Source organism: Macrotis lagotis, chromosome X (genome assembly GCF_037893015.1).
Source record: "Macrotis lagotis isolate mMagLag1 chromosome X, bilby.v1.9.chrom.fasta, whole genome shotgun sequence".
NCBI lineage: Eukaryota > Metazoa > Chordata > Mammalia > Peramelemorphia > Peramelidae > Macrotis > Macrotis lagotis.
In genome coordinates this window covers 532,506,285-532,750,077 of record NC_133666.1, presented here as the reverse complement: position 1 = coordinate 532,750,077, position 243,793 = coordinate 532,506,285, and the positions used below count along the sequence as shown (strand labels likewise).

General features: G+C 36.3%; 1 long non-coding RNA gene and 1 pseudogene across 2 annotated transcripts; one reads left to right on the top strand and one right to left on the bottom strand.

Moving 5' to 3' along the window:
- Positions 1 to 371: 371 nt before the first annotated feature.
- LOC141502835 (uncharacterized) lies at positions 372 to 157,354 on the top strand. Of its 2 annotated transcripts, none has more exons than XR_012472660.1 (3): positions 372 to 507; positions 15,209 to 15,295; positions 157,097 to 157,354. It is a non-coding gene; the product is annotated as an uncharacterized LOC141502835 (long non-coding RNA). The 2 variants fall into 2 exon arrangements; XR_012472659.1 differs by lacking the exon at positions 157,097 to 157,354 and adding an exon at positions 15,629 to 15,762.
- Positions 143,059 to 144,176, bottom strand: LOC141496857 (isocitrate dehydrogenase [NADP] cytoplasmic-like; annotated as a pseudogene).
- Positions 157,355 to 243,793: the final 86,439 nt, after the last annotated feature.

Sequence of the window (243,793 nt, the reverse complement as noted above, 5' to 3'; positions counted from 1 at the left end):
GATGTAGTACAAGGTGAACTATCCTGGAAATCTGAGCTTGACCAGAAATGAAAAAAATGTACAATCAATAATAAAGAAGTTAATAAAAAGTTTTTGAAACATTCCTAAAACCAGATAGGAAGAGTTTGTTTGATCCCCAAATAACCTAGACAACACAATTCAGTAAAATCCGGGATAGCAAGAACAACAGTTTCAGCAGAAAGACTGATATTCTCATATACAAGGGGATGTCACATGAAGGCAAAAATGAAGAGAAGGGCCTAGTGAATTATGACACCTTAGTGTGTCATAATGATGAATACAGATGAATTGGTAGAGGGTCTATATAATGTAGGGTACATGAAAGGGAGGAAGTAAGGCAACAGATGGGAATGTGTGAAGTATCTGATTTAAATTGAGGATTAGCAATAAGGGAAATGTTACCTCTATGGTCACAGGAAAGAAAATACCTAGAGGAGAATGAAAAGAAGGCAGAAAGAATTGAAAAGGAGGAGGGAAAAGAGGAAGGTATTGATGATGGGAGAAAGTTTCACCAATGAATGTTTATTATGGATAAAGAGACAAGTCCTATGAAGAGAAATGGGGACCTTGCATTTGATGTGGCTTGGGGGAATTTGTTGCTTGAAAAGATCACTTTTCCTACATCTGAAGGGATTGAGTTGGAGTTCCTGGGGACAACTGGCACTTGGGAGAATGGAAAGATATGGACTCAGGGAAGGGATTTTGAGGCAAAAGGGAAAAAGTATAGTTCTGGAGTGAGTTGCATAATCAGGGGGTATGGTACAGAGGTAAAGTACCATTGGATAGGCAATGGCAGAAACTACCTAAAGGGAAGATAATCAGAATGAATACCTCAGAAGTTTTGATTAAATGAGGAATGCAGGGGGCAGCTAGGTGGCACAGTGGATAGAGCACTGGTCCTGGAGTCAGGTGGACCCCAGTTCAAATCCGATCTCAGACATTTAATAATTACCTAGCTGTGTGACCTTGGGCAAGTCACTTAACCCCATTGCCTTGCAAAAACAAAAAACAAAAACAACAATCCAATGTCTGCATTAATCTGATTGAAGGCAGAAGCAGAAACCAGGAGTCTTGAAGAAGGACTTAAATGAAGAATAGAGAGAGAGAGAGACTAGATAATTACAGGCATCATGAATTAGAGTGAGAATCCTGATTAGCAAAAGAGAGAGGATGAATAATGCAGAGAATGACAGAAATCTTCTTTGGAAAAGAATATTAATTTAAATTTTTTTTTTTTAGGTTTTTTGCAAGGCAACCAGGCTTAAGTGGCTTGCCTAAGGCCACACAGCTAGGTAATTATTAAGTGTCTGAGATCAGATTTGAACTCAGGTACTCCTGACTCCAGGGCCAGTGCTTTATCCACTACGCCACCTAGCCACCCTAACTTAAATTAAAAAAAAAAAAACTAATGAATAAGACTAGTTGAAGAAAGGAAAGGGGAATCATCTTGACCAAGAGGGAGAAAAGATGGGAAGAATCAAAAATGGAAAAAGAAGTAATAAGCAAAATCCCAAAGGGAAAAGTGTACAAAAACAGGAGAAGAGGATTAGGGATGAGAAGAAGAGATCCAGCAAGAATAGGATTTCTTTCAAAAGATTAAGCTAAAGGGGCGGCTAGGTGGAGCAGTGGATAAAGCACCGGCCCTGGAGTCAGGAGTACTTGGGTTCAAATCTGATCTCAGACACTTAACCTAGCTGTGTGGCCTTGGGGAAAGCCACTTAACCCAGTTTGCCTTACAAAAAAAACCACAAAAGATTAAGCTAAAATATTAGAAGAAATATAGTTCTGTTTCCAGCAGAAGAGGGGAAAAGTCATAAGTCAAAAAAATCAATATTAGCTACAAATAGAGGAAAATATAAACCTAGCTCATACCTTTAAATGTGAACATATTAAATAATCCAATAAAATGAAAATGAGTGACAGTTTAGATAATAAAACAAAAGTTTATAAACCATGCAACCTTCCATCCCCCCCCACATTTACAAAACAAAAACACAAAAAATTGAGGAAACAGAAATTTTTTTTGCTATAAATCAAGTGAATCCCCACAACAGGATTTATAATCATGCTGACAAAGCAATAACAAACATTCAAAAACCAAAATAGGATAAATAAGTAAATTCCATTATGCTGAAGCCAATATTAGTCATAAACTTAAACTCTCCAAATGCCTTAGTATTCAAATTTAGAAAGAAAACATTAATTGAGCTGACAGAAGACATAAATTATGGTACAATAGTGATAGGAATCTTCATTATCCCTGGCATGACCTCCTTTTGTTGCAACCATGCTACCTCTTTGTAATCCTGGCTTCCTTTTAAAAATATTCACCAATGATCTCCTTATTGATCTCTTCTATAATTATAATAATCTATTCTGTAATATATATGACTTCAAGATCCCTTACCTACCCCTTCCAGATTAGTCTTTCTTTTTTTTTTTAGGTTTTTTTTTTTGCAAAACAATGGGGTTAAGCGGCTTGCCCAAGGTCACGCAACTAGGTAATTATTAGGTGTCTGAGGCCGAATTTGAACTCAGGTACTTCTGACTTCAGGGTCGGTGCTAAATCCACTTGCCACCTAGCCACTCCCCAGATCAGTCTTTCTAATGAATTATTCTGAAATTGTTACCCTATTCCTGAAAAACTACAATATCTTCTTATAGATATCTAAATAAGGCCCAATTTTCTTTTCTACTCTAGAGTACAAGGCCTATCACAATTTTATTCCAAACTACCTTTCTAGTCTTTTATATCACTATTTCAACTCAAATAAGCTATACTCAAGCCAAACTGGACAACTTATTGATGTCTGAAAACATACAATGTTCTTTGGTCTCTCCACAATTTTTTCCTATATCTAGAATGCAATGGAATGACAGGAGCTTCTACTGGGGAAGATATGACCTTAATATAAAAGATGAATTCATCAAATAAAGTGACTAAACAAGTCAAATAGATAATACATGCTGCAGGAGTACAAAAGATTAAAGAAATATCACTACTTGTTCAGTAATTGGATGCTTTGCTTTCTTAGAGAGAAATGACTGATAAAATCTTCATTTTTCCTCCAACCTACCCCCTTCTCTCACTTTGCAGTTAAGTAGACTTGGCAAAAAAAAAAATCAGGAAGCAGAGTCCAAATTCTCTGACTTTTAACCCTTGGATAGGCAGATCAAGCATAGTATGGAGAAAATAAGTACTTCTGTCCTCCTTTTACTTAACAAAAAATTATCCTAAGTTTGAGGGGAGAGAGAAGGGCAAACATGGAAGGATGGATTTGTATGTGTTTGGCAGTGGGACACAATGAAAAGAAGAGTGGATTTAAAATCAGAAGAGATAGGTATGAATCCTAGTTCTGCTTCGTATTAGCTTTGTGACCCTGGGTAAGTCAATTTTACCTCATATAGGGGACAGTTGGACTGCTTTGGCTGATCTCTAAGATTCTTCTAGCTCCAAATATTATTATTTCATGATACTTGTACCAGATAATTCTGAAATACTGACAGGTAATGAAGTTAGTTGAATATCTATCATGTGTAAGTCCAGGTCCTTTAAGCACATCAGAACTAAAAGAAATAAATGCCTGTGTCTTGAAAGGGTTTATATTTCAAGGAGGGGGTTAAAATAAAGACATATGGAAAAGGAACATATCTAGAAAACCAAATGAAAACAATTTGCAAAGCTATTTTATATGGTGAAGGAAGGCTTGTTATATTTGACCTTAAAAAAGGTAGAAGGTGTTGTGATTTACAGTTGGGGAAATTTCTTCAGCATACATTGAGAAGCTGCAAAGATCCCCAGAGAATAAATAGGATTGTATTCAAAAGGTTCATCCCTGTGGTGCTGGTTGGCTGGGGCTGCAATGAAGAAAGCAGTGGGCATCTACAATCTGCCACTTCCTACCCTCTGTTCCTCTAGGGAAATCTAGCTAAAGGAGATTGAGAAGGCTAGAGAGATCTATTAGTTGGATTTGGAAATATCCTTTAGGCTATGAATGTTTAGATCACTACCTCTGAATCTTAATGAATGTAAGAAACTCTCTGAACTTGAGAGATTGGTATTTGAGGTTGGTGCTTGAATCATTTATTTCCACAGAAGTGAATTTGGGTCTTGTTTCTTTTGTTTTACTGCCAGATTCATAATTAGGAATTCTTTCAATGGGGTGGTAGCACTGAAGAAAGTTTGATGGTTGGGGGAGAAAGTCAGTTAATGAGAGTACAATTCAAACTAGAGTAAGTTGTGCAGAGAGATAGGGTGTCATCCCATAAAGAGTCTGAATATTTCCAATTGGGGTTTGAAGTGAAGATATACCTTGGGAAAGGAATGCCATGGTATTAGTCCCTTGGGAGGGTAGCCTGGGGGTTGCCCCTAGGTGGCAATGGATGGAGTTACCCTGTGTGTCCAAGTCTGGAATGGTACTCAAGGAATGGGGAGTCTACTCCATAGTCAAAGTGGATTCCTTAGAAAAGGAGAGAAGCTCTTGTTGCCTCACACTAGCTATAACTGTTTTTCACACAAAGTATGTTTACAAAAAACATTTATAGGGAAAGTGTATTGTTAGTTTTGGAGGGGAGAGAGAGAGGTGATTCTGGCATAACTGAACAGTGAAAATTAAATTTAAAGCACTGGTCTAGTCTAATTTATTTCTAAAATGTTTTATATCTTCTTTCATGGAAGCAGTGGGAAAACTTAATTATTATTTATTTTAAAATTAATTAAACATTAGACTCCTTCTAGGTGTTTCAGGACCACCAAGGGAACTGAGTTGAGAGCTCAAAACTGAACCTAAAAGCGGTTCTGAAAGCTACAGGAAAGAGGAGACTGTGATGGGTGGTTTACCAAAGTTTGAGGGTTTTTTGGGTTGTTGTTGGCATTATTGCTTTTTTAAAAAAGTCATAGTCATATTCATACAAGGTGGATATTTGTAGTGAGGAATTATTATTGCACATTAGTGAGCTCAGAGAGTCTGTCATGAAAACTGACATATAAAGGATGTGAACTCAGGGAGGGAATTTGAGGCCCTCCAGGAAGATCAACTGGCCTGAGAACAAAACTGGCAGAGAGGATGGACCCTGAGATGTCTCATTTGGAAGAATTAGGATTAATATATAGGAAAGTCCTATATTGTTGGAGACTGGTAGATAAAATTTTGTTCAATAAACAAATAAAGACAGAATTTGAGGAGGAAGAGTGAATGCAAGAAAGGGAAAAATCAATTTCTGTTCTTGTTCTCTTTGCTTATCTCTTGTTTCATTAGGATGCTCACTATCAGATTCAAAATACAGTTGATTGTGGTTAGCAGCACCATTTTCACATACAAAGGGCTAAGGGGCAGACTTTTTAAAAAAAGAACAGTAGAGGAAAATCTTACCAATTCATACTAATGAGACCAGTCTGAATTTGTTAGAAGTATGAATTATAGAGAAGGATTTTTGACTTGGGGTCCATGGATAGATTTCAGGATGTCTGTGAATTTGCATGAGACAAAAATATATTTTCATTTCAATAAAATTGGTTTCCTTTCTCATCTTATGTATTTTATTTTCTGAATTTGAAAGCATTATTCTGAGAAGGGGTCCATAACACAAAAAGAGTTAATATTATATTCTAGATTTAGAACTGGGAAGAATCAAACAAACCATTTGATCCAACCCCAACATCTTGTAGATCTAATTGAGGCCTAAAGAGATCAAATGATTTGCCTTGAATTACAGGGATAATAAGAGGCACAGCCAGAATTCGAGCCCAAATTCATTAGACCCTAAATTAAACACACGTTTCCATTATAATATTGTAGACTCTATCAATATAGAATCTTCTTTAAAAATGCAGTTGCCATACTTTCAAGTTCACAAATAGCTAATAGTCAGCAATTTTTCCAGTTAGTAAACCTCATGGATTTGCTTTATTGTATAAAAATAATTTGCAATTAGAAAGACCTTTTCTATACAATATACTATTCCCCCTCCCCTCAAACTCGAAAGTAGGTTAAATATTCTTCTGAAATATTAAATTACTTTCTTGGGAATTCAACTTTAATGTAAGTCTGAGGACTTAAGGTTTTCAATGTAGGCCCTTAGCTACATCTCACTACCAATTAAGTGGTAGTTAGAAAATGGGGAGTGAAGACAGGGAGAGGAAGGAGAAAGGGATGAAAAATGGATGGCATCAGATTCATATCTTAGTTTCTAAGGAAGGAGGTAACCTAGTTGAGTGTGTTGGTTCCTGATCTTTTTATACAATGGTCAAAGATTTCAAAGACTTGCCTCTAACAAAATGATAGTAGGTGCACTATTCCTAAATTAATTTGTATTTCATTATCCCTGACAGTACCTTTATAGTCTGAGAAATAATATAAATATATATAACAAATCAATTAATGTTCAATAAATCAGTCAACAGGCATTTCTTAAATGTTTATCAAATACCAAGCATAATACTGACCAATGAGAATAGAAATTCAAAAAATAAATAAATAAACAGTTTAGATCTGTATACTCTACTGGCAGTATTTTTGTTTGTCCAAGGCCTAGATAACATAGAAATTATTGAATGTGATAAATTTATCTCTTAACTCAGGTGCTAATTTCCTTTGTGACATTTGACAAGTTCCTTAGGTCCTTTGTGTTTTTGTTGTAGTTGAGTAGATATTAAACATGTGAGCCTGCTTATCTTTGAAATGTTTAAATTGATATTTTTGTTTTATATAATCATCATTTCCAAGTATATCCCTCTCTCCTCCTCTCCTTAGCAAGCATACTGTAGTCATTGTGTACCTTCCTTTCTGGGTTCTCCTTAGTTGCCTTTGCATTATTTTATATGACTTCCTGTAGTTCTCTAAATTCTTCCTTTTCAATAATTCTTGAGACATAGAATAGGGGATACAACATTGGACCCAGAATCAAGAAGATATATGTTCAAATATTGTCTCTGTTATGAGCTATGCAATTTTGGACTAGTCACTTAACCTCCATTGAACTAGATGGTTAATCCAAGAGATGATCCTTCTTGATTCCATTTATTACATAATTTGTATAGTCATTTCCTAATTGATGTGTGTCATTTTGTTTCTAGTTCTTTGCTACAACATAATAAGTGTGACCATAAATATTTTGACATGTAAAAGAACTTTCATCCTGTCTTTTACTTCCTCAGGATATATATCTAGTAGTGGGATCTCTATATGAAAAAGTATAAATATGTTTTAGATATCTTTTTAAAGCATAATTCAAAATCAATTTCTAAAATGGTTGAACCATTATAACTCTACCAATGTACATTAGTGTAACTATCTGTCTCTTTTTATCAACTTTGTCAATTTTCTAGGTTTGAAGTGAAACCCAGGAATTATTTTGATTTGCCTTTATATTATTTTTGGTAATTTGGACAAAATTTTCATATAGTTATTAATAGTTTATAATTCTTTTTTTGAGAAACTTTTGACCACTTATTCACTGGCAAATGATTCTTGATCTTATAAATTGTGTTAATCCCTACATATCTTATCAGAGATCTGATGCAAATATTTTTTCCCTTTTGATAGGATCTCTGTTTCTCTGAGCTTCATTATTTTTATTTATGCAAAAGGTTTTAAATTTCATGTAATCAAAATGATCTACTTTATCTCAGGATTATTGCTAACCTTTGTTTGCCTAAGAATTTTCTTCCGGATATTGGTTGTAAAAGATTGCAAAGATTCCAATACAAAAGTTATTTGAACTATGAAGGGAATTAAAGTCTTTTCTGATGGATTATACTTAGCCTAAATGATGATTGAAGATCATGTTACAATACTTCTTTAGTTAGTTGTTCAGTAGATCAATTAGTCAATAAGCAATTGTTAAGAACTACTATATATTGTGCTAAGTAAGCATTAGGAATTTTAAAAAAGTACCAAGAATCTCATATTCTATAAGCAAGAAAACATGCCAAAAAAAATATACATGAGATATAAACAATGTGCATAAATGGAAGATAATATTAGGGAAAAGGTATAAAAAGGGTAGAGATAAGTGGATTGTGAAAAGTCTACTATAGAAGGTGGAATTTGAGCTTATCTTTCTAGAATCTAGGGTAATTAGGAGGAAGGAGTGAGAAGGGAATGTATTAGAGGGCATTGTAAAGACATAGTCAGGACATTCAGTGTGGCCCAGCATGGTGGGACAGTAGACCATGAAGTTCAAGAAGAATGGAAAGTTTGGAGGGGGACAGGCTTGAGGGGCATAAACTGACTAATAAGAATTTTTAATTTTAACTTTGAGATAATAGGGAGTCACTCGAATCAGGTCTAAGCTTTAGCAAAATTACTTTGGGAGCTAAGCAGATGATGGATTAGAATTAGGAAATAGGGAAGTCAATAAAAGATTATTGCAATAGTCCAAATGAGGGATCATGAGGGCCTGGATCAGAGTGGTGACTATGTGGAGTCATAAGAAATATGAAGGGAACATTGACAAGAAATGTTATGAAGATAGAAATGACAACTGAATTTTCTTATCACTAGGTCACTTTCTGGTATTGGGTAGGGTATTTAAGGAGTTAGGCTACTAAGACACTGCTGAGGGCATAGTAATCCTAATAGCAATATTAATAGTTAGTTATTTATAATTTGCAAAGCACTTTCTTCACCATACTTCTGAGAGTTAGGCAATACAAGTATTATTAATCCCATTTTATGAATGAGGAAACAAAAGATTAGAGAGGTTAAATATAATATGATTAGAGAAGGACCAATGTCTTGATTTCTTTTTTAAACAGAAGAGAAAGGAAGTTGCAAACTATAGGGTAATGAATTTAACATTTCTGATAAAATTATAGAAGATCTTATTAAGGAGATATTTAATGACCACCTGGAAAGGAAGTTTCATCAAGAACAGGTTGTACCAAATTAACCTCATTATCTTTTGCGATAGAGTCACTAGACAGGTAAAACAAGAGAGTGGTATAGCATCTACCTAGGGATTAGCTAAGCATTTGATAAGATGGTGAGATATGGGATAGACAATTGCAAAGTAAGAATCTGAATTTCTTGAATGGTTGGATTCAAAGAGTAATCATTAGTGGTTCAATGTCAGCTTGAAAGGATGTGTTTAGGAGCACCTCTGTGCTTGGTCCTCTGTTGTTTAATGTTTTTGTCAGTGACTTTGCTGAAGGAATGCTTATAACATTTACAGATGACACAAAGCTAGGAGGAGTAACTAACATACTACCTAATGGACAAGGACTCAAAAAGAACTTGGAAAACTAGCAGGAACTGGCAAACTATGAAACTAAGAATGGTTTTACATTTTAAAAATAGAGATTAACTGCATTTAAAAATATAAGAACCATTCTTAGCTGATGAGAAGAAAAAACAAAACAAAACAAGAAGTTGGGTAGATTTGACTCTTGAAGAACACTGTACTGAAACTAAGATGAAATTTAATAGGGATAAATGAGAATTCCTAATTGGTGATTCAAAGCTTATTCCACAAGCACACTATGGGAGAACAATTTGTCTGACAAGGTTTCGGGACTTTGAGTGGACTACAAGCTCTATGTGAGTTAACAGAGAAATATGGCAACCCAGAAAGTTTGATCTCACAAAGCAGAAGTAAGAACAATAGGTGGAAATTGAAAAAAGACAAATTTATACTTGAAATAAGGAAAAACATCCTAACTATAAGAGGTATCCAAAAAGTACAACAGGCTGCCCCTCACCAGAGGTTTTCAAGCAAAGGCTGCATGATCCCTTGGCCTGTATGTTGTAGAAAGGAAACCTGTTTGGATATTTTGGGGATTTAATGAATTCTGAAGTTCCTTCCAAATCTTAGATTCTCTGAGGTCATACAGTTAGTGTTGGAGTCAGGTCTTGCCATCAACTCCAGTGCCCTTGTTACTATATTATATCAGTTAGAAAATAAACATTTATGAAATCCCTACTAAGTTCCAGGCACTCTACTACATGGGGAGGATGGAGACAAAGAAAGGTAAAAGTCAGTCCCTGCTTCCAGGGAACTTGCAGTCTAATGGAGGGAGATCACATGAAAACAACCAATGTACAAACAAGCTATATACAGGATTAATTGGAGATAATTAACAGCAGGACAACTTTGGAATTAGAGGAGATTGGAAAAGTCATTATATAGATGTGAAATTTTAACTGGGACTTGAAGGAGGCAAAAGAATCAGATTAAGAATATTTATATTGATGAAAAGTAATATTTTACATCTGTATAGCTTTATGCATTTTACAGTTTTTGTTAAATACATGATCTCAATTGATCTTCATAACAACTCTGTGAGTTCAGAAGGGTAGGTATTATTAATTCCCATTTTCCAGATGAAGAAATTGAGGGACAGAGATGTTCAATGAATGACGTATAAGTAAGTTAGTGACATAGTGGACAACAGACTCCATATCTTCAATTCTCTGTAACACACTTCTTGAATTTATTCAATCATTGCAGGTCTGAAAAAATTGTTCCTTTTTGGGAGGCTGTAGATTTAGATTTGTTTGAGTTATTATGTAACCTTTGGTGCATCTATTTTTTCTTTCTATAGTATAATGAAATCAAGATAAGTGTTGAGAAAGAAAAATTGCCCCGGGATTTTGAGTCACATATCTTCCTGAGTCTGTCATCTCAGAAACCTAGCTCAAGTATCATGGATTTCCAAGGCTCTACATAAACAAGGAACCCCACCTGTGTCTCCCTTCTCTTTTCAATATTGTTGGGTCCATTTCTGTAATGTTGTCCTTTAGAGTTTTGGGGGTCATGCAACTAAAGTAAGAGTATTCCATGGTATATGCCAGTTTGTTTCCAAGGGAAAATATTTTCTTTTCTTCTTTTAAAGATCCCTGAGAAAATTCTAGAATATTAGACAACAAATAGAACTCCTTTATGCAGAGTAGCTGTTTGGTGGTGGAGAAGGAGAAGAGAAAGTGGAAGGGTGGGGCAAGATGGGGGGTAGGGTGTTGATGAAGAAGTACAGTTGAATAAATAAATGGGAAGCTTGGTAGTATATTCCACAGGGATTAAAAAGAGAATTAGTTGGTGAATATCCTCTGGGAAATAAGTGACTCACACTGCAGACAGATAAATTACACCTTTGGTTCAGACTAATTCTGGATGTGTACTACCAAAAAGAAAAGAGAAAACGCAAACAAACCTAAGGAATGACTTAAAGCTTAATTGACTCAATGCATTAATCACCATGTTCTGTAACCAGTGCATTAAGCTCACAAATTTAATTGTAAAAGAGCATCTAATTGAAGATTTTATTTACATGGTAGTCATTTGCCTTTCCCTTTTCCTAATTCTGACTCTGCCTATGAACAGTCGGAGACCTTTTCCTCATGGGAGAAATCAAAACCTTTCATTCCTTCAGTATAACTGAGTTGGGAGCTGACATATTGAACAGAAATGCACGACATTTTCAAGAGATAATTAACTACTTATTTTACTTAATTCTAGAAAGAAACACCTGGCATCTTTTAGATATGCTTTTATAGACTATTATTATTTTTAACTATATTAACTAGCTTAGCATCAGAGAGAACATTTTTATTTTAAAAACAAAAGATCCTTTAGAACCCCATAACTACCTATAGTGATGGAAAGGAATCACATCAGTTTCCTCTGTTCTTCCTCCATAATTTGTCAAGTATTTCGTAAATACATACTATTACAAAATACAAGGAAAGATAAGACAAAAGTTTTGGACCTCATGTCTCAAATGGGAGAATCATCATCTTTCCAAATTGAATTTTATATTGTTTATTTAAAGAAAAGAATGTGTTATCCCTTTCCCTCTTCCTGCTTCTCCCCTCTGCAAAAGGAGATTAGACTTCTGTTAGCAGATTAGGAGCAAAAGAGGAATATGCAAGAAGGTTATGCCAATGTGGTAGCCAAGATAGGTACTTCAGATAAGATATATAACTTAGATAGAAGGTATGTGACAGAAATTGGAACTGAAGGACAAGAAGATTCCATGTCAACATGGCTGTGGCAGGTTTTTCCTTTTCATGGCCAATGAGTTTATTCTCCCTGTTCAGGTAACTGTTTACCACATCTAGCACAGGTGAAAAGCAGTCACAGCAACTGGACACTGAATAGAAAAATATGAACTATAGATATCAAACAGTGAAAGACCCTAAGTCCATGCCCTGGGACATTACATTAAGATACTGTTAAAAATATAATAATTACTATAAGCTTTTATAAACCATTTTCCTGGCCAAAGGTTGTTTTTCTTAGCTATTGTGAGGAATGGAATGTATCCTCTTTAGTCTTTGAAAGGAAGACTAGTTCTGTAATCCCTTCATAATTTGAAAAGAAAATATTGTCTGGCCCTCCTTAAATCAAGAAAGAATTCATTCCACCTTTAGACTTCCAAAACAAGTACTCACCCTGCCCTCCAGGTACTTAAACTCAAAACCATGTTATCTCCCTCAAGGAAAAAAGTATTATAGAAAAATGGTACCTGGAGATCAAATAATAGAATGGTCTCTAGGCAAGTTTAAGATTTTGTCTACTCTTGTTATGTATATTCTATTCCCCTCTCCTTATTACTGTATATGTTTTCTGATCTCCCTTCAACTCAAAATCATTTTGAATGGGGCCCAGTGGATAAAACATCTGCCCTGGAGTCGGGAGGACCTGAGTTCAAAACTGTCCTCAGAAACTTAATAATTACCTAGCTGTGTGATTTAATGCTTCATTGCCTTTCAAAAACAAAAAGATCATTCTGAGATGGTCTCCATACCAAAAGGTGTTGGGTAATTCCTAGAGAAATAAAATGTTATGCCTAATCTATTTTTCTTTATTGTTGTTATTTTAACTCTATTTTAAGGTTCTTTCTCTAAATTCTGAACCTCCTAGAAAGTATCAGCTAAATGTCAGTTAAGGACTATATATATATATATATATATATATATATATATATATATATATATATATGTATGTATGTATTCCTAATCCCCTTAATCTTTTCATAAGAGTAATAGTTAGTATTGGGGAACTGAAAAAAAAAGGAATTGGACCTTTCTTAGAATTCCTTAGTTTGAGTAAGCCTGAGCACTATCTTGGAGCTGCCTAGGAGCAGCTGTGCAAACTAGGTAAATAGGAAACATGGGAAGCCTATGAGTCAGGAAATTTTCATCTGAAGAAATCTAGGATTTAGAATTAGAACTCAGAGGTCATGGAGTCCCACTCTTTCATTTTAATGATGAGAAAAATAAAGGCCAGAGAAATAATCTTTCCACATAGTAAACAGAGCTAGAATTTAAATTCTGGTCTTTAGATTATACTCCAATACTCATTCCACTGTACTGAGCTGTCTCCTGGTTCAAGGTCTAAAAGGCCGTAGATCAGCTGCCACTGATGGATCATTGCTTCTTCCTTTTGCTATTCTTTTTCTTTCTTATCTCAGTCTAGACTGAATTGCAAACTATATTTCCCCACTGCAGCACAAAGGTAGAGAGACACGCTAGTTGGACAAGTCTTTTTAAAACAAAAAAAAGTAATTTGATCATAGGTTTTTTGTTTTAATTAAATTATGATGGGGGAAGACACTTGGATGAATCCACCAAAAATGTAAACTATTTTTAACTTAAAAGCAAGAACCTGAAAGAAGACAACTTCTTGTGTTGTCTTTCTGCCTTAATAGTCCATGAGAGAAATTACTACCACTAAAATATATGTAAAATATTTTAATCTATTTAAGTTCCAATTATCTTTGCTCCTCTCAGACTCCTTATACTTTTGAAAGATATAAGCCAGAAAACCCTACACCTATTATTGCTGTCCTTTTTCTATAACCCATTTCTTTCTGATTTGCTGTTCTTTTATAAAAGAGAAGAGTAAGTGTAGGATTCTAGACTATATTTGAGATTTGTGTGCAGATTGTAGGGTTTTGGAAATTATCACTGTGGCTCTGGCCCCTAGTTCTTTCTTCTGCTTGGCAAAGAAATATCTTCTATTTTTGAAAGCCAGAATCCTTTCCCTCTCTTTTTCAGGTTGTGCATACAATAACCAACTAAAATCAATGTTAATCACCATTAGGATTTAAATACACATTTTTTAGATAAGAGGAACAATGAAAGCAAAACATTTAAAGAAATACCACTCCCCACACTGCCTAGGCCTTTCTAACTTTGAGAAGGAGGGAGGGAAACAACAGGAAATTAAAGTACTCTTTATAAGAAAGAGAGAGGAAAAGGAAGAGAGAAATAAAAGAGTATATTTCTTTAGAAAGTTGTACCCTTCTTGACAAACTGTATTCTTAATGGCGCTTGTTGAATTATGGAACCACAGCTAAATAAAGAACATTCCACAGTGGCTCTTTAAAAAAAAGGTCTTGGTATTTATTTGAAAGACAATAATGTCATTTTCCAAGGACTTTTTTGCAGTAAAAAGTTACAGGTTTGACATGGAGCAACTGAATTTTCATCTTTCATCATGGCTGCCTAGGAGACTAAAATCCCAAAGGGGCACAACTACAGCCATTCTATGGATCGGAGAATTCATTGAGTCTTAAAAGCATTCACAAGATGTAGCTATTTTTTTTCTAAAAAGAAACAGTATGAGTTATATTGTCTGAACTCCTGCCCAATTTAACTCATTTTCAACTTGAGCTTACCTTCTGACATTTTTCAGAAGCTATGGGAAAAGGAATTAATCCATTGCCTTTATTTAGCACCTATTATCAGTATTCTGGGTCTACAAGACTACGGCCCAACCCCCCATTTGTGCTGAACAGAACAGCTTTTGTAATCTTGCTTGCCACCTGGAATTTGGTTTTACCTCCCACACCTTATATCCCTTTAACCAATCAGAACTTTATGGAATGGCTGGGTTCTTGTGGTATAGTGAAAAATAAAACCACTGATCTAGAACATAGAAGTCAGGATTCTACAGACATCAATCAATCAACAGGGATTTAGTAAGTGACCATTCTGTGCCAGGCATCATTCTGGAGGCACAAGTGTAAGAAACAAAACAATTCCTACTTTTGAGCTTCAGTTCCCTATGTGTAAATGGTATTAATTCTATCTGATCTAATTTCCTCATAATGTAGTAGTGAAGATGAAATAGAGTGATGCTTATGAAAACATTCTATAAAGTACAAGACAACTATTGGATAACATTTTTAGTTCTGAGTTGTATAACCAAAAAGTAACTCAAGAAATTCCATTTTTGTGTCTAGTGAGGCATCCTAGTGAGATAAGAGGAGCAGAGCCCTTGAAATCAGAAAACTTGAATTCAGGTCCTGGCATTGATACCCATTGATTTGGTAAGTAATTTAACTCATGGTTTCCCCTCTGTGAATTGGGTTTAAATCTATTTGTTGGGATTGTTGTGAGAAGTGAAAAAGGTATTGCTCATAAAACTGCTACACAGTTTTGTAACTGGAGGTACTATTTATTATGATTATCTTTAATGACATGCTGCATTGTTGCCTCTGAAACAAGGACTGGGATTCCCATCCATCTACCTGTAACCATCTACTTAGCAAAGGTTGGTGTATGAGAAATGATTGATAATTGCTGTAATCATAGAGCACTTTGCCAATACAAAGTGCTGTATCGATGCTCAGGAGCACTAAGAATAATACATTTGTTGGCAGGGGAATACAGCCATCAGGAGCCTGTGGAGAAGAGTTTACACACAGAACTCACTGCATGTTCCAGGAAAGAATCCATTTTCAAAGTGGAGACAAATAAACCCCATGCATCTGAAGGAAGGGAATATCAGTAACAAAGGAAAGATGGTTTTAGTAAACAGATGATCTTTTATTTTGATTTTATTTTATTTTTTGCAGGGCAATGGGGTTAAGTGACTTGCCCAAGGTCACATAGCTAGATAATTATCAAGTGTCTGACACTGGATTTGAACTCAGGTCCCCCTGACTCCAGGGCTGGTGCTCTATCCACTTCTACACCTAGCTGCCCCCAGATGATTTTTTTCAAATAAACATGGAAGCAGTAAGAAGCTGGAGCAGGGATGAAGAACAGTACAGAATTACTGAGGCAAAATCAAAGTTTCTAAATATCTTCACATACCTTGGAAATAAGTTGCAGGAATATACTACTAATGGCTAGCATTTAAGGAATGTAAAGAGCTTTACAAATATTTATTTCATTTTATCCTCACAATAACCCTGGAAGATAGGTGCTAATATTATTATTCCATTACACAGATGGAGAACTGAGGCATACAATGGTGAAATGATTTTCCCACAATCACATAGCTAGTTAATGTATAAGAAAGGATTTGAACTCAGGTCTCTCCAGCTCCAGATCAATCACTCTATCCATTGCATTGCCTAGCAGCCTTCTAATAATATCCCCTCTTATAGTCATAGGATCTGCCAGAAGAGAATTTAGCTGTCATCTAGCTTGACCCACCTTCTTTTATAAATGAAGATGGGACATATTGCTGAGTCAGTATTCACCTTCAGATCCAAATCAAAGACATCTAATAAACTTTGCTTTTTGTACTATGTATTCATTTATAATGAAAGTCAAATTCTGTCTCCTATGTGTATAGTGATCACTGAATATTTACCTTTTGAATTGAGTAAGTCTTTTTTACCATGGCTTCCCTGCCCCCACACCTTTGAATTTTGACACTAGCTTTAGAGTAGGGTTCTACTATTTTTACTAATCAGTATTTCTTTCAGGAGAAATCAAAGTATATTTTTTCCTCAAGTCCTGAGAGCAATAAGAGCAATACAGAAAACAAATATTAAGTACAATGAAATTTTTTTCATTTTGTAAAAGTCTGCCTTAAACTTGAAAATTCAAGGCTTTCCCCTAGAGTATCTGAGATGAATGTATATAGCTTGGCTGGAAGGAAGGAAATTTGACATCTGACATTCTTGCTAGCTTTGGCATTTAGCCCGCATCATTCTATATATGTACTCTTTGTTAGGATGAGGAGACAAAGAACAATCTCTGTTCTACTAACAACTTTCCAACTTTGTTATTGGATCTACTTCACATGTGCAAAGTAACCAGCAGAACTGTAACTAATGTTGGATAAATGGGAGTTTTGCCCAAAGGCACTGAAATTTAGAGGATGCAAAATATTTGAATTTTGATTGTTAAAATATATAATTTAAAATTGGTTACATTTATATTTTGGCAGTACCTCCACTCATTCAGTGGATCAAAAACAAGTGAGCTTAGCTCCTACTTAGAAAAATTATTTTCCAAAAAGCTACCAAATTTTATTCCTTCTTCTCTCTTCTTTCCCCTATCTTTATTTTTTTTTTTAAGTTTTGCAAGGCAATGGGATTAAGTGGCTTGCCCAAGGCCACACAGCTAGGTAATTATTAAGTGTCTGAGGCTGGATTTGAACTCAGGTACTCCTGACTCCCGCCGGTGCGACACCTAGCTGCCCCTTTCCCCTGTCTTTAATTGTGGCATACCTGGTGAACTTTTCCCAGGTTGTTCCCTCCCTGTTCCCAATATTCTCACCCTTTGGACAGTGACCACCCTTGCTGTGACCTTGAGGTATCTCTCCTCATAGACTCCTTAAGTGACTGGTGCTTCCTTCTACTCAACTGATTTTGTCTTAATTACTTTTTGCTTTATTTTCTCATTATAAGTTACAAAGTTGACTTGATGACCCATTTAGTGATGCTTGTTATGGATAGTCAGATTTCTAGTTCTCAACTTCAGTGGCCATACAGTTGACCTTTAATTAATTGACTTAAAGAGAAAATAGAAAGGAGCAAGGTAAGATTAATGTAGGTAGCAGAGCCATTTATTCTTGAATTTCCATAGTTAAGTTTCAAGCTGTTTATTTCAGTATTTCATAAAAAGAATCTTTTTTTTAATTTTTTTGCACTCCTCTATGTTTTAATGTATGTATTTATATCTTGCTGTGGCCAAAAGTGTTCATCACCTTCTTGCCATCCTTTTTAGGATGAATTTCTCTGCATTGAGTTCTAAAGTGACAAACTCTGGGCCTATATTCAATGACTTTCTCTCTTGATAGATCCTCCAAAAGTTCGAGCTGTGCTAGTGAGGCTTTGAGAACTCAGGTCACATACAAACCATGATAGAAACATAAATTGAACTTTAGTTAGTTATATGAAATAGGTTTAATATTATGATCTCTGGAGTTCAAATATGAAAGTGTTATCTGAACTTGGTTTTGTTTTGAGAAAAATTAAAATTGTGAATAATTAATAATGATAACTGAAACAAAAATGATTTATAGGAAGAATATGGGACCAGGAGACAGGAGGCCTCATTCTGATCCTGCTTTGTTACTCTCTATATGATCTTAGGCAAGTCATTTAAAGTATGCTTCCGTTTCCTCCTCTGTTAAAAATTGAGGAAAGATCAGAGATTGTATTGAAGGTTCCTTTCAGAACAAATATTCTATAATTCTCTCAAAGCTTCTAGTTCATATACGCATCCTGTTGATCAAATAAACAACTAGCTTCTTCTTTGAAATAAAAGAGAGGGATATTAAATGAAATTATTACAGGCATGTCTTGAGGTAATTTCTGGTTCAATTCCAGACCACCATAATAAAATGAATGTTACCATAAAGTGATTCACATTACAATAAAGTGGACCTTTGGATTTCCTAGCACATATAAAAATTATGTTTACACTATAGTGTAGTCTATTAAGTGTGAAATAGAATTATGTCTAAAAAATGTATATACCTGAATTAAAAAAATACTTTATTGCTAAAAAAATTGCTAACCATCACCTGAGCTTTCAGAGAATTGAAATTTTTTTGCTGGTGGAAGATCTTGCCCCAGTGTTAATGACTGTTGATTGATCAAGTGGTGATTGCTGAAGGTTGGGGTGGCTGAGGCAATTTCTGAAGATAAGACAACAATGCAATTTGCTTCATTGACTGACACTTCAAAAAAAGATTTTTCTACAGCATTTGATGCTGTTTGATAGCATTTTATCCACAATAAAATTTCTTTCAAAATTGGAATCAATCTTCTCAAACTCTGCCTTTACTTTATCAACTAAGTTTATGTAATATTTTCCAATATTGTGTGTCTTAGAGAAGATGGAGGTCCAAGATGAGGGGATTGTTGGTCAATGGAGTAGACAGAACACATGCAACACTTATTAATGAAATTTGCTGTCTAATGTGTATATAGTTTGTGACAACCCGAAACAATTAAAAATAGTAACTTCAAAGATCACTGATCACAGATCAATGTAATAGATATAATACTAATGAAAACATTTGAAATATTGTTAAAATTATCAAAAATGTGACACTGAGACATGATGTGAACACATTCTATTGGGAAAATGGTGACAACAGACTTGCTCAATGGTGAGTTGCCATAAACCTTCAATTTGTAAAAAAATAAAATATTTGTCAAGTGCAATAAAATAAAGTGTGCCTATATTCTCATCATAGACTTGGGCATCTATCCTGGGAAGTAGGTTAGGAGAAGAGATGGGCTGAGACTGCATTCCTTTGGTTTCTGTACATTCCTTACCCCATTCCCAACATATATTTTCACCCCATGTCCCAATCACAGATAGTAGACCTGGGTGGATAAATTAATTAGTACACAGGCAAAAATACAATGCTTAAACAGTGAACTTTGTTCCCAGAATAATGCCAACCCACATAACCCATCTCTTTCTGTGTTCATAGATTTGAAATACATTCACTTGCGCTTGGAAGATGATTTGCCAGATATTTTTTAGGCATCATTTTCCTTTTACTTCAAATTCCTAACTTCTGCCCACTGTTTTGATGATCCCTGTCTCTCTCTATCATACACTTTGGAAATTGTTATTGTGAGCCTTTTTTAAAATTTTTTAATTTTGTTTTTGCAAGACAATGGTGTTAAGTGGCTTGCCCAAGGCCACACAGCTAGGTAATTATTAAGTGTCTGAGGCTGGATTTGAACTCAGGTCCTCCTGACTCCAGGGCTGGTGCTTTATCTACTGCACCACTTAGCTGCCCCTAGTGTGAGCTTTTTGATGACTAAATCTTAATTACCTTAAGTCTTTCCTAATTACCAACCCTAATCATTTACGTGACTTCCCCCTCCCCTCTCTTTTTGGGAAGGATTGTCATTCCATGTACACTACAAACTACAGTTTATTATGATAGATCTTTCTGAAGAACTGAAGCATCCCTGAAGAACAGAAAACAAAACCAAATTAGACACAGAGGGAAAAATAGTACTCCTATCTTATGTGTTGAGATATTACAGGACAAGATACTTTATATCTAAAAATTTTGAAAGCATAAATTAAGTATGAGCAATACTGGGAAAAAATGACCACAAATTTTGAAACTAAGGTTGTCAAATTTCACTATTTCAAAATGGTCCAAAGACACAAAATGCTAGACTAAACTGAGTCTTATTGTTTAAAACTCTCCATTTGAGGAGCATTTTATCTGCCTTCTTCCACCATTCAGTAACAGAGAAGATTGTTAAGCATCTAATCCCTCATAATTCCCAGGGAAGCCTACCATTATGATATTCTATCCTAGTCTATCCTTTTCTATTATCCAAGTCTTATCTTGAACTTCCCTGGGCTTAGACTGCAGTCCTTTGATTTCTGTACATTCCTTACCCCATTCCCAACATATATTTTCACCCCATGTCTCAATCACAGATAGTACACCTGGGTGGATAAATTAATTAGTACACAGGTGAAAACACAATGCTTAAACAGCGAACTTTGTTCCCAGAATAATGCCAACCCACATAAGGTTTTTGCTGCAAGTGAACATGGCTGCATCACTGGATTGGGAGGGATGAACCTGCATTTTAGTTGCTCCTTGCTACCTGTGTGACCTTGGACTTCGGTTTGCCCAATTGTAAGTGAAGAACTTAAATAAAAATGATCTCCGAGGTCCTTCTAGTTTTAAAATTCTCCAAGTTTTTTTTTTTTTAATTTAAGAAATTAGGAAAGCAGCATATCTTGAAAAGAAAAATAAAAGTCAGCCTATTTGAAGGTTTTCAAGTAATTTCAGGGTTTTTTTGGGTTGTTGTTGTCACTAATTTGTGCCTTTGGTAGCAAACTCTATACATTTTTCTCCTTGGTCTGTGCCTGAAGCAGCAGGTTTTTTTTTTGTTTTTTTGTTTTTTTAGTTTTTGCAAGGCAATGGGGTTAAGTGGCTTGCCCAAGGCCACACAGCTAGGTAATTATTATGTGTCTGAGGCTGGATTTGAACTCAGGTACTCCTGACACCAGGGCCAGTGCTCTATCCACTGTGGCACCCAGCTGCCTAGAAGCAGCAGTTTCTTGAAAATTTCTATCTACTATCAAAATTTTAGAACATATTGAACTACTACTACTACTGTGCTATGAGAAATGATGAGCTCACTGATTTTTAGAAAAACATGGAAAGACTTCCATGAAATAATGAAGAGCTAAATGAGCAGAACCAAGAGAACACATTATATTCAAGTAACAGTAGTATTGCTTTAAAAACAACTTTGGGTAAATGAGTCATTTTGACTATTATAGATATTCAAATTAAGTATAAAGGATATATAAAGACACTATCCAAATCAAGAGAAAGAATTGATAAATAGAATATGTATATAATTTACATATATGTACATGTAGCATTTACTAATTTGTGTCTAATGGCAGCCATCTCTAGTGTGGGAGGGAGGAAAAAAAGAAAAGAAATGTATATGATCATTTTATTGAATGTTTGAAAGAAATAACAAGCTGAATTTGCAGTTTCATATAAAAATCATCTTTTTTAAATTGTACTATGGAAATGGTTGCTTTATTTCATAGATTAAAAATAAGATAAAATAATCTATTTTTTTTTCAGAGGATCTCTGTTTTCATTGGCAGGGGCATGTAGTTCCCTCTAGGTCTAGTAAAGCAATGTCATCATGAACAACTATGGCCCCCCAAAAACGTTCATAACCATATGACTGATGTCTTGGGAATGGAGTTCTCTATGCATAACTAGACTGTCACATAGTAGGTCCCTGATTTTGTCAGAATTAATCTTACCTTGATAGGACTTAACTGGAGCATGTGCTCTACTTAGAACTCAGGGTCACCTTTGAATCATAATAAGACATTGGAGCTGGGCTTTAGAGGAAATCTTGTTATGTACTATGATATAATTGTCTTATTATAGCATTCCCATAATTTCCTACTCAGATCAAACAAGCCACAAGACTGATATAGCAGGTAGTCGTAGAAACTAATGCTATCTGATTGGTCTCATGTGCCCTCCCCATGTTGGACTTTAGGTTTGGATGTGTCCTTTAAATCCTTTAATCTTCCAGATTCATGGCATGGGGTGGCAGGGAGAACATGAGTAGAGTAGGAAAGGGATCATGGAAGATTCCACTGGGAGGAAGAAATAAAGAGAAAGGCTGGTAAGGAAGAATGAAATGCTTCTGGCCCGTGGGTGATGGGATCAACAGCTGAGTCAGTCCAGGCGTGCCAAGCAAGGCTGGCAGGTTTTCCTTCAGTGATTAAGCGGCATTCCTCACACAGGGTCATAAATGAGAAAGAAATGAAGCTTGTGTGAACATGTGAGAACCAGGCTCAGAGAAGGACATATTAAGGTTGGTCTTCCTTCACAACAGCTTCTTAATAATCTTTTAGACTGAGGCCCATGATTTCATTTTTGTGCTAAGCCCTGAGTCACTCTAAATGCTTTCCAAACTAGGACAAAGGTCAGCTGGCCTTGGGAGGGGAGGGAGGGGGAAAGTGGTAGAAAGGGAGAAAAGGGGGAATGACAAAGAGAAGCCCTGATAATAGCACACTAATGTTATCTAGTGCTCCATTAAGTTTATTTCCTTGACTGTTTTTTTCTCATTTAAATCTTAACCATCAACTATCAGAAGGTACAGACTTATAGGCTTCTAAATGGCATTCCTTTCAGTGATTGCCAGCAAATTGTCTAAAGACTATATTGCATAGAATTCAAAATGGTAGCATGGATACTATTGAATTGAATTGAATTGAATCCTAATCACAGGAGCCTCCTTTCTAATTCTATAAAAAGAAAGAATTCATCTTCAGCCAAAGACTCCATATGAGACTTTATAGCAGAAAGAAGAATGGGTTTGTAGTCAGAGAACCTGGGTTTGTATTTCAACTCTATTTAGTGATTGGGAGATGGTTTCTTCATGTGTAAAAGGAGAAGTAGATAGTAATAAAGGTCTCTTCCAGCTCAAATATATGATTTACTTCACTAAGTTCTGGGGAATTGTAAAGATTAAGTTTCATCCTCAAATAGTTTATCAAGTAGGGGAGATGGTAAGGGTATGCAAATAATTACAATTCAGGGTGGCTAGGTGGTACAATGGAGTCAGGAGTACCTGAGTTCAAATCCAGCCTCAGATACTTAATAATTACCTAGCTGTGTGGCCTAGGGCAAGCCACTTAACCCCTTGCCTTGAAAAAAAAACCTAAAAAAAACCCCCAAATAATTACAATTCATTTGTTTTTTTTTTTCTGTTCAGTCATAGCCAACTCTTCATGACTCCATTTGGGGTTTTCTTGGTAAAGATCCTAGAGTGGTATGCCTTTTCCTTCTCCAGTTCATTTGTCAGATGAAGAGACTGAAGTAACCAGGGCAATCTACCTGGGGTCACACAGCTAATTCAAATCTGAGATCAGATTTGAACTCAGAAGGATGAGTCTTCCTGACTCCAGACCTGGCAATATCCACTGCACCACTTAGCTACCCCTATAATACCATTTTCAATTCAACACATATCTATTAAGAATATACTCTATGAAGCACACTTATTTTAAGTATTGAGAAAGACATGATCTTTGCCCTCATGGAGTTTAGAGATACATACATATAATACATGATTAATACTAAAAGCAATGTGCTGTGTGAGGTCTTGGGAGTCAAAGTTATTTAGACTTGCTTGTTTTGTTAGGGTAAAGACAGAGGAAAGTTGGGTAAAGTGAGGAGAGTCAGAAATTCCCTTTCTCACTTCCAGATGTGAATAGCTTGATATTATAAGTAAGATACCATGAGAGTTTAGATGAAAACATTTTAGACTGGGATCAGATCTAGGAAGTCTTCATGAAAGACAGGATATTTTCCGTGATGCCTGGAAATCTTTTCCAAGAGTTGAATTATGTTTGAGGATAGAATATAATAGAAATCTTTAAAAACTTAACAAAAAACAGAAAACCATGTTAGATTGCAATTCAAATATAATGGGGTCCAGACTCAATGTGGTGATCTGACTAGTCCATTCATCCATATGGTATGGTCATCTACAAGGATGTGTAATATAATAAAAAAAATGAGATATTAAACATTTGAAGCTACTACCTCAGGTTTCTTGACTTGACAAACTCCACCCATAGAGGAATGTGGTATGGTTTTATTGTGGAGAATAATGTAGCCTGAAGATTCTGTAAACTTGAAACTGATTTCCATTTTTGTTGTTGACTAAGGATAACTGAGTAAGCAACTAATCTTTCATGCTTTTTTTTTTTCTACCTATACTTTATAAAAGAAGCTGGCTGTCCCATGTTCATAGAACAGAGGACTGTTGAGAATTGTAACAGGAGATCTCTGGGTAGAGTGCTTTGAGCTCAAAAGATTTGTTATTAATAAATCATTATAAATAATAATGCCATTATTGATGATGACAGAACTGCTCTAGTACTGACCTAACTGATGAGGTTGTGATGAATTAGAAAGATTATAAAGAATCTCTGCTTCCTAGAAATGGGAGGGTAAAGGTAAATGAAATACACAAAAATCTGAGAAATATTGAGGGTAGCCTCAAGCATAGGCTTATAGATTTAAAATGGACAGATTTTAGAAGTCAGAGGGAGAAACTGAAGCCCAAAGAGATGAAGAGATTTGTCCAGAATTCTCTGACTTGAAATTCCCAAATTATTCATTCATAGAGGCTTATTTCTTGGTTTCTTCTTTTAGACACCATCCATAATACCATAAGCAAATCATTAAAATCAGACCTCTTTAGTGCTAAATAGACATTTCTTATTAATTCATTTTATGAGCTTACCTCTGAGAACAAAAAAAAAATATGAGGCAATAGTGTGGAATTTCTGGTCTGGTTTTATAGCTCTATATTCCATTTTAACCACTAGCATTCTCCTCTCCCCCATTTAGAAAACTTTTTCCCCCTTGGGAAGCTAGGTGATGCCATGGATAGAGTGCTAGTCCTGGAATCAAGGAGACTGTCCTTCCTGAGTTCAAATCTGGCCTCAACATTTACTAACTGTATGATCCTGGACTAGTCACTTAACTTTGTTTGCCTCAGTTTTCTCATCTGTCAAATGAGTTGGAGAAGGAAATGACAAACTACTTCAGTATTTTTGCCAAGAAAACTTCAAATGGGATCATGAAGAGTTAGATGTGATTGAACAACAATGGTATCTCTCTGGCACCACTCGGGAAGAGTAGAATATAACTTTTAGGAGCTTAGTAGTTTTGGCAATAGAAGCAAAGAATATCTAGCTGTCAAACCTAAAATGTTGCAGAAAACATATAGTTTGGAGAAGGGGTAAGAGGAATATTTGTCCACATATTCAGGATTTGGGTCCTTTGATTTATGGCTTGATCTCACTGTCTCATTGCCAGCTCCAACCTACATTGTTTTTGCATGCCCACTTGGGGGGAAGGGCTCATTGTCTTGGATATCTTAATGGACCATGTCTTCATTTGAATACTCCCTTGTCAATGCTAGGCAATAATCCCATCTAAAACATAGGGAAGTCAATACTTAAATATGTAATAAGTAACAAGAAGTTAAAAAAAGACAGATACAAAGAGATAATCTCAGAACCACAGTTGAAATATGTGACATCACTCAAAAGTTGTGCAATTAATCAGGATGAGATTATTTTGCCAAGTTTTTCATTTAAAAGATATCTTTTAAGATTGAGACTAGAAAATATACAGAGGAATCTTCTCTAGTGATTTATCATGGTCTAGAGAGTACACTGGATTCTCAAGGGATATGTGAACAGCATGGCAGTGAAAAAAATTTAGGATTTAAGCAAAGAGGAATTAGGTTCAAATTCAGTATCTGCTACACATTCCTTGCCACATTTATTCTCTCTGTATCTCATCTTCCTTATCTGTATGCAATAAGGTTCCAAGCAATAAAACTAACAAGATAATCTCTATGTTCTGTTAACTTTATCAGATGAGAATACTTTAAAATTTTTTTATTTTTCTTTAATTTATTCACACATTACTAAAATATTCTTCTTTAAGAGTAAACATAATACCCCCCAATATAAAGCCTCATAAGTAATAAAGTAAAGGAAAGAGAAAAAAATGTGCTTCAGTTTCTGTCTCAGGTGGATCACTTTCTTTATCATAGGTCCATCATAGTAGTTATTTCCATATTTTTCTACTGTTGCTGTTGTTGATTGTAATTTCCTCTATACATTCCTCCCTCCTACCATCTATTATATTTTCTCTCTCCTTTCACTCTCTCCCTCTTCAAAAATGTGCTGTGGGGCAGCCAAGTTGCACAGCAGACAGTGCACCAGCCCTGGGACCAGGAGGCCCCAAGCCTACATCCCAACCCAGAGACCCAGCAACCACCCAACCTTGTGGCCCAGACAGACCACCTATCCCAGTACCTTGCAAAAAGTAAAAAAGAAAATGTGTTATATCTGACTATCCTCTCCTATGATTTACCCTCTCTTCTAATCACCCATATCCCCTCCCTCCCTTCCCCCTGTCCCCCCTTCTCTCCTTTTTCTTCTAGGTGTCTATACCCTATTGAGTGTGTATGCTGTTTTCTTTCTGAGTCATTTCTGATGAGAATGAAGGTTCCTTCATTCCCACTCACCTACCTCCCTTCCATACCACTGCAAAAGCTACATGAAATATTTTTTATATGAAATATCTTAGCCTATTCGACCTCTCCTTTCTCCTTCTCCCAGTGCATTTTCCTTTCACCCACTGACTCCATTTTTACAATATATTATATCTTCAAATTCAGCTCTCTCCTGTGCCACATCTATAAAAACTCCTTCTTCCTGCTCTATTACATGAAAAGGTTCATATGAGTATTTTATCAGTATCATTTTTCCATGCAGGAATACACACAGTTCATCATCATTAAGTCCCTCATAATTTACCCTTCTCGTCTACCTGCTCTATGCTTCACCTGAGTCCTGTACTTGAAGATCAAACTTTCTGTTCAGCTCTGGTCAATTCAATAGAATATTTGAGATTCCCCTATTTCATTGAAAGTCCATCTTTTCCCCTAGAAGAGGATGTTCAGTTTTGCTGGGTAGTTGATTCTTAGTTGCATTCTAAGCACTTTTTCCTTCTGGAATATTATATTCCAAGCCCTACTAGCCCTTAATGTAGATGCTGCTAAGTCCTGTGTGATCCTGACTGCAGCTCCATGATATTTGAATTGTGTCCTTCTGGCTGCTTTCTCTTTGACTTGGGAGCTCTGCAACTTGGCTATAATATTCCTGGAGGTTGTTTTTTTTGAATCTCTTTCTGGGGCAGATTGGTGGATTCTCTCAATTTCTATTTTACCCTTTACTTGTAGGATATCAGGGCAATTTTCTTGTAGAAATTCTTTAAAAATGAGGTCACGCCTCTTTTCCTGATCTTGACTTTCAGGTATCCCAGTAATTTTTAAATTATCTTTCTTGGATCTGTTTTCCAGATCAATTGTTTTTTTCAATGAGATACTTCACATTTTCTTCTAATTTTGCATTCTTTTGGTGTTGAACTATTGTGTATTCATTTCTTACAAAGTCATCAGCTTCCTTTAGCTCCATTCTACATTTGAAAGATTTGTTTTCCTCAGAGAATTTTCTTATCTCCTTTTCCATCTGACCAATTCTGCTTTTTAAAGCATTCTTCTCAATAACTTTTTGAACTGTTTTATCCATTTGACCTAAGCTGGTTTTTTTTTTTTAGGTTTTTTTGCAAGGCAAATGGGATTAAGTAGCTTGCCCAAGGCCACACAGCTAGGTAATTATTAAGTGTCTGAGACTGGATTTGAATCCAGGTACTCCTGACTCCAGGGCTGGTGCTTTATCCACTGGGCCACCTAGCCACCCCCTAAGCGGGTTTTTAACATGTTATTTTCTTCAGTATTTCTTTGGATCTCCTTGACTAAACTGCTGACTTCATTTTCATATTTTCCCTGTATCTCTTTCCTTTCTTTCCCCAATTTTTCTTCTATCTCCCTTACTTGATTTTCAAACTTTTTTTTTTGAGCTCTATCATAGCTTGAGCCCAACTTCTATATTTCTTGGAGTCTTTAGAAGCTTGGACTTTCTTATCTTCAGATTGTATATTTTGGTCCTCCATGGGACCAAAGTAAGTGTCTATGGCCAGGTTCCTCTTTTTCCCCTGTTTACACATTTCCCCAGCCTGTGCCTGGTTTTGGGGTATTTCCTGAACATTAGTGGGACAACCCCCCCCACAAGGACCTCAGTGTGTGAGGCTCTGAGTGGCTCTCATGCTCTGTGAATGGGGGGGGGGGGCTAGACTGCAACCAGAGTCTCAATATGGTGAAAGCCCCAGAGTCCTGTTCCAGGGACAGAGGATAGACCTCAGCAGTCTCCCTCTACTCCCTTACCTTTGATAGGCTGAGCACTCAGGACACAGCTGCCTGGAGGCTCCTGCTGGGTGGCTCTATGGGCCTGCTTCCATTTCCTGGGATCTGGGCTGCCACGACCATGCTAAGTGCCCTGGCCCCACCAAGGACCTGGGCTTCACGCTCACTCTGGCAGAGATCTCCCTGCTGATCTTCCAAGTTGTACTTGGTGCTCCCTAGGGTGCAGGTTATGAAACTGCTTCTGCTGCCAGGAGCCAGCACTCTTGGGAGCCCTGGGACTGTTCCTGGGAGGCTGAAGTTCCTTTGCTCCAGTGTGGTGCTGCCCCTCCAACCCTGTGGAACCCAGGTTATCTTGGGCTGGAGAATTACCTCACTGGATCTTTCTGTGGGTTCTCTTTCTAAAAAATTTAGTTAGAGTCCTAACTTTAAGGTTTTTGCAATATTTTGGAGAGAGCACCTAAGAAAGGCTCTTCTGCCCCTGTCTTGGCCAAGAATACTTTTTTTTTAATTGAGCTATAGAATATGAGATTCAGAAAAGAATACTGAAGAAAAGTGAGAAGAAATTATTTACTTAAAGTCAGAGATGGAATTTGAATCCAGGTTCTCTTTCAAGGTAGAGCAGAAAGAGAATTGGTTCGGAAGTCAGAGGTCTTTGAATCAAATCCCATTTCTAATATTATCCATATAAGTTCAGTCAAGTTCACTTAACTGGGCTTCTGTTTCTTATTTGTAAGATGAAGGGATTGAATGAGATGCTCTTTTCCAGCTCTATACCTATGATACTATAGAATGTAGAAGAGAATTCTGTTTAAGAAGAGACTTTCAGGTCCCTTTCGCTCTGAAATTCTAAGCTGTGATTCTGAAATTAATATATATTGAGAAGGGAAGTGACTTGTTTAAGACACAGAAATAGCAAGTAGTTGAGCCAAATTTAAGACTAAAACTCTAGGATGTTTTGTATGGAACTAGGAATAGTGGGAAGATGATAAATATGTGTGTGTGTGTGTGTGTGTGTGTGTGTGTGTGTGTGTGTGTGTGTGTATGTGTGTGTGTGTGTGTTTATATGTATGTATAGTTTTGTGATAACTATAAGAATTAATTTCCAAATAATTAGTTATCTCAAAATCAAATGGAGTACTCTGGAAAGTAGTGGCTTTCCCAGACAGGAACATTATCCTACATTTTTTAGCACCCTGCTGCCTAAAAGTACAAGACATGCTTTTACATTTAACCTGCATTATTTTATCCCATCCTTTTCTTAAGTTTAGACAATGAAACTATAAATTAAATTCTGATTTGTAACTGTTGATTTCTGAGACACAAAGTACATTGAATATTAAATACCTCATAAAAGTTAACAATTAAAAGCTTTTTTAGCACATGCTCAAATTTTACTTATTGATTGATTTTTCTCCCAGGCTTGGTTCTCTTCTCCATTCCCTCATAATGGCAAGTAAAATGCAAAAAAATCCCCCTCTTCTCCTTCACTCATCAATCTTTCACATCACAAACTGAGGAGAGAGGCAGCAAATGCCAATAGGACCCATCCCAACCTTCACTAACAACTAAAATTTCAGGGGGACTTCCAGTCTTTTAGTCTCTATATCATGTATTTCCCCCTGACTCAGACAAGAAGTTCATCTTAGGAGTCATGTGAAAAAAAATATTACTAAGAAACAACTGCTTTACCTTTACCATTTACACATACACACTCACACATATTTCCATCCCAAATGTTCATGTGGGGTATTTGTGCCCAACCTGTAGTAAGAGCCTTTTGAGCTTATGATCTGATAGGTCAGAATTGGACACATTGTAAATTAACCTTGACATAGTGATATCATTTTGGTAGTCTTTGAGTATGAAGAATAATACTACCCACTATATATATATACATATATATATATATATATATATATATATATATATATGTAACATTAGACTGTGTCTCCCTATCCTGCTTAGACTGGAAATGATCCCAAACCCACTTCTGATTGGGATGAAAGCTTTGGTCTACTCCATTTCCAATGTGAATTAGTTTGTCCCTCCCCAGGTAGTATGGTGTCCTTCTCCCTCCCAGGGACCCACCATTTTGATTAAGGCCTTAGTGTAGCCACCTGATCAACTTTTGCTCTGTTATACCTCAGAGCTTTCAAGCTCAAGCCAGCCTCGGCCACCCCCAGTAGCAGGAATTATTGGTATATGCTACCACATTTGGCATAAAACTTCATCTTTTTAACATAAATATTCAGCAGGTGATGCTGTAGGGTCATGAATTTTTACATATTACATTTTTCAAAGAAACATTGTTGCAGGTGACACAAAGATCAATGGAGAGATGCATGGAAGGATTTAAGTAGACCAAAGTTTGTTTCCAAATTCCAGTGTTGATTTATGGATAAGAAGTGGTATAAAGGAAATAGCTTCCAAAGATTGATATTTAGAAAAGGTCTTTGATATCATCTGGTTCCAGCTTATTATACAGATGAGGATATTGAATTGCAAAGAAGGAAAATTACTTGACCAAGACTGCAAGGAAAGCAAATAGTGGAGTGGGAATTTGAATCCTAGCTTTTTGATTCAAAATCCTGTTCTGTTGCCTCTTCACTCCATTATAATTTAGGGAATGTATGATTTGAAAAGGAGTTGGTTATGTAGTGTGAAGGATAAAAGATAATGGAAAGTCTGAATGTTCTACTATATCCTTAGAATGGAAAAAGTTAGAGCTCCAGAGGGTTGATCAGGTCCTCTGTGAACATTTATAGGAAAATGGGCAAAAAAATTGCATTGAATGGGAAAACATGGATAGGTTGTACTCTCTTCTTTTAGAGGAAATACTCATAGCAATGGAAATGCATTGAAGTTTTTTTCTTTGGTTCTTCATCATCAAAGAGGATCATGACATCAAGACAAGCACATAAATTAGATTTGAGTGATGGGGGTGCTGAGCTAAGTCACCAATCTCACTTTCTTCTCTGAGCCATCTGAGTCCAGTGGTCAAATACCAATCAGGATGATTGGAGATGGCCTGGTGTGAGGCAATCAGGGTTGCCCAAGTCACACAGCTAGTAAGTGTCAAGTGTCTGAGGCTGGATTTGAACTCAGATCCTCCTAATTTCAAGGCTGGTAGTCTATCTGTGCCATCTAGGTGCCCTAAATGCATTGAAGTATTGAAGACTAAAGTTTTTAAGATCTATAAGGATTGAGTTTTTAATGGTCACATAACCCAGGGATGTCAAACTCATGGCCTTCAGGCTATGGCTAATAAAGCTCTTGAATAAAGTTTGAACCATAAAATATAATTAGGAAATATTTAACAAAATAAAACACATTAGAGCACAGATAATATTAATTTAGATAATATTAATTTATAGTTTCCTAAGTCAACCTGTTCCCCTGTTTCTAGTTGTTTTTTTTCAAGGCAACATGGTTAAGTGACTTGCCCAAGATCACACAGCTAGGTAAGTATTAAGTGTCTGAGGCCAGATTTGAACTCAGGTGCTCCTGACTCCAGGACCAGTGCTCTATCCACTGCACCACCAGCTGCCCCTCTAGTTGAGTTTGTTATCATTGATGTAAATTAGTGCTCTTTTGTCATTCAAATATTTTGATTGCTGCAAGGATCAGAAAAAGAATGTTTGGGTATGGAACACTGATAATACCATTTTGAAAAGGAATACAGGCCACCAGGTAAAAGTGCTTATAGACAGATAATATTCTAAGAAGACCAAAGAGAAAAGTCTCTCAGAAGCAAAAAACTCAGACTGAAGTCAAAAATGACTACAATGTCTTTATGAACCAGTAGTATATTTACACATTACTATTTTAAAACTGCAAGTTTTAAGTCCCAATTAGAGTTGGGACTGGCTTAATCATATACCTTTTGAGGGACTGTGAGATGAATAAATAAAAACTTTGGGGAAGAAAGAGTCATATATGACAGAAAGATGGATTTTAAAATTTCTGATCATATAATAAAGAGGAGTCATTATACACAAATAAATGTTTTTGAAGCAGAAAAACCATTCAGAAACTGAGTGTAGGAGGAATCAGTAGACAGAGGATGATGAGAAAAGCCTTTTGCCAAAATGGAGAGACATCAGAAGATAAAACATAGTAGAAGGGAATATCCTTGAAGAAAAGACCCTTGATTTTAGCAGGGATGGCTGATTAGAGACACAGACTCTTAAATGCTTTTTCTGGGAACTGTCCTGATTAACAGATAGATGTTGCTTTGCAGAAATCTGGTTGACTGGAGAATCTCTGTTTTTGCCCTTTGTAAATCACCTGTAGTTTGAGAGGGGAAACCTCTTAGAAGTCCCTGTCCTTTACTTCCATAATCACCTTAAGAAAAGAAGAAGGAAAAGAGGAAAGACAAATGTTTCTGGAAACTGTGAGTATTGGAGAAGAGGCATGTTTGCTGGGAGCTGATTGGTAAAAGCAGGATACTGTATGTATGTAAAGAGTTGTCTATTCTTGTCATATGCTCTCCAGTGTCCTGCTTAGGAAGTGGACTTGGCATTCCATAGGACACAGATTCAGGGCTATTGTTTTATTAAAATTGCATGTGGGAGGCAGCTGGATGGCTCAGTGAATACAGCACTAACCCTGGAGTTAAGAACTGAGTTCAAGTTTGGCCTCAGATACTTAATACTTACTTAGCTGCGAGACCATGGGCAAGTCACTTAACCCCATTGCCTTGCAAAAATAAAAAAAAGTGTGTGTGTGTGTGTGTGTGTGTGTGTGTGTGTGTGTGTGTGTGTGTGTGTAGAAACAGATACACACAGAGAGGACAGAGACAGAGATAAAGCTTAAAATGTATTTTTTTTTAGTGGCTTGTCAAAGGTATGCTAAGATAGCTTGACACTGCTCTAATGGCCTGAGTATGGCAGTTAAGAAACTTTGCCTAACAGGAAAACTGTGAGGTTAGACAAGAGCAGATATAGGATGGTTTTACCCAGTAGGTGATACATGATGCATACATGTGCCTCACTATTATGCACTGGTGAGTGTTACCCAGGATTATTCATCCCCAACCTTCCAGAATGAAGGCAAGTAGAGTCTAGTAAGACTGCACATGCATTGACAAGGGAAATATAGGTATCATATGTTGGAAAGCCATACCTGAGCACAACACTGCCCTCTGTGAGTAGGGTGAATAGTCACATTGTCACCATAATAGAGTTTCAAGTACTATTGACAGAAGAGTAGAGAAAATTTTTAGAACAAATTGGCCAGCCTGGGACCCTTCAAATCAACTATGGTAATTGGTTGACTATTCTCCTTATTCAAAAAGACAACTGTGACTTATCAGGGAATCAAATTTAACCTTGGATTATGGTATTCATTCTGACAGTAGTAAAAAAGGTCTAAAAATATTAAGCAAGCTACCTTAACCACTCTATACTAAACATGGTACTACCACTGGAAATCTCTTGAAGATCTTGTAAGAACAATAACAATTAGTTGCAAGTTCTCAGAATTCTATTATAATGAAGAAAAGAATCTGAGAGGAAACAGGTTTCCAGGAAATTTTTAGGATAGGTTGAAAAGAATGTCTTGCAACTGCTAGGTTCTCATCTGCTCCATCTTTTATTACTACAAGAATTGTTCATTAATTTAGGTATGGAGAGAAGGTATTTGCATGAATTGGGGGGTGGAGGTTGTTAAGAGAATCACATCAGTATTCCCCCCAAGACTGAATCTCCCTATCTCATCCAGGGTAGAAGTGTTGAGTTGGTCTCCATTCATGGATTTATACTTACTATTGACTGGCATGGAAATGTTGACCTGAGTTGATTCATACTTTTTTGGGCATCTCTAGATATATTTTAATTCTTTGGGGATTTCTGGTTTCATTGGTGTGCATATTTCCTCTACAGAAGATTGATTACAACCCTTGTGCAATGGATTGTCTTTCAGGGTTGCTATGATTAAGCAACTAGGTGGCACAGTGGCTAGAGGACTTGGCCTGGTATCAGGAAGACCTGATTGATATCAAATCAAATCCAGTCTCAGACACTTACAAGAGGTGTGACTCTGTACAAGTCACTTCACCTCTGTCTACCTACCTACATCTGTAAAGTGCAGATTATAATAAATACCTACCTCTTCAGGTTGTTTGAGGATTAAATGAGATAATAATGTACTTGTCTGGCACTTAATAGTTATATAAATATTAGTTAATACCCCACAACCATCCAGCCATCTGAGAAGCCTTTCCAAACTTAGCTGGACAAACCCATTAAGTCTATTGCTGGATCCACTCTTGAAACCTTACCAGCTTGGCCACTTCTGTTTCCCTGGCACAGCTTTTGAGAGCCTAGGGTCACCTCTATACCATGATGAATTCTTCTTGCAGAACTTTAGAAGAAAAGGCAGAGACATATTAACCTAACATTTTCCTACCCCCATCCCAAACTCCTGGGATACTTTTCTCAGGTTTCTTTGGTATGCATGACTTACTTTTTACTTCTAGCAAAAGAGATACTTTGTGAGGATGATTTTCTTAATAGTAACAGCTGGTCCTTATATATTTGTTGAAAACTCCCTTCCCTTTTCACCATCAGAACTCCCCCCCCCCCTTTTTTTAAGACAGTGCTCTTAAGAATTGGAAATTGAAGGGATGGCCATAAATTGGGAAATGGTTAAACAAGTTATGGTATATGAATGTTATGGAGTTTTATTGTTCTAAAAGAAATTGTGAATGGTTGAACTCCAGAGAAGCATGGAAAAAATTACTTGGATTGATTCTGAACAAAGGGAGCAGAACCAAGAGGACATTGTACACATTAACAACATTATGAGTTGATCAACTTTGATGCTTGAAGCTCCTCTCAGCAGTTCAGAGAGCTGGGACAACCCTGGGAGACCTGTTATGGACAATGCCATCCACATCCTGATGAAGGAAAAAAAAATTACAAAATCTGAATGAACATTATGTTCACTTTAAAAAATTTTCTCTTATATTTTTCCTACCTATCCCATGATTGTCTTTCCTTTCCCATAGTTTTAATTCCTCATAGAAAAAATGACTAATATGTCAAACACAAATGTATTTGTACAATATTCATGTTGTAGATTGTTCAGCACTGAGGGGTGAGGAGAAGGAAGGGTGGAAGAAAATTGTGTAACATAAATATGCAAGTGGATCAACGCTGAAAAACTTTTATAACATGTAATTGGAAAAATAAAATAAAATATCAACAAAAAAGACATAGTACTCTTTACCATGAGAAATCATAACACTCTAAAAATTTAAATTTGCATCTAATAATAATTCTTAGGCACCTTTCTTAAACTGGAAGCTCTGTACTTTAGGATGATAGAAGCCTTGAATTTCTTGGTTTCTTCTCTTCCCTCATCTAGTCATCCTCTTTCTTTATGTCCTCCCTCAGGATTCCTGGTAGAGGAGACAGTTTTGTAGTAATCTTAATAGTGACTTTTCCATTGCCATACTTGGAAAATTTGGCAGTAAATGCAGCTGGGGAATGTGGAAGTTTTGAGGGGGTATAGCACCCCTAATGAGACTTGTGGCAAAGTACACTGTCTCTTTAGAACCAGTATTTTAAATATTTTGGAAAAGCTAATAGCTATATGACTAAGGCATTCAAACTACCATAATTATTACCAAGATCATTTAGAATGACAGGATCTTAAATCAAAAGGATCATTTAAAATTATATGGTTGAAACACTATTTTATAAATAAGAAAACTTAGACCTACAGAAATGAAGTGACTTAAACTAGAGCTTATGTAGGGAGTAAATGGAAAAAGAGAATTTAAACCCAAGTTTCCTCTGATTCCAAATGTAGGACACTTTGTACTACATGAAGTGCTCTTAACCAGGAGTCCATGAACCTTGTACAGATTTCAAGGAGTCCAAGACCTCATATGTGGAGATATTTTATTTCCTACTTTAATATTTTAATGTTTATTGTAATTTTACTTTATGTTTTAAAAATAATATTCTGAGTAAGGATCCATAGGCTTCCCAAAGGAGTCTAGGATAGATAAAAAGGTTAAGTATCTATACTTACTCTCCATAATGGTAGAACCCAATTATATATACAAATGCATATGTATATATACTTCAAAAAGGAAAGTTCTCCAGAATGACCAGTCATTTGGAGTTAAAAATGCATACTAAGTGAATGGGTGATTACTAATTTCCATATTCCTTCTGAATGGTGAGCTAACAGTTGGTAAATGGGCATCAGTTGAAAAGATTGAAGATAATATTGACAATCCAAAGTAATGAAACCCCACCCCAAGACAGCTGGAAAACTATTGAATTCAAACAAGGCATTCCAAGCAATGCTAGAGAGGGACTGTCCTGCTTATCTGAGAGGAAATTGCTTTTCCTGAGGCCAAATGACAAAGAAGAGTTGGATTGTGGCCCAGGAGTCACCTACTTCAGGTATAACATGTAACAAAAATCTATGGATTTTAATTTATTTTAAAATAATTTTAAATTCAAATAGGTTCGATTTCCTCCACAGGCAATCAGTAAGATCTCTCATTGTGTGAAACTGAACACCACTGTTCAACTGGCCTCCTTTTTCCAATCTCCAAAAGGGCAAACACTTCTGAAGTAATCCAAAAACAGCTTTAGTCATGAGAATTAACTTTATTAGAAGCATCTTTGAAAAAAACACTATTCTTATCACTCAAGGTGCTACTTGGTCTCTTCCTCTTTCTAGAAGACTGTTTAATGCTTCCTATTTGTTGGATGCTTTTATTCTCATTTCTTTTTCTAATTTTTCCCCCACTGCTCTTAGTTGATTTTTTTAGTTCTAGGAATTCTTGTTAAGCTTATTTCAAATTAGCATTTTTTTTCTTTGAGGCTTTGCTTGTAGCTATTTTTTCTTCTTCTGAGTTTATGCCTTGATTGTCTTTGTCACTATAATAATTTTTTTTTATGATCAGGTTCTTTTTGTATTGTTTGCTCATTTTTCCAGCCTATTTCTTGACTTCACACTTTATGTTAAAGCAAGGTTCTGGGGTGGGAATGGGAGGTTTTTTGCAGTGATAGTTTCAAAGCTCATTCTAGGAATTAGAAATTTTGGGTGCTTCTAAGTTGATGTGATGTGGGAAGAAATGTGGTCATTTTTCTCATGGTGTGACTGTGGTCCTTAAACAGGGAGGGTCCTTGGTCCCTTATGACCACAAATGATATTGCTTATCAAGATCCCTTGTATGACAAGTAACCACAAGATACTATTTGCTTGGGAATGAAGGCTCTTTTTTAAGGCTCTTGATCCCTTGGGAATGAAAGTGATACTGCTCCCCAGGTTCTCTGCTCTCTTGGGACTGCAAGTACTTTCCTCTCCACTGTGGAGCTGGGCTGGAAATGTGTCTCACCCTGACACTTTGATGATTCTTTTTCTCCAGAATTCAATTTGAGACATTTTAAAAAGTTGTTTAGAGGAGAATGTTGGGAGACCTTGGCTGTTTCCTCTACATTGTGGATCTGCTCCCATAATAACTTTTATTTTTATATTATATTCATTTCTAAATATATTCTTCCTTTGTCTCCTAGCTAATAATCTTCCCCTTATTATAGATTTTAAATGGGATAAAAAGCAGTTTAGCAAAACCAGCCAATATTATCAATGGGTCTAACAGTATCCACACCTATAATTCTCTGGAGGGTGGTACAGTTACTTAATTCATCTGCAGGTTTTAGCTTGGTCATATAATTACACCCCCCCCCCCTTCTCTGTATAAGAAGTCAAGCAACCCAAAATCTATTCTGGCTATTTTCTGAACAGTTTATTATTCAATGAAAGAGAGTAGTTACTATATATCTTTACATACATACATACATGTATGTATATATATTCAATAATGCATATTTATATTATATTATTTGTATTATAATAATATATTTTATTTATATGTGTATGTGTGTATACAGACAATAAAAGCACTTTATATACATGAGAGCCATGTGAGCTAGGGAAGGAAAGGATTATTATCCCTGTTTTATAAGTAAAGAAACTGGGTCTGGAGAGATTAATCAATTTGCTCAAGTTCCCATCACCTGTAAGTAAGGATAGAGCTATGAACCAGGCTCATATCTTCTCACTTCCAGTCTAGTACTCTCAAGTAACAGGTGTGTTGTTTAATGTTTAATAAATGGAATTTCCAGAAAAAAAGTTTTTACATACAGCTTTAAGTTTAACCTATGTTACTAACACTTTCTTAAATCGCAACAACTGACAATACGATAAATCAAGCCCTAACTTGTAGCAATTGTCAATTCCTGAAGTGTTCACAATGAAAATTGAATAACAATGTCTTACAAGATAGTTAGCGCTTACTCTATATAGTATATTCAATACCATCCTAACTTAGTAACGTTGGAGAAATATAGACATGATGGAAAGAAGTTTTCCTTTTTTGTTTATTACTTGTCAGAATTTATATGTCATTTTGGTATTATAAGGATTGATATTACAAGGACTATATCCCAATTTCCACTAAAGCAAGAAAGTTGGGTTACCAGAGGGTGGCTATATCTCCCCATTAGAATTCTAAGGATAACTCTGAGGGATTGGAGTATCTTTCTAATATATACACTTAAATGTGGTTAATATCTCCTTAATATTATTGATATTATTAGTTAATCTCATTATAATTTTAACCAATTGATTTCTCTTCAGTATTGATTAACCAATTAATTAGCTTTTACAAAGGGTTACTTTTTGGAAGATAGAATAAGAGTCAAAGTATAAAATTATGTCCTCAAATTGGGGACACATTCTTTCCTCTACTAAATCTATCCTTAGGGATGATGGGCTCAAACAATACAGCTGCTACAAAAATTCTCCCCATCAAGTTCACTTCCAAATGATGCATAGCCACTGGACAAGTTGCTTCTTTGTTGGAGAGCACAGCATCTTGCCTACTGGCTTGCTCCTCTTCAAAACTGGATAAGACAAATTACTCCTCAGGGCTGCACTGATTCACTGAGTTTGGCTGCCAGCAAGCTCTGGTATCCTGTCTTCTCTAATCCTTCAAAGTCTCATAAAATCCTATACCAAAGGGAAAAACAAACAAGAGGAAGCCCCATCTAGTTAAAGGATTACCTAGAGGCTATTCATTCATAGACTGTTCCAGAAGGTAGGGAAAAGTATTCCCACCTAACTTGCATTCCACTAACACTCCAAGCTCAGTCACCATAGTGATCATCAGGAAGGACAGTGAAATAAGTTTTGTTGGGGGCCTTTTATATGCACTCTCAGTTCTAGTTCAACCAAAAGACCTTTTATTTTTACCACAAAAAACCAGATAGTAAATAGTTATCAAATGCTTGCACATGATCTGAAGTAGAGAGTCAGTTTTTTTCATTATATCTCATAACACATATTATCCGATGCAGGCATAGTGCAGACTCATACTTCCAGGCTTGGGCTCTCATTGACCAGTTCCTCATTTTTGGTGGATTATATAATTTTGGAGTTCAGTGATATTATCCTTGGCTCAGTCTAGGATGTCATATAGAATAATAGTTTGCTGGTTTGGCTGTAAATTTTTAAAAAAATATTTCTTTGTAGAGGCAGCTAGGTGCTGTAGTGAATAGAACACTGGCCCTAGAGTCAGGAAGACTTGAGTTCAAATTTGACCTCAGATACTTAATAATTACCTAGCTGTATGACCTTGGGCAAGTCACTTAATCCCATTGCCTTAAATAAAACAAAATATCTCTCTTTAAAAATTTAAACAAATACAAAGGAAAGGAAAGGAAAAACATTGTCACATGCACAGCAAAACACGAGAAGATTCAAAATTAAAAATGATAAATTTCCATTTTTAAAAAAGCTTTTATATATATATTATAAATACTTTGCATTGTGTTAAAATATGTCCATCTTTGCTTCCTTTTAATTTCTTTCTTTTTTTTTTTGCAAGGCAAATGGGATTAAGTGGCTTGCCCAAGGCTAGGTAATTATTAAGTGTCTGAGGTTGGATTTGAACTCAGGTACTCCTGACTCCAGGGCAGGTGCTCTCTCCACTGTGCCACCCAGCTGCCCCCCTTTTATTTTCTACTGTGTCCTTTTTACTTTATTTTTTCCTTTTAACCCCTACCCCCCTTCCAAGAAAGTTAAAATTATTCATAGATATACACACACACATATACATACGTGCATGAATGCATGATATATACATAGATATTGTTAAAAATATAGTAATTACTTTAAGTTTTTATAACTATTTTCCTGGTCAAATCTTGATGTTTTCTTAGCTAATTGTGAGGAATGGAATGTGTTCTCCTAAACTTTGAAAGAAGACTTGTCCTGCCCTCTTTAATCTCTTTATAATTAGAAAGGAAAATCTTGTTTGGCCCTCCTTAAATCAAGAAAGAATTCAGTTCAAAATTGAGACTTCAAAAACAAGTACTTACTCTGCCCTCTTGGTACTTAAATTCAAAAAATGTTACTTTCTTCAAGGAAAATAATATTGTGAAAGAATGTTTCTCTGAGATCAAATAATAATAGAATGGTCTTCAGGCAAGTTTAAGATTTTGTCTATTCTTGTTATGTATATTATGTTCCCTTCTCATTGTTACTGTATAAATTTTCTGATCTCCTTCAGCTTTAAGACCATCATTTTGAGATGATCTCCCTTACCTAATAGTGGTGAGCAAATCCCAGAGAAATAAAATTTTTTGTCTAATCTATTTTTCTTTACTATTGTTATGTTATTTAAAGTTCTAAATTATGGATTAACAATATACATATTAATAGCTATCTATACTCTTACACAAAGATACACATGTCCATTCATACTCATATATGTAATACAGTACAGTGCTTATTTTCAACTTAAACTTAATTGGTTCTTGTCTTTTGTTATCGAAGAAGACCAAAATGGCATCACTATGTTTGAGACAAATTACAGTGTGTCCAACTGTGGCTGATCAGACCAATATTAGCTTGGAATGCTCTACCACAGGTTGAACACAAATAGTCCGTGTGAATAGCTGGAGTGGGTATTATAAACTTAGGGATGTTACATTTCCTTTGCGCTACTTCAATTTTGCCTTCCTCATAGAATTCTGTACAATCAATTCTAAAATTCTTCAATGAAACCTTCAGGGTGTCTCGGAATTGGTTCTTCTGACCCCCTTGCGAGTGCTTGCTCTGTGGGATTCTCCATAAAATAGTTTTTTTTTGACAAGCATATGTCTAGCATTCTAACAACATGCCCAGCCCATCATAGTAATATTGGAATGCTAGGTGGTTTAGTTCAAGAATGGGACTCATTGTCTGATATATTCTCCTGCTAGGTGATCTTTAGAATCTTCCTAAGAATTCAAATGGAAGTAATTCAGTTTCCTGACATGGTGCTGGTGGACTGTCCAAATTTCACAGGCATAAAGCAATGAAGTCTGCACAATGGCTCTGTAGACCTTCAGTTTGGTAGTCAATCTTAATACCTCTTTTCTCCCACACTTTCCTTTGGAGCCTCCCAAATACTGACCTAACTCTGGCAATGTGTGTATCAAAATCATTGTCAATGTGTACCTCCTTAGAAAGAACACTGCCAAGGTAAGTGAACTTGTCCACAGTACTCAAAACTTCTTTTGCTGTAATTGATGGTTACACATATGGATGATATGGTGTTGGCTGATGGAGCACCTTCATTTTCTTGTGTTATTGTTAGACCAAATTGAGCATAAGCAACAGAGCATCAATTCATATTTTGTTGCACCTCAGTTTCAGAAGTTGCATTAAGTGCAAAATCATCTGCATACAGAAGTTCATGCATCAACACTCCCTCCACTTTGGTTTTGGCTTGTAGACTTTTCAATTTGAAGAATTTACCATCAGTCTGGTAGTAGACCTTGGTCCTGTGTTCATCCTCAGTAAGACATTTGATAACATAACTGAAAACATCAACTATTCAATGCTGTGCTTGTCCAGAAGACTCTTACATATCTATTTAGCAGTCAATGAGGTACCAATATTTTCCTGTTCCTTTTCTGAAAGTAGGAAGAGGTACCCAGAAGAAAGAGGGAACAAAAAATAGGATTATGATCCCTGGATACTCTGTGATTCTGTATCCTGGCAATTTGACAAGTCTATTCTGCAATTCGCTTTGTCCCACCTTGCCACTTAACACATAGAAGAAATGGATTTAAGTTTGTATATAAGTGACTCTGACCCTTAGATCAATCAAAAAATAAATGTTTGCCTATAGGAACTGATGAATTCTCTCCAGAGAAAAGAGAATTATCTGCTGAGTGACCATCTTCTAGTATTAAATTGATTTGTTGGGCAGCTGGAGGCATTAATTTGCCTTATGTGGGTGATGGCAGGAATAAGTCCATCAATAGCTCTCTTTAGGGCCTCAGATAGCATTATGTCTAACAAAAAGAATACTCTGGAATTGTGAAAGAGATAATTAAGTCCACCTGGAGGCCACACTAGATTTATAATGACCAGGGCTTCTCAGACAAAAGGAAGAAGAGAATTCAGACAACATGCATTCTTTCTGGGAATGTAAGGGATGAGCGTGGGTCGACTGAGAATGAACATGATAATTCAGAGGAAAAAGGTACCAGAGTCTAGATTATCTGGGTTTCTCAGTTCCCCCAGAGCCCCTTTTGCTCTTTCAGAGGGAAACAGAGTAGTCTAGCTGCCTTCTGAACTCCTTCTCTACTCTATGAATTTGGGATTCTTTTTCAAAAATAATTTATGAGTCAGGCCTATTAATTCCATTATCCAGAATATCAACTATTCATCTCCCTAAGAAAGTTGTTTGGAAACACCCCACAAGGTACAATAAAAAACATAAGTAATTCTACTCATTTTGTCTCTGGTGAGCTATATGGAAATGTAATTGTTGCTAAATAATCTCTCCTCAAAAACAATGGCGTTTGGTTGGCATTTGGTGTAGTACATTATAGCCTCTTGTCTGGGACGGTGTTATTCTGTCATTAATCAATACAGATGCTGAATGTACCCGACTGCATGTCTCTTGCTTCTCCCCTGCCAGGAAATGATTCCTTGAAAATACTTTTTTTGTCTGATTTAAAATGGCAGTGGCAACAGCCTCCTTTTCAATCCAGCAGGTCTATTATATTCATTTGGGGAATCTTTTGTAACCATGTAAGAAGTTATATGATGGGAAACAAACACATCTTAGACATCTAAATTAGTTTTTTTTAATTAGCTTTTAATGAAAAGAACAAGTTTGTATTTTAGAGATTCTTCTTTAAGCACAAACATGTAATTTTTTGAACAATAACTTGTCTATCTATGTATCTATACTAATCATAGTTGACATAAGGTCACCATTTTCTTTCAGGTACTATACCATGTGCTTTTATAATTATTATCTCATTTGATCCTCAATAACAACTCTGAGAGGTAGATGCCATTATTATCCTCATTTTACAGATAAAGAAACTGAGGCAAACAGATTAAATGAGTGACTTGCCCCAAGTCGAACAGCTTGGGTCTGAGGCCAGATTTGGATTCAAGCCCTTCTGACTGTATGTCCATTAATCCAGTAAAACATTTGCTTCACCTAACATGCACATATATTTCTAATTTTAAATTTATTTTAGTTCAATGTGGAATATATCTTAGTAGAAAACTTTGTTCAGTCAGGTCAGTGTAAGACACAATATTGTAATATGTAGCTTCCTCCTTGCCTCCATTTTTTTCATTGGAAAAAAAGAGATGATCCTAAGATTACTAGATCTATTGTTGGAAGAGATATTAGAGGGAATCTAGACTAGCCCCCTTTCACAGATGAGAAAGCCAAGGACCAGAAGGCTAAAATGAATTGCAAAAGGTCAGTTTTCTTATTTTTCAATTGTTAATGATTTCTCAGTTTGCAATGGATTAATACAAATGAAGAGAATATATTCCATATCACTTTCAAAAAGTTAATTTCATCAAAAGTTGGTTGGCCAGAGTAGTAGTTTCAAATTCATTTATTAAATGGCTAGTTCATTTAAAAAAAATCAACAAACATATTAAATCTTCCCCTTTATTTTTGAGTGTTATATTTTACATCAGAGAAACCTCTTTGGGAATCAGTTTCCCCTCCTATATTTCTTCTGACAAAAATGCTTTTACTTTGGTGTTTTTTAAGTTCTAAATCTGCTACCTTCTCTTTTAATTCTTTTGAGAAATTATCTGCCATGGATTCCATTTTCCTAAGTCTGCAAATTGTGTTTTGTAGTTAGTTCTGTGTTGAACCCTCCATTTTTTTTAACTTGAGAAGTCAAAAGTCTGATCTAAATTTTTTCCTATATTTTTTGTTGTTGTGCAGTTACTCAGTCATATCCGACTGACAAAAGTTCATGGGGCTTTCTTGGTAAGGATGCTGGTATGGTTTGCCATTTGCTTCATCTATGGGTTCCCATTTTACAGATGAGGAACTGAGTCAAATTAGGTTTAAGAGACCTGCCCAGGGTCACATAGCTAGTAAGTGTCTGAGGCTGGATTTGAACTTAGATCTTGATTCTAATCCAGTTCTCTATCTAGTATAGCTACCATCTGTTGTTGTTCAGTAGTTTTCAGTCATGTCTGATACTTTGAGACTCCATTTGGGGTCTTCTTGGCAAAATATACTGGAGTTATTTGTCATTTCCTTCTCCAACTCAATTTATAGAAACTGAAGTAAACTGGGTTAAGTGACTTGTCCAGGGTCACATAGCTAGGAAATATCTGAGGCCAGATTTGAATTCAGCAAGATAAGCCTTAATGACTTCCTGACTCCAGGTATACCATCCATTATACTACCCAGATGCCCTAATTTCTCATTTTATTAACTGTATATATTTTTTGATCTCTTCTATTTCTTCCACATGATGGATCATTTCCTATCCCTATCCCTTTGTCTGCTTATTTTCTGTGCCTGGAATGGTTTTCCTCCTTTACTCTGACTCTTAGAATTTCTGCCTTTAATTAATCAATAAGGTAGTTTTAAGTGCCTACTGTGCTAGGAACTTGGGATACAAGTTCAAAAAAATGATCTCTCTTCCCAGTGGATCTGCATTCTAATGAGAGAGATAAGTACATATATAAATATATAGTATGCAATTGCAAAAATGAATAACAGATATATATATTATATATATATATATATAATATATATATTATATATATATCTGTTAAATACAAGGAAGTTTGGGAGGGAGGGTCTAGTAGTTATGGGTATCATGAAAAGTTTGATGAAGAAGACAGTGCTTGAACGACCTTTTAAAAGATGAAACTCTATGAAGCAGAACTAAGAATGATGGGCATTTTAGGCATGTGGAATTCCCTGGAGACATCTAGTTTGACTGGATCATGAAATACAGTAGGATTGAGTAATATCCAATAAGCCTGGAAAGATAGCTCGGGGTCAGGTTGTGTGGAATTTAAAAAATTAAATAGAGGAGTTTATATTTTATTCTACCTTCATAACTCTGCTCAAATGAAACCTCCTGAGGTAGGTTTTTTTTTTCCTTGATACTCTCAAGTACTAGTGCCTTTCCCTTTAAGGTTATTTTGTATCTATTCTGTGCATATCTTTTATTTTTCTGGTCATGTACTTGTTGCTTCCACCTTTAGAATGTAAGCTTCTTGAACACAGACCCTATTTTTGCCTTTGCTTTGTATCATCCATGCTTAACACAGTGCCTGCCACCTTGTATGTCCTTAATAATGTTTATTGTTGACTTGGTTTCTTTAATCTCTAGGAAGTCCATTGGATTTTGTTATTTCTATTGTTCTATGATCTCTTGGAAGTGCATAGGATTGTTTCTTTTATCAGGCACTATTGGTCACTTAACTTCCTGTTATCATATGTACTATTTATATTTTACTTTCTTTAGTTTTTTTCCTCCATTTTCCCTCTGCTTTTTATCTGTTCTTTCTTGGTTTACATATGCATTGGGATTTTATTGAGTTTTTTCTCTTGATGATATTGATATTTTGCACTTTTCCTTGTATTTCTCATCACCTACTGTCTGTCTACTTCCTCTTTACTTGTGCTTCAGACCACTTGATTCTGGGCTACAAGACTTCCTCAGCATCCTCATTTCATGGGGAGACATAAGGTTTCTCAACCTGGGCTCCTCTTCATTCAACTTAATAAACATTTATTAATACCTATGTGCTAGGTATTGTACTAAAGACTGGGGATCCAAATAAGAGAAGAAAGGCAATTCCTACCCTTAGGAGGTCACAATCTAAGGGTGAAAGCAATTTACAAAGGAAGCTGGAAAAATGGTGGAATCAAGAAATACGATATTCCATGGAATCAAAACCAAACAAAATCACTGATGTTCTGAAGAGTTCTGAAAAGTTCTGAAGCCCTTTTAGGAAGAGTTTATTTCTCTGTGCTCCAGCCATCTAGATGATCAGTATATATAGAGAGAGACAACTGCAGGAACTGGGAAAGTGCTGGATATTAAAAATTGAGTCTATGATGGGATCTCTGGGGATGAGCTTATCCTGGGGAAGGCATGATATTAAAGGAAAGGAAATCAAGCAGAACCATTAATGGAAAATACCCTGAGTAACCTTTGGGGGTGTAACTACATGAGGTTTGTCTTTTACTCACCTTTCCCTCAGGTCAAAGACAATCTCTTGTGCAACTTGCCCATTTCCTCCCTCCTCTGTCCTCCATTAGTTCAAGTAGTTGGGCACAATCATTGTCTGCTGCTTCATTGTAGGATGGAAGAGAGTGGCAGAGTATTCAGGCTCTCGGGCTCTATTTAGTTAGAGAGGAAAGTTCTCACACTAGGGGCAGTTGTCCCTTACTACCAAGTTTTTAGTTAGTTTATGTTTGCTCCTAGGAGATAGGAGGGAGAAAGACTGAATAGGTCCTCTAAATATCAGAAGTCTCTACTATTTATTTGTAAGATTCCAAGCTATCATTCTCAAGGTTGCTTTTATCTTTTCATCTTGAGGATTTTGGACTAAAAACTCTACATCTGATGCATTATACCTTTATTTGAAGAACTAAGAATTGAAAGGGTTTTTCAGGAAGTGACTAATCTATCACCTTGATCATTTGAACCAGAAAATCCATTTTCCCCATTTATAAAATGAAGGAGTTAGAGTAGATGACTTCTAAGGTATATTACAGTTGTGAATTTATTAGTATTTGGTTCAAAATTGCCAGTGATCCTGTTCTATTGATATATCTTTAAGTTTTATATCTGATATATCTCCAAGATGATGTCTGTTTCTGTGAACCATTTTTTTTATCCTAATATAAGGATTCCCTACAAGCAGGAAAGTCTCTTGAGCTTCCTGCACATGCTCACAGACTTCAGCATTCACAGCCTTCTATTCCTATTCCTTTTCTATGATCACATAATTTTCATGAAATGAAAAATATCACCTAAAAATCAGGCACCTTTGTTGTAAACCTCAAAGAAACAATTCTCTAACTTAAATGTACTCATCTCCTAAAGATGGTTTGTAAGTTAAACATGGCTGGGAAATGACAGTGCTTCCAGTTTAGTTTCTGGTAACCTTCAACCTGGGAAGCAGACCCGATGGCAGTGCAGCAATGTAGCCTGATCATTGCTCCTGTAGAGACAGCAGTCACAGCTACTGAAAACTCAGAAAGGATAGCTCTTGTCACCAAACTTGTTGACATTGTCAAATGTCTCATCATCAGAAACTGATATGATTTTATTGGTTAAAATGATGTTAAGAGACATTTGCTTCTGTTTTACCATTGTACCCTAAGGACCATGAGACTTTCCCATCTGACTAAAACCTTCCAAGTTTTGTCTCTCTCATTGAAAATTCAAATCTTTCAGTGCAGAACCTGTCTAGCTTTTTTGTATGATGTATTTCACCAGTGCTTAACACAGTACTTTGCATATAGTTAAGTCCTTCGTAGATTTTTTTCTTTAATTCTTTTTTTTAAGGGGAGTTTTGTTTAAAGGATGGACAAAGTTTGGGACAACAGGGACAAAATCAGGGTAAGGTTGCAAGGAGTCATTTCACAACCTTCACAACCTCCTCACCTCTTTCTTTTCTTTTTAAATTGCACTGTCCTATTGTTGCCCATGTCTTTTTCCTTTCTTCAATGTCCCAGAGAAGATTTCTCTCTTTTTAATATTGTGTCATAAACCATGATCTATCAATAAGAGCTCAAAAATAGTCTCATAACCAGGATTAGGTCCAAACTAGACAAGACTTCTCTGCTGAGACCTATTTTTTACAGGTATCATGATCAGTCACTCTGATAAAGGAGTATACAACTTACCCTACCCCATCTAATTTTTAGCCAATTAATCAATAGGTGCTAATCACAGGAAAATTGAGCTCCAAGAGGAAGAAACCAAGCTCTTAGGGTATAAGGTAAGGAGTCAGTTGCAGAAGAACAAGTCAAGAACTCATTTTGATCCTTAATTAGAGAACTAAGGTATTCAATTTGTTTTGGATATATATACACACACATATATATGTGTATATATATATATATATATATACATATATGTATATACTAATTAGGCAGACATTGGGGTAGGAAATAGCAATCTTTTCTTGAGAGTAGAGAATGGTGCAATTTGAATGAAGAGTACATAGGGGTAGGTGATATAGAATAAATAAAAAACGGGGGGGGGGGGTTGATAATAGAGAGGATGAAGAATACTGAAATGTAATGGGATACTATTGGTCACAAAAAATGTTGCCAGAGCACAGATTTGGATGGGGAAGTCAGTGTAAAATCAGGAAGCACAGTAAAGGAAGTCCTGAGGAACTGACAATTGTCTCAATCAACCTGTCTCCCAAAGACCTTAGTCTTTTTATGGTGAATCCTGATAGGCTTGATATCCCAGTTCCAATCGCTGATTTACTAATGTGTTCAGACACAAGATCTACTATGACTGTTTCTCACTCTAGTCCGTATGGCATGTACTCACATATAAGATGTGATGCATGGGTTTGTTTTTGTATAATTTGGAAAGTGTGTTGTATTCTATTTTTGATATAAAAATTTAATTATATATAGTATATCCAGTCACTCAATTCAATTAGATAGTATTAAGACAGTTGTCTATAAGTAAATTACATAATAACATGGCTAGAATACCAATAACCCACTACATAATCAGGAAGTCTCTTGATTGGCTGAGTGGACCAATAAAATGAATCAATCAACTCTTCAGGGAGCTCATATAGGCACATTCACACAATAGCAGAGTGGCATTCTGGAGTGGAAAATATCATTTTACTCTGAAAATTGTGAGAGAGCTAGAAGTGGCAGTGTGAGGCTTCTGGCCTGGAAAAAATCATAGGACAATATAGTTCAGAAAAAATTGTAGCTTGCTCAAATAGTATAGGAGATGCAAAAACTACTTAGTCTGCTACTAGGTCACTTTCTCTTGTATGCTATTCTAATTATGTTACTCCAGACCACTTAGGCAGAGAGAAGAGATAGATGAGAGGAAAACATCTCAGAGACTAGACCAGAGGCATGAGATAGGACTTCACCTATCTAAATATTTGCTAGAGCATCTCTTTGCCAAAAGTAGAGTAGCTAATAACTTCTTCACTGACCCTAATGATTATTCCATTTTTCAAAAGGTGAAGAAACATACAAAGGAAAAATTCTATTCTGCATCTAATTCTATTTAAAAAGAATTGATTTGGGATGGGTAGAGATGAAAAGAGTCTGAGGGATTATTGTTCCCTAGAGTTTATGATAAAAGTGAGGAAAACTGGGCATAATCTTATGGGTAGTTTAAATTTTGGGGGAATATATTTTATTTATTTATTTGTTTGTTTGTTTATTAGGTTTTTGCAAGGCAAATGGGGTTAAGTGGCTTGCCCAAGGCCACACAGCTAGGTAATTATTAAGTGTCTGAGGCTGGATTTGAACTCAGACACTCCTGACTCCAGGGCAGGTGCTCTATCCAATGCACCACCTACCCACCCCTGAGAATATATTTTAAAAGGCTGAAAGAATAAGATCCTGTGAATTAGAACTTTATAGGGCAAGTCAGTCCAGCTGGGTCAGAGAACTCTTATAAATCAAATGCTGAACACACAAAAGGAAACCATTCTGATGAGAGGAAAAATGATGGTTGTTTGAGAGACTGATATGGATGCATTGAGAATGCATCAATCCACCAATATTTTTAAAAAATGAACAAGACTGTATGACATAGAAGGAATACAAGAGATTGGTTTTTAATCTGTCAGTGTCACTAAAGCTTAGAATGAACTGAAACTTATGAGAATCTTAGGATAACAAAAAGGATTTTTAAAGCTACATGGGAGAGTGGGTAGACCTCTTAGATAGTGGAATAGCAGGAAGAAATTTAGCTGAGTTCCTCAATATAATTATCTAAAAACTATACCAGATTCGGTCCTTTTCAGGAAATCCAAAGCAAACAACAAAACATGTTTCCAGCCCAATGTAGGGAGACAGACAAAGATGTCTGCAGATGGGGTCTAGTCAGGGTGCTGTGAGGAGTATTTCTGCACAGAATTGAAAAATAATCTAGATGATACACCAGGGAAGTCCTAGAAACACAAAGAGGTCCCTAACCTCATGCAAGGTATAGGAAGAGGTGCCAACTTGCAACATGAAATCATGCTGATTGTGTCCACTATACTGAGGCAAGGTGATCCTATATACTTTGCCACATTTATAGTCATATTGGGCAGAGTACTTCTGTTTCATAAGGTAAGGAATGCCCAATAGTCTTTTGAATTTCAAAGGTTTCAAACCTTCAAACAATTAATATTGGCTAACAACTGACTGATTATGCAATAAGTTTGTTGATTGACTCTCTGCTTCATGTGACAGGGTAATCCAGCCTGAAACCAGAGTTCAAATTGGCTAGGGTGGATGGAGGAGATGTCTGTCATTGGAGTCCACCTGTGGCAAAATAACTATTTAGCTGGTCTCTTGTGGAGCACTGGCCTTGGAGTCAAGAGGACACAAGTTTGAATGCAGCCTCAGATACTTGACTCTTGTAGTTGCATGACATTGGGCAAGTCACTTGACCCAGATTGCCTTGCATCCAGAATCATCTCCAGTCATCCTGATTCATATCTGGCCACTGTTTCTAGATGACTCTGGAGGAGAAAGTGAGGCTAGTGACTTAGCACAGCCTCACCCATTCAAATACAATTTATGTACTTGTCATGGAATCACCTCCCTAATGTTGTCTTCTTCAAAAATGAAGAACAAACAAAAACATGTGATTTGAATTCCAAATACAGAAATAAGAATGACTGGTGGCAATTGTCACATATATATGTTTTCTTCTTTGAGTTGTATCTGGATTTTCTAATGAATTGTTCTTTTCAGACAAACTTGGTATGGTAATGATGAGATCAAGTTCTTACTGCATGCAGGTTGACCTATATGGTTCCTTAGGCCCTGCTCTTTCTTCTTCTCAGGGTTTTTGTTTGTGGATATTGATCAGTATGAGAAGCAATTTGGTTTTGCTGTGACTGAATTTGCTATTCCTCCCCTCTTGTTTTCTCCTTCTTTGCCAGGATTTTGATTACAAAGAGAAATTTCAACCACGGGATTTAGATAGGCATCAGTACCCATCAATGAAGACACAAGGATGGCAAAATCCCAAACAAGAGAAAAGGCAGCATGTTGACAAATGTGGAACTTTCCCTTATGATTTCTATCAAAGATAGTTATAGAACTGAGTGGTATTTCATAGACCATATAGTCTCTCTCACTTATTTTATAATTAAGGAACCTAAGGTCCAGAGGATTGATTGAATTTTTCAAGATCTCATGGGTAGTAAACGCCCCAAAAGAGAATTTGAACTCAAATCTTCAAGGTCCAGAATCAGCTTTCTTTCACTTAGCTTTTTAAAGGTGTTAAGAAGAAAAAAGACTAGGATCAAAATTATAGTTATTATTGATGTGATTCTCTGACATTCATTCCATGTTCTATTTGGCTATAACTACAGTATTGGGGGTTACTCCATCATTTGTTTTAGGCTGTTGGACCAGAATTCTTATTGACTTATTTCTGGAAAAATCTACTTGCTTCCCTCACAAGACTGAGATAAGGACAAACCAGACAAAGATTATAAATCTCTTTCTAAATAGAGATATAGTAAAGAGAGGCCTTGAGCTTCTATTTCCCCAACTTCAATATGTGCCTTGCTTAAGCTATCATATCCAATAACAAATCCATCCTCATTTTAAATGTCTTGAAAGAAAAAATTTCCACCATTTTATTTAGATATGTAAGATACCTTACCCCATCTAATTCAATCCTTTCATTGTATAGATAAGGAAAGTAACTCACCCAAGGTCATACAGGTAATATGAAGGAGAGATGGAAATTTATGATTCTTTCTCTAGAACCATCTTCCTTTCCACTATATTATGATTGTATGATGTTTTGTTGAAAGGATAATAACCATTAAGTATAAACATTTCAAAATACAAAGAACAAAAAACAGTTTGTATAAGAAATTATAAATTTCTGTTGTATATCATTTATTCTTTTTTTAATTTTATTTTTTAATTCTCATTTTGTACAAATGTTTTTTTTTACATTAATAAAATATTCTTGTTTAAGAGTAAACAAAATACCCCTCCCCCATGAATATAGACTTGCTTGGGCGATAAAGTAAAGGGGAGAGAAAAAAATTAAAATTAAAAAAAGAATAATAGTAATAATTGTAGGTATGGCCAGGTGGCACAATGGACAAAGCACCAGCCCTGGAGCCACGAGCATCCGAGCTCACATCCAGCCCCGTAGACCCAACAATCACCCAGCCCTGTGGCATGCAAGCCACCCGATCCCCACTGCCCTGCAAAAACCTAAAAGAAGGAAAAAAAAGATCCAAAATAAAATAAAATAGTAATAATAGTAGGGGTGGCTGGGTGGCAGACAGAGCATTGGTCCTTGAGTCAGGAGCACCCGGGTTCAAATCCGGCCCCAGACACCAAAAGATCACCCTGCTATGTGGCCCCAGGCAGGCCACCCTACCCCATTTGCTCTGCACCCTCCCCCAAATAATAATAATAAAAAATGTGCTTCAGTCTTTGTTCCAACCCCAACAACTCTGTCATAGGTGGATCGCATTCTTTATGGTAAGTCCATCACAAAAGTTACTTCCATATTTTTCCAACATTGCCATTGCTGATCGCAACTCCCTCCTTCCTTATTTCTCCACTACCATGTATTATATTTTCTCTCTCCTTTCACTCTGACTCTGCTGTAGGGTCGCTGAGTGGCACAGCAGACAGATCCCTGGTCCTGGGGCCAAGAAGCCCTGAGCCTCCATACCACCCCTTAGGCCCAGAATCCACCTGGCCCTATGGTCCCGGACAGGCCATCCAATCCCAGCCCCTTGCAAGAAGTAAAAAAGAAAATGCGTTATATCTGACCACTCTCCCCCCATGGTCCATCCTCGACTCCATCACTCATATCCCTCCCTTCCCCCTGTACCCCCCTCTCCTTCTTACTTTAGATGCCTATACTCCATTGAGTATATATGCTGTTTCCTCTCCTAGCCACCTCTGATGAGAGCAAAGATTCCCTCATTCCCCCTTGTCTTCCCCTTCCATATCATTGCAATAGCTCATTGTAATAAAGAAAAATCTTATTATATTAAATATCTTGGCCCATTCCCCCTCTCCTTTTTCTTTCTCCCATTACATTTCCCTTTTTTTTTCTATTGACTCCATTTTTACACCATATTTTATCTTCAAATTCATCTTTCTCCTGTGCTTCAACTATAAAGGCTCTCTCTACCTGCTCTATTAACCGAGAAGGTTCATATGAGTATTATCAGTGTCATTTTTCTATGCAGGAATACATGCAGTTCATCCTCATTAAGTCCCTCATATTTCCCCCCTCTCCTCCAATCTCCGTGCTTCACCTGAGTCCTGTATCTGAAGATCAAACCTTCTGTTCAGCTCTGGCCATTCCAACAGAAACATTTGAAATTCCCCTGGTTCATTGAAAGTCCATCTTTTTCCCTGGAAGAGGACATTCAGCCTTGCTGGGTAGTTCATTCTCGGCTGCATTCTAAGCTCTTTTGCCTTCCAGTATATTATATTCCAAGCCCTACGAGCTTCCAATGTAGTTGCTGCTAAGTCCTGTGTGATCCTGACTGCAGCTCTACAATATTTGAACTGTGTCCTTCTGGCTGCTTGTAATATTTTCTCTTTGACTTGGGAGTTCTGGAATTTGGTTATAATTTTGCTAGGGGTTGGTTTTTTGGGATTTCTTTCTCAGGGGGATCTGTGGCTTCTCTCCATTTCTATTTTGCCCTCTGCTTCTAGAATATCAGGGCAATTTTCCTGTAGTAATTCTTTGAAAATGATGTCAAGTGATGTCAAGGCTCTTTTCCTGATCATGACTTTCAGGTATTCCAATAATTTTTAAATTATCTTTCCTAAGTCTGTTTTCCATATCAGTTGCTTTTTTCAATGAAATATTTCACATTTTCTTCTAATTTTTCATTTTTTTGGTTTTGAAGTATTGATTCCTGATTTCTGGTAAATTCATCAATCTCCCTGAATTTTATTCTTTGTCTGAAGGATATCTTCTCCTCAGAGAGTTTTCTTATCTCTTTTTCTATCTGGCCCATTTTGCTTTTTAAGGCATTCTTCTCCTCAATAACTTTTTGAACTGTTTTATCCATTTGACCTAAGCTGGTTTTTAGCATGCTATTTTTTTCAGCATTTTTTTTGGATTTCCTTGACTAAGCTGCTGACTTCATTTTCATGTTTTTCCTGCATCTCTCTCCTTTCTTTTCCCAGTTTTTCTTCCAACTCCTTCATTTGATTTTCAAAGTCTTTTTTGAGCTCTGTCATAGCCTGAACGCAATTTCTATTTTGCTTGGAATCTTTAGATGCAGGAGCTTGTATCTCCTCATCTTCAGATTGAGTATTTTGGTCCTTCTTGGGCTCATGAGCAAAATATTTCTCAATGGTCTTCCTCTTATTTCTCTGCTTGCTCATTTTCCCAGCCTGAGACTGGTTTTGGGGTGCTTCCTGAGCTTTTGGGACACTCCCACAAGGGTCTCAGTGTGTGAGGCTCTGTCCTCACTCCTGGTCTGTGAATGACCATATGTGCCCCCCTCTGCCACAGGGCTGAGGTGGGGGGGGCCCTGCTGTTCTATTGGGGGGGGGCCCTAGACTGCGATCAGGATCTGAATGTGGTCAGAACCCCAGAGTCCTGTTCCAGAGGCAGAGGACAGAGCTAGGCAGTCTCTCTTCACTCCCCTCCCTCAGCTCCATATATCATTTATTCTTTAAAATAATATGTATTGGGGTAGCTAGGTAGAGCAGTGGATAAAGCACCGGCCCTGGAGTCAGGAGTACCTGGGTTCAAATCCGGTGTCAGACACATAATTACCTAGCTGTGTGGCCTTGGGCAAGCCACTTAACCCCATTTGCCTTGCAAAAACCTAAAAAAAAATAATATGTATTAAATTTAATAATGTAGTAATTATTCTGTTTGTGCTGTTTCTCTTCTGGACTTTTTATTTTCTGTACATTTTATACACACACACAGACACACACACATTATTGATGCTCTTGGCACCCTGAACAAGACTGAAGAAGCAGAACTCAATATTCAATGAAGCAATGAAAAATATCAAAGTCAAGATTGATGAGAGATATGCTTCCTCTATTCTTCCTTAAACTAAACCTAACTTCTTTATGGTACAATTTGAGCTATATCTTACTGTTCTGACTTGTGTTGAAATGGAGAATAAGTGCTCACAGATGCCAGTATAATAACCTTTGGCACTCTTGGAGGTCCAGGGCAACAAAATGATGTTACATCATTACTAGTCCCATATGTTGTCTTTCCTTGAATAGAACACATAAAAACAGCAACAACAAGCTTAAATCCCAATATTGCTTTCTGTGTTCTTTGCCCTATCACATCTTTTATTATTCCATTGAAGTGATTTCTTCCTTCTCAAATTTTAGATACTAGAGTTAATTCTGAGGACTTTAGACTTAAGTGCATTTGTGAAGGGAGGAAAAAGGACAAGTCTGGAAGAGCACCAAGAATTCCAAAATGGAAGACAAGGAGAATGATAACACCACTAAGAAAAAGAGTAATCAGGAGGCATTTGAGAAAAAGAGATAAAGCAAAATTTCTTATAGAACATTTATTTTGTGCAAGTTTCTTAGCTTTCCTACTAAATTATGAGCTGCTTGAAGGCAGGAACTATGCCTGATTTCATATTTGCATCCTGAACTACTTGCATAGTGTTTTGCCTATATGGGTGTCTAATGAATATCTGTTGAATTAAATTTAGTTAATTCTATTAAACCTCTTCTCTATAGTTTTCTAGCAGATATAACTTCTTGTTTGAACAGTTTCCTGTTTGTCATATCAGTTAAGCTCTCAAAAGATTATAGAGATAAAACAAATAACAATTAAATTCATTTGGAGGAACAGGTCTAGAATCTCCAGGGAAAATGTTTTTTTAAATGTATGAAGGAAGGGGATTTAACAGTATCATTGCTCAACTTATACTATGAAACACTAATGATCAAAATAAATTTAGTACTGATTAAAAATGGCGGGGGAAGCTAGGTGGCATGTGGATAGCATGCCAGACCTGAAGTCAGGAAAATTCATCTTCCTTAGTTCAAATCCGGCCTCAGACACTAACTAGCTATGTGAACCTGAGCAAGTCACTTAATCCTATTTGCCTCTTTTTCTTATCTATAGAATGAGTTGGAGAAGGAATTGTCAAAGAACTGTAATATCTTTGCCAAGAAAACCCCAATGTGGTGACAAAGAGTTGGATAAGACTGAAACGAGAAAATGATAACAAAATAGAGACATTGATCAGTGGTACATATTAGGTTCATAATATACAGAAGTAGCTGAGTCTAGTAGTCTAGTGTTTGCTAAGTCCAAATACCCTAACTATTGGGCAAAAAAAAAATCAACCTGGTTGGAAAACTAGAAAATAATCTGGCAGAATTAAAATATAGACCAATATCTTACACCATTTTCTTCTGGGTGAGATCAAAGTCAGTATCTTAATTTAACTCAAGTTTTATGTGTTCCCAGCAAAGAACTCATTCGCTCTTGTATATTTTCTTGTGTTTTAGATAATCTAACATTTCTGATCTCTGTTTTCTAGCTGGTTAGCCACTAAAAATAATTTCTTCCTTCAATTTCTGCTAAAAGGAGGTCATTTAAAATCACTCATAAGAAATAGAAGGTAGAATATGGTAAAAATAGTAAAAAACACTTTATATATATTATATATATATGTATATACATACATATATAAAATTTCTTAATATTTCTCAACAGATTCTTAGAGTAACTTCTGAGGAAGTTGAACAGTTGTTAATAACCCCATTTTACAAATGAGGCAGCTGAGACAATTACTCCCCTATGGTTCTATCACCAACCTTGTGACTTCCCAAACCAAAACTTTCCTGGCTACCTTATATGTTGTTTTCTCCTTATTAGTACATAAGCTCCCTGAAGTCAGGGATGTATTGTATTTGTATGGTCAGGTCAGTGCATAGTAAGGTGTATGATCCTTAGCAAGCACTTAATAAATGACTTGATTTAACATTCATAGTTCCATGACTAGCAAAGAAAACAAAAAACAGAGAGACTATATATCAATAAATAGATTCTCCCTTAGATCTCACCCAGATAGTCTTCTAGAACCTAATGTACTCATCACAGTACCAGGAATGGATAGTTATTCCTTCTACATCATGACTTTCCTGATTTTGGGTTTCAATGTAGCGTGGGTCAGCATAAGAAATTTAAATAAGAATGCTTTGGGAGATTTGTAGCAACCACAGATAACACACCAAAGCCAGCAAATAATATAGAAAAAGTATAGAGTCAGAAATACATAAAATGTACATATAGTATTATATAATATCAGCATGTTTTATCCTTTAATACCATCCTAACTCAGACTTCTCTAGTACAAAGAGAGGGCCAAAAAATTTTATGCTGACTTTCTATTTCACAAGGGTTCTGTACTCCTAAACCCCTGAAATATGGAAGGAATAATTGTAGCAGGTGATTAATAAATGCAGGTTGATAGAGTGACCTAAAAATTTTGACTCAACTCTGGGAGACCTTTTTGCAGTTTCCCAGTTCATAGTTTTATGAAATAACTCTTCATTTATATCAGAAGGTGCTAGTGAGGCTTCAAAAGATATACCCTAGTCTAATGATTCTATTTGTGAACATTCTGAGCCACAGCGATGTGTGCTGGAGAAGGCCACTAGAGTAATGTAGCGCAACATTGTTTCATGAAACCTCTGGTGTTTATAAAAATCCTGAGTTTGCCTTGTTTCTGCCATCTGCTTCTAAACAGGGTCACTACTCTTATTAGCTTTAAATTAATGGTCTTCATTTTATTTTTTATAAAATATAAGAACAATTAAAAATAATTAGGCCTCTATAGCAATGGCTGCAATTTCCTCTCCTTGTGGCAAAAAATTATGACAGCAATTAAACTTGGGTGGTGAATTAACTAAGTGTTGTACTGCTCCTTTCCTCACTTAAGTGAAAATTTTAGCAAATGCTATCAGGAGCTAACTATCCCTGATGCAGCAGAATGGCCTTGCCACATGGCATGAGCAGGGAGTTCCCTTTGCTAATCACTGGGACTCCCTTGAATTGCACTGAAATGATAGCAGCTGCATTTTAACCTGACTAAGCTCTGGGGTCAAGTATAATTGAACTTTTTTTCAACTTGATGATATACTGGAGTATTTTTGGAACCTCATGGAAATAATGCATCTCATTTTGATTCAAAAATTAAAAAAACAGAATTGCAATTGTAAAGAATACAGGGTCTGAATTTACCAGAACCAAGCTTATGAACACACATTAATGTATTTGTTTACATTTAATGGTCATCCAGATTACATAATTAGTTCAAAGGCATTTAATGATATGGGATTCAATGTGGTAAATTGAATAAAATTAAAAACATTGTAGAACAAGGGAAAAATACTAGAGAGTTTGCTTTCAAGTCTTATCTCTACCACTTACCAGTGAACTTTGGACAAGTCATTTGGCCTCTCTGAGACTGTTCCCTTATTTGTAAAATGAAGATGATGGATTAGACTGATTCTGAACTCCCTTTCAGTTCTAATATTGTATCAGGACTACTGATATCTCTTATTATTGTCATAGTGGTTCTTACAGGTTTGCTCCTGTGTCTTCTAGATTCATAGTCTTTGTTGGATACATAGTCTATATTGGATATTGTTCCACTTTACACACAGTTTACACTGGATGTTATTCTGCTTCTTGAACCTATTGGAAACAAGGGCCCTGCTGAATGTTCCCAGGAATGACCCCACTGGGGTTATAGAGGTTGTAGAGATTTTTCTCTGCTTCTAGCTTCTGGGTTCAGCAGAAGCCCTTGGCCACATTACTTATTCCTCATGAAAAGAGTGGGCTCTGCCATACTCATAGGATCAAAGATTTAGAACCAGAAGCAGCCTTAAAGGCCCTCTCGTTAACTCCTTCATGTGACAGATGAGCAACTGAGATCAAGAGAAGTTAACAGCCTCCTTCATGGTCATCCTGGTTCAGCAGGCTCTCTAGTTGCCTCTAATCAAAAGTAGAATTCTAATAAAAATAATAACTCACTTTTTAAAAAATATTTAATGGTTTATCAAGCATTCATTTCATAACAACACAGTAAAATGGATCTTGTGAGCACCATTCTTATTTTTATAGTTAAGGGAAGTAAACCTCAGAGAGAGATTAGATGAATTGTCCAAGGTCAACCAGCTGCTCAGTAGCTAGGGTGGGATTCAAACCTAGGTTTTCTAATTCCAAGTCCAATTCTCCTTTCATCATACCATAACTGCCTCAGATTTTTTGTTGTCAATGGTCCTAGATATATTGGAGAAGAATGAGGAACAATCATATTTCTAGACAAATTTAGGATCAAAAAACTCTCTACAATCATTTAAGATAATTTATTTATTTATTTATTAGGTTTTTACAAGGCAAATGGGGTTAAGTGGCTTGCCCAAGGCCACACAGCTAGGTAATTATTAAGTGTCTGAGGCCAGATTTGAACCCAGGTACTCCTGACTCCTGGGCTGGTGCTCTATCCACTGAGCCACCTACCTGCCCAATTTAAGATAATTTAATTTAAGATTCAATCAAAAAATATTTATTAAGTACCTACTATTTGCCAGACACTGGGCTAAACTCTATAGATAGAGAAAGAGACAATAAACAGTCCCTGCCCTTAAGGAGCTCACATCTAAAAGAATCTAATTACCAATCTTATTTGCTCTTCTGGGAGCTGGGTGCTACAGTGGATAGTGTGGGCCATGGAGTCAGAAAGATCTGAGTTTAAATATGGTTTTAGAAACTTAACCAGCAGTGTGACCCTGGGCAAGTTAGAACTTTGCCTCAGTTTCCTCATCTATAAAATGAATTGTAGAAAGAAATGGCAAATCACTCTTGTATCTTTGCCAAGAAACCCAAGTCAGTCACAACTGAGTGACAACAATTAGCTCTTTTTTTTAATTTTAGAAAGGTTTTATTTATTTTGAGTTTTACAATTTTCCCCTAATCTTGCTTCCCTCCCCCACCCCTACAGAAGGCAGTCTGTTAGTATTTACATTGTTTCCATAGTATGCATTAATCTAAGTTGAATGTGATGAGAGAGAAATCATATCCTTAAGAAAGAAACATATAGTATGAGATATAGCAGAATTACATAATACGATAACATTTTTTTTTTTTAAATTAAAGGTAATAGTCTTTGGTCTTTGTTCAAACTCTACAATTCTTTCTCAGGATACAGATGGCATTCTCCATCACAGATACCCCAATATCGTACCTGATTGTTGCACTGATGGAATGAGCAAGCCCATCAAGGTTGATCATCACCCCTATGTTGCAACTGTTAGAGTATACAGTGTTTTTCTGGTTCTGTTCCTCTCACTCAGCATCAGTTCATGCAAATCCCTCCAGGCTTCCCTGAATTCCCATCCCTCCTGGTTTCCAATAGAACAAAAGTGTTCCATCACAAAGGTAGTAGTATGTAACTATATAGAACTAACTATAGAACTAATATATAACTAACTATAGAATTCACACTTGAATGAGATGATTCTAAAATGAAAGAAATGCATAGTTAAATGTGGAGGGAAAACTACATAAATAACCATATTAAAAACAATACATTTACCGTGAAAGTTGTTTGATATGTGAATCTGCAGATTTGCTTTAAACTAAAAATGGAGGAAGAGGGAAAAATCTGCCCACATAGGTATACCAGGCCAGATGATGCAGGAGTAGCAAATATTACCAGGAAAATGAATATCAGAGATGAGAACCAATACTTCATAGGAGACTAGAGGAATAGTAATAAAATTCAGGGGGCAGCTAGGTGGCACATTGGATAGATCATTGGTCCTGGAGTCAGGAAGACCTGAGTTCAAAATCCAGTCTCAGATACTTAATAACTAGTCATGTGACCTTGGGCAAGTCACTTATCCCCATTGCCTTGCAAAAAAAAATACTGGAGGATAAAATTCATAGCCTTAGATTTGTAAAAAGCTAGGTGGTAAATTGGATAGTGTGCTTGACCCAGAATTAGGAAGATCTGAGTTCAAATCATGCCTTTTACTAACAGTGTTCCCAAGCACAAGTCACTTAATTTCTGCTCCAATTTCCTCACCTGCAAAATGGGAATAATAATAACATCTCTTTTTTACTATCAAGAAGACCAAAAAAGATAGTCACTGTAAAGCTTTTAGTACATTACTAGAACATAGAAGGCACTTTATAAATATATATTAACTTGACTGAATGGTTGGATCTTGCAGGAAGTCAGGTTTTAGGTTCATCCTTTGGAATAACTACCTAGAGATCTTCAAAAATAGACTTGGGCTGCCTCAAGAAGCAGTGGATTCTTCATTGGAATTTCTCAATGGAGTTTTTTTGAGTTTTATTTATTTAAGGCAATGAGGTTAAGTGACTTGCCCAAGATCACACAACTAGGCAATTATTATTAATGTCTGAAGTTGGATTTGAACTCAGGTCCTCCTGACTCCAGGGCCAGCTGCTTCCTCTCAATGGAATTTTTTAAGCATAGTTTGGATGATGACTTATTGGTGTAAAGGTGAACTCAAAGCCTTTGATACTTTGTTGGTCATATCTCTACGTGAAAGTCTAGGAATGTGGCTAGACGGGTAGGAAGGATCCCAAATGTTCTCCTTGGCCTTAGCTTTGACTCTGTGATTTTTCCCTGGTCCATTATCCTCACTATGAATACAAATTATACTCTTGAAATTCTGTTTAACTCCTTATCTTTTATGGTTTGTTCTCAGATTAACTATTAGCTGTGGCTCATATGTATCTTTTCTTGTCCTAAGCTCCCTCAGTAGGTATGTATCTGGTCAGTGATAAGCAACTTCTTACTTGCTTATATGCTACCTGAGCATTGTCTTAAAACTGTTCTTACCTCCCCCAAAGCACAGCAAATTCCTTGATGACAGGGGTTCTATACTTTATATCTTTTGTATCCCTCAGACCAAATTTCAAAGGAAAAAACATTTGTTGTTGTTTGGTAATTTTTCAGTCATGTCTGACTGTCTGTGACCCCATATGGGGTTTTCATGGCAAAGATACTGAAGGAGTTTGCCATTTCCTTATTTAGCTCATTTTATAAATGAGGAAATAGTCAAATGGGTTAATTGACTTGTCCAGGGTCACACAGCTAGCTAGTAAATGTTTGAAATTAGATTGGACCTTAAAGGCAGGGCCTAACTCCAAACCCTGCACTCTCTCTATTGCAGTACCTCACTGCAGGAAGGGACATGTGTTTTCTTTAAAAATTTTTTTAAAATATATGTTTGTTCTTGTATCACCTGCATTTCCAATTATATCTCTCCCAATGAATGAATGACTGAAAAAAGTAGCCTCTAAGGATTATTGTATAACATGCAGTATTCTGAACTCAGTGAATTTAAAATACAAAAGCAAGATATTGTACTCAAGGAACTTACTTTTGAATCAGAGGAGATAACAGCTTTAAGGGAACTGGTAAGCAGAGAGATATGTTTTAGTGTGAGAAGTCACTAGGATGGTGAATGGAGCCACAGAAGAGCAAATTGACACTTCTTTCCTTGTAGCAAGAAAATTTGTTGACTATACTTCATTTTCAAAGAGGAACAGTGACATCATAGGTGATTTCTTGACTTGGGTCTGAATTAGATTTAAGTGAAGCTGAGTTATGCAAAGTCATCAGCCTTCCTCTCTCTTTCAGTCAACAAAATCCAATAGTGGAACTAAAGTCAGGTTGACTAGTGATGACCCAGGATGCAGTAGATGACCTTGGTATCTTTCATGTTGGACCAAGCTCTGCCCCTCACAAATTTAGTTTTTCCAAGTTTTGTTCTGCTTATCTGCTTATCTTTAGCAAGTATTTCATGAAGGACTCCCTTAAGATAACTGGGGAGGGAATCTAGAAGAAAGATATTTTCTCAGATATATTTATTTGTATTATTAGTAACCATGAGCCTAAGGTTGCTAGGCAGTGCAGTGGATAGAGCACCAGAACTGAAGTCAGAAAGGCTCATATTCCTGAGTTCACATCTGTCCTCAGACACTTACTAGCTTGTGACCTTGGGCAAGTCACTTAACCCTACCTGCCTCAGTTTCCTCATCTGTAAAATAAGCTGGGAAAGGAATTGGCAAACCAATATAGAATCTTTGCCAATAGAGAGACAAAGAGTTGGACACAACTGAAAAGCAACTGAACAACAAGCCAGCAGTCTCTTCCTATAAGTGGACTACTGAGAACAGGTTTGGTCTTTCCCCTTCTGTCACATACTGCTGTACTTTCCCGTTCTCTTATATTACCTTTGGCAAAGTCTAGTTCAGGAGAATCATAACTGATTTTTAAAAATTTAATTTTTATAGTATTTTATTTTTTCCAGTTACCTGTAAAGGTAATTTTAAACTTTCATTTTTTATAAAATTTGGAAGTCTAATTTTTTCCCCTCCTCTCTCCATAGCCTCCCCCATTCCTAAGAGAATAAGCAATTTGATATGTTATATATGTGCAATTATATAAAGCCTATTTCCATATTAGTTATGTTGTGAAAGAAGAAACAATTTTTAAAACAATTACAGTTTGCAAAGGAAAAAAATGAAAAAATTAAAATGAATATACTCAGCTTTGATCTGCATTCAGACTCTATTAGTACTTTCTCTGAATGTAAATAGTATTATCTATTATGTCTTGGAATTGTCTTAGATCATTGTATTTCTGAGAAGAGTTCAGTCAGTCATAGCTGATTATCCCACAATGTTGCTGTTGCTATGTACAATATTCTCCTTATTTTTTTCATTTCATTTTTGCATTAGTTCATGTAAATCTTTCCAGGTTTTTCTAACATCTGTGAGCTTATGATTTCTTATAGAAAAACCTTATTTCATTACATTCACCCCAACTTGTTCAGCCATTCCCCAACTGATGAACATCCCCTCAATTTCTAGTCTTTTGCCACCACAAAAAGAGCTGCTACAATATTTTTGTGCATGTGGATCTTTTCCCCTTTTTTATGATCTTTTTGGGATACACATCTAGTAGTTGTATAGCTGGATAAGAGGGTATGCATAGTTTGTCCTTTGGATAAGGTTCTAAATTGCTCTCCATAATGGTTAGATCAGTTCACAATTCTACCAATGGTGCATTATTGTCCCAATTTCTCCACATTCTCTCCAACATTTGTCATTTTCCTTTTCTGTTATATAAGTCAATTTTATTAGGTAGCATCTAATTGTGATTCTTAAGGAGATCTTTTTAAATGCTCTCAACAAGTTAGATATAAAATTCAAATTTGGAAGAAAAAAGGAAAATTCACTTGGTTTTCTTTCTTTCTTTCTTTCTTTCTTTCTTTCTTTCTTTCTTTCTTTCTTTCTTTCTTTCTTTCTTTCATTCCTCTTTCCTTCCGTCCTCCTTTCCTTCCTTATTTCTTTCTTTCCTTCTTCCTTCCTTACTGCTTCCCTCCTCCTCCTCCTTCCACCTCCCCTTCCCCTCTCCCTCTCCTCCTCCTTCCCCCCTTCCTCCTTCTTCCCCACTCCTCCTTCTCCTCCCTTCTTCCTCTTCCTCCTTTACCTCCTCTTCCTCAAGATCTCTGATACTGCATAGGGATACAAACTGGAATTATGACCAGATGAGGAAAACCCCCTTTACCAGGATCTTCTTACTCAGAGAACTGACCAGAACCCTAAGAAGCTGTGACTTGCTTAGATTCACACAGCCAGCATATATCAGAATCAAGATTGGAATCTGGTTCTTGACTTCTAGCTTGGCTAACTAGCCACTTTTTTCTCAAGATATATTTCCATGCAGCCTCACAAATTAGAATATTCTTTAAAAAAATTCTGTCAAACATTGATTAGTAATAACAAATACTTTAAAAAGTAATTTAAAATTTTTTACTGCAAGAGTTCTACTGAAATTGTATTTAAAATGAAGTTATCTACTGAGGCAAAATGCTTCAGAATCTCTGAATTGGTGATTGCTAAGGTCCCTTTTAATTCTAAAATTCTTGGATTCTCTGATTCTGTGAAAACAGCTTTAGGGAGAATGACAAGTTCCTTGGAATCCTTCTCTCAACTAAGTCTTTAAAATTGGCTGTGCTGTCCTTTCCAGAGTTGAGGGATTAAAGCATCCCAGAATTGATGATGCCTGTGGGAGTCAAAGGAGAAACCGAAAAATCATTGCTCTCAGTGATTTTACTATGAAGAGTGATAATTTATTAGAACTCAGCACACCATGGTACTCTTCAGACTCAAAACCAATAGATCACAGTTTTGTGTGCCATGCAGAGATAGACTCCAGATTAGACTTGTTCTGTTGTCACTTTCCCCAGCATTTGCCAGCCATTAAGGATGTTTCCATAGAGGAAAAGGTTTGTGTAAATCTACTTAGTCACACCACATTTCAAGGTAGAAAGAGGAATCTGATTTCAAAATGGGTAAACTTAGCTTTAAGAGGGTGATAATAAGAAAAATCATCCCCATTTTCTTTATTTTGGGGGGGGTGGTTGCAAGGCAATGTGGTTAAGTGACTTGCCTAAGGTCACACAGATAGGTAATTAAGTGTCTGAGGTCACATTTGAACTCAGGTTCTCCTAACTCCAGGGGGTGGTGCTCTATTCACTATGCCAACCTCTTTTTCTTTAAGTAAATGACTTTATCTCCTACTTAACTGAAAAGATCAGGGTCATACAATCAGAACTCCCTCAGTTCCTCTCTTCCATATCTGAGCACTCTTATTTTATCTTCTCCCTTCATTTTCTCTGATCTCAGAGGATGGGATGATTCTAAGATAAACTTTTTTTTTAATAGATTTTGAAAATTTTTCCAATTACATTTTATGAAAGTTTTTCAATATTCATTCACATGCATAGGCATACTTTAAAATTACATAATTTCTTTCCACCCTCCCTTCTCACCCTCCTCCCCTTAGCAAACAGTCTGGTGAATATTGGACATTCACATTTGTGTTTAATTTTTTTATAAATTAATCATTTTTGTATGAGAAATTGGGAGTAGGGGAAAAGAGAGAAAACCATGAGATAGGAAAGAAAACCATAAGAGAAATTTTAAAAAAGTAAATGTAATATTCATTCAGATTCTTAAGGTTTTTTTTTTTGTTTTGTTTTTCTTCCTCTGGATATGGATAACATTGTTGGGGCTGTCCTATCTCTCTGAACTGCTGAGAGGAACTGCATCCATCAAGGTTGATCAACTCACAGTGTTGTTGTTAATGTGTACAAGGTTCTCTTGGATCTGCTCCTTTTGCTCATCATTGGCTCTATAATTCATTCCATGCTTCTCCAGAGTCTGGCCATTTATGGTTTCTTATAGAACAATAGTATTCCATAGCATTCATATACCATAACTTGTTCAACCATTCCCCAATTGATGGGTATTCCCTCAATTTCCATTTCTTTGCCACTACAAAAAGAACTACATGGGGCGGCTAGGTGGCGCAGTGGATAGAGCACTGGCCTTGGAGTCAGGAGTACCTGAGTTCAAATCTGGCCTCAGACACTTAATAATTACCCAGCCATGTGGCCTTGGGCAAGCCACTTAACCCCATTGCCTTGCAAAAACTAAAAAAAAACAAACAACTACTATGAATATTTTGGGACATGTGGGATTTCTCCCATTTTTATGATTCTTCTGGATATAGGCCTAGTATTGGCATTGCTGGGTCAAAGGATATGATCAGTTTTCTTGTTCTTTGGACATAGTTCCATATTGCTTTCCAGAATGGTTGGATTAAGTTCATAACTCCACCAACAATGCAATGATGTCCCAATCCTCCCACAACCAACACTGATCTTTTTCCCTTTTTGTAATCTTAGCCAATCTGATAGTTATGAGTTGGAACCTCATAGTTGTTTTAAATTACATTTCTCTTATCAGTAATGATCTGGAACATTTTTTCATATGATTATATATAGCTTTAATTTCTTCATTTGAAAATTGTTCATCTCCTTTGATCATTTATCAATTAGGGAATGATTATAAATTTAATGCAATTCTCTATGTATTTTAGAAATGAGATAAATGGTCAAAGTTGATGAACAGTTTTCAAATGAAGAAATTAAAGCTATATATAATCACGTGAAAAAATGCTCCAAGTACTTTAGGGTTTCTTCACATTTTCAGCTTTTAATATTGTTTGATGGAATCTCATACTCTTATAGATTCATTAGTTTCTGTTTGTCCAATTTTAATTTTTAGGGTTTTATTTTCTTCAGTTAGATTTTCTGCTTCCTTTTCCAGTTGGTTAATTTTACTTTTTGCTGAGGTGCTTTCCCTTTCTAGTTGATTGGTTTGAGTTTTAGATGAATTGCATTCCTTTTCCAGTTTTTCAATTTGGGATTTAGTTGATTTGCATTCCTTTTCCAGTTGTCAAATTTGTTTTTTGAAGAATTAGATTTTCTTCAGTTGGTTATTTTTACTTTTAATGGAGTTAATTTTTTTGCTCAATTTTTCATAATTTTCCTGCTTGACTTTCATTTCTTTTTTCCATTCTTCTTCCTCTCTTCTTCAATTTTAAAAATTCTTTTTAAAGTTCTTATATGAATTTGAGTCCTTTTGGATTTGAGTCCAATTCACAGACTCTTTTGAGACTTCCCATGTAGGTAACTTTTCACTGCTTTTTTCTTTTGAGGTAGCATTGCTATCATCTTTATCTGCTTTCTATGGTTAGTGCTCTTTTAGCTTTTTTTTTTTGCTCATTTTGATTGTTTGAGCTCTGCTCCTGGGGTATAGGGAGTATAGACCCTAACTTTTTATGCTGGGACTGGGGGTCTGATCCCTGTGGCTTATGGTTGGTCAAGATATTACCTATGCAGCCCAGATGTTACCTTTGCAGAGTTTTCTGTCCTCCTTTATGTTCAGGTTCTGCCTATACAGTGATTTGTTCCCAGTTTGGAACTGTCTTTTTGCCCCAGTGTTCCCAGGGTTCAGACTTTGTTTGGGGTTGGGACCCTCCCTGTTGTCTTGCTGTCTTGTTGCAGGGACCTGAACTGAACTGTGGCTAAAAGCCATCCATTGGGTTTCCCACTCTCCCTCCTATCTGTGTTTTATTTCTCCCTTTCCCCCAAAGAGACAGACCTTCATTGAAGATACTCCACAATGTCTACAGATGAAAGCATTTTGATATTGCCTTTTTTTGATGGGATTTGTAGCTTTAATGTCTTCATTTAGCTTCATTTAGCATTGTGTAGGGTAAAGCTCTGGGAGCATGCTACCTATATGCTGCCATCTTGGCTCTTCTCTGGAAGTTCTTTTGGCTATGCTCACAAGTCTAAGATTAACTTCTGAACCTAAGGTCTTGATCTCATTCACTCTTTCCACTTTTCATTTCAATTCTTCATTTTTGCAGACTTCTGCCCCCTCTACTTTTAAATATATCCCAGTCTTCCCTATCCTAAAAAAAGTCTTTCCTTTGACTTTGTTCCTCCTTCAGGAATTATCTTATTTCTCGATTTTTTTTTTAGGTTTTTGCAAGGCAAATGGGGTTAAGTGGCTTGCCCAAGGCCACACAGCTAGGTAATTGTTAAGTGTCTGAGACCGAACTTGAATCCAGGTATTCCTGACTCCAAGGCCGGTTCTTTATCCACTATGCCACCTAACCACCCCTCTCTTTTCCTTTTCCTTGTAATACTTCTAGAAAGGGGAGTCTCCGTGTATAGCTTCCAATTCCTGATTACCCACATATTCTTAAGTCCTTAGAAAATATGGCTGGTACTCTCTACTTTGCTAAAAGCATTTATGTTAAGTGCATTATGTTCATAATAAGCATATACTTGCTGAGGTGCAAATACAAAAGCAAAACATAGCCAATATATATTCTAACAAGGGAGAGAACAAATATAGAAGAGTTGTGGATAGGAATGGGTATTTTGGTCTGGAAAGTTGCAGGGAAGGTGATTAGAACCATAGAGAAGCAGATTGAGTATATGCTGTCTGATGGCAATGTCCCTAGTGATTTATAAGCTCCTTGAGGTCAGGGACTCTTACTTTTGTCTTTGTTTCATCAGTTCTTGAATATGAACTTAATAAATGCTTGTTGACTGATGTGATGCCAGATCTGGAAGGTGAGGGAGGAAGCATGCCTGACTGGGCAAAGGTTAAAAAAATTAATGAGGGTAAAGTGATTGATGATTTGTTCCAACTGGATATAAAGTGGTAGACCATTTGGAGTTGTCACCAATCAGGGCAGTATGAGCACCAAAAGTCGAAAGGGTTAATTTTCATTCTTTTTTGTGATGCAGCCTACAAAGTCTTAGTTCCACTTTCATTCTTTCATTCCTTCTTCCTTTGTTGTCGTTCAGTTGTGTTTGACTCTTTGAGATCCCATTTTAGGTTTTCTTGGCAGAGAAGCTGGAGTGGTTTGCCATTTCCTTCTCCAGCTCATTTTACTGATAAAGAAATTGAAGCAAACAGGATTAAGTGACCAGCCCAGGGTCACACACATAGCAAGTGTCTGAAACCAGATTTGAACTCAGCAAGATGAGTCTTCTTGCCTCTAGACCTGGAACTCTATTCACTGTGCCATCTAGCTATCCTTATCACCTAGTTCCCATCATCTATTTATCCAGTTACTTTGACCTCTAAGATTTCCATCCCCCTTTTCCCCCCCTCTGCTGCTGCAACCATAGTAATTTAGGCTTATATTTCAGCTTTCATAGGATCATAGATTTAGAACACTAAGGGATTTTAGAAACCATGTAGTTCAACTCCTTCATTTTTACATATGAGGAACTGAGTCATTAAGTGATTTGCCCAAGATCACGCAGAATCTCTAAATCACATTGGTCTGTCCAAAGACTACTTGGTGCTGCAAAAAGAGTGTTGGGCCTGAAGTCAGGCAGACCTGAATTCAAACTTGGCCAAAGATGGGGATAATTACAACACCTACTTCAAAAAGTTGTTGTGAAGGTTTTTTTCTGGAGATACTATTTGTAATGTAATTAGTACATTGTGAGGCAGCTTGATTGAACAGTGGATAAAGCATCAGCCCTGTAGTCAGGAGGATCCGAATTCAAATCCAGCCTCAGACACTTGACCCTTATTAGCTATGTGACCTTGGACAAGTCTGATTGTCTCATATCCAGGGTCATCTTCGGGTATCCTGATTCATGTCTGATCACTGGACTCAGATGACTCTGGAGGAAAATGTGAGATCTGGGATTTAGCACAGCATACCCCTCACTCAAATACAATTCACTTGCTTGTCATGACATTACCTCCCTGATATCATGGTCTTCTTTGAAAACAAAGGACATCAGCAGTACAAAATCTGACTCATAGTAGGGGATTTATAGATGTTTGTTTCCTTCTTGCCAGTATACCATGTTGCCTCCCTTCAGAAATGTGATTATGGTATATTAACTACTCTCTCCCACTCCTATTCTCTTCTCTATCAAAGCCTTTATTCACATTATTGCCAAAATATTTTCATGAAAAATTGTCATTCTCTTTTCACTGACTTCCCAAAGACTCCTGTATAAGATAATCCTTTAGCCTGACATTCAAAATCCTCTAAAAATCTGATTCTAATTTGCCTTTCTAGTCTTATTTCTCTTCATTTCCTTTCAAATATACTAAATGTCAGTTATATGGGTCTACTCACTGCCACCCAATTTTATTCTATTCTGTCCTACTTCCATCTATTTTCATATACCATTTCACAAGCTTCAAATGAATTCTCCTAACATGTTTTCTCCTGTGAAGCTGTCCCTGATCCCCGGGACAATGTATCTCAGTGAAAAGGGTTGACACTGGAGTCAGAAAACTGAGGTTCACATCTTACCTCTGATACTCTCTTTGTGACTTTGAACAAATCATTGACTTAAATAGGCCTCAATTTCTTTATCTATAAAATGGGGGAGTTGAATTCCAAAGCTTCTGAGATCCCTTTGAAATTGGGGATATATGAACCCAAATGAACTTATCATCCCTGTATCTTTCATATTGTTCTTTTCCCCTCAAATGCATTTTTCATTTTATAGCCTAAATTATAGTTATTTGTGTATTCTTATCTTTTTTACTAGAGCAGATTGCCCTTGGGAGCAGAGAATATATTCTTTCTGTGTTTTTTTTAATTTTCTTCTCTACAGTCTAAGTCAGTGAATTGCCATCAGCAGGTACTTTATAGGTCTTTATTGAACAAATAAATGAATGAATGAGATTTGGGAAACAGATATAGTTGCTCCTTTTCCTTTCTCTAGAATATGCCCCAAGGTTGGACCATTGGTGAAGACACTAGTTAAGCTGTACAAGATGTTGTAACTGCACTCATTTAGATTGATATTATACTACAACAATTTTCTTATAATCTCCACTTCACATAGATGACTTTCATAATTACTGACATAAAGGGATGACATAAACTTTAACAGTAGGATAGTGATGTATGACATGTTGTCAGTCAGCAGCTTCAGAAGATTGTATTTTGAGACTTCATGCAAAGTAACTAGAGAATCTAGGACTTAATCCCCCACAGTAATGGCAGCAGTTAGATAACCTTCTCATGCAAATCTCAGATAATTCCAGTGGGGGTTCAAACAAGGTCCCCATCCAGTTACCTCTTATGGTCTTTGACACAAGAAACACCATAATAAACAGCATCATTGTTCCAATCACTATGAAAAGAGTTGAATGATTGGAGGAAAAGTCAGAAGTACACTATTACTTGTCTATAGGTTTGCAGAGCTCTAGTGAGATCTCAAGAAGTTACAAAAAAGAATAAAAATATGTTCCTGATGACACACAGTGCTTGCAGTATCAGGGAGGGCTACATGATCAAGTCTAGCATCAGAATCATAATACTCAAACTGTACTAGGCAGCGCTAGGGACAGAGCAAAGGCTTTTAATTAAAAAATTTTGTAACCCTTGAATTAATTTCTTCATTGTCAGAAAAACATAGTTGAATGCACATGTGCTAGATTCAATGAGACTGCAAGTTCAACATGACTCAGTAATGTAAAATGGCTGCAAACAAAGCTAATGCAATCTTGAACAATATTAAAAGAAGTGCAACATTCAGAGCAGGATAGGGATAATTTCTTCATACTCATTCCTGGCTAGTGGACATCAGCAATTTTGAATTCAGTTCTGAGTTCCATGTTTTAGAGGGAATTTTGGTGAAGTGGGGTATGTTCAGAGAAGGTTTGGTAAGAGGTAGGTGACTAGAATGGTGAGAGGACTAGAAATCCATCAACTATTAAGCGCTATTAAAGGTGCCAGGGATGCAAAGACAGAAGCAGAACTCACTCTCTCTCTTCTCTCTCTTTCTCTCTCTCTCTCTCTCTCTCTCTCTCTCTCTCTGTATATATATATATATATATGTATATATATATATATATATATATATATATATATGTAGTTAGAATTACACAAAATTAATTCAAAACAAATGCAAGATAACCTTGTGAGGAAGGCACTAGCAGTTGGGGGACCAGTGAGAGAAATGATTATTTCTCTTTTATATTATTAATCAATTATTGAATTTTAGGACCAGTGTTTTTATTTTTTAGAAACCTATAGACTGTTCAGTTTCTGGGCTTTTATTTTTGCAAGGCAAGTGAGTTGCCCAAGGCCACACAGCTAGGTAAATATTAAGTGTCTGAGGTCAGATTTGAACTCAGGTACTCCTGACTCTAGGGCCGGTACTCTATCTACTGCACCACCTAGCTGCCCTGACTGTTCAGTTTCTGAAGGCTATTGTTGGTAACAAGATTGGACTAACTTTCTTATGATCTTGTTTAGACCCCATCCAGGTGGGGAAACCCACTGTGCTAAACTCATTTGTGAGTAACAGTAAATTCTTTGTCTAATTTCTCAAAGACTAGGGTTAACTTGGAAATAAATGACACGATCAAAGTCACAACCCTTAGAATAGGTCCACCTCTCATTATAATTTTCATTCTCTCTCATTAATTGTTAATTAACCAGAGTTGATTGCCATCCTCAGGTATACCTATTCTTCCTGTGAGCTCATTTTCATGATTTGTCTTTGATCCAAGAAACAAGGCCAAATGCCCATTTCTTTTATTAATAATATGCTGGCATTATTAATAAAAAGATTGATTGCCTGGAAATTATGTCTAGGAACTTTTTAAACATCACACTAGGGAAGACCTCATGCAGAAAGTGCATATTTAATGGAAATAACCAAAAAATACCAAACTCTCCTGAGAAGATTTATTTTGCTGCTTGTTACTTGGTTGCTTGATTGTTTCTTCTTCATTATCAAAGAAGACCAGGGTTGGTGTCTATCTACTTTGCCACCTAGCTGCCCCGTACACATTTTCTGATTGGAAATCTAGGACTTTTCCCCTTAGGAAACAATGTTTTTAGCTTACTAGTTTGACATATATTTAGGGAAAAATGGGGAACCAAATATTGTTTTAATGATCAAAAACCATCCCAAAGAGGACAGTGGAATGGTGATTCTGTATAAAGCCTTTAGAAATAGGAGAATGATGATACAGTATGAAGATCAAAGAACAATTTAATCCATTTTTCCTGTTTTATTTTTTTCATATGTGTCTGTTTTGAACTGTTTATTAAGTTGAGAAGAAAGATGAAAATTTTAAACCTAAAAGGTATATAGTCACATGTATCTATATTTTAATCTCATGAAAAAAATTTTCCAAAGGAAAATAAGAAATTATTATGAGTTGGTAGTTAATAATAAAGTATCTGACTAGGGAGGGAAGAAGCAATAGATTCACAAATTTAGAAGGAAAGATACCTCAGAGGTCATCCAGTCTAAATACCTAACTTATAAATAAGAAAACTGGGACCCAGAAAAGAGAATTAACTTGCTTAAGGTTATACAACTAGCAAATAATAGGTAGCTAATGATGATGATGATGATGATGATGATGATTAGTATTTAATATAGTGCTTTAAGGTTTACAAAGCATTTTCTAATGATTACCTCATTTTTATCTTCACAAAACTCTGGGATATAGGTGCTATCATTGTCCTCATTTTATAGGGAAGTAATTTGCTAAGATCATCTAGCTAGCAAATAGTAACTACTCAATAATAGTAATGACTTTATGAACTTTATGGTTTGCAAAGCACTTTATAATTACTGTCTCATTACATTCTCAGAAAAAAACTCTGGGAGGTTATTGTTGCTTGTCCTTTATTTTTGAAGACAACAATGACATCAGGGATGTGAGGCCAAATGAATTGGGTTTAAATGAGGGGACACAGAGAACTGTGCTAGCTTCAGCTTAAAAGACTTCAGCTTAAAAAGGTCAAAGATTCCCACTGTACTAGGGACATCTCTAGTCATCCTGATCTAACTCTGATCACTACCCATGTCTCTGGAGGAGAACCTGAAGGAGGTTGGTATAGTTACCCCTTCCATTTTCTGACTTTCTCTATCATGTTTTTGATATATCATGATATTTTTGGAAAGTTTTGTGGAAGCCACAAATGACACATGTAAGCCAGCAAGTGACACATAAAAAGTTTAGAAACTAAGAAACGTATTAAAATATATGTAAAAAATTATATAATATCAACATATTTCATCATTTAATACTATAAATATACCCAAATTTTATAATAAAGTAGCGTGAATATCTCATAAAAGTAAAAAATAAATTCAAACTACTTCTCTGGTATGAAGGGAGGACAAAAAGTTTTACATGAATTTTCTACATTGCAAGGGTTCTGTGCCCCTAACCCACATGATGTAGAAGAGATGACTGCATTGTTATTGTTCATCCCCATTTTACAGATGAAGAGACTAGATCACACAGAGATTAAGTGACATGCCAGGGTTATATAGCAAGGTGGTGTCTGAAGCCAGACTTGAACTCAGATCTTCCTGACTCCAAATGAACAGTCTACAATTCCAGAACTGGAAATTGACTCTAGGTATTTAACTCTAAACCCAGAGTTCTTTCACTCTGGACACCAGAGTACCTTATTTCAATACCTACTTTGGCATCTAATGTGGCTTTGGATGATGGTTATAACCTGTAGGGTTTCTTTTCTATAAAGTTAATATAGTTTTCCTATCTTGACAAGGGTTCAGGGAAGATAAAGTGATGGAGTATATATTACTACCTAAATATAAGATATTATTTTAGACATGCCTCTGCAACTAATGCATTAACCAATTCATTCATTCCCAAGATCTCAATTTCCTCCTCTGAATCAGTTGAACTAGAAGTTTTCTGTGGTCCTTTTCCTGTCCTGTGCTATGAATACGTGATAAAAGCTGGCATAGTTAATTTAATAGTGAGGCCAGTACAAAGCACTCTAAAGAAGACAACCTTCTCTTGGTTAGTGTTTATAACATTAATGACCAGATTTACACTTTCCCTCAAGGGGTCTGAAATGCAGCTACCGAATGTCTCACAAGGGCTGAGTCAGCTCCTGGCAAAGATATGCACAAGTCCTTGCTTGCCTATCAATAACCCTTTATTTCAAATTGCTCACTGAATACTAGACAGGATCCTGGGGAAAACATGTGACCTTCAGAGACCAGTGTTGATTTAAATCTATTACTAATTAGAACAAGCAGGAGCAACATTTCCAAGTCCTGTGGATCCTTCAGCTTTAGAGTATTCAGGATGAGACTATGGTGCACACCCTTGGAATGTTTAAAAAAAGAAGCAAGAATGTTTTGGGAATGCCAACCAGGAAGTATACCAAATATCAGGATATGATGTAATAATAATAATAATAATAATTTCAGAAATATGTCTGTTTATTATTGTGGTAGCATTCCAATGAAGAGTTGTAGTCTAATTGTTTCAATTATGTTGGATTTTTAATGACTTTTTTTGGCAAAGATACTGGAGTAGTTTGCCATTTTCTTCTCTAGTTGATTTTACAAATGAGGAAACTGAGGCAGTGTTAAGAATCTTCTTGACTTCAGGGCCAGTACTCTATCAACTGTGCCACCTAGCTGCCCTATCCTGGGAGAAAGGTATAACTATTACTTTTACAGATGAGGAAACTGAGGCTTAATGAGATTAATAACCTTGTCAAGGGTCAAACAAATACAGTTTATAATGTTTCTCAGTTTGAACCTTGTCTGTGGCAGGATGCAAACTTGGAATTTGACTCTAGTTCCAATACCCTAACAAATGATAGAATTATTACCGAGAAGTAAGCTTAGACCTGAGGACTAAGACAACTATGATACCTCTTAATCTGCATAATTAGTCACTTAATTGGGATACTCATCACAAGGTTTCCAAATAGTATTATATCTACAAGTTTATACATTTAATATACTAAATCTGTCTTCGTACAATTCCATTGCTCCTTGTTCTTTGGAATCAGGCAGAACAAATTTAATACATCTTCCATATTGCAGCCCTTCCATCCCTTGAAAAGAGTTATCAAATCTCCACTGTCTTACTTCTAAAGCTAAATATTCCCAGTTCCTCCAAACAATTATAGCATTGTGTGGTTTCTAGGCTTTTAATAATTCTGATCTTTCTCCTTCAACCAATCTGGAGGGCATTCACCATTGTCTTAATCTACTTCCACTGTATGCTCTCCCATTTATCCTGGTCTAATACTCTGTTCTAGTTAGCACAGACTATGGCAGGACCACCCCTTTCTTAATGTTGCCTAAGAACTCATTAATATAGACTAATTTAATCCACTTACTGTTGAGTCAGGTCAAATCAAGTCAGCAAATCATTTACGAGTTTCCTTCTATATGTTTGGCAGCTAGGTGGCTCATTAGATTGAGCAGAATCAAGATGATCTGGGTTCAAATTTGATCTCAGAAATCACTGAATGTGTATTCCTGGGTAAGCCACTTATCCTTTGCCTTAATTCACTGGAAAAGGAAATGATAAACCACTCCAATATTTTGTCCAAAAAACTTTATATGGGGTCTTGAGTTAGAGATAACTGAACAACAGCAACAACATATGTCATACACTAGACTAAGCACTGGGAATTCAAAGAAAGGCAAAAACCAAAAAAACCCTCCAAACGGTTCCTGCTCTCAGGCAACTCCCAGTCTATTGGGGGGAGGTACATACAGTAAGCCCACTAAAACTCCCTTTTCTCTTGTACTTGTGAATCTTAATTTTGAAACCACAAAAGAGGATTTTTCATTTATCCTAAGTAAATTTCTGTTTGTGGTGCACAATTCTAGTCTGTAAAGATCTTTTCTGAATCATGACACTAATTCAATGTGAAGTCTATTCTTTTTAGTTTTGTGTCATCTACACAACTTATCAGTTTGCCACCCGTGCTACATCCCAAATCATTCTAAGTTGTTGAACAACCTAGGTACAATAAATCATTTTTGGGTTGCTCCATTTTAGATTCCCCTGCAAGTTAACTTTAAGCTATTATGATATTTCTTTAGGTCCAGTCAAAGCAGTTCTGAATTCATCTAACTGTGTAATCATTTAGCTTGTTGTTGTTCAGTCATTTCACTTGTGTCCAACACTTCATGGTCTCCATTTGGGATTTGCTTGGCATAGACACCAGACTGATTTGCCATTTCCTCTTCCAGTTCATTTTACCAATGTGGAAACTGAGGCAAACAGGATTAAGTGACTTGCTAAGGGTCACACAGCTAGCAAATGGCTGAGACCAGATTTGAACTCAGAAAGATGAGTCTTCCTGCCTTCAGCCCAGCAGACCTAGCTGTCAAGCATATTGCTTATCTCCCTTCATCTTGTCTACAAGGATTACATGAATGATTATGTCAGATTCTATGCTGAATTCCAGATTTTCTGTCTCTTCAATATTCCCTTATTCTATGTTAAAAAGAAAATGAGGTCGGGCAAGTCTGCTCTGTCCTTGATGAAAGCAATGGTGTTTCTTAGTCTTCATAACTTCTCTTTTGAAAAACACATAAAACCCTCACATTAGTAATAATATATTGGAAAATTTTGCCAGAAGTTGACATCAAGCTCGTTAGTTCATTCCTGAAGAATCTACATTCTTTTTTTATTTTTTAAACAATTCAAGATAATATTTACATGTCTCTGGTCTTGGAACATTTCTTGTTCTATTACTGATAGCTTAATAATCATATCCTAAGTTCTCTAATTACTTTCTAAACCTAGGTATCTGACCTCATTAGGTGCTCTTTTCCTGATTCCTCATTTTTCTTGGGTTTCAAATCCTCGTTGACCATTTCTGGTCTATATATCTGAAAACTGTTCTTTTTGAGAGAGAAAAAGGGCAGCTGTTAGTATGTTGGATAGATCACTGGCCCTGGAGTCAGAAAGATTTAATTTCAAATCCAGCCTCAGATGCTTACTAAATCTGTGACTTTGGACTAGTGATTTAATCTCTAGCTGCCTAGTTTCCTCAACTGTAAAATGAAGATAATAATAGAATCTACCTGACCTTGTTGTTGGGAGGATAAAAATGAGATGATATTTGTTAAAGCTGTTTAACAAATAGCTGTCATTTTTTGTTCCTCAGTTGTGTTCAACTCTATATGACCCTGTAAACTATTCTGCTATGGGGTTTTCTTGGCAAAGATACTGGTTTGCCACATCCTTTTCCAGTGGATTAAGGAAAATAGATGTTACGTCACTTGCTCAGGGTCTCACAATTAGCAAGTGTGTGAGGTTGGATTTGAACTCAGGTCTTCCTTATTCTAGACCTAATGATCCACCTAGATTCTTAGTGGTAGTACACAGTAGGTACTATATAATTTTTTTTTTGTTTTAAAAGAAAGTAAATCCAGTTAATCTGTCATCTTTATTTTTTTCATTATTATTGTTCCATCTACTCTAAGCAATGAGTGTAATTTCCTCTTTGATCTTCTTCTTGCTCCAAGAATGAAAAGTGCCTTTTTGTTGTATCTAGTGTCTTAAGGTCCTTAAGGGCTTCAGTGTATCTAGTCTAGATCTATATAATCTCCAATAAAGCCTTCTACGTTCCTTTGCCTAGTAACATTTGTCTCTACTTGAATCACTAGAAGTGGGTAATGGTTCCACAACTCTTTTTTTAAAGGTTTTTTTTCAAGGCAAACGGGGTTAAGTGGCTTGCCCAAGGCCACACAACTAGGTAATTATTAAGTGTCTGAGACTGGATTTGAACCCAGGTACTCCTGACTCCAAGGCTGGTGCTTTATCCACTATGCCACCTAGCCGCACCGGTTCCACAAATCTTAAGAAATTTTTATTTATGTCCCAGATATATGCCCCAGAAAGATAATCGATCTCTATTATTCCCAGAAGGTTGCCATATGACTACCTTGCCACATTTCAGCAAAGTCATCTGTCATGACTACTTTGCTTTCCCCCCCCCCCCCAGTCATCATGGAATAAGCTATTTCCTGGTGGCACTCATATCCAAATAATCCTTCCCTGGAGTATAAAGCCTCTTCTTCCTCCAAGTTTCCAGTTCTGTCCTCCACGGAAAGTCTCTTTGTGAAGCTTCAAATGTTCAGGATTTCCCCTTCTTCCCTTTCTCCTTTGTGTCATTCTTACATTTTCTGACTTCCTGACTCCAGATAGAATTTCTCATTTTCTTTTCTTCCACTTTTAAAAAAGTGTCCTCTTTAGAGCACATCTTCCATTATTCCAAGGAACATTTCTTCCCCCCCCACCATGTTTTGTGCATGCTTAATTACCAATTGATACTGACAGAAATAGAATCATATAAAATACATTCTTGATAATTCACTAAAAATGTTTATCTTGTCCTCCATATTTACCAGAAGCAAAACTATCAGTCTTCTGTCAATCTTGTGATAGGTTTTTGCATTCTTGTTTACCATTGGGGGGGGGGCTCACTCAAAGAGGACTTTTTGATGAGATTTCATTTATTTAGAATAGCTTTCCAGCCCTTTCTAGAGATAGGATTTGCCCTTTGATAGATAATTGGAATATTCTTTGCAAAGTCTGATGTGAAAGGAAGTTGCTTTCACCTTTAGTTCAGAAGAAGCTTTTATGCAAAAATCTAACTGCTCTCCTCTTCACATATCTTCCTCTCTTCTCTCTGCAACATTCCCTTATTTATTCCTATTATCTGATCCTTGAAGAAGGCTTGCCTAATATCATTCACCTTTCTATTCCTTACTTGAATTTAGTTAGTACTGAATTAAGATGTATGGAGTGTTCTAGAAGGACCTCTGGTGTGAGAGTTGCTGCACCCTTTACAGGCTGCTCATCCATCTTTGGTATCCAAGGAGTTGAAGCAGATTCAGTGGCCACACCCCAGTAAAATCATCTGGATTCTAGGCAGATAAAGTAAATCAGATTGAATATAACTGACAGACCTCAAATCCATCAGTGAGTCAGGGGGGTGTTTACCCTAAGCAAGTGAAGACTTTCTCCAATACTATAGGTAGAAGACAAGAACTTGTTCTAAAGGCTAAGAAGGTGGCTGGAGCAGGTACTGTGGGGTGCTTAAAGGTTGATCAAACACTGAAGACACCAAGGTCATCCACTGTCTCTGGACCACTTGTCATCTTGATTTTTTGTCTCACCTCAGGACTTTAATGACTCTGGAGTGAAACTGATGGTTTTGTGTAACTTCCTCACTTATCCAATTCATGCCTCAGTCAGATTTTACCCATGATGTCATTGGTCCTTCTTGAAAATGAAGGACAAATAGTAATTAGAGTTGAAGTTCAGTGTCTTTTCTATTACCCAGTATCAAATATGAAATCCTCCATTTATTTGGATTTTAATGCCTTCATCCTTCCTATATTTCCAACCTTCTTATGCTCTACTCTCTTCTACCTCTTGAACTATCAGCTCGGAACTTTGTAAACTTTGAAGTCCTGTTTCTTGGCTTCCCTAGTTCCTTCAGGTCTTAGTTAATATCTCACTTTTTGCCAAAATTCCTGTACAATCCTACTAAGCTTTACTGTCTCTTGTAAATAGTTGCTTGCAGGTTGCTCTTCTTCCAGCTCTCTCTTACTCCATCTCTTTAAATGGTGGGCTCCTTGAGGGTAGGAACAATTTTTTTTTTGGCCATTGTATACTCAGAGCTTAGCACAGTGTCTGGAGCATGGGCACATAGTAGGTGATTAAGAAATGCTGGATGACTTGACTCTGAAAGAGTCATTTCCATATGCATGCATAAATGAAGTCTAAGGTGATATTCTTCAGAATAATTTTTCTTTTTCTTTTTTCATTTCTAATGTCTATTCCCTCCCCAATGACGTGCAGAATAATATTTTCTTTTTCACCCTTAAATTTATCAGTATTTTCCTGACACTGCCTTGCAAGGAATCTCAAGTTGAGGATATGGTGAAGAGTATCTATCACCTTCTTGGCATGTGCCAGTTCTCCCCCCAGTTTTGCATTAAGTTCAGATCATACTGTCAGAAGAGCTACTTTGACATAAGGGAAGCTCAAATCAAACTGGCAAAAAGTCTCTTTTTGAAAATTTGCAACTGTTATTTAAAATAAGGTCCAGTTTCCAAATTTTTAATCTGAAGTGCTAGACCTGATTCAATTATAAGACAAAAAAAATCAGTGCTTGGAAGATGCACTCCCGAACTCAAAACAAAAGCCAAGTCATTAGATTCCCTTCCAGCACTGACAAAATGAAAGGGAGAATGCAAGATGAGCTCCACTTCCCTCAATGTTGCCACTCTAAAGTAATGGGATGCTGGAAATATCCATGCTAGCTCACCAACTGGCACCTAGTTATCATGGTGGACCAAGTGCCAATGGAATGTTCGTCTGAGGCACTTACTGGCACTGGCTACCAGTGAAAATTAGAAATGCAGCTCTGTTAGGCCAAGACATTACAAAATTAATTTGAGTTCATATTTTTAGAGGACCTAGAGCACTGCATGATCATAAAATGCCCTCAAGAGAATGATTACAGTACAGCAAACTACAGACACTCTTGCTGTTATCTTCCTTTCTCCCTTAGCTGGTTCCCACTACTGACAAGAAATCAGGAGTGTATATGTTTGTGTAAATATGTGTAGGCATGTATGCATGTGCATGTCGAAGGGTTGTCTCAAGCTCTGTGTGAATATGTATCTTTAACTTCAGCTCAAAGTCAAATAGAAATACAATCTAAAAGTTGAAAGAAATCTAAGAGACTCTATGGTCCAAACCCCATCACCTTAAAGATTTAGAAATTGAGAGCCAGAAAGCCAGGTAAATGACAGCTCTAGGCTTTTAATCTCTGACACCAAGTCCAATACACTTTCCCCTCTACTACAAAATGATTTGAGATTCTAGGTCTCAACTGCTTTCTTCCATTAGTACAAAGAATCAAGCATTATTTGTACTTGGTTAAAGACTTAACTTTTCATTTCAATAAACAATCTGTAGGACTTAAAAAAACTGCACCAATTAATCAGTAAGCATTTATTAAGTACTCACTTTGTGCAAATGTTGGTGATAGAAAGACAAAACCAAAAATGTCTGCTTTCAAAGAGCTTCCATTCTAGGGTAGGTGGCAAGATTAGCATGGGCATACACAAGTGTATTCCAAGCTGATGAGGTAATTAGAGGGGGAAGCACTAGCACCTGGGGAGGAAAATCAGGAAAGACTTCATGGAGAAGGTGGAACATCAGTTGATTCTGATGAAAATTAGGAATTCTAAGACACAAAAAAGGAATAAAAGATGCAAAAAGGTTGAGGAAAGTGCAGCATTAGGTGATTTAAAAAGTTCTCATTGTATATGGTGGTAGATCCCTCTAATCCCAGCTATGAGAGACTAAAGCTGCTGCTCTCTCTTTTTAAAAAAATTACTTAGTTTTTAATTTCTAAAGATGGTGCATCTCTAGAACTTGGAGTTCTGAGCTCCAGTGGGTTTTACCTCTTGGATGTTTATTCCATTTGCTATTAATATGTTGAACTCCTAAGAGCAGGGGACCAGAAGGGTCAGATTGGTCCAGGTAGGAAATAGAGCAGTTCCATGCTCCCATGCTGATCAGTAGTAGGACTGAGCCTGTGAATAGCTTCTGCACTCTGAGCAAGATAGGGAAGTTTAGTCTTTAAAACAAATTTAATAAATTCTTTATGTTTTGTGTCAAGAAAGGATTTCCTTTTTCTTTAAAGTTTTTCTTTTTCTTTTTTCTAAGTGCACCCCATGGTGGTTTCCTACTAGACTATTTCCTGCATCTCATTCCCTCTGCCATCCCAGCATTTAGATTACAAATAAATATCCTTATCTCATAGACCAAGCTTTTTGTTAATAGATAAAGTTTATTTTTATTCCATTATACATCAAAGTGTATCTGAGAGTCAGGAGTGAGAGGAGTGGGTTTGATAGGAAGGAAGTGAATGATGCCCTGCATTGTCACAAGTGTCAAAAAAAAACATATTAATACCATCCTCTCCATTTAGGCACCAGTCTGACAATTTAATTTAATTTTAATCTATATTCAAGTAATTTCTAGCAGGGAGAGAGAGAGAGAGAGAGAGAGAAAGAGAAACAGAAATAGAGACAGAGTCAAAGGGATAGAGATATAGACAGAGACAGAGAAAGAGACAGAGAGATGGCATAGTAACCCATGTCTTCTCTAACTCAAGAAGATTTCAAGAACTTTTTATAGCAATCTTGAACAAAGAAAAGATCATAACATGTAAGATGCAGAACTATTGAATAATCAAATTTCTACTACTGCCCTCATTCCCAGAATTAAACAAAGGAATCTTCTTCCTTCCATCAATGCCAAGTGGGTAGGTAAAGAAGAGACTGTCCTTAGATGGGTCAATTAGGTTCAGTCATTTCAGTTCTGTCTGATTCTTCCTAACCTCATTTATGATTTTTTTGGCAAAGATACTGTAGTAGTTTGTCATCTCCTTCACCAACTGATTTTTTTTTTTGGCAAGGCAATGGGGTTAAATGGCTTGGCCAAGACCACACAGCTAGGTAATTATTAAGTGTCTCAGGCTAGATTTGAACTCAGGTACTCCTGACTCCAGGGCGGGTGCTCTATCTACTGTGCCACCTAGCTGCCCCCTCTCCAATTGATTTTCCAGATCAGGAAACTAAGACAAACAGGGTTAAGTGTTCACGATTATGCAACTAGTAAGTGTCTGAGGCCTGATTTGGATTCAGGTCTTGCTCTATCTCAGTGTGCCACTTAGCTGCCCCAGATGGATCAATAGTCTATCCAAATCAATTCAAGGGTGGAGAAGACAATGATGTAAACAAGACAAGATATACTCTATCAAAAGATCTAGTTCCCTAAAAACAAGGGTGTTTTTTTTTGTCCCCAACAAATCATCTGGGAATTTTCCCAGACTGGAAAGGATTTTAAAGAAAAATATTGTTTCTTAATATTTTCAGTTTTAATATGCTTACCCATAGTGCTAGGGTGGGGAAGGCATTCTTTATGGGATGACTTGGGTCCCCTTCCCCCTTTTCTTTTCCTTTTTCAATCTAATTCATGGACCACAAATGGAAAGTTATTTTAGGAACTGCAGCCTATATAGTAATCTGAAAGCCAAGTGATGACATTAATACCACTCCTTCCCTTGCCAAGGATAATTCTGCTTTATCATTGTTGTTTTTCTTTCAAGATTCTCCTAATCCTAATCATAGTACTGATTACAGGTAAAGGAAAAAGTCACTTGTGTGGCTCCACATTCTAGAAGCTGGAAAGAATCAGAAACAGTAGAAAAGAGATAGTTCTTCTGGAAGGCAGTCTGGCTTACTGAAAATAGCCATGGAGAGGAATGCTGAAAGGAAAGGGAGAGAACAAATAAGGGGAGACTGTCACTGTGGGATGGAAAAATTGGAATGGAAGAGAAATGGAACAAGAGAAGCAGAAAGAAAAGATAAAGAAGAAAGGTCAGAAATGAAAATAGAGGCAAGGAAAAGAATAGAGAAGGGAAGTGAAGAAGGAAAGAAATAGAAAAGAAGAAAAAAGAAAGAAGGAAAGAGGAATAGCTAGTATTTTAATAGTATTTTAAAGTGTGCAAATCTCTTTTTCTATTGTATCCTCAGAATAGCAACACAGGGTAGATACCATTATCAACTCCTTTTTAAAGATCTAATAGCACTTATCTTCCAAGATAATAATTGTACCATAGTGCCAGGTATAGAGTGGGTGTTATATACATGTTAACTTTTGTTGTTGTTGCTGTCGATGTTGTTAAGTTGAAGTTAAAATGGATTGTGATTTGTCTGGGATTACCATACTAGTAAGTTACTAAGTGTTTGAGGCAGGATTCAAACGCAGTAGAGGAGAGATAGAGATCTACAGACAGAGAGCCAGACAATGCAATAGAAAAAGAAGGAAGAAGAAAGGAGAAGGAGGAGGAGGGGGAGAGGGAGAAGGAAGAGAAATAAAAAGAAAATTAAAAGAAGGAAGGATAAAAAGAAAAAAAGAGACATGAAGACAGAGAGAGAGAGAGTGAAATAACTAAGAAGCAATAGCCTGGAGCAGAGACCTAGTGAGCAGACAGATGTGTCTTTTTGTAAAACTTTGTGGCAGATAGTCAGCGGAGCTCTCTCCCTGAAGGATAACCCTGAAAATTCCTTGCTGACTTCTCAGAACTGCAACTGCAAACAAGCTTCCTTAAAGGTTTCAGCCAGTATTATCTTGACTACAACCACAGAAAGTAAAGTAACTTGCCTTTCAGCAGGTTTTGATCCTTAACATCAAGTTTTTCCCTTTCTGTTTCCATCTTCCCCTTGTTTCCTCTCTAATTTTTTGGGAGTCTGTTTCCTCCTTTTCCCATGTCTAGCTCTCTAACCTCCTTACAACTTGTTCTCAGGTTCTTTCATAGCTCCCCACAAAGCTTGACTTTAATCCCACAAATATTTATTAAACACCTACTATGTACAGAACCACACATTAAGAAAGCATATATATATATATATAGATAGATAGATAGATAGATATACACACATGGGTTTAGCTAAGACAAGATCCCTCCCATCAAAGAAATTACTGTCTAGATGGGCAGTACATCATAGACACAAATCACATCTAATATGACATTTGATATTTTATGAAATATAAAATAGAATATAAGTACAAAAATGAAGTGGGAAAAATGAGAGCAAATGAAGCTCTGAGGTGAGGGCAGTAATTGCTTCCTGGGAAGATTAAGAAAGACTTCCTAAGAGGTGTGCTCTAGGAAAAAAATAGGAATAAATATGTATTGCCCGCTAGAACCTTCCTACAGTACAATTGATGTGTTTATAAATTCCTTCCCTCAAGTAGAAACTAATAGAAATATCATCAAGCGCCATTAGTGGTACTGTTTCTCCTTCACAAGACACATATATTTTCTGTGTATATTGTCATTCAATCATGTGCCATTCTTCATGATCCCATAGGCCATACTGTTCATGGGAGTTTTTTGGCAAATATACTGGAGTGGTTTGCCTTTTCCTTCTCAAGGGCAAACAGAGAATAAATGATTTGTCCAAAATCACACAAGAGAGAGCTGAGACTGAATTTGCACTCAGATCTCCCTGACTCCAAGCTCAATGCTCCATCCACTGTGCAACCTAGTTGCTCCTCTATGTTGTATAGCTTTCTATTATATTTTCTCATTCTGTTGTGTGTAGTTGAATCTCCAGGTTTGGGTATGGAAATATTTTCTTGCAACATCTACTATAACATTTCACTTAAATTCATTTTGAAAGTTCCTTCTCAATCCAGGATTGTTCCTTTAAAGGAATACCTAGAATACTTGCCTGACTCTTTTTTTTTTAACCCCCGTTGTTGGAGCCACTTCAAACCTCTGTCTAAATCAACAACTTATTGAGAGCAGAGTCCATGTTTTATTTAACACTCAAAAGGACAAAAAAGTGCCTAGCAATGAATTTTGTACATTTCTTAGTAGGTGTTCAAGAATTCTTGTTGGACTTTTGAGGAAGACAAGATGGAAAGAGAGAGAGTAGAACAAATGGAGGCAGGGGACTAAAATGGTGAGAGATACGGTTAGGAACTGTGGAAAAAAATTTGAAGCTAGTTTCTCTGACAAAACCCTCATTTCTCAAACATAGAACTAAATTTATAAAAATAAGAGCCATTCCACAATTGATAAATGATCAAAAAATATGAACAGTTTTTAGTTAAGGTTTTCAAAGCTATCTATAGCCATATTAAAAAATGTCCTAATTCACTGGGGGAAAAATGCAAAATTAAAATAATTCTGAGGTGCTACTTTATACCTATTAGATTGGATAATAGAACAGAAAAGGAAAAAAATGGCAAATGTTGGAGGGATGAAGGGAAAATGAGACATTTAGGGTTGTGAACTAATTGAAAAATTCTTTAGAGCAATTTGAAACTATGCTCAAAGGGCGATAAAGCCATGGTCTACCCTTTGAACTAGCAATGCAACTATTAGGTATGTATTCCAAAAGAGATGAAAAACATAAAAGGAAAGGCCTTATATGTATAATGATATCTATAGCAGCTCTTTTCTGGGGACACGGAATTGGAAATTTAAGGAATGCTCATCATTTGGGGAATGATTGAACAAATTGTGGTATGTGATTATGATAGAGTTCTCTTCTACTATAAGAATGATGAGCAGGATGCTCTTTGAAAAACCTGGAAAGACTTGCATGAGCTGATACAAAGTGAAATGTACTGAATACAAAGTAACAGCAAAAGTATAGGATGATCAGCTGTGAACAACAGCTTTTCTCCACAATACTGTGAATCAGGATAACTCTGAAGGACATGATGAAGAATGCTATCCATCCACAGAGAATGTTATTTTTTTCTTGAGGTTTCTTTTTTTGGAGGGACTATGCTTTCTTTTATAAGATGACTATTATAGGATTTTTTTCATATATAATCTATATCAAATTACTTGCTTTCTTCATGAGAAAGTGGAATGAAGGAAGAAAATTTGGAACTCAAAGTTTTAAAAATGAATGTTAAAGATTGTTTTTACCTGTAATTGGAGAGAAATAAAAAAGTAAATTTTTTTTTTTTTAAAAAGAATGCTTGGGGCAGCTAGGTGGTGCAGTGGATAAAGCACCGGCCCTGGAGTCAGGAGTACCTGGGTTCAAATCCCATCTCAGACACTTAATAATTACCTAGCTGTGTGGCCTTGGGCAAGCCACTTAACCCCATTTGCCTTGGAAAAAACCTAAAAACAAAAAGAATTCTTATTGGAGGAAGAGGGAAGAGGCAACAAAATATAGAAATGGGGTCACTAGCTCTGATTTCTATAATTTAATTAACTGCCGCTATATCCCATACTTTTATATCTTTGAATGAAAATTAGATTATTTTATGCTATAGAATTACATATATAGAACTAGGGCCAGGAGTATGTATACTGGAGCCAGCTTAAAATAACTGATAGAATTAAATTTAATTTTTAGTGTGAGCATTTAAACCTTAGCAATTTACAAATACTACAAAATAGGTTGAATTATTGTTTTGTTGGTACTTTAAACTTGAAAAATAAGAAGAAATTTTATTTGCCATAAAAATGTGTCTTTTTTTAACCATTAATTGTTAAATATTTATTAGCACACCTCTGGCTAAAAGGGATCTGAGGTCATCTAGTCGGCATTTCTCATTTTATCTATAAAGAAATAGAGAAATAGAGACCTAGAGAGTTTTTGTGACTTACCCCACATATTAACATCATGTTAATAGGTGGCAAAACTGAACTTAGAACTTGGGTCTAGCAACAGGGAGGTAATGCCACAACATGCATGTAAATTGAATTTGAGTAAGGGTGGATGCTGTGCTAAGTCACCTGCCTCACTTTCTCCTCCAGGATTGTCAGGGCCCAGTGGTCAGATGTGGATCAGGAGGACTGGAGACAGCCCTGGATGTGAAGCAGTAAGGGTTAAGAAACTTATCAAAGGCACATAGCTAGAGATTGTCTGAGATCGGATCTAAATTCAAGTCCTCTTGACTTCAGGGCTGATGCTTTACCCACTGCTTTACCCATTGGGCCATCTAGCTTCCCCTTTCTCATCCCTACTCTATGTGCATTTATAAGCAAACAATTGCCTGCTAGATGTATGTGTAGTTTTAAAAAATAGCATCTTCAAGTAGAATTTTCAATGAATATAAGCCTTTAAAAAGTAAGCTCCAAAATCCTGGCTCCTTTGGCTGGCTAGGAAGAAAAGACAAAAAAGTAACTCCTTCCTCCATTCCTCCTCCCAGTGGTAAATAAGTAACTGGTTGGACAAATAAATGAAAATAGCTTCTCTTTTCCACTTTAGACAAGCTGTGGACAGAACCCAAGTTATCTGCTGTCCAACTGACTTGATTTATTTGCTGTTGTTTCCTCATTCCTCTTGTTCATCTTAACTGGTCCTCTTCTCATGAACAGTCAATGAACAACTTCTTCTCTGCTCTTGGGCTGATAACTACCATTCTTCTTCACTTGAATATTTCACAGGCCTAGAGGATGATCTATCCTAATCACCATCAATTTCCTATGACCATCACCTCTGTGTAGTAAGTCCTTCAAAGTTAAAAATATCGGAATCTTGGAGAAATAAGAATAATGCTTGCAAAAACTACTAGCCTCATAGGCTATATTAACATATCTAAATCTATTTACACACATATACACATGCATATAAATATACATGCACATATACATGCACACAAATGCACATATATATGTATTTATAAATGTAGATGTAGAAATAAGGGATATATAGATGAAATTAATTGCAAATAAAGATTTCAGTATTAATTAAAGGATATAGAAACTAGCTGTCGCTTCAGTCAAAATGCAAGGGGAAAAAAGTATGCTATCCATGTTTTTAAACATCATTAATCATTTCTCAGGCAATTATGGGTGTCAATAAGTCTATCTCAAGTCTGATGATGTGATTTGTTTCGTTTGATATGGTCTTGTGTCATTAGGGAGTGAGCCATAAAACAGGAATTAGAGAGAGTTGATATATGCCTGCCTTATTTCAAGAACAGATAGGGATATGAGATAAGCTTTACTGACTCCTCCGAAATACAAATCTAAGCATAAAAGGAAAGCTTAAGATATATAGTTTGTGTCTACCAAACAGAAGATAGAGTAAGTACACTTTTTGAACTTTTTGAACTAATCCATAGGCCAATAATACAACTTCTTTCATCCATATAGCTTATCTGTAAATTGATGGGCTTTGATGGACTCTAAGCATACTTCAAATTCTAAGTACTTGACTTTAGATCAATAGGTCATAGCAAATAACCAAGAAAAGCTCCAAATGGATAAATTATCTAGATATAAAAAGTCATGTAATAAACAAAGTTGAGGAGCAAGGAAGAAATTACCTTTCATATCTGTGGACAGGGAAAGATTCATGACTAAACAAATTATAGAGAATCATGCAATATAAAATGAATAATTTGGTTATATAAAATTGCAAAGCTTTGTACAAACAAAGATAATGTAGTTTAAAAGTAGAAGGGAAGCAGGTAACTGGTAAAAATCTTTGCTGCAAGTTTCTCTGATAAAAGTCTCACATTCAATGATATATAATTAACAATTCAAATGCATAAAGCTAAAGAATCATTCCTTAATAAGTTGTCAAGGAATATGAACAATTTTAAAATTATAATATTTTGATTTTCCTAATTATAGGTAAAAATAATTTTAACATTCTTCTTTCAAATTTTGATTTGCAAATTCTCCCCCACTCTGAGAAGGCAAACAAATTTGACATGCATGTATAGTTTTGCAAGACACATTCCCATGTAAGTCATGCTGTGAAAGAAAATGCAAACACACCCCCTCCCAATTATAAAATAAAGTGTATCTTTGATCTGCATTCAGGTTTTATAACATTCTTCATAAGTCCTTCAGAATTGTCTTGGATTGGGGAAGGCTAGGTGGTGCAGTGGATAGAGGACCAGCCTGGGAGTCAGGAGTACCTGAGTTCAAATCTGGCCTCAGACACTTAATAATTATCTAGCTGTGTGGCCTTGGGTAAGCCACTTAACCCCATTTACCTTACCAAAAAAAAAAAAGAATTGTCTTGGATCATTGTATTGCTGAGAATAGCAGTTATTCAGAGTAGATCATCATAGAATATTGTTGTTCTATGAACAATGTTCTTCTGGTTCTGCTCATTTCATTTTGCATCACTTCATGTAAGTCTTTCCAGGTTTTTCATGGACAAATTTTAAAGGAAGCAATTCAAGCTATCAATAACCATATGAAAAAAATTCTCTAAGTCATTAATAAATAGAAAATGTAGATTAAGTAACTGTGAGATTCTATCTCATGTTCCTTCAGATTAGTTAAAAAAAGGAAAAAAGAGAAAAAATAATAAATATTGGAGAGGCTACAAGAAAACTTGTATATTAGTATACTCTTAGTAGAGTCAATGAATCCAGCCATCTGGAAAGCAATTTGGAACTATTCCCCAAAATTTACCCAATTGTGAATGCTCTTTATTCTGAATAGGCCATCACTACAAGGCCTATTCCCAAATAGGGCAAAGAAATAAACTATCTAAACATAAAAACAAAATTATCTTTGTATGAGGTGACTCCATGATCGTTACTTTGGAGTCCACTGACTTAGAGGCTTTCTTTTTTGTTTGCTTGTTTGTTTTTGCAAGGCAATGGGGTTAAGTGACTTGCCCAAGGTCACACAATTAGGTAATTATTAAGTGTCTGAGGCTGAATTTGAACTCAGGTCTTCCTGACTCCAGGGCTAGTGCTCTATCAACTGTGCCACCTACCTGCCCCTTAGAGCCACTCTTATGCAACCCCATCATAGATCCTGTGCAATGAAATGATTTGCCTCTGGTCAACAAGAAGTGGGTAGAAGGGCATGGATTTTAACCCAGAGCCTTGAACTTCTAGTGTATCTTTTCATGGTACCATTAATGTATACTCTATTCCTAAAATGACATACAGCTAGAATGTGCATATATAGATGCACAAACACACAAATACACACACACACACACACACACACACACACACACACACACACAAGCATGTGAGAAGTTATTAAAAACTTGTTCCTAAGGAGGAGTAAACTAGCCTAGGATAGAAACAGAGCAGATCAACATTCTTGGGCCAATAAGCATTGGGCTAAGAGTGGCTGGTATACTTCTAGCCTGGGTAATAGGTGGAAAGGATTTTATGGATATGAGCTACACAGAGCACTTACCTGCTCATGTTCCCCCATGTACTTAAAATAAAAGGTCATATAATTTTCTACATTCTTCTATTAGAAGATTTAGTTCCATTCTTCCTAGTATAATGTCTCAGACATAATACATATTCAGTAAACATTTGTTGAATGAATGGATAAAGAATAATGCTGCAGAGTCAAAGAATTTGATTCTTCTATATATACCATGAACTCCTTTTTACATAATAAAAGGTAGCAAAGGAAACTCAGAACAAATTATTAATTTCCGACTACAATAAGTATGTTATACTGTTTTTGAAATCTCAGTAGATTCTTCTTATAAAAAAAGTACATTAATAGGCAAATTGGAAGCTAAGCTATATTCGCCTCCTAGTGCAAATGTTATGATAGATCTCTTGTGTTTTGTTCTTGTGGTTAATATGATGTCATATAAATTGCTTGCTGCAGATACAGTACTACCTTGCTCATCTAGAAGTCATATATATTAACTCTCTGGAACTATAACTATCTGGAACACCATTGAAAACCTGGAAAGAACTGAAAAAGAACTTTGAATAGTCAAAGGTGTGCTTCAAAGTCCATGTGTACTAAAACATGTTCAGAATGGAACTTTTAACTTCTTCCTCTATTTTAGGCAAAAGTTTTATTAATTGATTTCTGGGTTCATGATATGTTAGAAGCAGTGAGTTAAAAAGAGGAAAGGAGCTGCTAGAGATAAACATGATGAGAATAGAAAGAAACAAGGGAAGAGAAAAATATGGAAGAGAAAAAATTCCTATAAGTAGTAATAATAACAATAAGAAGAAAATATATGATTAGCTAACAGCTGGGTAGATTCAAGATGGTGGAGTAAAGTGCTTGATTAAGCCTTTCTATCATTATCCTTGATGTGAAATATAGGAAAAGCAACTGATCTAGAGACTAGATCAAGGAGAAACATAAGAATTTTTGTCAAATAGTCCTTACCCCAAAAGCTTATGTCTTGGGTTTATCAATACTTTTCATCTTTTTTTTTACAAGGTAGTAGGGTTAAGTGACTTGCCCAAGGTCACACAGCTAGTTAATTATTAAGTATCTGAGGTCAGAGTTGAACTCAGGTTCTCCTGACTCCAGGGTCGGTGCTCTATGCATTGCACTACCTAGCTGCCCCTATCAACACTTTTCACACAAATTAAGACAGATCTAAAGAATTGGAGGAAATATTAATAGCTCATGGATAGATTAAGCCAATATAACAAAAATGACAACTCCAAGTTAATTTACTTTTCAGTACCAAAGAATTATTTTATGAAGTTAGAAAACATTGAAACAAAATTCATCTGGAGGAACAAAAGGTCAAGAATATCAAGGAAATAAATTTTTAAAAAACCATTAAGGAAGGTGCTCTAGCAGTTCCAGATTTCAAACTATATTTCAAAGTAGAATCATGAAAACAATCTGATACTGGCTAAGAAATAGAACTGTATGTCAGTAGATGAGATTAGGTACACCATACAATAACTGAGACAAATGGAAGTTATTTGTCCAGGGTCACATAGGTCATATTTGAAGTCAGAGTTGGACTCAGGTCTATCTTGACTCTGGGCCCAGCACCCTATCTATTTAATCATCGAGATGACTAAGAGAAGGCCAAAGAACTACAAAACCCCAATTTTCTGAGCAATTTATTTTGAAACTTGGTCCCCCCAATATCATCCAACTGGTATTGTAGTAGCTACTCTTGGCCCAATCCCATTACTGATTGGCCTAAGAACTTTGATTTGCTCTTTTTCCAACCTAGGCTAATTGCTCCTCCTTAGGAAGACTTTTTGTGCCTGACCTGTGGTAGAGTATTCTAAGATCATATTGGTCTGATGAGCTACAGTTAGACCATTGTTTTTAGCATTGTGATATCATTTTGATCTTCTTTGACAATGAAGGACAAGAACCAACCAGGCAACCTAGTAGAACCCTGTTCTCATATTTTCCTAATATACATAAACCATGGACATGACTACCTTGGAAAGTAAGGAAGGTACATGTGATGAAAAATTTATATATTAATGAACACATTCAGAAACCTGTCCATTTGCCAAAAAAAAAGTGGCCAGTTGGGCTTTCCCCAAATACCAAAAATAATTTGGGGCCATTAATAGATTTATAAATGTTCTCTCTAAGACAGTCATGGAAAAGCATCAACATTTTTTTTCAAAGAATACTGTCAGTAAGGAAATGCTATGGTACCTTGGAATTAAACTAAGCAAAATTAGCAAAAATGAAAAATCCACTGGAAATTTCTATGACAAACTTTCTTTCACTTACTTGGAAAGGCAAGAAAGGGTAAAGGAAACAGTATTCACCGGATTGTCAGAGTTTTTTTTTTTTTTAATTCCGATAGTTCTGTATAGATCCACAAGAAACAAGATATTCAGACTGTGGCAGAACTCATCTTTCCAAACTTTTTTTTTTTTTGCAATGCAAATGGGGTTAAGTGGCTTGCCCAAGGCCACACAGCTAGGTAATTATTAAGTGTCTGAGATCAGATTTGAACCCAGGTACTCCTGACTCCAGGGCCGGTGCTTTATCCACTGCACCACCTAGACAGCCCCAAACTTTTTTTTCAAAAGGGCAGGTTTTCACTTAGTAGCAAAGAGAAGAGGGGATAGAGAGATGGATAGATGGGATCAGAGGGAGGGAAATGGAAAGGGGAGAAATAGAGAAAAAGAGCAGGGAGAGACAGGGATAGAGGGACGAAGAGGGGGAGGGGAGAGAAACAGACAGAGAGACAATCAGAAGGGGAAAGATTCCTATTTTTTTTAAATGCTTCTTAGTTTGAAATAGTTTTTAAATATTTAGTTTATGCCAATGGCTTAGCCTTACTCCTTGAACCAAGAAGAGAGCACCAACAAAAGAATACCTCAAAATGTGTATGTCAACAGAACCATTTATATAAGGAGATGCTTCTATCTAGGGTTTTATAGTTCTTTAATTAACCTTGTATCCTGTTTCATCGAGGTCCAAGACAAGAGAACACTCGGGACTGGTCAGTGCTGTGCTTATTGCAACCTCCAGAGAGTCCTGCTAGGGCCAATCACTGTTATCTTCATGACGTAGTTGAGCTATAGCAATGGATGCCCCAGGTGGCATTATTTTGGAGCTGACTTCCAGGTCTGAGCTCCTGAGACAGAGGTCAGTATCACACACTTGTGAGATCAACACATCCCCACATGGCTGAATTAATGAGACAGAGAATTTTTTCCTGGAAAAGGATTCATCGGTAACCAGTCCCGGGGTGGGGGGGCATCTCACTGAGCCAGCTCTTTTAGAAGAAGATGCTGCCTGAACTTATTGCTTGTTATATCCCCAAATCCAATAACATGAATTTTTGGTTTCTTTCTTTATTCTGTTTTCTCTTAAAGAGAATTTCTTCTCTCTATATCCTGATTGCATCTGAACCTCCACTTATGTGGGTCTTTATTTAGAATTCAGCCACCTTAGGTGAGAGGTTTGTTATTAATTTATGAAATTCCATGTTATTCATGTGATTTTCACATTTTGAGGTCCTTGTTTTGATAAATCAAAACCATCCAACTCACAGGGAAAGGAGTGTTTGCCTCAGAGAGGCAATTAACTTACTAAAAAACACTAAGCCTACTGACACAGAAGAGCTATCTTAAAAAAAAGTTTTCTTACTGAGATAAATACCTTATTTCTGTATTTCAAGCAAAAACCTCAGTCTACTTTGCTAGACCTGGATTTGATGTGGTAAAAGACAGCACTTATCTGTCTAACCCTCCCATTTTAATTTACAAAAACACAAAGTTGAGAGACAGTATGGTATAATGGGTAGCAATTTGACCTTAGAATCAAGACTTGAAGTTTATGTTTCTGACTTCTATTGACAATATGCCCCTGGACATGTCACTTGACCTTTGAGTGTCTCTGATAACTGTATGATTCTAGTTTCAGAGCAGGTACCCATCTCTATTCTAGGGAGTTTCCTTACTATAATTTCTTTATGCTGATGAAGTCATAAATCTAATTTTAAAAAAAGGACAAATTTGTTGGAGTAGAAATTTCACTTGAATTCCAGTAGACTCTAATGAATAATAATAATGATGATAACTAGCATTTATATAGGGTTTAATATGCATCAGACACTATGATATACATTTTACAAATATTATCTCATTTGATTTTCACAATAACCCTGAGAGGTAGGTGCCATTTTACAGATGAGGAACCTGAGGCAAGAAGAGACTAGGTGATTTATGCAGATTTGAATTCAGGTCTTTCTGAGTAGCTAGGAGAAATAACTTTAAAGTCAGGAAGATTCATCTTCCTGAATTCAAATGTGGCCTCATTCACTTATTAGATTCTTGTCTCTAAGCAGGTCCTTGTACCCTGTTTGCCTCAGTTTCTCTGTAAAATGATCTCAAAGAAGGAAATGACAGTCTCCTCCAGTATCTTTGCTAAGAAGATCCCAAATAAGGTCATGAAAAGTCTGATATGACTGAAATGACTGAAGGACAATGAGCTTCCTGACTCCAGGCCCAGTTCTCTTATCTACTATTCCACCTAGAACTAATTAAGTGCTATCTTGCTATTCTAGATCTTGGATGAATCACTCTAGAATCTTGGTAGACCCCCGGTAGGCTTAAGTCTTGGTTAAAATATGATTGCTGTTTCAGGGTATGCACCTTGATCATAAATGAGGACAAGGTTTGGGGTCTAGTTTCCTCATCCTGGTAATAGGAAAAAAAAAGTAATTTCTTCATGTCTTGTCATCCTGGACTTTTTTGGGACTTCCCAAGCAAATAGTGATTTTTTCCCTTGTAGTATAGTAGAGGTAGTGCTGAGTTTGGAGCATCTATATCAAAACCCAGTCATATTTAGCTACTTTGTCATTTAGATACTATGTAAATCACTTAAATTCTAGAACTCATCCATCTCACTTATTTGTAAAATTAAAGGGTTTGGTTAGACTTCTCTAATTTCCCTTTCTATTTACTATTTCTATCAATACATGTAACACTCATTTGGCACTTCATCATATGGTTTCTTATGCTATTATTGACTTTTTAATATAGCTATTCTATTTTTTTCAGCTAGAGTATAAGCTCCTTGAGGGTAAGGATTATGTTTTATATTTCTATTAGTCTAATCTATTTCTCAAGATCTAACACTGTGTACTCAATAAATATTTTTTGATACAACTGTTGCTCTTACTTATGAAGTTATATTGAGGATGCTTTTAGTAAGCCTAGAGAGGGTGAGAGCAGCCATTGTAAATTATTTAGTGTGTCCTCTGATTATTTTTGTCATTTCTTTCTTCTCATCTTTTTTCAATGGGGTGCAGAAACAATCCTGGAATGAATTTCCATTCTTCAATTATTTTTTGTAATTAATTTTTTTTTGTAGTTAATGTTTTATTAACTATTTCCCAAATGAATTAAAAAAAACCCTTTCTATAGTTGAATAACAGTATTGGAACAGAAGAAAACCCTCTGTTGTTATTGTTGTTCAGTCACTTCTGATTCTTCATGATCCCATTTTGGGTGTCCTTGTGATAAGGAGGGGTTTATCCTTCTTTCTCTAGCTCATTTTACAGATGAGGAAACTAGGACAAACAAGATTTAGTCACTTGTTACAGGTAGTATAAGTGTTTGGAGACTGGATTTGAACTTATGAAGATGAGTTTTCCTGATTCCAAGCCTAGTGATTCATATTGCTGCCCTCACCCTCTCTAGGCTCAATAAAAGCATCCTCAGTATGATTTCAGTTGCAGACAGGACAACAGAGATGATATGCCCTTTATTCTGATTTTGATCTTCTCTTTCAGGTCTCTATTTTCTAAATTTTATTTTATTTTTAATTTGTGAAATAAAACAATCATTTCAATAGCATAATATAATAAAAACAAAAATGATTGCACATTTAACTGCAAATATTTAATGTATATATTTCTTTCTTCTCTCTTTCTTCCCTTTTTTTCTTCCCTTCTTTTTACCCTAGAGATGGCTATCATAAGAAATAAATAGTTATATACACATATATGTATATATGTATAAATTGTGACTCCCCTTCAATAATTTTAGCTTATCTGGTAGATGTAAAATGATATTTCAAAGTTGTTCTAATTTGCATTTCTCTAATCAATAATGATTTATATACAATTATAAATTATTTTGATTTGTTCATTGGGAAATTGCCTGTTCATATCCTTTGATAATTTATCAGTTGGGGATTGACATATTCTTATAGATTTGACAAAGTCTTTAACATATTTGAAATATGTGAAACTGTCTATAAATCCCCACCCCCGACCAATTTTCTGTTTTCCTTTTGGTTTTGGCTACATTTGTTTTTAATTTGTTCAAACCCTTTGATTTAATATATTGAAATTATCCGTTTTAAACCTAATTTTGCTCTCTATCTCTTTTTTATTCATAAATTATTTGTCATTCCTTAGTTTGACAAGTAATATGCTTCATGTTCTTAAAATTTTTTTTGTATATCTCTCTTTATATCTAGGTCATATATGCACTTTGATCTTTTTTTGGTAAATGGTATATGATATTGGTCCATGTCCAGTTTTTGCCATACTGTTTTCCAGTTTTTCCACAATTTTTACCACATAATGAATTTTTATTACAAAGTCTTAAATCTTTACACTTATCACATACAAGATTAATATGTTTATTTGCTTCTGAAATTTGTATATCTACTCTGTTTCATTGTATGAGTATGTCCACTCATTTCATTTTCATTCTACTTTCTGTTTCTTAGCCAGTTCCAGATAGTTTTGATAATTACAGTCAAATAATATAATTTTTTTTAAAAAGAAATTGAACAGGCCATAAATGAGCTTTCTAAGAAAAAAACACCAAAGTCCAGATGGATTAACAAGTATATTATATTAAATATTTGAAGATCAACTAAGATCCTACCAAAATCTTTATATAAAGCAAATATGATACTGATATCTAACCAGGAAGGGTGTTGAGTCCAGAGGAGGGAACCCAGGCCGACATCAATATGATGCATAAGCTGGTTTGTTTATTGATCACAGGATACATACTTTTATACTCTACATTTACGTAACCAATTACATAAGGGTTTTAGCAAGCATTTTTTCACATGCATACCTTGTGTATGTCTTAGGTGATTGTTTTGAGAACCAAACAGTGTTCTGCTAAACAGAGAGAAGATTGTTTTGAGAACCAAACAGTGATTTGATAAACAAAGTGCAGAAGGTAATTATCTCAGAATGCGCTATCTATCTGGGCCTGGGAATGTACCTCCTAGCTCACACATGCAGCTACTCCCTTGTCTAAGCTCTGAAGCACATCTTGCTTGTTAAAGCACATAACTATTTCTGTGTTAACCCTTCATAGCTCTTAGCCTGGAATACATATGACACAACATCTCCCCCTTTTCATTTAAAGGCCTGGGAGAGCATGTTTTCTAGAGATCTCTGACAACACAAAAGTATGCATGGTCCAAACAACAAGAATATAACAAGTACTAAGCAAATTACAATTATAGGTTTTACAATTGCCAAAAGCCAAGCAGGTAATACTAAAGATTTTAACCAATCCTTAAAGAAATCTTCATGTACAGTTATTTTATCAACATTTTCTTGTAACTTTTTGATTTTAGCATAGACTGAAGCACTATTATCTGAAATATTAAAGCAACACATGCCTTCAAATTCCTCACAACCATGATTATGTAATAAAAGCAAAAAATCTATTGCAGCTCTATTTTGTAGTGTAGCCTTGCGAATGCTCTGTACTTCTGTAATTATATCCATTAAAGCCATGGACGTAATGTCAGCCTGAGCTTTTGCCCAACATGCAAGTTTTTTCATGGTATTATAATTAATAGATGCCATTACCCCTGGTGTGAAAAAGGATGCGGCTACTGTTTCTGATACTGATAGAAATTTAACATTTTTATTACAGTTGGAAGCCAGGGGAATGCTCCTTGTTTTCCTAGGGCTTCTGGAGAAATTAAGGTATGGTGTAGACACTAGTGCTAATTGGCCTAGGTAACAAGGTCCTCCTATAGGACACCATGGGATAGAACTGTATGCCTTGTCTTCACATATCAAGAATACTCCAGAGGGTAGTGACTTCGCTACCTCAATTTGTACTTCAAGGGGCCCCAGTTCTGTTTTTGATAAATTCCAATAATGAAAATACCCTGATACATTAGTGAATCGTTCCCACCTAGGGGAATCCCAAGGCGCGTTTTCTTTAAAATACTCTAAACCTCCAAATATAAAAACTCCTGTAGCATTATAAAGTTGTGGGGAGCTCACAAGACTACAATGTGGGAGATAAGTGATATTCTCTTTTATTCCAGGGGGGGGACACTCCATAAGAGATTTATTTCCTGTGGCTCCTGTGTAGTTGGTTTATTTAAAGCCTTTAATATAGCTCTTAATCTACAACTATTTTTCAGGGATGGCCAGGTATAATTTTGCTGCTTATCACACATACATGCACAAGTACTATACTTCTGAAAACTCCTACATATTCCCCTTAACTGTCCATAGTACCCTTTCAGTCTCTGTTTGATGTTCTCTGGGTCCAGGGAGATCCCTATGAAGCATGTCTTGATGGGATCACCAGCTGATTTCAGGAAGATACACATTTGATGCTGTAGATACTTAAGAATCAGATGAGTCACAAGAGCCATAGCAGGCAGGATGCAAGTGCCAGCAGAAGAAGTATCATTTTTCAGGTGAGGTTTTACCCACTTTGCAGGAACCCACTGTGGTTTCGATGAACCTGAAACAACACAAGCATACCCTCGTCCGCAGGTTAGTAACCAATAGGAATTGTCCCATTGGGCTGTCTTAGGATCAAAAACAGAGACAGAAATGTCAACACCGGCAAAGTGTGCCGCGTTCTTTGAAAAGTGAAAGTAAAGAGGCTTGTTATCTGAGATGGAGTGCTTAGGGTTAGGCCAGTTCAAAACATAAATCACTTTGCTCACTATGTTATGCGGTGATCCCCCAACCTCCCCCTTTTCATTTAAAAACAAGGCTAAGTATTTCTTAACATCCTGATGAGCCCTGTCGGCGGCGGTCCTGCCAGGCAGACTGAGGCAAATGAGACGCGGTCATGAAGCGGGGTGGGAGGGGGTTAAATCCTCCTCCCTCCTCTGCCAGCCCAGGGATGATTCACGGCGGCTGCCAAGTCAAGTCCTCATTAAGCAGGAGAGTCATTGTACTGCAGTCAGGGCAGGAGGCAACAATCATTCTCGTCTGTGTCAGGGGCAGGTTGAAGGTTTTCGCCAAAGCCTTGGCTGAGATGAGCAGGATGCAGCAGGGGGAGGGAGCGGAAGCCTGGCAGTGGCCGGACTAAGGGAGCAGAGTGGGGAACAGGATCAGCTTTCCTCCCCTCGGTCCGCCCCCACCCAGGCCACAGAGTGCAGGCGGCCCGGGGCCCCTGATCTGAAAAGCCTGCGAGAGACAAAGGTGGCAGCGGGAAGGCTCTGGGGCGGCCCACCCGCCCGCCCTCTTCCCGGACAGGTGGCAGCGGGGATTAATTAACACTTTTTCTGCTAGAGGAGGCACATCTGAACTTCCTCCAATAGCGGTCCTTTCAGCATCAGTCACAGCGGGGCAAGCCCACAAACTTTCAATGTCATCATAGACAATTTTGCACAGTGTGCCATACGGTTTTGCCAGTCTCTGGGCTTCCTTGTTCTTAGTTTGGACTGCTTCCCATAAGCTTTTTCCCAGCTTATCCCATTTTTCCAAGGAGAAGAGTTCTTCAGTCTTAGTAATTATGCCCTTATCTCTTCCCCAGTGTAGCACCCAGGAAATTTCTGATCTCTTAACAGGCAGGTCATATTTTTTTTGATAAATCCTCTAAGGTATTGAGCGCAGTGCACTCCATGGCTGATGCAGCCATTTCCATCCCAAATTCCCTGACTCACCGGTTAGTCGTGGCCACTTAAATCTGCTTTTCTTCTAGCGCTGAGTGAGGGGGTGTGCAGCACTTCCCTACCAACTCAAACTGGGATGTCTTCTCCCCAATCGACTCACTTCCCTCACGTCGGGGTCACCATATGTCGAGTCCGGAAGAGGGAACCCAGGCCGACATCAATATGATGCATAAGCTGGTTTATTTATTGATCACAGGATACATACTTTTATACTCTACATTTACGTAACCAATTACATAAGCGTTTTAGCAAGCATTTTTTCACATGCATACCTTGTATATGTCTTAGGTGATTGTTTTGAGAACCAAACAGTGTTCTGCTAAACAGAGAGAAGATTGTTTTGAGAACCAAACAGTGATTTGATAAACAAAGTGCAGAAGGTAATTATCTCAGAATGCGCTATCTATCTGGGCCTGGGAATGTACCTCCTAGCTCACACATGCAGCTACTCCCTTGTCTAAGCTCTGAAGCACATCTTGCTTGCTAAAGCACATAACTATTTCTGTGTTAACCCTTCATAGCTCTTAGCCTGGAATACATATGACACAACAGAAGGGTAAGAACAGAGGAAGAAAATTATAGACCAATTTTATTACATGTGTCTACGGTGTTTGAATTATTTCCTACTGACTACTTGTAGTATTTTCTTCTTGACCTGGGAACTCTGTTATTTTGACTGTAAGTATACCTGGGAATTTTCATTATGTGAATTTTTTCAGTAAGTGACAGGTATATTCTTTCAATTTTTACTTGGTCCTCTGGTTCGAAGATATCTGATCAATTGTCCTTTATAATAACTTTAAATAATGACTAAGCTTTTTGTTTTTGTTGTTCATGACTTTCAGGTAGTCCAATAATTTTTAAATGATCTCTTCTCAATCTATTTTTCAGACCTGTTGTTTTTTCTAAGAGATATTTAACATTTGCTTCTTTTTTAGATTTTTGACTTTGTACTGTTTCTTGACATCTTATAGAATCATTAATTTGCATTTGATCAATTATAATTTTTAAGGAGCTATTTTCTTCAGCATTTTTCATTAAACTTTTGCCAAGTTTTTTTTTTTTTTTGGCAAGGCAAATGGGGTTAAGTGGCTTTCCCAAGGCCACACAGCTAGGTAATTATTAAATGTCTGAGGCTGGATTTGAACCCAGGTATTCCTTACTCCAGGGCCAGTGTTTTATCCACTGGACCACCTAGATGCCCCCTTTGCCAAGATGTTAATTCTATTTTATGATTTTCTTGCATAGCTCTCATTTCTTTTTTTTTTTCCTTTTTTGGAAGGCAATGGGGTTAAGTAATTTGTTTAAAGTCACAGCTAAGTTAAGTATCTGAGACTGGATTTGAACTCAGGTCCCCTTGACTCCAGGTCTAGTGCTCTATCCACTGTGCCACCTTGCTGCCCCCATAGATCTCATTTCTTTGCCCAGTATTTCTTTCCTTGATCTTATTTGATTTTTAAAATCTTTTGTTTTTGCCCTAGTAATTCTAGGAGTTTTTGCTAGATTTGTGTTCAGTCTTATTTTTTTGAGACTTTCATTGCACATGTCTTTCAAGTCTTCTTCTTCTTGTGTCTTGTGTTTCCTTGTTATGATAGTGGCTTTTTACAGTCAAGTTCTTTTTTTGTTATTTGATTATTCTTTTTCATTCTATTTCTTGATTTTGGACATTATGTTAAAGTTGGGCTCTGTTCACCTGAAAGGATGGGGAAAATGTCTAGTCTGAGCTTCCATCTTTTATCATTTTCTATTGCTTTTAGAGCTCAGTCTTGAGGCTTTAAATTTTTGATGTTTCCACCATGGTATGATTCAGGGAGAGGTTTATTTATTGTACTCCTATTCTGCATTCTGTTCCCCACTTGGGTAGATCCCTACTCTTCTTTATCCTAGAACTGTGACCAGAATTGGAATGAGTGACAGACCTAATAGATAATATTGACATCTGTTCCTGTTCTTACTATTAGTGCAAGATTCCTCAAGATCTCCTTTTGTCAGATGTTCAAGCCCTTTGCTATTCTTGGGCATGAGTTGCTATCTGCCACTGCTATCACCACCACTATCCAGTGCCCCTTCTGTTATTGCACCATGCTTCTAGGCATCTCCCATCTTAGAGTCTACTGATCTCTCTGTCCTCCTAAGCTATCCTGCTCTGAAAAAATGACTCACTGTGACTTTTTTCTTAACTTTCCCATTCAGAATTTCATTTACATTTTCTAGGTCATTGAGGAAGAGATTTTTGTGGGAACTGAAGTGAAGTTGTTAATTCTCTGTCCTTGATGAAGATGATTTGTAGGGTCTTCTAAGTAATTTAAAGTCAAGTTACTTTAAATCACTTCTGTGACTTAAATCCAGTTATCCTAGGATTTTCCAAGATGGTGGGAGTTTGCCTCTGATTCTGCTTGTCTAGAAGTTAGGACATTAGGAGAGAAAAACAACTCTGGTCTGTTTTCATTCTCTTGGGAAACTGTAGCTATTAGATTAAAAACAGCATACTTGAAGAAACTGGTAAATCCAAAATGTTCCAAATTTAACTTCAATTAGCCAAAGACTTGTTTGCATATGAGAACTTGAAGGAAAACATTATTTCCTGAGCCAACTTTTCTATCCCTGATGAGCACTTTCCTTGTTAATCTTAGTACAAATCTCTTTGATCAGTAGTCAAAGTAAGTTTAGTCTGAATTTGGGAGAAAATTACCAACCTTTTTCCTCTTGTGGTTTTATAATTCATGAGAAAAATAGGATGAGTTAATCCAGTTATTCTGGAAATAAGATGCTTATGAAAATATGACTTTTTTTTCCCCAAGAGTATATGGCATTAAAAGAGTTTAATTATATTTAATAGGAGCAATGAAGATGGCTTATCTTTTTTCCACAGTTTTTTTTTTTAGAACAAAATGTTAGCAAATTGAGTCTGGAATAAATAGGTACTGTTTTCATTTCACCTGCTTGGTACCTAATGTTTTTCATTTTCAATATAAAATATTTAGAAAAATGTACATACTCAGATTATCACCAATTACCTCTGCCATACTGTCTGCTTACTGCAGACTCCCCAAATTTTCCCTTTTCCAATATGAACTGTTGTCCATCATCTTTGTTAAGGGAGTTATGTTTCAATCTTGGTTCCAGGGAGGATGATTATAACCATTTCTATGTTTAGGAAAATAATATGACTGTATTAACTTATTTATTAGAGTTGGAGAGAAAGAGGAAGGAAGGAGGGGGTGAGGGAAAGGAATAGCATCACAATGTAATAAAAGATTCCCTGAATTCATAATTTCAATATTTGGAGATAAAATTCTGGCTCTGTTGACAAGCTTTGTCACTTTGAGCAAATAATTGTCTTTCTGGTGCTTTCAGGTTCCCATCTGGAGGAGGTGGGGATTGGACTAGCAGATCTCTACAGCAGTAGTGTCAAATCAAATGAAAAAACAGGGATCACTCATCTGTGCATAATGATTCCTACAGCTCAATTGACTTAGTTTTAAAATGTAATGTTATCAATGCTTTATTAATTTCTATTTATTTTGTTAAATATTTCTGACAGAAATGCTCTCTGAAAAGAACCAGACAATCCACTTTTGCAGCTATTACAATAATACAAGAACCAAAGTTTTAAAGTGGTTTTTGTCTTATCTCTGTGCTTTGTCTAGTACCAACACAAGGTAATAAATGTGGGTTGTTTGATTGGATTTCAGTGGCCATCTAGTCAAGCCGTTTTATAATATGGCCAAGGGGTCAGGTGGCCTTTCTTTGAAGAACTCCAGCAAAAGGGAACCCATTACCTCCTTAGGTAGCTAGCTATACTTTTGAAAACTGATTGCTAGAAAGTTTTTCTTTATATGGAAGTGAAATCTTTCTCTTGATAACTTCTATTCTTTGCTTTTAATTCTGCACTCAGGGATCAAACAGAATAAATCTTTCCCTTTTTCATCATACCACCTTAAAATATTTAAAAATTTTGTAACTGGCATGTATGTGCTCTACTAAATCTTCCCTTCTCTGGGTTAAACATTCCTTCAGTCCTCTTATGACATGATCCTGAGTCTTTCACAATCTTGGTGACCTTCTGGTAGATAATTTCCAGCTTACCAATGTCCTTCCTCAAATATGGGACCCAGAACTGAACTCATTTCCTTATAGCAGAATGTAGTGGGATTCTTTAGTCTAGACAGCATGTCCCTTATAATGCAGCCAAAGAATGCATTGACTTTTACTCTTTTAAGAAAATAACAGAGGGGCGGCTAGGTGGCGTAGTGGATAAAGTACCGGCCTTGGAGTCAGGAGTACCTGGGTTCGAATCCAGTCTCAAACATTTAATAATTACCTAGCTGTGTGGCCCTGGGCAAGCCACTTAACCCCATTTGCCTTGCAAAAACCTACAAAAAAATAAAGAAAATAACAGAGTTCCTCCTTAAATCCTACCAAATTTCTGGTTGGGATAAACAGGTAGGAAGAGAATACCTTTGTAGTTCACAGAGAATCAAGTGGATTATGAATGTTTACATGTATAGAAACATTTAGAAATCTCTCATTAGTAAACAGTTCCAAGTTAAATTAAATATTAACCCAGAGAGACAGACTAAGATTTCTTCACAGATTTCACAAATTGACATAGACAAATGATCTAAAGGTGGCTTTGTCAAAGCAAGACTTTGGCTTCATGAGAGGAAAGAACTGGATGCTTTGTCTTTAAGAAAGTATTAAATATTTTGTTTGAACTCTGTCTTTTACTCTCATCAAATGGTAAATCTCTTGAGGGAAGGGCAGGAACAGGGCAGCATATCTACCTTTGCATTAATTACACTTGATAAATATTGAATTGAATTGGTGATGAGCTTTTCTGATATGGACAGAAAATATTTAATTAGTTGAATCACTGACTGTTACAGGGAATAGTTACATTCCTGAAAAGTTTCAGTAAAGGGACTTTTTGCAATTCAAATTCATTGATATATTATTGAACAAAATACAGATTAATTATGAAATTCTGATTATTTGTAAAGAAACTCAGATAATAGTATTTAGAACTAAAAGAGACCTTATAGACCACCTGGTAAAAAAGTCCTTCATCTTACAGAAGACCCAGAGAGAAGTGAATTACCTAAGGTCACTTAGGTGGTAATAGAAGAGTTGAATTATTTACACTATGCAAAAGGAAAAAGCAAATTGACAGTTAAAATTGGTTTTAAAAGGAAACAATTAAGCTAATTAAAAGAAGAAACTACTTTCAATTATAGAGAGTCAGTGTAATATATAAAGATTTAGCCACTACAGGAGGTAGATCTGGGTTCAGGTCTTCTGGGTAATTACAGCTTCTCAGTGCTCTGGGAAACTCTCTAATAACTATAAATTACTGAGAAGCTAGAAAGAGTTTCCTCTCTGGATTTTCATTCATTTAACAGTGACTACCAACATTTTAATTCTTTAAATCTCATTCCCATCCTAGCATTAATACATACACACCTCTCTGGAAGGCAAATAGCATCATAGGCTTTGTAAACTAAAGGGGACCTTAGAGATAATCTAATCCAACCTTTGTAGAAAAAGGACTGAATGTCAGAGGGCTTGGGTTCTAATCCCTGCTCGGGCTCTATTTAACTACATAAGAAAGTGGATAAGTCACAACCTTTCTCTCAGTTTCTTCATTTATAAAATGAGGGGTTTGAACTAGATAACTTGCTTTAAGTTTGAATAAACTCTATTTGTCTTACCTCCAGGATCAAATAGAAAATACCCTGCTTAACCATTTAAGACTCCCTATAAGCTGGATTCTTTCTATATTGCCAGTATTCCACCACATAATCCCATTGGTAATATTTCTTTGCTAATTCAGTTTGCATTTTTATTTGTTTTTTTTTTGTTTTTTTTTTAATTTAGGGTTGTTGTTTTTTTAACATGGCAATGGGATTAAGTGACTTGCACAAGGCCACACAGCTAGGTAATTATTAAGTGTCTGAGGCCTGATTTGAATTCAGGTACTCCTGACTTCAGGGCTGGTGCTCTATCCCTTGCACCACCTAGCCACCCTTGTATTTTTATTTGTGCAAAAGTTTTTTTTTTTTTTTGCATGGTCAAAACTGTCTATTTTCTTCCTAAAATTTCTATATCTTGTTGAGACTTTTCCTTTTACTCACAGTATAAAAGATACTTGATTTTATAGTCTTCTAGGTTTTTTAAAAAATTATATGTCTTTGTATAGCAGGTTGCAAAACTAATTGAATATACATATATATATATATATACATATATATATATATGATTTTATTCTAAACCTAATTTCTGCCAATCTACTTCCCAATTTTCCCAGTAGTTTCTTTCAAAAAATGGATACTTTCCCTAACTATTTATTTGGTTTTCAAACAAGTGGCTACTATTTTTATATACTTCTATTTCTTGCTTACTTGGTTCTGATGATCTACTGTGTGATCCAGGGACTCTGGCCTCTTTATACCTTCATCTCCCTTCTCCAGACATATTTACCAACTATCCCATATGCCTGAAAGTCTCCCTTCCCCTTCTCTGTCTCCTGGCTCAAGTTTTACTTTCTGAAAGAAGTCTCTCCTGGTTCTCCTGAAACTTAGTTCTGTCTCTTTGAAATTATCCCCAATTAATCCAAAATTTTTTGTATACTATCTCCCCCATAAAACTTGTGATCTCTTTGAAAGCAAGGACTACCCCCCCCACTTTTCTTTATATCCCTAACACTTAGAACAGAACTTAATAAATACGTATTAATTGACTGCCAAGCTACTTTCAGCTTCCTGATTCTAAATGTACCTGGGGCAGTGTTGGTTAAAGGAATCCTGGGGAACATCTTTTAGCATATTTATTCTCTTACTTTGAACATTCACATATTTGTTTTCTTAAGATGGGCAACAGTTGTATACAATAGATGGGATCACCTGCTCTGTAAGCAATTTGAGCCTGATGCTAAGAAGACTTTGCACAGTTTATAAAATACTGAGTCATTTTTGAAATGATTCATAATGAGACCCTAAGAGATAAGAGCTGGAGTGAGGGCATTCCTGAGCATGGATGCAGATAGATATCACTTAACAACTACTCTGACATCTGTGGAGTCAGCATCTATTCTAAATCCTTTCTGAGAGGAACAGAGTAGAAAACTACAAATACAAGTCCCACTTAGCCTGAAGAGAAGTAAGACTATCTCAGTCCTGGTCAGTCTACTTTAGAAAAGAAAATATTTCTATGGGAAGATGGTTATTAGGGACATGTTGACATAGAATTGATGAGTAGTTAAGATCAAATGAGAAAATATTTTATTTGTAAATCACTTAGCTCAGAAGGAGCTTAATAAAATTTTGTTCCCATTCCCCCTTCCTCTAGTTCTTCTGCATAGGGGGAATGTAGGGCTAGGGGGTCAATGGTTGTTTTTTTTCTTTTTTTCTTGAAGGGACTTGGAATTCTGCTGCAATGTATAGGTTAAAAAAGTAAGAGCTATAAGGGAACCTAGAGATTATTTCATGCAACCATCTCATTTTTACAAATGTAGAACCTGAAACCCAGAGAGGTTAAGTAATTCCTTTACCCAGAATTCCTAATCTTTAACTCCAAGCTCAACACTTTTTCTGCTGGATGGTTAAAAGACTTCACCCATGGTCCCATAGCTGGTATGTCGGGGTAGTATCTGAACATGGGTCTTCTTGACTTTTTGCAGTCTACTCTCTCCCCAAGTTGACTCACAGGTTACAAATGGTACAAATGGTTAAAAAAAATCATCACTTCATTTTTTTTAAACCTTCCCCAAATTGCAACTTTTGAGAGTTATAAAAGTAAGTTAAAAGCTAAAGCAAGGTATATATGTAAATTTATTCTAAAATACTTTAATTTATCAGTTCTTTCTCTGGATGCAGATAGCATCTTTCTTTAGATGTCCTCTATTTTTAATTTGCGTATTTATAATAGTCAAAATGACTTAGTTGCTCAAAGTTGTAATTAAAACTTACATAGGTGATCTCAATCCTTCCTTATATAACAATCCCAGGAGTTAAGTGCTACTATTATTCTCATTTTCCAAATAAAGAGACAAAGGTCAAGCAACTTGACCAAGGTTTTGATAAAGAATGTGAACCTCACTTTGCTTGACTTCAAATCTTGAACTCTCTTCCCTGTATCACCTACCATAATGTTTCTTCCTTCACCACCATAAAAAAAATAATAACCATGAAAGTGGGAGGGATTGGGAAGCAAATCTGGGAATATAATAATTTAATATATATAGTTATATAGTATATATAATATGTAGTATAATCATAATAATATATAATAATTAAAACAAACAAACAATCTTGCAATGTGTGAAAACTGTTGTCTAGGCTAAAGTGAGGCAGACAAGAAAGAGTTAGGAAAGGTAAAGGAAAATGACAAGTTCAAGTTGTTCATCCACAGTATTACATAGCTTCCAAAGGAGTGACAGAAACATCCTCTGCTCCAAGGATCCCAGGGTCAAACCTGATGAATAGGGGAGATTCAATTGGTGGAGTTTATTCAAGCTCATGGCAGAAATTATTATCATTGTTTATCTAGTTTAATTTTATAAGCTTACTATTCATTTTTAAAATTTTTGCAAGACAATGGGGCTAAATGACTTGCCCAAGGTCACATAGCTAGGTAATTGTAAGTGTGTGAGGTTGGATTTGAACTCAGGCCCTCCTGACTCCAGGGCTCAATACTCGATTTACTGCCCTAGCTTACTATTTATTTTAAAAACAAATGTTATAATTGTCTGTCCAGAGCAACAGTCTTAACCCAACACTAATCTTAATATCATGAAAGGGCACATTATTTCACTTAAAGGAACACAAAAGTAGCTACTTATTGCAGTTTCAACTAGGAGAATGAATATAACTAATTGTTGCTATGCTTTGGTGAAGTCATTCCTTTAAAAAACTTTTTACTCAGAATGTAATAAAAATCAAATAAAATGAAATTTTAAACAAATACAAGAATAGAAATAGAGAATTATACATGAAGCTAAAATTTATTATGTATAGCTTATTTTCTTAATAAAATTGATAATAAATTCAACATAAAACTTTAAAAATCATCCTGCTTGTCTGAGATTCTTTCTGACCTTTTTTTGTGCAATTAAAAAAAGGCTTCAATGACCACCTTTTTTTTGCCTTCCTTTTTTTTAAATCTATTGTATTGTTATCATTCCCTCTTCCATCCATCATTTAAGCAAAAAAAGAAAATGAAAATGAATACTCTTGATAAATATCCATAATAACCCCACCCCGAATCCCTCATTGATCATGCCCCAAAATGTTTATTTTCTTCTGCATCTTGATTCTATCACCTTTTTGATAGTACCTCTATTGCATTCTTAATCGTTATTCCTCTGGAATCTGGGATATTTATGGTATTGATCAAAGTTCTTAATGACATGATTTATGAATATATATAAATATATGATATATTAATAATATATATAAATAAAATTATATAATATATTATGTTAATTAAATTAAGTATTCATATTTTATATATATACACATATATATATATATATTATGTATTTTTCTTGGTTTTGCTCACTTAATTCTGTATTTATTCATATGAATCTGACCAGGTATCTTTGAAACTATTATTTCATTTTTTAGCTTTTATTTTATTTTATTTTTAAATTTTTTAAAAAAATTTTTAATTAAAGATTTTATTTATTTTGAGTTTACAATTTTCCCCCAATCTTACTTCCCTCCCCCCCACAGAAAGCAATTGTTTCCATGTTGTACATTAATCCAAATTGAGTGTGATGAGAGAGAAATCATATCCTTAAGGAAGAAACAAAAAAAGTATAAGAGATAACAAGATCAGACAATAATATATCAGTTCCCCCCCCCCCCCCCAAAATTAAAGGGAATAATCCTTGAATTTTGTTCAAACTCCATGGTTCTTTATCTGGATACAGATGGTATTCTCCTTTGCAGACAGCCCCAAATTGTCCTTGATTGTTGCACTGATGGAATGAGCATGTCCATCAAGGTTGGTCATCACCCCCATGTTGCTGTTAGGGTGCACAGTGTTTTTCTGGTTCTGCTCATCTCACTTAGCATCAGTTCATGCAAATCCCTCCAGGCTTCCCTGAATTCCCATCCCTCCTGGTTTCTAATAGAACAATAGTGTTCTATGACATACGTATACCATAGTTTGCTAAGCCATTCCCCAATTGAAAGACATTTACTTGATTTCCAATTCTTTGCCACCACAAATAGGGCTGTTATGAATATTTTTGTTTAAGTGATTTTTTTTTTTTTAGATTTTAAAGTGGCTTGTTCAAGGCCACATGGCTAGGTAATTATTAAGTGTCTGAGGTCGGATTTGAACCCAGGTACTCCTGACTCCAGGGTCGGTCCTTTATCCACTGCGCCACCTAGCCGCCCCTCAAGTGATGTTTTTACCATTTTTCATGCTCTCTTCAGGGTATAGATCCAGTAGTGGTATTGCTGGATCAAAGGGTATGCTCATTTTTGTTGCCCTTTGTATGTAGTTCAAAATTCTCTCCAGAAAGTTTAGATGAGTTCACAGCTCCACCAACAATGTAATAGTGTTCCAGATTTCCCACAACCCCTTCCAACAATGATCATTATCCTTTCTGGTCATATTGACCAGTCTGAGAGGTATGAGGTGGTACCTCAGAGAAGCTTTAATTTGCATTTCTCTAATAATTAATGATTTAGAGCAATTTCTCATATGACTATGGATTGCTTTGATCTCCCCATCTGTAAATTCCTTTTGCATATCCTTTGACCATTTGTCAATTGGAGAATGGCTTTTTTTAAAAAAAAATGACTCAATTCTCTATATATTAGAAATGAGTCCTTTGTCAGAAACATTAGTTATAAAGATTGTTTCCCAGTTTACTATATTTCTTTTGATCTTGGTTATAGCGGTTTTATCTGTACAAAAGCTTTTTAATTTAATGTAATCAAAATCATCTAGTTTGTTTTTAGTGATGTTCTCCATCTCTTCCTTAGTCATAAACTGCTCCCCTTTCCATAGATCTGACAGGTAAACTAGTCCTTGATTTTCTAATTTGCTTATAGTATTGTTTTTTTATGTCTAAATCCTGTATCCATTTGGATCTTATCTTGTTAAAGGGTGTGAGGTGTTGGTCTAATCTAAGTTTCTTCCATATTAACTTCCAATTTTCTTTTTTTTTTTGCTTATTCTACTTTGCTTTTTAATATTTATTTATTCTCATTTTGTACAAATAATGTTTTTTATACATTAATAAAATATTCTTGTTTAACAGTAAACAAAATACCCCCTCCCCCCAAAAAATATGGACTCGCTTAAGTGATAAAGGGGAGAGAAAAAAATTAAAATAAAAATAATAATAGTAATAATTATAGGTATGACCAGGTGGCACAATGGACAAAGTACCAGCCCTGGAGCCAGGAGCACCTGAGCCCATATCCAGCCCCATACACCCAACAATCACCCAGCCATTTGACATGCAAGCCACCCAAAACACACTGCCCTGCAAAAACAAAAAGAAAAAGAAAAAAGACCCAAAATAAAATAAAATAGTAATAATAGTAGGGGTGGCTGGGTGGCAGACAGAGCATTGGCCCTTGAGCCAGGAGCACCTGGGTCCAAATCCGGCCTCAGACACCCAACGATCACACTGCTATGAGGCCCCAGGCAGGCCACCCAACCCCATTTGCCCTGTACCCCCCCCCCAAATAATAATAATAAAAAATGTGCTTGAGTCTTTGTTCCAACACCAACAACTCTGTCGTGAGTGGGTCACATTCTTTATGATAAGTCTATGGCAAAAGTTATTTCCATATTTTTCCACTGTTGCCATTGCTGATTGCAACTCCCTCCTTTCTTATTTCTCCACTACCATGTATTAATATTTTCTCTCTCCTTTCACTCTGACTCTGTTGTAGGGTAGCTGAGTAGCACAGCAGGCAGATTCCTTGTCCTGGGGCCAAGAGGCCCTGAGCCCCCATACCACCCCTTAGGCCCAGCATCCACCTGACCCTATGGTCCCAGACAGACCATCCAATCCCATCCCCTTGCAAGAAGTAAAAAAGAAAATGTGTTATATCTGACCACTCTCCCCCAATGATCCATTCTCTCCTCCATCACTCACACCCCCCCTTCCCCCTTCCCCCCTCCTTCTTACTCCAGATGCCTATACCCCATTGAGTATATATGCTGTTTCCTCTCCTAGCCACCTCTGATGAGAGCAAAGATTCCCTCATTCCCCCTTGTCTTCCCCTCTTCCATATCATTGCAATAGCTCATTGTAATAAAGAAAAATCTTATTATATGAAATATCTTGGCCCATTCCCCCCTCTCCTTTTTCTTTCTCCCATTACATTTACCTTTTTTTCTATTGACTCCATTTTTACACCATATTTTATCTTCAAATTCATCTTTCTCCTGTGCTTCAACTATAAAAGCTCCCTCTACCTGCTTTATTAACTGAGAAGGTTCATATGTGTATTATCAGTGTCATTTTGCTATGCAAGAATACATGCAGTTCATCATCATTAAGTCCTTCATATTTGCCCCTTCTCCTCCAATCTCCATGCTTCACCTGAGTCCTGTATCTGAAGATCAAACCTTCTGTTCAGCTCTGGCCATTCCAACAGGAACATTTGAAATTCTCCTGGTTCATTGAAAGTCCATCTTTTTTCCCCAGAAAAGGACATTCAGCCTTTCTGGATAGTTGATTCTTGACTGCATTCTAAGCTCTTTTTCCTTCCAGTATATTATATTCCAAGCCCTACGAGCTTCCAATGTAGTTGCTGCTAAGTCCTGTGTGATCCTGACTGCAGCTCTACAATATTTGAACTGTGTCCTTCTGGCTGCTTGTAATATTTTTTCTTTGACTTGGGAATTCTGGAATTTGGCTATAATATTCCTAGGGGTTGGTTTTTTGGGATCTCTTTCTCTGGGGGATCAGTGGATTCTCTCCATTTCTATTTTGCCCTCTGCTTCTAGAATATCAGGGCAATTTTCCTGTCGTAATTCTTTGAAAATGATGTCAAAGCTCTTTTCCTGGTCATGACTTTCAGGTATTCCAATAATTTTTAAATTACCTTTCCTAAATCAGTTTTCCATATCAGTTGTTTTTTTTCAATGAGAAGTTTCACATTTTCTTCTCATTTTTCATTTTTTTGGTTTTGAAGTAATGAGTCCTGATTTCTTGTAAATTCATCAGTCTCTTTGAGTTCTATTCTTTGTCTGAAGGATTTGTTCTCCTCAGAGAGTTTTCTTATCTCTTTTTTCCATCTGGCCAATTTTGCTTTTTAAAGCATTCTTCTCCTCAATAACTTTTTGAACTGTTTTATCCATTTGACCTAAGATGGTTTTTAGCATGCTATTTTCTTCAGCATTTTTTTGGATTTCCTTGACCAGGCTGCTGACTTCATTTTCATGTTTTTCCTGCATCTCTCTCATTTCTTTTCCCAGTTTTTCTTCTAACTCCCTTATTTGATTTTCAAAGTCTTTTTTGAGCTCTATCATAGCCTGATCCCAATTTCTGTTTTTTCTTGGAGTCTTTAGATGCAGGAGCTTGTGATTCTTCATCTTCAGACTGAGTATTTTCATCCTCTTTGGGATCATAGATAATGTATTTCTCTAAGGTGTTCCTCTTTTTACTATGCTTGCTCATGTTCCCAGCTTAAGCCTGTTTTGGGGGTGCTTCCTGAGCTTCTGGGACACTCCCACAAGGGTCTCAGTGTGTGAGGCTCTGTCCTCCCTCCTGGTATGTGAATGACCATATGTGCCCCCCTCTGCTACAGGGCTGAGGTGGAGGGGGCCCCTGCTGTTCTATGGGGGGACCTAGACTGTGATTAGCATCTGCATGTGTTCAGAGCCCCAGAGTCCTGTTCCAGGGACAGAGCTCTGCATTCTCTCTCTCTTCACTCCCCTCCCTAGGTTCAATGGGCTCATGCCCTGGGGGCTCCTGCTTACTGGCTCTGCGTGCTTATGTTTCCTGGATGTGGAATGGAGTGACTATGCTGCTACCTGTGTGCCCTGAGGGCTAGACTTCACGTGCTTGCTCTGGAAGAGGTCCCTCCTCTGTTCCCCCAAACTGTGCCGGTGTTCCTGGGGCATAGCTCAGGAAACTCCCCCGCTGCTGTGAGCTGCAACTCCCAGTGCCCTGGGGCTGCCTCCGGGAGGCTGAAGTTCTTTCACTCTGGTGGGCCACCCCTCTGGTGAGCGCCCCTCCAACCCCAGGGAGCAGAGCTTTTCTGCTCTTTTGCAGGTTACCTTGAGTAGGAGAACTGCCTCACTGGGTCCTTCTGTGGGTTCTGTCTCTTGAAAATTTAAAGTCCTTAGTTTCGAAGATTTATGAGAGAGTGCCATCTTGGCTCCGCCCCTAACTTCCAATTTTCACAATTTTTCTCAAAGAGAGAGTTTTTTATCCTAATAACTGAACTCTTTGGGTTTATCAAACAGCAGATTACTATAATCATTTCCTGCTATTGCACCTAGTCTATTCCACTGGTCCACCACTCTATTTCTTAGCCAATACCAGACAGAATCTATTATTTCTTAAAGTGCAATAATATTCTATTATATTAATATATTATAATTTTTTAACTATTCCCTAATTGGTAGATAGTTATTTAGTTTCCAGGTTTTTGCTGTTATAAAAAGTTGCTACAAATAATTTTATTATGTTTTATTTTCCCCCAATTACATACTAAATAATTTTTTTGGCATTTCAAAAACGTTTTGAATTTAAAATTCTTTCCCTCTCTCCCTGAGAGAGTAATTCAATATAGGTTACATATAACTCATCATCAAAACATTTTCATATTAATCACTTTGTACAAGAAAACTTAAACTAAAGAAAAAAAAAGAAAGGAAGGAAGGAAGGAATGAAGGAAGGAAGAAAAAAACAGCATGCTTCATTCAGTCTGTGTTCAGACATTATCAGTTCTTTTTCAGGAGACAGGTAACATGCTTCATCATGAGTCCTTTGGGATTGTTTTGGATATTTGAATTGCTGAGATTAAATCATTCACAATTCTTCATCATATAATATTGCTGTTACTGTGTACAACTTTCTCCTGATGCTACTCACTTCACTATTTGTTCATTTAAGTCTGAAATCACCCTGCCTTATCATTTCTTATAGCCCAATATTATTCATTCATAATTATTATCATAACTTGTTTAATGTATCCTCCAGCTGATGAATATCCCCTTGATTTCCAGTTCTTAGTCACCACAAAAAAAAAAAAACTGCTATAAATATTTTTGTACAAATAGGTCCAATGCTCTCCTTCACTTTTAAATCTCTTTAGGATACAGACCTAGAAGTGATATTGTTGGATAAAAGGATATGTATTATTTTATAGCCATTTGGACATGCTTCTAAGTTGTTTTCTAAAATGTTTGAATTAGTTCACAACTCTACTAATTGTGCATTGGTGTTCCTATTTTCCCACATCCCCTATCATTTTCCTTTTTTTAATCATATTAGCCAATGTGATAGGTGTGAGATGGTATCTCAGAGTTGCTATAAATAATTTTGCACAAAGAGATCCTTTTCTTCATTCTTTGATCTCTTTGGGGATATAGACCTAGCAATGTTATTATGAGTAAAAGGGTTTAGTAACTTTTGGGTCATAGTTCCAAATTACTTTCCCAAATTTCTATAACAAATCATAGATCCACCAAGAATGTATTAATGTGTAACTTTTCCAATAGTTCCCTCCGACCATTGTAATTTCTCTTTTTTTGTCATCTTTTTTATTGACAGGTATGAGGTAGAACCTCAGAGTTGCTTTAATTTGCACTTCTATTGGTTATTGGGTCATTTTTTCATATAGATATAGATAGATAGATAGATAGATAGATAGATAGATAGATAGGGAAATTTTGGGAAACTGCATAGTACATAGAGTACCTGGTCTAGTGACTAGAAGACCTGAGTTCAAATCCAACCTCATTCGTTTACTAGCCATGTGGCCCTGAGCAAGTAATTTAACCTTTGCTTTAATCCACTGGATAAAGAAATGACAAACCACTCCAATAACTTTGCCAAGAAAACCCCAAAAGGGGTCACAAAGAGTGGGGCATGACTAAAAAACAATTCAACAAAAGGTCTTAAGGACTACATAAATGCTAGCTTTTCCTATTTTCATATGCCTACAAGAAGGAAAGACTTGACAGTTGAATGTTTAGAGTTAGGTTGTTCCAGAGGGAAAGCTGAAAAGGCCTACAAGGCCAGGTTGTCTGGCACAGGTCTCATATATCCACCTCTTTTCCTCCACCTCTTAAAGCTTTACATTATATACACTTGACAAGATATTTTCTAGGATTGTGGGTCTAGATCTAAAAACTTCCATTGGACCATCTGTTCCGACTGCCTCATTTTATAAACAATGAAATTGGGACTCAAGGAGCTTAAATGATTTTCCCCATAACTCAAAGGTGGTATTCAAACTCAAGTTCTCTGACCCTAAAGTCGGTGTTTTTTTTTCCTTTCTACTCTGTTTTCCAGATTAAATAGACCTTATTAATTTATTTTTCCACACCCATACCTGAAAACCTGCCAGAGGAAAAGTCCCCCAGTCCTGCTTCTGAATATTCTCAATTTAAAATAACAGACTTGTTAAAAAGTTCTGTGAATCTTTGGTCACTTAGGTCTCAAATGAATATATCATTGGCAGCTCTTTGAGGATTTCACTTGCCATTTCAAAAGCTCTCTAATTAACAATAAGTTCTGATTGTTTTTCTTCCTTGTTCTTTGTAATGTACCAAGAAGGTAGGGGCAGAGAAAGAACATCTTTTATTGGACAATATCAATAGAATAGTTGCTGAGACATTAGCTAAAAACATGAATACAGTCTTTGGACTATTCAGTAAGAGTATACATAAAAGCTATATATGCAATTTTATTTTTATTGGCTTGTTTTAAGAGGAGAAGGTAGGAAGAAATTGCATCATTCTAACTTTGGAAACAGAATTTCACAGCCAGGCCTTTGTCTGCCCACAGATTTGGAATGGACCAGATTTCACTCAAAGTAGGGACAGAAATCTATGGATGAAGTCAAATATGTCCAGGCATTGAATGTCAGACCACAGTTTCACAAAACCTGGGTTCTCTGTGAAGAAATAGGAAGTTAAATGGAAAATCACTGCACTGCTCAGGCATATCCATATGGGGAAAAAAAGAGAGTGAGAGAGATTCCAGGTAAAGGGAAACCCCACAATTTACAGGTCTAAAGTGGCCCAACATGTGAATGTAAAAAAAAAAGTCTTCAAAAATGGAGAGATGTGTTGCCCATTGAGGTACAACTCGGTTTTAACTGAGCTGGGATTGGCATTCTCATGTTTATACAAGCCAGCAGCCTTGGATTGAAAGACTGGAAAGGATCAAAAACCACACAAACCTGATGCAACCTGAAAGCCCCAGGGTAAATCTCCTTGTGAGTGGTTTTTCTCATGACATATAAAGTAGCCACATTTGCCATGAACCTTTCCATTACAATCTTCCTCTTCCCACTGAAAGTTTTATCCTGGGAAGGGTAAACCCAATTAGCTACCCAATAAGGGTAGTTAATACCTTCTTCAGGGTGGGAAAACCTTAGGCACAGTTAGACCAATTGAGAGTGAGAGAGACCAGAAATGCTACTATTATTCTTTTATTATTTAGTATTATTTGAAATTATTCCTAAACAATACTTTACTTGGTCTGTCTGTCCTCATTTTCTCTTAAGCAACAGTAAGAACTGAATGTAAAGAAGTAAACTCAGATATATAAATCTAGGAATGGTGGTGATATGGAACTGGTAGCTTTTTCATTTTTTGTTTTTAAATTACATACATTTACATCTTATTCCTGCACTGTGAGTCATCTCTTTTAACCTCTTATAAAACAGGGCTAACAAAACAGTGACCTTATTTGAAAGATCATGCAACATTTTGCATCTGGAGCATCCCTCCTCTATTGTTGTTTTTTAATTAATAGAAATCTAGATTCTTTTCCTCCCACCCTTTACCCCATTGAAAAACAAAGAAAAAAAAAAGGAAATGTCTTATAACAATTATTCACAGGTAAATAAGTTTTGCTAATGGATTATACACAAAACATATACATATAAATGTATGTCTCATTCTGTACCCTAAAACCAGACCTCTTTGTAATGAGCAGCATATTTCATCATCAGTCAACTGCAATCACGTATAGTCATTGTATTGATCTTTGTTCTTTCAGAGTTGTTTGTTTTTACAGTGGTGTAGTAATTATATAAATATCTGATTTCACTCTTCATTCATTTGTAAAGTCCTCCAAATTTTTAATTTTTATGGTAATGATATTATAAGCTGTTCTCCTGGTTCTACTTAACTTCACTGCATCACTTCATACAGGTCTTACTATGTATCTTTGAAATTATCTAATTCTTCATTTTTTCCTCCTCCCCTCCTTCCCTCCTCTCCCTCCATTCTGCCCCAGACAGTTGGGATTAAGTGATTTGTCCAGGGTCATGTCCTTCTGATTCCAGGGTCTGTTCTCTATTCATTGTGTTACCTAGCTACTACTATTTACTCCTTTATTACTACACAGTATTGTTTCATAGAATTTATATATTTGTAACCTAGTCAGTCACTTTTTTTTTAGATTTTTTTTTTTTTGCAAGACAATGAGGTTAAGTGGCTTGCCCAAGGCCAACACAGCTAGGTAATTATTAAGTGTCTGAAGCTGGATTTGAACTCAGGTACTCCTGACTCCAGGGCAGGTGCTCTATCCACTGTGCCACCTAGCCACCCCAGTCAGTCACTCTTAATTGTTGGGCATCCTCTTGATTTTTCTTTCCTGCCACTACAAAAATATATGTTTTTGTAAATAAAATTATTCTATGTGTGTGTGTGTGTGTGTGTGTGTGTGTGTGTATACATATATATTTGCACATTAAGGACTTTTTCTTCTTTCTTTGATATCTTTCATGTATAGGCCTAGTACTGATAATGGGTACATATACTGTTTAATAATTTTTTATATATAATTCCAAATTGCTTTCCATAATGGTTATATCCATTCTCAAGTCCACTAAAAGTGCATCAATGTGCCTATTTTCACAGCCCATAGAATATTCAACATTTTCCTTTCTTGTCATCTTTGCCACTTTGCTAGGTATTGAGAATCTTAGAATTGCTTTAATTTTTATTTCTCTACCTAGTAGCGATTTGGAATATTTTTTCAATCTGGATATAGTTAACCTAAGTTTATTCCCCTGAGAGCTGTTTGTTCATATTTCTGGATAATTTATTAATTGGGAAATGATACTTTTTCATAAATTTGAATCAGTTTCTCACATATTTTGGAAGTAAGACCTCTAGCAGAGAAATTTGCTGTAAAATTGTTTTCTCAGTTAAATGTCTTTCTTCTAATGTTAGTTTTATTAGATTTCTTTGTGTAAAAACTTTTAAAATTTTATATAATTGAAATGATTAATTTTATCTTCTATGAACTCTCCTATTTCTTGATTGATCATGAACTTTTTTCTAATCATAGACCTAGTAAATAATTTTTTCTGTTTTTTAATTTGTTTATGATTTTTATATCTGGGTCACATATTCGTTTGAATCTCTCTTTGAATAAAATATAGATGCTGATCTAAATCTGATTTCTTCAATATTACTATCCAATTCTCTAACAGTTTTATTTTAAAATCAAACAATGAATTCTTATCCCAATAGCTGGCGTTTTTAGGTCTATTGAAATTTATTAGTTGCATTTGTTTTTGTGCGTGTTGAGTAGTAATTTGTTCCTCTGATTAACCTCTTGATTTCTTAAGCAATTCCAAACTGTTTTTTTAAAAAAACTGCTTAGTTTTTCAGTTAAATCTGCCTCTAGTAGGCCCTCTTTATTTTCATTTCTTTTCATTATTTCTCTTGAGTCTTGTTTTTTCCTTCTTATGAATTTTATTATTTTTTCTAGTTCTAGTTTATAAATATTCTTTTTGTAGTTAGATTAGTATGGTGTTGAATAAATATGTTAAGACATTTGGAAAAGGTTGCAAAGTGGAAACAATGGACATCCTTATTTCTCCCTTGAATTTATTGGAAAGGATTCTAGTGTATCTGTTAGAAATAATAGGTTTTAGTTATATACATTTATCATTCATTTGTTTGTTTTTGGTTTTTATAAGGCAATGGGGTTAAGTGACTTGCTTAAAATCACAGTTAGGTAATTATTAAGTGAATGAGACCAGGTTTGAACTCAAGTCTTCCTGACTCCAGGGCTAGTGCTCTATCCACTGAATTACCTTTCCCCTCCCAAGTTTTCCTTACCTACTTTCAGTTATTGTTGCTGTTGATATCATTGTTATTCAGTGAGACTCCATTGTTATTCAGTTTTGGTGTCTCCATTTGTAATTTTCTTGACAAAGATATTGGAATGGTTTGCTCTTTCCCTCTTCAGCTCATTTTACAGATGAGGAATCTGAGACAAATAGGGCTAAATGACTCTGAGACCCAAATGCTAGCCATTCTGCCACTTCTCTGGTCTTTTGTTCCATTACATTTGAGCAAATATTCATAGATTAACAATTCAAATTGTCAACACACATATTATTACAGTAAAAAGGGAAAGAGAAGCTGTTGGTTATGGTAGAACTAATCAGTTTCATTCTAAGTGTCTGCCCTGTTTCTCATGCATAATCTAATCACAATGCCCTGGCTTCAGGAATTCCATTGTTTATACTCCAAGGAAGCCAACCCTCCATTACTTCTGCTCTCTGACTCTCATATATAGTCTTCTATTCACCATAATTCTTCAGGTTGGATTTTTTTTTAGGTTTTTTGCAAGGCAAATGGGGCTAAGTGGCTTGCCCAAGGCCACACAGCTAGGTAATTATTAAGTGTCTGAGACCAGATTTGAACCCAGGTACTCCTGACTCCAAGGCCGGTGCTTTATCCACTACACCACCTAGCTACCCCGTATAATTCTTCAGGATGGAAGGAGCTGACTTGTCAGTCAAAATCACACCTGTTTAGACCAAAGGCAAGGGAAGACTCTCTCAAGATCAAAACAAGTGACTGGTGGAAGAGCTTCATTGAAACTATCAGCCATTCATTTCCAGCATCCAATCCTATTAGATGTGAGAAGTTTTCCAATAATTACAGCTGCCCCAAAATAGAACAGGTTGCTTTGGGAGGCAATTGGTTCCTCCTACTGGCCATTTTCTAGCAAAGAATAGATCGAGGATTCTTGTGCTATTTTGATTGGACTAGATGACTCCCATAGTTCTTTCCAACTTAAAGAGCCTTGATTCTATTCCCTATGAGTATGCAATCCTCTCTATCGTGTTCTACCAATTTTCAAGGTTAAGTGCAATCTGGAAACATTTACTAAGTACCTGTAATATACCTGGTACCATGCTAAGTTCTGGCTATGTAAAAAGAGGAAAAAGACATTCCCTGCCCTCAAGGAGCTCACAATCTAATGGAGGAGATGACATACAAATAAATAGCAAGCTATATACAAGATAAACAGCAATTACAACATTTCTTTAGAGAGAGAATGACCACTAACAAGAAAGGGCAATTATGTGGTTCTGAAGTCAGAAGGGCATGAATTCAAATCCAGCTTAAGAAACTTGACACACTACCTGTGTGAACTAGGGTAAGTCACTTAACCCTGATTGTCTCCCAGGGCCATCTCCAGCCATCCTAGATTCATATCTGGTCTAGGAGAAAGTGAGACTGGAGCACAGCTCCCCCCACCCAAATCCAATTTACTTCCTTATCATGGCATCCCCAATGTCATGTTCTTTTTTGACAATGAAGAACAAACACCACCACCATCATCATCATCAAATCAGAAAGGATTAAAGAGTCATGCCTTGGGACAGCTAGGTGTCATAGTGGATAGTGCACTGGCCCTGGAGTCAGGATGACCTCAGTTCAAATCAAATCTGGCCTCAGACACTTAATAATTACCTAGCTGTGTGACCTTGGGCAAGTCACTTAACCCCATTGCCTTGCAAAAACCTAAAAAAAAAGAGCCATGCCTTGTGGTCTAGTAAATCTGGACATTGCAAAATTTTGGGCAATAGAAGGGAGTTCAGTGGTCCTACAATGTATAAATACTTTTCAGAGAGATTCTAATGATGCAATATATTATATATATATATATATATATATATAAAGTATTATAATATAATATATAATTATATAATAGATTATAATAAATATTATATATGAGTATTGCATTATAAGTTATATAAGTATTTGTTTATGAACCTTTTGTTTTTGCTCAGGCCAGCTACAAGATGAATTCAGACCCCATGTAAATCTGGAATAGGAGCTCTTACCTTGTGGTACAAGGCATCTATCAAGAAATTTTGTGTGATATCATAAATATATCTTATATTATAATTTTACACTTCCTGGGTGTAATGTTAACTACTATAATGTAGGCAATGTCATCATTGTAAAGCATTTTCATAAAGATTTTATAGAAATAAGGAAGTGGACAGAGAGGTTAGCAATTGATGATGTTTTCAGAATCACCTCTTTTGTATAGTGTTTGGCTTTAAAAATTTGGCAAGGGACCCACTTAAGACAAACTCTACTAAAAGCATTTAAGTACAAAATTGGGGAAAGGACAATAAACACATTAAAAATGGAAAACAATTGTCAAGATGTCTATAGAAATTTTTTTCTCTGTCAATTTCAACAGAGTTTTTTTCATTTGGATTCAAATATTACAGCATTATGCTGAGTGAGGATAGAGCAATGACATTTTTTTTTAGCAAACAAACATGGAAAAAGGTGGTGGAAGAGATCCAGGGTACACTGAACAGAGCTAAACTGGAGGCAATACTGTTTTGAGGACATTGGAGGGTTGATTCTCAAGATAGATGAAGACAGGAATGATTCAAAATACCAGGGGAAAAAGTATGATTCTTATTATTAACAAAAAATATAACCAAAAATATTAATACCTATTGATCCATTTGCCTACTTTCCCATCTCTATAAAATCTTTTTGAGAATGTGAGAAAGAAAAAAAGACTTTTGAAAATGGCATTTTGCATCTTTATAGTTATACAATTGACTGAAAGGTACAGATGAAAGAAGGATCTCACAGTGCTTATTTTCTATTGACTGTAAAAAAGAATTTGATTCAACAATATAAAACACTAGCTTCAAGGTCCTCTTCTGACAAGTTAGTACCTGGGTATATATGTCAAAATCATAAAAATTCTCAAGATCTTTTACTACAAAGATAATATTGTTCAATGACCCTTTGATTATCAAATATCAAGCAAGGTATAACATAAGGTGACATTCGCTTGCCAAAGCTGTTTTCCACATTCATGGAAGATAGCCAGGAGAATTAAAGTATTAAAGGGACAAGTCAACAAAAAAAAAAGATAATGGAGTAACATATGGCAAGGGTTAGTTAGTAGGCTACAGTATATTACCAACAAGGGATTGTAGAAGAGGTGCAATGAAAATATTCTCAGTGAAGTGCAGTCCCAAGAAAATGAGGCCTACCATGTAAAGAAAATGAGGGTTCACTGATGATAGTCTATATACTGCAATGATGTTCATTAATTCCAAGGGAACTAGAGGAAGATTTCCAGTACATTAGAATGTGAAAGATTAGCAAGAGGACAAATACAGGCATATTATAGAAACTGGTGTGGACATGCTCCATGCTATGGAAGAAAGAGTTCACGTTGTTATCACATATCCTTAAAGTATCAAAGTCATGCACAGGATTTTTTTTTCTCATCCTTTGTTATCTTCCTCTCTGAGATACTTTAAAAACAATCCTCAATGCTATCAAAATTTCATTACCCTCTAAAACTGATTTCTTCTGTCTATATTTGGTCTGGTTCAGCTATTCTTCCTGAATTTGTATTCTGGATTTCATTTATTTTGCCTCATATATATTAGGAGATAATTAGAATTCAAATATGGTGATTCTGCTGTCAAATCTTTTCCATTTTCCTGCATATTCGCTGTCCTCTTTTTGGTTTTATCTATAAATATATTTGGGATAGTATAGCTTAGTTGACTTTCACATTAAACTTTCTTCAGTTCCCACCCCTTTCCTTCTCACTGTTTGTGGAATTAAATGAAACATGTAAAATGCTTTTCAAAACTTTAAATAATATCTAAATACTTTTTAAGTTATTGTTAGACTGCTAAATAATTCTCCTCTATAATCTTTTATAAATTGTAATATAAATTGGTATTATTCTTGATACTCATGTCTCTCTACTTGGCAAAGAGATCAAGTATTAATTGACTGAAAAGGTTTCTTAACTATTTTGTCTTCTCCAATATTGATGATTATTTTATGTTATTAAACTTTTATAAGAAATGTAGTTGATAATTATAATGGTGGTGTTTACAAAACTCTCTTCATATATTTGATTCTCATAGCAAAGTAAAACTGACATTACTATCCCAATTTTCCAATAAGGAAATCAGATTAAGGGATTTGCTTCTGATCAGAATCACTGCCTTTATCTTTATTTCCCACTTTTAATGACTGATAATTTGCTTGAATATGCAGAATGGTTGTAATTGTGCATGGTTTTGATTTTAGTTATTTTTATCCTTTCTTCTAATTCAATATTGACATTGCTCTTGGCACTAATTATTCAATGACATGACTGCATATAAAAAGACTTCTGAAATGACTCCCCTATAATTTACTAGGCATTTTCTGTCCATTAATATATAGTCAGTTTTCTTTTGGTCAGTCAATCAATCAAAAAGTATTTATTGAGCACAATGTATCAAGCACTGTGCCAAGTGCTGGAGATGCAAATAAAAGTAAAAACATTATCTTTGGCCTCCAGGAACAAACATTTTAATTGTGCCTACTAGTATGTCAACTTCTTATTCTTTGGACAAGAATCTCACATTTTGTTTGTCCCAAACCATGTGATTCTTAGCACTCTGTGATTCTTTCTGCTGTTCTGCCATCATGACATTAGAAAGTAGAAGCATGGGAAATCACAGAGAACCAGGAATTAAACTTGTGTTTTATTTGTTTCTTTCATTCTTTTAATGTGTACTGGTTTCCATGGTCTAAGTGATCTTAGGCACCAATCTTCACTTTTTCCTTTTGCAATCATTATGATGACACTTGGAGTTTACTCCCAAAAATGAATCAATAAAGAATTTATTAATTTTTTTACTTACTATAGGCATAATTCATATTTGGGTTTCCCCAAATGTTAATAACAGACTCTAGTTCCTGTAAAAGCACCCATGGTAACCATAGAGATTACCAGGTATAAGATGAAGTTTGTCTTTCATTGGTAAAGAAGACCATGCCATCAAGGAGGGGTGATGCCATGACAAGCACATGAATTGGATTTGGGGGGGGGGGACTGTGCTACGTCACCAGTCTCACTGTCTCCTTCAGAGTCATCTGAGTCCAGTAGTCAGATATGAATCAGGTTAACTGGATATGGTCCTGGATACAAGTCACTCAGGGTTAAATGTCATGCCCAAGATCACCCAGCTATTAAGTGTCAAAAACTGAGGCCAGATTTGAACTGGATTCACTGTATCACCTACCTAGTCCAAATATTATGTGTGTGTGTGCGTGTGTGTGTGTGTGTGTGTGTAAGATAGCCTTTATTTAAGAGCACAAAAATGCAGGTTTGAAGGATTTGTAAACTCACATAAGCAGAGATATGAAAAAACAAGAAAACCCTCATAAGTTCCTCCCAGAAGAATATAATAGTTTGAAGCTGCTGAATAAGCAACACTTCTTCCAGTCGACAAGCACTTTTTGAATTATTTACTTTCATAGCAGGGGGTGGCAAGATCCAGGTCCCTAATTTCTTCAAATCCTGGGTTCCCTTCACTGACCTGTATCCAGGTGGGACTCTACAAGTGAACTTTTTCTTCAAGCAGCAAAACTACTGAAGAAATTCTCATTTTTCTCTAGAATATTTGAATTTGAAATTAGTCCTTGATGATGTTTCCCAGGAAATCTCTAGTCTTTTACAAGGTTAGATTCTGGCCTCTGAAAAGAATGAGCTTTCTCCTCTTTTACAAAGGAGGTCAGGGTTCCTGATGTTTGTCTGTTTCTGTCATAGGCTCTTGGAAGAAACCATTCTGCATTATTTGGATTAGTAAAGTCTACTCCTCAGATCTCACCTCTGAAGCTGTTTGGGCAACTTATTGCAATTTCCCTTTGATTCTTCCCGAAGAAAGGCTTTATGATGGGAGGAAAACCACTCAGAACCTCACCCTTTAACCCTAGAAAACAGGTTCTTTCTCCTGTCCTCTGGACTGTCTTCAAAATAGTCTATGTTCTAATACTTAAGACTTTGATGTTTGCAAGGGAATTGGAAACACTTAAAAAATAAGTAAAACAAATATAAAGTACATATATTTCTAGAATGAGATTCTCTTTGGTTAGGTATGAACATAAGTGTTTGCTTTATTAAAATGATATTTTCTAAAACTGAATCTCATCTGACCCCTAAGAATAAATGTATTCCTTGACTCTTGAAATTACTCATAATTCATGAGAGTCAAATAACTCATCATTTAATGGTCAAACTGCTCAGGATGACTTTACCATGTAAAATGATGTGGGTCCTCCAACAACAGTCCTGCCTGTCACCATAACCAAGTCTAAAACCTTTTCAGTTCTGAAGAATTTTTCAGAGCTTGTGTTTGAAGGACTTGTTCTTAGGAAACCCAGGGTCACCTTCAAGCTATGGAACATCAGAATAAAGCTTTTATGGAGGACTTATTTCTAAAGGATTCGCAAATATAATAATTATTTAATACTTTAGAATTTTTAAACAGAAAGGGCCAGATTAAAGCATGTAGAATTAGGAAGAGATTATGAAATAATAGAATCAAAATTTCTAGGAGATTAAAGCTACTATAAATGCAAAAAATTTACATGTCAAAAATCACAACATGATGACTAAAAGATTGAACAATAGATTATTTCCTTTCCTTTATTGTTGATGAAGATCATCTGTGTTTTGAAGTTTCATATGATTTAAAAATTTTAGATAATAAGTAGAAAATGCATCTCATTTTAAAGAAAAGAATAATGATAATGGAATACCTGAGAGGATTATATGCTAGATTTAAATACAGTTCCTCATCTTCTATGGCTAATTTCTCAATTTATGTAAGAGAATTAAGTACATTTTAGTTATCTTCATTATGCTTTCATTTAGCTTTAAAAAGTCCACATCTCATTACTTTTGAAATTCTTGCTGTTATTTTATGACAATGTGTGAGAGAATAGAAAATGGGCAATGTAGTTGGTATCAGTTTCACTCAAGACTGATAATATTCACAGTATGGTCAGATCACCTTAGATTTAATGAAATATAAAGACAGGAATTACACAGGAGGTATAGGTGAGAATTTTGATATATGTTGGGAAAGATAATCCTTCTATTGGAGAAATTCTGAATATTTGAAGCACTCCAGTAATGTAGACTTATTTAATTTAGATTCTGGCAGAAAGAAGAAAATGACAGACTAATCCACTTTCTTCCTCAGTTTTGTTTTTTCTTTTTTTTAAGTTTTTTTGCAAGGCAAATGGGGTTAAGTGGCTTGCCCAAGGCCACACAGCTAGGTAATTATTAAGAGTAATTATTAGTAAGAGTAAGGTAATTATTAAGAGTCTGAGGTCAGATTTGAACTCAGATACTCCTGACTCCAGGGCTGGTGTTCTATCCACTGTGCCACCTAGCCACCCCTCTTCCTCAGTTTTAAGTCTTCTTTCTTTTTTTTTAAAATAAATCTAAGGTCATTATTTTAAAATTCACAGATAAATCAGTCGGCCAAACAATAAGTACTCATAGTGGAGGCTCTTGGTAGTGCAGAGACCTTGAGGATACCCTTGGTTATACAAAGAATGAAACATTGTCTACTTTTAAAAAGCTTAAATTCTAATGGGGAGAAGACAAGTACCTTTTAAAATATATTCATAATCATGTAAAATGAATGAATACAAAATAGTTAAATCTAAGGTAATTTGAGAGGGAAGACAAGGGAATGAAGAATGAAGGTGATACGATTTTATGAGGCTTCTGTGAAGAGTAAGTGTGTTAAAAGTATGGAGACTGGCCAATGCAGTTACAGAGATGGAAGATAGAATATTTTTTGTGAGGAACAATAGATTACAGAATGTCAAATGGAAAGTAATGTCCAATAAGACTAGAAAGATAGGATGGGGCTAGGTTGCAAAGAGCTTTAAAAGTACGAGTTTATATTTTTACCAGGAGTATAAACACAGATGAAATTAAGTGTGAAACTGAAAAGTGATTTAAATTGTGTAGAGATTCACTAGCAGACAAATTTTTATTTTTTTTCTTGTAGTTAAACATCTTAGAGTCTGGAATCCTACAGTGAAACAACTTCTTTATCAGCATCAGTGGAGGACTACAGCTGAGGAATGAGGCATACATTGTTAAATATAACCAAATGTATTGCTTAGATATGGTACTTTGATGCAGAATAAGCCCTATCCTGTTTTATCCATTTAACACCCAGAAAAGAAGATAATGGTAGTATAGGGACTAATTTCCATTTCTTCATGTATGAAATGAGCTATTATACCTGTTAAATGTGAAAGCTCAAAAATGTATGTTCAGGAGAGGACCCATGGTGTGGTATACAGAGAGTAGTTTTACAGTGAGTTAGGCCTGAATTCAAGTCCCACTTCTGACACAAGCTGGGTTGCATGATCCTAGGAAAGTCTTAGTACACCAGGGCCTACTCAAATTCTTAAGAACCAATATGCTTCAAGAGAGAAAGTTCCTCTTCCAGAGCTCCCTATTCTGAAGAACTGGTTTAAAAGAAAAAATTTTTTTAATAACACATTGAATATAGCGTTGTATTTTTTTATTTTTGCAAGGTAGTGGGGTTAAGTGGCTTGCCCAAGGCCACACAGCTAGGTCATTATTAAGTGTCTGAGACTGGATTTGAACTAAGGTACTACTGACTCCAGGGCCATGCTCTATCCACTGCACCACCTAGCTGCTCCATAACACATTGAATATAAAAATAATAATAATTTAGAAGAGAGAACATAGAACGAACATTTTGTTTGAAAAGGATTTTTTCCTGTTAGGCATACAGAAAAGTAGCTGAACACAATAAAAGAAAATTAATGCATTTTATTTTTATTAAAGCACTGCTAGGCACTGCATCATTCTGCAACCTTGAGTATAAGTAGAGATAAATTTCCCAACCCAAGAATACTTAAAAAAACCCCCAACAGCTCACCCATTCAATAATCATCAACGTTTATATCAATTAACTTGGCAGAAGTTGTTTCTCATCATAGGGAAGAAGAACCACAACCATTTGAGAAGTGAAAAGTGTGGTCAATCAACTAGGCTGGCACAGCAACCATGTGTAAGCTTTGTTGGATATTCAGCTTGACATAGATAGCTATTCATTGTTATTTGTTGATAGGAAAGAATTTATTTTCCTAGAATATATTGGATCTGAGGAACAGGCACTATTTGGAAGAAGGTAGGGATCATAGGATGAATGACTTAATGAAGAAAAGCATTTATGAAAGTGTTTTCTATGTGCTGATCACTGTGCTAAAAACTGGGAATCCAAATAGAAAAAGCAAAATTGTCCCTGAAGTCAAGGATCTCTCACATTAATTAAAGGAGAGAGCTCAGCTGTAGGGCTTCAGGGCAAAGCTGGAAAGTCCTAGCAATTCAGCCTCGGGATGGAAGGCAAAGCCCAGGTGTCCTTAAGTTAGATAACAGAGTCAGATGACCATGCCTCAGGACTTCATTCATAGAGACAAGACAGATTGTAAGTAAGTATGGCCTGGGAGATTTGATGAGGTAGTATCAGGGCAGATGGCATGGCTTGATGGTCTTCCATCTCATCAGAAGGAATGGAGTTGTTAACTTTCACCCCACTAAAGCCACAGAAGCTGTTAAACAGTACAAGCAAAGTACAAAAGGAGGAGGTGTAGGCTATTTGGTGAGTCTTGCCTTACCTCTCAGTAGGGTTCTGAGATGGTCAGAGTCTACAGAAGGGTCTGAGAAGGTGCCCAAGCAAGGCGGATCTTCCCTTAGTCTGTCCCAGAACTAGAGGAGAGGGTGAAGGAGGAAGAAAGTGGAGTAAGAATGTCTCCTTTTTGGTTCCTGATACCTGGCCTTCCCACATGGAAAATAGTGAAGTTGAATATGCTGAGTTAGTAAGAGCAAAAAATGGAGGCTTCCTGCACAGAAATTCCCAAGTATACCGATACCAATGGGACTAATCCCAATGGTGTGGAAGCTATTGGTGCTTACTAAAATCACTTCCCTCTGCTAATTATTTCCTATTTATCCTGCATTTAGTTTTTTGCTTGTTGTCTCCTTCATTAGCCAGTAAGCTCTTTGAAGATAGGGACTTGTCTTTCCTCTCTTTTTATATCATCAATACTTAACTCAGTGTCTGGCACTTGGTAAGTGCTTTAATAAATGTTTATTGATTGGTAGTAAAGGTGGCTCTAGGTGTACCCATTTCCATGATAACCAGGTTTTCAGTGTGACTCATTTCTATTTTTTACCTGTTATAATAAAAAATGCTTTGGTCAATGCTTGAAAGGAGCTTATTGCTCATAGGTGATTAAACCCTACCCTTAGGGAGAAAAAGAAGCCAGATTCACATCTACTCAGGGAGACTTCTGAAGGGAAGTAAATACTAGTCATTCTGATGAATAAAGGAGGAGTTGTCAAGAAGTTCCTAAAGATTGAACCAGGACCATCTGTCAAGATCTGGGGACTTGAGGAGTTTCATTTATTATAGAGTTTACATGTATTTTGGTCCAGCCCTATGATTTTTTCCATTTAGGCAATTTCCTTTGTGGAAATCCCTTCTACTAAGGCAGATCTGCAACTTGTCTATAACCTAGTTTTCTTAGGGACTGCTAGGTAGTACAGTGGGTAGAGTGTTGGGCCTAGAGTCTGGAAGACTCATCTCTCAGAGTTCACATGCAGGGTCAAACACTTATAAGTTGTGTGATCCTGGGCAAGTTACTTAACCCTGTTGACCTCAGTTTCCTTATCAGTAAATTGAACTGGAAATGGCTAAGAAAACCCCAAATGAGGTCACAAAAAAATAGAACCCAAATGAAATGACTGAACAAAAGGTCTTTCTTAGAAAATCATCTAGGTCTCTGCAAAGTATAGTCTTGACTGGTCCATGGATAAGTAATAACTAGCATATATTTGAGGTAGAGATTTCAGACTCCAGGAATGATGCTATTGTCCCATGTTACATATGTAAGCACATTGCATGTATGTTATTGTATGTAAGTATTGTGTGGTTTATGGAAAATTATATCAAAATTTGGTTGCCTGGGGAAGTTCATCAGCATTGTATGTCAATTTCATGACTGCATACTTGCATGGTTCTTGATAGTGGATGATGCCCTTATGCTTTCCTAGTCATCAATGGAGTGAAACAAGGATATGATCTTGTTCTCATGCTTTTTAACATGCTGTTTTCAGCCATATTATCAAATGCCTTCACTGAGGATGAACACAGATCAAGGTCAGCTACTGCACTGATGGTAAATTCCTCAACTTGAAAAGGCTACAAACCAAGACCAATGTAAAGGGAGTACTGGTGCATGATCTTTTGTGGGCCCTCAGTGCAGCCTCTGAAGCTGAGATGCTACAAAGTATGGATCAATTCTCTGTACTAACTTAACTTAACAATTAACACCAGGAAAACACAGGTGCTCCATCAGCCTGCACCACATCATCCATATGTGGAACCATTGTTTACAGCAAATGGAGAAGTATTGAATACAGTGAATAAGTACACTTACCTAGGTAGTGTACTTTCCAGGGAGGGTAATGAGGTTGACAAACATATTGCCACAGTTAGCCCAGTATTTGGGAGTCTCTGAAAGAAATTATGGAAGAGAAGAGGTTTTAGACTAACTACCAAATCGAAGTGTTACAGAGTCATTGTGCTGACCTTATTGCTAGATACCTGTGAAACCTGGACAATCTTATAGCACCATGCCAGGAAATTGAATCACTTCCTTTTAAATTGTCTTAGGAAGAGTCTGAAGATCACCTGGCAGGAGAAGATGCCAGACACTGAGGTCTTTTCTCAAGCTAAACTGCCAAACATTCAAACATTACTCTAGAGAGTGTAACTATGATGGGCTGGGCACACTGTTAGAATGCCAGAAGTATCTTGATAAAAAGATTATTTTATAGAGAACTCATCTAGGGCAAATGCTCACAAGGAGGTCAGAAGAAGTGAAACCAGGATATTTTGAAGGTCTCTCTTAAAAACTTTAGAATTGATTGTACAACATGGAATACACAGGCACAGGACCGCCTGGCATAGCATGCCCTTATCAGAGAGAATACTATGCTCTATGAGGAAGGCAGAATAGAAGCACATTAATGGGAACGTGAGATATATAAGTTTAGAGTAAGCACCCCAGGTGTTCACATGGACTATTTGTGCCCAACCTGTGCTAGAACATTTCAAGCTTGTGTTGGTCTGATGAATCACAGTCAGACACACTGTAATTTATCTCTATTGTTAAGACATTTTAGTCTTCTTTGACAATGGAGGATAAGAATCAATCAATTTTATATATATATATATATATATATATGTGTGTGTGTGTGTGTGTGTGTGTGTGTGTGTATTCATGCATATGGTTTTGTGTACATATAGAGGCATATTTGTGTATATGTGTGGATTATGTATCTAGGTATGGGTATGTATTTGTTTCTATGTATATTTGTGAGAGACATATTTTGTGGATATATGTGTATATATGTATACATATATTGCTGAATATGATATAATATAAAATATCATTGGATTTGGAATCATGAAATTTGGGTTTGATCCCAACTTTGCTGCTTTCTACCTCTGTGATCTTAGCAAGTCTCTAAACCTCTTTGGAGCCATAACTTACTGGGAGATTGAACTTGAATTTACCAGTGACCTCTTGTAGTTTTAAATCATGTAGTTCTAGTCACTGAATTGACAGATTACTTTTGTCATGTAGACTCATGCACAGCCTTAAAATACTTAGATATCCTTCCTGTATCCAGGAGGAATTATAGTCTAGGACTAAAATCTGAATGCATTAGTGGACTGATTCTGTGTCTAAACTTGAAATCTTTTCTACTTAGATCCTCCATAAAAATGAGTCTGTAACACTTATTGTAGCGCAGGATGATTAATAGATTGCTTGTACTTAAATCTGAAAATTAAAGCAAGCATTAAACCATCAGAGAATAGTATCACTAAAAAAAAAATAAGAGCTAGCATTTTCTCTTCCAATCTCTTCAAGTTTCAAATATGAAAACAAATCCCCAAAAGCTAAATGCCTTGCCTAGTTTCCATAGCTAGTAAGTGACAGAACTAGATAGCATTTAAACCCAAGTTATAATAGCTTTAAGGCTTTCTCTGAAGAATCAAATTCTCTGGGCAGAAGTAATTACTTCTTCTCTAAGGAATGATTATATCAATCTGCATGCATCTTCAGGTGAAAGATCTCCTGTAAGATTCAGAGGAAGAAGAGATAAATAAATGACTGTGGTTGGTGACTCCTTGCTAAGGGGTACCAAAATAGCCATCTGTTAACCTTATGACTACAATCGATAGATCTCCTTTTTTCCCTAGGACAGATAGCCAGGACATGACAGAAAATTTCCAAAGATTTCTCACATGGATTAATTATTAATTACTGCTGATGATTCATATGGGCACAAATGATATTACCCCTACAACGTCAGGGGTATACTCTCTCCCTTATACAACCTCTGTCACTGGGAAGAATGGTTTTGTATTTATTACCATTTAGGTGCCACCAGTTTCAACATTCAAATGCAGCATTGTTATCTCCTTGAATGCTCATGAATGCTACCATTGGATGGGGTTCCAAAGGTCATTCTTGTTCTTTGTGATACTGATGCTGAACTGGCAATAATACTCATATACTTTCAATTCCCAAACTCCAGTACTTTGCCTGAATTGTTCCATCTCCTGACTCTTCAAAACTCACAGCATATATCTCCAACTTCCCTCAGTAATGATAGGGTTCGATTATTGACACATCAAGACATCTGCAAAAGCTCTTTGCCAAAAGCAGAGCAGCTAATAAAATTCTTGTTTGGCAAATAATTGGCATAATTTTATCTTTTTAAATGTGAAAGAAACAAGGGGAAATTCTATTTGGAGTTTGAGTCTCACTGATGGGGAGAAATCGATTACTCAGGAGAAAATGATTGAAATCTTGTAGTGAAATGACCAATCTATCCTAGACTTTTTCACAGAGAAATAAAAGACAACTGAACATAGTTTGACATTTACTCTAGATTTGGGGAAAGCATAAACATCAGCAGGTTCAGAGGAAAGAAAGGCAGGACATTGACTAAAATACTTCAGGGAAAGTCAATCCAGGAGGGATAAGAGATGTTCAGGAATGAAATTCTGAAGACCCAAAAGGAAATAATTTCAATGAGGAAGAAAAAATGTGATTTGTCTGAAGAGACTAATGTAGATATTCAGGGAACTCACCAACCAATTTAGGTTATAAAAAAGAAAGGTACAAAAGATTGAAACAAGGTCAGATAACAGGTTTGTGTTGCACTGTCCTGTAAAACTAGTGTCAGGAATACTAATGCTTAGAATGATCTGAGGATAGCAATGAAAGTTAAATTGAAAGAAAAGAATTAAATAAACAGAAGTCTTGCTTGGGAGGGGAATAACTGCTCAATTTTTATTTTATTTATTTTTTCCTGAGAGGAAGGAGGATCTTTACACCAGGAAGTAGGAAACAAAAATGACTAACAGAGACTAGAAACACAAGATAAATACATCAGCAGTAAGAGACCATCTAGCAGCCCTGTATGAATTCTAGTCACCTGGTCCAGATGACCTAAAATCTTGGACTGGAAAGATGTCACTGATATTGAAAAGATCACAGGAAATGGAGAATGGCAAATGTTGATCTGATTTTTAAAAAGCAGAAGAGACCACAGCCTGCAAACCATAGATCAGTGAACCTGGGAAAATTCTAGGGTGGGCCATTAAAGGATTTAGAATGGGAAAAGCTAAAATGGCTTCATCAAGACTAAGTCATGCCAGACTAACTTCATTTGTTTTTTTTTATAGGATTACTAAACTAATAGCTAGAGAAAATACTGATAGTATAGTTTACTTAGATTTTTGCAAAGCTCTTGAAGATTGGAGAGTTAGGGATTATGTTAATATGCTATTCAAAAATGGTCAGGGACAACAAAATTGACAATTATTGAAGGGTGGGACTATGGGAAAACAAGCACATTAATTCATTCTTCATGGAGCTGAAATATGGCCCATCCATTCTGGAAAGCAATTTGGAATTATACCCTCAAAATTATTGAATAGTGCTTGACATTTGATCCAATGATATCACTGCTAAGTAAAGAGAACAAAGAGGGAAAGGACACACATTTATAAATCAACTCAACCAACCAACAAATAAATAAAATCAAATAAACAAACATGTTTATAGTAACTCTTTTTATTATAACAAAGAAGTGGAAACTAAGAGGTGCCCATCATTTAGGAGTAACTGAACAAATGATGGCATATGAAAGTAATGGAATATAATTATGCAAAAAGAGATGACAAAAACATGGAGTCAGGAGGGAGCTGACTCCATGAACTGAACTGAAGTGAGCCATACCAGATGACATCATTATAAAGAAAAACAACTTTGGTCAGTGTAGTGACCCACCACAATTTCAGAAGATCCATGAAGATGCCTGTTGCTCATCTCCTGACTGAAAGATGACTAATTAAGATACAAAATGAGACACATATTTGTCAGTCATGATCCAAATGTGGATTCATTTTGCCTGATTACGCTTATAAGTTGCAAGGAAAGTTTTTTTAAAAAAATGTTTGAGTCAGAAAGAGAAAAGGAACAGTGATAGTAATGCCACAAAGAAAAAGAAAAGTAAGGTGAATCATTGGAACTTTTAAAAAAATGCCCAGGGGGGCGGCTAGGTGGTGCAGTGGATAAAGCACCGGCCCTGGAGTCAGGAGTACCTGGGTTCAAATCCGGTCTCAGACACTTAATAATTACCTAGCTGTGTGGCCTTGGGCAAGCCACTTAACTCCATTTGCCTTGCAAAAACCTAAAAAAAAATGCCCAGGAAGAAGACTTGAGTGATAAAAACAGGATAGCTTTGGAACTAAGGTTGAATTTATACCAAGATGTATACAATAGATATTTATGATTTCATGTGCAATGTTCTTTTTTTTGTTCCTTTTATGTGGAAACATTCATATTTGTTGGCATTTAGTAAGTTAAAATGAACAAAAATAAAAGTATTTTTAAAATGAAAATGCAATTTCTTGCTTAATTTTAAAAAATTAAAAATTTAAAAATAATAAAGGTACTATTTTGTTTTTCAACTTTTTAAGTTAAATTCAGATATCAGAGATCAATCAGCATAATAAATAATTTTCAGCTATTTACATAGTACTCAGAAAAAATGGACAATTCAGCTTTGAAATTCTAAGACCTTCATAGTGTATTTAAACTTCCCTAATTTCATTTTTAAAAAATAACATTTAATTTTTATAATTCTGATTTGTGAATATTTTCAACAATGTTTTTCTCAAATTTCAAATGAATTTCAGTGTAAGCAAACAAAGGATTTATTTGACTCATCAAGAGCCCAAGGACATACTTTGCAGCATGAAACATATTAGTATAGTAAATACTTTAAATAACTTATTTTCTCTTCCCTGGGTTATGGGATATGCATGTTGTTAATGAGATTAGGAGATGGGTGATGGGGGAGAATCCATTATCAAAGGAACATACATTCATTTCTTCAATAAACATTTATTAAGTTTCTACTACAAGCCAGGCACTGTACTAGTAATGGGGGGATAATCCATTATCAAAGAAGCATACATTCATTTCTTCAATAAACATTTATTAAGTTTCTACTACAAACCAGGAACTGTACTAGTCATGGGGGAATTAAAAAAACAACAACAATGGCACAGTGGATAGAATATGGGATCTGAAATCAGGAAAACTCATCCTCATGAGTTTAAATTCAGCCTCAGCCACTTGTGTGATCTTGGGCAAATCTATTTTGTTTGCCTCAGTTTCCTCATCTGTAAAATAAGATGGAGAAGGAAATGGTAAATCATTTCAGTATCTTTGCTAAGAAAATCCCAAATGGAAACATGATAAGTTGAACACAACTGAAAAATAATTAATGAATAATATACCAGGTACTGGACTAATCACTGGGGATAAAACTAATTCAGTGCCCTCAAACAACCTCACTTCTTTTGGAAAGATGGACTAAGGCAGAGCATATATACAGAAAAGGAACTATAAAATACATAGGCAATAAATGCAAAGTAATTTTGGGGGAAGGGTTGGCTTACTCCTTGACTCTATTTTCTCTTTTGTAAAAGTATCTGCTATGGTTAGATGTGCCCTCCAGTTCTAAATCTTATAACCCTTTGAAAATGACTTCCTACAATCAACTACCAAGTCCAAATCTAGGAGGACTCAGTTCCTAAATTTAGCACTATGACTAGTTTAGTACTTAAACAGTTTTCTGGAGCAGATGGGGAAAGAATTTCCTTTATGTATATTTTACAGAAAAGCATAGCACTTCATTCTGAATCTAAGCATTCAGGTGAATGGACCTTTGTAGCATAAAATTAGATATGGGTTTATTCATCAATTAAGTAATCCTTTTTAATCTGGAGTATTGTGCAGGCACTGAAAAAAAGGCAAAATGCCTGCCTACCAAGAATATTTCACATAATCCTATGAGACAAACATATCTACAACAGAGATCAGGTGGTTCTTATTGTGTATAAAAATTCAGTTTCATTTGGGTGGCAAAGCTGAGTGGTTGAGTAAATGCATTCAGGCAAACTAACAAAGCTTGATGATTCACTCTAGGAGTGTTTTGAATCATGTCCTTACTAAACAAGTTCAACATATCAACAAGGGAGTCATATATTTTAGGGATGTCACTATATGACAATTGTGAGAAGTTGGTTATCCACCTTATTTTGGGAGGGGGAGTTTGCAAGGCAGTGGGGTTAAGTGACTTCCCCAAGATCATTAATGCTGGTAGGTCAGAGGTCAGAGGTCGGGTTTAATCTCAGGTGCCCCTGACTCCAGGGCTCTACCCCCTGCACCACTTAGCTGCCCCATACTTCATTTCAATTTAGGCTTTTATCAACTTGCTAAAACATCATCATACATTAGCAATATGAATAGGAACCAGACTTATATTTTCATTAACATAGGGAACTCCTGAGTGAGGCTGTTCGCTCTAATAATGCCTCTTCTCTACAATTATAAGGAAAAATCTCCTTAAAGGAGCAGATGAGAGCTGTCTTCATCATGGATTGGATTCACAATATTAGGTCTCCAATGATTCTTAAGAGGGAATTTTTTAGTGTAAAAGTAAATAGTTTATTTTTTAATTAAAATAAACACACACTCCCCCTTAGCAAAAAAAAATCTAATAAGAATAAAGGGGCACATCTTAGTAAGAAGGTTTTTAAGTAAATTCTAGAAAAAAAATTTAAGATGCTCCTCTCAAAAACTAGATGGATTCTGCTTTGCCTGGGATGACTTATTGGTACTACAATGTCCCCAAATGAAATTATCATCTTCCTTCACTAAAATTGCCCCACTTCCCATCTTCGTTTTATTTTTGACTTCATGACCCTTGTCCAATAAGCTCAAAACTGGGGTCATCTTTCCCTCTTCCTCCTCGCCCATATTTAATCAGTTGCTGAGTTCTGTGTTTTCTACCTCCCAGGTGTCTTTTGTATTAACCCACTGCTACCACACTAATTGAACTTTTCATCACTTTTCACAACTCTTTTCAAAATAACCTTCTGCCTACTTTCTCCTGCCTCCAATCTCTCCATTGGTGGTATTCAACCAGTTAGCCTTGGTTCAGCAAAACCAATACTAATTTTACATTGAATTCCATAAACTAGTTGTTAAAATGGCACTTGGAATCAGGGTTCTTTCTAAGGTGGGACACCCAGGCAGCTGCCCAATGTGGAAATCACAAATTTACATTTCTTACTCTTTTTTAACATTTATTTTTTTAGGGGCTTAAATTTCAATTCAAAATTACATTACAATTTAGACAAAAGCCAGGGTGAAATTAGTGTTTAACAATAATTCTAAAAGCATCACAGTTATACAAAAGAAATAAACAGGCCTGCAGCAGTCCAACAAAGCAGCTTATTTTATTGCACCTGGGTGAAATATGCTATTTTTGGTATCATAATACTCAATGTACTACATAAGGTAAGGAGGGCAACCTACAAGTTACCGTTGCTTTAAAATCCTAACTCATGTGGGCCCTGTAAATTAAAAAAAAAAGTTTATATCTCTAAACATTCAGCAAAGCTCTTTATAACTGCTAAAGAAGACTTAACATGCTTTCCTTACAGCAGGCTTTAATTCCTGATGCATATAGAAATTCATTTTTTCAAATCTACTTTTCACATTATGCAGCATCTGCTAACACCAGAACCATCCAGTGACCTGGTCCACAAAGAGGGCTGGGAAGGGAGGAACGTTCAGTCTAATTTATAAGTGATTTTACAACACAGTACTAGCTGCCGTTTTTTCCTTTCATAGTAACTACTCTTGATTTTGTTCATCTACTTCTGGGGACAAGGAAAAGTGGCAGTGAGGATAATAACAACACCACTCAATAAGAAAGTAATTCCTTGGCTGCTATATAAAAATGGTCTCCCGTCACATTATATATGGCAGGCAAACTGGAACTAACTTCAGGAACCATATAAAAAAGGTTGTAAACTCATAGAAAAGATAACTTGTGGCCTGGAAAAATTACAAAATTGATTTCATTTAAACCTTGAGTGTCATACAGAAAAACCAAAGAAACCAGTTACCCCATGGGGCTCTTTGTTGAACAGAGATGTGGTTTTTAAAGTTTAGCCTCAGCAAGTTTGGCCTTCAAGTTTTCTCCAAGTTTGTCCACTCAAATGTATTCAGGTAGTCAGATCACTTCACATTGGATAAACCTTTAATACAGGCAGCTAAGTCCTTGGTCATGAAGCCAGACTCAATGGTCTCAACACACACTTCCAGAATTGTTGCAAATGTATTGAGCTCTGTATTGTTATCCAGTTTAGCTCAGTGAATTAACTCTCTGGTCCAGGTGAAAAATAGAGGCAATCAGATTGGTAGATGTCTCTTGACCTTTCTGGTGCATGTGGTAGTGACAGCGGCAGCCTCTGATTCTACTGTCTTGCCACCTGGGCAGATTGGTACACTAGTCATAATTCCTAGAGACCAATAGCCTTGTGCAATGGAGTCTGACTGCACATCACCATCATAATTCTTACAGGCCCAGACAAAACCTCCTTCTGATTTCATCATTTGAGCTACCATGTCATCAATGAGTCTATGTTCATACCATATCTTTTTGGTTTGAAACTGGGATTTGTATTACTATATTTCCTGAAAGATATCTTTAAAATGTCCATCATATTTCTTCAGAATAGTGTTTTTGCTACTCATGTACAGAGGCTAGCCTTTAGACAGAGCCATTTAGAAGGAACTGTGCACAAAATTCTTGATTGACAGGTCAAGATTGAACATTCCCATAGCAACACCATTACAATCTTCAAAAATTATGAACCAAATATGTCACTTTTTTGCCCCCTTCATTTGGTGTATAGGTTATCTCCACTTTTCCAGGTCCAGGAACTACAAAGTCCGTATTGATCCCCATAATGACGATTGGTTTGAACCAACCATTCACAATCCTGGGGATATTTTTGCAGATGATTGCTTCCCTGAAGATGGTCCCACCCAGGATATTTCAGATAGTCCCATTTGGAGATTTCCACATGTTCTTCAATTTGAACTCCTCTACTCTCTTCTTCTCAGTGGTGATGGTAGCACACTTAATGCCCACATTATATTTCGTAATAGCTTCTGCAGCATCATTGGTGACATGGTCATTTGTTGCACCATGATTCTCTGTCCCTAAGTCATAGCTATGTAGATGCAAATTCACATATGGGAAAATGAGTTTTTCCTTAATCAACTCCCAAATAACTTGAGTCATCTGGTCTCCCTGCATTTCCACCATAGAACCTTCATTGATTTTTTGGACATGTTGCTTTCTTTCAATCTATCTGCAGCCAGACCAGGAAGCACTGAGAGGCTGAGGGTCTCTGTGCCACCCCGCTGCCACCTTAACATTCATTTTTCAACAGTTTTTTCCTAAGCACCCATAGTAATGTTCATTCTGTCCATAGGTGAAAAAAAATTGACAGATTATGCTTGTAATATTCGTTTGTTTATTAAAACTCATAATACCTCTGATGAAATACTATATTTTAATTCCCTTGTTTTTATTACTTCAGTAAACAAACATATAATATAAAGAGAAAAAGTGCCAAACAACCAGGGACTGTCATTTGTTTCCATTTTATGTTATGCCCCAAATTCCCCTGAGATATTATGAATGTGTGGGTATTTTCTGAATGTTGAAACCAATAGAAAGCTGAGACCCAATGAACCAATAGAAATCTAGATTTCAAGGGTTATCTTATCATCCATTTCAGAAGCCATGGAAGTAGAAGAAAAAAAGAGAACAAGCTCTGCAATATATTACAGCATTGGTTGCTGTGGTCATATGGCTCCTTTTGCTCCATAAAGATACCTTTCCTTACCCTGAGTAATATAACATCATCTAGTTTCATATACCTCTTTTATTGTTCCAATTTGAGTATTAAATGAATGAAATATTAAACTACCTCTCAGTATATCTTTTTGTTTACTTAAAATAGTCATTAGGGCAAAAAACCAGTTGTTAATTTATTCAAATCCCATCATTGAATCTCTTCCCCTCTTCAAGACATCCTTTGGAGAATTATAAAGTATTAAAACTGGAAGAAATTTTAGAACTCATCTATTTTTAGTAGAAAGTAGGATACAGTGATCAGACATTGGTCCTTGGGCACCAAAATATAGATGGTGTTCATAGCACAAGTAGCCCTTCAAAATGTGAAAAAAAATACTTAGCTTAGCACCCAGTTAGCAAGAATTGTTAGTTTAAATAGAAAGTTGCCAGATGGCATTTCCTTCCCACAGTGGTTGCAGCTGAAGGGAGGGAGTCCTCACCCAGCCCTATCCTGTCTCTTTCCCTGCCATCAGCTTCCCCCACAGTGACTTCACTTCACAATATTTCATGAAGCCTTTAAGGCCTGAGGTATCTTCATGCAATATCTAAATATGTCTTTAAAATTTTATTTGAGACTGTCATGTTTCTCACCCTGAGAAAGGTTTTGTGGTGCTTATCTGGGGCTCTGCCATTCCTTAGTATTACTCTGCATCTACTCCACTGGTCTTCATGTTATAATGTCCCAGAGAGGAGAAGTGAATTCCTTATCTTAAGTCTTTGCTTTTATTTTTATTTTGGTCATTTCTCTATTTAAGTCAGTAACTTTTTTTAAATGGTCTACTCAAAGTACTGTTAGGAATATAGTTAGAACTGGAAGATATAGAGATAAAAAATCAAGTTCTCCTAGAACTTGATGTTCATTCGAGTCATATTTGCCTCCTTGTGACCCCATTTGGGGTTTTCTTGCCAAAGATACTAGAGTGGTTTGCCATGTTCTTCTCCAGCTGATTTTACAAATCAGGGAACTGAGGTAAACAATGACTTATCTAAGGTCACATAGCTAGTTATTGTCTGAACCCAGATTTGAGCTAAGTAAGATGAGTTATCCTGACTGCAGGCCTAGAACATTAGCCAATGTGCCACTTAGCTACCTCTCCTTTATCCAGTCGCCCAACTTATCTTATTACTTTAGAGATTTGATCATATTTTTGAGAACATTCTGAAAGATCTTTGGTGACTTCTGCTTGCCCATTGGATAAAATGCATACCCTGAGAAGCAATTTAACATAGACAGAATTTAGAAAAACCTGTATTTTATTTAAATCCCCACCCCTGACCGATATGGGCTATATGAAGTGCCACTTGAGTGCCTCTCTGAGTTTTTTTTTTAATAGAGAACTTTGGCAACAACATCTTTTATTATGTTTTTTTCTTTAAAAAAACTCACCACACCACTAAAGTAACATTCCTCTTTTTTTTCTTCCACATGCGGGAAATGGCATTTTTATTAATACATCTGTTAGATTCCACATCACAAGAGCTGCCTTGGTATTGTTTTTGCTGTGGTTGTTTGTCTTTATTCAGCGCAAAGGCCAGTGACTTAACTAGTCTCCAGGGGGAGGCTAGGTGGTGCAGTGGATAGAGCACCAGCCCTGGAGTCAGGAGTACCTGGGTTCAAATCCGACCTCAGACACTTAATAATTACCTAGCTGTGTGGCCTTGGGCAAGTCACTTAACTCCATTTGCCTTGCAAAAACCTAAAAAAAACCCCAAACCTAGTCCCTAGAAATGTGACAGAATGTTAACCTCATACTCTATACTTCAGCAAGTAGAATGAAAAAGTCCAACAATCAGCAATTTTTTTTTCAATTCATTTCTCTCAAATCTTCGATGTCTTGCTTGACACATTGGTCATATCATATTGCATTCTTTCAGAGCAGGGAAAACAGGTTAATGATTTTTTTTTTTAGGTTTTTGCAAGGCAAACGGGGTTAAATGGCTTGCCCAAGGCCACACAGCTAGGTAATTATTAAGTGTCTGAGACCGGATTTGAACCCAGGTACTCCTGACTCCAGGGCCGGTGCTCTATCCACTACACCACCTAGCTGCCCCAGGATAATGATTTCTAAATATCCAGCATGCTTCATTGATCAAATCATGTCTTTTTTAAAAATTTTAATTTACATTTTTATTTATTTACAATTACTAAAATCTTGTTGTAAGAATAAGCATAATACCCCCTCCCCCTAGAAATAAATAAATTTTTAAAAAGTGAAAGAAAGAGAAAAAAATGTGCTTCAGTCTGTGTTCAGATACCATCAGTTCTGTCTCTGGGGTGGATTGCATTCTTTATCATAAATCCATCAGAGAACTTCCAGATTTTTCCACGGTTGCTGTTGTTGTTTGTAATTCCCTCCATCCATTCCTTCCTACTACCATTTACTATATTTTCTCTCTTCTTTCACTGTGTCTCTCTTCAAAAGTGTGTTATGGAGCATTTGAGTGGCACCCTAGACAGAGCACTGGCCTGCGGACCAGGAGGCTCCAAGCCTACATCCCACCCCAGAGACCCAGCAACCACCCAGCCCCATGGTCCTGGGCAGGTCACCCAATCCCACCACCTTGCAAAAAGTAAAAAAAGAAAAGTTGCATCTGACCATCCTCTACCATGATCTACCCTCTCCTCTAACACCTACATCTCCCCTCCCCCTCCCCCTGTCCCCTTTCTCCCATCCCCTTTCTCTCCTTTTCCCTCTAGATTTCTATACTATATTAAGTATATGTTGTTTCCTTTCTGAGCCATTTCCTATGAGAAAGAAGGCTCCCTCATTCCCCCTCCCCTCCCCACTTCCACTCCATTGCAAAAGCTTTTTCTTGATTCTTTTGCATGAAATATCTTAGCTTATTCTACCTCATTTCCCCTTCTCCCAGTACATTTCCTTTTCACCCATTGACTTAATTTTTTTTTGCAAGGCAATGGGATTAAGTGGCTTGCCCAAGGCCATACAGCTAGGTAATTATAGGTAATTATTATGTGTCTGAGCCAGATTTGAACATTGACTTCATTTTCACAATATATTGTACCTTCAAATTCAGCTCCCTCCTGTGCCTTGTCTAAATATGCTCTAACTACTCTAATAAAGGAGAAAGTTCATGTGAGTTATTAGTATCTTATTCCCATGCAGGAATACATGCAGTTCATCATCATTAAATAAATCCCTCATAATTTACCCTTCCTGTCCACTCTCTCTATGCTTCACCTGAGTCCAATACTTGAAGATCAAACTCTGTTCAGTTCTGGCCATTTCAAAAGGAACATTTGAAATTCCCCTGTTTCATTGAAAGTCCATCTTTTCCCCTGGCAAAGGATGTTCATTTTTGCTGGGTAGTTGATTCTCAGTTGCATTCCAAGCTCTTTTGCCTTCTGGAATATTATATTCCAAGCCCTATGAACTCTCAATGTGAATGCTTCTCTGGCCTGTATAATCCTGATTGTAGCTCCATGATATTGTAATTGTTTCCTTCTGGCTGCTTGCAATATTTTCCCTTTGACTTGAGAGTTCTGGAATTTGGCTATAATATTCCTGGGGGTTATTTTTTTTAATCTTTTTCAAGAGGAGATTGGTGGATTCTCTCAATTTCTATGTTGTCCTCTGTTTCTAGGATAGCAGGGCAATTTTCCTGTAGAAATTCTTTAAAAACAAAGTCAAGGCTCTTTCCTGATCATGACTTATAGGTAGTTCAATAATTTTAAAATTGTCTCTTCTGGATCTGTTCTCCAGGTCAGTTGTTTTTTCAATGAGATATTTCACATTTTCTTCTAGTTTTTCATTCTTTTGGCTTTGTTTTATTGTGTCTTGATTCCTTACAAAGTCATCAGCTTCCTTTAGCTCCATTCTACCTTTGAAGGAGTTGTTTTCTTCAGAGAGCTTTCTTATCTTCTCTTCCATCTGACTAATTCCACTTTTTAAGCTATTCTTGTCTTCATTAACTTTGTGGACTGCTTTTTTCCATTTGACCTAGACTGGTTTTTATCATGTTATTTTCTTCAACATTTTTTTGGATCTCCTTAAGTAAGCTGCTGACTTGGTTTTCATGTTTTTCCTGCATCTCTCTCATTTCGCTTCCCAAATTTTCCTCTACCTCTCTTACTTGATTTTCAAAATCATTTTTGAGCTCTTTTGTATCCTGGCACCAATTCCTATATTTCTTGGAGGCTTTAGATGCAGAAACTTGGACTTTCTCATTTTCTGAGTGCGTGTATTGGTCCTCCATGGGACCAAAGTAATTGTCTATGTTCAGGTTCCTTTTTTTCTGTTTATTTCCAGCCTGTGCCCTGATTTTGGGGTGCTTCCTGAGCTTTTGAGTATTATTGGAACACCCACACAAGGACCTCAGTTCCTTTAAAGTCTTATGAGAGGCTCTGATTGCTCTCCTGGCCTGTGCTCTCTGAACTGTGGATGATCACAAGCACATCCCTCTTCCCTGGAGCTGTGAGGAGGATCCCTGTTCTATGGCAAGGGGGGCCCAGACTGCTACCAGGGTCTGCATATGGTCAAAGCACCAGAGTCCTGTCCCAGGGCAGAGGAGAGACCTTGGCAGTCTTCCCCCACCCCCTTACCTTCTGTGGGTTGAGTGCTCTGGGAGCAACTGCTGAGCATCTCCCTACTGGGTGGTTCTGTGGACCTGCTTCCATTTCCTGGGATCTGGGCTGTGCTGAGATCCACACTGGGGACTTTGTGCTCTCTCTGGCACAAATTTCTCCATCTTCCAAGTTGTGCTTGGTGTTCCTTGGATTGGCAGGTCAGGAAACTGCTTTTGGCTGCCAGGAGTCAGGGCTCCCAGGGACCCAGAGATCCAGACACCACACAGGCTGTTTCTGGGAAGGTTGTAACTCCTTTGTTTGACCACATTGTTCCTGACTGCACTGCCACCCCACAACACTGTGAAACAGAGCCTTCCCATGATCTTCCAGATTACCTTGGGCTGGAAAATTGCCTCACTGGGTCTTTCTGTGGGTTCTGCCTCTTGAAAATGTAGAGTCATAATTTTAAGGTTTTTGAAATATTTTGGAAGAGAGCACCTGGGAAACTCTGTCCTCATGCCACCATCTTGGTTCCATACTGCCTCTCTGAGTTTTTAAGTGGCAAAGCAGGTACAAATCTATATGGTTAGAGTATGTTCTAAGAACTAAAATAGAAAGTACAGGTCATTAAGCCATACATGTGGATCACTGAAGGCAACATACTGACTTAAAAGAATCACATGTTAACATTATCTGCATCTTACTATGCTTTTATTTTGTTAAAAAAAATTTTCTTTTACATTTTAATCAGGTTGTAGCAGCACTAGGTAGAGTTAGGGGCTGACTTTTTTTTTTAACACTTCTGCCCTGGACCAATGCAAGCATGAGACTAGACATCCCTCACTACCATGCAGATTCCCTGGGTTAATATTAAAGACTATATAATTTAGTTTTATAATCCTGATTCTCACTTCTCTCTATTTAACTGTTTCAAAACTCTTACGTTTCAATTGCTCACTAATCTTTAGGTCATCTAGTATTCTTCCTTTCTATGCATTTGTGTAAACCATGTCTAGAAGATGCTCTTTCTACATATTTTGTTTATTAAAATCCTTTTTCTTCAAAATGTCTTACAAAAAAATCAAAATGTGAATATTCATGTGTCACCCTCTCCAATCAGCCTTCCTGGTAGCCCCAGATAGTAAAAGAGTAGATCTGTCTTGGCCTAGTTCCTGGGGCCTCCTTATTATGAAATATTCAACCACCTGTGAGGCATTCTCAATCAGGAACATAACCTTTGTAAGACCAGGGCCCTTCTCCCACTGGTGAGTTCTCCTAGAGCTGCCATTTTGTAGAGGATCTTTGGCAGACCTGCCTTCATTCCTTCAGGCCTACTGCAGGATGTGTACTCCTACCTCCACTCCCTTGCTTTGTAGTTCCTTTGTCCCCTTTGCCTCCATTAGATTGGGAGCTCCTTGAGGATAGGGTCTATATTTTTGCTTGTGCTTATATTCCAGGACTTAGCACAATGCTGTTACAAAAGTGCTTATTTCTTTCCTTTTTTTCCTTGTTATATATGTGTGTATATATATATATATATATATATATATATATATATATATATAATCATCTAGATAAGAGAGATTAAAATGTATGATCTTCAACTTTCTCTGGGAAGTAGGATGCAAGGTTATCTTCAGAGAAAGAGGAGTCTGAGAGGGGGATTGAGGAGAGGGGAAGAGGTTTGGAATGGCTACTCTGGAGAATCTGCAAGTGAGAGGATCAGTGGTTAGTCAAGGAAAACATTCAAGGAAAAACAAAGAGATTACAGTGGCCTAGTGTTGGCCTCATTGAGATTAGATAATATAAATTTGTGGTAGACTCACTTAAGCTTTCTGATCCTATTTCTTCATTTGTAAAATAAGTACAGAGATAAAATAATAAATTAGTAACTGACAACTTAGCATGAGATTTAAGTAGATAACTTGTATATAAAAATCATATCCTTTACATGCAAGATTCAAATGAGTATACTCAAAGTTTTGCATCCTTTATAAGGTACAAAATGATCTACTTAAATCTCATAAGGGTTCAGACTTTATAAATACAAATACAATTTGAATAAGATATACCATCTTCACCCATTCTATTTGAAGAAGAAATACAAAATCTGTATTTTTCCATAGGACTTCCTTTTGGCCAACTGCCCCCATGGCAGTATCAATCAATCCAGAGCCTCTAAAGAGAGAAGCAACATAAAGTAGGGATAAAAACACTGAATTTGCAATTATAAGAGTTGGTTTTTAATCCTGTCTGACTTCTGACTAGATGTGTGACCATGACAAGTTCACTTTCCTTTGCTAAGCATTGTTTCCTCATCTGCAAAATGACAATAATCACATTTGTATTCCCATCTACCTCACAAGGGTTTATGTGAAGTTCAAATGAAAAATAGATACTTTCCCAAATGGACAAGACACAGTCTGACTCTTTCTTAGAGTTATTCCCTTTTGTAAGCTCTATATTCCAATTAAATTAGTGTTTTTGTTATTCCCAGGACTCAAAAGTCCATCGCCTACCTCTGCTCCATTACCCAGGCTGTCCCTCAAGGAGTACTTTTTTTTCCTTTCCATTTGACTTAAAATTTCAAACTTGAGGGGTCAGTTTCTGTTTTAGTTCTTTGGGTATTGCTTTTCTTTTTATCTTATTAGTTGTTTGTACTTATTTCCTCAGTTTCCTCATCTGGAAAATGATCAGATTAGACCACATAGTCTCTAAGGAATCTTCCAGTTCTAAATCTATATTTATGTATTTACATGTAAAAAGCACCAGAAGAAGGTAAACTTTTTGAGATTAGGGACTAACTCATATCTGTTATTGATTTTTGTCTGTTTATTTTATATTTTTTAATTTTTTTAGGTTTTTTTGCAAGGCAAATGGGGTTAAGTCGCTTGCCCAAGGCCACATAGCCAGGTAATTATTAAGTGTCTGAGATCGGATTTGAACCCAGGTACTCCTGACTCCAGGGCCAGTGCTTTATCCACTGTGCCACCTAGCTGCCCCACGATTTTTGTCTTTTTTTTTTTCGATTCAGTTTTTTTTATTCTCATTTTGTACAAATGTTTTTCTTTACATTAATAAAATATACTTGTTTACAAGTAAACAAAATACCCCTCCCCCATGAATATAGATAGACTTGCTTGGGCAAAAAAAGTAAAGGGGGGAGAAAAAAATTAAAATTAAAAAAAATAATAGTAATAATTGTAGGTATGGCCCGGTGGTGCAATGGACGAAGCACCAGCCCTGGAGCCACGAGCACCCGAGTCCATATCCAGCCTCGTAAACCCAGTAATCACCCAAACATGTGACATGCAAGCCACCTGATCCCCACTGCCCTGCAAAAACCAAAAAGAAGAAAAAAAAAGACCCAAAATAAAATAAAATAGTAATAATAGTAGGGGTGGCTGGGTGGCAGACAGAGCATTGGCCCTTGAGCCAGGAGCACATGGGTCCGAATCCAGCCCCAGACACCCAATGATCACTCTGCTATGTGGCCCCAGGCAGGCCACCCAGCCCCACTTGCCCTGCACCCTCCCCCAAATAATAATAACAAAAAATGTGTTTCAGTCTTTGTTCCAACACCATCAACTCTGTCGTGAGTGGATCACATTCTTTATGATAAGTCCATCACAAAAGTTACTTCCATATTTTTCCAACGTTGCCATTGCTGATCGCAACTCCCTCCTTTCTTATTTCTCCACTACCATGTACTCTATTTTCTCTCTCCTTTCACTCTGACTCTGCTGTAGGGTTGCTGAGTGGCACAGCAGACAGATCCCTGGTCCTGGGGCCAAGAAGCCCTGAGCCCCCATACCACCCCTTAGGCCGAGAATCCTCCTGGCCCTATGGTCCTGGGCGGGCCATCCAATCCCATCCCCTTGCAAGAAGTAAAAAAAGAAAATGTGTTATATCTGACCACTGTCCCCCCATGGTCCATCCTCTCCTCCTTTATTCACATCCCCACCCCTTCCCCCTGCTCCCCCCTCCTTCTTACTCCAGATGCCTATACCCCATTGAGTATATTTGCTGTTTCCTCTCCTAGCCACCTCTGATGAGAACAAAGGTTCCCTCATTCCCCCTTGCCTCCCCCCTTCCATATCATTGCAAGAGCTCATTGTAATAAAAAAAAATCTTATTATGTGAAATAGCTTGGACTATTCCCCCTCTCCTTTTTCTTTCTCCCATTCCATTTCCCTTTTTTTCTTATTGACTCCATTTTTATACCATATTTTATCTTCAAATTCAGCTTTCTCCTGTGCTTCAACTATAAAAGCTCCCTCTACCTGCTCTATTAACTGAGATGGTTCATATGAATATTATCAGTATCATTTTTCTATACATGCAGTTCATCCTCATTAAGTCCCTCATATTTCCCCCCTCTCCTCCAATCTCCATGCTTCACCTGAGTCCTGTATCTGAAGATCAAACCTTCTGTTCAGCTCTGGCCATTCCAAAAGGAGCCTTTGAAATTCCCCTGGTTCATTGAAAGTCCATCTTTTTACCCCAGAAGAGGACATTCAGCCTTGCTGGGTAGTTGATTCTTGGCTGCATTCTAAGCTTGTTTGCCTTCCAGTATATTGTATTCCAAGCCCTATGAGCTTCCAATGTAGCTGCTGCTAAGTCCTGTGTGATCCTGACTGCAGCTCCACGATATTTGAACTGTGTCCTTCTGGCTGCTTGTAATATTTTCTCTTTGACTTGGGAGTTCTGGAACTTGGCTATAATATTCCTGGGGGTTGGTTTTTTGGGATCTCTTTCTCGGGGGGATCGGTGAATTCTCTCCATTTCTATTTTGCCCTCTGCTTCTAGACTATCAGGGCAATTTTCCTGTCTTAATTCTTTGAAAATGATGTCAAGGCTCTTTTCCTGATCATGACTTTCAGGTACTCCAATAATTTTCAAATTATCTTTCCTAAGTCTGTTTTTCATATCAGTTGTTTTTTCAATGAGATATTTTACATTTTTTTCTAATTTTTCATTTTTTTGGTTTTGAAGTATTGATTCCTGATTTCTGGTAAATTCATCAGTCTCCCTGAATTCTATTCTTTGTCTGAAGGATTTATTCTCCTCAGAGAGTTTTCTTATCTCTTTTTCCATCTGTCCAATTTTGCTTTTTAAAGCATTCTTCTCCTCAATAACTTTTTGAACTGTTTTATCCATTTGACCTAAGCTGGTTTTTAGCATGCTATTTTCTTCAGCATTTTTTTTTTGGATTTCCTTGACTAAACTGCTGACTTCATTTTCATGTTTTTCCTTCATCTCTCTCCTTTCTTTTCCCAGTTTTTCTTCTAACTCCCTCATTTGATTTTCAAAGTCTTTTTTGAGCTCTATCATAGCCTGAGCCCAATTTCTGTTTTTCTTGGAGTCTTTAGATGCAGGAGCTTGTGCTTCCTCATCTTCAGACTGAGTATTTTGATCCTTCTTGGGCTCATTTGCAAAATATTTCTCAGTGGTCTTCCTCTTGTTTCTTTGTTCATTTTCCCAGCCTAAGCCTGTTTTTTGGGGGTGCTTCCTGAGCTTTTGGGACACTCCCACAAGGGTCTCAGTGTATGAGGCTCTGTCCTCCCTCCTGGTCTGTGAATAACCAGAAGCACCCCCCTCTGCCACGGGGCTGAGGTGGCGGGGGGGGGGGCCCTGTTGTTCTATGGGGGGGCCTAGACTGCGATCAGCATCTGAATGTGGTCAGAGCTCCAGAGTCCTGTTCCAGGGGCAGAGGACAGAGCTAGGCAGTCTCTCTTCACTCCCCTCCCTCAGCTCAATGGGCTTATGCCCTGGGGGCTCCTGCTTACCGGCTCCACCTGCTTCGGTTTCTGGGTCTGGGCTGCCAAAAGACCAGGCTGCTGGCTGTGTGCCCTGAGGGCTGGGCTCCACGTGCTCGCTCTGGCAGAGGTCTCTCACTGTTCCCCCACTTTGTGCCGGTGCTCCCCGGGGTGCAGCTCAGGAGACTCCCCCGCTTCTGTGAGCTGAGGCTCCCAATGCCCTGGGGCTGCCTCCGGGAGGCTGAAGTTCTTTGGCTCTGGCGGGCCACCCCTCCAGTGAGCCGCCCCTCCGACCCGGGGAGCAGAGCCTTTCTGCTCTTTTCCAGGTTACCTTGAGTAGGAGAACTGCCTCACTGGGTCCCTTTGTTGGTTCTGTCTCTCGAAAGTTTAGTTAGAGTCCTTAGTTTATGAGTTTTTATCAGAGAGCTCCTAAGACTCAATCCCTTCATGTCGCCATCTTGGTTCCGCCCCTCTATTTTTGATTTTTGTCTTTTTAACACAAATAGATAATTAATAAATGGATGTTGGACTAGATTAAAGATAAATATGAAATGATTAATCTGAATCAATCTTGCTTTTAAAAAGTGTAAATTATTTTGAATTTGATCCTGTTCGCTTAAAAATTTTGTTATATAGTCTGGTTTTTTTGTTAGATAGTGGACCCATGTGAGATATATGTTAGGAAAGCTACTTAACACTATGGGTAGAGTGTCAACCCTGGAGTTGGGATAACTTGAGTTCAAATGTGACCTCATTCAACTTATTAATTGTGTGACCCTGAGCAAGTCACTTACCCTGTTTGTTTCTATTTCTTCCTCATTCCTGGAGAATGAAATGGCAAACTATTCCAGTATCTTTGTCAAGAAAACCCCAGAAGGGGTCAGGACGAGTCAAACACAACTGACATATGATTCAACCTCAAAAAGATATATGTTTGTCCATAAAGAGTATATAGATGTGGACAGTATAGATAAACATAGTATGAAGCTGGTCCACTTCTTTGAAGAGGAGAAGCCAGGATAGGCCTTGCCAACATGCTAGGTGTGGGGTGGGGAGAGGGGTACAAACAGACTTGCTAAACCAGGGTATTCTTTCCTCCAGTCTTAGAAGAACTAGACTAGAATTTCATCTATCTGCCCCCTCAAATATTGTTAGCTTAGGGGTATGATTGGAGGCAGCTAAGTGTTCAGTGGACAGAACCCTGGGCCTAGAGTTTGAAAGTTATGAGTTCAAATCTAGCCTCAGACTCTTATTAGCTATGTGACCCTGGGCAAATCACTTTACCACTGTATACCTCAATTTTCTCTTTTGCAAAATGGAGATAATAGTATGTGCCTCTCATTGTTGTTAGGATCAAATGAGATAATATTTGCAAATCTCTAAGAAAAATGAATGATATAATAATAGGTGTTTATAAATGTAGGTAGGGGTAGCTAAATGGTATAATAGATTGAGTTCCAGTCCTGAAGTCAGGAGGACCTGAGTTCAAATTCGGTTTCAGACACTAGCTGTGTGACCTTGAATAAGTCATTTAACCCTGATTGCCTTGAATCTAGGGCTATCTCCAGTTTTCCTGATTCATATCTCACCTCTGGACCTCAAAGGTGACTTAACACAGTACCCCTTTGTTCAAATCCAATTCATTTTTATTTCATGGCATCATCTCCCTGATATCATGGTCTTCTTTGAGAATGAAGGACAAACATCATCATCATCACCATATAAATGTGATGTGGCCATCACATTTAAATTGATATTTGATATTTGAAGCTCAGAATAAAAATTACTTCTTCACTCTATGAGTTAAGGTAACCCTTTCTATCTGTTCCCTACCACTACCTAGAAACACAGGTCTCTTTAAAAAATTTCTGCTACAATTGTCTGCCCTTTACAAAGGTAATCAACTTTATGTTACTATATTCATTAGTTAGAAGTCATGTATTTTACATTCATAGTGGCAAGTAAAATGCCCCAGGCTTAGTTGGAAGTTCAGTTACTTTTTCATATGCCAAGAAATTTAATTTTTTAAATGTTCACAGAATCTCAGAGTTGGAAAGGATCCCAGCCAGGCCTTATAGTTCAACTCATACTTGAACAAGAATCTGCATAGAAGTCTTGGAAGGCAAGGGAAAGGAATGAAGAGAGCATCAGCTGAATACAGAATGATTACAGTGGTGAATAAAATTATCCAACGCTTCAGAGGTCAATTTAAAGTCATTCTATGGTTCTAGGTAGCCTGTCTGTTCATATCCAGATAAACAGTCTAACTTTATCTATTGAGAAATAGATTTTTTCTTACAAACATAATTCCTTTTATATCTTGGAAATAAGAACTATCAGAGAAACTGTACAAAGTTTATTCCCCCAATAAATTGTTTCACTTTGATCTTATGCATGTCTTTGTGCAAAAACTTTTAAATTTTATAAATTATGCTCTTTATCTTCTGTCTACTCCCTAGGGAAGCTAGGTGGTGCAGTGGAGAAAGCATGGCCCTGGAGTCAGGAGGACCTGAGTTCAAATTTGACATGTAACATGTGTGACCCTGGGCAAGTCACTTAACCCCATTGTCTTGCAAACTAAAAAGAAATATAAACAATGTTGAGAACTTTTATAAATAAATGAAAAAGTAAGTGATCAGAACCATGAGAACAATTTATACAATAACAACTGTGTAAAAGTCAACAACTTCGAATCTTAAGAACTATGATGAATCCAACAACCATTCATGATTCCAGAGGATTGATGCTGAAACATCCTACCCTCCTACTGACAGAGACTTATGGTGATGGAGTTAAGAATGAACATAAATATTTTTGTAATAGCTAATGAGGAAATTTGTTTTACTTGATTATGCACATTTGTTAACAAAATTTTTATTTTTCTTCTCTCCTTTTTACCCCAATGAGTAGGAGTAGTAAGAGGGAAAGTAAATAATTTTTGCTATTTTTTTTAAATTGGGGAGAGTATGTTACAGATATGGATGTGTTCACTCTTAGTTTTACTTAATTATTTTACTCTCATCTGGAAATGATTATAGGGTTAAAACCCACCAATAAAATCTTAAAAAAAAATTCTTGTTACTTTTTTTTCATTCTTCAATGCTGCTTTGAAGTAATTCATCTTTGGTAATATTCTGAAATCTATTAATGTATAACATGTACATTTCTATTGCATTTGACCTGTGATTTTACTTCCTCAGAGATTATGGTATTACATTCTTTCTAGACATTTGACGTCTTTCTAATAATAATAATAATGTTTAAAAGATATGGTTGGGGCAGATAGGTGGTGAAGTGGATAGAGCACCGGCCCTGAAGTCAGGAGTACATGAATTCAAATCTGATCTTGGACATCTAAAAATGGCCTATCTGTGTGACTTTGGGTAAGTCACTCAACCCCATTGCCAAATAGATACATTTTTTTAAAAAATTATACTTTAAAAAGATATGGGTTTTTAAATTTTTGTTTATTTTAGGAAGATGCTTAGGGTTACTAATGAACTATGCAACACTATACAGTTTTCCAAATGTATATATCCAAATCAACTCTTCTGCTCTTGAATTTTATGTCCATTTATAGTCCATCTGCAGTGTCTGGCTTAGAGGCAACTGGGTAATGCAGTGGATATAGTGCTGTGGTTGGAGTCAGAAAGACCTAAGTACAAAATTTAGCTTCAGACACTTATTAACTGTGTGATCTCAGGCAAGTCACTTAATCTGTTTTCTCAATTGTAAATAGAGATAATGGCATCTTTCTCTCAGGATTGTTGTGAGGATCACATGAAATAATATTTGTAAAACTCTTAATATAGTACCAGAAATATAGTATGTAAATATTTCTTTCCCCTCTAGATATATATTATGATATATAATCTAGATATAGATTATGATATGAAATATATATTTGATAATAACCATTATAAATAAATATGCCATTTATATACATATATGCTAAAGGACTATGAGCTATCCATTGAACTTCATATTATAGTCAGGACAATAGACAATTTTTCATCCACTTGATTTTTTCCTGTGTAAATAGGCATATGGGTGGATAAATAAATACTGAGGGATTTTGAAGGATTGGTGCTTACCTTATCTAAAACAGAGAAAGATATTTCAGGGAAATGAGTTTTACTTCAATGCATTACTTCAATGCAAGTTATAATAGTCTTACTTCCCCCCCCCCACATTATTTCTTATGGATCTCTCTTTTAGGTATCTTTTTCTTGCTGTTGATATCCAGGGCCCGTGCTCTATCCACTGAACCACCTAGCTGCCCCTCTTTTAGTAATCTTGATAAATTATCCTTTAATGTCCTCAAAACTGTGTAACCTTCTTTTGGATTAAGTCTGACTCAGATCTATTCCTGAGTAGCTTATGCTTGATATAAAAACAAAAAGAGATACTCATAAGTCATTCAACAGTTAACAAAAGACAATTTATTTAGCTATGAATGGCAGGAATCAGATAGTTGACAAAGATAGGCATTGAGGACACCCCAAGCTGATTTGGTTGAAGTGAAGCTGGCTTACCTGAACTATCTGTCATGATATGGTCAGCAGAGCATCCAAGTGTACCTGGAGCTCCTTGGGGCTATTTTGTATTCACAAGATTCATAATGACTGGATTTATTGTACAGTCCCTTGTTTTGCTTCTCTGTAAGAGTTTGCAAATGAGTTTGTATTTTAAACAAGTATTGTCCTTGACAGTGGCATCTCTTTGTTAAGGAAAGAAATACGTATTTGTTGACTAAAGCAATTTCTGGACTCATTTAGCCTCTACATTGTAACGTTGTTTTGTACCAATTAAATTTCCTTAAACTATGGTGATAGTTTGTTTTTTCACCTATTTTCCATTTTCCAGTGCCAATAGTTTGTTTAAATAGGTCAGATTGGAACTGTTTAAACTGTAGTCTTAGTCTCTCTCTCTCTCTCTCTCTCTCTCTCTCTCTCTCTCTCTCTCTCTCTCTCTCTCTCTCTCTCTCTCCCTCCCTCCCTCCCTCCCTCCTTCTTTCTTTCATTTTTCACTGATTTTGATCTGTGTCAAGTTGATTGTCTATATACAGATAGTTAATTTTGAAATTATTATTTAAGTGCTTGTCATTTTTGGAAGCTTAAATGTCTTTTTGAAGAAAGGATCTGTGATACATAAATGTGAGTATTCTGTCTCTCAATTAAGCCTTTTTGCCTCTTTCATTTCTTGGTCATCAGCTTTCCCTTTTAACCTACATTTTGCTTTCCTCTCTTACACCTTAAGCATTAGAGAGATAACCGAGTGTTTCCTGAAAGGTTATCACATGTTGCCTTTGGATGCATGATGAAAATTCACTTAGTTGCACCTTTCTTTTTTATCTTTTGGCAGCATTTGTAGCAATAACATTGAGATGGATAGACAAGGAATTCACATAAAACACCCCTAGCTAATTTAAAATATATATACTGTTTAAAAATTGTGCAATTTAAAGAACTACTCTTCCTGTTACTTTGCTACTAATCACTGAAGAAGGGAAGACTTTTAAATTTGTTTTGTGTGTTATGCCTAGTGGCCATCATATTGGTGATAAACCTTACCATATTTATTAACATATTTATTAAATAACTAGCATTTGTATAGGTTCTTTAAATTTTACAAAACAAGTTATTTATGATAAGTCATTTTATCTTCACAACCCTGAGGTAGGTAATATCATTTTTGTTGAGTTGTTTTTTAGTTGTGTTCAACTTTCTGTGATCCCATTTAGAGTTTCTTGGCTAAGATACTGTACTGGTTTACCATATCCTTTTCCAGCTTATATCACAGTTGAGGAAACAGAAAAATGGTGTGAGGTGGCTTGCCTAGGGTCACATAGCTAATAAGTGTCTGAGGCGGCCAGATTTGAACTTGGGAAGATGAGTTTGCTTGTCTTCAAGCCTGATGCTCTTTGTATCTCTATTATACAGATGAGAAAACCGAAGATTATGTGATGATCTGGGTTTTAAAATTACTGTCTCAGGTGAGATTTGAATTCACATCTTTCTAAATTCAAATTCAAAACTCTTCTGTGCCACCTAGCTAGAGCTGTCTTCCGAAAGCAAATATAATTGTTTCTTGGCCTTTTGGCTAAGATCAAATGCAGAAAGCAAATATAATGTTTTCTAGCTTGAAGACTCTATGTTTTGCTGATATAGGTCTTCAGAACTGAGGGTCAGAGTCATGATACAATGAGGACTTTTGCTAATTAAAACTAAATGAACTGTATTTTGCCAAATTGTAAATATTCTGCTGACTTATTGCTCTTTTAATTGCTCAATTAAACATTGAAAATCATTGCACACAGACTACAAATTGATTTTAATATACATTTTTTTCCTGTTTTCACACTTGCCTGTAGGACAATTTTTTTCTATTTTAAATATAATCAATAAGCCTTGTTCAGGAAGAAATTCACAAAAGATCACTTGTAGAGTTTCAAGCCAGAGAATATAAAGTATTTTTTTGTTCCTAATCTTAAGAAGCCCTAAATTCAAATCTGGCTTTAGACACTTCCTAGCTGTTTGACCCTGGACAAGTCACTTAGCTTCTGGTTGCCTGTTTCCTCAACTGTAATATGACGGTAATAATAGCACCTGCTTCCCAGGGTTGTTGTGAAGATCAAATGAGAAAATATTCATTTTAAAAAGATGTGCCTGGCACATCATAGGTGATATATGAGTAAGTATTTATTCCCTTCCCTCTTGTAAGAGGTAGGTTTTGAGCTGAATCTTAAAGCAGGCAGAGGTGAGAAGGATGAACATTCCAGGCATGGAAAGGTCATTGAAAAAGCACATTTGGTAGATGGAGTGTCTTATGAGAGGAATAGCAAGAAAGGCAGAGTTATTGGATCAAAATATATATGAAGAGGAGTAAAGAGACTAGAAAGACAGGAAAAGACAAGGCTATGAAGAGTCTTGCAGTCTCTACACTGGGAATGCCCCTAAAGAAAGATTAAGGATTAAGGAAAGAAGAAGCATATGTTCAAGAAAGAGAGTAAGCCAGAGGGTAGAGCTGAGGGTACACATAACATGGAGTAGTGGAATAGAGGCCCTGGGATTGAATGCCAACCCTGCTTCTTATCTTGGACAACTTAACCTTTTGGGGTCTCTGTTTCCATATCTATAAAATAATGTTGAATGTTCTAGATGGTATTGAGAACAGCTAGGTGGTATAATGCTGAGGTCTGAGGTCAGGAATACTCATCTACCTAAATTCAAAACTGGCCTCAGATTCTTACATTGTGATACAAGACAAGTCACATTTGCCTCAGTTTCTTCATCTTTAAAAATGATTTGGAGAAGGAAATGGAAAACCTCTCCACTATCTTTGCAAAAAAAGTTTCAAACAGGCTATGAAATGTTGCATAAGATTGAAAAAACAATTCCCAAGATGATCTTGAAAGTGCTTTTCAGTCCTAAACCTTGGAGTTGAAGTAGTGATCAGGGGTGGAAGTTAGTTCTAGTTTTGAAAGTCTATTTTTGCTCTAGATGTGTGCTTTGATTAGGGACTTCCTCCCTTTGAAGAATGATCAGTTGGCCACCCTGTCTAGTGCTTGTAATTCATCCCCCTCCAGGTACCAGGTCAGAAAGTATTAAGCACATGAACAATTAGGCAGACAACTGATTATTTACTCAGCAATGAGTAAATTAAGAGTTAGAAATGTTCTTATCAGAATAAAGTCTGTCTGAGCAGAGGGAACTTTTAACTTTAACTAAAAGAAGGTGGAAGTGATAAAGAAAAGTGGGAGAACCATTAGACTAAATCAGGAAATTTGAATTTTGATCCTGGCTCTGCCATTAATTCTCTGTGGGATCTTAAATAGATTACATGAAAAAGGAAACCTAATCTGAGTCTTCCCTCTTCCACCACAAAAAACCTTTAGCTCCTTAAAGTTACACTATCACGACCTGTTTGAGTCTTTGTTTTCTTAGGCTAAATGTCCCTAGTGCTTAAACATGCACTTGTTTCTAAATCATGTTCAGTCAAACAAGAAAGATTTTAATGTTGGTTAATTCAAAACAATCTGTCCAGGAGATGCTGGGAATCTCCACAGGCTAATTAGGTCTAAGTTTCAGTGAAAAGAATGAGTTTACCAAAGCTACAAAAGATTCTCTTAAGAGCTGACTTTTAAATAACAGAAGCAAACACAAGATATAGGAGTAAGTAGGGACAACTTTTTCCTTCAGAGAGCCTTGGAGCTTTAAAAATACCCACATTGGGGAATTGTTGGCTAAGGATTTTTCTCTTCTGTCAGGAAAAAAAGAGTGTATTTGTTGTGCCTAATATTAGCTGCACTTACTATAAATTATGAAAACAAAAGCTTTGTTTGTTGTTAGGAACTCTAATAGTACAACCGCACTTACTACTGAGTGCTCATGGAATATTTTTCCATCTTTCAATCTCTTTGGAAATATTGAATAATTACCCAAAACATTAACTTGAGTAATCGAATGACTCACAAAAGCTTAGAGACCATCCATTTTTAGATAAGCAACAAATTGAGGCCCAGAGAGAGGTTAAGTGAGTTGCCCAAGGTAATTAGCAGAGTTGGAACTCATACCAAAATCTTCTGACTCCGAGTCAATCACTAAATGATGTGGCTGGCCAGTTCTCTCAATTGCTTTCACTGATTTATCTCTTTTATTATCTAAATATTCTTTTCTTTTAGGTCCAATTTTAGTCACTTAATCCCCTTTGCCTCAGTTTCCCCATCTGTAAAATGAGCTGGAGAATGAAATGGCAAGCCATTCTAGTATCTTTGCCAAAAAACAACAACCCATAAATGGCATCATGAAGAGGCAGACAAAACTTAAAATGACTGAAAAACAACAAAATTATGCAGATTACTTTTATCACCACACAGGATTTTCAAACCTCATCTAGTTACCATATGCTAAGTCAGAAGTATTTAAGAAGGTTTGATAAACCAATTAGAAAATAAAAACAGGGGGTGGCTAGGTGATGTAGTGGATAAAGCACCAGCCCTGGAGTACCTGGGTTCAAATCTGGTCTCAGCCACTTAATAATTACCTAGCTGTGTGGCCTTGGGCAAGCCACTTAACCCCATTTGTCTTGCAAAAACCTAATAAATAAATAAACAAATAAATAAATAATAAAAACAAAGGAACATGATGCTTTCAGTCTCTGCATTTTCATTTCTATGGAGAAACTTCCAATTTTCAATATAGGTGGATACTATAGCAGTAGTCACACTTCAGGTCCTTTCATGGTTAGAAGGAACCTCAAGGTCTATCTTATTTAAATCCTTCATTTTATAGATAGAGAAAATGGAAGTTCTAGAGGGTTAAATAATAGCAGTAGAGCCAGGATTCAAATCTGGTTCCTCTGACTCTAAATCTTAAGTGCTATTAAAAACAACAATATATCTTGAAGTTAAGTTTTTACTTTCACCTCTTTATCATTGCCCATATCCTATATACCGATTCTACTTCTGAAAACTATTATCTATAATCTTATCTCTATTCCCACAGCCATCATTTTAGTTGTATAAGAACCTCATTACCCCTCACTTAGAATACTATGGCAGTTTCTTAATGACCTTTCCTGCTTCTCTCCCACTTTGCTTTAATGCATCCTCATATATACTTTTGCCTGGTGAAGCTTTCTTATCACATAGATTTGAATGCATCAGTCCTCTATTGAACACTCTGCAATAGACTCTTACTGGAAAAAAAAAATCCTTAATCTCTATTCAAGACTCTCAGCAATTTGGCTCTCCCTCAAACTTTATTTTGTGAAATAAAATTTTTCCTCATATATAGATATCAATATATAATTGATACTCCAACAAGTTGGGACACTGTCCTCTACATATACCCCACTTTTTTAGTTTTGCTTAAGTGATGTTTTTGTCTAGGTGCTCAAATGCTACCTTTACCATAAACTCTTTTCTGATATCCTTGTCTTCCCTTTTTGTATTATTATTATTATTTGTTACTATTTAATTGTTCATCCTTTTTTATTTTTTTATTTTTTTTCAAGGCAATGGGGTTAAATGTCTTGCCCAAGGCCACACAGCTAGGTAATTATTAAGTGTCTGAGGCCAGATTTGAACTCAGGTACTCCTGACTCTAGGGCTGGTGCTCTATCCACTGCGCCACCTAGCCACCCCCATCTTTTGTTCTTAAAGAGGACCAATAACATCATGAAGATGATATCTTGACTTGCACATGTATTGAAGTGAAGCCAGACGAGTCAGTAAAAAATATTATTAGAGATGTAATATTTAAAGGTCAATAATGTAAAGGAGAGAGTTCAATGACCAGTATTAACAGAGGTGAGATTTGAACTCAGATCTTCCTGGCTTTAAAGTCAACTCTCAATCCATTCCACTATGTGGTCTCTATATGAAGTGGTATTCAATAATCATTGAATGTACAAGCAAGTAGATCAAAGGAATAGTAGGAAAGTTTATTCCCTAAGGCATATTTTATCACCCTCATTTAATTTCCATAGCAATTTCTTTACTTATAAAATCAAAGCAATAAATGCATAGGAAAAGTGACTCTGACACTCTTAAATAAAAGATACTATAAAAACACTAAGAGTAATATAGTAATTCTACTTTCTCAAGTTTGAAGTATTAAAATAGAATTGACTATCATAATTTCAGGTCAAGAAAATTATTAGAAAAATTATTCTGAACTAGCCAATGTTAGAAATTTGTGTTTTTCTTTATTTGATCTCTCTTCAGTTCACAATGGCAAATTATTCAGTTTAATCTTACAAAGTACCCACTGTGTGCCCTTGGCCAAGGAATTATATAAGCTTCTTTTTATTCAATAAGGAAGAGTTTGTTTATTCAACAGGGAAGAAGAGCCATTCTATATAGTTTGGAATCATATAGGCAGTATGATACAGTAGAGGACAAAGTGTTGAATTTAGAGTCAAAAGAACTGGATTGAACAGTTTGTTCAGCTATTCTTCAACTGATGGGCATCCCCTTTGTTACTATGAAAAGAGTTGCTATAAACATTTTCTATAGGTGAGGTTTTTTAAACCCTTTTTGATGAGATCTTTGAGATTTAAGCCTAATGGTGGTATTACTAGGTCAAAGGGTATGCATAGTTTTATTGCCCTTTGGGTACAGTTCCAAATTGCATTCCAGAGAGGTTGGATCAATTCACAACTCCACCAGCAATGCATTAATGTTCCAATTTCCCCAATTCCTTTCCAACATTATTCCTTTTTGTCATATTAACCAATCTGATAGGTGTGAGGTGGTAATTCAAAGTTGTTTTAATTTGCATTTCTCTAATATATAATGATTTAGAGCATTTTTTTACAGAACTATAGACAATTCTTGTTCATCTGACAATTTCCTATTCATATCCTTTGATCATTTATCAAGAATGACTTGTATTCTTATAAATTTGCCTCAGTTCTGTTTTTTAGAAATGAATCCCTCCTCAGAAGCATTAGCTGTGAAAATTGTTTCCCAACTTATTGCATTTTTAAATTCTTTATTGCATTGCTTTCATTTGTGCAAAAGCGTTTCAATTTAATATAATCAAAATTTTCCATTTTGCATTTTATAATGTTCTCTATCTCTCTTCTTTGGTCATAAACTGGTCCCCTTTTCATAGATCTGACAGATAAACTATTTCTGGTTCTCCTCTTTGACTTATAGTATTATCTTTTATGTCTAAATCCTTTACAAATTTAGACCTTATTTAGGTATAAGGTAGGAGATGTGAGTCTATGCCTAGTTTCTGCCATACTATCTTCCAATTTTCCCAGCAGTTTTTATTAGAGTGAGTTCTTATCTCAGAAGATGGCATCTTTGAGTTTATCAAACAGTAGATTACTATAGTCATTTACCATTGTTTCTTTTGTCCCTAGTCTATTCCACTGATCCACCACTCTATTTCTTAGCTAGATGACTGATGCTTTATAATATAATTTAGATCTAGTATATCTAGGTCACCTTCTTTTGCATTTTTTCATTAATTACCTTGATATTCTTGAATTTTTGTTCCTTCATGTGAATTTAGTTATTTTTTCTAATTCAATAAAGTATGTTTTTGGTAGTTTGATTGGTATAGCACTGAATAAGTAATTTAATTTAGGTAGACTTGTCATTTTTATAGTATTACCTAGGCCTACCCATGAGCAGTTGACATTTGCCCAGTTATTTAAATCTAGTTTTATTTGTATAAAGTGTTTTATCATTGTTTTCATATAGTTTCTGAGTTTGTCTTGGCAGGTAAATGCTCAAGTACCCTATGTTCTCTACATTACTTTAAATGGAATGCCTCTATCTCTTAGTTGCTGGACTTTGTAATATATATATATATATATGTATATATATATATATATATATTTATGAATGCTGATGATTTAGTGGATTTATTTTATATTCTGCAACTTTGCTAAAGTTTTTTAGTTGGTTTTCTAGAATTCTCTAAATATACCAACATATCATCCACAAAGAGTAAGAGTTTTGTTTCTTCACATTGCCATTATTCAAAATCCACTTTCCAATGCACATTTTTCATTCCACCCACCTCAACCCAAGCTTTTCTCCTTCCTTTACCCTGTCTCCTAATGTTTGTCCTTCATTTTTGAAGAAGACCATGACTCAGGGAGATGATGCCATGATAAGCACATAAATTGGATTTGAGTGAGGGGGTGCTGTACTAAGTCACTAGGCTCACTTTCTCCTCCAGAGTCATCTGGGTCCAGTGGCCTGATATGAATCAGGACAACCAGAGATGGCCCTGGATGCCAGGCAATCAGGGTGAAGTGACTCACCCGAGGTCACACAGCTAACAAGTGGCAAGTGTCCGAGACTGGATTTGAACTCCTGTTCTCCGGAATCCAATGTCAGTGCTCTATCTACTGTACCACTTAGCTGTCCAGTCTCCTACTCTAAACCTAACTAAACCTTCTACTATGTTTTCTGGAATGTCTGTTTCATAGACAGAAAACTGAATTTCCTTTTAAATTTTTTTCATCATACATCCTCTGTCTTGTACTCCCTGAGTCTTGACTCTATATTGATGACACATATTCCTTGACCACTCATTCTATCAGTGGTCACACTTTCACTCATTCTATCATCTAGGCAAACATCTCTCAGATCTACTTGCCTTGCAAGTCCTAACCTCTCCCCTTACCTTCAGTTTCATATCTCCAACTGCCTATTAGACATCTTGAGTGGATATCCTGTATTCTTCTTAAATTCAACATGTCCAAAACTAAATTTATTTTCCCTCCAAATTCTTCTTTCTTCCCAATCCCCTATTACTGTCAATGATGCTACCATCTTTCCAGTCACCTAGGCTCACAACCTGGATATCATCCACTACCTCTCATTTTCTTTTATTCCTCATATTCCATCAGAGGCCAAGTCCTGTAACTTCTACTTTTGTATCATCTCTTCATTCTTCTGACATTGCCAGTATTTCACTGGTACAGACCCTCATCATGTCTTACCTTGACTTTTCCAACAACCTACTGGTTGGTTTCCCTGCTTCAAGTCTCAACTCACTCCAATTCATTCTCTACTCAGCTTTCAAATTGATCTTCCTGAAATGCAGTTCTGACCATAATCTGCCTCTTTTTAATTCTTCAATAAACCCCCAATGACTCCCTATTACCTCCAGTATAAAATATTAAATCTTTTTGCTTTTTAAAACCTATCATAAACTGACCCCTTCCTACCTGTCCAGTCTTCTTATATCATACTTTCTACCATGCATTCTGCAATCCAGTGACACTTGTTCCTTTGATACTTTCTCCTGATTCCAAGTGTTTTCACTGACTATCATATTTGGAACTCTTCTCCCTCCTCATTTCCATCTCCTGGCTTCCTGGTTTCCTTTATGTCTCAACTAAAACCTTACTTTCTGCAAAAAAGTTTTTTCCTAGTAGCCCTAAATTTTAGTGTCTTCTCTCTGAAATTACTCTTTGTTTATCCTTTTGTCTTCAGTACATAATATATTTTCTCCTCAATTAGATCACTTGCTCCTTGAGAGCAGGACTTTTTCCCCCTTTTCTTTGTATCCCCAGCACATAGCTTAGCACTCTGACACAAGGAAAGTGTTTAATAAATGTTGGTTAACTAAAATGGGGAGGGGGCATGGGTGCAGAACTGACAGACTCTAAGGTCCCTTATAACTCTAAACCTCTGCAGTCAGGTCTTTCGAGGCCAGTGAAAACATGGGAATGTTCCTGTTGAAAAACAGCCCAACATCTTGCAGCTAAAAGAGAGCACCAGGAGCCAAGCCAAATGACTTCAGAGGTTAACAGGTGCTCATGTGGTTTTAAGAGACTTTTTTGATGATCCATTATAGTCAAGCATATATAGTAGTAAAAAGCCTGACCACAAACAGACAATTGACATCTTTTTTTTTTCAAATGTGATGTGTTGCAGGAGAAATGGGGTTGTTGATTCAGGTTATGTTAGTTTGAGGTTGGGGAGAGGATTGTGGGAAGGGGAGAGAACTTTCAATAAAAAGCTGGGGTGGGAGAGGGAACTTTGGAACTAACCAAATACTTACATCACTTTTTCTGCCTTGGGGAGATTCTGTTTTTTGGCACGTCTAAAAATTAAATTGAGACTTTTAGTGAGGAAAGGTTTATATAGACACTAAGAACTACTGATCAAACAACAGTTTAGAATCTTAAGAACTGGAATGATCTTTGAGGTCATCTTCTCTAACCTTGACCTGAAGAATGAATCTCTTTTACCAAAAAAAAAAAAATGTTTTTGATGAGTTAGTCAGGGATAAGTGATATGTCCAGGGTCATACAGCTTAGTGTCAAGTGTCACACTTTATTAATTATTTCTAGCATGATTAATAAAATAATTAAATTATTAATCACCCTGAAACTATGTCTCTCAAACTTTTTGTCTTCTCTTAATTATTTTATATTTATTCATTATGTGCCTTGTTTGTATACATTTGTTTGAATGTTGTCTTCCTCATTACATTGTGAGCTCTTTGAAGGCAAGGAGGTCTTTTGCCTGATCTTGGGCCTTTGTCAATCATCTTGAACTTTGTCTTGCCACTGGATTTCAGTAAGTGGAGGAGAGAGCAAGGCTGATGACTTTATTCAGCTCTGCGTCACTCAACTCCAATTCACACCCAAGTCAAAAAATCATGCTCATGATAGCATTGGACCACTTCAAGAATAAAGAATGAACAACAAGAACAAGGGTTCTGCTTAATATCTTTTGCCTTTTTTTGTATCCCTAGCATTTAGAAGAGTGTCTAACACATAATAGGTACTCAATGATGATGATCCTTGTCCATTGTTTTTCAAAAAAGACTGTGAAATCAATGAGGTAGCGACATGACAAGCACATGAATTGGATTTGAGTGAGGATAGGTGCTGTGCTAAGTCACCAACCTAACTTTCTCCTCAGGAGTCATCTGGGTCCAATTGGCCAGATATGAATCAGGATGATGGAAATAGCCTGAATACAAAGCAATCAGGGTTAAGTGACTTGACTAAGGTCACATAAGTGTCTGAGACTGAATTTGAACTCAGGTCCTCCTGACTTCAGGGTCATCTACCCACTGCAACATCTAGATACTTGATAAATGCTTTTTGATTGAATGAGCAGGATGGTGAAGAACCTCAAGAAAATCCTCAGTAAGAATTCACTGAAGAATGGAGAAGATAAGGGGGAAGTATGATAATTTTCCTCCAACTGTTTTAAGGGTTGTGGTGAAAGAAAGATTTGACATATTCTGCTAGGTCAGAGATGCATAACTAGGAGCACTATGTAGAAGTTGTTTAAAGGTAGATTGAGGTTTGATTTAACATTTAGAGCTCTCCACAAATAGAATGGACTGCCTTGGGAGATAATGAATTGCTCCTTCTACAGCCCCCCTCATCCATCTTAAATCAAAGTCTGAATGTCAACTTGCTAGAAATGTAGTAGAAGTAATTCTTATTCCAGTATGGTATGGATTAGATAAGTCAGTGTCTGAGTTCCCTTCAAACTCCACATTTCCACAGCTATGTACTTGGAGCCATAGCTTAATTTAATACTTAGAGCAAGTTTTGATCTCTCTCTCTCTCTCTCTCTCTCTCTCTCTCTCTCTCTCTCTCTCTCTCTCTCTCTCTGTATCTGCCTGTGTGTGTGTCTCTCTCTGTCTCTCTCTGTGTTCCTCTCTGTTTCTCTCTCCTTCACTCCCTCCCCTTCTTTCTTCTTCTTTCCTGACCTCTCTCCCCACTCTTTCCACAAACACACACACAGATACATAAATACATATATGTCTTATATAATACCTTATTATATTACCTTATTACCAAATGTGGTTTAGCTTTATTACCTCACATAAGTCTCTCAGCTACATTTGTTTTTTTTTTCCCCAAAAGCCTAGAAAGAGAAAGGCATTGCTGAGGTCATGTTATCTTCTAACTCTCTCTCTGTTTGTCTCTGTCTGTCTATTTCTATGACTTTCTCTATCTCTCTCTCTCTCTCTGTCTCTGTTCCTCTTTCCCTCTGTCTCTCTGTCTCTCTCTCATCTCTCTGTGTGTGTGTCTCTCTTCCTCTCTGTCTTTCCCTCCCCCCCCACTCCTTTCTTCCTTCCCTCCTTCTCTCCCCACACATATACATACATACATATCTTATATAATGCCTTATTATATTACCTTATTATCAAATAGTTTAACTTCATCATCTTATATAAGTCTCTTAGCTCCATTTGCTTTTTTCCCAAAAGCAAGAGAAAGAGGAAAGACATAAAGCTTGCTGAGGTCATATTGTCCCAACAACATTTGTTACTTAGGAAAGAATCCAATCATTCCTGGAGCAGAATTACAAAAAGAGATGCTTCTTTTCCTGACATAGGAAATGAAAAACCTGGTAGAATATGTCCTTCTCACTATCACAGTCCCCCTTCCAGAAAGCTTTTTTGAAACTTAGGGACAGGGAGAGATACTTTAGGAAGAAATCTTCTTATCTGGGGTAGACAGAGACATTTGCAGCTGTGGAAATCACCTGAAATCCCCTTGATTTCCCAAGTCAACTGACTTAAAGCAGATGTATTTCCTTAGGGCTTTCTTTGACTAGGCATTTCTATCAGGTATCTGCTTACCCCTACCTAAGGGGCAAGATAAATAACAGGGTGGAAAATCAATTAAAGGATACAAGCCTAAGTCATGAAGAAACCAGTTCTTTTCTCAGACTGAAGGGAAAAGCTAAAAATATAGCAAGCCAGATAAGCCAGCATGAAGCATGTAAATATGTTTGTATAACCTCCGGACAGAGTACTATGAAGAGTGTATGAAAAAGGCCGGAAGAAGTGGTTAGAACCATTTTACCACCTGTGCCATAAAAATAACTGGATTGCATGAAATCCCACAAAGAATTTTCAGGTTTTGTTTTTATTTTATCTTTAGCTTTTTTTTTTTGCAAGGCAAATGGGGTTAAGTGGCTTGCCCAAGGCCACACAGCTAGGTAATTATTAAGTGTCTGAGACCGGATTTGAACCCAGGTACTCCTGACTCCAGGGCCGGTGCTTTATCCACTGTGACACCTAGCTGCCCCATTTTGTTTTTATTTTGCAAAGGTTATAGGCAAATAACAACATACATTATAGAAATTTACTTCCTTAGTCTGTGTTCAGTTCCTTCAACTTAACATTAAGTATTATGGATAGGCCAATGACCCTGGCATTGAAGGAGAAAATGATTAAAAAATTATCAGTCCTCAAATGATTTACAATTCAGTATGAGGGTTGAATAAGGAATCCTAGTAAAGCACCCAGGTGGTGCATTAGATGGACTACACCTGAAGTCAGGAAGACTTATCTTCCTTACTAGCTATGTGACTGCAGATAACACTTCACTCAGTTTCCTTATATGTAAAATGCATTGGAGAAGGATTTTTGCCAAGAAAACCACAAATGGGATCATGAAGAGTCAGACGTGACTGAAAAACAATAATGGGGAAGTAAAGACATATACAAATGAGCATAATATAAGTAAAAGGAATAAGTATATAGGACAGATACAAAAGAATAGCACAAAAAGTTTCAGGGAAGGAACATTTCTAATTTGGATAATTAATGAAGTCAATCAGTTAATATATATTTAAGTGCTACTATGAACTGGCCACTGTGCTAAATACTGAGAATACAAAGAAAGACAAAAGTCAATCTCTGCTCTTATTGGGGTCCAGCTCCTGGGAGTGATTTACACATATCTTTGGTGACCTTTTCCATCAGAGATATGTATGTATTCTTGCTCATTAAATGAATTTGTTGGCTCTCCAGTGAACTCTGACCTGGGACAAACTGTGGCTCCAGAGGTGATTATAAAAGGCTTTTCTAATAAAGAAGTATGCAGATTTCTAAGAATAAATATTGTAAATTTACTCAGGAAATTGTGAAACTGGGTCTCCTTTAACAAGTCATTCCTGAGATAAGTTATTGTTATTAAAAAATCTGAGTTTCCAAAAATAAACCAGTAGAGTTGTATCACGACCTTTCGTGTATGTCTCTATTGGACCTGACTCTCAAGTAATTGTCCAGACACATTCAGGGGGATAATGGAGCTAATAATCCAATGGAGGAGAAAAGGAAATAATTAACAGGGGAGGCATTAATAATAAGAAGGGTTGAGAAAAGCTTCCCATAGAAGATGAAATTTTATGTAGGAGCTAAAGGAATCCAGGAAAGTCTGTAGGCAGAACTGAGGAGGAAAAGCATTCCAAGCTTAGAGGATAGTCAGAGAAAATGTCTCTTCTAGAGAGAGATGGACCATCTTTTTAGTAACTCAAAAAAGAGACCCATGTCCTTGGACTGATTAGAACATAATGGGAAGTAAGGTATTAGAAGACTGAAAAAATAAGAGTGGGTCAGGTTTTAAAGGGCTTTGATAGGCACAACCCAAAACTCATTGCATGTGGAAAGCAATATGAAGGCAGTGGCCATTTTTATATTTCTTTGAATCCGCTTGGGAGTCTAGCTCAATGTCTGAATCAAAATAGATTTTCCAGTAATAAATGATGGCAAGTCACTTTCATCAACACATTTTGATCTGTGGGTTTATGAAGATCATCCCAAACACTTACCATGATACTGGAGAAGATGCCAAGAGGCCTACAAACAACTCTGAGACACTGTTTCCTATCTATTAGATTGGCTAACATGACACAGAAGGAAAATAGCAAATGCTGAAGGACATGTGGTGGAGTTGCAAACTTGTCCAATCATTCTGGAAAATGATTTGGAATTATGCCCAAAAGTTTACAATACTGTACATACCCTTTGATCCAGCAACACAACTCCTAGATCCCAAAGAAATCAAAGAATGGGGGGGGGAACCCATATATGTATAAAAAATATTTATAACAGCTCTTTTTGCATTGGCAAAGAATTGGAAATTAAAGGCTTGCCCATCAATTGGGGTATGTCTATATAAAGTGTGGTATATGATTGTGATAAAATACTATGCAAAAATAATGAGAAGGATGGTTTCAGAAAAACCTGAGATGACATATGAACTGATGGAAAGTGGAACAGAACCAGGAGAACATTGTACATAGTAACAGCAATATCATAATGATGATCCACTTTGAAAAACTTAGCTACTCTTATCACAACAATGATCCAAGACCATTCCAAAGGAGTCATGATGAAAAAGCTATTCACTTTCAGAGAGAAAATTGATGAATTCTGAGTGTGAATTAATTTAAAAAAAAACTATTTTTCTTATTTTTTGCTTGTTTTTGTAATATTACTAATATAGAAATATGTTTTGCATGACTTCACAATTATAACTGCTATCATATTGCTTGCCTTCTCAATGAATTAGAGGGATGATGGAGAGAGAGAATTTGGAATTCAAAAAAATTTTAAATTAATGTTAAAAATATTTTTTAAAGATTTATTTTTATTTTCATAATAGGGACTAGAGTCAGGAGAACTTAAGTTCAAATATTGCCTTTGATATTTAATAGTTGTGTGTACTTGAGCAAATCACTTAAAGCTTCTATGACTCCATTTCCTCATCTGTAAAATAGGAATAATGATAATAATAATAATAATACTCACATGTATCAATCTCACAGAATTGGGATGTTGTTTGCCCACATTATTCAATGAATTATTGCATCTCAAATACATAATGAATTTTATATATTATATAAAAGCTTTATATATTATGTAAAAGAGCATTATATAGCTGTTATTATCATCACTGAGGCCGTTCCATATGGGTTTTTGAGTTTGTTCCTTGATGTTGAATCCAGATGCAAATGCCCTTGATCTATTTTGTGATTAATATGTATATGCTCACAATTCTTACAAGTTTCCCTGATAACTAACTGGAAATTTTATTTTTTTTCTCAAATGTTTATTTGACTTAAATATCTTAGAAGCAAAACAGATTGAGATGTTTTCAGAATTATTTGGATTTATCTGGATTTATCTTGGAGGTACAAGTCATCATATTTTATTGATGCAATAACTGAATCTAGAATTTTTTTTCCTTAGTCAACATATATATTACATAAAAATGTCAGAGGAAAGGCAGGAAACATCATAATATGACTTGATACAGAATCCAAGAATTGTCCAGGTCTCAGCTCTGATATAGGGATGACACTTTTCTCCCCTACACCCCTCTATTTTCCTTCTGCTAAACAGCATTATCTTTGGCACATAAAACTGGGAAAAAAGAACAAGTTTAGTGCTTCATTTCCTACCTGCCTTCTTTAGAAATGTCATTTTATCTGCCAAGACCTCAGTTTTCTCTAGGGTGACTGCCAGAATAAATAGTATCTCCTCCTTTCCATGATATGTTTCAGACAGCACCAGGTGACTTGTAAGTGTGGATTTTCACATCATTTTTCTTTTTCCTGTATTTGAAACAAGGGCTCTATTCTTCCTTGTCCTTTACCTGTCCTTGTGCCTTTAGGCTGCAATGCAAGTGATAAACAGTAATCATAGTAATAATGTCAAGTAAACAATTCGCTAGAGAAGATCTCAATTTGCTGGTGAATCTCACAGTTGTAGATTACACATAAACTGTGATTCATACTGGGCACCACCTCCAACAGGGAAATTATTTTTTCTTGCTCCCCCAGTAAAGTATATTACCACTGTACATCAGGTTGAAGGAGATAGGTTCATTTACCAAATGATACCTTAAGGAGAATGTGTCTATTTATGCCATGTAGGTGAACAACTTATCTGGGAAAGAGAGGAGGATGGAGAAAAGGAGGGTGGCTATGATTCACTCTAATCCTTTCTGTCAGGCCTTTGAAACCCTTTAAAGAAATGATAGTGTTTATCTTTCCTCATCTGTAAAATGGAGATCAGAATACCTGCTGAACCTATTTTATACTTTTGTGAGGATCAAATGAGATGACTGTGGTAAACCTTAAAAAGACTATAGTGATACTAACCAGAGTTTTTATTATTATTCTTACAAAGGTATTTTAGGTGTTAGAGAAGGAAGAATTCATTATGAATTATAGGCAAGAGGTTGAGATACTCAGGTACAGAGTGAATAAGCAGCTCTGAGAGCAGGGATGGTCATAGAATTTGTCTTTTCTGAAATGCTGTCTGAATGCCTATCCACCATACCTCTCTGGGTACAAGCAACTCTAAAATTTTCACTGGAGATATCACGCCAGTTCTTATATGTTGCAATGATTATTTGTTGGTTTTTAGTTTGTTGGGGTGTTTTTTAGGTTTTTTTTAGGTACTCCTGACTCCAGGGCTGGAGCTCTATCCACTGTGCCACCTAGCTGCTCCCTAGAGTCAGATCTAATCAGTCACATGCTGAAAAATGAAAATTAGATCATCTTTAGGTAACTTTTCAAAATTAGTGCCTAGTAAAAAGAATACTTGAGAAGACACACAATACCCCTGATGATTGTCTCCAGAAATTGGGGTGAGGGAAGGATAAGAGGAAGGTGGTGGTAGGACAATTCATGAGTCATCAGGAAGATGAAGTATTTTGTGACAGAGACAGATGCCAAAATATTTATTCATATATGAATTATGATCTAGTACCAAAACTAGAAACTTGTTAAAATAGGTGACTCATTGACAGAAATGCCAATGGCATGGAGAGAATTTATTGCCAGCTGACCAGAGAAGAAAGTAATTATAGTCGAATTATATAAAAGGGAGACATGCAGAAAGTGTTGGCTATTGAGTAAAACAAAATTTTAGGGAGTAATATTCAAATACACTCTTTGTTCTGACTGAAACCCCATCACTGACTCAAAATATGCTAAGCTATCTATCTCCCTTTAGTCAAAGATCCTGAAAGTCCCCCTCCCCCCACCAGCTTCAAGACTTTCTTGACAAATTAAGGCAAATTCCTTATTGTCCCAACTTTGCAAAGCATTCAATTCCAGTAATTCTCTGATATCTCTCCAATCCATAGTCAAGAGTTAGCACAGTGCAAGAGCATAAGACTTGATTATCTATGCAGTGGAGTCAGCAGTTGCATTGTGGAGTTCTTGAGGAAAAACTCAAGAAAAGAGTCAGATGGGAGTGATAGACTTGCTAAATATTACTAATAATTTTTATAGTGTAGTTTATTTGATCTTAAGTTTTATCAACTATGTGAAAAAATAATAAATTTTGTAGGATATAATGATAGTGGTTTTGACTGTTCAAAGTTTATTCAGTGATCAAGGAAGTCGAGTATCTTGGTAAGGAAAAAGAGTGTGGTACAGAAATGCTGCCTTTGGAGTTAAAGAACCTAGATATCTGCCACTTAGCAACTGTATAATCTTGAATGAATTCCTTCCCTCCTCTGGGACTTGGTTTCTTTATCTGTTAAATGATGGCATTAGACTTGATGGCCTCCAAGATCCTGTCCAGTGTGAAATCAATGTTCCAATGGCTAGGAGTCAGAAGACAGGAGTTCTAGCCTCAGCTTTGCCATGCACAAGTTTGATAATATCAGGCAAATCATTTAGTATCCCTTGGTCTTAGTTTCAATTTTTGTCAAATGATGTTAACAATATCCATCCTGTGGCCATCACAGAACTGTTTTGTTCAAATGCAAATAATAATATAAAGCTATAAATGAACCTTGAAAGATCAAGATCATTGTCCAAATATGAAGTGTCCCTTTTATTTTATGCATGGATTGCCTCTTTATTTTATATATGCATGGGTTATTTTATTTATGCATGAATTTCCTCTGACACCAGGTTTCTGTGATCTTTATGCTTTCAATGAAATAGCCAACATCTGTTTCAAGTCCAATGGCTCTTTTTTTGTGGCACATAGCTGGTAAGACCAAGAGTGAAAGACCTCCCTTGAGAGCTGCCCAGCCACATGAATGGTTCAGTCTGTTTGATTGGTTAACTATGGCTTTCTATTTAATTTTTCCCCAATTCCCAGAAAGGATTTGGAGAGGGAGAAAGGCAGATTTAGCCAAAAATCGATTGTTTGTTCCTGGTTATTTGAACAAGAAGGTCAGGCTTCCCGCCCTGGAACAACTAACAATTAGAGGAGAATGTTCCTCTGAATGTCAGAATGCCATCTAGGCTGACAGCCATCATGACTACAAGCAGATCTGCTCTAAACCAGGCTGTCAAAGATTCCAGAGAGATGGCTGCATCAACCCTGGCAATCAGTGGGGTGACAGCTGTCCCAGCTAGTTTGACCTTCTTGTCCCCTTGCCCAGGCATGCTGCTGGTATATCTAAAACTTGGCATCAAGAGGGAGGTGTATGTACCCAGTGGGGTGTGCACAACACATTCATTAATTAGTGTATCCTGGGAAGTTAATTTTCCTTAAACTATAAATATGTATTGAATCTTCAGTCTTAAAGGACATTATTTGCATCCATCAAATTAAAATTATCTACCTTAAATAAAAAAATAACAACTAAGCTTTACTTTTGCAATGGGAATTGGGTGCATCCCTACACCATCTGAAATGGGAAGGCTTCCAGGAAAATTAGTGAGAAATGGACATTCATGAATATTCTGTGTTGTCCTATTATGGGATTGAGAGGAATCTTTTTTCCACTAGCTTCATAGCTGGGACCATGGATAGCTATAAAATAGCCTGATGATGTGTCTTTTTCAGCTTTGATGTCTGAAGGAGAAGGTGACTTCTTAACCATAGGGTAAACAGGGAAGTGCCTGAGGGCTTCCTTCTTATCCTCCCTCTACTCTCAATCCCTTGGTCCCCAAGAAATAAGCCTGAGTCTTTGACTTTTTTGGTAGTTCTTTTCGAATTGGATTTTGTGGAGTCTAGCTTTTGAAGCTTGAGCTTCTGGGATCTGGGAGTCAAGAATCCAGGCCAGATACTGCTGCATGGCCAACAATGGTATCTTGAGAAACAAAAATTCTGGGATATGAGACCAGTAAAAGATTACATTGAGATGATATTTTGGACTTGAAATTCGTAGGACAAAGACTGCATAGATACAAAACAAAATTGTGAACATAATCCCTCCTTCCTTGCACCTCCCCGCCCTAGGACTTTAGATGATGGGGTAAATGTTTGTGTATATATTTTTGCTAGCTTTTTTAAATAAAATATCTTTTCATAAAAGCTAATCTGATGATGTGTATGTAGCTAAATGGGATTATACTTACTGGGTCCTTAAAATGGAGAACACAGAGGGAAAAAGAGATCTCTTTAACTATTTCAAGAAAAATGACAACCCTGGAGGGAATAAAATGCTACAAGTATAGCCCTCAGAGATGAGGTCAGAGATAATCATATTATGCTTTAAAAATAAAAACTTTATAGGTGACTCTTTTTAATCAAAGTCTTCCTATTCTCATCCTTTTAAACTTTCTCTTCTTTACTTAAAAAAAAAATCTTTCTGAGTGTTCCTTGTCCTCTCAACCTGGCATTGTTACCATGAAAGGTCCCCAGTGGAGTTTAAAAATGGGTAACCAGGGATACATTCTTATAAAATGTAAAATTTTAACTTTTTCCTATTCTTTCCTTGATCAATTAGAGTTCCAGGTACATATACTAAAAGTTGAATCATGGAAAGCAAAATGACCAGAGGAGTCAAAAGGGGAAAAAATGTGAATCTCCAAGCAAGAGTCCCCTAGGGACAAGGAGGAGGAGGAGGGTCTAGATTGGAACTAGGCTTTTTAAACCAGAAGTTTAAATCACAGAGCATGTGAGGCAACCCCAAAGAGTCAATTGTCTTTCCTTTTTTATTTTGATCTCCAGGGTTTAGCATAATGTTTGGGATATAACAGGAATTAACACATGTATTGCCTTCTGTTTTATCATATTATACTGCTTCACATCCTTGCAAATGATACCATCCTGAATCCTACATATGGTATCTTATCATATCATATAGTATAGAATTGTATGATAGAGGGCCAAAGAGAGTGGGCTAGCCCAGTTTCTAGCCAAGATGGCCTCAAATAAGTTTTGGAGGAGAAGTGGTTCCGAAGTGGAGAAAAAAAGTTGGAGTGATGGTGGTGACTGCTACAATAACACAAAAGCTATCCCTGGCCTACATATTCTCTGGATCCTAGGTAACCCACAGGCAGACGATGGTTGGGACATTAGGGTGCCTATTCATACAAATACATCTGATATTCACACCTATGAGAACATCTCAGGTTTGGTCTTAGAACATGACTTAGTTTGTGTGGCTAGGGGAGGCAAAGTATAGATAGATCTCTATTATTTTGTGAAATCCAGAAAGCTCTGTGAGGAAGCTTGTTGTTTGTTTTTTATACAGTCCTTTAGAACCCTGTTTTAATACACTTAGGTGTATTTTGTATTATCTGATGTATAAAAACTGATAAAGCTGAAGAGTTGCTTCAAATTCCACCTCTATTCCATAGTGACTCTATGACCCTGGGCAAATCACTTAACTTTTCATATTCTATGCAATTCTCTAAGGCTGTTGAAGAGAAGAGGCCAATTTGCATAGGTAGAGAAAATTTCTTATTGGGAGACTTCTACATCAGTGAAATCACAGAAATAGCCCCTAATGCCTATCTGACCCAGGACCTGCTACATTGTAGAAGCTTAATAAATATTTATTAATTGATATAAACTTGCCTCTGATATTTACTATCACCATGGCAAGTCACAACAGCTGTGAACTTCAAGCTATTCTTTAAGGCCGAACTTTCCAAATTATGAAGTATACACTCTTTGGAGAGAGCCCACAAAGAAAATAAAGTGGAATGTGGGAAACATTGACCAAAATTATTGAATAATTTCAGGTACAATTCTGCTTTTGCATGTTAATAGTATTGCAGTCATTTTAAAGTTTTAAATATGAAAATTGTAAAGGATTTGATCAATAAACATATGCATGTGGTATTGTTACTGAATATTTAAGTTTTGTTTTTGTGTCATCATAAAATTGTAATAAATTCCTAATTTGATTTGAATAAAATAAAAAGCCCCAGGCCTGAAGATGAGTAAATATTGCCCTCATTTTCAAAAAGAGGAAGAAAGCAGATTGCTCAAACTCTAGGCTAATGAGCTTAAATTTGTTTCCTGGCAAAATTTTAGCATGTATTATTAAGCAGGTGGTTTGTGAACATCTCAAAAGTGAAGCTAAAACTAGCATGATCTACAATGGGGAAATGCTAGAGACCTTATTAAGATGAGAGGGAAAGCAAGTATGTCTATCATCACTACTGTTGTTTACTATTTTGATTTTAGAAAGACTGAGTATTTATTAAGTAGTTGCTATGTGTCAGGTGAGCAACGAGGAGGTGCAGTAGATAGTATCAAGAAGCCCTGAGTTCAAATTCAGTCTCAGACATTTAATGTGGGACCCTAAGCAAGTCTCTTAAACTTATTTATCCAGATTTCCTCATCTGTAAAATGAGCTAAAGTAGGAAATGATAAACCACTCCAGTACCTTTGTCAAGAAAATCCCAAAATGAAATCATGGAGAGACAACCAAATGACCATGATTTTATTAATAACCTGCCAGCATAATTTAAAAAGTGATAAAATAACTGGAAGGAACTATAGAAAACTTCTAGTCCAATTGCCTCCAATGAGTAAATTGAAGCCTATGAAGTGAAATTACTTACCCAAGTCAATGAATTAACATTTGAAACAGGCCTAATGATTAAGGTAGTTTTGACAGTGCTGCAGATTCCTTCACTGGAGCTTCCCCAAACCCCTGTGAGGATGGCAGGACTTGTATTATAAACTCTTTTTTCTAGAAGAGAAAACTATAGTTTCAATGGGCAAGGGAATTCACCCAAGGTAAAATTGAATCTTGAAAACAGACGGTGTGCTGTAGTAGGAAGAACAGAGGAAATGGAATTCCAGAAACTGAATTTGAATACCATCTCCTGCAGATGGTGCTGGGCTTGGAACCAGGAAGAACTAAGTTAAAATTTGACTTAGACTCTGGATAAGTCATTTAACTGTTTTCTGTCTCAAGTTCTTCATCTGTAAAATGAAGATAGTATTAGGATCTACCTCCTAGTATTGCAGTGAAGATATAATGAAAGAATATTTGTAAAGTACTTTGTAAACCTTAAAATATTATGTAAATACATTTTATTATCATTTATTATCTTCTTATAAAGGGTAAACTGAAATTCCAAATAGTAAAAGGTTACCTGAAAAAAAGGGGGTGGGAATGGGAGGATATCAGAAAGATATAGTCCCATACTTTTCACTATGAGATCCTATTTGTAGAGCCCTTAATACAGTTCCTGGCACATAGTAGGCACTTAATGAATGCTTTTTCCTGCCTTCCTTCTTTATTTCTTCCCTTTCTTCCTTCTTTTCTTTTTTCTTTCCTTCATTATTTCCTTCTTCACTTTTTTCCTTCTTTCCAACCTCCCTTCCTTCATTCCTTCCTTCCTTATTTCCTGTTTTCTTTACTTCCTTCCTTCCCCTATTCTTAGACTCTTACACTTAACCTACTTGATTGTCGGAAGTAATAAATCTAACATTTCAAAAATCTCTCACTGAGAGATGAGAACAAAGTTCAAGACTTATCCTGTAACCACCCCCCCCAAAGATTTTTAGGCCAGGAGCATTCCAGGCTCACTGGCCTTTGTAGCCTTATTGCTTATCCTTCCCTTTCTGAAATTGTTGACAAACATATGGATGTAACCAGGAAGTCAGATGACAGAATGATCTTAGAATACAGTTTATAGGAGATCCATTACAAGTACAGCCTGGCTTCTCATGTCACTCTGTCTTGGTTTAAATAGACAGGTCAAACTCTGAGATGTGATGTCTCAGTATTTTATTTCCTGCTCCCCTGCTCCTACCCTAAGGGTGAGTTGGGGGTAGAGGTGCCTCTTTTTAGTCTCTTGGTCCATGAGGAAAACATTTTGTTTGCCTAGTATCTTCCTACAAATCATCCCCCCCCTATGTTCTGGGAAGTTCCTGAAAAATCAAGTCATGATTTTTGCCTGCTCTCAAATTCACTAAGCCCTCCCTAAACTTTTATATCTTTCCAACACACAGAGGCCTAATTCAGAGCCCTTGGGCTGTGTCTTGATTTCTAGCCTTTCCCAGTTGTTTCTGTCACTGGTCAGTTAATGTATTCTCCCTTTCATGGCCTACTGCCTCTCTTCCTACCCACATGAAATCAAAGGATTTTCAATCTTAACAATATTTTAAGAGAGCAATTTGGTCTCAGGATCCCTTTACATGCTTAAAAAAATACAGAAGAACCTCCAAAAAGATTTTACTTGTGTAGGTATATATATATATATATATCAGTATTTTCCCCATCAGAAATTAAAGTATTATAGTATTATTATGAAAATTATTTTTGCCTTGTGAATCTCCTAAAAAAATCTCAAAGGCCCCCAGGGGTTCCCATACTACACTATAAAAATCAATGCTGTAAAAGCTTCTTTTTCACAATGCCATCTTCTACTTTTCATAGTGCCCCCAATTCTTAGGAACTTCCCTTCCATCTACTCTTATTTATCTTGTATATACCTAGACATTAACATGTTATCTCCATTTGATGCTGTAAATTGTTAGATAGCAGGAAGTGTTATTGTCTTTTATTGTGTCCCCAATATTAGGTATATGGCAAATAAATCACAAATGCTTATTGATTGATAAATTGATCCCTGGCCCCTACTTAATCCTTATTTCCAGGCACTATTTTGAAAACTTCATAGCACAGGCTATTATTATGGAAGAGACATTAGGGTTCATTTAGCCCATTTTTTATGACAAAACTGAAGTCTTAGAAGTTGAATTATTTGCAGATGATTATGTTAAATATTTACTATATCGGGGGTAGAATCTGGACTTAAACACAAGTCTTCTGACAATTTTTCCCATTGTTCCATACCATGATCAGTTTTCATTTAGTGTACAAACTGATTAAATTGCCACATTCATATAAAAGTTATTCTGACCTTAGACAGCTATGCATAAGGATATGCATAATTATACATATCCATCATGGAAAAGTGTTTTTTCTTCATACGTATATAAAATTTATTAGCTGTATGACCCTGTCAATCCAGTTTACCTCAGTTTTTTCACTTGTAAATTATCTGGAAAAGAAAATGTGAACGACTCTATTATCTTTGCCAAGAAACCCCCAAAAGGGATCCCAAGTTAGACATAACTGAAAAATGACTAAACAACAATGGTAAATTGAGCTTGTGTTGTTAGCTTCATTATCTCTATGAGGGTTATCTCAGGTCATCTCATTTACTTTTGTGGGGCTCCTTTAAAATACTGAAACTTCCCTCAACATTAGCATTCTCTTCCCTCTGAAATATTTAACCATACGTGCAACCCACTCAACCTGGAATATTCCTCTCTTCTTCCTTTGGTAACTTCTTTCTAGAACTTCTATTTTGTATAAGAATCTAGACTTTTCATTTCCCTCCTAGTCCTGTTCCTGGTTTATGAATTTCAAAAGCATTTTCTACACAGAATGTCTTTATCCTTTCCCTCTTTTCATCTTGCTTTTGAGTGTGGTCTTCCCCCATTAAACTATAAGTAATTTGAGGGTAAAGACTGGCACCAGACTTGCCTTCCAATCCCTCAAAAGAATCCTGTAGTGTTACTTTTCGTCACTACTTCTCTCTCTAGGGAATGGTTAATTTGAGCACCCGCTGCCATCCTTAGATGTAGTAGCCTTTTCTCAGTTTTCTTCTATGGGATTGAACCCTGATTCCCCATCCCCTGTAGTCATCAGCATATTGATGATTAGCCCATCAAGAGACAAGATTTGGTTGTACCATGTTGTTGCTGCTAACTCGTTGTCAGACAATCACACTAGCTCTTTGCCCAAAGAGCTGGACACCATGGAGCTTCACTGCTACAAGAAGGAAATCATGTCCACAAGACCAAGAACTCCTGCAGCATCCAGACTTTCATCGGAAATCCTGTTTCCCATGAAATAAGGTCATGGAGTTAAAGGTTCTGGAAAAGACAAGTGAGAAGGATATCTTTGCACAACATACCCTCACTATTATAAGCCTAATATGCAAGTCATATCATCATGTGTGTGATGATCTTCTTCGATTTCAAAGGAGAAACATCATATCATCACATTAATACTCCTAGTACTTAGCACAATGCCTGATATAGTTGTGATTAAGAAATGATTGTTTCCTTCCTAGTTGATGCTGTAAAACAAAATTAGCACTCTCCTTATTCTGTATATCCTGCATGTGATTAGATTTTTTATGTAGTGAAGAGACATAATTTGATGTCTGGTATATTTGAACCAGTATGAGATAATATAGTATAGAACTGTCAGTCAAGAAGACCTAAGTTCAGGTCTTATCTCTCACATAGATTAACCACTGACCTTGGGCAATCATTTCACTTCCAAGTGTCCTAGACAGTTTTCTGAGACTGAATTGTAAGGCAATTTGTGTTTAGAGGTAGTTTCCTCATTGGAAGTTTCCTATTTCATTGAAATGACAAGTCCAGAAAGTATATATTTATATATAATCTGAATCATTTTGTTACACACCAGTTTACAATGTATTCTACTGAATTTGAAAAAGAAATTGAAAAGTCATTGGAAACTTTCTGTTTCTGGAGACTATTGGTTTTTTTTTAGATTTGGGGGGGATGGGGGGATGGTGTAGTGGAAGGAAAAGGAAGATAAGGGTAAAGAAGCAGGGGCAATAGCAAGGGAAAAAGTCCTTTCTACAGGCATGGGGAGGATGGAGAGCTGCCCCTTTATTTCATGAACTTTGGAAGGCGTGTGTCTATGTGTTGCTGAGCAACTCCACAACTAGCCTGCAGACAGAAAGATAATGGAGCTTTTAGCTTTTAGTCAACTTCCAAGGAAGACTTTGGTTAGAAATAAAGCTGTTTTCGTAGCAAAGCAGGTGGTGGTGGGAGACAAAATGTATTTTACAAGGTATTTTATGTTTCCAATATCTGAGGAAAAGATTGAAGTTGGCTATTGGTAATGTTGAAGAAATCTTAGTGGTATTTGACAATATTGACTGTGGAGAGGCCATGTTTGGCTGGCAGGGATTTTTCTTTTTCTTTTTTCTTTTTTTTCTATTTTGCTCTTTTTTTTGGCTCAGATTTGAGAACAGACAGAAAATGAATAAATTGAGTGACTCTGAAAAATAAACCACTTTGGCTTAAAAACCAATGATTTGTAGACTTTCTGTTCCAATTAGAGGGATATCATTATACTATTTAAGAGAATTAGACAGTCAAAATATTGTTTCTGATTTTCAGATTTGAGGGTACCAACATAAGTTTAAAGGGTAAGGGAATTACTTAACTGTATAGCCAACATTCCAGGATAGCACTTTTGACTGGTATACTTATGGTCAGCTTTCCCCATTAATCTTTTCTTTACCCTAGTTTTTCTAACTATGGAGACAGATTTGGCCAGTGTTTTAACTGAGATAAAAGAAAAGCATTTTGGCATGATGCATTAATTCTAACAGGGCTACCTTTTAGAGGGTCAGATGAGGCAATGTTAGCAAAGCACTATCTAAATATCAGCTGATATTATTCAGCCAAACAATAAATGAGCATGTATTATGTGCTTACTATACCTTATGCAATGTCATAAGAGTTGGAGAAACAAAGGCAAAACCACTATCCCAACCTTCAAGGTGAATAGATTTCATTGAGGAGACAATTTGTGAATAGCTAAGTACTTTCAAGGTATAAACAGTGAAGAAAGAAGGTAATCTCAGAAAGAATGCAAGGTGGGAAGTGGGAGGTCTAAGAAAGTGAGTTTGAGTTGAGTCTTAAAGGGAACCTGGAAGTAGAGGTGAGGAGGAAAGTTATTCTAGTCATGGGGGACAATGAGTGCAAAAGTACAGAACGGGTGATGGAATTTTGTGTTTGGAAGGTAGAATGAAGGACAGTATAGCAATTGTATAGTGTATTAAGGGAAATAGAGTAAAAGGAACCTAGAAAAGTAAGAAAGAGGAAGTTTGAAAAGGACTTTAAAAGTCAAAGAGAATGTTTTAGATTTGCTCATGGAGGTAACTGGGAACTATTTGTATGATTGGGATTTGATGAGGAGTGATTGGCAATAAATCAAGAAGGCAAGGAGTTAAAAAATAGAGGATTGTGTGAAGTTGAACCAGTTCATCAAGAGGTTGAAATAAAAAAGAGAAGAGGATGTAACCAGGGCAGAAATACACTAATAAGTGGAAGGAATAGAGGACAAATAACAAGGTTAAGTGTCATAAAACATAGAAAAAGATGAAATGACAAGGATTGTGATAAGAGAAAGAAATTTCAGGGTTAAGGGCAATGGCATGTGTGTGAGTGATGGCAAGATCAAGAGTACAACTATCTGTGTACAGTTAAAGTGGAATGAAGGAATAGATCATGGGAACTGAATAGATTGGGGAACTGGGAAATCAGAGTATTTGGGGGAAGCATCACTACATTAATATATATATATATATACATATATATATATATATCAATAGTTGGAAAGATATTTTGGGGGGGAGTGGCATATAATAAGATTCTTCAAGGTTCTGCCTTGATTTGGATGGTGATTTTTAGATCCTGTGAGACTCTGGGAGGCCTGCCTCATAGAAGGCAAGAGGAGACAGAGATGAGGCTCCAAGGAGTCATACAGGAGCCTGGAAGTATCAACTGAAAATTCACTGGAGTCAGGATTGGAAATTGAGAGGCTTGTGTCCAGGTCTGATCCTACAGAGCTAGAGAGAGAGTTGCCTTGTCAGTTATTTATATGAAAGAAACTGAGGGCTCTATTCTTTCACTTCCACTCCATCTGAGCATTTGGGCTTGTCTATACAAAAACAGACAGTTTATGGTCCAGTCTGTTTGCCTTGTTCAATAGTCAAGAACAGAGCAAAGTTCTAGAATTCAAATGGACCTTATAAGCCATCTAGTCCAAGACCCTTATTGTGTCAATGAAGAAACAGAGATCAAAAAATTTAGAAAATTTTTTTTTCAAAAATTTAAAAATAATAAAAAGAAATCAAGGCTTGCTCAAGTCCACCTAGATCATAAATGGCAGAATCAAGATGGGAACCTATATTTTCCAACTCCAAGTCTAAGACACTTTCTTCTTCATTGTACTTCCCCCTTCCAAGTCCTCTAAATTACTTGTATGTCAAATTTCACAGTACCAATAGAGTGGAAGAATCCAGAAAAGGAGGGACAAGTGTCTGAAGTGGATCATTTAGTTCCATGTGGACAGTCCACCCATTGTTGAGTGCTTGACAGAACCACAGACAACATGGGAAAATCAGAACTCAATGTGCCTCTCACTGAAAATGAGTCATTTGCTTCTGTGTCAAGTTGAGAGAAAGCCAAGAGCAAGTTGTGACTTGAGGGAAGGAGCTGGGCACCAACCACTTCTAAGTCTCCCTGAAGGAGATAGTACAAATCAGCTCCTCCCAACCTTTTGCCCCTGTGAAACTGTTAAAAGCATGAGGGTTGTCTTGATGAAAGGATGGAGACTATCTAGAACAAATAGAATCCTGACACCATAATAAATGTTTCCTGAATATGTGTTTAACATTTCTATTCAATTTAACAAACATTTATTAAGGTCTTACTATGTGCAAGAAATGACGTAAAGAGAGAGGAAATGAGAATTAAAAAAACAACAATCTCTACCTTCAAGGAACTTTGAGCAAACAGGGGCAGGGCAGGAGTAGATAGGGGATATGGCAGATAGAAAAAATGGTATAATTTTTAAAAGTCACTGACAAGGGAAATTTTCCTCACTATGCATTGCCTACAACACAGGTCTGGAAAAATATTTTGGGATGAAGTATAAACTAAATTTAGGAAAGCAGGTTGTGATCAGGTTGTAGATGACCTTAGATGCTAGGCCACAGAAGTTTTTATTTTTTCCTAAAAATAAAAGGAAGTGATTGAAGATTCTTGAACACAATAAAGATATGGTAAAGTCTGTGTATTAGGAAAGTAATTTTGATGGTAGTGTGAATGATTGATTGGAGAGGATTAAAATGGATAAGGTAATTTCCCCCAAAGTACAGGCACAAAAAAGGGACTGGAATGTATACGAAAAAGAAAATGGTGTCTGTGGAGAGACTGGAAAGTCTCCAGGATTGTGAACATTTTTCACATATCCACATTGTGTTTAAAGCTGATAGTTTGGCTAGTAACTATTTAAGGCAGAGAATCCTGTTTAATGTTCATCTGGTAAAATGTTCTACCTAGAACCCTAAAGTAGATCTAAAATCTTCAGGTTTCTGAGGCAGCTAGGTGGTGCAGTGGATAGAGCACCGGCCTTGGAGGCAAGAGGACCTGAGTTCAAATATGTCTTCAGACATTTAATAATTGCCTAGCTGTGTAACCTTGAGTAAGTCATGTATCCCCATTGCTTTGCAAAAAAACAAAAAGAATGCTAAAATCTTCAGGTCTGGACAAAAATAACGCTAGAATATGTTATGAACAGAAAGTAGATTGGATCTAGTTGTATATCAACATAGATACTAAGTTAAAGAAATATTTTATCCTAAAAATACTAAGCTAAAAATATGATTTTTATCTAAAGATAATAGGAAGCCATTTACTATTCTTGAGTATAATAATGATATTGAAAAACTTCTACATTAGGAAGATAATTTTTATAGTGTTAATGGTGGACAAGAAACGGAAGAGATGAGTTAAGTCATTTTCACCAAAGACATAAAGAAGGGAATGGAATGTATAGAGAAACCTGTGGTGTTAATAGAGAATTCAGAAAATCATTAGCTTTCTTTACATTTTCACAGTATAGTTAAGTTGACAATTTGGCAAGTATTTACTTTATTCAGAATGGTCTACTTAATGTAACTTTGTGAAATCATTTTGTCCAAAATTCTTTAAAATAGGTAAAAAATGTCCAGAAAGTTTGTTCCTGGAATTTCTTATACAAGAGATGAAACATGAGGAGTATTCCATCCTAGGATTTGGATATTCAAGCTGAGATAAGATGAGCTAACCTTTTCACGTGGGATAGGGGTGAAGGAAGAGACAGTGATACATGGAAGGGGGGGGAGGTGAAGAGGAAGGGAGAAGAACAAGCTCTGAAAACATGGTCTCAATTTTTTGAGGCAAGGTATGAAGCAAGATTTTCAGCTGGGAGATTTATGGGGAGGGTGAACCATAGGAGACTTGAAACAGAAAGAGGGATGAAAAGTTTTGGAAGAGTGTTTGTTCTTTAATTAAATAATGTGTAAATGAAGTATCTTGTTGCAGTAAGGGCCCAGTTGGGATTATGCTACATAATTTTGTAGTGGACTCAGTTCATTTTTGTGATTTTCTATAATTTCATTCAGTAAGACATGAGTAGGAACAAACATCAATCATCAATTACCCTTTGGATAAAGACACCCCACAGACATCTCACCCCAAACCCTCCTCTCTGCTATTATTGTCTCTGAGATTCATTCCTCAATATTCTTGGTCCCTCTCTTTTATTCACCCCATATACACAGTATTTTACCAATTTTTCTTATTTCTATTCTTCTTCTTCAGAATTCTATTCTTCAGGATGTCCCTTTCTCTCAATTTACATAGTCACTAGTCTGATGCAGTACCTTAGTACCACTTGTCTGGACTATTACAGGGGCTTTCTGGTTTGTGTCTTTGCCTCAGATCTCATTCTATTCCATCCTCCTCAAAGTCATTTTCCTAAAGCATGTCAATAAGTTCCAATGGTTCCATGTTATCTCAGGGATCAAAGAGAAAAAATATATGGTCTTTTAAAACACTTCACAACTTTTCTTTTCCTATCCTCCCAGTCTTCTTACATTTCATTCCTCTCCAAGTATTATACAATTCAGAGACACTAGCTGCTCTGTTCTTCCTTATGCTCAGTGAGTTCCATGTCTCTTTACTGGCTGTCCTCCATTCCTGGAATGTTCTCCCTCCTCACCTGGGTTCCCTAGCTTCCTTGACTTCTTTCATAACTCAGTTCAAATCCTACTACCTACCAGAGGTGTTCTGATGCCTTTCTCTTCCTATCCTACTGCATCCCCAGTTATCAATTTCTCCCTTCTGAGATCAAACTCATTTTTATTGCCTATATTTTGTAAGTACAGTGTTGTTCATACATCATACCCTCCCATTAAAATATGAGCTCCTTTGAGGGCAGGAACTATTTTTGCCTTTCTTTTGCCTTTTAATATTTAATATAGTACCTGGTATATAGTAGGTCCTTAAATATTGGTGACTGACTGACTTCAGTTTTTCAGGAATGTATGTATAATTACTGTCTGAACTTTTTCCTTCCATGCAGGTTACATAAATTCATGCCTCAGCAGATGGTTTCATGAATTGCTGTGATCAAAAAAAATCATCATCTAGTGACTAACCTCCAGAAGATGAGACTACAAATTTAAGTAAGCTAGTCCAATTAGGTTGCTTTGGGCAGGAGCAAATATTTAGTTGGCAGAGTATATTCAAAGCATAACTATTGCCAAGAACCATCATCAAAAGAGCCAACTGTGAGTTGATGCTATAACCTCATGCTCACCCATGATTCCCAAGAAGGTCCTAACCACCTCCTTCAACATGGTACCTGAAATGCTGCTGTCCTGGAGTCTGTTGCTACTCTATCCTCACTCATTGTAACAATGCTACAATTTTCCATTACTGACTTGGTTTGACCTGCATTGGTCTAGGACCAGGGTCTCAAATGAAAAGATTCCCATCATCAAGATCTAAGCCACAGATCCTAAACTCTTCCTACCTTCAGGATACTGAAAGAGGCAATACCACATTTAAACTCAGGAGTTTTGCTTAGGGCAAAATCTCAGTTGTGAGTTTCTAGTCTTTCATTCTTTGTATTTTTCTTTCCTTCTCTAAATGAATGAATATTGAATATAGTTATGAATTTATGAGTTTTGAAATGTTAGCAGTTGACCTATATAAGGAAGACCTGAGTTCAAATGTGACCTTATACTTCCTAGATGTGTGACCATGAGTAAGTCATTTAACTTCTATTTGCTTCAGTTCCCTCAATTGTAAAATAGGGATAATAATAGTAAATACTTCACAGGATAATTGTGAGGATCAAATGAGAATAATTGTAAAATGCTTAAAACATTTTAAGTTCTGTACAAATGTGGTTGTTATTATTGTTGTTATCGTGGATATTATTATTTGGAATCTTCTAGAATCCAAGTAAAGCATATCAAAGTGTCAGTCCTCAGCTATCCACAATTTAATCTTAGATGATCAAATGAAATAATATTTTTATTTGATTGCAAACTTCTTGAGGTCAAGGACTATCTTTTTTTGTTTTGTTCATATTCTCTGTACACTGGTACACAGTAGGCACATAAATGCTCATGGACTGACTCACTGGGGCCCAAAAGAGCTTGACTTATTTCAATAGTAGGAAGTAACAATACCTTATCCATCAGCTACATCCCTTTTGGAGAATGGTGTATAAATGTTGATGAAAAAATGCTTTTTAAAAACTGTTTCAAGTTTGTACTCACACAAAGTTTAAAGTCATTTAGGGGAGAATGTATCTTCAAACATTTGGGGGAAATATTTATATTTCTGATCTTGCTATACCTTCTCTATGAACATTCTTTGTAAAAAGTAATTGATGTTCTTTGATTAAGTGATTAGTAGCTATTATTGGGAAGAATAAACTAAAATGGAGGCTTGATAGATTTTTTTTAAAAAAATCCAACCCAAAGATATTGCCAGAATTCAAAAGGGGAGACTTAGGCTCACTCTAAGTGATCTAGATTGTCAGTATGAATGTGAGTTGGAGTAAGGATGTCAGAGATTATTAAGGTTACATATACAAATGTATCCATTCAACTTGAATTTACTTTCATTTTAATTCTACAGCTCAAAATCTTTAAACATAATCCTTTATTCCCTCCTACTTTGACTAAGAAGTGGTCCTTGCCATAACCAATCACTAAATAGTACTAACTCCCTTAAACCTATCTTCTACTGTTCCCCCAGCATCTAGCCCCTTCAATTATCCAGTTCTCTAATGTTCAATCTCCTTCTACTGGCACCTTTCCTGATGGCTGCAAACATACACTTCTCTCCTCCATCCTTTAAAAAAAGGCAATGATCCCCACAAGTTTTTGTCTTTTATTTATTGTCCCGTTCACAATAAAATGTCTAGAAAAAAGAAAAGTTGCCTCTACTCATTGCTACCATTTCTTCTCCTCCCACACATTTGTCCTATGCCTTGTAATATGGTTTTCAACCTCATCACTCAACTGAAATTACTCTTTGTGATGTTAATAAACTTCTAACTGACTTTTTGAATTCTTCTTTCTTCTTGACTTCCCTATAGCTTTAGCAGGGTTGACCATTCCTCCTGGGTTTTTATGTCACTGATCTGATTCTCCTTTCTGACTATTCCTTTTTCCATCTCCTTTGCTAGATCATCATCTATCTCCCAAACCCTAATTATATGTGTTCTCTATGACTTGGCTTCTCTTCTCTTCCCTCTCTATACTCTGTCTGTTGGTAGTCTCATCATTTCCCATGATTTAGTTATAACATCTATTCTCATTTTTTCATCACACAGCTGCAACAACCCTCATCTACTCATCTAGAGTATTGTCACAGTCTCCTAAATGATTTCTTTAACTCAAATTTCTCTGCTCTCAATCTATCCTTCTTAAAGATGTTAAAGTGATTCTCTTTAAGTTTAGTTCAGATCATGTTACTCCTCTCCCACTCAAATGCCTCTGGGACAAATATAAATTTTTCTGTTTGGTATTCAAAGACTTTAGTAACCTGGATCTAACCTGCCTTTCCAGATTTATTATCCATTACTCCTCTTCATGCACATTGTGGCTTTCTTTTTCTCTTTTTGGAGGGGCAATAGGGCTAAATGACTTACCCAAGGTTCCACAGCTAGTAAGTATTAAGTATCTGAGGTCATATTTGAACTCAGGGTCTCCCCACTCCAGGGCTGGTGCTTTATCCACTGAATCACCTAGCTGCCTTTTAAAAAAAATTGGCCTTCTAACTGTTCCTCATAAATGGTGTTCCATCATATCTTCCTGCCTTTGTACAATACAGATGGCCCTCTGGAATGCGCTCCATTCTTCCCTCCTCCTCTTTTACTCCCTAGTTTCCTTTAAGTATCAGCTCAAGTACCATCTTCTATGTGAAGCCTTTCTTGATTCTCTGAGTTGCTAATGGCTTTCCCTCCAAATGATTTTATATCTATATATGCACATGTTATCTAAACTTCATGAAGGTGGGGACTTTTGTCTTTAATTTTCCAACATCTAGCATAGTGTTTGATGCTTAGTAATTGCTTTTAAAATGATGAAATATTAAAAAAAATTTGAGTGGATATCTCCCATATCTATCTTACCATTATCATTTGATGTTCCATAGGCATTTCAAATCCAAGTTTTTCAAAATAGAGCACATATCCACTTTCCCCAAAACCTAATCCATTTCCTAACTTCTCCTTTTCTATCATGGGTACCTCAGAGTCATTCTCAATCCTTTCCCTTTCCCTCTTTCCCAAATATAAACATAAGGCAAATCTTTTTTAAAATTATTTTTATGTTTATAAGGCAAATCTTTTTTTAAATTATTTTTATTCCTCTTTACATCTTTCACATCTCTCCTTTTCTTTCTGTTCTGTCTAGAAGCAGCTAGGTGACTGCATTCAGAAAGACTTGACTTTCAAATACAGCCTCAAAACTTCTTAGTTGTGTGATCCCAGGGGTCATTTAATTTTTGCTTGTCTTAGTTTTCTCAATTGTTAAAAAAATAAAAATTATATAGGGTTGCTGTGAGAATCAAAGCACTTAGCACAGTGCCTACCTCATAATTGGTGCCATATAAATGCTTCTCTGGAGAAGAAAATGGCAAACTACTTCAGTATCTTTGCCAAGGAAAATCCAAGCATAGTACTGGTGTGCTATGGTCCACCATAGTATGGGGTCATGAAGAGTCAGACATCCCTGAGTGACTGAAGAACATATAAATGACTATCCCTCTCTCAATCCCCTCCTTGTTGGAGTTGAGTTTTTAGGGAAGCTTACTTATTTCAGAGCCAAATTATTCTTTTCTCATGACAAACATTAAGATTGCTGGAATAATATTTTTTTAGAAAGATTTTATTTTGAGTTTTACAATTCCCCCCCTCATTCTTGCTTCCCTCCCCCCACCCTCCCAAAGAAGGCATTCTATTAGTCTTTACATTGTTTCCATAGTATACATTGATCTCAGTTGAATGTGATGACAGAGAAATCATATCCTTAAGGAAGAAAAATAAAGTATAAGAGATAGCAAAATTACATAATAAGATAATGAGTTTTTTTCCTAAATTGAAGGCAATAGTCTTTGGTCTTTGTTCAAACTCCACAATTCTTTCTCTGGATACAGATGGTATTCTCCATTGCGGATATCCCCAAACTGTCCTTGGTTGTTGCACTGATCAACCATCAAGGTTGATCATCACCTCATGTTGCTGTTAGGGTGTACAACGTTTTTCTGGTTCTCATCATCTCACTCAGCATCAGTTCATGCAAATCCTTCCAAGGTTTCCCTGAATTCCCATCCCTCCTGGTTTCTAATAGAACAATAGTGTTCCATGACATACATATACCACAGTTTGTTAAGCCATTCCCCAACTGAAGGAAATTCATTTAATTTCTAATTCTTTACCACCACAAACAGGGCTTCTATGAATATTTTTGTACAAGTGATGTTTTTACCCTTTTTCATTTGGATTGCTGGAATAATATTATGGCTCATTTTTGCACCTCAATTCTTTGTATTTTAAGCAAATTGAAAAAGAGATTATATTTCACTAATGTTACTATTCATGCCAACTAAAGAGAGAAAATTATTTGTTAGAAAATGATACACTGGGGCAGCTAGGTGGTGCAGTGGATAGAGCACTGACCCTGATGTCAGGAGGACCTGATTTAAATCTGCCCTCAGACACTTCATAATTGCCTAACTGTGTGACCTTGGACAAGTCACATAACCCCATTACCTTAAATAAGTAAAGGAACAAAAGAAAATGATGCACTTTATAAAGTGTAATGTTAGGAAAGCAATTTTAATCGCTACAGATCTCAAACAAGATGATGGACACCTCATTTACCTTATTATTTTCATAATGAAGGTAGTGTATGTTATAGCACTTGATTTACCTTTTACAATAAATTTAAACTTGACTATTCAAGATTTTGAGTTAATAATGGAAATGAAGAAATTTATATTCTACTTAATTATATTCAAGCATCCCTAATTTGACTGAAAGTTTACCCTTAATTGTTAAATTTGTTTGCATCTCCTGAAAAATTTTATCTATTATTCTTTCATTTTCTAATTTGTTAAAGAACTAGTAAAGAAGTTTGTGTGAATTGCTTAGTTGACTTCTTAAAGGATTTTATTTCAAATTCAAAGTAGACTTTTCCCAAAAATAAATGAACTAAAATGTCTATTGTATTCCATATAAATTCAACTGCAGAAAAGTCAAAGGCACCTTCAGACTCATGGAGCTGCAGTGTCTTGAAATTCTAATTTTCCTCATTTTATTATAAGCCAGATATTAGGATAGGTACAAAGTATTACAAGGTATAGGTTGATGGAACTAGAAAGCATCAAATTAGCATTTTATAAAACCATCTGGTAGTATTTTCATAACAGAAACATAAAGAAGAGTTAATACTGCACAAAGTACTTGTTTTGGTTCTAAATGATAGCCCGATCATTTCTTAATGTTTACATATACATATTTTCATATACAAACACATATATACATACAAAATAAAAAAATAAAAATCCATAATAAAGTATAAACTGGGGATAAATTATATACACATACAAACTCAGAGATAGTTTTATTTTGTTTTTCACAATCATTTCCTCTAAACCCACTAAATCCTCTTCTGTAACAAAAATAATCAATTAACCCATGACCCAATCTCTCTCCCTAAGATTTTGCTTTCACACAGACCAGATCGAATCTCAATGACTTTTAATTTGACTCATTGCCCCTACCAGGATTTTAGTTAAAGAAATTCCTAAATATCAAATTTGGCATTCCATAAATGTAGTTCTCAGATACTACATGAGCACTCAAAATAGCATATGCATAGAAGACAGCCTTTATTTCACACAACAGAAAGTGTATAATATATGAAGATCTTATAGGAAACCATAAACGTTCCCAGAAAATATGTACAGAGTCACAATAATTCTCTTGGGAGGAACTAAATTTGGAGATTGTTTATCGCTTATGCAAAACTTTTCATTGTGGTGGATCTTTAGCTTGCCCAGTCTTAACCAGACGCTCCCAGACTCATACTACCATTTTGTTGTTGACTTCACTATTAATGGAAATTGGAAAGGTAGTAGTCTTAATCTCTTGTTTCCTACTCTCCCACTTTCCACAACAATTCTCTAACTTTCCTAACTCTTCTAGCTACAGGGTCACATGGGTAAATCTCTTATTTCTCCAAGAGCCATACTACTTAGTAAAACCTCCTTTTCTCTCTATAAGGTCTAAAACTAAAACTCTTGAACCTGAAATTAGTTTTGAAACTATGCCCAAGGCTGACACTGCTCCAAAAAAAAGCAAACATTATTAAGAAGCTTCCCTGCAATCCCCCAAGATATCAAGGTACGAAAGTATATAAAGGCAATATTAAGGAAGTTTTCCTATGACTGATTTACAAAGTATGAACATTTTTTCTGATTAAGTCAGAAGGGAACAATGTTATTGATTCAGTAAATAACTTAACCATACTCCTGGGGGTTTTATATATCTAATTCCTGAAGAATGGAGGAGAATATAAGCTCAGAAGCCCTTTATGAAGAAGATCCTTGATGCTGGGGGAGGAGATTTCTCTCTCTCCTCACTACCAAAAGCCAGGGTATCTAATAATAACAATCCCAGAAGGAGACTCCCCTTCCAACAGCTTAAGAGTTGAGAGCATTTGTGACACAATTGAAGGAATAAAAATACTCTTCTGATAGACATAGATAAAAAAAAAAGTTGTCACTTGAGAGAATAGTTTCTAGGAAAAAGACCCCTGGTAGCAGAGAAGAAAGAAGTCTGTTGGCTCAAGAGCTAACACTAGCAACTGAGATTCTAGTTGTGGTAAAGAGCAGATGTGAGAACTCAGCTGAACAATCTATCCAGGAGCGATGCTACATCCAAGAGTAAAGTTAAGAGGGTCTTTTAAAGAAAGGACTTCCAGGTCCTATAATACCAATAGTCAAGAATTGTCTTTATCACAGTTGAATATTACATTTGTATCTCGCCCATTGTGCTCAGACTCTGAGCCCACTTTTCCCATGGATGTTAGGTTTATTTGTGAGAGTGTTTAGGTTTAGAGGAGGAATGTTTTCTAATTTCTGTTTTTACTGTACCACTTCAATAAATTACTTTGATTGCAGCTAATTGTGGCTAACTATTAATGGGAAGTGCATAAATGAGATGGGGGATGTCTTTTGATTTTCCATAAATAGGAGCTTATGAGGTACAGTGTTAGGTAAAAGTCACAGGATTATACCTAGAACCCAAAATGGCAGACACACTTTGGAACCCAACCAATGGGACAAGTGTAAGTTGGAAAAGTAGTGGGATACTTCACTAGACTCCAAGATCATGCTGCCTAAAAAGAAAAAAAACTTCTCTTCTACAAAATAGGATGGCATTCAGAAATATTGCCCATGAGCTCATCTCTTGGGCAATATGGGAAAGAAGGGGGCAGGGAATTAACTTTTATATAGCACATACTATCTGCCAGATACTAAATACTTTCTACAAATATTATCTTATTTGAAACTCACAATAAATCTAGAAGGTAGGTGTTATTATTTCCATTTTATAGTTGAAGAAATTGGAACAAACAAAGCTTAAACATTTTGCCCATGATCATAGTAATAATCAGGGCTTCCTGGTTCTAGGTCCAGTCTATCCACTGTCACCAGATTCCTCAAGGGCAAGCATATGTCTGATTTTCTAAGTACTGTTGCAAGAATTCTATAACTGTCCTGGCTGCTGCCATCACATCAACTTTAGGAACTTTGCTCTCATGTTAGATGGAAAAGGGTATGTTTGATATTAAATCTTCACTCTGAAAGAAATTCAAAGGAGAAAAATGAAAAAAGCTACCAAGAAGACCAAAAAGTCTATTAAATCACTTTCATAGGCAAAGAGAGACTCCAACAAGAGTCTGTTCTTCTTAGAATCCCAGCCTCCTGAAGACAGTACTAAATACTGAAAATTAATCAAGATATTGCTTCCGTTCTCTCAAGAAGGTGCCAATGGCCATGCCAAGTCCATGCGGAGATGTTCATCAGATATCCCAGAGATTCTCCAGCATGTAAGTTTAATGAGCTGACTAGGTAATTCATCAATTTGCATAGGAAATATCTCTAATAAATTGCTTCTCCACCCTACACACTTACCCCCCCAACATACACAAAGAAAAACATACAAGCAAAATCATTTGATATAGTGACGACATTTGACAGCATATAATGAATTCTACATCTGCAGTTTCTTCTCTCTCTACCTTCCCTGAGAGGAGAGAAGTCTTTTTTCATGATCATTCCTCCAGAATTCATTAAAATCTATAACTGTCTTTTTAGTTTACTGTATTTTATTAGAAGTAATAGTAATGTTTTCATCACTCTACTTAATGATATGCTCATCTAAATTTGTAGTATACATTGTTTTTTGTTGTCATTGGACTCTACATGAACTTTTCTTCATGGGGTTTTCTTGGCAAAGGTAACTGGAGTTGTTTGCCATTTCTCCAGTTCCCAGAACTAAGAAGGAACTGAGGCAATAAGGGTTAAGTGATTTGCCCACTTACACTACTAAGTGTTTGATCCCATATTTAAACTCAGGGAGATGACTCTTGCTGATTTCAGGCCTAGAACTCTACAGCACCTCCTAGTTTATTGATTTTTCTCAAGACTCATACTGTTAGGGGCAGAGCCAAGATGGCAGAGTGGAGGGAAGAATTTCCACAAACTCTCAGACCATTTCATATACCTTTAAATAATGACTGTAACAAAATTCTAGAGTGGCAGAGACCACAGAAAGACAGAGTGAAATAATATCCCATTCCAAGACAACTTGGAAGATCCGTGGGAAAAGTCTGTTACACTGGGGTTAGTAAGGTCTGCAATAAAGTGCAGTCAGAGCAAACTGGCTCCAGTCATACAGGAACAGCCCTTGGGGCACCCAGAAGCAGTTTCCAGTCCTCTCAGCCCAGGGATTACCAAGGGAAATTTGGAAGAGCAGCAGGAAAACTTTGCCACACCAGAATGAGCAAGGAACTCAGTCCAGTGCATGTCTCAGTGTGGCCCCAGCCCTGGGAACCAGGAGCAGGCCTGGAGAATCATCCTGAAGTTTCTTCCAGAGTGCTCAGCCTATGGATGGTAAGGGGGGTTGGGAGGAGATTGCAGTGTTTTCTCTGCTATAATATCCCTGAGACAGGACTCTGTGGCTTTGCCCATACTCAGATCCAGGTCATAGTCTAGACCCCCAAACTACTATAGAGGAGCAGGAACCCTCTTCATAGTTCCAGGTCAGAGGAGAGTATCTGTGGTCATCCACAGATCAGAGCCCAGACCAGGAGAAGTCAGAGTCTCTTATAAGTCTTTGAAGGAATTGAGGTCCCTGGGAGTGGGGGGTATCCCTAAAGGCAACTGCAAAAACCCTTAAAAACTTGGGATAGAGCCTTTTCTATCCTGGAAACAGAGCCCCACTTTAACAAAGAGTTAAAATCAAGTCATAGACTGGGGAAATGAGCAAATAACAGAAGTAAAAATATCCAACCATAGACAATTACTTGACCCTTTGGAGGATCAAAATATACACTCAATGGATAGCAAAGTCAAAACTTCTGTATACAAAGCCTCCTAGAAAAATATGAATTGACTATGGAAGAGCTCAAAAAAGATTTTGAAAATCAAATAAAGGAGGTAGAGGAAAAATTGGAAAGAGAAATGATAGCAATGTGGGAAACTCATGAAAACCAAGTCAACAGCTTGGTGAAGGAGATACAAAAAATCCTGAAGAAAATAAAAGAAATAAAAGAAAAAAGAAATAAAAAGAAATAAAAGAAAATAAAAACCAGTTTAGGTCAAATGGAAAAAGCAGTCCAAAAAGTCAATGAGGAGAAGAATGCCTTAAAAAGCAGAATTGGCCAAATGGAAAAGGAAACACAAATGCTCTCTGAAGAAAATAATTCCTTCAAATGTAGAGCTAAGGAAAGCTGATGACTTTGTAAGAAATCAAGAAACAATAAAATAAAAGAAGAAAAACTAGAAGAAAATGTGAAATATCTTATTGGAAAAGTAACTGACCTGGAAAACAGATCTAGGAGAGGCAATTTAAAATTACTGGCTCCCTAAAAGTCATGACCAGAAAAAGAGCCTAGACTTCATTTTTTAAGAAATAATCCAGAAAAATTACCCTGATATCCTAGCAGCAGATGGTAAAAATAGAAATTGAAGGAATCCATTGATCACTTCCTGAAAGAGATCCCAAAATGAAAATTCCCAGGGATATTATAGTCAAATTCCAGAACTCCTAAATTCAAAGAGAAAATATTACAAGCAACCAGAAATAAGCAATTCAAATATCATGGAGCTTCAGTCAGGATAAGACAAGATTTAGCAGCTTCTACATTAAGGGCTCATTGGGCTTGAAATATGAAGGCAAAAGAGTTTGACTTAGAATCAAGAATAACTACTCAGCAAAACTGAATATATTCTTTCAGGGGAAAAGATGAATATTCAAACTTTCCTGTTGAAACAACCAGAGCTTAATAGAAAGTTTGATCTTCAAGTATAGGATGCAGTTGAAGCCTAGAAAGAGTGAACAGGAAGGGCAAATTATGAGGGATTTAATGATGTTGAACTGCTTGTATTCCTGCATAGGAATATGATACTGTTAACTCAAACGAACCTTCTCATATATTAGGGCAGTTAGAAGGAGCATAAAAATAAGGCACAGAAGGGAGCTGAATATGAAGATCTAATATTTTATGAAGATAGAGTTAATGGACAAGAAAGGAATGTACTGGGAAAAAGGAAATGGAGAGATTTTATTCAACATAAAAGACACAAGAAAAAGCTTTTGTAATGGAGTGGAAGGAGGGAAGATAAGGGGGAGTGAGTGAATCTTCATTCTCATTGAAAGTGGCTCAGAGAGAAAATAACATACACACTCAATTGGGTATAGAAATCTATCTCCCCCTAGAGGGAAAAATAGGAGAGGAAAGGGATGAGAGAAAGGAGACAGGGAGAGTGGAGTAGGAATGTTGGGAATAGAAGAAAGGGAAAGTCAGATACAATACACATTTGAGCAGAGTCAGGGAGAAAGGAGCAAGAAAATATAATAATTAAAGTGGGAGAAATAGGATGGAGGAAAATATAGTTAACAGCTGTGGGAAAAATATTGAAGCCATTTCTCTGATGGACTTTTTTTTAGGTTTTTGCAAGGCAATGGGGTTAAGTGACTTGCCCAAGGCCGCACAACTAGGTAATTATTAAGTGTCTGAGGTCTGATTTGAACTCAGGTACTCCTGACTCCAGGGCCAGTGCTCTATCCACTGTGCTACCTAGCCAACCCTCTGATGGACTTATGGTAAAGAATGCTATCCATCCCAGAAATAAGCTGATGGTATCTGAATATAGACTGAAGCACACTGTGGGTACACAGGCTATTCTAACAGCCATGACACAAAACATCTCCAAGTAAAACTGCCACCTAGATAATCTCAGGAGCTGGAAAGCTGCCCTGAGGGATAAGGTGAACTGGAGTCCTTGGGAGCTGGACATTCTGCCCCACTGACCAAGGGCACTAGACACAACTATGCCTTTTCATTTCCTCCCTAACATACCCCCCTATCCTGTAATGCAAGATGCTGCACGTACATCCCGCTTGTACCCCCATTACCTCATTATTCTTTGTTCTACCCCAGAAGACCTAACAGTATATATGTAAAGCAGTAATAAAATTGAGCTGGAGGCATAAGGCAGTAGTGGCTTGGCTCCTTATTCTCAGCTCCCCTCTAGGAGGGAGGTCACCGGTGTGGACCCCAAGGAAGCAAGCCACAACAGCACACTTTTTCTTTTCTCTTACTTTATTTTTATTGACGTTTCTTTTTCTTTGCATGGAGAGAGCATACTTACTTTTACAACATGACTATTGTAGTAATGTGAAAAAAATTTTTTTAAGGCTATATTGTTTTCAAGAACATTTGGGAAAATTCACAGTTCCCTTTTTAAAAAACCTTTGCTAATTTGGTGGGTATGAAATGAAATCTTCAAATTGTTTTCATTTGCATCACTCTTATTAAATTAAATAATGATTTGGTGCTATTGGACATTTACATTCTTTTTCTGAAAGTGTTCATATAGTCTGACCACTTTGTTTTTGCAGAAAGGCTCTTGATCTTACATATTTGTGTCAATTTTTCATATATCATGATATTGAAATTTTATTTTATTTTATTTTTATTTTAGGTTTTGCAAGGCAATGGGGTTAAGTGGCTTGCCCAAGGCCACATGGCTAGGTAATTATTAAGTATCTGAAGCCAGATTTGAACTCAGGCTCCTGACTCCAGGGCTGGTGCTCTATCCACTGCACCATCTAGCCACCCTGATATTGAACTTTTAAAATCAGTTTGCAAAATTTTACTGCTTCTTTTCTTATCTTAACTCCATTGTTGTTCATACAAAACTTTTTTAACTATAAGGTAATCAAAATAACATTTCATTTTTTCCTGATTTCTTCTATCTAAACATACTTGGAGAATTATTTATTTAATGAGGAACTGAAAGGTATTTACTACCCTTCTTATAGAGATGTATAAGTTTACACAAATGATATGTCATTTTATATATTAATCTCATTTTCATTGGCAGCTTTTTGAAGTGTCAGATTCTGACCTAACCCTAATTTCTGTGAATCTATCTTCCTGTTCTTCTAGCAATTGTTGTCAAATAGAATCCTTCCTCCAGTAGTTTGTGTTCTTTGGATTATTAAACATAGAGTTCCTATATTAAATTATTTCTTGGTCTTGTTTTTCTAGTTTATTCTCCTAATCTGCTTTTATATTTTTGATCAATAACAAAATGCATTTGTTAATTGCTATTTTTTGTATATAGTTTGAAATCTCTTTATTCTTTCTTTTTTCAAGATTTCTGTGCTTTCCACACCTTTTGTTGTTCCTATAACTTTGCTTCTTATTTTGTCCAGATCTATAAAATAGGTCTTTGGCAGTTTTATTGATATTTCACTAAATATATATTAATTTAGGCAATGCATTCAAGTTTATTATCTTGGTGCTGTCTAATAATGAATAATTAATGAAGATGTAATATTTAGGTCTCACTTTATTTCTGTAAAACAATTAAATAAAACTAACAATATAGTGACCTCATTTGAAGGTACATGCAACATTCCATATCTGTAGCACTCCCAGATGTTTTAAAGATATATTTTTAAAAAAACAACCACAAACAAAAAAATTCACCTATTTTCACTCCTTCCTCTTTCCTACCTTATTGAAAAATAGAAAAAAAACAAATTCATTGTAATTATTTCATGCACAATCAAACAAAATAAATTCCCTCATTGGTTCTATGCAAAAATATATACCAATCATTCTGCACAATAAAATGATCACAGCTCTCTTTCAGGAAGTAAATAGAATGTTTTATTGTCTTGAATCATGGATGGTCATTGTATTGTATGGATCATAATTCTTGTAGCTTTCAAAATTGTTTGTCTTTACAATGTTGTTGTTCCCATATAGTTTTTAATAAAATTTTTATAATTGTATAAAATGTTAAATGTCTTTTTTTATTTTGAATTTCAAATTCTTTTCCTCCCTCCCTTCTTCCCCTTCACCCTCATGGAGAAGACAAGTAATTTGATATAGGTTACTTATATGGTCATGTAAAAAATATTTTCATATCAGCCATGTTGTGAAAGAAAGCATTGAGCAAAAGAAAGGAAGAAAGAAAAGTGTCTGCTTTCTCCCCACCATCTTCTTCAACCTGGAAAAGCTTTTTTGTAAATCTTGTATTAAAATAAGGAAAGAAAAAGCGAAGGGAAAAAAGTATGGTTTGACCTGCATTTAGACTCCATCAGTTCTTTCTTTGGAGGTAGAAAACATTTTCCCTCATAAGTCCTTCAGAATTGTCTTCAATCGCTGCATTTCTGAGAATAACTTATCTGGTTATCTTAAAATTATCTTATAATAATAAGTTAGTTGATTATCTTAAAATATTGCTGTTGCTATATACACTTCTCCTAGTTCTGCTCACTTCATTTTGCATTAGTTCCGGTTTTTCTGGCTATCCCATTTATCATTTCTTGAAGTACAATAGTAGTACATCATAATTATGTACCACAATTTGTTCAATCATTCCCCAATTGATGGGCATTTCCTCAGTTTTCAATTCTTTGCCCACACTAAAAAAGCTGCTATAAATATTTTTGTACATATAAATCCTCTCCCACCCTTTTAAAAATCTCTTTGGGATACAGACAGAGTGGTGGTATTGCTGAGTCAAAGGGTTTACACAGTTTTATTACCCTCAGGGCATAGTTACAAACTGCTCTAGAAAATGATTAGATAAGTTCACAACTCTACCAACAATGCTTTTGTGTCTCAATTTTCCCATATCCCCTCCAACATTTGTCATTTTCCTTTTTCTATCGTATTATCCAATCTGATAGGTGTGAAGTGGTACCTCAGAGTTGTTTTAATTTTCATTTCTCTATTCAAAAGTGATTTAGAACAGTTTTCATATACCTAAAGATAGCTTTGATTTCTTCATCTGAAAACTGCTTGCTTTCCTTTGACCATTTGGCAATAGAAGAAAGACATATATTCTTATAAATTTGATTCAGTTCTCTAATTTTTTAATATCAGAAAAATTGCTGTAAATTTTTTTCAGTTATTACCATATTTTTTCTTCTTATTCTAATTTCCCTGCTTATCTTTCTTACTCTCTCCTTTCATCCTTTCCCCCATCTAAAGCATTTTACTTCTGACCATCATCTTCTCCAATATGCCCTCTCTTCTTTTAACTCCTCCCTTCTCTTATGCCCTTCCCCTTCTATAACCCTGGAAAATAAGATAGGTTTCTATGCCCAATAAAATGTGTATATTATTCCCTCTTTAAACCAATTCTGATAAAAGTATCATTCAAGTATTGTCTGCCATCTCCCCATCTTCCTCACCACAGTAAAAACTCTTTTGTGACTCTTGTATAAGATAATTTATCTTATTCTACCTCTTCCTTCACATCCCTCTTTCTCATCCCTTAATTCTTTTTTTATATAACATCCCATCATAGTCAATTCTGTTTATGCATACTTCTAATCGTCCTAATAATGATAAAGTTATTAATATCACTGTCCCAAGTAGAATTATAAATAATTTTCCCCTTATTGAATTCCTTATGGGTTCTCCTACCTGTTTTCCTTTTCATGTTTCTTATGAGTCTTGGATTTGAAAGGCAAATTTTCCATTTAGTTCTGGTCTTTTTATCAGAAATGTTTGTAAGTGCTCTAGCTTCTTTGCCTTCTGGAATATCATGGTCCAAGTCTTCTGATCCTTTAATGTTAGAAACTTATACATCTTGTGTTATCCTGTCTAGGGATCCACAATATTTGAATTGTTTCTTTCTAGCTGCTTGCAATATTTTCTCTTTGACCTGGGAGTTTTAGAATTTAGCTATAATATTCCTGGGAATTTTCTTTTGGGGATCTCTTTCAGAAGATCAATAGATTCTTTCAATTTCTATTTGACCCTTTTTTCAAGAATATTATGGACATTTTCCTTGAGAATTTCTTGGAAGATGATATTTAATCTCTTTCCTTTAAAAAAACATGTCTATTAGGTTGTCAAATAATTCTTAAGTAATCTCTCATCTGTTTTCCAGGTCAATTATTTTTACAATTAGAAATTTCACATTGTCTTCTATTTTTTCATTCTTTTGATTTTGTTTAATTGTACCTTGATGATTTTTAGAATCATTCACTCCCACTCAGTTATAATTTTTAAGGAATTATTTTCTTCAGTGAACTTTTGTTCCTCACTTTCCATTTAGCTAAGTTTGCTTTTTTTTATTCTTCAGTGGATTTTTGTGCCTCTTATTCTATTTCACCTATTCGGTTTTTTTAAGGTATTTTTTTTAGCATATTTTCATCTCCTTTGCTAAGCTATTGACTCTTTTTTTTCCATGATTTTCTTCTACCTTTTTATTTGATTTTTAAAATTGTTTTTGAGAGGGGCAGAGCCAAGATGGTGACAAGAAGGGATCGAGTCTTAGGAGCTCTCTGATAAAACTCATCAGCTAAGGACTCTAACTAAACTTTCCAGAGACAGAACCTACAAAGAGACCCAGTGAGACAGTTCTCCTACTCAAGGTAACCTGGAAAAGAGCAGAAAGGCTCTGCTCCCGGGGTCAGAGGGGCAGCCCGCCAGAGGGGTGGCCCGCCAGAGCCAAAGAACTTCAGCCTCCCGGAGGCAGCTCCAGGGCTCTGGGAGTCTTAGCTCACAGCAGCGGGGGAGTCTCCTGAGCTGCACCCCGAGGAGCACTGGGCACAAAGTAGGGGAACAGCGGAGGACATCTGCCAGAGCGAGCACGTGGAGCCCAGCCCTCAGGGCACACAGGGAGCAGCTTGGTCTTGCTGCAGCCCAGAGCCGAAAACAGAAGCAGATGGAGCAGGTAAGCAGGAGCCCCCAGGGCATAAGCCCATTGAGCTGAGGGAGGGGAGTGAAGAGAGACTGTGGAACTCTGTCCTCTGCCTCTGGAACAGGACACTGGGGCTCTGACCACATTCAGATCCTGATCGCAGTCTAGGCCCCCCATAGAAAAACAGGGCCCCCCCACCTCGGCCCCGTGGCAGAGGGGGGTGCTTATGGTCATTCACAGACCAGGAGGGAGGACAGAGCCTCACACACTGAGACCCTTGTGGGAGTGTCCCAAAAGATCAGGAAGCACCCCAAAACAGGTGCAGGCTGGGAAAAATGAGCAAGCAGAGAAAAAAGAGGAACACAATTGATAAATATTTTGCAAATGAGCCCAAGAAGGATCAAAATACTCAGTATGAAGATGAGGAAGCACAAGCTCCTGCATCTAAAGACTCCAAGAAAAACAGAAATTGGGCTCAGACTATGACAGAGCTCAAAAAAGACTTTGAAAATCAAATGAGGGAGTTGGAAAAAAACTGGGAAAAGAAAGGAGATAGATGAAGGAAAAACATGAAAATGAAGTCAGCAGCTTAGTCAAGGAAATCCAAAAAAAAAAAATGCTGAAGAAAATAGCATGCTAAAAACCAGCTTAGGTCAAATGGATAAAACAGTTCAAAAAGTTATTGAGGAGAAGAATGCTTTAAAAAGCAAAATTGGCCAGATGGAAAAAGAGATAAGAAAACTCTCTGAGGAGAACAAATCCTTCAGACAAAGAATAGAATTCAGGGAGATTGATGAATTTACCAGAAATCAGGAATCAATACTTGAAAACAAAAAAAAATGAAAAATTAGAAGAAAATGTGAAATATCTCATTGGAAAAAACAACTGATATGGAAAACAGACTTAGGAAAGATAATTTAAAAATTATTGGAATACCTGAAAGTCATGATCAGGAAAAGAGCCTTGACGTCATTTTCAAAGAATTACAGGAAAAATTGCCCTGATATTCTAGAAACAGAGGGCAAAATAGAAATGGAGAGAATCCACTGATGCCCCCCGAGAAAGAGATCCCAGAAAACCAACCCCTAGGAATATTATAGCCAAGTTCCAGAACTCCCAAGTCAAAGAGAAAATATTACAAGCAGCCAGAAGGACACAGTTCAAATATCGTGGAGCTGCAGTCAGGATCACACAGGACTTAGCAGCAGCTACATTGGAAGCTCATAGGGCTTGGAATACAATATACTGGAAGGCAAAAGAGCTTAGAATGCAGCCAAGAATGAACTACCCAGCAAGGCTGAATGTCCTCTTCCAGGGAAAAAGATGGAATTTCAAGGGTTCCTCTTGGAATGGCCAGAGCTGAACAGAAGGTTTGATCTTCAGATACAGGACTCAGGTGAAGCATGGAGATTGGAGGACGGGGGGAAATATGAGGGACTTAATGAGGATGAACTGCATGTATTCCTGCATAGAAAAATGACACTGATAATACTCATATGAACCTTCTCAGTTAATAGGGCAGGTATAGAGAGCTTTTATAGTTGAAGCACAGGAGAAAGCTGAATTCTAAGATAAAAAATGGTGTAAAAATGGAGTCAATAGGAAAAAAGGGAAATGGAATGGGAGAAAGAAAAAGGTGAGGGGGAATAGTTCAAGATATTTCACATAAGATTTTTTATTACAATGAGCTATTGCAATGATATGGAAGGGGGGAGGCAAGGGGGAATGAGGGAACCTTTGCTCTCATCAGAGATGGCTAGGAGAAGAAACAGCATATATACTCAATAGGGTATAGAGATCTGGAGTAAGAAGGAGGGGGGAGCAGGGGGAAGAGGTGAGGATGTGAATAAAGGAAGAGAGGATGGACCATGGGGGGAGAGTGTTCAGATATAACACATTTTCTTTCTTACTTCTTGCAAGGGCCTGGGATTGGAAGGCCTGCCCAGGACCATAGGGCCAGGTAGATTCTGGGCCTAAGGGGTGGTATGGGGGCTTAGGGCCTCTTGGCCCCAGGACCAGGGATCTGTCTGCTGAGCCAGTCAACAACCCTGCAGCAGAGTCAGAGTGAAAGGAGAGAGAAAATAGAGTACATGGTAGCGGAGAAATAAGAAAGGAGGGAGTTGCGATCAGCAATGGTAACGTTGGAAAAATATGGAAGTAACTTTTGTGATGGGCTTATCATAAAGAATGTGATCCACCCATGACAGAGTTGTTGGTGTTGGAACAAAGACTCAAGCACATTTTTTGTTATTATTATTTGGGGGAGGGTGCAGGGCAAGTGGGGCTGGATGGCCTGCCTGGGGCCACATAGCAGGATGATCTTTAGGTGTCTGGGGCCAGATTTGGACCCAGGTGCTCCTGGCTCAAGGGCCAATGCTCTGTCTGCCACCCAGCCACCCCTACTATTATTACTATTTTATTTTATTTTGGGTCTTTTTTAGTTTTCTTCTTTTTTGGTTTTTGCAGGGCAGTGGGGATCGGGTGGCTTGCATGTCACATGGCTGAGTGATTGTTGGGTTTACCAGGCTGGATATGGGCTCAGGTGCTCGTAGCTCCAGGGCTGGTGCTTCATGCATTGCTCCACCTGGCCATACCTACAATTATTACTATTTTTTTTTTATTTTTTTCTCTCCCCTTTACTTTTTTCACCCAAGCAAGTCTATCTATATTCATGGGGGAGGAGGGGTATTTTGTTTACTTGTAAACAAGAATATTTTATTAATGTAAAAAAACATTTGTACAGAATGAGAATAAAAAAATAAATTAAAGATTATATTAGTGACAAATAAAAAAATAAATAAAATTAAATAAATAAAATTTAAAAAATAAAAATAAAATTGTTTTTGAGTCTTCTAGGAATTCTTTTTCAAGTCTGAGGCCAATTCACATTTTACTTTGAGGTTTTGGATGGAGATATTTTAACTTTTTTGTTGTTTTCTTCTGAGTTTGTGTTTTGATATTCTCTGACACCATAGTAACTTTCTTTGATCAGGTTCTTTTTCGGTTGTTTGGTTATTTTTTCAACCTATTTCTCTACTTTTAATTTCATGTTAAAATTGAATTATATTCCCAGGTCACTGCCCCAAGCTTTCTTGTGTTTGTGTGTATGTGTATGTGTATGTGTGTGTGTGTGTGCGTGTGGGTGTGTGTGTGGGGGGGGATAGTGTGACTGTTTTCAGAGCTAGTTCTGTTGGTCTGTAAGTTTTCAGTTCTTCCAAGGTAGTATGATCTAAGGAGAGGTGTGGTCTCTGCTCTACTGGTCTGTGCTCTAGTCTGGGAGAGAGACCAAAAGCATTATTTTTCACCCTGAAACTGTGATCAGAGTCCCCACTCTCTTGTGGTCACATGTTCTAGTGAACTAGTGCTCTGCCTTGCCTAGGTAATGTGATGCAATATTGTATATGGGCAAAGAAACAGAGTCCTGCACCCAGTAGCAACAAAAGGTCCCCTTAGTTGTCTAATCTTACTGTCTGCAGTCTGAGAACTCTGTATTATTAACTTTTGCATTAATTTATTAAAAAGTCTTCAAAATTGTTTGCTTTTATAATATTGGTGTAATAGTATAAGTTATTAATCTGTTTCTGCTTTATGAACATCAGTTCATAAAAAATTTTCCATATCTCTTTAAAATCTATTTCCTAATTCTTACAGCATGAAAGTATTCTATCAGATTCATATGCCACATATTATTATAATCATATTTTATTATATAATCATCTTTACTCTTGGTATAAATATAATTGGTTGAATTGGAAAGTAAAAAGAATGGTAAAGTCCATGTCATATAAAAAGAGGTTAAGGAGCAGCTAGGTGGTACAGTGGCTAGAGCACCAGCCCTGGATTTAACAGGACCCGAGTTCAAATTTGATCTCAGACACCTAGCTGTGTGACCTTGGGCAAGTCATTTAACTGCATTGCCTTGCAATAACCAAATAAATAATTAATAAAAACAAGTTAAGGAACTGGGGACATTTTATGTACAAAAGAAAAAACTTACAGGAGACATCATAGCACTCTTCAAGAGCCATCAAAAAGAAGAGGGAATAGAATATAGGTAGAAATTGTAGAGAGACATATTTAAGCTCAATATAAAGCAAAACTTTCTAATAATTAAAGCTATTCCAAAGTGGAATGAGCTGGTAATATATAATCCCAATAATCAAGGTCCCTATAATCAATGTCATCAAGCAAAGGATGATTGGTCACTTGCATACATCACAGAAGAAATTCTTCCTTTAGCAGGATTAAACTAGCAGGTTAAACCTTTGAAACCCCTTCCAACACCAGTAGTCTGTAAGTAAAGTTAAGGATAGCTCATCTATTCTGGACAAAGGAATTCTCAATGGCTGTTTTAGCAGAAATTAGAGTAGTTTAATTTTATAATTGTGTTAGATAATGTCCAGAGGCCACCACTGTGACTTAGGACTACTAGACTGTGATATGTGGCTTACAGGAAACTTGTTGGTAAAACTGAAATGAATCTAAAATGGTAAGCTCTCCTAAAACCTGAGTCTCCTAATGAGATCTAGAAAGCTTAAGAACCAAATGAATAAACTGATTTCATCCTACAGATGTTTTCTTTTAATTTCTAACTAAAAGAAAGATTGATTCATAATGTACCTTCTCATATCAGCTTTCCCTATTCCCTCCTTACCCTCTCCCCTTCTGGGACAATCAGATTTTTCAGCAGTTCACTACACCCCAACAGTCTAGTCAAGGTGGTCTCCTTAATGTTCCCTACACATGTTCCTGGATTCCTCCCAGCTTACACAGTGGTGGTGTAGCAGTTAGTAGTAGTAATAGTAGTTATTCGGGTACTCCCCATCCTTCAAATCTCAGCTAACTATCCAACTTCCTCCATGATTACATATCTATCAAAAATCTATCCTTCACATTTAGTAAATTTGAAACTAACATATGGCTATCTGAATGATAGAATTCAGCTCTTAGTTATATCAGGACATAAGGATAAATTTTTTGTTAAATAACTATTTTATGTGTACAAAATTTTCCCCCTCATCATAGTTATCTCCTTAGGCTCAAATTCTAAGTCCTATATTTCTTGGAATTTCTCTCAGTACCTGGCTAAATGCACTAAAAAAAATATTTCTTTTGGTCTTAAACAGTAAACTCACTTCCATAATTGATCAGTAATAAAGTCCTAATCTACTGAGAGTTTTTCCCATTAATAAAATTAAGCCTTTTTTGGTAATTATATACTAGTTTGAGTAGGTGATGAAACAGTGGTGATATCATTGAATTGAACTGAATTGTCATAAACCCTGAATGACATCAGGGGGGAATTCACAAAACTAGGGATAATGGGGAAATGGTCTCAGAAAGCAAACTTTTGGTTGTTGATAACTGAGATGGTCTATCTATTCTCATTCTAATCTTTCCCACTAATATATTTTTAACACTGAAGGGAATTGCTTTTATGTGCCTTGAAACTTTAACAGGAAAGCTCTAAGGCTATAAAAGAATTATGTATGCCTTTGAGCCTTCTCCTTTATCACCACTGTTCAGTTGGTAATGTTAATGATTCAGATAGAAGCAGGACTGTAATTATATAGTGCAAGCTAAAATATGAAGATTTGCTACACCTCCAGTTTGTGAGTTAAGTGTCTGTATAGAGATAACACCCAAATCTAGATGTTCAGTCCTCATCTCTCTTCTGAACTCCAGACTCTTATCAATGCCTGCTGGTCATTTGCCTTTAGAACCAATATGGAATTCATTATCATTCTTTGTATCTACCTTATTTCCTATCACCTCCATTATGTGAGGGGTATTACTATCTTTCCCATTACCTACGTTTGCAACCTTGGAGTTTTCTTCGCTTCTTCCCTCTTCTCTATCTCCCTCCCCCATCCCATCAGTTGCCATACCTTATAGATTCTCCTTTTAAAATATGAATTGATTATTGTTTCTCACTTACAAAGCCACCACCTAACTTCAGGCTTATTTGGACCTTTGCAATTGGCTTTTAATTAGTCTCTCTGTCTCCCATCTCTCTGCTTTCCAATGGATCCCACATAGCTGCCAGATGATATTTCCAAATCATAAGTTAAGGTCTAAGCAGCTACTACTCTACTCAAGGAGATTACCATTGCTTTGATGAAAAAAATACAGACTTTTCTAATTAGTACTGTAGACCTTTCACAATCTCACTTCAACTTATCTTTTGAAATTCATCTTACCTTCTTCCACATCATACACTATCTTTTCTAGTCAAAGGTTTAAATGACTTTTCATCTTCCAATTCTCTACATTTCCATAGCTGGCTCCCACATCAGAAGTGTTCAAGTTTTAGTTCAAGTGTCACCCCCCTCTTCAGTTTTCATATTTGTAAAATAAAATAGTTGGACTATTTGATCTTTAAAGTCTATGCAACTATAAAAAGATAATTTTGGTCATCCAAGCTTAATTTGTCCCCAACTCTATGCTAATCTGGAAAAATTACCTAATGACTTTTTTTAATGACCAAATAAGATAAAAAATGATAAATGTGGATAGAGCACTGGTCCTGGAGTCAGGAGTACCTGAGTTCAAATCTGGCCTCAGACACTTAACAATTACCTAGCTGTGTGGCCTTGGGCAAGCCACTTAACCCCACTGCCTTGCAAAAAAAAAAATCAGAAAAAATGATAAATGGTCAAGGGATATGAAAAAACAATCTTTATTTTAAAAAAGCACTATCAAACAATTATAGGGGGGACAGCTAGGTGGTGTGGTATATATATAATATATATATATATATATATATATATATATATATAGCACTGGCCTTGAAGTCAAGAAGATGGGAATTTCAATCCAGCCCCACTTGAGGCTTGACACTTAATGCCTGTGTGACTTTGGGTAAGTCATTTAAGTCTGATTACCTTGTATCCAGGAACATCTCCAGTCTTTCTGATTCATATTTGTCCACTAGATCCAGATGGTTCTAGAGAGAAAGGGAGACTGGGGATTAGCACAGCACCCTCTCACTCAAATCTAATTCATGTGTTTGTGATGGCATCACCTCCTGTCATGACCAAGCATCACCTGATGTCATGGTCTTCTTTGAGAATGAAAGACAAACATCATCATCAAAAATTATATGAAAAGTGCTAAAAGTTACAAATAATTAGAGAAATGTGAATATAAATAACTTTCAATTTCTACCTCATAATTGTTAGATTGATAGAGATGAGGAAAAAGAAAATTTTCTATTGTTAAAAAGGCTATGGGAAAAATAGGAATTAACAATACCCTTTTGGTGAGTTGTGGAAGTGATATAACCAATCTGGAAGCAATTTGAAAATATTCCCCCAAAATCACTTAACTGTACATTCTCTTATTCATTGATACCACTACTAGATCTACATCTCAAAGACATCAGAAAACCAGTCATAATGGAGGAAATAGCCTCATGGTTTCTTTTTTTTTAATTATTGGGGAAGAGAGGTGGGAGGGAAGGCTAGTGATTGGGTTGCCAGTGGGAGGAGGGAGAGAGAGGAGGACAATTTTTAAATGCCCAGAAGTAAACTGAAGGAAGCCCAGAAGGAAGTGCAGATAATCAGGATAGCTTTGAAGGTAGCATGTTTATTATATACTTAAAAGAAAAAGCAAATTGAATGTAATAGCAATTCATAGTTTCACATATTATTTCCATTCTCTTTTTTCCTTTTTATTCTATTTTTATATAGAAACACTTCCTTTATTTAGTGTTTATTAAGTTCATGAAAAATGTTTTTTTAAGTGAATTATGACATGGGGTTGTTTATAAATAGAACACATAAAAAATTTTTATGGATAAATAAATATAAAGACCTAGAGATTAATCTGGATGATGGACAGCTGTCTTCAAATTCTTGATGACTCTAGTGTAGAAGAGGGATTACATTTATTCTCCTCAGCATCTGAAGGATAGACAAATAAAGATTACAAGTTGCAGAGAAGTGAATTGAAGTCTAAAGTAAGGAAAACACTTCCTAAAAATTAGAACTGAGCAAATGTGAAATAATATGCTCCAGGAAAAGGTGTTTCTCTCCCTCTTAGAAGTATTGATGAGTCAATATGCTAAGGCCATTTATTGAGGAGGATATTGTAAAACAGATGCTTGGCCAAAAATAGATTGGACTGATTGTTCTCTGGGATTCTTTCCAAATCCGAGACTCTGTGAGTCTGTGATGGACACAACTCTGCAGGAAAATTTAAACTCTGAATTCTTAGTTAATGACTTTCTTGATGTTTTCTACTGGGGGCCTGAAAGAACAAAACCAACAAACCAAGAACAAATTTCACCTACTTTACAATTGTCCTCATGATAACTGTGTTCCACAGAAATTCTATCCCTCCAATGGATAAGAGAATATCATTGCTTAGTTGTTTCAGTAATGAACTACTCATTTTTACCTCATTTGAGGTTTTCTTGACTAAGATACTGAAAATACTGAAGTGGTTTGTTATTTTCTTCTCCAGCTTATTTTACAGATGAGAAGACTGAAGCAAATAAAAAGTTAAGTGACCTGCCTGGTCACAAAGCTAGTAAATGTCTGAGACTGGATTTGAACCCAGGAAGATGAGTCTTTCTGACTCCAGGCCCAGCACTTTACTGCACCAACTGACCCATATCATAATATAGTATACTGGAAAGTAATGGAAACAATAGTTTTCTTCCACTACTTTATTACCTAAAAAGAAATTATAGCATAATATGGTGAAAAGTCATGAAAGGTCAGAAGATCTGCCTTACAAAAACCATGCTGAATCCTTAATGTGTACAATCATGGACATTTCTCTGAATCTCAGTTGTCTACTCTCTAAAACTCATTCTAAAAGATCATTCCAAATATAGGCCTCATTAATTTTCTCAGAATCTGACTTGTATTTATAGGGGAGTTGATCTTTGACCATACCATCGTGCATCCCCAACCAAAGCCTGAATATAATCATAAGGTGTTAATATATGGTCTTAAACTAACTGCATAAGCATGACCACATCCAGTAACATTCTTTGTTCATTAGCTGAGCAATAGATTACTCAGTCCAAATCCAGCTTCAGACACTTAATAGTTACCTAGCTGTATGATCTTGGGCAAATCACTTAACCCCATTGCCTTGCAAAAAACCAAACAAACAAACAAACAAAAAAAATCTTCAGGGTTTCCAACTATCTACTGGAAAAATCATAAATTGTTTGTTCTGGCATTCCAGGTTCTCCATAATCTTTTTCCAGGTATTGGATACTTCTCTAATTAGCTGAAAGTGCGTCTAAGATTATAAAATAGACCAATGAACTACACTGAGAGAACCTATGTGGAAAAATCCACAAATTAGCAGGTTGGTAAAGGAAAAGGACAGCATTTGGAAATGGAAAGTGCCATTCTATTCTATCTCTTGAAAGCACTAGATGTGATAGACTTCTGGCATGGAAAGGATCCCTGGACTAAGTTAAGTCTGGAAATTTGTAAGGCAAAAAAAAATGTTTGAATTTTAAGCAGCACTTTGGGACCAAGTAGTTTTCTCTTGTATGCACTTCTATTTGTGCTGCTACAGAATATCTGGGCAGAAAAGGAAAGAGATGGGACTAGGTGGCACAGTTGATATGATGGACTTAGAGTCATATAAAACTTGAGTTCAAATCTTGCCTCAGATATATACTAGTTGAATGGCTTCTGTCTACTTCAAAGGATTGTTGTGAAGATTAAGTAAAATAACAAATGTAAAGTGCATTGTAAACCTTAAAGCCTTATATAAAGGCTAACAATCATTATTCTGTCAAAACTTCTCCCTTTCCCCTATTCTGTGATCTGGACAATTGAACTACTCTTTGTTTCCCATTATCATCTTGCCCTCTTCCAGCTTCATGACTTTGCTCTTGATAATCCCAATGTCTAGAATGGATTTTTCCATCTGTTGGAATTTTTCATTTCCTTCAATATTCCGAAATGCTCTCTTCTCTGTCCTCCATACTTAGAACACTTTCGTTCGTAACATAGTTATTGGTACATGTCTTTCTACTCATTAGATATTTATGCCCCTTGAAAGCAAGGTATTTGCCATATATACTTTCATATCCCCATTGTATATGGAATGCTTTTCACAGGAGCACTGAGTTGACTAAATTATGGTGCTGAATTTTTGTCATATTCAATGACAAAACTATGTATAAATAACAATTTACTATTCTGGATTCTCTCTTGCTGTGGTTGACCTCTACTTATGGATGTAATCAATAGAGAACTATATCTGACTCTGCTCACTGCCCATTTTTGTACCCAACTCCTGGTACTACAGAGATCATGGGGGGGGGAGAGAAAAAGCATCTCTATCTGCAGTGAACAACAATCATTATTTAGTGTTAGTCAAAGCTAGGGCCAGTTTCTGTTACATAATGTCACTTTTTTGTCCCAATCTGGACATTTTCTTCCTTCACTAAGTACTTAGACCATTGCCTCATTTCCCGGGAGGAATCAGAGCAGATAAGGGGAATTAGGGTCAGCTCCATGGTGACACCAATCTAAAAAAAACAGGTGACCCTGTTTTAGCTCCCATCTCTGAGTCATGTGGAACAGAGTTGCTGAACAGGTCTGACTTGTTGACTTAAATCTTCCCCCTTTGGATGGTTCTGCCTTTTCCTCTCCCACCCAGGCCAAGGGTCAGTCAAGCACCATTGCTTTGTAGTGTGGCCAACTCATTAGAATACTGCCCAAGGCTTTTATGATCACCAGAAAAATCAGGAAACCATCCTGTAGACTGTAGGGAAGAAGAACAAATATTTTTAGTATAAAATATTAGGTAGAGAAGGAAGTAAACTCAGGGCTGGAGGTAGGAATTGAAAGATTACAGCTTTTCTGGAGGGTTCTCAATGAGAAAGGAATGAGACTAGAAGCTCTCAAATCTTTTCAAAAGGACAAGGTGGAAACAACTAGGGAAATTACCATGTCACTTCATTATTCACCATCTTCTGAGCACTAGACCCAGGGTTACTGACATATTAGGCAAAAGTGGAATTGCTCCATAGTTTTCAGAGACTAGTAGTTCCAGGATGACTAGTTGTCTCTGGAGGGTTTGAGGATCCTGAGATACATATCTGAGATATCTGATATATATCTGAGAGAGAGCAAAAAAAATTCTCCCATGTTTAACCTCTGATCTTCCATACTGCCTGAGAAGATCAAACTGGAAGTTTCCTCTGTTACATTCATAACATCTTCTAAGTAGAACTTACACATTTTATGTATTTCTGTTTAGGGTTCAGGGAATATTTTGACATTTGAAAATAGTATATGTATTGGGATTGAAATGCCTTTGGTTTAAGGTAAAAAAGTAACAATAGTCACTTAACCTTGGCTTAACCATAGTGGAAAGAGCCTAGGTTTCTAACATGAGAAAATCTGAATTCAAGTCTGATCTCTGATAAGTACAGGCACAAGCTGCTGGACAAATCACTTAATCTCTCAGTACCCAGGCAACTGAGGAAATTTTTACATGTAGAGAGTTGCTGATAAACCTTGGCAGAGACTATTTTCTCATTAGGAGGGACTTTTACTTATTTAATAAAGGACCTGTACCAAGAAAACAAAAACAAAAAACAAAGATAATAATACTACATGATACAATAACTAAGAGCCATTTGGCCTAAGAAAATAAATTCCATCCCTGAAGGAAGGTCACCAGAATAGAGGAGCAAAATGCTGATAGTGCCCTGAATCTGCCTTTAAAAGAAATCTGTTAATTGCCCAAAATAGAGTCATCAACAAGGGCAGGTGGAAGGGTTGGCCACACCCTTTGGGTGATAACATTTGATGTCCATGAAAAACTTCTTCCCAATCCTTCATTTAATGTCTGATCTGCCATTAATTTCCTTTCTCCCTAAACTGAGAAGTATTTTAAATCCCAAACGGTTTTGTGGCCAGCCTTACCTTGGATGGTCATACTTGTAAAATTAAAGAATACAAAATTATCCTTTTCTTTCAATATTGTGGAAACAATTTTTAAAAATAAAGGAATTTTTTAGTATATTTATGCCATGCATATAATGATTCATTTGTATTTGATGGATGAAATCTGAAATAAGTGAGGAAACAAAGATTCATGCTTCAAATGGTATCAATTTATTAAACAATGCATGTCAATTGTATAACAAATCAGGATCAGAACTCCTCAGCTTGGCACTAGAGAGAGAGATTCTTATATATTAAAAGAAAATAATATGAAATAAACCAAGATATGAAATTAAGTAATTTGATTTATAATTGAAGGAAAAATTAGGGGCTTTCCAAATAGTAAGGGGAATGTGGGAATTTTGAGAGATGAGAGAGAAAAGAAGATGGACATTATGGAAAAATAAAACTTAAGTCTCAAAATGGAGTTTACAAGATGGAATCAATTTGGTTCACACAATTCCCACAATTCTTTCAATATCCATCAGAGAATATTAGAGTTTAAAGGAATTTAAAGACCATCTAGTACAATCTAATCTGATAGACATTTATTAAGCTCATGCTATATGCATGCTGCTCTGCTAGAATACAAGGAAAAATGAAAAACTGTATCTGCCCTCAAGGAGTTTACACTTTAGGGTCATCAGATAATTATATCCATCATCATTTGAGAAGGGGGCATGATATAGAGCACTAATAGCTAGGGAGAATCAAGAAAAGCTGTACCAATGGGGTGAGCTGAGCATTGAAATATAGGGACTCCTGGGAAAGTTAAAGTAGGTAGTGCATTCCAGAAAGTTTGAGCCTAGCCTTGATGAAAAGGGATGGAATGACTTGAGGAATAGGAAGTGGAGTACTCTGGCAGGAATTTAGGCAAGGGTCATAAGGCATAAACCTGCAATCTAAATGTAAAGGGCTTTCAATGACAAATTAAGAAGCTCTCAACTTCTCCTTGCCACAAAGAGAAACTGGTTACTAAAGATTCTTAAGCAATGAACTGATATGGTTAAATGTTCTCTAGGAAGATTTATTTTGGCATCGATGTAAAGAATGGTTTGGAATAGGGAGAAAGTGGAAGCCAAGATTCTATTTAGGAGGTTATTGCCCACAATTCCTTCATTTCATAGATGATGAAGTAGTTTCTTTTATTTACTTATTTATACTCCATATTATTTTAATTTTATTTATTAAATTATTATTCTCTAAACATTTATTATATTATTAATTATTCTCTATTATTATTAATTATTATTCTCTAAATAGATCCTTGTGACTTGATTGTGTAAGGAAATAACTTTTCCTGTCAGAAAATTTTGAGAGAAGCATAATCCTTAAAAGAATCATCATTCATTCATTTAAAAAGCCTTTTGAATATTTACCTACTATGTTCCAGGTACTGCTATAGATTATGAGGTTACAAAAACAAAATTTTAGTCCCTGCCCTCAAGAAGTTTATAATCTAATGAAGCTTGAGAACATTGAATTTAACCTTTCTTCTTTAGGTAGATCTCTAAACCACACATTGTTTAGCCTCATATCCCTATTGTTATAGCTATAGATCTCATCCTATCCTCAGAAAAGACAGGGAACTACTCTCACTCTTGTCTCATATGATCCTATTCCATATCTACTACCTGTGGCCAGTCACACTAAACTGAAGTAACCCAAAGCACAGACTCAGTTATTTCAGTTAGATAGACCAAGGACTAATTGGATTAAAGGTTTCCCTGCTGGAATTTCGAGGATTTACTCTGCTAAGTGTCCATAGTCTGCACCATTGCTTTCTGCCTTATGTGCCTTTCTGTTGTGACCAGGCAAAAATCCATATGGCTCTATTCCTTCCCTGTGTGCTTAATTAGAACTTTTTCAAGATCTCAGTCTCCAGAAGGCTGAGGGAAGTGGGTGAGCCACACTGGGACATAGGGACTAATTGCAAGACCAAACCTAGAGTATGAGAAAGTATCTTGTAACATCCAATAGAGTGTATCAGGAGCTAATGAAAACATGAATGACAGGCTTATCAAATAAAACCAATCCTACAATATAAATTCTTTTCCCCTCCTATTTTAATTGAATTCCTCCATTGGAGAATGGTGGTAAAGTGGAAACTGTGGGACTATGGGACTTAATAGATTAGGTGACTCTCAGGTTTTAAGGCATATGGGGAATGGGGAATGATTATGCCCTTATCAGTCACTGTCCTGATAATCAGAGATACATTTTCCTGTAAAAGAATTAAAAGGGTAAGGAACTCCTATTAGTATAAAAAAATAGAAGATTTCCTGATGTATTCTGTACAATAACACTTAGAAACAAATACACAATATTCAGGAAATAACAGTCAGACTCACCAAGGATCACAATCCCAACTTTGTTGTTTGGTTGTTTCAATCATGTCTGACTCTTCATGACCTCAATGGGGGTTTTCTCAGCAAAAATACTACAGTGTTTTGTCATTTTCTTCTCCAACTTATTTTTTAGATGAAGAACTGAGGCAAACTGGATTAGGTGATTTGACCAAGGTCACATAATTAGTGTCAGAGGCCAGATTTGAACTCAGGAAGATGGTTTTTCTTGACTCCATGCCTACACACTGGCCACCATACCACCTAGGTACCTTACAACTGGAGAAACCTTTTTCTCAACATCTTTAACTAAACCAAGGACTAAGAAAAAGTGATGAAGAAGTAGAAGGAAGAAAAACATGAAATAAAAAGAAAGTTACTATCATAAAGAAATAGAACAACTGAATTGGGACCTTTAAGATGAGCCAGAAACAAATGTGGAAATGTCTTTGTGAATATAGCAGCTAGGTTAGACTGAATGCCTGAGTTTCCTCCTTTCAATTGAGTGTCTTGAACTATATGACCTCTGGTGTCTCTTTCATTTTGATATATAAAATCCTGCAATCAATCCTGTGATACTATGACGTTTACTAAAAATGTATATACTTCCTGAGCCTTAGTTTTTTCATTTGTGAAAAAAGTTAATATTTTCATTATCTACATTCTAGGAAACTATTATGTAAACATAATATGCTGTCATCTGAAGCAATATTGCATAGTAAACAATTCTATCATCAAATTCAGAAAGACCTGGGTTCAAAGTTCCATCTCTGACATCTACTAATTGAGCCTCTTCCTCACTTAAATCCAATTCACTCACAAGTCATAGCATCATTGTCCTGATATCATTGTCTTTGAGAAAAAAGGACAAACAATAACATAACTCTCTGGTATGTAACCAAGACTATAAGTGACCAATAATAGGTATTGATCTGTATTGTTAGAAAGAATTTCCTTGTCAGGAGTTCTCCTCTACAAATGAATTTAGAAATCCAGTCCCATCTCCAATATTTTCATCAGTGAGTTGTGTCAAAATCATTTTTACTTCTAATGGAAAGGGATCCACTTCCCTCAAAGAAATTACAAGAAATAGAAAGAATGACTACACTGTCACTGTAGTGAGTGACAGTATAGTTTATAAAGGAGGTTGTCTTATATTTAAGAAATAGCTCATTTTCTATACATGTAACCCAAATTTTGTCTCTTATATACAATTCTCTGTTCAATTTAAGAATATTAATATATAAATCTCATCTCAGAAATATCCTTTCATTTCTATGAGACTGCTGTTTATTTGTCTTGGGGTCTACATGACTCACTTTCCCACCTTGGCCCCAACCAGAGTAGTTGACTCCTTTTGTTCATGCCTTGAGAAAGATGAAAAGGAAATAGAAATATCATATTTTCCCATGTATAAGACACACCCTTTTCCAAAAAATTTGAGGTCTAAAAATTGGGAGCATCTTATACAGTGGTTGTAGATTATTTTACTTGCATTTACTTCTTTTTAAATTTTTTAAAATTTATTTATCTTGAATTTTACAATTTTTACCCTAATCTTGCTTCCCTCCACCCACCCCCCACAGAAGGCAGTCTGTTAGTCTTTACATTGTTTCCATGGCATACATTGATCTAAGTTGAATGTGGAGAGAGAAATATCCTTAAGGAAAACAATAAAGTATTAGAGAGCAAAATTACATAATAAGATAACAGGGTTTTTTAATTAAAGATAATAGTCTTTGTTCAAACTCCACAATTCTTTCTCTGGATACAGATGGTATTCTCCATCACAGATATCCCAAAATTGTGCCTGATTGTTGCACTGATGGAATGTACAAGTCCATTAAGGCTGATCATCACCCCCATGTTTGCATTTACTTTTAATACAAAAAGCATTTCATTGCTTTTTAGTGTTTGTTGTTTTTGCACTGATTGTTTCTCATTTGTTACTGGTATATTACCAGGATATACATGTATATATATATATATGCATATATATATATATATATATATATATATATATGTGTGTGTGTGTGTGTGTGTGTGTGTGTGTGTATACACATATATACACACACAGAGAGAGAGAGATGTTTTGCTATATTCTGCCCAGAAATGGCTCAGAAAATATTTTTGTACAGTGCTGAATTCAAGTTCAAAGTTATCTTGTTTGCAAAAGTGAATGTCGATCATTCTGCTGAATGTCAATTTGGTCCTCCTTCAACTGAGAAAACAATCCAAGATTGGCTATGGGAAGAAGAAACCCTACTGAGGATGCTATGGCAGACAAGGCCATGAGAGGCAAGTCAGCCAAATGGTCTGATGTAGAGAGGGAACTAAAGAGATGGATTGAAGAGCCAAGGGCCATTGGAATTCCTGTATCCACAAAGATGGTTTAGCAGGAGGCAAGAAGAATTGCTGATGAAAAAGAAGAGGAACAACTTGTGCTTCAGATTCATGAAACATGGACTAAGCATGTGTCCATGCATCAGAATTGCTCAGGGAGGGCTTGTGGTCAACCATAGACCAGAGCACAGACAGGAGAGCAGTCAGAGCCTCTCCTAAGACAGTGATTTGTCATCAAACACAGATGAGTTTGAGCTATTGGATGGGAGTTTTGACAGTGATGAAGAGTTGTATGAATTTTATGAAGAATAAAACTTGAGTTCAATAACTTTGTATAATATATTTTTTCAAATTTCAGGCCCCAAAATTAAGGTGTGTCAATCTTATACATGGGGAAATATGGTAAGACTGCATATATATATAACCTATATCAAATTGCTTATTATCTCAGGGACCAGGAAAGGATGGAATTTGAAAAAAAATGTATTATTGAATATTCAATTAATGAATATTGAAATTTGTTAATGAATATTGAAAATTGTTCTTAGATATAGAGGGGAAAAATTTTATTTAAAAAAAGAAACAAATATAGAGGATGTTTTCAGAGAAGACAGGGAAGACTTTTATGATGACAGAGTGAAATGAGCAGGATGAGGAGAAAAATTTATACAATAATGACATAAAGACAAATAATTTTGAAAGATTTACTAACAATGATCAACCACAACTTCAAAGGACCCATAATGAAACATGTTATTCATTTGCTGAGGAGAAGTAATATACTCAGGTTGCATGTACAGGGAGACATGGACAACTTGAGAATTTGTTTTGCTTAACTGTACGTGATATTTGTTACAAAGGTCCCCTCCCCCCCAAGAAATGAGGGAGGTAGGAAGAAGAGAAACTAGATTTCATTGAAAAACATTTGATTGAATTTTTAAAAATAAAGAAAAGAAAAATATTTAACTGTTTTCATCATTATAATACACTGAGTTAGGCAGATAAAAATAATCACTCCTATTTTATATATGAGACAACTAAAGCTAAGCAGCTAATTAACTTGAACAGAATCACAAGTATCAGAGCCAAGACTAGAACCAAGATCCACAAATAGCATTTTCTTTTGTTTTGTTTTGTTTTAGTGCACCACATACACATACACAAAAACATTAAATAATAATACAAAATGGTATACTGTGTTCAAAATAAGTGACAGACAATAAATTAGATGAAAATCAGGGGAGAGATCAATATGAACTGAGGAAGACTTTGTTTTCTGCCTCCAAGACATTGCATAGATTCATCCCATATCCAGAATTCACTTCCTCAATACTTCTCCCACACAGAATCCCTGCTTCTTTCAAAGTTCTCTCTGGCATTACCTCCTGTATCAGCCTTTCTTGATCCCTCTCCTCTCAGAAGTTAGCATTCACTCCTTCAAATTAACAACATTGAACTCATTATCTTTAACCCAAACACTCCCCTCTTCTAACTTTTCTATTACTGTTGAGGATACCACCGTACTCCTACTCACCCAGGCTTGCAACCCAGGTGTTGCCTTCTAATTTTCTATCATTATTTCTAATCTGTTGCTTTCAAATCATCTCATGCATATGCCCCCTTCTCTCTTCTGAAACTGCCACCATTCTGGTGCAATGCCTTATCAACTCACACTTGGGCTACTTCAATATTGTTAAATCTGCCTACCTTAAGTCTCTTCCCTCAAATCCATCCTCTTCTCAAGTGACAAAATAATCTTTCTAAAGAAAAGGTCTAATTCTGCCACACCCCCCAGCATTTAATAAATGCCAATGACTCCCTATTACCTCAAGGATCAAATACAAAAGCCTCAGTTTGTCATTTAAAGCCTTTCCTACAGTTTCAATCTTCTTATAACTTAGTCACCTCTAAATACTCTGTGATCCAGTGACATTGGTCTCATTGCTCTTCTAAGGTACAAGAGCATACAAGACTAATTTCCTAATTGATATATTTTCATTGTCTGTCCTCTCAATATCTAGAATTCTCCTCATTATCACCCCTGACTTTCTTCCAGCAAGTCTTGGGTAAAATTTCACTTTCTGAAAGAAGCCTTTTCTGATCTCCCTTAACTATAGTGCCTTCCCTCTGCTGATTATCCTCAGTTTATCCTCCATATGTTTTGTTTGGACTGGTTTTGTCAATGTTAACTTGTGAGATCTTTGAGAGCAGGGATGATCTTTTGCCTTTCTTTATATCTTTAGCATTGAATATGGTGCTAACATAATAGGTGATTAATAAATACTTCTTGACTTGACTCAAGCACTATTTTCTATAATGAAGACTTTCTTGAAATGAAGACTTTCTTGATCCTTCCCCCAAATGGTACTCTTACCTCCCAACTACCTTTTTTTAAATTAGTTTATATATATATATATATATATATATATATATATATACATGTACTTAATTATCTTATTTATATGCTTTATCTATTTTTATATGTATTTGTCTCCTTAACTAAAATTTATCTTTGTTATGAATAGGGATTGTTCATTCTTTGTATTTGTATCTCCAGAACCTAGCACACAGTAGGTAGCAATTAAAGTCATGCATGATTAACATAGTAGACAATTGAATCTAATAATAAATGATACATTGAATCTAATAATAAATGATACAAGGCATTTTCCAAAGAAAATGCTATGTAAATACTGGTTAGTGATAATTCAATTCAAGTCTACAAACACTTATTAATCATACTCATGGAAGGCATAAGAACTGAGCTTTAGGGAAGTAAAATTAGATGCACCCAGTCCTCTCATCCCTCACTTCTCCTAAACAGAAAAGGATAGTACTACAGGAATACTGATAAGGGCAAAGCCAGAGTTTTAATGATGGAGTTTACATTTCTCCATTCTAAAATGAAGCTTCAATTCATTAACCTAAGCACATGCTCATTCTCTAGTCTAAGTATTTAGGATAAGAAGGGAAATCGAAACATATGAGATTCACCTGAATGTTCTAATTAAGTGAAAGCTGTAATGAAACTAAAGGTAGTTCCTGTATCATAGTCTCCTTTCCTCAATTGGCATTTGAGTGTTGTGGTTGGAAGATTAAAAACAATCATCTACCCAGTGCCTGCAACAGATAAAATAGGTGAAGTAATTATGGCATTTTCTCACCTGACCTTGGTTCTTCAACACCTCCCTCTACAACTATGTCTTTATGTTGTCCTTGAAGACAGGGACTTGGTTTTTTGTTTTGTTGTTGTTATTCATTGTTTGTTTAGTAAAAAATTTTTGCCTTTATTTGTATTCCCAGCACTTTGAATAGTACCTGGTACAGTGCTTGCTGACTGACCATCCTAAATTCCTTCATTACTTTTTCTGACCCTTCCAAATTATTTCTTCTCACCTGAACTCCCTGAATGGAAATCTCAGCTATATGGTAGGGGAAAAAAACTGACCAATTCAATCAGTTCACCTAAAGATTAAACCTCCTATTTAAAAAAAAGAATTTATTCACCTAAATCATTCTCTAGTTTGTAGACTTTTAGGCAGTATGACAAAGTGGAATAAAGGCAGCTCATGTCTGGGAAGGAGTGTGGGATGAAGTTCCAAAAGCACCAACTAGGTTCAAATTCTGTGGTCCAGGCAACGTAATTAATTTCTTTGGCATCAGTCTTCCCAAATGACAAGGTGGAGTGTCATTCTATAAAATGAGGGGGTTGAACTAGATGACCTCCAAGGTACCTTTAGCTCTATGACCCTGTGCCATATGGGTAATGAAATATGAGAGAGATATTTGAAGAGAGGGACCTCCCTAGTGTCCCTAATAACTTCCTATAAAACTATCTATGGATAAAAATCTACTTTGTCTTTGCCAGGGAAAGGAAATTTTGAATCAGTCTCAGAATTGGGAGGAATCTTAGAGATCAAATGTATTTTTGTCAGTAGTTCCTGATTCTGCCTTCCTGTGGGCAAAGAAAATCTAATTCCTCTTCTAAAAGACAACTCTTTAAAAATTTGAAGCAAATTTTCTTTCTATTCATCTCAGTCTTCCTTTTCTGCTGGATGCACATTCCAGTTTCTTTGACTATTTCTCAATAAATGCAACAATATGTGTATGTAGACATGAGGCTAAGGGAGAAAATTACCATCACTTCTAGTATTATTAAAAAAGACTTCATGGAATAGGGATGCTTCTAGGAACTATCTGAATATCACTTGGAAATGAGCAAACAGAATTACTGAAGGTAGAAAGCACTTGAAATTTTCTGAAGCAACAATAATGTATTAGAAACAATGAAAATGTTTCCATTTCCTAAAAGAAAAGAATCTGTGTTGGGTTATCAGGAAGGGGGTACTTTGGCTCTCCTGTTTCATTAGCTAAATGTATCTTTCTGGCTCCTCATGGATAACTTTAGCTTCCTGGGGATTCTGAAGTGAATTCCTAATAACCAGGTTAGGAGAACCATAGGATTCACAATTTGACCACTAAACAGAACTTCTGGAAAACAATGGTGATTTTATATTCCTACATCACAGTCCTTCTCTGTTCTGGAGGGAGTGGGTAAGAAGAGTTTCACTTTTGAATGTGGTCCCTAAGGACCATCAAGGATCCTAGGAGAAAACCAAGAAACCTAGGAGACAAATGGAGTCAGGAAATGTTTTAGAGCAGCTAGGAGATGCAGTGGGTAGAGAGCTGGACTTGTATTCAAGAAGACCTCAGTTCAAATCCTGTCTCAGTCACTTAATAGATATATGATCCTGGACAAATTCCTTAGCCTTTTTCAATCTCAGTATCAGCATCTAGAAACAGAAATAGTAGCACCTACCTTACCTGGTTATTATGAGGATCAAATGAGATAAAATTTGTTAAGTGCTAACTATTATTATTTATCATTCCAAGCATGATCAAACATCCTGTCCAATGGAATGGAGTTGGGAAACAATATGCTGACTTTGTCTGGAATGCAGGATGCCAGGAGAGGAACAATATGAAATCAGTTTGTAAATATAGATGGGAGTCAGATTGCAGAGAGCCTAAAACTGTCTGTGCCTTAGGAAGATGATTTTGGCAATTTTATGGAGAATGAATAGGATGGGGGGGGGGATTAGGACTAGGAAAACCATTTAGGATAATGTTGAAATAAGTAGAGTTGAGAGAAGATGAATGGTTGTGTGAGTGAAGAGAAGGGAATTGTGACAGTAAAACTGGCAATGGTTAACAACTGATTGGTTGGATGTTGGAGGAAAAGAATTAAGAATAACTTTGAAGTTGTCAACCTAGATAATGAAAAAGAGAGTGATGCCCTCAACAGGAATGGAAAGTCTGAAGCTCTCCCCTTTCTTGTTGTTCATCCTTCATTTTCAAAGAGGATCAATGACATCATGAGGGTGATGTCTTGAGGCAGAACTTTGCAAGTCATCAACCTCACTCTCCCTTCTAGTCATCAAAATACAAGGCAAATGTCAAAATGACTGGGGATGGCCCAATACGAATGCCTCTTTGTATACTTAGATCATAGGAAAGTTTATTTAAGGTATAATATGAACCTTAGGCCTTTGATTCTCAATTTTAGGTAATAATTCAAATTAGTATCACAAAGAAACCTTACAAAGGAGTATGCTCCCTAGACTTCAGACAAACATAGGATGAAGATTTAAGAAGGGGAAGAATGATCTAGAGATGAATCTGATTTCCTCATCAAGAAGGAAAGCTTGGGTCAACTTTAGGAAAGAAAGATATTGAGTTTTCTTTTGGAAATATTTAATTTGATATGTCTATGAGACATTCAGATTGAGAAATTTGTCTAATGGGCAATTATAAGTCATAAACTGGAGATAAAAGAGAAGGAATGAGCAAAAGGGAAAATTCTTGGACTGAAGATAATGGATCAATGACACTCAAATAGCAGTGATATGCCTGAAGGGAAGTCCCTTTGGCAAAGAGAAGGGTGAACTGTTCAGAGAATTGAGGAAAAAAGAAGAGAATGAGATACATTTTCAAGGGGGGAGGTTAGATATGAAGTAAAGAAGAAAAAGGATGTTATAGTAAAAAGACTTGATTTTCTCATTAAAGTAGAGAGGTCCTTTCCTGAGAGGGAATAGTGAAGGGGTAAAGCTACCCTTTGCCCCCTAAAAATCTAACTTTCAAAGCTCCTTATTTCTATTGGAGACTATTATCACTCTTTCAGTCACAAAAATTTCTATCATATTCATCCTCAATTTTTCACCATCACCCCAAAATTCAGATTCTTCCTCTATATTTCCCACATCTGTTCCCTTTTCTCTATTCACACATCTATCATCCTAGCTCAAACCTTCTTCACCTCTCATCAAAACTATTGCAATAGTCTCCTAATTGGTCTCTTTGGTTTATCTTTTCCTTTTCCAACTCATCCTTCACATAGCTGCCAAAATGATATTCCCAAAGCTTAGATCTACTCAATAAACTCCAGTGGCTTCCTATTATCTCTAGGATCAAATACTAACCCCTTTGTTTATCATTTAAACCCCTGGATCCAACTTAACTTTCCAGTATAATCATACATTCTTATAATAATTATATATATAGTATATATATATATTATTCCCCTTCACACACTCTAAAATCCAGGGAAACTGACCATCTCTGCTATGTCTGCTAGATAACATCCCATATTCCATCTCTTTGCTTTTTTATCTGTTATTCCCTATATCTGATCTCCCAGCTACTAGTTTTCTACCACCACCAAAATGAATTAGATAATTTTTTATTATTAGTCATTTCTGCCATATCTGATTCTTTGTGTTTCCATTTGGGGTTTTGTTGACAAAGATTTTGAAGTGCTTTTCCATTTCCTCCTCCAGCTTGATTGTGATAGAAAGTCAATCAAGGAAAAATAAAAGGATTTTGAAGCACCAATTAGAATAAAGATACCGATAGCAGATTCTATATGGAGAGAATATATCTGTTAAGTACTAGTCTCCAAACTTTGAGAAGAGTATCACCAAAGGAATTCCAAAGCTGGAACGTTTTCTTGATGGCTTTGGTCCCAGCATAATTTGAGTTGGACTGGAAGATTTGAGGCAAGACACAAGTGGAGTAAGTGGAGGGTGAAGGAAGGAGGAAAATGGCAGGCAGAACTACAACATAGCTACTCATGTTATTGCCGCTTGTTATTGTTTTGGGAGTCAAGAAGTGATACCAATCAATCAAACAAACATTTATTAAGTGCCTCCTTCCTATATTCCAGACATATACTAGGGTCAGGGTACATGAAAACAAAATTGAAACCATATAAGGAACATGCAATGTATATACCCCTCCTCCTGGCTGAGTGGGATAGGAAAGCATAGGGGGTCCAAGCAGGTTTCCATGTGCATGAGAAGAGGGAATGAATAGGAAGGGATGAGGTCTAGGGAAGAGAAACTTGTGAAATAACCCTTTGAAGGAGGCAGGGTTGAGAAACTTGCTTGGACCCCCTATGCTTTCCTTAGAATTTCAACAAGTCAGAGACTGGAGATAAAAGAGAAGGAATGAGCAAAAGGGAAAATTCCTGGAGTAGACTGGAGGTGATAGATCAGTGACACTCAAATAGCATTATTTAGCAATATGCCTGAAGAGAAGTCCCCTTGGCAAAGAGAAGGGTGTGCTGTTCAGAGAACTGAGGAAAAGAGAAGAAAATGAGAAACATTTTACTGATGAAGAAACTGAGATCTATAGAATAAAGTGATTTATTTAAAGTCATTCTACCAGGGACAGCTAAATGGAGCAATGGACAAAGCACCAGTCCTGGAGTCAAGAGGACATGAGTTCAAATCAGACCTCAGACACTTAATAACTACCCAACTGTGTGACCATGGGTTAGTCATTTAACCGCATTGCCTTGCCAAAGGAATAAGTCATTCTATTGCAGAATGCTAGATGGAAAGTGCATAGAGCACTGAGCCTAGAGTTAAGAAGATCTGAGTTCAAGTACAGTCCCAAGTCACTTAATCTCTGTTTACCTCAGTTTCCTTATCTGTAATGGAAATAATAGTATCTACCTAATGGGGTTGTAATGAGGATCAAATAAGTTAATAAATGTAATGTGTTTAATACAGGGCTTGGTACAAAGAATATTATTATTATTATTATTATTATTATTATTAAATGGTTCAAGTTCTCTAATTCTTAGCCTTGTGTTCTTTTAACTTCTCACTACTAGATTATGACCATTAACATCAAGCTTAACTAGTAAATTTAAATTGTGGAAGAATTTAATTGTTTCTAATTTATAGGTAATCTTAAAGCTCTAAGATTCTTAGCATCCTCTACCACCTTTCTTATTCTGCTGTCATCACTGCAGAAACATAGGGTGCCTCGTTTTCTCTGAGATAATGGATTACTCTAGCCAAAGAATTCATCTCTAAATGACCAGCTTGCAGGTGATGAGTGTCCCTATCTAAAAAGAAAAAAAGAGAGAGAGGCACAGTCTATTACTGGGACCATTTTCAAAGCTTTTCTAGCATGGCAACATTTGCCAGATCTTCCGTTCCATTAGCATAGTCCTAAAAGAGACAGTCACCTTCATACCACAACGAGACACCAAAGAAGCTATGATACATACAAATACCATATTCTTTATAGAATTCAGATTTCAAGTCACCAAAAAGCCAATGGAGAAAGACTCTTGGTAGGAGCAAGCAAGTTGCAGCATATTATCAATGAATAATCATCACAGGGAAAGAGTCTCATAAGGTGTTATCAAATAAATTTTTGACCCAAATAAAAGGTGGATTGGTTATGTAGCAAGAATACCAGATAATTAGATGAACTACTTTCATGCTCCATTGGTACCCACATAATATCAAGAGACATGGAAGAAGGACCTTAATTGCTGGGCTGACCCACTAGGGGGTTTCTAAGAATTCATAGATAAGAGCCACATAGGATAAGCAAGTATGAATTCACTGCAATCCATACAATTCTTAAGAAAACCTTTCCTGTTGAGCATATACTTCCATCCTAATAATAAAATGAATTCTCAATCACCAGAAAGTTGACTAAAGACTATCTTACTAGAATGACATTTTCACCTTTTTTTCCCTTCATAGGCAACATGAGTAGTATGGGAGGCCTAAAGATGTTTTCTCAGAATCATGTTTTTAAATGAATAAACTAAAATATATAGGATTATAAAGGAAATAAAATTTAATCAAATCCAATAAGTAAGAAAAAAGTTTCAGGACACCAGACTAAGAATCAGAAAACATACAGTTGGGTTGGGAAAGGGAGTACCCACACTGCTGAAATCACAAGTTCTTGGAATATTGAAGTAAAAGAATGGATTTTATTATCATGATTCTGAGATTCTGAGTCAAATCACATAGATTTGCAGATGTTGTGTAAAGTGAGGTCCACCTGGATTGTGCTGACTTCTACATTGAAATGAACACCAGCAACTGGGAAGAAATAAATCCTTCATCTTCAGGACAGCAGCAATGTACTATCCTGCCTTTGCTTAAAACTGATTATTTGTAACTTCAAACCATGAGCAATAATTCTAAGATAGAAAATTGTTTCCATAAATGTTAAATGCCTCTCAATTCAGTAAAATCTCAACTAAATCTCTTTTATATTTCATTTGTCCTACTCTGGAAATCTTCCCTATTGATTAATAATCAGTGAAGAAAAACAAATCAGAGGCAGGCTTGCATTTTGCATATACCACTTCACCTCCGTGTAATTAAAGTGGAACACCATAGGCAAGAACCAGATCCCCCGTTCCTGCTAATGCACCTATGCCTACTGTATAGAATCACAGTTTTTCAAGCTTCTGTCTTTTTTCATGCCAATCCCTAAGAGATGAACATGGGGAGAATTGATGATAAAGTGAGAACGTTCAAAGGAAACATGTAACAGAGACCACCCTCACCTCCAATGCCTGAAAGACAAGCATATTATATCTCATCCCTCCCCTAGGGATCTTCAGTACCCCAAGGGGGTTTTGGAATGTACATCTAGGCTCACTGAAAATGGCTCCAGTTCCTATTGATGGTGTTCCTCTCAAGTATGGGAAAGGTCCCTTGCATCCCAGTATCATTTATTCACTTACAGTCAGATTAGGTGTTACAAAGAACTTTTACTTCAAAAAGTATAATCAGAAATATACAAATTTACTCTCTAAAATGTGCAGTTTAATCCTCTTCACTCCTTTCCCCATCTTGGTCTCTAGGGAGGGTAGGAGGAGTAAGTGTACAGTTTTTTCCAACCTGCTTCAGCTATGCTAAGGCTCTAGCCATCCCCACACCTGGTAGGGGATGCAGAGTACTTTCATGTTAAGTGATCTCTATCTTTGGTAATCATGACATACCCTAGACAGACCTTGTTACACATTAAGGAAATGTCAACAACCAAGGCTGTAGCTTAGGTGGAGGATTTTGAGGCACAGGCTAACTTATAAGAGTCTAGGACAAAGAAAGAACATAAAATGAGATAGCATTTGTCATAGTCTTAAATCTTAAAAGTTCCTGGAATGTAATAGATACTAATAAATGTTTTCTTCCTGCCAATTACCTTTCTACCATCACCTTTATCCTTCCCTAAGATAAGTCAGGAAGGATCCTCCCTGGGTGAAAAAGCTGATTTAAAATGATAACATCAACTCTATGATTTTTTAAAAATTGCATCTTAGAATTGCAAGTAAGACCATTCTGGAACTGACTCTAGCCAGTTCTAAAGAGTCAATTATTAAATTTTCAAAGTATTTACACCTCTCAAATCAGCAATTACTATACTTCAGGACTCGATTTATAGTTCTTTTGATCATCTAGACTTTGAAAATTATCAATAATGCATTAAATTTAAAATTTGTGTTCTATATTTTTCCCTCAAAGATCCTAGTTAAACATTTACCAGCACACCTGGTATTATGCTATTTATAAACATTGCCTGAGTATAAAAGGAATGGAGTAGAAGATTCAGGGAATTACCACCAGATTGGAGGTTCATAACTATAACATTGGCATTTAAATCAAGCTTTAAGTTCTATAAAATGTTTTACATCCACGGTCTCACTTGAGCCTCCTATAATTCCTGAGTGGCATGATCTCAGAGATCATTCCTCCATATGGAAATATCCTCTATTTTGTGGATATTTACCTACATCTCGAACACTTTCAGTAATGGGTAAATAATAAATTAATTTCATTTTTTTGAAATCTTTTTTCCAAAAATCTTTTCTTTATATTGACATATTTAATTCTAGGGGCAATAGGGAACCAATGGAGTTGATTGAATAGGAGAGTTATATGGTCAGCCAAGAAATATCATTTTAGAGCACTATGGAATATGATGGACAGTGGGGAGAGACAAGCAATGGGGCCAATTGTGGATATAAAATTTTTTTAAAATAATTTCAAACCATTAGAATAATTTTTAATTATATTTCACCATTAGAAAAACCATTAAAAAGCTGCTCCAAAATAATTAATAATCAATTAGTCAATAAGTATTTACAGGGTGTCAGGGATACAAACACAATATATGAAAAATTCCCACTTTTACAGACTTCATATTCTAATGACAGAAGAAAGATATGATATATATGTACACACATATATATATAATAAATAGAAGCTACAAATATACACAAAATTAAATTTTAAGTAATTAAGGAGAGTACTAATTGTTAGGGGTGAGGAAGATCAAGAAAAACTTTATGTAGAAAAGGCTCGAAATATATCTTCAAGGAATAATGGGATTCTCTAAGAGGTGAGAAGTCAAATACATTTCAGTTATGGTTAGTCAGTCCAACAGTATATATGGGTATACAGACATTTCTGATGTCTGTAGGTTAGTTTTGCTGAGTTGTATTTTCTTTTTTTTTCCTTTATGAGGAATCTCTGGAAGTAAGAAAGGAATATATTGGCAAATAGAGGCAATCTAAAAAAAATATAGGGATATAAATTCATTTTTTAAAAATTTGCTTTCCTATAACTTCAACCCATTGATCATAATTTTACTCCGTGAATCATACAGAATAAGTCTAATCTTTCCATATGATAGCCTTTCAACTATTCAAAGACAATTTTCCATCCTTCTCCCTTATATTTTCTTCTTCAGGTTAAACCACTCTTAAGCTGGTATTGATTCATCACCCCAAGACCTTTCTTAAAGACAGCTGTTCCTCCTTAGATGATGAAGTCTCTATTCTTCAAATAAAAACCATGTACTGAATGTTAAAGCCTCCAATTCACTCTAGAGATGGGGGGGGGGGGAACCTGGGGCAGAAGAAAAAGCAATTTCAAAACCACAGATCAAGGAGAATGCAATCATAGGATTCAGATTCATTCCTTAGCTCTTATTCCTTCACTGCACACTCTCCAAGTGCTATGATGAATGAGAATTCATTATATTTCCCTGCCCCATCTGAGCAAGGCACATTTTAGTATTTAAGGCTCACTTTCACAATGTGTTCCCTGCTGCTTTCCAACCTCACTGTGTTCAGAATTCACCATGTATTGTTGGTCTAGGATAAGGGCAGAGGTAGACGAATATTTTTTAATAATGTGGCAGATGACAAAAAATAGGAGCTTCTAACAATTTTTCCATATCACATGGCTTAGTCTTCTTAGCTGTGACTTGCTCTGTCATAGTTTTGTCAACTTCATAGGTCCCCAGGTTTTCGTCTCTTATTACTACTTCCAAATAAGGGCAGGTTTTTAAAAGGGTAACTAACCACAATTCCTTATCAGTCAAATGAGGGGAGTTGACTTCAGATGATTTCTGAGATACTTTGTAACAATCTTTCAGTCACTGGAGGTAATTTTCATCTAGTTGGCATCAGACAAGCTCCTCTGGATGTTCTATTTTTATAGATGTTTATTCTCAAATTCCTTCCCTTATCAGCCTGTGACAGACTGCCTCAAGAGTCAAGGCAAGAAGCAGGTACAAATTGAACAGGACTTTCTATTTCTTAGCAGGAGAAGAAAATGAATTCCATGTTCAATGGAGGAACTTCATTATACACTGGAGCAGCATCTTACCTTCAAGGTTCAATGCTATGTGGCCTTTGCCACATGAAGATATGCACAGTGCACAAGTCACATCTTGAAAAATCCAACTCAGGGGGAAAATAGCGGATACCTGGGTCTGCAAAGGAAAATTCTCACTCAAGTACTTTACTGTCCATTCAGTACAGTAGTTTTTTTTTCCTCTCCTTCTTTAGACCATGCACTTATAAGTCACATATGTATAACTAGGGAATCCCTAGGGTTCAAGGGAATTCACAGATAGATTTTAGGGGAAATTATAAAATTAGATAGGAAAAGAAAATCACATCTTTACATTCATTAACCTCTACTGAAATTTAGCATTTCCTTGAGTTATCTATTGACTCTATTCTAAGAAGAGATCCACAGGCTTCACCAGAATGCCAAAGGGGGACAACATATATACACAAAAAGGAATCTATCTGACAGGAGTAGAAGTGTGAGAGGTCTGAACTTCCCTCAAAATCACCAAGTTTAGAAAAATAGAAAGGGAATGAAAAGAACTGTGACTTTCTGAAGATTTCATTGAGAAAGTTGAGGGTAGAATTTTAAGAGGTTTAGATGGGGCATTCCAGGTAAACAGAAAAATATAAATATAGGTAAGGAATGTAAACATAAGATATTTTCAAGAAATGATAATTAATGTGGAAATTTGCATACAGGAAAAGAACTGGGAAGTGAAACTGGAAAAGCTTGGGGGCAAAGTGTGAAAGGCCATGAATATGATGCTAGGAAATTTGGATTTTATTCTGTAGGCAATGGGAGCCATTGAAGGTTCTTGAACAAAGGAGTGAGATGATGAGAACTATATGATAGAAACATTAATATGACATGGATGGGTGGGAAGCTACAGAGGAGGAAGAAGCTAGAGAGAGGAAGATCAGGCACTCTAGAAGACTTTGGACAGCCCTTGCTCTTATTCTTGCTCAATTAAGTTTAAGTTATATATGAGGAATTGGAATAAGGATAAATCCCAAGGGCAGTAAAAGTTTAACCAAGTGGAAAACAGGATACTTAAATGTAGAAGCACAAAGAAACAAGTTGTAAAACAGAAGAGGGAGAAATTTCAGAATCAAAGTCTCAAGCCACATTGGTCATGTTTTTAATAATTTCCCCCATGACTTCCAGGTATGGCACATGGAATTTGAGGAAATAGAAATATTCGAAGAGAAGGGGTCCTTGCTCTTCTGACCTGGAGACACTCTAGCTATTCAAGTAAATTCTTGAAGGAACAAAGATAAGACTCTCTGAAGAGACACCAACATCTGACAGTCATTACATTTGAATTTCATCATATAGCTTTGACTTGCTATAACGTTCCTATAGACTTTGATGCTTTAAGTAAAGGTAAAATTAGTACCCAGAGTCAGGAAGATTCCTTTTCAAATCTGAATTCAAATCTGACTTCAAACATTTACTAACTATCTGACACTGGACAAGTCACTTAACCCTATTTGCCTCAGTTTCCTCATCTGAAAAACAAGCTAGAGAAGGAAATGGCAAACCACCTCAGGATCTTTGCCAAGAAAACCCCAAATGGGGTCATAAAGAATCAGATGTGATTTAAAAAATGACTTGACAACAGCAAAAATAATTAGCACCATTGTAGTGTCAGTGTTCATTTAAGTTAAATCCTGAACTTGAGACCCAACAGGGTAAATTCATAATAGAAAATAGGAGAAAGTAATAGAAAGGAGGAGAAAGATGTGTAGATATCAAGGAGATGGAAACAACAGAATTCATCACCTGAATTGCTATTTAGTAGGCAAAGGGAGGAATCAGAAATGACTCTAAGTTTTCTAACTTTGTGACTGAGAGAATGACAAAGGCATTAAGAGAGATAGCAAAATTAGGAAGAAAAGGTTTATATTAGAGATGGGAATGGAAATAAAATTTGTCTTTAGAGCTTCATTCTCCTCATTATGCTTCCTTTCCTTACAGTGATAGTAAATTCTTCTTGCAGAGTTAAAATTAAATATAACAGTATGTACTATGCAATCAGTATCAGATTTCCTTCAGGCAGGTCAGACTTAGTAAGGGAAAAGGAGAAAAGAAAAATCTTGGAGAATAATAACAAGGCAAAAACGTATGAAGTCCCAAAGCAGAAATAACTGAAGTCAGAGTAAAGAATGACAACAATAACAATATAGATAACATTTATGTAGCACTTTAAAGTTTGAAAAGGGATTTACAAATATTATTATTATTTGGTACAGCATTATTGGAAGATAACTGATTATTATTCCCATTTCATAGATGGGGGAAACAGAGGCAAACAGAGGTTAAGTGACTGGCCCAGTGTCACACAGTATCTGAAGATGAATTTGAACTCACATTTTCTTCTCTCCAGATCCAATGCTTTGTGTACTGTACCAAATAGCTGTGTGTATATGTGCCCTTGACCACATAAATTAGACTCTTTCCCCTGTGCCCTGGCACCTAGAGAGAAAGGCAGGACACCTGTATTTTGCATCTCTCTCAGATGAACTGAATTCTGTCTGGAGAGCTTAGGGTATTGTTTAGATTTAGCAGTCCCAGAGTGGCATGGATTTTGAGTCTTAGCAGTTCTTCTCTATAGCAGGATGGAGCCCTTGAGAGTACAGAGTCTCCCACTTATTAGAAAAAAAGAAGTTTAAGGAAAACTATGATTATGAATCAAGACTCCCGAACTAAAGAAACTAAAAAGTTTGGTTTGGTAAAGGTATTTCATCCAGGAAGGATTTAAGGGTATAACGAGGGCTTATTATAGTAGTCGGGGGGGGGGGGGTGCCCATGTGAATAATCAGAACCTTGGACAAGGTATTTCCCCAAGTATAAGATGCACACTTTTTTGAAAAATTAGGAGTCTAAAAACTGAGAGCATTTTATACAGTGATTGTAGATTTTTTTACTTGCCTTTCCCTCTTTTTCACACTTGTTGTCTTTGTACTCACTGTTTCACATCTGTTACCTGTACATTAGGTTATGTTTTGCCAAGTTCTTCCCAAACCTGGCTAGAAAAGATTTTTGTACAGCTCTGAATTCATTAATTTGGTTTACAAAAGTGAATGGAAATCGTGCTGCTGAATGTGTTTAGTCCTCCTCCAAAAAATCCGAGAGAAAACAATCTAAGACTGTTTACAGGAAGAAGAAGCCCTATTGAAAATGCCATGGCAGAAGGCCATGATAGGCAAGTCAGTCAAATGGTCTGATTTAGAATGGGAATTGAAGAGATGGATTGAAGAGTAAAGGGCCATTGGAATTCCTGTGTCCACAAAGATGGTTCACATGAGGCAAGAAAAATGCTGATGAAAAAGAAGTGACTGATTTCAAAGGAGGACAGAAGTGGTGCTTCAGGTTCATGAAATGGAATGGACTGAGCATGTCTCCATGCACCAGACTTGCCCAGGTAGTACTTGTGGTCAACCACAGACCAGAACAGGAGAGCAGTCTGAGCCTCTCTTAAGACAGTGATTTGTCATCAAAAACAAATGAGGGTAAACTAATGGATGGGAATTTTGACAGTGATAAGGAATTGTATGAATTTTACATTGAATAAAACTTGAATTCAATAACTTTATGTAATACATTTTTTTTCAAATTTTGGGCTCCTAAATTAAGATGTGTCTTATATATGGGAAACATCTTATACACGGGGAAATACAGTAGTTATCAATTCATTATCTTTCCTGACATTGCCAGATGTGGGGTAGGTCTCATTAAATTAAAAGCTGGTGACCCTATCTGACCAGCCAAGTCCCTGGTTATTTTCTACTCACAGTCATGGTCATGATTAGAAACAATTTAATTAGATTTATAAACATGTAAAAAATGTATAGCATCATAGAACCCTTCTTCCCCCACTGAAGAAGCATTTGGGTGGGCAATAGAAAGTGGACTTTCACTTTCAGTGAATGGTTTCCACTATATTGTTAAGGAAAAGAAAAGTTCTTGTGCCTAATGCAAACCTCACAATTTTGACCAGGCCGGGTATGATGATTCATTCAGTCACACTCAAGAATCAGTACCAGCTAGAAGTTAAAATTCTTTTCCAAGCTCAAAGAGTTGGAAAAATCTTGCCAACCCTCTGACTCTTCACACTGCTGAGCAACTCAATCAGACAGGAACTTGCTTTCCTTCATATAGCTACACTTGCTCATACCAACTCAGTCAATTCAAATTGGCAGGTACTCCTTGCCATTCTGAGCCTCTAGGGTAAAATATTGTGCCTATGACAACAAATGTCCCCTTCTCTCTCATTCTTTCTAACCTAAGTTTATATTGTCCAGAAAATTCATGAATACCCCCTCTACAAATGAGATATTAGTAAAAAGTATTTTATCACAGTGCTGACATATAGTAGGCTATTCCCTCTACCTACCTCTTCCCCTCCCTTCCCCCCCAACATGGAAGTGTGGATCACAAACAAGTTTCTTTTAGGTCTCATGTATATTTTGATCCAAAACCTTCTGGGCAATATAGTCCTTGGGGAGAAAAGCCCACAAGTCCCCCAAAGCATAGAGTCATTGCAGAGGAAACTGAAAATAATCCTTTTGCTTGCCTTCAAACTCTATTTGATTTGGATTCATTTTATGTTTTGTAGGCTCCAGGATGGAGGGGAATGTAGAAAAAAGACATAGGAACAACCAAGTATTCTGTCAATGAGAAATTGGAAGAGTAGGGAAAAGAGGTTTAAGTAATGCTATCTTTACCCTCAACAAAAATCTGATTAACTATCTCTCTTGTGTCGTCTCATGGTCATAGTGTTAGGACATTGTTTCAGGAAAGTTAGGAATTATCTTTTTATTTGTTTTTATTTATTCATTTTAAAATTTATTTTAATTGGCAATCTTTTTTTATAGATGGGCAGCATAGTTTCTCTAACCAAAACACTGAAAAGGAAGGTCTTTTATCACCAATGCTTAGTACAATGCCTGGAAATATGGTTTGGGTAAATTGCTGAATTGACTTTGAAGTCAAGAAAACCTGGGCTCAAATTCCTTCTCTGAGTTGTACTGACAGTGTTGTTCTAGACAAGTCACCTAACTTCTCAATGATCCTCAGGCAAGACTCCAAGACTGTAAGTTAGCAAGTAGATGATCTAACTTAGTGATCTTTTCCAAGAAAGCCCAATAGGGCTTCATAACAAGTCAACATAAGCAAGTAACTGAACAACAATAATGATCTATTCTGGCAGAAGTTTCATCACCAGGATTATGAAATCTTAGGTATAGTAAAAAAAAAAAAGTAGTAGAGCCTAACGGGGTAAAATCACATTTCCCCTATAGGGTCCATTCTACTGGTCACATACAGGCAGAGACATTTCCTTATTACCTTAGACATCCTTTCTATTCACTCAGGTGGGAGAGGGAGTTACTGTCTCTACAATACAGAAATAGTGAAACTTCAATATAGTTAAGTAAAATGTGGGTTTGCCTAGGTCTTGGCATAAGTCAATGCTGGATTCCCAAAATCCTAACTACCAAGTCAATGTTTCTACTAGCTTCATTAATACAATCTCTCCTGACAGAGGATAAGAGGAAAAGGAAATGAGTTATTTATGGTAAAAAAGAAATATGACTCATCTCAAAATAAAATGATCTCAAATATATCCAGCCATGACCTCTCATTTTCCTGTACACTACAAATCAAGGTAGAGTTAGTAAAGTGCACCTTTATGGGCTTTTATTCAAATAGTTCTAAAAAAAAGCCCAGGAATATGACTGTCACAGGATATGACCAAAAGAGAGACTTCTATGAGGCCTGCTCTTTTTTTAGCAGCTTATTTAATTTTTCCATCTTTTTCTACCAATTCAACTTAGCTTTTATGCTAATATCTCTAAAATAGAGATTCTTAACATTTTTTTTCTGTATTACAAACCCCTTTGTCATATTGATGAAACCTAGGACCCCTTCTCAAAGTAATGATTTTAAATCCATAAAAGAAAATACCTCATATTACAAAGAGAACCAATTATATTGAAATAATAATCAAAATATATTTTTTTAGTTTTTTTTTTACAAGGCAAACGGGGTTAAGTGGCTTGCCCAAGG